At 52.1% G+C, this 231,017-nt stretch overlaps 10 protein-coding genes and 4 long non-coding RNA genes across 24 annotated transcripts in view; 7 read left to right on the forward strand and 7 right to left on the reverse strand.

The window, feature by feature from the left end:
• KIFC2 (kinesin family member C2) overlaps positions 1 to 1,981 on the forward strand; it is a 32,394-nt gene extending 30,413 nt beyond the window's left edge. For all 3 annotated transcript variants that reach the window (XM_072999617.2, XM_078392087.1, XM_072999616.2), the window contains one exon: positions 398 to 1,981. In XM_072999617.2, coding sequence (XP_072855718.2) covers positions 398 to 520 — 123 coding nt within the window. In that variant the 3' untranslated portion in view covers positions 521 to 1,981. The remainder of the gene's footprint in view (positions 1 to 397) is intronic.
• A 464-nt stretch (positions 1,982 to 2,445) lies between these two features.
• Positions 2,446 to 5,829, reverse strand: LOC110090969 (forkhead box protein E3-like). The gene is made up of 3 exons (XM_072999645.2): positions 5,522 to 5,829; positions 3,980 to 4,081; positions 2,446 to 3,562 (listed from the first exon to the last, which is right to left on the reverse strand). Exons 1-3 carry the CDS (start codon positions 5,810 to 5,812, stop codon positions 2,795 to 2,797), a joined length of 1,161 nt encoding a protein of 386 aa, XP_072855746.2. The 5' UTR covers positions 5,813 to 5,829; the 3' UTR covers positions 2,446 to 2,794.
• On the forward strand, positions 5,188 to 16,789 carry LOC144588742 (uncharacterized). 2 transcript variants are annotated; one of them, XR_013544425.1, is made up of 4 exons: positions 5,188 to 5,405; positions 13,064 to 13,145; positions 13,571 to 14,787; positions 15,466 to 16,789. It is a non-coding gene; the product is annotated as an uncharacterized LOC144588742 (long non-coding RNA). The 2 variants fall into 2 exon arrangements; XR_013544426.1 differs by lacking the exon at positions 5,188 to 5,405 and adding an exon at positions 12,313 to 12,868.
• Positions 16,790 to 20,109: 3,320 nt separating this feature from the next.
• Positions 20,110 to 25,703, reverse strand: LOC144588740 (forkhead box protein H1-like). The gene is made up of 3 exons (XM_078392105.1): positions 25,496 to 25,703; positions 24,151 to 24,252; positions 20,110 to 23,742 (listed from the first exon to the last, which is right to left on the reverse strand). Exons 1-3 carry the CDS (start codon positions 25,652 to 25,654, stop codon positions 23,599 to 23,601), a joined length of 405 nt encoding a protein of 134 aa, XP_078248231.1. The 5' UTR covers positions 25,655 to 25,703; the 3' UTR covers positions 20,110 to 23,598.
• Positions 25,704 to 31,788: 6,085 nt separating this feature from the next.
• Positions 31,789 to 35,247, forward strand: LOC140707072 (uncharacterized). The gene is made up of 3 exons (XM_072999666.2): positions 31,789 to 32,146; positions 33,587 to 33,688; positions 34,110 to 35,247. Exons 1-3 carry the CDS (start codon positions 31,856 to 31,858, stop codon positions 34,872 to 34,874), a joined length of 1,158 nt encoding a protein of 385 aa, XP_072855767.2. The 5' UTR covers positions 31,789 to 31,855; the 3' UTR covers positions 34,875 to 35,247.
• A 10,985-nt stretch (positions 35,248 to 46,232) lies between these two features.
• On the reverse strand, positions 46,233 to 61,865 carry LOC110084816 (forkhead box protein H1). Its single transcript, XM_020804458.3, has 3 exons — positions 61,219 to 61,865; positions 54,170 to 54,274; positions 46,233 to 47,425 (listed from the first exon to the last, which is right to left on the reverse strand). Exons 1-3 carry the CDS (start codon positions 61,687 to 61,689, stop codon positions 46,424 to 46,426), a joined length of 1,578 nt encoding a protein of 525 aa, XP_020660117.3. The 5' UTR covers positions 61,690 to 61,865; the 3' UTR covers positions 46,233 to 46,423.
• Positions 59,503 to 63,797, forward strand: LOC140707075 (uncharacterized). Its single transcript, XR_013544427.1, has 3 exons — positions 59,503 to 59,825; positions 61,087 to 61,278; positions 62,003 to 63,797. It is a non-coding gene; the product is annotated as an uncharacterized LOC140707075 (long non-coding RNA).
• Positions 63,798 to 68,030: 4,233 nt separating this feature from the next.
• LOC144589121 (uncharacterized) lies at positions 68,031 to 71,037 on the reverse strand. Its single transcript, XM_078393099.1, has 2 exons — positions 69,967 to 71,037; positions 68,031 to 68,506 (listed from the first exon to the last, which is right to left on the reverse strand). The coding sequence occupies exons 1-2, from the start codon at positions 71,035 to 71,037 to the stop codon at positions 68,060 to 68,062; spliced, it is 1,518 nt and encodes a 505-aa protein (XP_078249225.1). The 3' UTR covers positions 68,031 to 68,059.
• A 4,257-nt stretch (positions 71,038 to 75,294) lies between these two features.
• Positions 75,295 to 137,483, forward strand: PPP1R16A (protein phosphatase 1 regulatory subunit 16A). Of its 5 annotated transcripts, none has more exons than XM_072999632.2 (11): positions 75,295 to 75,453; positions 87,573 to 89,206; positions 120,492 to 120,562; positions 124,487 to 124,632; positions 128,699 to 128,802; positions 131,383 to 131,507; positions 132,009 to 132,134; positions 133,792 to 133,867; positions 134,620 to 134,749; positions 135,380 to 135,545; positions 136,269 to 137,483. In XM_072999632.2, exons 2-11 carry the CDS (start codon positions 88,951 to 88,953, stop codon positions 136,653 to 136,655), a joined length of 1,587 nt encoding a protein of 528 aa, XP_072855733.2. In that variant the 5' UTR covers positions 75,295 to 75,453; positions 87,573 to 88,950; the 3' UTR covers positions 136,656 to 137,483. The 5 variants fall into 5 exon arrangements, with proteins under 5 accessions (XP_072855733.2, XP_072855735.2, XP_072855732.2 ...); XM_072999634.2 differs by having other exon boundaries at positions 75,295 to 75,449; XM_072999631.2 differs by lacking the exon at positions 75,295 to 75,453 and adding an exon at positions 85,837 to 86,631.
• A 9,144-nt stretch (positions 137,484 to 146,627) lies between these two features.
• On the forward strand, positions 146,628 to 171,010 carry GPT (glutamic--pyruvic transaminase). Of its 3 annotated transcripts, none has more exons than XM_072999627.2 (12): positions 146,628 to 147,368; positions 155,036 to 155,207; positions 159,125 to 159,214; positions 160,863 to 160,971; positions 161,955 to 162,088; positions 163,428 to 163,671; positions 164,545 to 164,624; positions 165,561 to 165,697; positions 165,955 to 166,129; positions 166,364 to 166,519; positions 166,677 to 166,789; positions 167,831 to 171,010. In XM_072999627.2, the coding sequence occupies exons 1-12, from the start codon at positions 147,310 to 147,312 to the stop codon at positions 167,973 to 167,975; spliced, it is 1,614 nt and encodes a 537-aa protein (XP_072855728.2). In that variant the 5' UTR covers positions 146,628 to 147,309; the 3' UTR covers positions 167,976 to 171,010. The 3 variants fall into 3 exon arrangements, with proteins under 3 accessions (XP_072855728.2, XP_072855730.2, XP_072855731.2); XM_072999629.2 differs by lacking the exon at positions 146,628 to 147,368 and adding an exon at positions 147,408 to 147,707; XM_072999630.2 differs by lacking the exon at positions 146,628 to 147,368 and adding an exon at positions 154,591 to 154,661.
• LOC110084848 (uncharacterized) lies at positions 148,532 to 150,691 on the reverse strand. Its single transcript, XR_013544429.1, has 2 exons — positions 149,900 to 150,691; positions 148,532 to 149,162 (listed from the first exon to the last, which is right to left on the reverse strand). It is a non-coding gene; the product is annotated as an uncharacterized LOC110084848 (long non-coding RNA).
• A 1,167-nt stretch (positions 171,011 to 172,177) lies between the features above and the next one.
• On the reverse strand, positions 172,178 to 173,345 carry LOC144588743 (uncharacterized). The gene is made up of 2 exons (XR_013544428.1): positions 173,220 to 173,345; positions 172,178 to 172,569 (listed from the first exon to the last, which is right to left on the reverse strand). It is a non-coding gene; the product is annotated as an uncharacterized LOC144588743 (long non-coding RNA).
• LOC110084845 (fucolectin-1) lies at positions 172,564 to 177,393 on the forward strand. 2 transcript variants are annotated; one of them, XM_072999661.2, is made up of 4 exons: positions 172,564 to 172,898; positions 173,227 to 173,315; positions 174,233 to 174,530; positions 176,076 to 177,393. In XM_072999661.2, the coding sequence occupies exons 2-4, from the start codon at positions 173,228 to 173,230 to the stop codon at positions 176,233 to 176,235; spliced, it is 546 nt and encodes a 181-aa protein (XP_072855762.2). In that variant the 5' UTR covers positions 172,564 to 172,898; position 173,227; the 3' UTR covers positions 176,236 to 177,393. The 2 variants fall into 2 exon arrangements, with proteins under 2 accessions (XP_072855762.2, XP_072855761.2); XM_072999660.2 differs by having other exon boundaries at positions 172,875 to 172,898; positions 174,078 to 174,530.
• Positions 177,394 to 178,712: 1,319 nt separating this feature from the next.
• On the reverse strand, positions 178,713 to 207,004 carry LOC110084815 (uncharacterized). The gene is made up of 13 exons (XM_078393101.1): positions 206,568 to 207,004; positions 205,662 to 205,828; positions 202,461 to 202,752; positions 202,251 to 202,333; positions 202,085 to 202,177; positions 198,490 to 198,664; positions 195,011 to 195,102; positions 190,972 to 191,278; positions 190,289 to 190,476; positions 187,635 to 187,689; positions 185,027 to 185,118; positions 181,165 to 181,471; positions 178,713 to 180,555 (listed from the first exon to the last, which is right to left on the reverse strand). Exons 1-13 carry the CDS (start codon positions 206,948 to 206,950, stop codon positions 180,396 to 180,398), a joined length of 2,394 nt encoding a protein of 797 aa, XP_078249227.1. The 5' UTR covers positions 206,951 to 207,004; the 3' UTR covers positions 178,713 to 180,395.
• Between the last annotated feature and the right edge of the window lie 24,013 nt (positions 207,005 to 231,017).

Raw genomic sequence — 231,017 nt, forward strand, 5'->3', positions numbered from 1 at the left:
AACATTTGGGGACTCAGCCGAGCGAGGGCTTGCAGCAACAGACCCTTAGATCTTGGCCAAAGCCTGGGAAACATGGCTGTTTTGGACGACAAGCCCCAGAATCCCCCAGCCAGGTCTGCTGACTGCTGGATTCTGGGTTTTGAGTCCAAAAGGCTGATTTTTCTGCACCTCTCCCCTTCCCGGCTAAACTAGTAAAGAGAGGACCTGAGCTGAGACGGTCTTTGGGTCTTTTAAGAAGAAGTTTGAACTGGATTGCACCCCGAGCAGGAGTTCCCCCTTACAGCAGCCCAGCTGGAAGAGGGGGGGGGGCTCTGCCCGGGGTGGTGGATGTTCAGAGGGCGGTGGAAGGTTTTCTGCCCGGCCCCTTTTCTCCCCTCTCCTCCTTCTCTGTCCCCAGATCTCTCCCTTGGCGAAGAACGTGGGGGAATCCATCTGCTCCCTCAAGTTTGCTCAGCGGGTCTGCAAAGTGGAGCTGGGGCCGGCCTCGCGACGCGTCGACACCTCCAACGCGGCTGCCTGAGGTCTGGTGGGGCCCCTGGAAGAGGAGCCCCCCCTCCTCTACGGGCCGTCGAAGGACTGGGTGCAGGAACAGCAACGGCCGGGGGGTGGGGAGAGCCCTAAGTCACTGACCACCTCCATCGGCCCACTTGAGGGCAGAGCCTCCTTCAAGCGGGCTGGCCCCAGTGCAAGGGAGCACCCCCCCGCCGCCTCTTTGGGGGCAACCCATCCACCCACCAAAAGGACAGCTGCCCCCCACCTATGGCCCAGACAGCCTCGTCCCCCCATTGCATTGCGAGCCTTTCTCCTCCTGCTCTTGAGCTGTGGCTTGCCCTTCTGCCTTCCTCGCAGCCCCCTCCCCTCCTCCTCCTCCTCCTCCTCCTCCTGCTGGACTGTTAGGGCATAAAGGGGGAGGCTATCAGCTTTTAGCAAACTGGAGGGGCCGCCTGGACCCCTCTTCCCATGAGCTGCTTCTGGGAGAGGAGGGGGATCAGCCCCTCTCTCCTCTCCTCCCCGCCCACCCCACCCCTCTCCAGGGGTGCTCCTGCTGACTTGGAAGGGGCCAGCGTGTGGCTGAAGCGCCTCCCCAGCCGCCACGCGTGGCTCCTCGGGTGTGGTCCCTTGTGGTTCCGCCTTCCCTCCGGTCCCCTTCCTTGCTTGCGTGCTCAGAAAAGCAGAGTTAGAATTAGGGGGCTGAGCTGAGCTGCCTGCCCGCCTGGGGGCACCTCTCGCCCTGACCTTTCCATCAGGTTTGCCCCCCCCGGCCACCCCCACCGATTTCCCCTCTGACTGTGCATTGCTGGTTTTGGTGTAGAGCCAGGATCTCCATCCTTCTTCGGGGGGGGGGCTGACCCCCCCACCCCCTTTTCATGCTGTCTCCCCTCCAGCCAGGGTTGCCCTCATAGCCGCAGGGTGGGGGCTCAAGGGCAGGCTTGGGGGGTGGCCTGGCTTTATTCCTTCCCCTCTTTGTGGGAGTGCGAGCCTAAGCTGCCAAACACCACCACCCCCCCAGAAGGGAAGGTCTGGCCCATCACCCCTGTGACTGGGCCATGTCCCGTTGCCATCATCCTGCCTCAGGATCTGTCTCAAGCGACCCATGGGAGGTTCTCCTTCCTAGGCTGCCTTTGGCCCCCTGCCTTGGCCCTGGCTGCCCTCCCCACCACACCATCCCGGGACGCTTCCGTTGGTTTAGTCTCTCCCCGATTATTTGTGGGGCAAACCTCTCTGGCTCTCCCCGAGGAGCCCTGCCAGCAAAGGGAGGCCACGGGAGGGGAGCCCCCACCCAAAGCCCCTTTGCTAAGCGTACAAATTTGCAAGGAGAAAGGAAGGAGGGATGTGGAGAAGCTGCAGCTACAGCCCTGAAGCCACCCGGCCCCTTCGGAGGAGCAGGGCTTGCCTTCCTGGATCGGGTCCCCCTCCTGCCTCTCTGTCCCTCTTCAGCTGATGCTGGATTGCCATGACAATAAACTGGTCTATGCTGGTCCTTTGGTCTGTTTTGCTTGCCAGCTGCGTGTATGGGTTGTGTCTTCTAAAGAGTTGCATAAAACCCTTCCGTTGGGTCACTGGTCACAAAGAAGCATTTTGGGAGGAAAAGGTGCTGGGTCCCCACCCCCCACTGCTTGCAAAAAGTGAACTATGACTCCCAGAACACCCTGCTGCAGTATCCCAGCCATTCCCCCCCCCACATAAATAACCACCCAGAGAGAGCTTCCAGCAGGGTGGGGCATCCTATAAGCAGTATCCTTTGCTTTGCTTTCTCTGAGAAGGAGCAAGCCACGGATTCTGTGGAACTGGCCCATGGTATTTCATTGAAGGGGACTTTAAAAACGTGGCCATTTCCCTGTTAGCTCCATTTCTAGTGCTATATTCTCTTAAAAGCCCGCCATCGCCAGAGTCAAGTGGGTGATTCAAGTTCTACCTGAGAATCCTTCGAGACAATAAAACAAGTTTTCAGAAATTTACTTTATTTGATAAACTTCTAGGGACAGACCAACACTCTGGGTAAGAGACAACACAATACAAAGAGAAATAAATATGACGAAATAAATATCTAGGTCCCTGAACAACATTTCTAGCAATAATACAAATACAGATTTAAAGGCCTTTACAACAAAATGTATATCAGTTGTGCAAGGAAGAATAAAAACAGGAAAAGGTTTGGAGATCTTTAAAGAAATGCAGACACCGGGGTGGGTGGGTGGGAGAATATTTTTATTAGACCAGGAATTAAAAGTGCCAAAGAGACCGGCCTCACAGAGGCAATACATCCAGTGTCCCAACCCCAACCGACAGTCCTTTACGAAGGGTGCCTGCCTGGCATCGCTGGGTATGAAGATAAAGGAGACTGGGACCCTGAGGCGGGTCTCGCCAAGGGTGGGTGGGCGTGCCAGGCGCTCTGCTGGGCCACAGGGCACCCCACGGGGAGGAGGGGCCCCGGGAAGGCTGCCCGGGGGGCGCAGCAGGCAGGAGGAAGGCAAGCGGCAGGGCAGAAAGTGCTGGAGGCGGGCAGGGTGGCCGGAGGGACCAAGGGATAGGGGGCCAGGAAGGGGCAGGGGGCTGCCAGCACACATGAGGGGAGGTTGCCAAGGAAGGAAACAGGGGGTCGGGGGCCCCAGGGAGGAGTGGGGGCCAGCCAGCACCCCAGGGGATTTGGGGGAGGAGGAGGAGGAGGAGGAGCCCAGAGGGACAGATGAGAGCCCTCTGCCCTGAGGGGGTCCAGCCAGCGCCCCTCGGGGTGGGGGAAAAAAGAGGCCGCTGGGGGGGCTTGGCCGGGGGTCTCCACAGCGTTGGGAGGAGGAGGGCCCCGTGGCTCTGCCTTGGGGGACCTCTGCAGCAGGGACTCGATCATGAAGGATCGGGGCCGCTCTGCCCCTCCGGGGGCGCTGGGGAGGGGGGCGTAAGGGCGGCCCTCCAGGACGAAAGGCGCCAGGTCCGGAACAAGAGCGCCCCCGTTCTGCCGAGAGACCGGCGTGTTCTGGAGCTTCAACGCCCCCGGCTGGATCAGGTCCACGTTGACCCTCCAGAAATTTCCTTTCGTTTTGGGGTTTGCCGGGTCTCTCAGCTCCTGCAGGAGAAGCACAGAAGGTGAGGGTGAGAAGCCTGGGAATGGGGTCCATCTCTGGAAAGGAGCCCCCCAGCACAGCCACCTTCCTGCACCCACACCCCATCTTCAGTGGAAGAGGCCACGGAAAGGAAGCCCCCCTAACCTCAGACAGCCCCCCTTTCCCCCCAGGGACTGCCTGCACTGGCTTTTCTGCCCCTTGCTCTGGACGCTTCCTATTGCAGGACGGGGGACCCCCTTTCCCGGCTCCTCCCTCTTCTTTCCCTTGGAGGGGGACAGACTGGCCAAGCTAGGTGCCTGGATGGGGTCCCTGAGAAGGGAAGAGGACCTGTGGACCCCCCCTTCCCTGGGGTGAAAGATGAGGGACCAGCCCCCCAAAAAACCTCCCTCTTTCCACCCATGGAGCAGTCCTTGCTTTACCTGAAAAAAGCAGGCGTTTGAGGACAGGTTGTGCCGGATCGACTCCTTCCAGCCTTCATATCGTTCCTCAAACGAAAACAACCTGCCAATTTCCCGTATGATCTGGAAGAGAAAAATGGATTTAAATGGAGAAGCAGGCCTGGGAGCATCATCTGTGGCAGACGGACTCCTTCCACCCCCACCCCCCCGCATCTTTCTTCCAACCTTCCTCACAGGTGTCCTGTGGCCCCCCCTTCAGTATTCACCCCCCAGGACCCAATCCGGGCATTGCACCCTGGAAAGCGGGAGGGCTGTGTCTGCAGAGACCCCTGACAAGGGGGAAGAGGGAAGGCCTTCCACCCCCAGGACAGTTGCCCCATCTAAGAGCGGGGGGGGGGAGGAGGAGAAAACCCCTTGTCCTGTCCTTCTCACCCAGAGGAAGGTCTCCCATCGAAAGGAGGGGGGTCTCTCCTCAAAGACCCTCACAAAAACTAGAAGAAAAGGCATCTACCCTTCCCCAGGAAAAAGGAACTTCTTCCAAGCCCTGGGAGGAGGTGCCCAGACGGGACTTTCGCCCTCCTGCCCTGGCAAGACCCGTCGGGCACCTCCTGACTCCGAGGGATGACCCTGGGAGATTCCCCCCCCCGGCCTTTCTCTCTGGGAAAGCGGGAAGAGGACTCCAGGGCATGTGCAGAAACCCCAGGCCTTCCCCGTCGTGTGGGCTGGAAAAGAAAATCCCCCAAAGATCCAGGGCTTGCCCCGCCGGTCCGAGCGAGGAAGCGCTCTAAGCCCCAGGGGAAGAGGGGAGCCTAGCCCCCCAGACAGCCCAGCAGGATTTGGCCACCCTCGATGGCTTGGCCCCTCTCCGTTAGGAAGCCTGGATCAATCCCCGAAGGGCCAACCTCCGGCCAGCCTGCCTGACGGGAGCGCGCCTCGACGACGCCTTCTCCCTCTGCAGGAAAGCAGCAGCAGCATCAGGGCGGATGATGGGAGAGCCTCGGGGAACGGGCAGCCCTCCTCTTCCGAGCCCCCCCCCTCAGCTCTCCGGACCTGTTCCCGACACCCGCCCCACAGTTCTCCCCCAGATCTCCCGTCGGGGGCACAAAGGCTCCTCTCTGGGAACAGCTGCCCGCCCCCCCCCCCGCGCCATCCCCCGTTAATTCCTGCCGCCGGTGCGGTGGAGGACTCCCCCCCGCCCTCCTCCCTCCGTTTTTTTTTTGGGGGGGGAATTCGCCCTAACCCTCCCGCTGCCTTTCCAGAGCAGAAAGCCCCCCCCCTCCGGCCTCCCTTCCTCCGTCCGCCTCGTCGGGGCAGGAAAGACGCCCCATTTGCCTTCCAGGCTGGCCAGGAGGAGCCGCCGCCGCCGCCTGCTGTAGCCCGTGGCGAGGAGCCCTGTGGGGGCCGGTGGCAGGCAGCCCTCCGGAAAGGGAGAGGAGAGCTGGAAAAGGTGGCCCCGAAGGAAGGCGGCTGGCCACAGGAAGCTGCCCAGGACAGCCGGCGCGGGGCCTGAAGGCGCCTCCTGGCCAAAGGGCCCGATCCACCCTCCCCTCCCCAGCCACTTACTTCGGCCAGCTTCAGCCTCTTCTCCGGGGAGCCCTGGATGACCAGGGCGATCAGGGCCAGGAAGGAGTAGGGGGGCTTGGCGTGGCGCTGGTACTTTTTGCCAGCACCCCTGGCCTGGAGCGCCTCCCCGCCCCGCTTCCTCCTGGGGGCCAAGGCCGTGGAGGGCGCTGAGCCTCCCGACTCCGGATGGGGCCCCTCCTGGCCCGGCTGCTCCCTGGCCCCACGAAGAGGCGCTGGGCTGCCGGGCTCCGACTGTCTGTGGGGCAGGCGCTGCTCTTGGAGGCTCTCCATGGCAGAAGGGTAGACTGCGCTGGAGAGGAAGGCTCGCTGGTGGGCCAGGAGTCTGGCTGGAAAAGGAAAGAAAGTGCTTGTGGGACCCATTGAGCCCTGCCCTTAAATAGGGGAGTGGGCCATTCAGATGCAGATTCGGGGGCAGACTCTGGGTCACCAGGTGAGGGCGGGCGGGGCTCCCAATTAGGCCATCCACCCTAATCACCAGCCCAGGCTGCAGGGGCCGAATCAGCAAAGGGAGGCCTTCCAATTCACACCTGGTTCTGCAGCCAGGGAGGTCATGCATGGGCGCCTGGCAGGCTGTGGATTCCGGGGGTCCCTCCATTCCTAGCAGGAAGTGGGCCTCTCCCCCTGCCTCGGGCAGCCTTTTCCCGAGGGTCTTCATAGAGCTGTCCTGCAAAGAGCGCCTGCCCCACTTCTGGGGTGGAAGAGGGGAGAAATCAGGGGGTCCTTGAAGGACAGCCTCTTCCATGCCTGTTGTTGGCCATGTCAGCGCCCACCCCACTTTGCCCCCCTGTGTTTTCCACGGCCCACTGGAGGATTTGAACTCAGATTTTCTCAGGAAAAGCTGACTCCCCTCGCTCTGTCCACTGCAGTGCAGAAGCTCTGCTCCATGCTTTGCCCTCTATGGACCAGGCATCCTTAAGCCCCAAGGAGAGCTGTGTCTCTAAAACCCTGGAGGACAGACAGTGTGTGAAGGCTCAGAGGCAAAGCAATCCACTAGTCCTCAAGATGCGGATTGGGGGGGGCAGAACCTGGGCCACCAGCTGGGGGCGGGCGGGACTCCCAATTAGCCCAGCCACCCTAATCACCTGTGGAGGCTGGAGGGGTGAAATCAGCAAAACAATCCACTAATCCTCAAGGTGCTACCAGGCTCTTCCTGTACCACTTGATGAATTGCCACCCTTGACTGTGGTCCTTTCTGCTTCTTGGAAACCTACCTCTGAGTCATCGCCCATGGGCTCCTGCTGACGTGGGCGAAGGAAAAGGGGGTCGGCTGGCCCTCCCGGGCCAAACAGGGTTCGGACACTCTTAGGAGCCATGATGTTTTGACCCTTTCTGGCTGCGGAAATCCTGTTCTCCCAAGCTCTGATTTTAGGGTTCCCAACCTACTTGCCCCCTTGCAGTTTGGCCGATCCAAGCTGTCTACCCCTTTCCTTGACCCTGGAGTCTCTCCGCAGGATCGGGCCCTCGTCTGCAGCAAGGCAAGGGCCCCCAAGGAGCCCGCCTCCAGCAGCCCCATCCAAGGTTGCCTTTCTAGAGGGAGTGTTTCCTAGACTTCTTGTAAGCCTTCCTTTTGTGGCTTTATTGGTGCTTGTTTGTTTTTTAAAAGCACCCTCCGTTTTTGAGCTGCTGGGTGTTGCCCAATTTTTCTTACAAACCAGCCAGAGGCCTTCAGTTTTCTGGGATAGGAAGTGTCTGTGGGATTTCCTCCCCGGTGAGGAGGCCCAGCCCTCGATCTTGGCGGTTGAGGAGCACCAAGGATTAAGCCAGCACTGGGGGTTTGTGTGAACCTCCTCCTTGAGGATCAGGCTCTGGACTCGCCAGAAACCTGGGAGCTTCTGAAGGTTTCGGGCCCCTGAAAGATGGATGCCCCTGGAGATGAGGACAGGCAGCCCCTCGAAGCTCCCACCGAAGGGAATCGCTCGGTCTTTTGGGGGCTCCCAAGACTCTTTCCCTTTTCTTTTCCCGAGGCCTGTTGAAGGCTAGGAAACTTGACCTTAGTTTTATGGGGCTCGGATGCCGGGAGGGAGGCTGGGGAGAGGAGCCGACCCTTCCAGGGCTCTTCCTCCTGGCTTCTCTGTCGGAAAGGCGGCAGCTCTGGATGGTGCCCTTCTGGCCTCTCCAAACCAGCCTCCCAGAAAGACAGCAAATAAAACCTGATGGATTAGGAAGCAATCAAGTACATGTATTCCTATTTCCCATTGATTGAACTTTGCTTGGTCAGCTGTAAATATTCTCTACTTTCTTGTTTGTTTTGACCAAACTGCTCTGCCTCTTCATGAGAAGAGAAGACTCCCTGATGTTGGGAAAGTGTGAAGGCAAGAGGAGAAGGGGACGACAGAGGACGAGATGGCTGGACAGGGTCACCGAAGCGACCAACATTAATTTGACCCAACTCTGCGAAGCAGTGGAAGACAGCAGTGGAAGACTGGTCCATGGGGTCAGGAAGAGTCGGACATGACTGAACAACAACAACAACAGAGTGAAGCCAACCCTTTTGAGCAGAGAGACCCTGTGGGGGGCTTTGGCCCAAGGGCAGCTCTCTGGCCCTTGGAGTGGGGACCTCCTTCCTGCAGGAGAGCCTTCCTCCCTCTCCTCCCTCTGTTGGGGCCCCCAACCACACACCCAACCCCCAGGGGCAGGAGAGCCCAAAGCCCAACTGACCAAGCTGCTAATGGCTGGCTAATGCCCCAAGATAGCCCCGCCTGGAGGATCAGGAGGTCACAGAGAGGGGATGATCAGTTGGATGGGGTTAGGGTCCAGAGCCCTCAGCAAGATCTCCCCATCCAAGACCCTGAGATCTATGACCGCAAAGGCTTTCGTGGGCAAGGGAAATTCCTCCGCACAATGGCGGACGTTCCATGAAGATCCTCCTTGATTTTGTCCCCCATAGTCAGAATCAACTGGGGGGGCCTGCCGTTGGTGGCCCTCTTCTTCCTCTGCCTTCAGAACGGGACCCCCTGGGGCTCCGAGGTGGGGGGAGTGGCTTGCTTGACCACAGCTCTCCCCCACCCATAGCCAGCCAGTCATGCAGGGGGAAGGGTGGGTGGCTCAGGGCAACTGGGTCTCTTCCTCCTCAAGGGTCCTTAAGAGCTCCTTCTGCTCACCCCACTGCCAACAGCACCTTTTCTCAGAAGGAAGGCTTTTTTCTCTTGGGGGGGCGCCCTGCCTGCCACCTTTCTTAACTGCCCTGCTGTTCCAAGGCTGAAGGGGCCACTGCTTTCAAGGACCTTCCAAATTTCTTCCATTTTTCATTGCAAAGCGATGCTAGTGGTCAGTCTTTGCAGAAGCAGCTACACATCTTGCCATTTTTCTTGCACTCTTGCCTATTCAGGCTAGCAGGAGTTTCCCTTGCTTGAATGGCCTCAATTAAAGTGATTTCCTGAGCCATCCAAATGCAGAGTCAAGGCCTTCAGAGGGGAAAGGATTGCTTGGAATGGCCCTGGAAGGCGCATGATCTGGTCAATGGCTTTATGGATTGCCCTGATTGATCCAATCAAGGTTGGCAGACAGGCTTCCCTCCGCATATCAGCAATGCTACCTTTCTAGGGATGAGGGAATGGGCTGTTGCAAGGCTGGAGAAGAGGCTCAGGGAAGGAGGGAATGATCCGCATTAAGGGCCAAATGAAAGAGAGAGGAGACGGGAAATACACAATTTGTGATGTTCTCTTACTGTGCTGATTGTTGTTCCCCTTCACAGCTTGCTGCCTTGTCCTAGGGAAGGGGCTTGAGTCACTGAGAGAAGCTGCGGGCTATGCCGCGCAGGGACCCCCAAGAGGGACATAGTGGAGAATTCTGACTAAACACGATCCACCTGGTGGAGCAGGAACTCCAGGAATTGTTCACGTTCTCTTTTTGTGCTGATTCCTCTGTTGCTTTGCATTTTATTGGAAAGCCTCTTGGAGTCATTTCTTTTCTGACTAAAATGGAATTCTCCCTCTCCTGAATGTCAGGTTTAACTGGGAGAAAAGGGGACTGGCCTTGGGAACATTAGAAGACACTCCAAAGAGTCCCTGGGAAGAGGTGGGAAGATCCCCTCCTGGTGGCCCACGGCGTTGGCAAGAGGTCTCCTTGCTTCCCAAGGGGAGCCCCCCAGAGGGACGTCGGTGGTGGCCCCTTTGGTATAGGGCAGTCATGATGGGGGGTCCCCATCTCGCCCACTGGTGCTACTGCTTCCCTCCTCCACCCCCAACCCACCTCTGCCCTCCAGGGGAGTACCCAGAGGATCAGAGGTGGCCCCGCTGGCAAGATTAGGCTGGCCCCTGGTCTCTATTTGGGAGCACGATCCACTTTAGCAGCTGGTGGTCTGGCTGACTTGCTCCGGGAGTTTGGTAGCTGGCTGCAGAGCCAGAGGGTTCAATCCTGCACTGTGTGCCTCCTGTGGGAAGAGCGAGCCTGAACTGGCTGCAGAGTCCCGGGAGAAGGGAAGGGCAGACTACATCTGAGGACTCCCTCCCTGGGAAAGCCTGATGAGGCTCACTATGAGTGGGTATTCATTCAACGGCACATGCCCCCTCCCCGCTCAAGTGCTAGGGACTTTATTTGGGGGGGGGGGGCGAGAGGTATTCCCTTAAAGCAGGACCTGACCAGGCTGTGGTCCCGTGCTTAGAGCGCAATGCCTGCCCTGCACAAGGAAGGAGGAGCAACGGCCTCTCTCCTGTTTGCATCCATTTCCCAAAGAAGTCTCTTGTGTCTCCCACAACCCTTGGAGGGGGAACAAGGAGGGATTCGGGGGGGGGGGGCTTCTGTGAATCCAAACCTCCTCCTTCCAGACCCAACTCTGTGTGGATGCCCTCTAGTGGTTCCCCTGCTGGGGGGGAGACCCCCACCCAGGTCCCCTCCAGGCTGCAGACCACCCACTGGCCTTTCCTCTTTGTTATTTCTTGAATGGCTGGATGGAGGCTTTCCTCTTTCCTCTTGAGATGTTCCCAAGGAGGAGGAGGATGCTGATCTTCACCTCTCTGTGACCTCCTGATCCTCCAGGCGGGGCTCTCTTGGGCCATTAGCCAGCCATTAGCAGCTTGGTCAGCTGGGCTTTTGGGCTCTTCTGCCCCTGGGGGGAAGGTGGGTGGGTGGGTGGTTGGGGGCCCCAACAGAGGGAGGAGAGGGAGGGAGGGTCTCTTGCAGGGAGGAGGTCCCCACTCCAAGGGCCAGGAAGCTGACCTTGGGCTTCAGCCAAAGCCCCCCCCCCAGGGTCTCTCTGCCCAAAAGGGTGGCTTCCCTTGAAGAAACAGCAAGCCAGACTGTGGTGAGATTCATATCACAATACACAAAGAATTTATTGGGTCCAGAGTGTGACCAAGGAAGGAACTCTTTTTAAAACTTTTTTTCTAAACATAGGTATATTGCACAATGCGCATTTAAACAGTAGACATAAAGTGTAAGAATCTCTAAATTTCCAACACTAAACAAAGATAATCTAAATGCAAAAAGGAAAAAAACCCCTAAGGCTCAACATAAAAGCAAACTTCTATATTTGAACAATTCTTCTAATGCGATCCTAATCATGACTTCTCATTTTTTTTATTCATTTCCTGTTTCTTTACTACAGGATTTTTTACTTTCCACCAATTATAATACAAATTCCAACTTAAATAAATAAAAAATATTGTATTTCTTTCAAAATATTTAGGAGTCTTAGTCCTTCCCTCCCATAAAAATGCAAGCCCTCCTACTTCCAGATCCTGTCCCTCTAAGTATCCTACTAAAGAAGGAACTCTGGAGATGACGCAAGAGGGGGAAGCCATCAAGTACACCAAAGGCAGAGCAGTTTGGTCACAGCAAACAAGAATGTAGAGAATATTTACAGCTGATCAAGCAAAGTTCAATCAATGGGAAATAGGAATACATGATGGCTTCCTAATCTGTCAGGCTTTATTTGCACCACTCTATAAAGATTTGGCATCTAATACCAATCCATTAAAACATCAGAAAAGCAGAGAACAATAAAATGTTAAAATACACATTTTCAAGCCAGCCTCAAGTTGAAAGATTAACTTTTAGAGATTGTGGAGCAGTCAAGGAGTCCCGCCTTTCTACAGCTCTTTCAAGGAATCCAGCGCTCCTTTCCGACATAGAGAGGTGAGTGCTGGCTGGCAGAAAGAAAATCAGGTCCTCCGGGGAAGCTTTTCCTGAGAAAATCTTGATTTAAATCCCCCAGTGGGCCGTGGAAAAACACAAGGGGCCAAGGTGGGGTGGGCGCTGTGGAAAATCACACCCAGAGCATCTACCCTCCCTTAAAAACTCGGCCAGAGCCATCCTAATTTGGAAGGAACTCAAAAGCAAAGACCAGCTGCCTTTCTCCCGTTTTTTCCTGCCTGACATGGACAAGAACAGGCATGGAAGAGGCTGTCCTTCAAGGACACTCTGACCCCCTGATTTCTCCCGTCTTCCACCCCTTAAGTGGGGCAGGCACTTTTTGTAGGATGGCCGTATGAAGACCCTCGGGAAAGGGCCGCCCGAGGCAGGGGGAGAGGCCCACTTCCTGCCAGGGATGGAGGGACCCCCGGAATCCACAGCCTGCATGGCCTCCCCGGCTGCAGAACGAGGTGTGAACTGAAAGGCCTCCCTTTGCTGATTCCACCCCTGCAGCCTGGGCTGGTGATTAGGGTGGATGGGCTAATTGGGAGCACCGTCCGCCCTCACCTGGTGCCCGAAAGTCTGCCCCCCAATCTGCATCTGAATGGCCCATTCCTCCAGCTCTGAGCTGGGCTCAATGGGTCCCACAAGCACTTCTCTCTCTGAGAGAGCCAGGCTCCTCACCCCTCACAGAGCCTTCCTCTGCCAGCGCAGTCTATCCTTCTGCCATGGAGAGCCTCCAGGAGCAGCGCCTGCCCCACGGACAGTCGGAGCCCGGCAGCCCAGCGCCCCTTCGTGCGGCCAGGGAGCAGCTGGGCCAGGAGGGGCCCCATCCGGAGGGAGGCTCGGCACCCTCAACAGCCTTGGTCCCCAGGAGGAAGCGGGGTGGGGGGGCAAAAAGCTGAATAAGCTGAAGGGTGACTGCCCTGGGGTTGATCCAGGCGTCCTCTGGAGGGGGGCCAAATCCTTCTGGGCTTTTTTGGGGGCTGGGCTCCGTTCTTCCCCTGGTGCTTGGGGCACTTCTCCGCTCGGACGCAGAGCAGGCGGGGCAAGTCCTGGACAGTTTTGGGATTTCTTTTCCAGCCCACATGACGGGGAGGGCCTGGGGTTTCTGCACGTGCCCCGGAGTCCTCTTCCACGTTCCCCGAGGGGTCTTGCCAGAGCAGGTGGGCGGAATCCCAGAGCTGGCCTGGGGGAGACACCCGGCTGGGCACCTCCTTCGAGGGCTTGGAGAAGTTCAATTTTCCTGAGCTGGTAACTTTTCTTCTATTCTTTGCCAGGATTGGGTTCGAGGGGGGGGAGAATACAGAGGAGGGGGACCACAGGGCATCTGTGAGGAAAGTTGGAGGAAAGATGCCAGGTGGGGTGGAAGGAGTCAGACAATGATCCCAGGCCTGCTTCTACATTTAATCCTGTTTTTTTCTTCCGGACCATACGGGAAATTGACAGGTTGCTTACCTTCGAGGAAACTTATGACTACTAAAAGGAGTCCATCCGGAACAACCTGTCCTCAAACACCTGCTTTTTCCAGGTAAAGCGAAGACTGCTCCATTGGCGGGAGGAGGGAGGTTATCTGGGGGAGGGGGAGTCCATCATCCTTCAGCCCAGGGAAGGGGGTCCACAGGTCCTCTTCCCTTCTCAAGGACCCCATCCAGGAACCTGGCTTGGCCAGTGTGACCCACGCCAAGGAAAAGAGGAGGGAGGAGCCGGGAAAGGGTGTCCCCCCCCCGACCTGCAAAAGGAAGCGTCCAGAGCAAGGGGCAGAAAAGCCAGTGCAAGCAGTCCCTGGGGGTAAAGGGGGGGCTGTCTGAGGTTAGGGGGCTTCCTTTCCGTGGCCTCTTCCACTGAAAATGGGGTGTGGCTGCAGGAAGGTGGCTGTGCTGGGGGGGGGACCCTCTCCAGAGACGGTCCCCAGCCCCAGGCTTCTCACCCTCACCTTCTGTGCTTCTCCTGCAGGAACTGAAATATCTGAGGAACCCCAAAACGAAGGGGAACTTCTGGAGGGTCAACGTGGACCTGATCCCACCCAGGGCATTGAAGCTGCAGAACACGCTGCTCTCTCATCAGAACGGGGGCACTCTTGGAGGGAGGTTTTCGTAGGGGGGAGTCCATCATACTTCACCCCAGGGAAGGAGGTCCACAGGTGGCTGTGGTGGGGGGCTCCTCTCCAGAGACAGACCCCGTTCCCAGGCTTCTCACCCTCGCCTTCTGTGCTTCTCCTGCAGGAGCTGAAGGATCCGATGAACCCCAAAACGAAAGGAAATTTCTGGAGGGTCAACGTGGACCTGATCCAGCCGGGGGCGTTGAAGCTCCAGAATACGCCGCTCTCTCGGCAGAATGGGGGCGCTCTTGGTGGGAGGAGGGAGGTTTTCGTAGGGGGGGAGTCCATCATACTTCACCCCAGGGAAGGAGGTCCACAGGTCTAGATGGGCGGGGTAGAAATCCAATAAAAGAAATGAATAAATAAAATTGACTGGAGACTGACCGCCCTGGGGTTGATCCGGGCTTCCTCCGGAGAGGGGCCAAAGCCCAGGGAGGGCGGCCAAATACTGCTGGGCTTTTTTGGGGGCTGGGCTCCCCTCTTCCCCTGGCGCTTGGGGCGCTTTCTTGCTCGGACCCGGAGCCAGAGTGGCTGAGCAGGCGGGTGAAGCCCTGGACCGTTTTGGGATTTCTTTTCCAGCCTAGGCGACCTGGAGGTCCTGGGGTTTCTGCACATGCCCCGGAGTCCTCTTCCACCTTTCCCAGAGAGGAAGGCCGGCCGGTCCCGGAGACAGTAGCCCCCCCGCCGAGGAGGCTTGCCAGAGCAGGAGGGTGAATGTCGCAGAGCTGGCCTGGGGGAGACACCCGGCTGGGCACCTCCTTCGAGGGCTTGGAGAAGTTCCTTTTCCTGAGCTGGTGCCTTTTCTTCTAGTCTTTGCAAGAGTCTTTGAGGAGAAAACGCTGGATTGGGTTCTGGGGGGGGAGAATAGAGAGGAGGAAAGATGGCATCCAAGTGGGGTGGAAGGAGTCCATCCAGCATAGATGATGCTCCCAGGCCTGCTTCTCCATTTAATCCTGTTTTTCTCTTCCAGATCATACGGGAAGTTGGGCGGCTGTTCAACTTTGAAGAAAGGTATGACGGTTGGAAGGAGTCGATCCGGCACAACCTGTCCTCAAACATCTGCTTTTTCCTGGTAAACCGAAGACTGTTCCATTGGCAGGAGGAGGGAGGTTTTCGTAGGGGGAAAGTCCATCATCCTTCAGCCCAGGGAAGGGGGCAGTCCACAGGTCCTCTTCCCTTCCCAGGGACCTGGCTTGGCCAGTCTGTCCCCCTCCAAGGAAAAGAGGAGGGAGAAGGAGGGTAAGACCCCCCCCCGACCTGCAATAGGAAGCGTCCAGAGCAAGGGGCAAAAAAGCTGGTGCAGGCAGTCCCTGGGGGTAAAGGGGGGGCGTTCTGAGGTTAGGGGGCTTCCTTTCCATGGCCTCTTCCACTGAAGATGGGGTGTGGGTGCAGGAAGGTGGCTGTGCTGGGGGGGCTCCTCTCCAGAAACAGACCCTGTTCCCAGGCTTCTCACCCTCGCCTTCTGTGCTTCTCCTGCAGGAACTGAAATATCCGAGGAACCCCAAAACGGAGGGGAACTTCTGGAGGGTCAACGTGGACCTGATCCAGCCGGGGGCGTTGAAGCTGCAGAACACGCCGCTCTCTCGGCAGAACGGGGGTGCTCTTGGAGGGAGGTTTTCGTAGGGGGGGAGTCCATCATCCTTCACCCCAGGGAAGGAGGTCCACAGGTGGCTGTGGTGGGGGGGCTCCTCTCCAGAGACAGACCCCGTTCCCAGGCTTCTCACCCTCGCCTTCTGTGCTTCTCCTGCAGGAGCTGAAATATCCGAGGAACCCCAAAACGGAGGGGAACTTCTGGAGGGTCAATGTGGACCTGATCCCCCCCAGGGCGTTGAAGCTCCAGAATACGCCGCTCTCTCGGCAGAATGGGGGCGCTCTTGGTGGGAGGAGGGAGGTTTTTGTAGGTGGGGAGGCCATCATCCTTCATTCCAGGGAAGGAGGTCCACAGGTGGCTGTGCTGGGGGGCTCCTCTCCAGAGACAGACCCCATTCCCAGGCTTCTCACCCTCACCTTCTGTGCTTCTCCTGCAGGAGCTGAAGGATCCGATGAACCCCAAAACGAAAGGAAATTTCTGGAGGGTCAACGTGGACCTGATCCAGCCGGGGGCGTTGAAGCTCCAGAACACGCCGCTCTCTCGGCAGAATGGGGGCGCTCTTGGTGGGAGGAGGGAGGTTTTCGTAGAGGGTGGAGTCCATCATTCTTCACCCCAAGGAAGGGGGTCCACAGGTCCTCTTCCCTTCTCAGGGACCCCATCCAGGAACCTGGCTTGGCCAGTCTGGCCCCCTCCAAGTAAAAGATGAGGGGGGAGGAGGGAAAGGGGATTCCCCCCTTGGCAGGAGGAAGCCAAGAAGGCAGGGGCGAGTCACCATCCCGAGGATCAGCGGACATCCGGAGCACCCCAGGCGAGAGGCTGAGGACTCCGGCCAGGAACTCCCAAGGGGGGGGGCAAAGGCTTCCAGCAGCTCTCCAGGAGGGAGGGGGTGCGCGGTTTTATAGCCCTGCTGGGGGAGCCCCTCCCTTGGCACACAGCTGCCGGTGCTCAGGCAGGAGCTTCTGGAGCCCAGCTGCAGGATTTGGCAGGATTTGGCCCCTGATTGTGCCCAGGAGGCAGACCCTACTCAGACTTCTGATTATTTTTTTTCCTTTCACAACTGACATACAGTTCATTGTAAAGTATTTTAAGTCCGTATTTGTATCATTCCTAGAAACATCATTCGGGGACTGGATATTTAGTTTGCCACTTTTATTTAACTTGTAATTTGTTGCCCTTTTTATTTATATTTCTATTTTGTTGGAACAGTGTAACAGAGTAACAGTGTGTCACTAGAAATCTATCAGAATAAAATCAACATAATTTCATTGTAATGCTTTTTAAGTCTGTATCATTGTCAAAACATTGTTCAGGGACTGGATATTTAGTTTGTCATTGTTATTTCTCTTTGCATTTTGTTACCATCTTAATTTATGATTGTATTTTGTTGTAAGCCGCCCAGAGTAATAGCCTATCAAAAGAAAAGTGTAAAATAAATATGTTTCTCAAAACTGGTTTTTTGCTCTCTTAAGAATTTGTCAGTGTTATTTTAAAAAAACAGCACTTGGCTCTGATTACAGGCTTTTCAGAGAGTGAAGACCTAGAAATGGAGCTAACAGGGAAATGGACACCTTTTAAAGACCCTTCTGTTGAAATGCAGCCGGCTGGTTCCAAAACGTCAGTGGCTTCTTCCAATTCAGAGAAAGCGATAGAGAGCTAACAAACAGAATGCAAAAGCGAAGACGCAGCAGACCCAGGACTGCATCCGGGTGCTGAGCAGAGTCTTGATTGCAGCCGTGCAGCTGAACCGCAGGGCCAGGAGGCTCCTGGAAGGGCCGGTTTTTGGTGTGTCTCTTGCTGCCCTAGAAAGACGACTAAAGAGTGGTGTGAAAATCCATAAAACAGTGCTTTTCCAAGGGACCTTGGCCCAGCTCCTCTTTCCCCCCCAGGTTTTCCTCTCTCTTCTCGGGGGGGGGGAGGGTGTCAGGGCTCTTCAGAGCAGGACATCTCCTCTCTGGGACAGCTGCCTAGTAGGGGCCTTTCCTGCCTCCTCAGATACAAGGGAATCGGGGGGGGGAGGGTTGTGCATCTATCCCCCTGGGCCTTGTGGCAGCAACACCCCACAAACTGTCTTGGCACGTTAAAGTCTGCCCAGAAAGGCTTTTAAGTAACGGCTTTTAAGTCTGTATTTGTATCATTGTTAGAAACATTGTTCAGGGACTGGATTTTTTTTTCTCGTTTTTATTTCTCTTTGTATTTTGTTGCAGCTTTTAATTTATACAGTATTTGTATTTTGTTGAAAGCTACTCAGAGTAATAGATTGTTACAAGAAATGTGTAAAATAAATATGTTTCTCAAAACTGGTTTCTTGCTCTCTTAAGAATTTGTCAGTGTTATTTTAAAAAACACCACTTGACTCTGATTACAGGCTTTTCAGAGAGTGAAGCCCTAAAAATGGAGCTAACAGGGAAATGGGCACCTTTTAAAGTCCCTTTTCCTGAAATGCAGCCTGGTGGTTCCAAAACGTCAGTGGCTTCTTCCATTTCACAGAAAGCGATAGAGAGCTAACAAACAGAATACAAAAGCGAAGACGCAGCAGCACGCTTTGCTGGAGACCCGGGACTGCGTCCGGGTGCTGAGCAGAGTCTTGATTGCAGCCGTGCAGCTGAACCGCAGGGCCAGGAGGCTCCTGGAAGGGCCGATTTTTGGTGTGTGTTTTGCTGCCCTAGAAAGACGACTAAAGAGTGGTGTGAAAATCCATAAAACAGTGCTTTTCCAAGGGACCTTGGCCCAGCTCCTCTTTCCCCCCAGGTTTTCCTCTCTCTTTCCGGGGGGGGGGGGAGGGTGTCAGGGCTCTTCAGAGCAGGAAATCTCCTCTCTGGAACAGCTGCCTTGTAGGGGCCTTTCCTGCCTCCTCAGATACAAGGGGGTCGGTGTGTGTGTGTGTGTGTGTGTGTGTGTGTGTGTGTGTGTGTGTGTGTGTGTGTGTGTGTGTGTGTGTGTGTGTGTGTGTGTGTGTGTGTGTGTGTGTGTGTGTGTGTATGCATCTATTGCCTTGGGCCTTGTGGCAGCAACACCCCACAAACCGTCTTGGCACGTTAAAGTCTGCCCAGAAAGGTGGATGCTGTACTCAGAAGGACAAGAGGGGGGTGGAGGATACCCCCCACCCAATGCAGAAGAGCTGGCGGAGAATCCCTCAGCTGGCTTGCCCTCCTTCCTAGGGTGATCCTAGGACCAGATAGGCAGGGTATAAATAAAATAAATAAATGAATTCCTCCTGAGCCTTGAGCAGAGAGCAGGGAAGGAACTGAACGGCAAGGCAGCTCCTCGCTTTAGGCCTCTGGCTGGGAGTTTGATTCCCCGCTGGGGCTGGACTGGGCCCTCCAGAGGGGCCCTTCCAGCGCTGCAGTTCTCTGTTTACAAGCAGCCTAGCCGGACCTCCAGAGGTGGGAGATCAGCCTTCCCATCATCCTCAGGCAGCATGGCTGACCTTCCCAGCACCCTGTTCTCTCCTTCCCCACCCCCCACGCACGCAAGCAGCCATCTCCCCAGCCTCCGGCCTCCTCTTCCCTCTTATTTCCCATCACAGTCTTTCTCAGGGGGGCGTTACTGCCAGGCTGGCTGTGGGACGATGGGAGTTGTAATCCAGTGCGCAACAAAAGCCCCCAGGCTGAAGAAAGCCAAACTCATCACTCCTTTGAGTCTCGAGATTAGACTACTGTAACACACTATGTGGGGCTGCCTTTCAGACTGATGCGGAAACGTCAAATGATGCAGAACAGGGTATCCAGACTTTTTACTGAGGTGAGAAAACATCAGCATATATCAGCCTGTATGGGCTGCCTGTTCGTTTCCGCATTGAATTCAAAGCATTAACAATGGCATATAAGGCCCTAAACGGTTTCAGACCTCAATTATCTGGTGTAACATTTCCTGCCACCTAGATCTACCCGAATCACTTCCTTCAGTCAAGAGGGGCGGCTGAGGGGCCTGACGCCGTGGGAGGCTGGAAGAGAAAGAACAAGAAAGCGGGCCTTCTCGGCAGTGGCCCCTCGCCTCTGGAACAATCTCCCCCCAGAAATTGGTCTGCCTCCCTCGCTGGGCGTTTTAAAGAGCCGACTCAAGAACTGGCTCTTTAGGCAGACCTTCCCTCCTGTCAATACCTCATTTAGTTGCTATTTTCGATTGTGATAATGTTGTGCCACCTAGAGCAACTAAAAATAAATTACACAAAATCTAAAGTGATGATTTTTGGAAAGCACCCCCCCAAATTTAGCTGGACTATAGGTGAAAACAAAATAGAACAAGTCCAGACCTTTAAGTACCTAGGAGTGCATTTTGATGAGAAAAGCTGCTGGAAATCCCAGATACAGAGCACGAAAATATCGACTCAGAAATCTAGCCATGCTCTGGTCAAATTTTTCCATCACAAAGGTGGTAAACCTGTAACACCAGCTTTAAAAGTTTTTTCAGGGAGGGTCATCTCTCAAATGCTCTATGGCATTGAGATCTGGGGTGTAAATCAGAACAACCTACAACATCTCGAAGTAGGACAGAACAAATTTCTGAGACACATCCTCGCGGTACCCCAGGGGACCCCAGCAGCTTTTCTCAGAACAGAGACAGGTATGGTGTCCATTAAAGCTAGGGCAACGCTAGCTATACTCGGTTATTATAAGAGGGTGATGGATATGCCCGACCACCGTCTACCTAAACGTTGCATGGTAGAGCAATGGAAGAGTGGCGGCTGGGCAACCTCAGTTCAAGCCCTACTAACATCTAAATCCCTCTCTACAGATATCTTTGTTTTTTCTGGTGTTAAAAGAATGCTGAGGGACTGGCTCTACAAATTGGACAATGACCAGGACTTATCCTCAATCCACTCTTCAAATTTCTCTCAGTGGTACCATCTGTTGAAAACAAACCACTCAAGGGCGCAATATTTACAAACACTTACTTTTCCCTCCTTGAGAACCGCATTCACAGAACTCCGTTATCAAACCATGCCAACTGCTGTCTTAGACGGCAGGTACATGAATGTACCTAAGCATCTGAGGCTGTGTATTTGCGGAGCAGGTGAGATAGAGGATGTTGTCCACTATTTACTTAATTGCCAGCTCTATCAAAACCCCAGAAAAAAATTCCTGGGTAACATTTTGGCTGCTCTACAGGACGAAAGCCCCCAGACAAAGGTGGTCAGGTTGCTTTCGGATTGTGACCCATATATCACTTACAGAACAGCACTGTTAGCAAAAGCGGCCAGAAACATTCGCGCTAATTCCCTAAGAGGTATTGCAATCAATTGTGCTGGAGACTCCCAGATATGAACAGTCTCTTATTATTTTATATCTCTGTGTTTTTATTTTGATTTTATTCGATTATACTTGTATTTTAAACAATTGTGACGGCTTTTAGCTAATACAATAAACTTAAACTTTTTAAATAAATAAATAAACAAATAAATAAAAAAATATATAAATAATTAAAATAAAATAACCGTAGCTCACAAAATACAGTTTTCTTCCTTGGCAGCAGCTGCCAAGATTTTGGGAAATGGTTTTTGAGAACAGAGAGACGTTTTCAATTCTCTGGGCTGGACTCCTCGCAGGTAAACACAAGAGGTGAAAGCAAATGTAATTGGGGGGAGGCTTTTCCACTGGTGGCTCCTGATTTGGAAGGACGCCCCCCCCCCCGGACGCCAGCAACTTTAGAGCTATCAGTCTCCTCAATGTGGCCTCCAAGCTTTATGCTAGAGATCACCTGAGGAGGCTTCTCGATCTGGGCAGCAAACACTCCATGATCCTTGAAGAACAGGCCGGCTTCGGGAAAGGCAGGAGGACAGGACATCAAGCCTTTCTCCGACACCAAGGGGTAAGGAGAGGTGGGGGTATTCGTATACGAAGATGAATACCGAGTGTACCCCTATCTCTAGCAGTAAGCAAACACACCGAAAGAACCGCCTTGCACATATTTTAATCCCTTGTCTTTGTCAATTTTTCATCAGCCTTTGACCTGATAGTTAGAGATGGACTACGGTGTAACCTGGCTAAGACTAACATGGGTAGGAGACCCCAGTGGCTGACGCAGCCATCAGACGCAGAAGATGCAGGTGCCGATGGCACCACAAGGAGCTCCTGTCACAGCAGATCTGTATTAGCCATTGGGGGAAACAAGGGTGCCTTTGAGCGCCCTTCCTTCCCAGTTTCTGTGTAAACAGCTTGATCCCTCAAAGGGTTTCCCCCTCTTTTTTCCTCCCCAACCATTGCCTGTAGAAAGATCTCCAGGCTGCTTTATGCCGATCACCTGGTTTTGCTATCCCTGAGCAAAACTGGCCTTAAAGGAAGGCTATCTAAATTTGGGCAGCTCCGTAAAGAGGAATGGCTAACCATCAGCTACGCCAAGACAAAGATCGTGGTCTCGGAGAAGAGAGCCTCCGGACTTAAGAATTGGTCATGGGGTGGGCATGTCCTTGAACTCTCTGGGCCCCCACTGCTTCTGAGAGAAACCCTCTTGGAAACAACATCTAAATGCCACTATATTGTTGAGCTGCAGATCAATAGGGCAGCTAAAAAGTTTTTTTTTTCCTAGTAGAGGAGGCCAGCTGATAAATCCCGCACTCAAGGTGTTTGCTCTCCAAAATCCTGCCAGCAACGCTTGATGGGGCAGAATTATGGGGAGAAACAGCTAAGCCCACCTTGGACATTTTGAAGAATAAGTTCATGAGGCTGGTCCTGGGGCTCCCTCTGGGAATTCCGTTGGCTCCTCTCAGAGCTGACAGAGGCCTTCCCCCGACGGCCGCTAAAGCCGACCCGTCCTATTTTAGAGACGGGCACAGACGGAACAACCCTGAGGGCCCCCCCCCTTGACAAAGCGCTGCTGGCTAGAACAAGGACAGTCTGGCGGAGGGGCTCCGCAGGGCTCCCAAACACGAAATGCCTCTACCCTCTCACTGGACATTTTCTACGCAACGCGAAGTTACTTTCTGTCACTGACTTGTCCTCAGACCAGCAGAGCGTTGACAGAACTGTGATTTGGGCTTTGCATGATTCAACTGAGGTTGGGGGTATCGGGTGGAAAAACCGGACCCGACCATCACAACCTGTCCTGACTGGCCTCAAGGTCCAGAATCCAGTTTCTAAGGTCAACTGAGGGAAATGTCCCATGGGAGGGTATAGGCGTATAACCTCAGACACCCCGATGCCCGTTTGTGCTCTCTCTCTCCCTTAGGCTTCCCAGGGCCACAGTCCTGGCATGCACAAACACCCCCCCTTGAAAGCCGCCTGCCCTCCTCAAAAGGAGCCTCCAGAGTTGGAGAAGGAGGGGGGGTCTCTCTGCATCCAAAGCCTCTCTGCACCCTGCAGTTGGGGGGGTGGAGGGTTAACCCCTTTCTGGCCTGTCTGCGCTCTCCCCCCTGTGCCCACGTCATCGGCCGTCCCTGGTCCTGAAGACGTAAGGACGGCTCTCGGGGCAAAGGCGGAACTGTGCCCAGACACAGTTCCACTACTGCTTCCATCATCCTCATCCATCTGCGGATGGGGGCTGATGGGAGTTGGAGGGGTCCCACAACATCAGCATTTTCTTTTTCTGGAGTGATGATGGGAACCCTGTTTCCCTCCAAGGGGCTGGAACGGATGGCCCCAGGGACCATAGCTGGCTGAGCGGAATGATGGGATGCGGAGTCACGACCGCAGGCCTATGGATGATGGTGGCTCAGGGGCTGCGGCTGAGGCTGAACTGGGAGGAGTCCTCCTTGTGAGCAGAGGTCTCCTCCTGAGTAGGGTCTGCCTTCTGGGCACAATCAGGGGCCAAATACCACAGCTGGGCTCCAGAAGCTCCTGCCTGAGCACCGGCAGCTGTGTGCCAAGGGAGGGGCTCCCCCAGCAGGATACAAAACCCCGCACCCCTCCCTCCTGGAGAGCTGATGGAAGGCTTTGGCCCCCCGGGAGTTCCTGGCCGGAGTCCTCAGCCTCTCGCCTCGCCTGGGGTGCTCCGGATGTCCGCTGATCCTCGGGATGGTGGCTCAACCCTGCCTTCTTGCCTGCCTCCTGCCAAGGGGGGGTACCTGTGGACCCCCTTCCCTGGGGGGAAGGATGATGGACTCCCCACCTACAAAAACCTCTCTCCTCCCACCAAGAGCGCCCCCATTCTGCTGAGAGAGCGGCGTATTCTGGAGCTTCAACACCCCCGGCTGGATCAGGTCCACGTTGACCCTCCAGAAGTTCCCCTTCACTTTCGGGTTCGCCGGATCTCTCAGTTCCTGCAGGAGAAGCACAGAAGGTGAGGGTGAGAAGCCTGGGAATGGGCTCCGTCTCTGGAGAGGAGCCCCCCAGCACAGCCACCTGATGGACTTTCCCCCTACGAAAACCTCCCTCCAAGAGCGCCCCCGTTCTGCCGAGAGACCGGCGTGTTCTGCAGCTTCAGCGCTCCCGTCGGGATCAGGTCCACGTTGACCCTCCAGAAATTTCCTTTCGTTTTAGGGTTCGCCGGGTCTTTCAGCTCCTGGAGGAGAAGCACAGAAGGTGAGGGTGAGAAGCCTGGGAACGGGGCCCATCTCTGGAAAGGGTCCCCCCCCAGCACAGCCACCTTCCTGCACCCACACCCCATCTTCAGTGGAAGAGGCCATGGAAAGGAAGCCCCCTAACCTCAGACAGCCCCCCCTTTTCCCCCAGGGACTGCTTGCACCGGCTTTTCTGCCCCTTGCTCTGGACGCTTCCTTTTGCAGGTCGGGGGGGGGTCTTTCCCTGCTTCTCCCTCCTCTTTTCCTTGGAGGGGGACAGACTGGCCAAGCCAGGTCCCTGGGAAGGGAAGAGGACCTGTGGACTGCCCCCTTCCCTGGGCTGAAGGATGATGGACTTTCCCCCTACGAAAACCTCCCTCCTCCTGCCAATGGAACAGTCTTCGGTTTACCAGGAAAAAGCAGATGTTTGAGGACAGGTTGTGCCGGATCGACTCCTTCCAACCGTCATACCTTTCTTCAAAGTTGAACAGCCGCCCAACTTCCCGTATGATCTGGAAGAGAAAAACAGGATTAAATGGAGAAGCAGGCCTGGGAGCATCATCTATGCTGGATGGACTCCTTCCACCCCACTTGGATGCCATCTTTCCTCCTCTCTATTCTCCCCCCACAGAACCCAATCCAGCGTTTTCTCCTCAAAGACTCTTGCAAAGACTAGAAGAAAAGGCACCAGCTCAGGAAAAGGAACTTCTCCAAGCCCTTGAAGGAGGTGCCCAGCCGGGTGTCTCCCCCAGGCCAGCTCTGCGACATTCACCCTCCTGCTCTGGCAAGCCTCCTTGGCAGGGGGGCTGCTGTCTCCGGGACCGGCCAGCCTTCCTGTCTGGGAAAGGTGGAAGAGGACTCCGGGGCATGTGCAGAAACCCCAGGCCCTCCAGGTCGTCTGGGCTGGAAAAGAAATCCCAAAACGGTCCAGGGCTTCACCCGCCTGCTCAGCCACTCTGGCTCCGGGTCCGAGCAAGAAAGCGCCCCAAGCGCCAGGGGAAGAGGGGAGCCCAGCCCCCGAAACAGCCCAGCAGTATTTGGCCACCCTCCCTGGGCTTTGGCCCCTCTCCGGAGGAAGCCCGGATCAACCCCAGGGCGGTCAGCCTCCAGTCAATTTTATTTATTCATTTCTTTTATTGGATTTCTACCCCGCCCATCTAGACCAAAGGACTGCGGGGGGGGGTCTTGATCTCCCACCCACCCACCTGCGTTTCCTCCCCTCTGACTGAGCAGGGTGAGCGTTAAGGTCCAAAAGCATCCTGGCAGCAGGAGCTTCCCCGGCAGTCCACCTCGAGGCCGCGCCTCCCCTTTCAGCAGCAGCAGCAGGAACCCGGCGGATGATGGGAGAGCGCTTCGGATGGTGCAACCCCCTCCCCTCCGAGGCCCCCCAGGGAGCCCTCCAGACTTGCTCCCCCAAACTCGCCCCTTAGCTCGCCCAGGCTGGCCTGTCGGGGGGGGGGGGATATTAATGGGCACAAAAAGAGGCTTTAATTCCTTCTGCCTGTGCCCTGGAGGACTCCTCCTGTCCCTGGGGGGGGAGATCCCTTCCCCCTCCCCGCCTTCTCAGATCAAAGGGGGCTCCCCGTCCTCCCGTCCCTCTGTCCTCCCCTGCAAGGAGTCGCACCTCCTGGCAAGGAGCCCTGTGGGGATGGGCGGGAGGCCAGCCCTTGGTCTTGCTTGAGCTGGGGGGAGAGGAGAGACGCTGCTCCTCCTGGCCAAGGGGCCGGATCCACCCTCCCCTCCTCAGTCACTTACTTTGGCCAGCTTCAGCCTCTTCTCCGGGGAGCCCTGGAAGAGCAGGGCGATCAGGGCCAGGAAGGAGTAGGGGGGCTTGGCGTGGCGCTGGTGCTTTTTGCCCGAGCCCACCGCCTGGAACGCCTCCTCTCCCTGCTTCCTCCCAGGGGCCAAGGCCATCAAGGGTGCTGACCCTCCCGACTCCGGATGGGGCCCCTCCTGGCCCAGCTGCTCCCAGGCCAGGCTGCACGAAGGGGCGCTGGGCTGCCAGGCTCCGACTGTCCGTGGGGCAGGTGCTGCTCCTGAAGGCTCTCCATGGCAGAAGGATAGACTGCGCTGGCAGAGGAAGGCTCTGTGAAGGGCGAGGAGCCTGGGGAGGAGAGAGAAGTGCTTGTGAGACCCATTGAGCCCGGCTCAGAGCTGAAGGAATGGGCCATTCAGATGCAGATTGGGGGGCAGACTCTGGGGCACCAGGTGAGGGGGGGGGATGCTCCCAATTAGCCCATCCACCCTAATCACCAGCCCAGGTGAATCAGCAAAGGGAGGCCTTCCAATTCACACCTGGTTCTGCAGCCGGGGGAGGCCGTGCACGCTCTCCCGGGTGGGTGCCTGGCAGGCTGTGGATTCCGAGGGTCCCTCCATCCCTGGCAGGAAGTGGGCCTCTCCCCCTGCCTCGGGCGGCCCTTTCCCGAGGGTCTTCATACGGCTGTCCTGCAAAAAGTGCCTGCCCCACTTAAGGGGTGGAAGACGGGAGAAATCAGGGGGTCAGGGTGTCCTTGAAGGACAGCCTCTTCCACGCCTGTTCTTGTCCATGTCAGGCAGGAAAAACGGGAGAAAGGCAGCTGGTCTTTGCTTTTGAGTTCCTTCCCAATTAGGATGGCTCTGGCCGAGTTTTTAAGGGAGGGTAGATGCTCTGGGTGTGATTTTCCACAGCGCCCACCCCACCTTGGCCCCTTGTGTTTTTCCACGGCCCACTGGGGGATTTAAATCAAGATTTTCTCAGGAAAAGCTTCCCCGGAGGACCTGATTTTCTTTCTGCCAGCCAGCACTCACCTCTCTATGTCGGAAAGGAGCGCTGGATTCCTTGAAAGAGCTGTAGAAAGGCGGGACTCCTTGACTGCTCCACAATCTCTAAAAGTTAATCTTTCAACTTGAGGCTGGCTTGAAAATGTGTATTTTAACATTTTATTGTTCTCTGCTTTTCTGATGTTTTAATGGATTGGTATTAGATGTTAAATCTTTTTAGAGAGATTGCCAGAAGCCACTGGCAATGGTGCAGCTAAAAAATATTGTAAATAAATAAATAAATAAATAAATAAATAAAATATTGTAAATAAATAAAGCCTGAGTGGTTATGAAGCCATCAAGTATTCATCTTCTTCTCCCATTGATTTATCTTTCCATGATCAGCTGTAAATATTCTGTACTTCTTTGAATTTGACCAAGGAGGCCACTGCTCTACCTTTGGTGTACTTGACGGCTTCCCCCTCTTGCATCATCTCCAGAGTTCCTTCTTTAGTAGGATACTTAGAGGGACAGGATCTGGAAGTAGGATGGCTTGCATTTTTATGGTAGGGAAGGACTAAAACTCCTAAATATTTTGAAAGAAATATAATTTTTTATTCAACTGGAATTTGTATTATAATTGGTGGAAAGTAAAAATTCTGCAGTAAAGAAACAGGAAATGAATAAAAAATGGGAAGTCATGGTTAGGATCTCGTCAGAAGAATTGTTCAAATATATAAGATTGCTTCTATGTTCAGCCTTAGACTTCTTTTCTTTGCTGCATTTAGATTATCTTTGTTTAGTGTTGGAAATTTAGAGATTCTTACACTTTATGTCTACTGTTTAAATGCGCATTGTGCAATATACCTATGTTTAGAAAAAAAGTTTTAAAAAGAGTTCCTTCCTTGGTCACACTCTGGACCCAATAAATTCTTTGTGTATTGTGATATGAATCTCACCGCAGTCTGGCTTGCTGGTTCTTCAAGGGAAGCCACCCTTTTGGGCAGAGAGACCCTGGGGGGGGGGCTTTGGCTGAAGCCCAAGGTCAGTTCCCTGGCCCTTGGAGTGGGGACCTCCTCCCTGCAGGAGACCCTTCCTCCCTCTCCTCCCTCTGTTGGGGCCCCCAACCACCCACCCACCCACCTTCCCCCCAGGGGCAGGGGAGCACAAAGGCCCAGCCAGCTGACCAAGCTGCTAATGGCTGGCTAATGGCCCAAGAGAGCCCCACCTGGAGGATCAGGAGGTCACAGAGAGGGGATGATCAGATCCTGCTCCCAAATAAAGAGCAGGGGCCACATGCTGGCAGCTCCAGGGCAAAGCCTAATCTGGGGCCACATCTGATCCTCTGGGTACTCCCCTGGCAGCCAGAAGTGGGTTGGGGGTGGAGGAGGGAAGCAGTAGCACCAGTGGGCGAGAGGGGGGGCCCATCATGACTGCCCTATACCAAAGGGGCCACCACCGACGTCCCTCTGGGGGGTTCCCCTTGGGAAGCAAGGAGACCTCTTGCCAACGCCGTGAGCCACCAGGAGGGGATCTTTCCCACCTCTTCCCAGGGACTCTTTGGAGTCTCTTCTCATGTGCCCAAGGCCAGTCCCCTTTTCTCCCAGTTAAACCTGCCATTCAGGAGTGGGAGAATTCCATTTTTCTCAGAAAAGAAATGACTCCAAGAGGCTTCCCAATAAAATGCAAAGCAACAGAGGAATCAGCACAAACAGAGAACGTGAACAATTCCTGGAGTTCCTGCTCCACCAGGTGGATCGTGTTTAGTCAGAATTCTCCACTATGTCCCTCTTGGGGGTCCCTGCGCGGCATAGCCCGCAGCTTCTCTCAGTGACTCAAGCCCCTTCCCTAGGACACGGCAGCAAGCTGTGAAGGGCAACAACAATCAGCACAGTAAGAGAACATCACAAATTGTGTATTTCCCCGTCTCCTCTCTCTTTCATTTGGCCCTTAATGCAGATCCTTCCCTCCTTCCCTGAGCCTCTTCTCCAGCCTTGCAACAGCCCATTACCTCATCCCTAGAAAGGTAGCATTGCTGATATGCGGAGGGAAGCCTGTCTGCCAACCTTGATTGGATCAATCAGGGTAATCCATAAAGCCATTGACCAGATCATGCGCCTTCCAGGGCCATTCCAAGCAATCCTTTGCCCTATCAAGGCCTTGACTCTGCATTTGGATGGCTCAGGAAATCACTTTAATTGAGGCCATTCAAGCAAGGGAAACTCCTCCTAGCCTGAATAGGCAAGAGTGCAAGAAAAATGACAATATGTATAGCTGTTTCTGCAAAGACTTACAACCAGCATGGCTTTGCAATGAAAAATGGAAGATATTTGGAAGGTCCTTGAAAGCAGTGGCCCCTTCAGCCTTGGAACAGCAGGGCAGTTAAGAAAGGTGAGGAGGAAGAGACCCAGTTGCCCTGAGCCACCCACCCTTCCCCCTGCATGACTGGCTGGCTATGGGTGGGGGAGAGCTGTGGTCAAGCAAGCCACTCCCCCCACCTCAGAGCCCCAGGGGGTCCCGTTCTGAAGGCAGAGGAAGAAGAGGGCCACCAACGGCAGGCCCCCCCAAGTCGATTCTGACTATGGGGGGCAAAATCAAGGAGAACCTTCATGGAACGTCCGCCATTGTGCGGAGGAATTTCCCTTGCCCACGAAAGCCTTTGCGGTCATAGATCTCAGGGCCTTGGATGGGGAGATCTTGCTGAGGGCTCTGGACCCTGACCCCATCCAACTGACCATCCCCTCTCTGTGACCTCCTGATCCTCCAGGCGGGGCTATCTTGGGCCGTTAGCCAGCCATTAGCAGCTTAGTCAGTTAGGCTTTTGTGCTCCCCTGCCCCTGAGGGTTGGGTGTGTGGTTGGGGGCCCAAACAGAGGGAGGAGAGGGAGGAAGGCTCTCCTGCAGGAAGGAGATCCCCACTCCAAGGGCCAGGGACCTGGCCTTGGGCTTCAGCCGAAGCCCCCCACAGGGTCTCCCTGCTCAAAAGGGTTGGCTTCACTCTGTTGTTGTTGTTAAGTCATGTCCGACTCTTCCTGACCCCATGGACCAGTCTTCCACTGCTGTCTTCCACTGCTTCGCGGAGTTGGGTCAAATTAATGTTGGTCGCTTCGGTGACCCTGTCCAGCCACCTCGTCCTCTGTCGTCCCCTTCTCCTCTTGCCTTCACACTTTCCGAACATCAGGGAGTCTTCTCTTCTCATGAAGAGGCAGAGCAGTTTGGTCAAAACAAACAAGAAAGTAGAGAATATTCCCTCCTAATTAATTCCGATCCCCTTCTCTTTTCTTTCCTAATGTTTTAACCCAACGGTTGAAAGTTTTCTATTATGTAACTCTTTTGTTTTTATAGTGTCACCCCATGTTGTAAGCCGCCTAGAATGGTCTATCGACTAGATAGGCGGGATATAAATAAAATAAATAAATAAATAAATAATACAGCTGACCAAGCAAAGTTCAATCAATGGGAAATAGGAATACATGTACCTGATTGCTTCCTAATCCATCAGGTTTTATTTGCTGTCTTTCTGGGAGGCTGGTTTGGAGAGGCCTGAAGGGCACCATCCAGACCTGCTGCCTTTCCTACAGAGAAGCCAGGAGGAAGAGCCCTGGAGGGGTCGGCTCCTCTCCCCAGCCTCCCTCCCGGCGTCCGAGCCCCATAAAACCGAGGCCAAGTTTCCTAGCCTTCAGCAGGCCTCGGGGAAAGAAAAGGGAAGGAGTCTTGGGAGCCCCCAAAAGACCGAGCGATTCCCTTCGATGGGAGCTTCGAGGGGCTGCCTGTCCTCTTCTCCAGGGGCATCCATCTTTCAGGGGCCCAAAACCTTCAGAAGCTCCCAGGTTTCTGGCGAGTCCAGAGCCTGATCCTCAAGGAGGAGGTTCACACAACCCCCCACTGCCTGGCTTAATCCTTGGTGCTCCTCAACCGCCAAGATCGAGGGCTGGGCCTCCTCACCGGGGAGGAAATCCCACAGACACCTCCTGTCCCAGAAAACTGAAGGCCTCTGGCAGGTTTGTAAGAAAAATTGGGCAACACCCAGCAGCTCAAAAATGGAGGGTGCTTTTAAAAAACAAACAAGCACCAATAAAGCCACAAAAGGAAGGCTTACAAGAAGTCTAAAAAGCTAGCCTTGGATGGGGCTGCTGGAGGCAGGCTCCTTGGGGGCCCTTGCCTTGCTGCAGACGAGGGTCCGATCCTGCGGAGAGACTCCAGGGTCAAGGAAAGGGGTAGACAGCTTGGATCGGCCAAACTGCAAGGGGGCAAGTAGGTTGGGAACCCTAAAATCAGAGCTTGGGAGAGCAGGATTTCCGCAGCCAGAAAGGGTCAAAACATCATGGCTCCTAAGAGTGTCCGAACCCTGTTTGGCCCGGGAGGGCCAGCCGACCCCCTTTTCCTTCGCCCACGTCAGCAGGAGCCCATGGGCGATGACTCAGAGGTAGGTTTCCAAGAAGCAGAAAGGACCACAGTCAAGGGTGGCAATTCATCAAGTGGTACAGGAAGAGCCTGGTAGCACCTTGAGGATTAGTGGATTGTTTTGCTGATTTGACCCCTCCAGCCTCCACAGGTGATTAGGGTGGCTGGGCTAATTGGGAGTCCCGCCCGCCCCCAGCTGGTGGCCCAGGTTCTGCCCCCCCCAATCTGCACCTTGAGGACTAGTGGATTGCTTTGCCTCTGAGCCTTTGCACACTGTCTGTCCTCCAGGGTTTTAGAGACATAGCTCTCCTTGGGGCTTAAGGATGCCTGGTCCATAGAGGTGGAGGGCAATCCATGGAGCAGAGCTTCTGCACTGCAGTGGACAGAGCGAGGGGAGTCAGCTTTTCCTGAGAAAATCTGGGTTCAAATCCTCCAGTGGGCCGTGGAAAACACAGTGGGCCAAAGTGGGGTGGGCGCTGACATGGCCAACAACAACAGGCCTGGAAGAGGCTGTCCTTGAAGGACCCCCTGATTTCTCCCCTCTTCCACCCCAGAAGTGGGGTAGGCGCTCTTTGCAGGACAGCTGTATGAAGACCCTCGGGAAAAGGCTGCCCGAGGCAGGGGGAGAGGCCCACTTCCTGCTAGGAATGGAGGGACCCCCGGAATCCACAGCCTGCCAGGCGCCCATGCATGGCCTCCGTGGCTGCAGAACCAGGTGTGAATTGGAAGGCCTCCCTTTGCTGATTCGGCCCCTGCAGCCTGGGCTGGTGATTAGGGTGGATGGGCTAATTGGGAGCCCCGCCCGCCCTCACCTGGTGCCCCAGAGTCTGCCCCCCGAATCTGCATCTGAATGGCCCACTCCCCTATTTAAGGGCAGGGCTCAATGGGTCCCACAAGCACTTCCTTCCCTTTTCCAGCCAGACTCCTGGCCCACCAGCGAGCCTTCCTCTCCAGCGCAGTCTACCCTTCTGCCATGGAGAGCCTCCAAGAACAGCGCCTGCCCCACGGACAGTCGGAGCCCGGCAGCCCAGCGCCTCTTCGTGGGGCCAGGGAGCAGCGGGGCCAGGAGGGGCCCCATCCGGAGTCGGGAGGCTCAGCGCCCTCCACGGCCTTGGCCCCCAGGAGGAAGCGGGGAGGGGAGGCGCTCCAGGCCAGGGGTGCTGGCAAAAAGTACCAGCGCCACGCCAAGCCCCCCTACTCCTTCCTGGCCCTGATCGCCCTGGTCATCCAGGGCTCCCCGGAGAAGAGGCTGAAGCTGGCCGAAGTAAGTGGCTGGAGAGGGGAGGGTGGATCGGGCCCCTTGGCCAGGAGGCGCCTTCAGGCCCCGCGCCGGCTGTCCTGGGCAGCTTCCTGTGGCCAGCCGCCTTCCTTCGGGGCCACCTTTTCCAGCTCTCCTCTCCCTTTCCGGAGGGCTGCCTGCCACCGGCCCCCACAGGGCTCCTCGCCACGGGCTACAGCAGGCGGCGGCGGCGGCTCCTCCTGGCCAGCCTGGAAGGCAAATGGGGCGTCTTTCCTGCCCCGACGAGGCGGACGGAGGAAGGGAGGCCGGAGGGGGGGGGCTTTCTGCTCTGGAAAGGCAGCGGGAGGGTTAGGGCGAATTCCCCCCCCAAAAAAAAACGGAGGGAGGAGGGCGGGGGGGAGTCCTCCACCGCACCGGCGGCAGGAATTAACGGGGGATGGCGCGGGGGGGGGGGCGGGCAGCTGTTCCCAGAGAGGAGCCTTTGTGCCCCCGACGGGAGATCTGGGGGAGAACTGTGGGGCGGGTGTCGGGAACAGGTCCGGAGAGCTGAGGGGGGGGGCTCGGAAGAGGAGGGCTGCCCGTTCCCCGAGGCTCTCCCATCATCCGCCCTGATGCTGCTGCTGCTTTCCTGCAGAGGGAGAAGGCGTCGTCGAGGCGCGCTCCCGTCAGGCAGGCTGGCCGGAGGTTGGCCCTTCGGGGATTGATCCAGGCTTCCTAACGGAGAGGGGCCAAGCCATCGAGGGTGGCCAAATCCTGCTGGGCTGTCTGGGGGGCTAGGCTCCCCTCTTCCCCTGGGGCTTAGAGCGCTTCCTCGCTCGGACCGGCGGGGCAAGCCCTGGATCTTTGGGGGATTTTCTTTTCCAGCCCACACGACGGGGAAGGCCTGGGGTTTCTGCACATGCCCTGGAGTCCTCTTCCCGCTTTCCCAGAGAGAAAGGCCGGGGGGGGGAATCTCCCAGGGTCATCCCTCGGAGTCAGGAGGTGCCCGACGGGGCTTGCCAGGGCAGGAGGGCGAAAGTCCCGGCTGGGCACCTCCTCCCAGGGCTTGGAAGAAGTTCCTTTTTCCTGGGGACGGGTAGTTGCCTTTTCTTCTAGGTTTTGTGAGGGTCTTTGAGGAGAGACCCCCCTCCTTTCGATGGGAGACCTTCCTCTGGGTGAGAAGGACAGGACAAGGGGTTTTCTCCTCCTCCCCCCCCTCCCCGGCTCTTAGATGGGGCAACTGTCCTGGGGGTGGAAGGCCTTCCCCCTTGTCAGGGGTCTCTACAGACACAGCCCTCCCGTTTTCCAGGGTGCAATGCCCGGATTGGGTACTGGGGGGTGAATACTGAAGGGGGGGCCACAGGACACCTGTGAGGAAGGTTGGAAGAAAGATGCGGGGGTGGGGGTGGGGGTGGAAGGAGTCCGTCTGCCACAGATGATGCTCCCAGGCCTGCTTCTCCATTTAAATCCATTTTTCTCTTCCAGATCATACGGGAAATTGGCAGGTTGTTTTCGTTTGAGGAACGATATGAAGGCTGGAAGGAGTCGATCCGGCACAACCTGTCCTCAAACGCCTGCTTTTTTCAGGTAAAGCAAGGACTGCTCCATGGGTGGAAAGAGGGAGGTTTTTTGGGGGGCTGGTCCCTCATCTTTCACCCTATGGAAAGGGGGGTCCACAAGTCCTCTTCCCTTCTCAAGGACCCCATCCAGGCACCTGGCTTGGCCAGTCTGTCCCCCTCCAAGGGAAAGAGGAGGGAGAAGCAGGGAAAGGGGGTCCCCCGTCCTGCAATAGGAAGCGTCCAGAGCAAGGGGCAGAAAAGCCAGTGCAAGCAGTCCCTGGGCGGAAAAGGGGGGCTCTCTGAGGTTAGGGGGGGGGCTTCCTTTCCGTGGCCTCTTCCACTGAAGATGGGGTGTGGGTGCAGGAAGGTGGCTGTGCTGGGGGGCTCCTCTCCGGAGATGGACCCCATTCCCAGGCTTCTCACCCTCACCTTCTGTGCTTCTCCTACAGGAGCTGAGAGACCCGGCGAACCCTAAAACGAAAGGAAATTTCTGGAGGGTCAACGTGGACCTGATCCCGCCCGGGGCGTTGAAGCTCCAGAACACGCCAGTCTCTCGGCAGAACGGGGGCGCTCTTGTTCCGGACCTGGCGCCTTTCGTCCTGGAGGGCCGCCCTTACGCCCCCCTCCTCAGCGCCCCCGGAGGGGCAGAGCGGCCCCGATCCTTCATGATTGAGTCCCTGCTGCAGAGGTCCCCCAAGGCAGAGCCACGGGGCCCTCCTCCTCCCAACGCTGTGGAGACCCCCGGCCAGGCCCCCCCAGCGGCCTCTTTTTTCCCCCACCCCGAGGGGCGCTGGCTGGACCCCCTCAGGGCAGAGGGCTCTCATCTGTCCCTCTGGGCTCCTCCTCCTCCTCCTCCCCCAAATCCCCTGGGGTGCTGGCTGCCCCCCACTCCTCCCTGGGGCCCCCCGTCCCCTGCTTCCTTCTGGGGCAACCTCCCCTCCTGTGTGCTGGCGGCCCCCTGCCCCTTCCCGGCCCCCTGCCCCATGGTCCCTCCGGCCACCCTGCCCGCCTCCAGCACTTTCTGCCCTGCCGCCTGCCTTCCTCCTGCCTGCTGCACCCCCTGGGCAGCCTTCCCGGGCCCCCTCCTCCCCCCAGGGTGCCCTGTGGCCCAGCAGAGCGCCTGGCACACCCACCCACCCTTGCCGAGACCCACCTCGGGGTCCCAGTCTCCTTTATCTTCATACCCAGCGGTGCCAGGCGGGCACCCTTCGTAAAGGACTGTCGGTTGGGGGTGGGACACTGGATGCATTGCCTCTGTGAGGCCGGTCTCTTTGGCACTTTTAATTCCTGGTCTAATAAAAATATTCTCCCATCCCCGGTGTCTGCATCCCTTTAAAGATCTCCAAACCTTTTCCTGTTTTTATTCTTCCTTGCACAACTGATATACATTTCGTTGTAAAGGCTTTTAAGTCTGTATTTGTATTATTGCTAGAAATGTTGTTCAGGGACCTAGATATTTATATTGTGATTTTTCTTTTTCTTTGTAATTGTTGCCGTTTTTTATTTATATTGTATTTTGTTGTAAGCCGCCCAGAGTAACAGTGTGTCACCAGAAATTTATCAAAATAATAAATTTCTCTAAAGTGGTTTCTTGCTCTCTAAGAATTTGTCATAGTCCCCTACATCAACAGACAGGATTCCTCTCCCATCTCCTTTCCCTTTCAGATCTACTTAGAGATATTCATTTCCCCCCTTCTGGTGTTTTAACTGAATTCCCTGTCTTCCTACCTCCTTCCCTCCACCCCCTTCCCTCCACCCCCCCCAAAAAACATACCCCTCTGTTCCCTGGTCCATCTTTGTCCAGGCCTGGTGTCTGTTTTCTGTCTCCTGGAGGAAAGTTGACAACAGTACCCTAAAACCACAAAGGCCAGAGATTACTGCATGAAGATGTTCCACATCCGCAAGAGCCAATGATTATTTAGACAATTGTTCTGCTTCTGGAGCTGAGATTTCATTTTCCACTCCGTTCTCTTTCCCTGCGTGTGACAAAGCGGATAGAGGTCCATGAACGCTTACCTTAAAACGTAACAGTTAGTCTTTAAGGTGTTTGTCCTTTGTTGTCCTCCGGAAAATCGGGGTGCAGCTCACCCACCTGCCACTGGGTTAGATCCGGCACCTCCAGGAAAAGGTCCCTCTGGCCCGCCCTGCCCTCGGCGTGCCCTCTCCCACCACCCTGGCTTCTACCTGCCATTCAGGCTCTGGGGCTGGATCCCGCCCCCCCCCCCACGAAGAGGTGTAAGTTTCCCCAGGATCATAGAATGATGGCGCTGGAAGGGGCTTGAGAAGGCCATCGGTTTAACCTTCAGTTTTCTATTGAAGGCCTCCAGCCTTGGTGCCCTACACACTGTGGACCCCACACCCCTGGGGTCAGACTCTGGGGTTGGACTCCGTGGCATTAGAGCCCCCCCCCCGGTCCTGCATGTTATAAAAAATCAAGACTCTGCCCTTGCAGGTCGGACTCTGGGGTTGGACTCAATGGCGCACACCTTGTACCTTTATGGTTTCTGGCCATAGGCCATTTACAAAGGCAGACTTGCAGGAAAAAAAACAGTTTAAAACAAAAGGATGCCCCCCCCCGGGGGTCAAGAAACCCCTTCTGGGAATGGTGGCATAGGGTAGAATATCAACATTCATGCCATATTAGGAATATAGTGGCATTTAGATGTTGTTTCCAAGAGAGTTTCTCTCAGAAGAAGTGGGGGCCCAGAGAGATGAAAGACATGCCCACCCCATGACCAATTCCTAAGTCCAGAGGCTCTCTTCTCCGAGACCACGATCTTTGTCTTGGCGTAGCTGATTGTTAGCCGTTCCTCTTTATGGAGCTGCCCAAATTTAGATGTGTGTGTGTGTGTTTAGTCGTTTAGTCGTGTCCGACTCTTCGTGACCCCATGGACCAGAGCACGCCAGGCCTTCCTGTCTTCTACTGCCTCCCGGAGTTGTGTCAAATTCATATTGGTTGCTTCGCAGACACTGTCCAGCCATCTCATCCTGGGTCGTCCCCTTCTCCTCTTGCCATCACACCTTCCTAACATCAAGGTTTTTTCCAAGGACTCTTTTCTTCTCATGAGATGGCCAAAGTACTGGAGCCTCAGCTTCAGGATCTGTCCTTCCAAATTTAGATAGCCTTCCTTTAAGGCCAGTTTTGTTCAGGGATAGCAAAACCAGGTGATCGGCATAAAGCAGCCTGGAGATCTTTCTCTAGCCGATGGTTGGGGAGGAAAAAAGAGGGGGAAACCCTTTGAGGGATCAAGGTGTTTACATAGAAGCTGAGAAGGAAGGGCGCGCAAAGGCACCCTTGTTTCCCCCAATGGCTAATACAGATCTGCTGTGACAGGAGCTCCTTGTGGAGCCATCGGCACCTGCATCTTCTGCGTCTGATGGCTGCGTCAGCCACTGGGGTCTCCTACCCATGTTAGTCTTAGCCAGGTTACACCGTAGTCCATCTCTAACTATCAGGTCAAAGGCTGATGAAAAATTGACAAAGACAAGGGATTAAAATATGTGCCAGGCGGTTCTTTCGGTGTGTTTGCTTACTGCTAGAGATAGGGGTACACTCAGTATTCATATTTGTATACGAATACCCCCACCTCTCCTTACCCCTTGGTGTCGGAGAAAGGCTTGATCTCCTGTCCTCCTGCCTTTCCCGAAGCCAGCCTCTTCTTCAAGGATCATAATAGATCTAGTGGGGAGGAGGCATTCTGCTAATTCTTTGAAATATAAAGGCATGGTGGGCAGAGTGGCGGAGATATATGCTGATGTTTTCTCACCCCAGTAAAAAGTCTGGAAGCCTCGTTCTGCACCATTTGACGTTTCCGCATCAGTCTCAAAGGCAGCCCCACGTAGAGTGTGTTACAGTAGTCTAATCTCGAGACTCAAAGCGCATGGATTGGAGTGATGAGTTTGGATTTCTTCAGCCTGGGGCCTTTTATTGCGCACTGGATTACGACTCCCATCGTCCCACAGCCAGCCTGGCAGTAACGCCCCTCTGAGAAAGACTGTGATGGGAAATAAGAGGGAAGAGGAGGCCGGAGGCTGGGGCGATGGCTGCTTGCGTGCGGGGGGGGGGGAGGAGAGAAAAGGGTGCTGGGAAGGTCACCCATGCTGCCTGAGGATGATGGAAAGGCTGATCCCCCACCTCTGGAGGTCCGGCTAGGCTGCTTGTAAACAGAGAACTGCAGCGCTGGAAGGGTCCCTCTGGAGGGCCCAGTCCAGCCCCAACGGGGAATCAAACTCCCAGCCAGAGGCCTAAAGCGAGGAGCTGCCTTGCCGTTCAGTTCCTTCCCTGCTCTCTGCTCAAGGCTCAGGAGGAATTTATTTATTTTATTTATACCCTGCCTATCTAGTCCTAGGACCACCCTAGGAAGGAGGGCAAGCCAGCTGAGGGATTCTCCGCCAGCTCTTCTGCATTGGGGGGGAACTTTTTTCCCCCCTTGTCCTTCTGACTACAGCATCCACCTTTCTGGGCAGACTTTAACGTGCCAAGACGGTTTGTGGGCTGTTGCTGCCACAAGGCCCAGGGGGATAGATGCACACACACACACACACACACACTCTGCTCAGCACCCGGATGCAGTCCCGGGTCTCCAGCAAAGCGCGCTGCTGCGTCTTCGCTTTTGCATTCTGTTAGCTGTCTCTCTATCGCTTTCTGTGAAATGGAACTAACCGTCTGCATTTCAGCAAAAGGGACTTTAAAAGGTGCCCATTTCCCTGTTAGCTCCATTTCTAGGTCATCACTCTCTGAAAAGCCTGTAATCAGAGTCAAGTGGTGTTTTTTTAAAATAACACTGACAAATTCTTAGAGAGCAAGAAACCAGTTTTGAGAAACATATTTATTTTACACATTTCTTGTAACAATCTATTACTCTGAGTGGCTTTCAACAAAATACAAATATAAATTAAAAACAGCAACAAAATACCAAGAGAAATAATAATGAGGGGCAAAAATCCAGTCCCTGAACAATGTTTCTAACAATGATACAAATGCAGACTTAAAAGCCGTTACAATGAAATGTACATCTGTTGTCTAAGGAAGAAAAAAAATCGGAAAAAGGTCAGGCAATCTTTGAAGGGGTGGGGTGGGGGACCAGCACACAGGAGGGGAGGTTGCCCTGGAAGGAAGCAGTGGGTGGGGGGACCCAGGGGGGAGTGGGGGGCAGCCAGGTGATTGGGGGGAGGAGGAGGAGCTTAGAGGGACAGCGGGGACCTGCCTTGGGGGACTTGTGCACCAGGGACTTGATGGTGAAGGATCGGGGCCACTCTGCCCCTCCGGGGGTGCTTGGGAGGATGGGCTGAAGGGGGGCACAAGGGCAGCTCTCCAGGATGAAATGCGCCAGGTCCAGGACAAGAGCGCCCCCAATTCTGCCGAGAGAGCGGCGTATTCTGGAGCTTCAACGCCCCCGGCTGGATCAGGTCCACGTTGACCCTCCAGAAGTTCCCCTTCATTTTGGGGTTTCTTGGATCTTTCAGCTCCTGCAGGAGAAGCACAGAAGGTGAGGGTGAGAAGCCTGGGGCAGGGGACCCTCTTTGGAGAACCGGCCTTCGGAGGTGGAGAACGGTCTCTCTATGCCCAAAGCCTCTCTGCACCCTGGGGGTGGGGTGGAACTGTGCCCAGACACGGCTGCACTAGTGCTTCCATCATCAACTGCGGATGGGGGCTGATGGGAGTTGGAGGGGTCCCACAACATCAGCACCTTCCCCACTTCTTTTTCCGGAGTGATGATGGGAACCCTGTTTCCCTCCAAGGGGCTGGAACGGATGGCGCCAGGGACCATAGCTGGCTGAGCGGAATGATGGGATATGGGGTCACAACTGCAGGCTAATGGATGATGGGGGCTCAGAGACTGCGGCTGAGACGGAACTGGGAGGAGTCCTCCTTGTGAGCAGAGGTCTCCTCCTGAGTAGGGTCTGCCTCCTGGGCACAATCAGGGGCCAAATCCTGCAGCTGGGCTCCAGAAGCTCCTGCCTGAGCACTGGCAGCTGTGTGCCAAGGGAGGGGCTCCCCCAGTAGGGCTAGAAAACAGACCCCTCCCGCCCCGCCGGGAGAGATGCTGGAAGGGATTGAATTCTGCTCTGGATTCTTGCCTGCTTCCTGCTGCCAGACAAGTGGGGGGGGGGACTCTCTTTCCCTGCTCCTCCCTCCTCTTTCCCTTGGAGGGGTCAGACTGACCAGGCAGGATACCTGGATGGGGTCCCTGAGAAGGGAAGAGGACCTGTGGACCCCCTTCCCTGGGGTGAAGGATGATGGACTCCTCCCCACACAAAAACTACCTCCTCACCCCCATGGAGCAGTCCTCACTTTGACTGGAAAAAGCAGAGGTTTGAGGACAGGTTGTGCCAGATGGACTCCTTCCAGCCATCATATCTTTCCTCAAATGAAAACATACTGCCAATTTCCTTTACAATCTGGAAGAGAAAAATGGATTGAAATGGAGAAGCAGGCCTGGGAGCATCATCTGTGCCGGACGGACTCCTTCCACCACACCTGGCATCTTTCCTCCAACCTTCCTCACAGGTGCCCTGTGGCCCCCTTCTGTCTCCCCCCAGATGTCAGTCCAGGCATTGCACCCTGGAAAGGGGATGACCGTGTCTGCAGAGACCCCTGACCAGGTGGGACAGTTGCCCCATCTATGAGCTGGGGGGGCAAGGAGGACAAAACCCCCATCTCCCAGCGAAAGGGGGGAAGGATTCCTCAAAGACCCTCACAAAGACTAGAAGAAAAGGCTCAGGAGAAAGGAACTTCTACCAAGCCCTGGGAGGAGGTGCCCAGCCGGGGGACTCCCCCAGGCCAGCTCTGGGACTTTCGCCCTCCTGCCCTGGCAAGACCCCACGGGCACCTCCTGACTCCGACGGAAGACCCTCCGGGACCTGCCAGCCTCCCTCTCTGGGAAAGGTGGAAGAGGACTCCGGGGCATGTGCAGAAACCCCAGGACCTCCAGGTCGTCTAGGCTGGAAAAGAAATGCCCCAGCGGTCCCGGGCTTGTCCCGCCTGCTCAGCCACTCTGGCTCTGGGTCTGAGCAAAGGAGCGCCCCAAGCGCCAGGGGAAGAGGGGAGCCCAGCCCCCGAAACAGCCCAGCAGGATTTGGCCCCCCTCCCTGGGCTTGACCCCTCTCCGGAGGAAGCCCAGATCAACCCCAGGGCGGTCAGCCTCCAGCCGATTTTATTTATTCATTTATTTTATTGGATTTCTACCCCGCCCATCTAGACCAAAGGACTGCGGGGTGTGTGTGTGTGTCTTGATCTCCCACCCACCCACCTGCATTTCCTCCCCTCTGACTGAGCAGGGTGAGCGTTAAGGTCCAAAAGCATCCGGGTGGCAGGAGCTTCCCCCGCGGTCCGCCTCGAGGCCGCGCCTCCCCTTTCAGCTGCAGCAGCAGGAACCGGGCGGATGATGGGAGAGCGCTTAGGAGGGCGAAACCCCCTCCCCTCCGAGGCCCCCCAGGGAGCCTTCCGGACCTGCTCCCCCAAACTCGACCCTTAGCTCGCCCAGGCTGGTCTGTTGGGGGGGGGATATTAATGGGCACAAAAAGAGGCTTTAATTCCTTCTGCCTGTGCCCTGGAGGACTCCTCCTGTCCCTGGGGGGGGGGGGGGGAGATCCCTTCCCCCCTCCCCCCTTCTCAGATCAAAGAGGGCTCCCCGTCCTTCAGTCCCTCTGTCCTCCCCTGCAAGGAGTCGCGCGGCCTGGCGAGGAGCCCTGTGGGGACAGGCGGGAGGCCAGCCCTTGGTCTTGCTTGAGCTGGGAGGAGAGGAGAGATGCTGCTGCTCCTGGCCAAGGGGCCCGATCCACCCTCCCCCCCTCAGCCACTTACTTCGGCCAGCTTCAGCCTCTTCTCTGGGGAGCCCTGGAAGACCAGGGCGATCCGGGCCAGGAAGTTTGGTGTGGTGCTGGTACTTTTTGGCCAGCACCCGTGCCCTGGAGCGCCTCCCCTCCCCGCTTCCTCCTGGGGGCCAAGGCCCTCGAGGGTGCTGAGCCTCCCTCTGGATGGGGCCCCTCCTGGCCCGGCTGCTCCCTGGCCCCACGAAGAGGCGCTGGGCTGCCGGGCTCCGACTGTCCGTGGGGTAGGCGCTGCTCCTGGAGGCTCTCCATGGCAGAAGGGTAGACTGCGTTGGCAGAGGAGGGCTCGGTGGTGGGCCAGGAGCCTGGCTCAAAAAGGGAAGGAAGTGCTTTTGGGACCCATTCAGCTTGGCCCTTAAATAGGGGAGTGGGCCATTCAGATGCAGATGGGGGGGCAGACTCTGGGTCACCAGGTGAGGGGGGGATGCTCCCAATTAGCCCATCCACCCTAATCACCAGCCCAGGCTGCTTGGGTCGAATCAGCAAAGGGAGGCCTGCCAATTCACACCTGGTTCTGCAGCCGGGGAAGCCATGCTTTGGGGTGGGTGACTGACAGGCTTAAATCAATCAAGGATGTTCTTTAAATTATATTTTGGCACTGGGATTCTTTCAGTGTCCTTCAGCTTTGCTCCAGTGTTGGATATTAACAATTCATGATCTGCTCTTGGTCTTGTTCTGGCAGAGAGAACAGAGTTTCTCCATCTCCTACTTCCTGTTATTCAATCTCTTTATATCTGGTAATGTGGACATGTACAGTCATCTGCAGCCACCTGAGGCATGTAGCTGCGATTAAACAGATCATGGGCTTCCCAGAATTGTATGAGTCGCTCTTGCTTCCTTTCTGACTCCTAGGCCAAGTTCTCCAACAACATTCGGTTCAGCTTGGTTGCTGCATTCCCCTCACCTATAATTATCAGCATGTCTTGTTTTGGTGTAGGATCAATTTCCTACTATATACTTGCATAAAATCTTTCAGTTTCATCGTCTTCAGTGTCCGTAGCAGAGGCTTGAATGATAGCATTATGTTGATATGTTTCCCAAGAAGTTTGATTGACATTACGGAGCAGATATTCCAGTGTAACCCCTGGCTGCTTGTGCTACATTTTGCCTTATATTAGAGCCACACGGTTTCTTCTGAGGTTGTCATTTCCAGAGTAAAAATAGGTTGTAATTGTTTGTTTGTTTTGACTCATAGTTCCCACCATCCACATTCCGTTTCTATTTGTTGCACAGCATCAGACATTCCTTTCGCTTATGAACTCATGAGCCACGACTAGGGCATCCTTTCGGCTTCAATCTAGTAGTTGCATCGTTAGTGGCATTGCTATTTTCAATAACCCCCCCCCCTTGTGGCTCACGGGTTAAACAGCAATATTGCAGTGAAGACTTTACTTATGGCCGAAGTTTGATCCTAATGGGCTAAGGTAGTTGGCTCATAGCTGACTTAAGTCTTTCATCCTTCCAAGGTTGGTAAATTGAGTACCCAGCTCCCTGAGGGATGGGTGGGGTTTGCAATGTGTTGTTCCCATAATGAAAAATTGTACACCTAGAGGGTGCTCTAAGGACTGTGAAGCAGCACATCAGCAGAATGCTTTGCTTTATTTGTACTTGTCCTTAGTTCTTTCCTACTGGCTGATTGACTGCTTTCTGACCTGGGGGTCTCATCTTCCAGCACTATCTCTTGTTTCATTTTGGACTGTCTCATCATAGCCCTTTCTAGGTAAGGAATTTCCAGTTGCATGCAGTGAACACGTTCTATAGATACACACAGAAGGGCCCATTATACATGACCTCAGAAAGTGACGAAAATCATCAGGGACTAAAATGAGCATTGCTTTGAGTGCTTATATTTCATTTATTTATTTAAAATATTTTAACACCACCTTTCTCCTTAAAAAAAGGACCTAAGGCAGCTTACATCATTAAAAACACAATATTAAAAGCTAAAAACACCAAATTATTCAAATATTTAAAAAGGAATTAATAACACTGCATTCAAAATGTTAGGTCAACGCATTACTGAAATCAGTTTAGAAGCAGCAAAATATGAACCATCCCATTTATTGTACCCTAGACAGTCAGTCAGTCACTCAGGAAAAACCTGCCTGAAGAGAAAGGTCTTTGCCTGCCCGCGGAAGGACAGTAAAGATGGGGCCAGCCTGGCCTGCAGTGGGAGGGAGTTCCAAAGTCTTGGAGCAGCGACAGAGTAGGCTGTCTCCCGTGTCCCCATCGGACACACCTGTGAAGGTGGCAGGACGAGAGGAAGGCCTCTCCTGGAGATCCTAGCGCCTGACCAAGCTCATAACGGGAGGTGTGGTCCTTGCCATAGGGCTTCCTTGGTTAGAACCAGCATTTGGAGTTCTGCCTGGAAAGGGATTGGCAGCCCATTGAGCGGCTGTGACAGGGGGTGGTGGTGGTGCGATCCCTGTGAACAGCCCCAGCCATCAATCTGGCCTCTGAGTTTCGGACCTGCTGGAGGGTCCTCCTGACACTTCCCAAAGGCAGCCCCCACATAAAGTGTGTTACAGTCATCCAGCCGGGAATTCTCTAGGGCGTGCGTCACCCTGGCCAGATCAGATCCCTCTCAAGAAACGGGCACAGCTGGCACACTCGGTTTAACCGTGCAAAGGCACTTCCGTCCACTGGCAAGACCTGGGCGTCCAGAATCGGGGATGAATCCAGGATCACCCCCCACCCCCACCCCCACCCCAAGCTGCGCACCTGCTCTTTCAATGGGAGTGAAATCCCATCCCGCACCGGCTGCATCCCTATTCTCTGATTTGCCTTTCGACTGGCCAGGAGCACCTCCGTCTCCTCTGGATTAAGTTTCAGTTGATTCACCTTCACCCGGTTCCTTACTGATACCAAACATGGATCAAGAGCCGAAGGAGCTTCCTCGGGTTGAGCTGGCAAGGAGAGGGAGAGTTGGGTGTCGTCCACCTACGGGTGACACCGAAGCCTGAAACGCCGGATCCTCTCTCCCCGAGGTTTCAGTGGAGATGTTGAATAACACAGGAGACAAAACAGAACCCGGATGGACCCTCACAGGTCAGCGGCCGGGGTTTTGAACAGGAGCCCCCCAGCACCACCTTCTGGGTTCTCTCCTCCAGGAAGGACTGGAGCCACAGGGCCTTCCCATCCCAACCCAGTGAGACGGGCCAGAAGGTGTCCCTTCGATGGCGAGCAAGGGCAGCCCCTCTGCGTGGCATCACTCCGCTCACCTGTGCACCGATGGGACCCCCCCTGGGCCCTTTTGAGGAGATAGGTGGAGTAGAACTATTTTAACTCAATAAAATAAATAAGGCAGTGGCATCATGTGGGTTGCCAGCGCCTGAGGCAGGGCAGATAGGGCACCCCCTAACCCATGGACTACAACTCCCAGAATCCCCCCCCCAAGAAGCCACTTCTCCCTAGCACCGATCTCTCTCTTGGGTCCTGTTCACCTTGTCCCATTTTCTGCCCCTGCAGAATTTCTCCTGGATGGACGGGGTGCCACAGCGGGCTCTGCCACTGGGCCGGACCCATCTCTCTGCTTCACCTGGGCTCTGCCTCAAAGCCCTCTAGGTCTGGGGTGCCCTCCCATGGGGAGGGGGGGAGGGGGGGAAGCGGGTTGCCCCTTTTCTTTGCACTGCCCTCCATCACCCGTGGATTGGCTCCCATCGGCGCACAGGTGAGCGGAGTGATGCCACGCGGAGGGGCTGCCCTTGCTCACCATCGAAGGGACACCTTCTCCCTCCACCTGCCGGAGCACCAGGGCTGAGCAGTTATCTAGTGGGTGAGCTCAGCAGCCTACTATTATTAACTGGCCTATTATTAACTTTTTACAGGCGACCAGCCAGCCCATGCAATGGACGGAAGGCGGGGCCAGCCCCGTACCCGAGGGCAGCCACACCTGAGAGGCGGAGGAGCGCCGTCAGGAGGAGCCCTCCCTCGTCCAGGCAAGGTGGCTTCTGCAGCTGACCTCTCTTGCTCACGTGTCCTCCCGCCATTGAGTCGGGCGCACACCCCCCCAGGGCTCTGCAGGAGACCGCCTCTCCCTGCGCTGCAGGGCCGGCGGGCGGTGGGAAGGCCCAATGCCGCCTTGGCCGTGGCAGCCCGCATTGCCTAGAAGCGTGTGACAGAAAGGGGGTGCGGTGGCATGCTCTCTCGGCCTGGACCCAGACTTGGGCTCCGCACCTTCTTTGGAGAGGAGGGGGAACGCTGCTGGGAGTGGTAGCCTCATCCATCATCTTGGCTTGAATGTCCCGCCACAGAGACGTTGACTCCTTCGCACCCCTAAAAGTTTTGCACCCTGGATGAGCGCTCCTGTGGGATTCCCCCCCCCCGGACGCCACTGCCAGGAGACTAGGGCTGATGGGATCAGAAGCCACTGAGAGAGGTCCAGCCCCTTGCCCAGTTCCCAGCATCTGCCGAGGGGACCGGCAGCTGTCTCCATCCCACAACCCCTCCGTCTCATCCAGGAACCCCCTGGGGCTGAGAAACCCCGAGCCGCTACAGTGTCTTGCCCAAGAATGGGGGATGAGAGGCCAGGCGGTACTTTATTCCATGTTGCGAGGTCCACGGAAGGCTTTTTCAACCACGGTCCTCTTCTTCTTCTTATGGCCTCCTTCGAGCCAGCTGGGAGGCTGTCCCTACCTCGTGGACCCACCCGGCCAGCCCCTCTCGGGCCTCTTTTATCAGCCAGGAAGGACAATCTTAGCCATGCCCTTGCATTAGAAAGAGCAGTCCTCTCTCTTCAAGAGTGAGTTTATTTATTTATTTAAAATATTAAAAAATCTCTGGGCAAGGAGGGGTTGGGCAAGGAGGGGTTGCCGGCTGCCTCTCGGATGCTCTTGGCTGGTGGGGCAGCTGTAGATGAGCAGTGGAGGTGGTGGTGGTGGTGGTTGGGGGGGGAGTGGCTTTCGCCGGGGGGGGGAGGGAAGCCCCCGTCCTAAGGCTCCTCCCAGGAGGGGTCATAAGGGGCCACGAATCCGCCAGGGAGGCAAGGGTCTGGCCTGCGGGCGGCTGGGGGGACCGTGTCCGAAGGGTGGGTCATCCACACATCGTACACAGTCTTGTTGGGGGGCACGCCCTGATCCAGGTCGACAGACAGCGGGGAGGGCAGGGTGGACATCGGGGCGCCCCCCGGCCTCCGCTCCCAGCTCGCCGGACTTGCCAAGGCTGCCACCGGGGCGCTGCAGAAGGACAAGCCCGGGACAGGGGGAAAGGCGCTGAAGGGTGGGGGGTAGCTCGGCGGGGCCACCACGTTGGGGGCCACGGACGTGGTGTACGAGGTGGGCAGCTGCTCCCAGTGCGGGGCGCAGGGGGGCGGTGTGCCGCCCCGGGAGGACTCGGAGTCAGAGCCACTGCTCTCGGGGTCCGGGTGGCCCCTGGGGCGCTTGGCCGGGAGGTGGGGAGGGTGCCCCTTCCTGGCCCTTGGCCTCCCCGCCTCCCCACCTTCACGGGGCGACAGGGACCCGAGAGAGGAGAGGCTGCTGGAGGAGGAGAAGGACCGGAGGGCCGGCTGAGGGCACGAGGGGCGCCGGGGCAGAAGGGGCCGACCCGCGGAGAGGCGGAAGAGGGGGATGGGCCCCCAGAAATCCAGGCCGGCCGCTGGGTGGCGGGGTGGCGGTCCTTCACGGTCTGCCCCACGCTTCCCACACAGGCCCACATCCTGGAAGTCGCTGAGCAAGGAGTCGATGCTGAAGGGGCTGGCCTGCCGGGCCGCTTCGGGGCTAAAGCCTGAGCTCCCCTCGGGCGCGTTGCCGGCGGCTGGGGGGCAGCTGAGAGGCAGGCCCTGGAAGACGTAGGGGGCCAGATCGGCAGCAAACATCCCCTCTTCCTGGCGGGAGATGGGCGTGTTTTGCAGCTTGAGGGCCTCGTGTGGGATGCGGCCGAGGTCGACGGTCCAGAAGTTGCCCTTTGCTTTGGGTTTGGTGGGGTCTTTTAGCACCTGCAAGAGAGGGGAGAGAAGGGCGTGGCTTTGTGTGGCTTCCAGCCTCCCACCAAAATGGAAACCCTGGGGAGAGAGAGGAGACCCAGGGGAGAAAACGGTCCGGAGGTGGCCACCTTCGGACCGCAATGGAGACCCCCTCGCTCAGGCGCATCAGAAATGATCGACAACCAGCTCTGGATCTGGAAGCCTCCCTCTCTCCCAAGCGCCGGGTGGCCGGTCTGTCAAGGGAGAGATACCCACGCAAAGGCCACCATCTCCCCTCAGAGCTTTATAAATCTCCAGGGGAAAAAAAATCCGGAGCCTGTGTTCTGTCAACACTGGCATTATCCGCCCAAAAAGGGTTCACTCCAGAATGAAACTCAACCACCCTTGATGACTGTATTAGAATTCTTCTGAGTATGAAAGGACATAGATTAGCCATGCCATTAAAACCACCTGGCTAATCTCGTGTCAGTCCTCTCATGCTGCCAAAACAGCTCTGACGAGTCAAGGAAAGGACTCCACAAGAGCCCTGAATGTGTCCCGTGGCCTCTGGCACCAAGACATTAGCAGGAGATGCTTTAAGTCCTGCAAGTTGAGAGGCGGGGCCTCCATGGAGTGGATCTGGTGCTCCCGCACATCCCATGGATGCTCCATCGGATTGAGATCTGGGGAATCTGGAGGCCAAGGCAACGCCTGGTCATGTTCCTCAAACCACTCCTGAACAATGTTTGCAGTGTGGCCGAGTCCTGCTGAAAGGGGCCACTGCTATCAGGGAACACCACTGCCATGAAGGGAGAGGGCGTGTGTGTGTGTGTGTGTGTGTGTGTGTGTGTGTGTGTGTGTGTGTGTGTGTGTGTGTGTGTGTGTGTGTGTGTGTGTGTGTGTGTGTGTGTGTTTATTTATTTATTTATTTATTTATTTGATTTCTACCCTGCCCCCTCCAGACAGCGCCAACTTGGGGCAGCTTACAAATGTCATAAAATATAAAATACAATAAAAACATCATGATCATTAAACAATTAAATCAATAATATAGTGCATTAAAGATGGGGAATGATCAAAAATAAGGAGATAGAATTCAAAAATTGACAGAAGGGAAGGCCTGCCTAAAGAGCCAAGTCTTTAAATGGCTCTTGAAAACACCCAGCGAGGGTGACAGGCGGATCTCTGTTGGAAGGCTGTTCCATAGTCAAAGGACCACTGCCGAGAAGGCCCGGTTTCTTGTTTTTTCTTTCCGGACCTCTCTCGGTGTAAGGCCCCTCAGCCGTCCCTGCTGGCTTTGTCAAGTGACTCGGGTAGACCTGGGTGGGAGACGGTGATCTGCCAGGTATTGAGGTCCCAAACCATTTAGGGCTTTATACGTCATCATTAACACTTTGAAATCAATGCGGAAAGGAATGGGCAGCCAATGTAAGGCAGCCAGAGTGGGAGAGATATGCTGGTGTTTTCTCACCCCACTAAGGAGTCCGGCCACCGCGTTCGCCGTGTATGTAGCCTGCAACAATCTCTGGGTAGGTGGTATGTGTCAAAGCAGCACCCACATGAATGCCAGGACCCAAGGATGACCTGCAGAACATTGCCCAGAGCATAACACTGCCTCCGCCAGCTGGCCTTCTTCCCACAGTGCATCCTGCTGCCATCTCTTTCCCAGGTAAATGAGGCACATGCCGCCAGCCATCCACCTGATCTAAAAGAAAACATGATCCATCAGATCAGACAAGCTTCTTCCACTGGTCTGGTTCTGATGCTCACATTCCCCACTGTAGGTGCTTGCATTGTGGGCACTCTGACCCGCCGGCGGCTACACAGCCCCAGGCACAGCAAACTGGGATGCACTGCGTATCCTGGCACCTTTCTACCACGGCCAGCATTACCTCCATCAGCCATTTGAGCTACTGTAGCTTTTCTGTGTAATCGGGACAGATGGGGTAGCCTTCGCTCCCCTCGTGCATCCACGAGCCTGGGGCCCCTGCAACGCCAAGACGGCGGTCCTTCCTTGCTCCACTTCTGGTAGGTCCCAACCACGGCACACGGGGAATGCCCCACAAGGCCTGCCGTATTCGCGATGCTGAATAACTGTTGCTATCTGGCCCTTCTCAAAGTCGCTCTGTCTTTCTTCCACTTGCCTGTATTTCTTGCTTCCAAGACATGAAATTCAGAAACCGACTGTTCACTCGCTGCCTTAACATATCCCAACCTGTGGCTGGTACCATTGCAACGATATAATTCATGCTAGTCACTTCGCCTGTCAGTGATTTAAAACCTGTGGCTGATGAGTGTACAGTGGTGCCTTGCTTAACGATTGCCCCGCATTACGACAAAATTGCTGTACGATGATCTTTTTGCAATTGCAATTGCGATTGCAAAACAATGGTCTAAATAGGGTTTGTTTGCTTTGCGATGTTCAGTTCCCTGCTTCGGGAACCGATTCTTTGCAAAACGACGGTTTTTTAACAGCTGATCAACAGTTTTAAAATGGCCGCCTGGTAATTAAAACGGCTCCCCACTGTGTTTAGGGACAGATTCCTCGCTATAAAGGCAGTGAAAATGGCCATCGTATGGAGGATCTTCGCTGGACGGTGAGTTTTTACCCCATTGGAACGCATTGAACGGGTTTCAATGCGTTTCAATTGGGTTTTTAATTTCGTTTTACAATGTTTTCGCTTAACGGCAATTTTCCTGGAACGGATTATCATCGTTAAGCGAGGCACCACTGTATATCTTTTCATTGTTGCAGCAATTCCAGACAACACTGTTTTGATATTCCATGTACAAAATATAAGTCAGAATCGTTGTCCAATACAAAAGCCTTACAGCTATAAACCAAATTGTAGGCACAAATATTTAAAAATCCATCCATGCAACTTATGAAAAGTAAAAAGAAAAAAAAAAGAAAAAGATTGCAACTTTAAGTAATCTTTAGCCTTACTAAAAAGCATGGGAAATATCAAAGCTGTTATATATGGTAATAAAATATTTTTTAAAAATGCTTAGCTTTGAAGCATATAAATAACACCCATTAAAAATAATACATTTTCTAAATGCTCACCCAGTTATTAATTAATTAACTGATTGATTCATTCATTGATTAACTAGCTAATTAATTAATTAATTAATTACTTAATTAATTAATTAATTAAATGCTGCCTTTCTTCCCATAGGGAACCCAAAGCAGTTTGCAACAAATAAAACTATATAAAAATATTTTAAAACAGTTGAACATATATTAAGAATAAGAACCCAGATTAAATGCAGTTTCACAGACTTTAAAAATCTGTAAATTGAGAGGCGGGGCTTTGTTGCGGTGCTGCCAGCAACTCCAGAGAGGAGCTCTCTCTGGAAAAAGCTGGAACCCTCCGGTCCGGGATCCCCCTTTTGAAATGGGGATCAAAGGAGAGTCTAGAAGAAGTCTCTCTGAAGCAGATGGTGAGCAGCAGAAGGAGAAGAAAGGGAGGCAGACCCGGACTTTTTTCTTCTGAAGAAATCACCGTGCACGGACTGGAGCGGGCGCCATTTTTTGGCACTGAGCCGCGAGGAACCCTTTACCGGGGGAGAGGAGAGCAATCAATATAAACTAAAAATATATAACAAGTAAGTAAGCTGAAGCCTCTGATTTATGAAACAGCCTCATTAAGCTGAAATAAGAATGAAAATATTTGGCGGAAAGAATAAATGCAGCGGCGGGTTTATCTTATCAGTCTGACTCAAAAGCGAAACTAAGCTTCTCCAAGTGAACTATTAAAACGTCAGGCTGATTCTAAAGCCGAGAGTCTGAGATGGAAAAATAAATCTTATGTTTCTGGAGAAGAATCCCAGACAGCAACACCGTCTGACTGGATTTAAGAGACTTCGGTGGATGCAGTGTGGCTGGGATACGTTACTCTTTGCCTTCTCTGGACTTTGTGAACTATAAATAATAGAATCTGGTGGTTTTCGGGAGAAGGAGCTGACGTGGCCAACTGGACTAAGGAGCATTAAGGGGTTAATGAAGATCACAAGACGAGCTCCAAGGACAATCTACTGGACAGTTTGAGACTCTGTGACTGTTGTTTTGTTTGTGACCACGTGTGAGTCTAATAATAGAAGCTTGCTGAACTCAGGAGAAGAAGAAATAACTGCGTCACGGTTCTAATTGATATTGTATTTGCTGGGCTAAAAGTTGATTTTTATACTACAATATTTGGACAAAGATTGGAGGGAGATCTAAGGGGAGGTTTATGATGAGGGGTTTGAATTGTTGATAAAATTGTGGAAACTGTGGAAGGATTTCTAGGGGGTGATTATTGTGGTATTTATACAAACCCCAAAGCCTGAGATGGACCCCAAAAATTCAAAAGAACAAATGGAGACTTGGTCTGTTCAATCCCAAAGTTCTGGAATAGTGGTGCAAGAAATAGAAAAGGAATGGCAGATTAATATACAAAGGCTAATATTAACAGGGTTCCAGCAAGTGAATGCAGGTCTTAGCAAATTAGAAAATTTGATGAAAGGGACGAAAGAGGGGACAGTAGATGCCAAACAAAACTTAAATGAAGTTGTACAGACTTTAGAATCGTCTGTATTAGACATGACACCAGGTAATATGAATGCAGTAGAGAGTTATCTAGTGACCCATGCAGCTTCCAAAATTAAAAAGCATTATGACAAAAATCTTAAGGAGGCAGAGATACTGAAACCAGATAATTTTATGGTGAAAATATGGGAAGTGAAAAAAATGGATATTCTGTCAGATGGGCTGAAAGACTGTTCAATTCAAAAAGAAACTGAACGATGGGATGTATTGTATAAATGGCAGCAGCTACCAGACAATGTTGGAATAACATAGAATAAAATTAAAATTAAATGATAAGATAAAAGCAGGAGGGTAATCAAACTGTGAAAAAGCAAAAAGTTGATATGTATTAGTAATATGAATTGATTGGATGATGTTATACTTTATGCTCTCCTATCCCCCAAAACCATTTTTCCTTTCCTATCCCCTCTTTCTTTCTGTACCCTCTATCCCTGTTCCTAAATAAAATAAAATAATTATAAAAAAAAAAATCTGTAAGTTAAAAAACCAGCCTTCCTGAGAATGGCGACTAAAGCTGTTTGTGTTCTGTAACCAGGTCTGAAGGCAGATGGAAATGGATCTAGAGAATCCCTTCCATCCAGGAACCCCCGGAGCCGAGGGGCCATAAGACCTTGCCCCAAAATGGAATATTAGAGACTGGCTGATAATTCTCCAGTGCAGTGAGATTCAAGGTGGGATTTTTCAACACTGGTCTTCTTACCACCTTCTTAAGACATTCTGGAGCCTCACCTAGTTGCAAGGGGGCATTTGCCACCACCCTGTAACGCCGTCGGCCTTTTATAAGCCAGGAAGGGCAAGGATCTGGCACACCTGTGGCAGTCTTCCCCTCTCCAAAGGTCCTGTCTTAGGCCATCAGGCCACACCACCTGAAACGTACTCATTCTAATGGGACAAGCGAGGGCCAAAGTTACACCCATGGGGTCTATGTCAACAACAGGATCTTAAGTCAGAGTAGATCCAAGCCATTTTATGCACCTGTATGCTATCTCCCATATTTATGTTTTCACTGGCTCCCCTCTTAAACCTTCTCTCATCCAGGGTTGGTCAGCTGCAGGCCTGGAGGCCCGACAGTCCCCCCCCCAATATAAAATTCTATTGCTCCTGCAGTACTAGAAGTCTGCCAGTCCATACCTGACTCACTGCCATTATGATGTCTTTTTATCACTGTTTTGACTACATTTTTTTTTGCAGAATCTGCATCGCTAGTGGTCTAAACTATAAGCCCCTAGCCTAGACCTAGACCTTAGGGCATCAAGGGTCTATCTAGGACATTAGACCAGTGCAATATTAAGCTATGACGATCCCCCGTAGGGTGTGTGATAAAGACCTACTACAAACCTATAATATAACATAAACAACATTCAATTACCAGAACTGTTTATATATCTGTGACCTTGCTGGCTATAAAGCCGGCTTCCTGTTTTGTTTAACTATAGTAAATTATTTCCAAACTGTAATTTTAAACACACTTGCCTTCCCAGGGCTGCTTTTTCTTTACCACCACCCATTTCTCAACATTTTGCACCTGCCAAATTCCAAACCCTGACAGGCCTGCCCCTGTTTACAGATGGCCACCTGTCATCTCAAGTGAACACAATGGACATCACAACACTGATGCAGAGATGGGAACCAACCTTGCTAGAAAGGCAAATCCTGCCTATTCCCTACTTTGGCATCACAACGACAGCCCACAACCATGTCACATATAGACTACAGCTCAAAGAATGCGCGATAAAGACCAATACAGCAAGACGCACAAGCTGCCCCTCCTTCTCCACCCTACGAGGAGGAAAATTGTCCTGATCCACAACCCTTTTCCTCCTAGCTCTACAGAAAGGATTCTCCCGGGGGCGGGGGGGGGGCTTGGAACAAACAATTAGACTTTTCTGCTGCCAAACTCAGGTTGAGATTGCCAGTGAAGGCTTGTTTCCATGCAAGCTCAGCGAGGCACAGCATGACGCCATATACAGTTATAAGCAGAGGAGGAAACATAACAAAAAAGTGCATTCCAGAGCATCATCTTAGTAGCACTCAGGGATGAGTACCTTCAGTATGAGATCCAGCGCAGCTCCCCAAGCTTTGGCCAGAGAGAAGATCCCTCATTTGGGGATGGGAAGGATGATGACCCCTTTACCTGCTCTAGCCCTGTTCGCAAGCGCGTTCCCCTCCCACACACCTGGTCTCACCTTGTGGAAGCAGTCATTCGAGGAGAGGTTGTGGCGGACGGAATCCTTCCAGCCCTGGTAGCCTTCCTTGAAGAAGGGGAAAAGGATGCTGATCTCCTTGATGATCTGGAAGGCCGAGAAGTAAAGGTGAGAGGTTCTCTCAGCCCTGGGCCCATGGGGGCATCTGGCCCCTTCTGCTCATCTGCAGAAGAACGGTTCAGAGAGAGAGAGAGAAGGAGCGAGAGGAAAGATGCTTTTTGCACGCTGGCATCCCAGAGGCTGTGGAAGAGCAGCCAGGAACAAGATTCACGGCTCGGGAAGGAGACCAGCAGCGGCCAAAATCACTGTATGGCTCAGAGAGCTCAAGTGGTGCTGGGATTTGTGCAGATTTGTGGTTTGGGGGCTATAGCTGCCAGCACTGCAGTCTAAAAACATAATTTTGTGCACCTCTCTCATAGTGTCTGTTACTTAATAGGTAAAGGTAAAGGTTCCCCTTGACAATTTTTGTCCAGTTGTGTTCCACTCTAGGGGGCGGTGCGTGATGAGCCTCTTTTGAACAAACAGCCCCACCTGGCAGATCTGCTTGGATTTGGGTTCCTGCCTTGAGCAGGCGGCTGAATTCGATGGCCTTAGGGGGTCCCTTCCCACTTCACGATTCTAGGATTCCATGATTCTAGGACAGTGCGTTCCTGGCACAAGTGGGGGATGCCTAGTGGTTACCCATGCACCCCCCTTGGGACAAACTCTCCTAGCCAAGGAGGCCTCTGCCCACACAGAGGGGGTGACGTTGGTAATGGAGCCACCCTGCAGACTTCAGCCAGAGGTGCCCAAGCCCCAAACTCTCCTGACACGGCCGCCCCTCCCAAAGGAAGGAGTGGGGGATGCCCCCAGGGAGGGCCAGCCCAGACATTTTGGGGAGAGTAGGAAGGAAGGGTGGACGATGAGACCAATCTTGGCAAGGGCGATTCAGAAACCCAACAGCGCCCCAGAGACGATGCCTAAAAAGGACAAAACAGAGCCGGTGGGGTGCAAATGCGTATTCGTGCTTCAGACCAATTTTAAGGGCCCTCCAGCCATCTAAAGCAGGCCAATCTTTCTCTCCCCCCCCCCCCGCTGCTTTTCAGAATATAACTTGTGCCCAGAGCCAGTTCCCTCCCCCCCCAGGCAGGCAGATTGTGCACGGCTCCAGCTGAAAAGGAAAGGTCACCTTATGGGACCACAGGTTTGATCCATTCTGCCCTCTTGAACTCGATGCTCCCTTGGTTCGGGGCGACTGTTTTGCAGGAAATCAGAAGTGGCAAAGGAAGGGGGGGGGAAGAGCAGCAGAGACCGAGAGGGAACGGAGCCCAGTTCCGTGTGCAATGCATCCACGCACAACCACACCTGGAGAGAGGCTCCACATTATACTCCCAGCATCGAGGAAGGCGACGGAAACCCACAAAAGCTAAAATTCATCTAGAACAAGGCAGTCCTTGCCCCCTCTTCCCTTTTGGAATCAACCGAAAACTAATGGGCCTGCGTCCCCGAAGGCCGAGAAAAGGACCGAAGAGGGTTCAGCCACTGCTTTAGGGATTTTGTTAACTTGCCAGCTTCCTAGCCCTTAAAAAAAAAGAGAAAGTTTTTAGCAGTCAAAATGGAGGGTTGTACCTCCAGAAGCCCCCAGGGGAGGCGCCACTGCCCCTTTTAATGCTATTCCACCCACCCCCTTTCACCCTCCCCTCCCTCCCCCCCCACATACCCTTTCAAGCAGTGGCGGCCAGAGAGGTTTGGGTGGACACGTGTGATCCTTCTGCGCTGGACGAGGCCATGTGTTGAATCTGAAGGCATCGTCCTGAGTGGTCATTGCAACTGGGAGTGAGTGGGGGTGGAATGGCGGCGGGGGGGGAGGAATGGCAAGCCAGGTCTTCACCTCCTCTTGGAAATTCCCACCACCACGCTCCACCAGCCCTGATGGGAACCAGTAACACAAAGACACACAGACACACACACACACACCGGCTTGTGCACCCTTGGCAAGAAAACAGGAAGGTTTTCATGGAAAAGTTGCCGAGGCTCTTCTGGCCAACGGGGTCGGTCAGGCACAACACAGCTGACCTCTTCCTGTTCCTATCAAAGTTGATGGACATGTGTCGGGAGGAGTAAAGCACATGTGCGGGGTGTCCCCTTATTTATTCCTTGGAAATATTTTTTACTCTGCCCTTTTCTCCTCCAAAAGGACACAAAGAGGCTTACCTCAATAGAACACATTGTTTCACAGCAAAAACCAAATTTTATGAAACAAAAAACAATTACCCCAGTAAAACAATAAATAGAAGCCACCTCACAGCACATTTAAAACAACAGAGCACAACCGTCCATGAAAAAAAAAAACATTCAAACAGTCTGTCACTCAGGAAAAGCTTGCCAGAAGAGAAAGGCCTTTGGATGCTTGTGGAAGGACAGTCAAGATGGGGCCAGGCTGACCTCCAGTGGGAGGGAGTTCCAGAGTCTCTGGGAGCAGCCACAGAGAAGGACCTCCTCTCCCGTGTGCCTGAGAAGGTGGTGGGACAGAGAGAGAAAGGCCTCTCTCCTGATGATCTTCTTGACACTCGAGCAGGCTCATCTTTAACTTTCCTTAAGAAATCCAAAGGCTAGGACAGATCAAGATGAACCAAAAGGTAATTTAGAATTTATGAGGTCATCATCTCTCATGGAAAGCCAGACTAGATGCAGATGAGTGAGCATGCCAATTATTGTCAATTATTAAAGGTACAGTATGCAGATGACACCACCTTACTGGCAGAAAGAAGAAATGACTTGACTTTTAGTGAAAGAGAAAGAAGAAAGTGTCAGAGCAGGACGGCAGTTGAACGTGAAGAAGACAAAAAAAAAAGCAGGACTGCAGAAGAGTTGTTTGGATGACTTGACTTATTTTAAGTGTGGTTTTGGGCACAGGGGATCACCCAAGAAGCCACTGTTGGCAAAAGGACAGGAAGGAAAGGAAAAGCAAGATCACCACAATATCACAGCACTTTGAGAAATAAACCATTTTGGGTCCCTTCCAAAATGTTCCCTGGATGCTGATGTCCGTGGGGGGGGGGGGAGGCGGTACACATCTATGATGTGGCTTTATCTCTACCTCCCCCGCCCCCTCCTTTTGTGCTGGTGTAACATTTCTCTCCTCTCCTCCAAAGCAATTTGCACCCTGCTGGTGCTAATCCCCCAACTGGTTTAGCTGACCCCTGACCTGGGTGGGGTGGGGGGAAAAAGAGATTTACACTACATACAGTCCGGCTCAGCTTCTAGATGGTGAGGGCAGATAAGGTTCTGCACTTAGTCCTGGAGACAGCCTGGTGCCCCACCCACCCGGCTTATCAGGAGGGGGTGCGAGACCATTTCCATACCCTGGGGCGGGGGTGGGTGGTGGGTGGGGAAGAATATTCTTCCCCATCTCTGGAAACCAGGCCAGGAGAAAAATCTTGGAGAAACCTTGTGGAGGGAACCATAAAATAACGGAGCGGTGGGGCCTCGGTCTTCACCCCACCTCTCTCAGGAAGAATCCGAGGGGTGGGGTGGGCACCCTCGGAAGTCAGAGCCCGGTGACCTGCCAGGGAAGGAGGGTGGTGCGTGGGCAGGGTTTCGAAACCAGTTGGACTACAACTCTGGAACCAGCCACCCCTGGCTATAAGTATGCAGAAGGCTGTAGCCCCCCCCCCCCCGCGAAACCCTCCCTCCCCCCAAGTAAATACTGTAGTTTCAAAGCCAGGCTTATCTTTGCCTGGGAAGACCCTTTGCCTTCTGGAGAGGCCTCAGGGCTGAAGGCAAACCCAGACCGGGCACCAGACAGAGCAGCCCTGAGCCCTTCCCCAGAGAGCCCTGTGACACGGAAAGATTTGCAGAGCGCCATGGGGGTGGGGGCTGCCACTCTCTCCCTCCCCCCCCCAGCAAAAACCACATATACACAGACCAGAATGAGGGTGGCAAAGATGGAGGGGGCAAAGAGAAAATCAGAAAAAGTCCACATGGATGGTCCCCCCAAAAGAATATCAATGCAAGAACAGGTTTTTCAGACTGCTAAAATACCCTTTTCCTGCCCCTAAAAGCCTTCCACGCATGGGGCAAGTCCTCTTTCCAAGCCTCCAGGTTTCTGACCATCCTGACTTCTCGAGCTGAAATGCGGAGAGGCCCTTCCCTTCTCTCCCCCACCCAGAATCTTCAGCCCTTCGGGGTCAACGGATTCCCGGAGGCAGCGGGTGCTCAGGGTCTGAGCTGGGGGGGGGGGAATGACACGTCAACCCAACATGTCGAGCAGGGAGTGGGAGGAGGCCGGTGGGCGATGGTGGTCGGCCAGTGTGGGACCAGAGGGGCCTTGGACCCAGTTCGGTTCTGAATCGGTGCTCAGCGGGCTGTGACTGAACCAGGAAAGCTCCCTTCTCCCCCTCAGGCACAGTTTGGGGTCCTTATTGGCCTCCCTCCACTCCTGCAACATCCTTTTGCTTCTTCTAGATATATTTTTTACAAAACGTTCATTTTGTTGTTGGGGGTGGCCAGCCAGGCCTGCATGCTTCGTGGATGCTCCTTTTATCACCCTTCCTTTTTTTAAAAAAGGTCATTATCTGAAGAAGACCTGGATCATCTCTTACTTACGGGCATATGACAGCCATTTTCACACTCTTGTCTACAATTTATTTGCACTGTCCATGAAAGAGGGGTGCTTTAGAACCCGAGGAAGCAGATCCCATCCAGAAAAGTTTGCTATGTGTTTGGTTTTTTAAGTGGTCCAATAACAGGTCTCCCCCTCTCTTGCATTTTTGTGGTCTTGGGGACCACACAATCTTTCCCTTCGTCTATCCCCCCCCGAAAACAAAACGGGGCTCATCCCCCATATAAAGGCAGAAAGCAAAACCACTTTTCGCCCCTGGATTCGTGCCGGTGCCAGGACTGAAGCTTGATCCAGGAGGTGCAACTGCACACACTCAAGAGTTTTCATTTCAGGGGTGTGTGTGTGTGTGTGTGTGTGTGTGTGTGTGTGTGTGTGTGTGTGTGTGTGTGTGTGTGTGTGTGTGTGTGTGTGTGTGTGTGTGTGTGTGTGTGTGTGTGTTTGGAAGGCATGGGGTTTTCTCGCCTTTTGATCTAGCAGTGTATCTGGAAGACAGAAGCCACTGCGTGCGGGGGGGGGGGGGCGGGGGGGAGAAGACGCCGGCTCCTGGTCGTGCTCGGCCGCCAGAGTTCTGCCCATGACCCTCCTTAGCCCCCTCCCCCAATAAAACCATTAACTTTAGTGCCTGAAATGATCTGGGACCCAAGAGGGCCACCAGAAGAAGAGCGAGAGGAGAGGGACGTCCCCTCTCCATGATCCCCTGAGCTTGCCTGCCATCTGACCCACCAGCGGCCGTGACCCCCATCTTGTGCCAGCAACAACACGGTGCCTTAACTCTGCCTTTCCTTGAAGAAATAAAGGCTCCCCCCCCCCCCGCTGTCACTTTATTTCCAAGCCTCAGGTGAGAAATATGTCTCTTTCTCCAGGTCAAGCACAATATTCTCTCTCTCTCTCTCCCCACATAAGCACCACTTTCGATTTCCACCTTGCAGACAGAAGCAAGTCACTAAAAAGACGATGCAGAAGTGCCGAAGTCCGTCACCATTCCAGTTTCTGGGCAAAGAGCAGAAACTTGAATAGGAGAATATAAATCTAAAGGTAAGAACTGCTTGAAACCAGGCGGATGTCCCTTCGGGCAATTTTTCCAAAGGGAGGCCTACTGTGCACCATCCTTCCCTGGCATCTCCCCTACTCCCAGCCCCCCCCAAACCAGGACGTTCTGCAGGAGAGCCCAGTCTCATCTGAACAAAGCTGGATTGTAGAAAAAGTAGATTTGGTGGAAATACTGGGTGTGTGGGGTTTTTTTGAGAAAAACATCCATTTGGGAAAGTGGCAAATGGAAAGCCATTCCTGGGGCATCTCACCCTGCGGCTGCCCTAATTTGGAGGCAAGGGGGCTGTGGGTTGCAGAGCCTGGAGTTGGGGGGAGAAAGGGGGGGAATGAGTGGCTTCTATGCGGGAGAGGAGGGTGAATGAACACAGGATGTCCTCAAGGGTCTTTGGAGCATCTGATAGGAAGGTTGCCCCTTGGAGGAGATGAGGGGGCCTGCTGCTGAGCAAGACTCTCTCTCCCCCCCACCCCACTCCACCAGTACCAGGTGCAGAAAACCTCTTTGCATGAGAACAAGACTAGATAGATGGGCCCAGGGCTAGAAGACCATTGCATGCAAAATCCTGACGGTGCAGGAAGCCAGAATGACTCCTCCCCCACATTCAGAAGAGAGGGGTGCATCCTGCATTCACAGGGCACAGAGTGCCAACCCCAGAGGAATCACAGAGATGGGACCAAAGAGGAAGGGAAGACCTCCTCTGGGGGAGAGGCCAGCACCATCATCCCTCGGTGGGCTCAGCCCCAGAGTTGGACGAACAAAGTTTGTGTCTGTCCCATAGTAAGGCGCGCCTCTTCGATCCCATGGGGCCCTGAAGGCAAGGGGGCCCAAGCCTTTGTCTGTCTCCGTGGGCATGTGCTTTAGGGCTTCTGGACTGGCTTGCCCTCCTCCGCTCTCCTCTTTATTTTATTTACGGGCTCCCTTTCCCCCAAGATGGCTTAGCAGCTGTTGGTCAATAAAGTACTGCAGAGTCCTTTATACATCCTATTAATCTGGCTATATTTTGGAAGCACCGCTGGATCAGGCGCGTGCTCAACCGTCTCAGGAACCCTCTCCATTGCAACCCAAATGGGATGAATGCAACCATGGAGAGCCCTTCTCCTTAGCAGGCCAGCAGCTGCCCAGGGCATTCTCCCCCCCCCCCTCGTTGCACTCCAGGCAACATCTGACTGGCATGGCACAGACGGGTCCCATCACTCTCTTGGATGTGGCTTGGCCAGCGGGTCTCGCTCACTTGCTGTCTCTAAACAGGTACACATTCCCTTTGCATTGTCCTCCCCCCCCCCCCAAGTTTCTGGTGGACAATGTGCTGCTCCAGATGCAGCGGAAGATGCAGGCGCTGCTGGCTTTTCTGCCCGGGATCTGCCACCCGCGGCCTCTTACCTGGGACAGCTTCAGTTTCCGCTCAGGGGACGCCTGGATCACCAGGGCGATCATGGCCAGGTAGGTGTAGGGGGGCTTGGGGTGGCGGTGGTACTTCTTCTTCCTTTGGGGCTTCCGGGCCTCCTTGGGAGCCGGGGGCAGCTTGGCCGGCCTGGGGTCCTGCCCCTCCTTGGCCCTCTCCTCATCCTCTTCTTCCTCTCCCTCCTCTTCCTCCGAGGTGCCCGCGCCTAGGCCAGAGCCGGGGGCCAGAGCAGAGGCCCCACTCCTTTGCTCGGGGCTGCCCCTCTTCTTGGGCATGGGGTACCAACGCTGCTCGGGGCCAGCCATGGCTCCCAAGGCGGAGGAGGAGGAGGAGGGCCAGCAGTTTCCTCCTGCAGCTGATCCAGGGAGAGTGGAAAACATCTCCAGCTGAGGAGGGAGAGAGGCTGGGGAGGGCCAGCCTTTGCTTCTTCTCACCTTGGCTGGGGCCATTCAAACTTTTATCATGCTGATGGGCTTAGCCCTCCAAAGCCCTTCTGGCACCTGGGGGGTGGTGGAGGTGGTGGTGAGGAGGGGCCAGAAGGTGGGGGAGGCGAGGAGGTATTTGGGGGGGGGTTGTTTCTTTTCTTTTTAAAGGAAATCCACATCTCTCTGGGCCAAAGGAAGGGCGGGTCTGAATCTGAGATGCCTACAGGCACGCGCGCACACACACAAACACCCCAGCCGAGGGTTTGTCTCCCTTCCCCCTGGTGTCCTTTCTGTGCCAGGGAACATATGCCCATGTATGTTTGTTTCTCTCCAAAAGAAATGCCACGCGTGGCCTCCACCACGCCCAGAGCTACCACACCCGTGGCTTTCCTTTGGGCCCCTAGAACTGCGAAATGCAAGATCTGATCCGGACGTTAGTCACTTTTTTGGAGAAAAGACAGAGAACATCTTTTGTTCCCTCGGAGAAGGTGATACCGGAGGGAGAAGGACGCTTTCTCTTTCTCATCAGTTGGCCACAGATTGGTCTGAAGATGTGGGATGGCGTCCGGAAAACTTACAACAAGGAAACCTCCTTCGCCTTGAAGATGCCACAGAACTGTTGGGGCTTCTTGCGAGAGGCTAGCTCAGTTACAACCCTCTCCCACCCCCAAGGAAATCCATGACGGTCTGTTTGCTGGCCTGAAGCGTGAATTTGCAATAAGCCGGTGGTTGCCTTCACAGCATCCGAGGCGCCTGCTTTGTTTCTGGGCCCTAGACTAAACTTTCCAATGACATTTGGTTCCCGCTTTGTTTCCTCCTTTTGCATCGCAGCCTAACTATGGTTATCAGCACGTCTTGTTTTGGTGCATGGTCAGTGTTCTCCTGGATGCTTGCAGAAACACTTTCAGTTTTATCTTCTTCAGCCTCTGTAGTTCACACATAGAACTGAATGATGGTTATACTGATAGGTTTTCCATTAGTCTGATGGACATTATTCAGTCAGACTTTCCATTATAGCCCCTAACTGCCTGTGCTACGTCTTGCCTATGAGGAGAAAGGTGGCATATAAATGATTTAAATAAATCAATTAATAACGGCCTCCATATCAAAGCCACGGCATTTCTTCTGAGTTTGTCATTTCCAGAACAGAACATTTTTAGTTGTCTGAAACTGAAAATATCCAATTCACTTCAGTTATTTTCCTTCTCCACGTTCTAGTGTATGGTGCCGCATTGGACTTCATAAAAACCATAGAATAATGGAGTTGGAGGGGGTCTCTAAGGCCATTGAGTCCAACCCCCACCTCAGTGCAGGAACACAAATCAAAGGATTTCTGCCAGATGGTCGTCTGAATTTCTCTTGAATGCCTATAGTTTTGGAGCACTGCTCTCCACCTCCTGAGGTCATGGGTTCCACTGTCATACCGCTCTAACTGTTAATAAGTTTCCCCTGATAATTCAGCCTAAATGTGGCTTCATGCAGCTTGAGCCCATTACAGTAGGACCCCGTATCTACAGGATCAGTATCTGTGGTTTCACTTATCTATGGTCTGAAAATATTAAAAATATTAAATGAAAAAAATCTTGGAAAAAAACCCTCATTTTCACATGTATTACTAAAACTGGCCACTGGAAGGAGCCAGAGACTCATAACCCTACGAATTCATAACCCTATGAATTCTTGTTGTTGACATGGTCTCTGGCACCTTCTAATGGCCAGTTGTGATAATGCATGTGAAAATATTTTTTTCTGGATTTTTGTTACCATGCAGTATATAGCGTTCACTATCATTCATGGTTTTCAGCATCCGCGGGGGTTTGAAACCAATCCCCCACAGATATGTTTTTTTTTTTTACTGTATTAGTGTCCTGCACTCTGGGCTGTTCAATAACAGATCCTGCCCCTCCTCTGTATGACAGCCTTTCAAGTATTTGAAGAGTGCTATCCTGTCTTCTCTCAATATTCTTTTCTCTTATAGGCCAGATGGGTGGGATATAAATCAAATAAATAAATAAATAAATAAATAAATAAATAAATAAATAAATAAATAAATAAATAAAGAAAGAAAGAAAGAAAGAAAGAAAGAAAGAAAGAAAGAAAGAAAGAAAGAAAGAAAGAAAGAAAGAAAGAAAGACTAAACATGCCCAGCTCTTGCAGTCTTTCCTCCTAGGGCTTGGTTTCCAGCCCCCTGATCATCATCCTTGGTGCCCTCCTCTGAACGTGTTTCAATTGGTCAGCATCCTTCTCGAAGTGTGGTGTCCAGAAATGGACACAATACTCAAGGTGAGGCCTAACCAGTGCTGAATAGAGGAAGACTAGCATGTCGCGGGATTTGGAAACTATGCTTCTGTTAATGCAGCCTCCCCTGCCCTGGACAGCCCATCGGAAGGGAAGCAGGGCAGGGGAGAGAGAGAGAGAGAGAGAGAGAGAGAGAGAGAGAGAGCGGGGAGCCCAGGCTGACCCGGCTCGCCTGCTCGGCCAGAGAGTGCCAGAGCGGCCAGCCCTTTCTTTGCCAGGCTGAGGGACACACCAGGGCAACTGCACCGCACCGCTTGGAGGCCCAGCCACTGACACACGTGGAGGCCTTCCGTGCCTCTAGGACGGGCAGAGCCGTCTGGAAGCACCCCGGGTGAACATGGGGCCAGTCTGAACCATTCCGGCTGGCCTACCTCGGAGGGCTGTTGTGCAGACGAAAATGCAGAAACGGCATGTACACGCCCCCCCCCCCCGAGCTCACGGGATGAAAGGTGGGACCAAAGACAAAGACCTTCGGACATTTTGCCCGGGGCCTGCCTCACAAGGGCCAGGGGAATCCCCATTTCTTCCCTTCCACTTTGCACATTCTCCTGGCCTCCTCCCCAAAGCAATCTGCCTCACACCTCTTCCCTTCACCCTGTTTGTTGGCCCCGCCGGTAGTGACCTCTCGGCTGGGTCACTCTGGCGGAATTTCGGAATTTCGGAGGGGCCTGACCCCTCTCAGGGGCTGCTCCTTCTCTCTCTTTTTTTAAAATTATTTGTTCTTGCATTTCAGATGAAATTCCTCTTTTAAAACCAAATGTGTCAGGAGTTTCCCTGGCTCTTTCCCATTTACAAATAAATTGCATGGCGATTCCTCCTTTGTTCTGGGGGGGGGGAGACACCCATTGATCTAGTCAAGATGTGAATGGCCCATTCTCACATCCCTGCCCCCCCCCTTTGATGCTTGTCAGCAGCCTGCTCACATCCTGGCTGGGGGGGAGCCCCATCCTTTGGTACAGCCCCACAAACGGTGCCCTCAGGCCTGTTTTCACTTTGGAGGCATTCAACCCTGCGGGATATTGTGGTGCAGACAGACTACACTTCCCGGCTCCCCAGGGGTGATGCCTTCTCCTCAGACCTACCTCTCCCCTTTATCTTCACACCGAATGATCAGCTGTAACAATCTGTACTTTCCGTTTCTTATGGCGAGATGCAAGTAGTTCTGCTTTCTACAGTTTATAAGTTCCATCATTTCTTGATCTTGCATTGATTAAAATGTTGGCATTTCTTTGTTTAGTCGCCCTCTGAAACCAGGGCATTCTTAGCATCGTGGGGTGGGAAAAAATCCACATTTCAAACACTTCTCTTTTTGTATAATTTGTTCTTACATGTCCTCAGGTCCCTTTCAACTTACAGTGACTTGAGGAATGAGCGACCTCCGGCATGCCTTGTCCTCCACTCTTGTAAACCCAATCCTGTGGTGGCTGTGGGTTTTTCGGGCTGTTTGGCCATGTTCTGGAGGTTTTCCTCCCTAATGTTTCACCAGGATTGGCATCTTCAGAGGAGAGGAGCTAGAATTGTCTCTGTGTTCTGGTCAAGCTCCTGACGGAGAAAAACCCACAACCGCCATCGGATCCCGGCCGTGAAAGCCTTTGAGAACACACCAACCCTGTGGCTTCCCTCGTGGAGTCCGTCAATCTCATATTGGGTCTTCCTCTTTTCCGGCTGCCTCCCACTTTTCCCAGCGCTATGATGTGCCCAAAGCAGGATAGCCTCAGCTTCAATATTTTTGCCTCCAGAGAGTGTTCAGGCTTGATTTCCGCTAAGGACCCACTGGTTTGTCTTTCTGGTGATACAGGTTAGCGGCAAAGTTCTCCTCCAGCACCATATTTCAAATGAATAAATCCCCCCCCCCATCCATCAGCTTTCGCACCCCTATATGGGGACTGGGAATACGAGAATGTGGCATGATCTCGGTCTCGGTCTTCAGGGACACCTCCTGACCCTTGAGGATCTTTTTCGGTTCCTTCATTGCTGCCCTTAACAAGTCTCAGATGTCTTCCGATTTCCTGGCTTCATCCTCCATTTGGATCAATGGTTGAACTAAAGTCAACAAAACCTTGGACGCTATCGGAGGCTTTGCTGTCCTCGATTAAGCACAGGCTGATCTTTTTTTTCCTGAAATCCTTTGGTGCTCTCCAATAGCCAGCTGATCTTTGCCATATGATCTTGAGCGCTTCTTCCTTTTCGAAAGGGAAGCTTGACCGTTAGGCCTTTTTCCGCAGGAAATCCTTCAAGAGGAAACGGGAACCAGCCTCCATCCGATCTGCTTGGATTTGGATTCCTGCCTTGAGCAGAGCGTTTGGGCTCGATGGTCTTCGAAGCCTCTTCCAACTGCATGATGCTTTGATTCTATGGGGCTGCCTATCCTTCCCCTCACCCCCCCCCCACACGCGCCTTGGCCTAAGACCTCCTTGCATGTCAGGCTTGAGACACAATGCCGTAACTCATCACCGCTTTGGTTCCCTGGTGGCAACCATCCATCCATAGATTTCTTGCCCATGTTACAGACTCCTCTGTGATGGGCCAGGATCCAGCGGGCAGTGGGGGGGGGGCTAACCATGTCTGTATGAAAGGAATGAAGCATGCGGTTGGAGGCTTCACTTCATGCACGCTGTTTTGTTTTTCCTCTGTGCACAGCCAACCACCCGCCGGGCTTCGCCTGAAGGGAGATCTATAGGATGGCTTGTTTCGCCATTTCCTGACAGTGTTAAAGAGAATCAAAAGACAATACTTATTGACCCAGCATGTGGTCAGTCTGTGGAACTCCTTGCCACAGGATGCGGGGGTGGTGGCCTCTGGCATCTAGAGGCCTTGAAAAGCAGATTGGAAAGATTCCTGGAGGAAAAGTCTCATTGCAGGTGACAAGCCATGATGGGGATGTAATCATCTCCGGGCTCCTAAAAGGAAGGGACCTCCAAAGGCCAGAGGCAGGGGAAGAGGGAGATCAGGAGACAGGTCTATCGTGGGCTCCCAGGTGCGTCTGGTGGGGGCCACAGTGAGAGACAGGAAGCTGGACTAGATGGGGGCCCTTGGCCTGATCCAGCACAGGGCTCCTCTTAGGTTCATCTCTCCTCTTGCCAAATGCATAAGGATTAAAACGTGCTTTGCAAATTAAGGATCCTTTCGGAGGTGGTGTGTGGCCTAAGGGTTAGAGAGACTGGTTCTTGAGAGACTTGGGTGCTGACGCCTGCTCAGCCATGAAGTTCAGAAGGTGACTTTGGACCAGCCACCCTTTCTATCTCAGCCTGTCCCACCTTGCAGGGTTGTTCGGCGGATAAAATAGGGAGGAAGGGGAGGGTCCCGTGTCTCACCTTGCACTCCATGAGAAGAGCTGGAATCAAGGAGAGGAGGGTCTGTAATAGCAGTACCTTTTCCTTCTTGGCGCCAGTGGGAGGATGAGAGGGGTTCTTCCCCCCTCCTGGAGGGACCCCCTAGTGGGAGGGCTTTTTCTCATGGGAAACAAATTGACAGAAGGATCACAAAGTGCCACTGAGCGGTTGGTACACACCTGGATCACGACCAAGGTTTATTCATAGTTACAAGACAGCCTTTTGGCAAAAACGGTGCTGGAACTTTTCTCACCCAGTGATGAATTGTGAAGGGAACTTCCTCCCCCCCCCCCAAATCCGGCTCAAAAGCCCAGCCATCGGAGGGCAGGTCCTTGCAAGCAGGATCCAAGCGCTGCCTTCTCCTGGGCCTTCCCGCTCCACCAATGGGGGCTGTGCAGCAAGGGGGTCACCTGCCCTGTTTGACTCTGCCCTCGCTCACCTGTGGCTCCTTTGGAGACCCCCCCCAAGGCGTTGCCGGCTCACCTTGCGGCCGAGGGTCATCGCCAGCCCCCAACCCTCATCCGGCAGGGGGGACCTGGGCTGGAGAGGGCACAGAGGGGACCTCCTTCCGCAGAGCCCCCCTCCGGTGCTACTGCCCGCCATCGAGGGGGTTCACAAAAGCTTCTTCCTCCCTCTAGCAGGCAGCCACAGCAACAGCTGGGACCCTGGGATTCACCACGGTGCCATTTCTCTCTTGGCCACGTCTGCCCTGGCATCCTGCCTCCCTTTTTGGGGGGGGGGGGCTGGCTTCTTCAGCCAGCAGACTAGTGAAGCCCCCGCAATCTGTCCAGGAAACTGGGCTGCTTCTGCAGGCGCTGCCCCTCCATCCCTCGGTGGTCCCGGGTCCTTGGCGACTCGTGCAGCCCCTGCTCGGAGGAGGATTTCTGTGCCGTTGTGCTGCTCGCCCAGCGACCCTGCCTGGCGTCCCCGTGGGTCTTTTTGCTCCGGCCCCTCTTCTCCGGCTCCCTCGGCCGGGCAGAGCCAAAGGCCCGGTCCTGCTGCGCCCGCGAGGACCGCCGCTCGAAAGCCTCCACAATCCGGGGGATGCGGTTCTCAGCCTGCAGCTGGACGGCCACCTCCTCCGCTGAGGGGTCGGCCCTCATCTTCCCGGAAACTAGCCTGGCGCGGGGTCTCTGCTGCTCACAGTACAGGCAGGAGCACGTGGCGGGCGAGGTGCTCCTCTCATCACAGGCGAGGATCCGTGCCGCTGGCTGGCGAGGAGAGGGAAGAGTGGGGAGAACATAAGGCAGGGCTTCGCCCCCCCCCCAAACCCTTTATCCCCAACCCGGTGCTCCCAACAGCCAGAAAAGGGAAGGAATGTAAAGTGGCCATGGCCTTGTTTTGGGGGAAAGACCAGGACCTCAGGACAGGGGCAGGACAGGAGGAAATTCAACCAGTGAAGATTCAAGGGGGGGAAAGGAAGATGCACCCGTTGAATTCCTTCCCAATCAAAAGCAACCCTTAAGGACGGGGCTTCTCAGCCTTGGTGTTCAGGGGAGCTTCAGTGCAATCAAGGGGCATATCAGCTAGACCAGTGGTTCTTAACCTTGGGTTTACTCAGGTGTTTTTGGACTGCAACTCCCCAGAAGTCTTCACCACCAGCTGTGCTGGCCAGGGTTTCTGGGAGTTGCAGTTCAAAAACACCTGAGTAACCCAAGGTTAAGAACCACTGAGCTAGACCACAGGCTCTGTGTGTCACTGTGACACTCTCTTTAAATAACCGTTATGCTGGCCATGGATGATGGGAGCTATAGTCCAAAAACACCTGGAGATGTCAGGAAGTAGAAAGCTGGTGTCAACTGTGGTTTACTGAACTAAGCCAAGATCAAACTGAGGTTTGCTTGTTTGTTTTTTAAAATTCCTGGCTCCTTTCCTTAAAGCAGCTCCCATTTTGGTTAGAAGTCACCCGTTACACGGGATACCGTTCCCCACAAGGACTGGCCTGTTTTTTGGGATCAGGAGATTGATGGGCAAGGAAGGCTGTGATAAAGTTGAAAACAACACAACGGGGGGGGGGGGGAACCAGACTGCTTTGTGGGTGTCATGAGTGATTGCTTTTTGAGAGCAACAGTTGAGAGGCATTTTAGGGGGGCCCTTTGAACAGGAATGTTTCAGGCTTCCTGCCGTGTTTGAATTAACCTTCAGAAATAAAACAAAAAGTAATGTAATTTGGGGGTTCTGAATTTCAATTCCACATCAGGGATGGACACATAAGAATGGGCTCCCGGGACAGGAAGCCAGATTTAGGTTCAATCTCAGGGGGGAAAAACACATCCTAACTGTTAGAGCAGTACGACCATTGGGAACAATGACCTTCAAGGGAGGAGGCGAGCAGGGCTCCAACGCGGGAGGGAGGCCTTCAAGAGCAAATTGGAGAACTCTGTATTGGATCTGCTTTGATTTGTATTCCTGCCTTGGCCAAGCAGGGCTGGACCTGATGACACTATGATTCTCGAGCATCCTCGAGGGGTGGCCGACCAGCCTTTGCTGAGCAGCCTCCAACAGAAGAGCGCCCGGTCGATCTGTCGAGCATCTTAGTGCTCTTATTTCTCTCTCTGTCTCTCTCACTTCCACTCCCCCCCCCTTCCCATAATATTTTCAAGCTACCCGGAGAGGGTTTGCCCTTTGCTTACAAAAGGGCTAGGCTCCCCCCCCCTCTCCAGCCCTTCACCTGAGGCTCTTCCGGAGGGCTCTTCCTTCTGTGCCTGCTCTCCGCAGGGGGTTCTTGGCCCCGCCAGTCCCCAGCATCTTTGGCCCTACCCCAACGAGCTCCTTCCTTCAGGTCCGGGGAGCCCCAGGCTCCGTGCGGCTGGGGCCGCGGGTGGCCTGGAGGTGCGTCTGCCAGAGTCTGCTCCAGCCACTGCTGCACTTTGGAAAGCCGGTCTGAAACCGGATGGAGGGAAGAAGGGCCGGTCCTTGGCACTCGGTGTGGGGCACTTGCGCCCCCCTGCCCCTCCTCTTTCCGTGGGGCCCAGCAGTTCCCATAGGGGGCTGGCAGATCCCGGTTAAATGCCTGGCAGGCCGTGCACCTTTGGACGTGACTGATCCTGCACTGGGGCAAGATCCTGGCTGAGCCGTACACAGCTGGGGAGGGTCTGTGCTTCGAGAGCAGGCCTCCCGAATGCTCTCCTCTGCCGGCCGTGTTGGGCTGGAGGTGCCTCAGGTGTGGATTGTGGAGCACGACTGGGCTATCATTCTCTGGCGAATGCCAGGCAGGCTCTGCTCCCCTCTTTCCCCTCCCGTGCGTTGCCCAGCCAGGCTTCTGCTTCCTGCCCTTTCCCTCTGCGGCTGCCTCTCCCTTTCCAGTGTTGTTCTGGGCTCTGCTGTGGTCACGGGTGGCTTCCGGGGGCGCCTCGGTGGTCTCGCAGCTGTCAGGCAGCGGGACTGCATTGCGCCCCCAGCCTTTCAGTTTCTCAGAAAAAAAGGCGTCCAGCTTTTCCACAGCGTTGCAGTCGAAAATGGAAGATCGCTCAATGCCCAGCCTGGTCCGCGAGCGCGTGTGCGGACACGGAGGGACCCCCCGATGTCCCTTGGGAAGACTGACATGGCTGTGAGCTGAATATTTGCAACCCTGGCAGTGTCTCTGGCAACCGGCGTGGTCTGCCCTGGCGGGTGGAGTTGACGTCCCGAGGTTGCAGTCCTGAATGGATCTGGAGAGATCTGGAAAACAACGGTGGAAAGATTCAGGGAGAGGATGCCTCCAGCTCAGCCCCGCCCCCCCCGCCCCCCGGGTTCGGTGCATGAGAAGGGCATTTCCCCTTTAAAGAACTGTTAACTTCAGAGTCTCCCCTCCAGCATGGGACTCGTTTATATAGTTGGTTAATTATTAGTGAGGGGAACTGTAATCACAGCAAGGTGCAAAGCTGCCTTCGCCTGTGTCTATTGAAGCCAGTTAAGATCTAGTCAAAGCGATGGTTTTCCTTGTAGTGATGTATGGAAGTGAGAGCTGGACCATAAAGAAAGCTGACCTCTGAAGAATTGATGCTTTTGAATTGTGGTGCTGGAGGAGGCTCTTGAGAGTCCCCTGGACTGCAAGGAGAACAAACTTATCCGTTCTGAAGGAAATCCGCCCTGAGTGCTCACTGGAAGGACAGATCCTGAAGCTGAGGCTATAATACTTTGGTCATCTCATGAGAAGAGAAGACTCCTTGGAAAAGACCCTGATGTTGGGAAAGTGTGAAGGCAGGAGGAGAGAAGGGGACGGCAGAGGACGAGATGGTTGGACAGGGTCATTGAAGCGACCAACGTGAATTTGACACCACTACGGGAGGCAATGGAAGACAGGAGGGCCTGGCGTGCTCTGGTCCGTGGGGTCACAAAGAGTCGGACACGACTAAACGACAACAACAAGATCTTGAGGATTCCTGGTTGTATCCCAAACCGCCCGCCCTGACCTGGCCTCATGCGAGACCACAGCCGAGAGTAAGGCCCCTGTTGCTGGAGTGCCCTCCCTCCCTCTCATGGCAGAGAAGGAGATTCAAACCCTACGCGCTTCTCCTCCTAGAAAAACAGAACTGCTGGAAACAGACCCCGGGGAAAGTAGAGGAAGAGCTGCAGAGACTGACGGTTAAAGAAACCGGGAAAGAAATTATGGGGGAAAAAGCGGAAGCTGAGGGTAGAGATTAAAGCAGGGGTGGGAGATATCAGATATAAAAAGGGAGTTACTGCCAGGTTCTGGATGCAGGATCCATGGACTGGGGTAGGGGAAAGACTCCGGATACCCAAGGAGGAGGCTGATGACCGGAGAATTTCCCTAGACCTTCTTATTGGGGTGAAGCTGAAGCGAAGGAGTGGAGGAGGAAATTTAAGAGAGGAGAAGGAGAAAGTGGAAAGAGAGAAGTGCGAAAGGATAGAATGGAGAATGAGGGAAGCCCAGATGAGGGGAGACCCGGAGGACGATGGCAGACCGACATCCCTACCAGGGACCCCCACTCGGGTGGATAACCGGGATGAGGACATGGTCCCCTGACTGGAGGGAGAGACTGGACCGGCATTGAACCCAAATCTCTCCTCGGGACTGGCCCAGACCGTGGAACTCTGAAGGAGGGACCCCCTTTAAGGTGGATGATCGGAAGCCCCTGGCCGACCCGTTGTTGGAAGGTGACAGATGTTGGCATGCGTTTGCTGATACTGGGTTTCCTGTTAAACACCTGTTTTAAAACCTTGCAAGTCTGCTGATTTGTTTGGACCTTCACACCTCACTTCCAAGATCTGGCAGGATCAGGTGCGTTCGGGGGCAATGTCGCTGTGCAGTTTTTGGGGGGGCTCTGGTCTATAGAAGGCTGGCCTTTTGCACCCCTGGCTGAAGACCTGATTCTCGGGGGGGGGGGATTCTTAACTGTTAGAGCAGTACGACAGTGGGACTGATAACCTCAGGAGGTGGTGAGCCCTCCAACACTGGAGGCCTTCAAGACAAAACTGGGCCACCATCTCTCTGAGTTGCTTTGATTCAGATTCCTGCCTTGAGCAGGTGGGTTGGACTTGATGGCCTTCGCGCTCCCTTCCGACTTCATGGTTGGATGATTCCAGAACCTGGAAATCAACATGCATCCTTGTCTTAGCATGGGGGTGGTCTTTTGGGGTGGCAAGGAGGCAGGAAGCCATTTCTCCCCTTCCCTCTCCATCCAGCGTCCCTCCACTCCAAGTCGATGGCTTCGTTTTTTGCAATGCTTACCAGAAATTACGGAAGGGGTTGAGATCTCGTGGTTGGCCCATGGCCGGCGGTTGTCGTTGACGTAGCCAGGGTCCATCTCCCAGTCCTCCACCTCATCCATGCCAGGGGTCCCCAACATGGCCCGGCCCGGCCCTTGAGGGCCCTGCCTTTTCCTGCAGGGGTTGAGCGCTCTGTTGCCTTGGGCACGTGCAGGCTGGGCCATGGCTGAGGACCAGCAAGGTCTGGCGCTCGGTCAAGCGGGGAAGGTGGGTTGCACAGAGAGCTGGAGCCCAGGGGCCTGGCCTTCCTCTCCCAGCCGGGGACTGGACTCTGGCCACTGTGATGTCAGAGCAGCATCATGGATGGTTCTTGGTCTTGGTCTCCAAGGACACATCCTTATTTTGGATCATCTTTTCTAGTTCCTCCCTTGCTGCCCTTCCGAGGCTCAGACATCTTGAGATTTCTGGGCTGTGGTTTCCATGTGGATTGATGATGGAATGAAAGATACACAAAAACAATTAACAATTTCAGTTTTCTCATTGCCAGCATTAAAGTTCTGAATATGACAGGATGTTGTTTAGTCGTTTAATCGTATCCAACTCTTCGTGACCCCATATGGACCAGAGCACGCCATAAGTTGGAATCAACCTGATGGCAGAAAGTCATTATTCTTATAATTAGTTCTTTAGTAGTCATGGTTTTGTTCTTAACACGCTTTCTTCTTTCATTTCCCTTAAAAGTCGTTTCAAGTCATTGCTGCTTTCGGCCAGTCAGAGGGCGTCCTCTGCATCTTCTAATGCTTCGTCTGACCGTTTTCAGGCCTCCTTCCTCTGAATCTAGTCTGGCTTTCCATTTGAAATGCGCTGTGTATGGATCGAACAGAGAAGGGGACAAAATGCATCCTTGCCTGACACCTTTTGCCTACAGGAAACCTTGCTGTCGCTCCGTATTCTATCCTAGCGGCAGCAGCTTCTCCATAATACAAGTTATGCACTCGCACAACCCAGGGCTGTGGTGCACCCATTTCTTTCAGAACAACCCGTCGTTTCTCATGATCCACGCAGCCCCAGGCTTGGCACTTTGTCTATAAAGCCCAGACTGATCCTCTTCTGAAGCTCTTTGTTCTATAATGGAGAGACTGCAGTGGGGGGGGGGGGATGGCATGTCACTTGCCCTGGGACTCAAGGAACCAGAGACCAAGCCCCTCCTGAGCCATAGAAACTCGTCTCTGTGTGTGTCACTAGCAACCCACTCCCTGAACATCTCCCATACTTCAAAAACCCTCTGAGGATCACTGTTAAGTCGGACGCAACCTGATGGCTCCTGGCAACAACATTTTACAATTAAAGACACGCAATAACGTCTTGCAGAAAGATCTGAGCTGCACCAAAAGACGCTTGTTTCATCAAGGCCAGAATTGCCTATGCAGACCACCACCAGCACCACCACCAGCAGCAGCAGCAGCTCCCACATTTTGATCAAATGGGTCTTGAACCCAGGATCTTTGGCTGGCCCAGAAGCAACAATCATTCCACCTGGGCCGTTCAAATGGGAGCAGAGGTCCTGCTGCCTCACAAAAGCCCAAGCACCCACAAGCATCAAAAGCATGAAGGAGCACAGCCCCCTCCCCGCTGCCTGTTTGTTAGGATGCTCAGAGGTAGACTGCCACTGAGCTTGGAGGCACTGCAGACACGGGCAAGCGCCCCTTCCAGCACACTGGGCTAGAAATGTAAACAAATGACAGATTTATAATGAATATATGCTGGTGAGGGGCCTGCCTTCCTCAAGGAGGGAGAGGGGTTGAAGGGTGCAGCGCCTGCCTGAGTCCTGGGCCCTCAATCCCGATGCTTTCGAGGAAGAGGGAAGGGGGTCCGGCAGCTCTTTCAACACTTGCCAGCCTTTTTTCTTTCTTTTTTTTTTGACCCTGAGCATGCGGGGGGGGGGCTGGCTCTGTGCGGCCCTGAGGGGGACGAAGGGGTCATGAAACCTCTATTAGGGCGGGAGCAAAAAGCCAGCAAAGTGCGCAGGCTTGCGTTTCCCACTGCGCTCCCCAGCTTAGGCGACGAAGCGTGCTGTAGAACCTTAAGGCTTGCCCATTTTTAACCCAACTGGGCACTTCGCGTCCCTTTAACGTGCACTCTGCACACGGCCAGAGGCGTCCCGCTTTATTTTCTTTTATGAGCCATCCCGAGACGTTCAGCTGCTCCCGCCTCGGTCGCGTCGGGCGTGCAGAAGGGACCAGGCGAGGCCCCGCCCCCTCGCCCCGCCCACCATCTTCCCCCCCCCGCCTTCTTTGGGCGGCCCGGCGGCCCCTCTCAAGATGGCGGCTGCCTGGGGGCGCCGGACTTCCGGTCTGCGGGCGGAAGTGTTCTTGGTTGCCATGGCGGCGACGCTGGGCTGAGTCGGGGAAAGAGAGCCCCGGGGGAAGGCCCGGCTTGGAAGCGCGAGAGGGAGGCGGGAAGGGGGCCGAGCCGAGAACGAGCGAGCGAGGGAGCGAGCAAGTGAGTGAGTGGCCGACCTACCTTGCAGGGACGGAGGGGGGGTTTGCAGGGAGGAAGCGGGTCACGTGTTCCTTTCCCTCCATCAGGAGGGAGGGGGTCCCCCACCAAATGTGGGGAGGCTTCGCCAAGGAGGAGGATTTGTGTGTGTGGGGGGGGGGGAGATAGAGAATATATGTTGTATGTCTGGCGTGTGTTTAATCTTTGCAGCCAGAAAGAGCCTGTCTCCGGTGGGTGGGGGCTGCACCTTTAGGAGGAGGGCGAGCAAAGAGTGTGTGTGTGTGTGGGGGGGGTTATGTGCTCTGGGGGGGCGGCTGAGGGGGCGCCTCTGTTGCTCCTCAGGCTCAAGATGCCTCCTGTGCCCTTCTGGGGGCGGCCCTGGGCGGGGTGATCCAGATTTTGGGAAAGTTTGAGCTTTCTGGACTACAAAACCCAGGCTCCTGTTGGCTGTGGATTCAGGGTGTTGTAGTCCCCATAAAGTTAGTTTATTCAAGGCGGGGGTGTGGTGTGTGTGTGTGTGTGTGTGTGTGGAAGAGTGGACCAGTCTGTGAGAACGTCCCAGTGGGAGCATGATGCTGGGCTCCCTGGCGAAGGGTCTCCTGAGCCCTCCCTCCCTCCTGGGAATGGGGGTCTTGGGGGGGTCTGTGTGGCTCCTTTGCTGGGTTGCCACACATATGGCAGACTGGACCCAAACCAGGAGCTGCCAGGGTAGCAACCTTGCTAGAGACACCCGTGGATGGATTCAGCCACTGGTCGCGGGTGGGCGGAAACACCCCCCCCAAGACCATGCGCGGAGGGTGCTGGAGCCATCGCCCCTCCCCGGTGCTTTCCCACAGATGCCTTGGAGTGAAAGCACGGTGACATTACGGGATGCCTGCGCTGCAGCTGGAGCAAAATCTCGCCAAAGGCTCTGGTTTCTTAGTGACCGCAGACATGGCTGCTCTTCCTCCCCTGCTTCCAGAGCCCTAGACGTCAAAAAGGAAGCGGGGGGGGTTGCACCTCGGTGTTTGACCTGTATTCTGTTGGCCACAAGGCATGTGCGCCTTGGCTTGTATATATATGTATATTGCACCCCCTCTGGCTTTCACACAAGGGTTGGCAGCTTGGGTTCTGCGGGATATTTTAGAGCACAGCTTCCATCAGCCTCAGGTGGCATGGCCAGTGGGCAGGTACGTGGGGAGAGAGGCGGTTCAGTGCACAGGCCCTGTTGCCAATTTAAAGAGAAGCTCTGTGTATGTAATTGTTCTTTTATCTTGGAAAGACGAAGGTTATCACCATGGCTTGTTAGGTGTTTCCCTCTTGGTGGCTTACCCTACTTCATTTTTTAACTTATTGACATTTCTGAACCAAAACTGCCTGTCAAAAGGATGAGCAGTCATTAAAATGAACAAAGGTGAGCTTATTAAGTATGCATAGAATCACAGAGGATGGCTTTCGCCTTGCTTTGTGTCGTGCCCTGTTGCAGAGAGGAAACAGCCTGATGGGTGGCTCATTCCAGGGTAAGAACAAGGAGTACCAAATAGTCTGAATTCCTGAAAGTGGAGTTTGTTGAATAACTCTCTGTGCCGGGCGCCAATGCTGGAAGGGGCAGTTTTCTGAAAGGGACACTCTGATCTCCATGTGTAACAATCAGTTGCTCTTACGTTTGCCTTATAAATCCCACCAAATGAAGTTCCCTCCGAATGTCTCTCCTGGTGAATGTCTTGCCGTTCTTGTAGCCAGGCTCAGGGTCGCCACAGTTATGCCTCCCTCCTTGGTTTCACCACTGATCAGGTATCCGTTTCCTTCTGTTTGTTCTTCCATAACGAACGAACGTGCAAAGGTGTGGTTTGGGAGGGTTCTCTGGCATAGAACGTTTGGTGTTGCATCTCAATCAGGCGGCTGAGTGATGGAGTGGAAAGGGAGTGCTCTGCCGCTGTGGCAACACATGGTGAGAATTAACCCTGATGGCCATCGGAATGGATGCTTATCTCAATCCACTAATTAGGGGAGGGCATAGTGTCAGTGGCCCCAATGTGGCTCGCTCCCATCCTTCACAACTGGGGTGACACCCTGGAGACCATGCACTATCTTGCAGATGCAAGATGCAATACTGCTGTATTTTGCTCCCCTCCCTCAGTACCTGAGCCCCCCCCTTTGTTGTTGTTTAGTCGTGTCTCTTCGTGACCCCATGGACCAGAGCACACCAGGCCCTCCTGTCTTCCACTGCCTCCCGGAGTTGGGTCAAATTCACATTGGTCACTTCGGTGACCCTGTCCATCCATCTCATCCTCGGTCATCCCCTTCTCCTCTCGCCTTCACACTTTCCCAACATCAAGGTCTTTTCCAGGGAGTCTTCTCTTCTCATGAGATGGCAAAGTATTGGAGCCTCAGCTTTAGGATCTGTCCTTCCAGTGAGCACTCAGGGTTGATTTCCTTTAGAATTGAGAGGTTTGTTCTCTTTGCAGCCCAGGGAACCCCCCCCCCCCCCCTTTATCCAATGCCTTATTTCAGTTTTTAAAAAGCCATGAGAAAAATATTTTAGAGGTGAGTGGTTGTGTGAGCAGGCATGGCCATTCAAGGTCCAGTGGAGATATGTTATGCCTTCAGGCCTCCGGATGTTCCCTACCCTTGAGCTAGACACGTGCAGCCGTTACTTCTCTGAAGCAGGGACAGCTTGGGCGTTCACAGATCCATTGTATTCAGACATTGCAACAAATCCTTGTGGCAACCAGAACATACCCCAACACATTTCTGAGCTCATGTTCTCTTCCCTCCCTCTTTGGCCTTGATGGTGATGAGATGGAAAGCTTCCAGTAATAGTTTGGAATGGACCCCCCATTTCTCATATTGAAAGGATTGATTGGGGAGAATGGTTGTTGTGGGTCTTTCGGGCTCTTTGGCCGTGTTCTGAAGGTTGTTCTTCCTAACGGTTTGCCAGTCTCTGTGGCCATGGGCATCTTCAGAGGACAGCATCCAGAGCACAGAGTGCTGTCCTCTGAAGATGCCGGCCACAGAGACTGGCGAAACGTTAGGAAAAACAACCTTCAGAACATGGCCAAAGAGCCCCCAAAACCCACAACAACCATTAGATCCCGGCCATGAAAGCCTTCATGAATACATTGACTGAGAAGAGATAATCCTGGTTGGTTAGCAAAGTTTGGTTCATTCATACCGCAGTTTCCCATTTTTAGTGAAAATAGGAAAACCTGGGGTTAAAATTAACCTCAACCTTAAACTTTAAACCTCCTTCTCATGTTTGCTGGAGGAGGCAAGGTCACTGTTAGTGGCCGGATTCAGGCGTATTAACAGAGTTCTCTGCATGTCCTAGTCCTCACTCTCACACGTATTTCCTAAGCATTGTGGGTGAAGACATGACCTCAGGATGTGTGGAAAAGTGCGAAACCAATTCCCTCTCATTGCAATACTGGACCGGTCACAGGGTTATCCGGGGATTGCCTTTCTGTTAAATTTCACAGGGATCTTCAGAAGCAACTTGCAGCCCGCCATTCCTCTTCCCTTGAAAACGTTCCTGCTCTGTTCCTGGTCTGGGAGGTCATATGGCAGCACAGTGGGTGAACAGAAGTGGATAAAAAGATTTTTATTTCCTCTGCCTCTCTCCTGACAGTGGAACTGGAGGTCACTCAATGCAACTGGCAGGAGATTCAGAACAAAAAGGGTAGACACAATGCATGACCCCAGGCCATAAGGTATTGTGATGGCCACTAATTTGAAGGGTTTTAAAAGAAGATTAGACACATTGAGCATCATACCAACAGCTCTTAGCCACACTAGTCTTTGTACTCAGAGGTAGCGTAGATCTGTGGGCTGCTGGGGCAAGAGTAGGGGTTGGGATGTGGACTGAACGCCTTACTTGGGAACTTCCTGGAGGCATCTGGCTGGCTTCTGTTGGGAGCTTGGGAGTAGCTGGCCTTTGATCTGGTCCAGTGTCCTTGTCCTGGAAGCTGCCACTATGATCCATCATCCTGCAGACAGTTCCTGCTCCCTGTCTCATAATAAGTGAGCCAGGTGGCCAAATTAGAACTTGAAAAGCAGTACTGTGGGACCTGTGGCCTTCCAGGTGACCACAGGGACTCGTAACTTTGATCATACACCCTCAGTCTTGGTCCACCTGTGTTGGCTCCCTGTTAGTTGCAGTGCTCAGTTGAAGGTGCTGGTGATGATGACCTCTAAAACTCTTGATGATTTAGGGCCTTGATCCTTAATGGAACTTCTCTCCCAGAAAACATGGTCCTCCCAGTCCACAATGCTGAAGGTGACTACACTGGGAGAAGCTAGAAAGGTAACAATGAGGAGTCGGGCTTAATTCCTAATAGATTCCACTCTGTGGAGCAAGCCAGGTGTATCCCTCCCAAGCAAAATATCACAGTCACTACTGAAAATCCAACTCCCCCATCTCTTGAACAAAGTGCTGTAAATTTATACTCACTGAACATCTGCTTTTAAATCACTGGGAGAGTCGCCGACACCCAAAATATAATGATTAATACAGATTTAAGCAAAATAATGACCATGTGATTCTCACCAGATTGCTCATAAACTTGTGTTTACTTCTTTATACATTCAAATAAAGGTTGCACACAAAACATGGCACGTCATAGAACTATTGATTATGTTATATAATTATTGGAATGAAGTGCGTGAGGCTTTGCTTGTTGGTACACCAGCCAGAGTAGTGTGAATCAACTCATCAAGTGGTACGTAAATAAAACAAACCAACCAACAAACATATAATTGGGCTCGAATCCCCATAATTACTTGCCATGAACTACACGGCTGGGCCCCATGGGGGATGGAGTCCAGATAAGACTGAGGGGGTTGTAGGTTTTCCATTCGTGCTCTTAGGGTTCCAGCACAGAAAGAGAGGTCTGCTATGTAGTTTGTAGGTCAGTTGAATGTCTTTCTCAGATGGGATCTGAGTGGCTCTTCTCTGCCAGAAAAGTGAATCAGAGTTGTGCTTCTGTTCTTAATCTGAAGGACTGTGATCAGCTTGTGCAGCTGATCCAAAGAGGCGCAGCGCTGACATTTGACTTGCTCCTCCGATCCCTAGGTTTGAGCCATTCAGCCGCTAGCCTAACATGGAGTTGTACAGGATTGTGTTATAAACCGACAGCCGGTCTTGGTGGAAAGTGAGACCCACCAATAGTTAGGCCCCTGAATCAAGCTCGGAGCATTCATGTTTTGGGGAAAATCCTTAAACTGTAGTTTTCTATGTATGGAATATTGTGGGAATGCCCTTTAAAAAAAAACTCAAGCCGTTCTGTTTTGGCTGATTATACATGCGAGAATATCTGGTATCTTTTGTTTAAATGCTGACTGAGCCTTTTCTCCCCTTTGGCTGGTGTGGAAGCAGCCGGGCCCTCTTCGCAAACCGCCTCCTGGTCAGCATGACAGCAATTACTGGGTATTTGGCTGAGCGGCTTCCTGCTCTGTTTTCCTCTCTCTCTCTCTCTGTAAATATTTCATCTTGGCAGTGGCCTTTCTACTCTGGCCTAGTTCTTGGTTGAATGCCTCCCCGTTTCCAGGTACACCTGGAATTCCTTGTTCGGAGGCTGCTCTTCTCAAGAGTCCGCTTGGCTGACTCTCTTTGGTCCACGCATTTGATGTCCAGCTTCTCTTGTGAGCCTTCCAAAGCCCCAAGGGTCCGATCTCTGTCTGATTCAGCATCTTCTGAAGAAGAGGCAGAAGGAATCGTTGATCAGTAGTCGGAAGAGGATCCTCCACTCCGGTAGAGCAGCTAAAGGGTTCATGAGCGATTGGTTGTGGCAAGTGAGGAACAGAGAAGGCGCTGCTTTTGTGGCACAGCACTCGATGGGTTTTTGAAGTTCAGGCTTTCTTCCTTGAGCATCTTTGTCACAATCCAAGGCTTCTGTACAGCTGCCTTCATTTAAAAATAAATAAATAAATAAGGTTGGCCCAGGAAAACCGTGTTAATCACAGTTTGCCTGTTCACAATGCCTTAATCTTTAGGAAGAGAGAAATTGTTGGCCAACAGTGAAGTCTTTCACTCCTTTCAGCCATTTACCCCCAAAGCCGAGGAAAGCACTGCTTCCTCCTGACTCCGGTCCAAGGGTAGGACCTTCCTGGCCCGCTGCTCTCCCTAGGGCCTGTTTTGTTAAGATGCTGAAATAAGAGATGGCAGTGATCTGCCTCGGGCTTTGTATTCCCTGCCACTGTGCCTGTATGAGTTTTCTCCATCACCTGCCCTGGTCGTTGTGGTCTGTCACCCACCCTTCCCGCACCGGGCCTTGCCCAGCTCATCCGCTGTCCCTTTCTCTCTAGGAAGCCCAGAGAATGTGTCTTTCTCCCCCCCCCCGAAGACCCTCAGGAGCAATTCCAGGCGGGTGGGATTCTGGGAACAGCCATGGGCTGTCACCTCAAGGACAGGAAGTGCCTGAGCCAGGATCTCGTCGGAAGGCTTGAAATGGTCTTTGCTCACTCACTGGCTGAATCTCATGAGAAGCGGGAGCAGTCATGGGAAGCCCCTGGCATCGGGGAGAGCAAGGAGGGGAGGTAACCGCAGGCCTCCAAGGAGGGGTGAGAAAGAGGAGGCTGCCCGGATGGAGGCTGCAGCCTCTGGGCGTTGCCTGGCCCGTACGTCAGATGTCTCCCAAGAGTTTCATGAAATCTCTTAGCCTAAAAGCGGATCACACCCTTTTGGCTATGGCTGTGGTGGGTGCAGAAGGGAGACATTGATCTCCAGGCAGGCAGGCAAGCAGGGAAGGGATGGGACATGGGCCAGAGAGCTATGGCCAGTCCTCGTCTCTTGGGCGAGGTCACTTGACACTCTTGGTACGGAGGGCTGTGGTTGGTGGACATCACTGGCGGAGATCCAGCTGGTCCCCTGGCCTCTCCTTTTTTCTGCCTCTTCCGTCTTTGCGCCGCACAGCTGGCTGGGTGGGTGGGTGGGGAGTGCGGCCTTTCTGCTCACTCTGGGGTTTGCATCGCTTATGTCCAGGCAGTCCATCTTGCCAGCCTGGTTTTTGCAAGCTGTAAGGCCGAAGGAGGACCTTTGGATCTCCTATCTCGTGCCTCAGTCGTCCACGCTGTATATTACATTTAGTGGATTGTTTGCTTCAAAGGTTGCTTTCCTTTTCTGGAGCTCAGAGCAGCGTATGGTCTATAGAAACGTCTCGTCGTTCCATGTTGTGGTTATTGTTCTGATTTGCTATCAAGATTTATTTTCTTTGGATTTTTGGAATTGAATGCTTTTCTGGATCTCACTGTTTATGCCTCATGAGTGGTGATGGGTACCTGTGGGTTTTTTAAAAAAAACATTGTTAGCTGCCCAGAGTAGTGCCGAGTATAAATCTAATAAATAAAATATATAAAAATAAATATGCCAGTTTTCTTATTACTGAGTCATCAACCTCTCCTGTGAGGAATAGGGGAGAGAGAGAGAGAGAGAGACTGGATGTCCTGGGTCAGTCCCAGGTCAGCCAGACAGCCACATGGCTAGATTTGAACCCAGGTCTTCACAATCTGACCCTTCCACCACTTCTGGTGCCCAGCCTGCAATCAGCCTATTGCAGCGTTTGCTCCTAAGGGAAAGCCTCCAGTGCAGGTCAGAAGCTGCTCGGCCCCTTTTGGGTCTGGCCCTTTCTCTCGCTAGCATTGCATCCCATTGTGGGCTTTCTCTCTCGGACCTGCCGGAGTTTTTGACTTGCCAGCCCACTGAGAAGACTGTTGAGTGCCTCCCCCCACCCACAAAGGGCTGGCTGGCTGGCTGTGCTGCCTCCTTGGCGGCGATGCTCCAGCAGAAGGGCTTAAGATGCAGCCATGCTGGGCCGGTCTGGAGTGTGACCTGGGTGCACAACTGCCCGTTTTTGTTCAGTCCAGAGAAGTCACTTTTTACAAGATCATCTGTTTTATTAGGTAAAGGTAAAGGTTCCCCTTGACAGTTGTTGTGGGTTTTTCAGGCTCTTTGGCTGTGTTCTGAAGGTTGTTCTTCCTAACGTTTCACCAGTCTCTGTGGCCATGGGCATCTTCAGAGGACAACAGTCTGAAGATGCCCATGGCCACAGAGACTGGCGAAACGTTAGGAAGAACAACCTTCAGAACACGTCCAAAGAGCCCGAAAAACCCACAACCACCATTAGATCCCAGCCGTGAAAGCCCTCATGAATATGTTCCCCTTGACCTTGAGTCCAGTCGTGTCAGACTCTAGGGTGCGATGCTCATCCCTGTCTCCAAGCCATAGAGACAGCGTTTGTCCATAGACCATTCTCGTGGTCACGTGGCCAGCGCGACTAGACACAGAACACCTGTTTTATTAGGCCTCGCCATAAAAGTGTTCTCTGCCCCAGGTGATTAGTGCTGATGTGTCAATTACTGCGCAGAGGAGGAAGTGCTAGCAAGCCTGCGCCGTCTCTGGAGGATGCCAGGAGTCTGGCGGGTTCCTCCAGAAGGAGAGCAGATAGGTGGGGATAGTTCTGGTCTGTTTTGTTCCCCCCTCCCCTTTTGGCAAAGGAGCCTGTAGACGCTTTAGCTGCTAAATAGTCTTTCTGGAGAGAAGCACGGTTTGGGTGTGGGTGGCAGCCCCTGCCACCTGTCCTCCTGTGCATCTTCTCTGGTCATGTAGCCCCCCCCTCCCCAACTCTTGGAGAATGAAAATTGGGCACATGCATCCGTTAAGTAGCCCTGCAAATGTTTGCATGTACGCCTTGAGCGTGGAAGGCGTCCAGGTAATCCTGTCTGGTGGCTTGTTCCTACTCTGGGTGAAATTCTTAGCATTCCTTCTTCCAAGGAAACTCCAGCTTGCTTCACCCCAGGCAGCTTATGTGGGTGGGCTGGAATGGGGCAGGCGGAGAAGAAGGCGCTTGGGCTCACTGGCCTGAATAGGGAGGTGGGGCAGGATGAAATGAGCTCTTTACTGGTGCTGGTCTGCTTATATAACCTGGGCTATACCAGATCAACCAAGCTTTTTGTCCTCAGGAAGGCTGGCTGCCTGGTTGCAAAAGGTTTTCTCCTGCAGTGGCTCTCAGAGCGGAACATCATGAGCTGAGTAAAAAAATTAATAAATTGATCTGAATGATCTGCCTGTGGGGCAGATGACGTGTGGGTTTATTTTAGAAGTGAATCAGATCAGGTGGCTCCTGGACCTCCGGAATTGCAAGCCTTAATGCACGTGCGAACAGCCAAGGAAGCATAGCTTTGGGGGAGCCTGAGAGCCCCATCAACCCCAGTCCTGTAGTCCCGTTGGAAGCAATGGGGCATGAGAGGGCCATTATGAGAGGTGCACCGCAGCATCTCCTGCAACATGGCAGCCTCTCATAGGCTTGTGTGCATTCCAGAGGTGTGTTCCAGCATCCTTTGTAGAATGATTTGTTTCCTTTAAATTGCATGTTTGTTTTATTCGAGTTCCGTTTGATTGAGCTCAAAGGTGCAAACCACTCAAAGAGTACTATGCTCTGTGGGATGGTATGCAAGTTAAATGAATACTTTCAGTCCCCGACTCCGTCTGCTGGATCTAAAGCTTCTCTGGGCCAGCCCTCCTCCAGCTCTTTAGCTGCATCTATATCAGCTGGGCCACTTGCTGGGCTTATTGGCCACAGGCATCATGACCTGTGTTTGTAAATTTGTCATCCATGAAAACACACAACCCGTGGGGGTATCAAGATCCCTGACATACCTGCCTGGCCCATGCTTGATGGCTCAGCATGCTGGGAATGTGGACAGAGCCGGAGTTTTTGTTTGCAAGTGTTAACATTTGCATGACTAGCCAGGGAGCGTCGTCCGCGTCCGCCTTTGGCTCCGATCTCCTGCTGAACTGGGTCTGTGGCTGGTTTCAGTAGTTTTGAAAAGCTTCAGCATAGCTTGAAATTGCAATGACGCTCCCCTTCCTTCCACAGAGAATATATGCATTTAGACATTCCCAGTTTATTCGGGTTTGGGAGGGGGTTAGGCTTCTGGAGAGTCCCTTCCAGGTAGGCCAGCTGGTTCCAATCCTGCAGCAGCCAGAGCCTAACGCATGGGTGGTTCCTTGAGTGGGAGGCGTCTTCCACCTGAGCGACTCATAGGCCATTTTAGGTCGCCCAGCGCTCTGCTCTTCCAGTAATACAGAGAATAGTGGCAGAAGCTCACAGGCAGGCTGACCTGAGGGCCTTCCTGGCTCTCATGTCTTGCTTGCACACTGCACCGCCTTCTCCTAGGGAGGAAGCCGGGGGCCTGCCTGCTTGGCTACCAGCTAGCGGCATCAAGAGAAGCTACCTGGGCAGTGTTTAGGTGAATGGCAGGCTAGTTACAGTAATTGCTCCTCAGACTCGTGGAAAAAGCAGTAATGCAGAATAGTCACAAATGGCAGTTGCATGGGCTGCCTGCTTTGGTACCCGATTCTTTCATGCTGGGCCAGTGTAGGAAATGGATGGCAGTCTTTCAGGAGTGGCTGGGAGTAAATTTGCACAATTACAATGAGTGCGCCAGATGCATCTGTTCCTGGAGAGGTCTGATCTGGCCATAGTGACACAGGCCTTAGTGACATCCCAACTGGTTTACTGTAATGCACTTTACCTAGGGCTGCCTCTGGATAGTGTTCGGAAATTTCAGCAGGTTCAAAATGCTGCAGCCAGATTGTTAACTGGGGCTCCATCATCACAGGGAGCACGTATCGCAGCTCCACGGGTTGCCGATCCATTTTCAGGCCCAATTCAAACAGCTAAATTCTAAACTACAAAGCCTTCTCTGACACCCTTCCCAGACTTTGGAACTCACTCCCACTGGAGGCTGACCTGGCCCCTTCTGCAAGCAGGCGAAGACAACCTTTCTCTTCAGGCAGGGTTTGCTTTAGCAAGCACTTACTGTACCTGTGTGTGATTTTTAGATACAGTAGATTGCTATGCATGACTGCTTTGTATGTGTTTTCGGTGTTGCTTTTTACTGTTTCTTAGAGTGGTATTTGATCCTTTTTTAGTACTGTATTTGTATACTCACTGTTTTTAGCTTCAAATGTTGTCTTTTCATTATGTAAACTGCCTTGGGTTCTTTTTAAGGAGAAAGGCTGGGTGAAAAAATATTATGAATGAATGAATGAATGAATGAAATCTTACTGGCCAGTGACTAGATCTGTGGCTCTGGTGGAATCACAGGCTGCCTCTCGACCGGGATTCCTCCCTTCCCTGTGAAACGGGAGCCCGTTGTCCCTGGCTTCAGAGAGTCATGACGTGAGCAGAGATTTTGTCCTTTACATGTCCGGAGTTGCTGTTTTTGGTATTGAGAGCAACAAACCCACACAGGAGCAGGTGTCTGTGTGTGTGTGTGTGTGTGTGTGTGTGTGTGTCTGTCTGTCTGTCTGTCTGTCTGTCTGTCTGTCCGTCCACGCGCACACGCCTGTTGTAGCAACAATGCCCCTGTGTTTTGTGGCACCTAGCCCTCCAGGCTGCCTTTGTCGGGAGAGGCCACTGGAGGAGAGTTCAAAGCCCGGGTCAGGTGTGAGCCTTATCTGAAGAGGCAGGGGGGCAGCCCTCCTGCCCCAGGAGGCAAAGGGCAGGCTGGGCCGGGGCCGGCTTCCTTTTCTCTCCCCGGCAGGCATGGTGTCTCTGCCTGTACCATTGCCCAGGTGTCAGCCAGCAGCCCAGCCCAGCCCGCCTGCCGGTCTCTCCTGGATTTCTCCCAGTGGCCTTTGTTCCTTGAGGGCTATCTGGGGGGTTGGGTGAGGGGGGAGGTTGGGGGGGGTGGCCCTCCTGTGCAACAGACCTTTCTAAATGGGCTACAGGGGCACGGTGTGTGTGTGTTAAACTTGGTCCTCTCCTCCTGCCGAACGGCAAGCCCGCCCGCCGCAGTGGCGTGTGTTCGGTTGCACTGGTTTCCTGTGAGCATTCCTCTGCGGGCTCGTGAAGCAGGAGGTTGGGTCTGCAAAGTTGGTGAGTTCTGAAGGCTTCCTTGGGAGGGAGGGAGGACAGAGAGCAAGAGAGAGAGAGGCTTGGAGTTGCTGCTGCTGCTGCTGCTACCCAACCTCCAAGTAATTTGCTTAAACAGGGATTGTAGGTTAATCCTGGATTACGGCCGGGCAGAACCAGCCCCGAGCAAGGCGGAAAGCAGAGTTCGGTTCTTGCTGGGGGTGGGCCGGGCACCTCTCTGTACGTGCCTGTCCGCTCCTGATTGGCTTCCCTGTTTCCTCTTCTGTTTCAGGACTCCCCGGAGGAGCACGCTCACTCGGCTGAAGAAAAGGGGCTGGTCGAGTGGCACCGCCAGGACTCGCTTGGGAGGGCTGCTGGCGGGCAGCGTCGACAGCCGACACAGATCAGCCTAGCCAGCCAGCCAGCCAGCCAGCCAGCCAGCTTGTTCTCCTGCACTCCTGAGCAGCTGAAGGGGAAGAGAGGGAGGACAGAGAGCGGGAGCTTGGAAGCAGGTGGACCTTGTCCTTGCGGCTGAAGATATTTTTCTGTGGAGAGTTGCAGGGGCTCCTGCAGTTGCTGGGGCAAAGGGGAAGAGGAAGAAGAGCCCGTTCCTGCCCTCTCCTGCCTTCCCAAACCTCCGTGTCTTCTGGCGAGGGCTCACGCAAGGCATGGAAGACCGTGAGCGGCCCAGATTGAGGCCCCTGGGGAAGGAAGCTTCCTAGCATTTTGTGCCGAAACAGCTGCAAGATCCAAAGCGTCCGGTGATCAAGGGGCTGCTTCAGGCAGGAGCCTTGGAGTGGGAGTGGGGGAGTCCCCGGGGGGGGGGGGGAACAAGCAGGAAGGTGGCAGCGATGGGCAGCTCTTTTTGCCGCTGTGCTGTCAGCTCCTTGCCCTGGCAGAAAGAGCGCTCTCGGGCTCTTGCAGCTCGGGATGGACCGTCAGCCCAAGGAGACCTGCCGCCCTCAGCATCTTGAGCAGAGGAGGCAAAAGGTGACGTGTCCATCTGGGTGCCGAAATTTCTGCTGCTGCCTGAACAGGGCCCTTTCCCTCCAGGAAGGCCACCTGGAAGCCCGTCTGCTGCCCCCTGGACAGGAGAGATCCGGCAGCTGCTTTGGGAAGCCGGGCGGAGGATGGAAGCCACTCACTAGGACGTATTGGCAGCTGCCTTGAGGGCATTCTGCCCTCTCTTGCGATGCAGGAAAAGGGCGAGCAAACCCCCAGGGTCCTGATTTAGCCTCTGCCCATCCAGTTAACCTGGAACGATAGTCACAAGGCAGCACCTCTAAGCCTGCTTTTTGAGGCCTTCTTCAGCTCACTGCTCTCTCTCCTCTTTCCCCAGCCTGTGTGTGTGTGGGGGGCCTCTGGTGTTCACCAGTAGCTGATTCTTCCCGAAGGGTGCTCAGGGAGAAGGACCTTCGATCTGAGATGCACTAGGTGTTTTAAGGGTCAGTTTATTCAAGTCTTCCTGGGATGGCTGTGAAGGATGCCCCTCCTTTGCCAGCGGGGTCGTGGCAGCCTCTGGAAGCCGCCCCAGAGCAGCCATAAGAAACCTGTGCCTCATTTTCAACCAGTGATGCCCGATGTGGGGTCGGGGTTCTTAAAGTGCCCCCCAAATGTGTCCTGAGGTCCCCGACACTGAACTCTAGGTGAGCCTCTGACCTGGACCAGCCATGGCGGACCACCTGGAGTTGCTGGCCGAGATGTCTGCCGTCGGCCGAATGGGCACCCAAGAGCGCCTGAAACATGCCCAGAAGCGCCGCTCGCAGCAGCTGAAGAAGTGGGCGCAGTTTGAGAAAGAGACTCAGGGGAGAAAGGCCAAAACGGAGAAGAAGACCAAGACCAAGGCGAGCGTCAAGGAGAAGATGGTGGCCTTTCCCGAGAACATCCAGCTCCTGGAGGCCGCCTGTCGCCACGATGTGGACGAAGGTAGGGAGACCAACCATGGGGGAGACCTTCTCCATGTGGCAGGGGGTGGCATGGTCCAGAATACAGTCCCTGCCTCCCGTCCCCTGGGGGCTCCACTCCATCCTGCCACACCTCCATGCAAATGCTGGGAAAGATCCCTCGGAGGCTCTTCATCTTGCCAAAAAGGCCAGAGAATGAAAGGAGTGGAAAGTGGAAGGGGACATCAGTCCCTTTGCCCCTTTGGGGGGAAAAAGAGGGGTAGGTGGGTCTTTTTTGAACACCTCTCGCCACGGGGCACCCACCCCATCAAGAGGCAAGGTGTTCCACTGCTTCATGGTTCTTCTCAGCAACGGAGAAGTCGCTGGGAGCAAATGGGCCAGCTCTGCATAGGCCAGGTTTAAATGTTCACACACAGTGACTGCAGCTGCCACAACAACAGTGACGTTGTGCTTGGATCAGAGGGAACCAGGTAGGACCAATCCTGAAGGGTGGCCATCATGCCTGGCATGGACTTTACTGACCGAGTGGTGGTGGTGGGGACACTTGTCTTCTGGGAATGGGAAGAATTGCTTTTCTGGACCACTTTGAGCGTCTCAGAATACCCCAGCCATCAAGGCCACCCTGGCAGGGCTGAGGAGGAGTGGGAGCTGCAGTCCTGACTCTTCCCAGCTCCTGCCTTGACCATCCTCTCTATTTTTGATCATGTTTTTGCCTTCACCCACGCCTCCCTTTCCCCCCTCCTGCACCTTGGGATTGGGAACACATTCTGAGGCCCAGGTGTGGGCCAGGGGGCTGGCCTTGGGAAGACTTGTTGATATTGGGCTGGAAAAAGCATGAAAATGGGGAACGTCACGAATCCGGGCAGCCCGTGCTTTTTCATGGGCACCTGTTCCTCTCTCCGGTCATAAGAACTAGCTATGCAAAATGGAAGCATCAGAGTTTGGCTGTTTCTTCCGTGGTCTTGCAGAAGGTATAGAGACGGCCTTAGGGGGAGTGTGAGGGACCTGGCTCTGTAGCCAAGGGGGCCTGTCTTAGAGTGAACACCTGTCTCACTCTGTGGGCAGCACTGTGTGTCCAGTCACAATCACAACGATGCAGTAAATTTGGGGGGGGGGGATACCTGTGCGTGCATTCTAGTGCAGACTGATGACACCTTTCAGGAGCTGGCTTCACATCACCAGTGATGAAATACAAATTAGGAAATCCTCAGTTTGGGAAGTTCTGTCTCTCCCATGAACCCAGTCTCTTCTCCCCTCCCCTCAAGGAGTGGTGATGGTAATGATCTACCGTAAAGTCTGGGAAGATGAGCCATCATTCGGAATACACTTGATGACACACTGTTCGTATTCCTATTCGTAGTATTAGAGCGTAACGTTTGTGGCTAGGCAGCTCATGAGAAATACTTTGAAAATGATAGGGTTCTAGTGATCATAAATCCCTGGACTTAGGCTCTTACCTTTGTATCGGCCCCCTTCGACTCATCTTGCAAGGGGGTTGTCTTTACAGTTTTGGCCTTTTTCTGTGCTGCAATACTTGTGTCTGGGCTTCATTTCCTCTTCTGCTATGTGTGGTCCTTAGTCTTGCAATTTTCAGCCCCAGGGGATGACAAGAAAAAGGCATTTTCGAAAAGCAAATTTCCATAGCCAAGGGCTGCTTTGGAGTGACAGTAGGAAAGAGAATGGAGGTGATGATCAGGAGATGGACAGTTGCTATTGCAGAATATGTAGACCTTTGACTGACACAACACTCTTAGAGCACAATCCTATCCATGACTGTATGAGGCTTTGATTGCCTATATGTATACATGGTAAGGAGTATACATTTATTTTTGCATTGAAATACATAGGGAAGGGGGTGTTTTTTATTTGTACTTCTGAAGGACTTCCAGTGTTCTGTAAGAAGCGAGGCCGAAATCCCCGTTTGCTTTGGTGATCGCTGGATGAGCTTGGCAAATCCTCTTCTTTCCGCCGGCCTCTCTTACAGGGTGGTTAATAGGCCACTGTGTCCCTCAGAGCATCTTGGAAGAAGGCAGAATAGATGGATAACCAAAGGAGGGAGGTGGGAATGGACACTTGGGTGTTATTTCTGCTTAGACTGTTGTGTCTTTTGAGGGCTGAAGTGCCCGAGAAGCTCCAGGTGCTTTCCCCCCCCCAAAAAAAAAAACAAGAAAGGAGGGAGGGAAGTGCAAACCCAAGGGACTTCCTGCAGCCAAAACCTGCCCCAGCCAGAAGTTCAGTGACGGGCAACCCCCAACATCGGGTGCTGTGTGAATGCGGCAGGCAACACCCACAGGCGTTTTAAGGGTTCTCGAAGGGGCGCCAAATCACGCGGCAAGAAAACTGAAGCCTTCCCAGGTTTCTCACAGACCTCCTTCACTTCTTGGTACTTCACTCCTTCCAACTGGCAAGACCTGCCTCAGGAAAAGCATCTGTCCTTTTCCAGGGATCCATTTCTGCTCCTAAAAAATCTGCCCTGCCTTTGTTGCTCCTGTCAGGGAGGCGACCACGTTGAATCTCTTTTCCCAAATGCTTCCCGTAAGCACGTTTTAAGGCATAAGGCAGCACTGGGGAACTTTTGGAGGAAAACAAGAGAGAGGCTTAGTGGTTTTAAACCACATACCAGGGGCTGAAGAATCTGCTGAACTGAGGGAGAGGAACGTGGCATCGTTTGGGTTGGCAAGGTGGCTTCTTTCTTTCTTGCCAGCCCCACCCTGAAAAGCTGGTTTCCCCGGGGCTGAATCCGAGGACTTCCTTCTTGGCTTCTGTCCTCAAACCAAAAGATCTGAAGCTCCCCTCACCGCATTTCACTAACATAGCCTCTCCCCCCGCGCGGGATTTGTGCTCTGCAAAACTGTTGCTTCTCCTTGAGGTCACCAAGTAAGAATATTGCACGAGAGTTTAGCAAGATATATTCAATGGATGGAGCTGGCGGTGGGGGGGGGAACACATGACTTCTGTAGGTCTTCATTCTACGTGAGCGGTCCTGGTGCTGTGTAGGCGATTTGGTTTCCCCCTTCTCCACGTGGGACTGCAAAGCAGCCCAGGTTCGTACAATCATGGCAACAAACTGAACAAACCCTGTCGCAGCCTATAAAGGCTCATTGAATGTGGGGTCGGGGAGCAAAAGCAAACCTCGGAGGGTTCTGTCGTCATTCTTGCTGCTGCTGCGGTGGGGGGGGGGGGTAGGGAGCCATCAGCAGTGGTTGCTTTTCCTGCATGGAACCGGGGCTTCTCTCCTGGCAGGATGATGCTGGATGACTTCCCAGCAACTAACAGGGCCAGCAGCTCAAGGATCAGCTTAAGGCAAAGACGGAGAGTTTCCCGGTCACCTTGGCACTGGCTGACTGGTGGCATTGTTTTTGCTGGGGGGTAAGGAGCTTGGGGTGGTGGTGCAACTCCTTTTTCCCTTCATGGCAAGCAGGTGAAGCTGCTCTGACCCTGCGGCTGTCAGTCGTGGTGGGAAGCCTGCCAGTGTTGGCCAGCCTGCAGGCTGAGGATGGCTCCAGGTGTGAAACAGGAGCTTAATGCCTGTTTTCAGATAAACTGCAGTAAAAACAAACACAAAAAACTTACCCAAAACGTGGAGCTCCTACCCTAGTTTATGATGGCCTCCTGCAACACCCACCCGCCTTCATTCCTTGCTCCATATTTTATGTGGTCCTCTGTTCTTTGACATCTCCTCTTTGTTGCCTGTTTTCTGCCAGGGAAGTGGCAGGCTGTTTCAGAAGGACAAGCTCAGCACCATCATCAGATGAAGCCAAGGCCTGGATGGGGAGCGGAGGTCAGGGTGGCGTGGTGGGTGCTCGTCTTGAACAGGGTGGGCCCCTGAGCCAGAAGGGGCCAGCCTCTCCCTTAAATAACTTTGCTAGAGCAGAGAATGCAAAGAACTGCTGTGGGCACCAAACTTAGGCTGAAATGTCAGATTAAAAACGCCCCGGACAAAATATTTGCAGAGCGGGATTCCAAGCTTGCTGTGCAAGGTCCGTGGGTGTCTGGAGATCCTGGAAGTCCCTCATTTGACCCCTTTCTTTTCACTTTTGTTCTACTCCATCCATATTCCAGGATGGGCCATGTGTGATCTTGGAAGGATGCGTGGCTTCCAAAGTGGCTTTTGCACACTCCTTTCTCTTTCCTCTCTCCCCCCACCCAAAATCCTGCACTTTGGCAAAAAGGGGAGGTTCCCCTCCCTGGACCCACCAGAGTTGTCCACCAGCTCCTTTGGCTGGTGGCCCTGAGCTTTCCCCAGGCAAGCGAGTCCAATTGCTTTCACAGACCCTTCTTCCACAGCAGAGGAGGCGGTGGGGACGATGGTGATCCTCCTCCTTTGCATTTTGGACTCTTGGAGACTGGCCTTCTCCCTGAGCAGTGGGTCAACGTGCAGCTCTGGGGCTGGCTGGTTCCTCAAAGCCCCCTGCATGTCGTGGCCAGAACTTAGGAGCTGGGCTTCTGTGCGAAGCCAGACCTACTGTTAGGCATTGGGTGGGTGGGGGGCGCGGGCAGGCTGAGCCTGAAGAGTTCACGATGGAGCACAACTTGCTGATTCAGTTGACTTTGGTCACGTCGTTCTTTCAAGCGCCCTCTTTCTAAAGTGGGAAACACAGCAACCTGTGTGGAGGGTGATTGTAAGGGTAAAGGAATGAAGTGCTTCGCTCGGTATTTTTATTTTTTATTTTTTATTTATTGGATTTTATATACCGCCCCATAGCGCTACAAGCACTCTCCGGGCGGTTTACAATTTTAATTATAAAGGCTACACATTGCCCCCCCAGCAAGCTGGGTACTCATTTTACCGACCTCGGAAGGATGGAAGGCTGAGTCAACCTTGAGCCGGCTACCTGGGATTTGAACCCCAGGTCGTGAGCACAGTTTTAGCTGCAGTACAGCGTTTTAACCACTGCGCCACGAGGCTCGGTAGTGTTGGAAAAGAGAAACATTACATTGAGCTGGGTGCAACCTGTCTTCTTGTGAATCAAGAGAACAGCAGGGTCCCGCCTAGTGGGGCGGATGAGCCTGGAATATTTATTAGTCCTCAGCTTAAATTTATATTGTAAACTCCCTGGGGCAGGGGCTGTCCTTTCGCTTCTGTTGGCTATTGTGGGTGCTATGTTTACTGCTGGCACTGCACCAGAATGCCTGACAAACGGCTTTGTTTTCATTAGACATAAACCTTCCCTGCTCTTCCTTATGATGCCATTTGCAAAAGAAGAAAAAAGTGAGGATGCCAAACACAGAGACATTTCCTTTTGCCTGTGCTTTTTTAGTTCTGTCTTGGGGGTGGGTGGGGGCACGCACTGACAAGTACTTTGAGCTGTGGATACTCTCCCACTGCTCCGACAGGTGGTCTGAGCTTGTTGACCCTCTCTTGAGGCCCTCCTGCAGCAGAGGCAGGCCGAAGAGGGTTTACAACTGAGATCAGATTTGCTTAGGGTCTCTCTCCTTCTTCTTCTTCTTCTTCTTCTTCTTCTCCTCCTCCTCCTCCTCCTCCTTTCCCTTCCAGGCTAACGAAGGCCAAAGCACGATCCCTGGGCGAAAAGACAGAGGAGCCAAAAATAGAAATAATTTTAAACAGCTGGATCTGCCCTATGCTGGCCGTGCTTTCTCATGAAAGGATGGCCATGGGGATGGTATGTGGCTTTGGGGAAGGCTGCCACCTTGACTGCTGCGGTGACCAAGGCCCTAGGCACTTGGTCCTGTCCTCTTAAGCTGTAGGAGCTGCAGGCAGAATGCGGAGCTGAGATTCTTCCTGACTCTTGCCTGGGTGTGACAGTCCAGCATCCACCAGCTGACTTCTGTGGGGATGGACCGCTCCTCCCATTGGGGATGGGGGGGAGGCCTGGCTCTTTGTGGTCCACACTGGTATCCTCCCATCGCCAATGAGAAGGTGCTTCCATTCCCCCAACCTGATAGATACTCTTTGGGTTCTTGAGGGGCTAACTGGTGCAGAAATGGTTGCTGACATCCAATTTTCCTTAGAGGGAGGGTGCAAAAAAAGAGAGAGAGAGGGGAGATAACGGCAAAGGTATTCTTTGGGTGGGAGCCGTTTGGAGGTTCTCCTGCCCAAGCCCCAGGGAAGTGAATAGGAGCTGCATGTGGTGTGCGCTTGCACAAATGCCTTTTGTGCAATAGCCGGGGGGGGGCTGTGCAGGAGCATTTGTGAAAATGGGGCTCCCCCAGAAGAACCCCCCACGAGGTGGTCACTCTTGCCTCTCTACCTCCTTTGGCTTCCTCTTCGTGTGGGTCTGCCTGGACCAGCATCATTCTTGAGTGAGGACCACCTGCTTTTTTAGTGTCAGAATATGCTATGGTGCATCCTTGAGTCAAAGTATTTGCGAGGCATTAATCTATGCTGATAGGTTCACATTCTAAGGCAGGTTAGCAAGCCTGGCCTTCTTTTCATAGCATGTTTCAAAGGAATGGCCGGCCGGCCAGCCAGCCGTTTCTTGGTAATCCTTGCTGCAGTTGTGCGTAGCCGGGATCTGCCTTGTTCCTCCCCAGCAAGGGCCAAAGACCTGGTCAGGTGGCTGAGCTTAAGGCTTAAGGGAATGTGTGGAATGCTGGGGTGGCCTCTGGATGGCTTTTCTGGGTGAGTTCCTCTCCTTCAGAGCATAAAGTGGGGGTGGCCCGTTGCTTTCAGATGAGTCCTGGGAGAATCTTGTGTCATCTTCAGCTCGGTAGAGCTAAAAAGCCCCATTTTTCCTGGGCTGCGATGGTGGAGGGCGAGTGACCGTTGGCAGTGCTTTTGCTCAAAAAATTGTGACGTTGTGCAAGAGAGGTGGGAGAAGGCAAGCTTTAACCATGTGCATAACAATCAAAATCAAATACAGAGACCTGTTTCTGCAGTCAATATTGGTGTTATAGTCTCATAAAATGGTAAACATACGGACACACAAACAGAGTTTTAAGAAACACCAACTGAAGGTCAACACATCTGTTTCAACAACGAATGAGTCCTTTTCAGATTCCTGCAAGTGACAAGGCTTCTGATTCCTCAGTCAAAGTTCCTTAAGCAAAATCACTTCCTGAGGATTTGTAGTGTGTAAGCTATACTCTCTTTCATGGATTGCTGCCTTGTCGTGGCGAAGGGGCTTGAGTAACTCAGAGAAGCTATGGGCTATGCCGTGCAGGGGCACCCAAGACGGACAGGACATAGTGGAGAGTTCCGACTAAACGCAATCCACCTGGAGTAGGAAATGGCAAGCCACTCCAGTATCTTTGCCAAGAACGCCCCATGATCAGAAACAAAAGGCTAAAAGATATGACGCTGGAAGATGGGCCCCTCAGGTCGGAAGGCGTCCAACATGCTACTGAGGAAGAGTGGAGGACAAGTACAAGTAGCTCCAGAGCTAATGAAGTGGTTGGGCCAAAGCCGAAAGGACGCTCAGCTGTGGACGTGCCTGGAAGTGAAAGGAAAATCCAATGCTGCAAAGAAAAATACTGCATAGGAACCTGGAATGTAAGATCTATGAACGTTGGGAAGCTGGAGGTGGTCAAACAGGAGATGGCAAGAATAAACATCGACATCCTGGGCATCAGTGAACTAAAATGGACAGGAATGGGCGAATTCAGCTCAGATGATTATCATATCTACTATTGTGGGCAAGAATCCCGTAGAAGGAATGGAGTAGCCCTCATAGTCAACAAAAGAGTGGGAAAAGCTGTAATGGGATACAACCTCAAAAATGATAGAATGATGTCAATACGAATCCAAGGCAGACCTTTCAACATCACAATAATCCAAGTTTATGCACCAACCAGCATTGCTGAGGAGACTGAAATTGAACAATTCTATGAAGATTTACAACACCTTCTAGAACTGACACCAAAGAAAGATGTTCTTCTCATTCTAGGGGACTGGAATGCTAAAGTAGGGAGCCAAGAGATAAAAGGAACAACAGGGAAGTTTGGCCTTGGAGTTCAGAACGAAGCAGGACAAAGGCTAATAGAGTTTTGTCAAGAGAATAAGCTGGTCATCACAAACACTCTTTTCCAACAACACAAGAGGCGACTCTATACATGGAAATCACCAGATGGGCAATATCGAAATCAGATTGATTATATTCTCTGCAGCCAAAGATGGAGAAGTTCTATACAGTCAGCAAAAACAAGACCTGGAGCTGACTGCGGTTCTGATCATCAGCTTCTCATAGCAAAATTCAAGCTTAGACTGAAGAGATTAGGAAAAACCACTGGGCCACTCAGGTATAATCTAAACCAAATCCCTTATGAATACACAGTGGAAGTAAAGAACAGATTTAAGGAACTAGATTTGGTGGACAGAGTGCCTGAAGAACTTTGGATAGAGGCTCGTAACATTGTCCAGGAGGCAGCAACGAAAACCATCCCAAAGAAAAGGAAGTGCAAGAAAGCAAAGTGGCTGTCCAACGAGGCCTTAGAAATAGCAGAGAGGAGAAGGGAAACAAAATGCAAGGGAGATAGGGAAAGCTACAGAAACTTGAATGCAGACTTCCAAAGAATAGCAAGGAGAGACAAGAGGGTCTTCTTAAATGAACAATGCAAAGAAGTAGAGGAAGATAACAGAAAAGGAAAGACCAGAGATCTGTTCAGGAAAATTGGACATATTAGAGGAACATTTTGCGCAAAGATGAACATGATAAAAGACAAAAATGGGAGGGACCTAACAGAAGCAGAAGACGTCAAGAAGAGGTGGCAAGAATACACAGAGGAATTATATCAGAAAGATTTGGATATCCCGGACAACCCAGACAATGTAGTTGCTGACCTTGAGCCAGACATCCTGGAGAGCGAAGTCAAGTGGGCCTTAGAAAGCCTGGCTAACAACAAGGCCAGTGGAGGTGATGGCATTCCAGTTGAACTATTTAAAATCTTGAAAGATGATGCTGTTAAGGTGCTACATTCAATATGCCAGCAAGTTTGGAAAACTCAACAGTGGCCAGAGGATTGGAAAAGATCAGTCTACATCCCAATCCCAAAGAAAGGCAGTGCCAAAGAATGCTCCAACTACCGTACAATTGCACTCATTTCACACGCTAGCAAGGTTATGCTCAAAATCATACAAGGTAGGCTTCAGCAGTATGTGGACCGAGAACTCCCAGAAGTACAAGCTGGATTCCGAAGAGGCAGAGGAACTCGAGACCAAATTGCTAACTTGCGCTGGATTATGGAGAAAGCCAGAGAGTTCCAGAAAAATATCTACTTCTGCTTCATTGACTATGCGAAAGCCTTTGACTGTGTGGACCACAGCAAACTATGGCAAGTTCTTAAAGAAATGGGAGTGCCTGACCACTTTATCTGTCTCCTGAGAAACCTATATGTGGGACAGGAAGCAACAGTTAGAACTGGTCATGGAACAACTGAGTGGTTCAAAATTGGGAAAGGAGTACGGCAAGGCTGTATATTGTCCCCCAGCTTATTTAACTTATATGCAGAATACATCATGCGGAAGGCTGCACTGGAAGAAACCCAAGCCGGAATTAAGATTGCCGGAAGAAATATCAACAACCTCCGATATGCAGATGATACCACTCTGATGGCAGAAAGTGAGGAGGAATTAAAGAACCTTGTAATGAGAGTGAAAGAGGAAAGTGCAAAAAACGGTCTGAAACTCAACATCAAAAAAACTAAGATCATGGCCACTGGTCCCATCACCTCCTGGGAAATAGAAGGGGAAGATATGGAGGCAGTGTCAAATTTTATCTTCCTGGGCTCCATGATCACTGCAGATGGAGACAGCAGCCCTGAAATTAAAAGACACCTTCTTCTTGGGAGGAAAGCGATGACAAATCTTGACAGCATCTTGAAAAGCAGAGACATCACCTTGCCAACAAAAGTCCGAATAGTCAAAGCTATGGTTTTTCCTGTCGTGATGTATGGAAGTGAGAGCTGGACCATAAATAAAGCAGACCACCGAAGAATTGATGCCTTTGAATTGTGGTGCTGGAGGAGGCTCTTGAGAATCCCCTGGACTGCAAGGAGAACAAACCTATCAGTTCTAAAGGAAATCAACCCTGAGGGCTCACTGGAAGGACAGATCCTGAAGCTGAGGCTCCAGTACTTTGGCCATCTCATGAGAAGAAAAGAGTCCTTGGAAAAAACCTTGATGTTAGGAAGGTGTGATGGCAAGAGGAGAAGGGGACGACCGAGGATGAGATGGCTGGACAGTGTCTGCGAAGCAACCAACATGAACCTGACACAACTCCGGGAGGCAGTAGAAGACAGGAGGGCCTGGCGTGCTCTGGTCCATGGGGTCACGAAGAGTCGGACACGACTAAACGACTAAACACACACAAGCTATACTAGGACTATTTCAAGTAAAAAATAGATAAAAATGTTGTGGCTCCTTAAAGACTAACTGCTATATTTTAATGTCAGCTTTTGTGGACAACTCCACTTCTTCAGACCTCTCCTCGTGGACTTGTTCACGACAGCTTGCATTAGAACATAGCAGTTAGTCTTTAAGCTGCCTCGATTTTTTTGTCTTGTGTCTTTTCTTTTTGCCAGAGATGCTGGCACAGACTAACATGGCAACCTCTTCCAAAACTAGGACTATGATTGTTGGTGGCTGGGAGGGAGAACTTCCCTGTGAACTTCTCTGAGCAACCCCAGCAAGTAGCTGAGCTGAGCTGATTTGGGATTTGAACCCGGTACACAATGCACACCCAGTTGCTCTCACTGCTTGCCTTTTCTCTTCACCTAAGTCACTCAGATCCTGGTCACTGCAGGAGTTCAAGAAGGGTTGGCTCTCCTCCTGGCTTCTCAGTCCTTCCAGGGAACTTGTCCCTCTGGGTGGTGGTTGTGACAAACCCAGACCTACTGGGATATGTCACACAGTTACACTAAGCTGCCACCAACCATTCCCTATAAAAAGTCACACAGACCAGGGATGGATTTTTAAACAATAAAAAGAATAAGGTTTATTTTAAATACACACAGGGAAAAATAAACAATCAGGTGAATAGGATAAAGTAACGTGGCTTAGTTTCACTCATACAAGCATACAGTTTGGTTCACCCAGAACCCTTAACTTTAAGCACAGACCCTGAACCTATCAGTTCTGGCTAACCAACAGACACCTGAACCTATCAGGTTGGTACTCTGACACACAGTAGTACCCTGTCTGACACACAGACTCCCACAACAGCTTCTTCTTCCCAGCTGCTGCTTCGTCACAACCCAGTGTCTCACAGTGTCTGTCTCAGCATCTCAGCATCTCCCTCACCACACAGGCATCACATATTTATACAGTACAGCCCCTCCTCCTGATGTCCCGCCTTCCACTCCCCATAGGATGGAACTTTCCCTCCAAACCCATGACAGACAGGTAACATCAGTGCTGTTATGTAACACCTCCCCTCTTTATAAGTTGTTTTGTAGGGGGAAAGCTAACGTGCTTTTCACCAAAAAACAACCTGTATAAAATACACAACAACAGTTATACATACCATATTATACTTACTTATACCTACATTCTAAGTTAAACCATTTACCATTAGGCATTTAAACATTTACCATTAACATTACATCAATTTACCTTTATTCATACAAACCAATTTCAAAACCAGGTACATTTAATTTTTTTTTCCTCATTATATACACATAGTCCATGTTCTTTCGCCGTCTTCAATCTTCAGGTCTTCTTGATAAGGCGTCAGCAACACAGTTCACTGACCCTCTGACCACCTTCACTTCAAAGTCATAGTCCTGTAGGTTTAAAGCCCACCTCATAAGTTTGCTATTGTGGGTTTTCATTGTCTTTAACCATTGCAATGGTGAATGGTCAGTACACAGAATAAAATGTCTTCCCCAGATGTAAGGCTTGGCCTTCTGGATCGCGTAGACTATGGCCAAACACTCCTTCTCCACGGTTGCCAAATGTCTCTCACCTTTTTGAAGTTTCCTACTCAGGTAGGACACTGGATGCTGGTCACCATTCTCATCCTCCTGGCACAGAACTGCTCCTACCCCGCTGTTAGACGCATCGGTGTAGATGATGAACTCCCGGTCGAAGTCTGGAGCCCGCAGGACTGGATAGTTGATTAACGCCTCCTTCAACCTCTGGAACGCCTCCTCACAGTCGCTGGTCCACGGGATGCGGTCATCAGCCTTCTTCCTCGTCAGATCGGTCAGCGGAGCCGCAATCTCGCTAAACCTCGGGATGAACTTTCTGTAGTAGCCCACCAACCCAAGAAATGATTTGACTTTTTTCTTGGTGTTGGGTCTAGGCCAATCACGAACAGCTTCTATTTTGGCCTCCAGGGGTTTTATCATTCCTCCCCCTACCATGTGACCCAAGTATTTTATTTCTGGGCTACCCAGCTGACACTTGCTGGCCTTTACTGTTAGCCCTGCTGCACTTAACCTCTGCAGCACTAACTCCAGGTGTATCAGGTGATCTTCCCAGGTATTACTGAAGATCCCTATGTCGTCAATGTAGGCCACTGTAAAGTCACTGAGCCCTGCCAAGGTCTGGTCCATCAGCCTTTGGAATGTGGCTGGTGCATTTCTGAGACCAAAGCTCAGGACTCGAAACTCATAGAGACCAAAAGGGCTGCAAAAGGCAGTCTTTTCTTGATCCCTGGGATCAATTCTTAATTGCCAATATCCCTTTACCAGGTCCAATGATGAGATGAACCGACAACCCCCTATGGTTTCAATCAGGTTGTCTAGCCTGGGCATTGGGTAGGCATCAGGAGTGGTTACACGGTTTAATTTCCTGTAATCGACACAAAACCTAATGCTCCCATCAGGCTTGTCCACAAGGACTATCGGAGAGGACCAAGGACTAGAAGAGGGGACGATTATGTTCTCCCTCAGCATTTCGTCCAGCTCCTTCCGCACCTTGTCCCTATAGGGTCCCGTTACTCGGTATGGGGATACTGCCTGCGGGGGTGCATCCCCTGTGTGGATCCGATGCATCACTCCCTTCACTATCCCCGGCTTGTTGGAAAACACCTGTTGATATTTACTAAGCAGCATTTTTAGTTCTTGCTGCTGGTCTTGGGTGAGTGCAGGACTGATCTTTACCTCCTCTGGGTTGTATTTTACTTCCCCTCTACCCTCCCAGAAGGGTAATTCCGCTTCCTCACTCTCAGCTGCTTTTATCGCAAATAAAACCCTCTGTTCCCCTCTGTAGTAGGGTTTTAGGGCATTCACATGAACCACCCTCCTTGCTTGGTTCTCCTCCTGCTCTATTAGGTAGTTCAGGTCTGACATCTTGGAAATGACCCTATATGGTCCTGCCCATTTGAGCTGCAGTTTATTCTCTCTGCAGGGCCTAAGCCAAAGCACTTCCTCCCCTGGGTCAAAGTGCCTCTCTCTAGCTTTGTGGTCATACCATGTTTTCTGTCTGACCTTCTGAGCTTGCAGGTTTTCTGCTGCCAGCTCTAGATTTCTCTTTAGGTCATTCATCAGGGTGTCTATGTATGTCACAACGTCTTGTGGGTCATCCTGGGTGATCTGCTCCCAAATTTGTTTGATCAAATCAAGGGGCCCTTTCACCCCTAAGTGTGCAGTAGACATGTCAGAGTGACCCCTTTTTAAGATCATGGGGCGATACTTTTCAGGTACCACCAGCTGACTTCTGATCCCATCTCCCCCTTTTGAGATATTCCTCAGGGTTTCCCTATATAAAATCCCCTTTTTCTCCAGAAATCTCACTGGGGTTTCAGGTGTTAGCTGGGCGTCAGCCACCTGTTCAAAACACTTTTGGAGAGTGGCGTCTGCCTTTTGCTCCTGTCCAAATCTGCTGTCTGTGGTTAAGGTTTCCACCACAGCTTCTGAACTCCCCTCTGCTTCCGTCTCTGGCTCATCATTACCCCCCTGAACTGTCCCTGTGGTGGCTTGTGAGCGTGTAATCACTAGCACCCGTTTCACATGTTCAGCCAGGTCATTTCCCACGAGCACGGCTGCTGGCAGAGTCGATGAAATCGCTAGCCTCCAAACTCCCCTCCAGCCTTGAAAGTTGACAGGTACCTCTGCGACTGGCAGAGAGATTACCTGCCCCTCAATCCCTGCCACCTTCATGCTCTCATTTGGGATTATAAACTCCCTAGGAATAATATCTGGATGGCACAGGGTTACCTGGGAACAAGTGTCCCGCAGCCCCCTATACTGACGGTCAAGTATTCCTACGTCCACCCCAGCTGTCTCAAACAACTGAGAATCTGTTTTTATCAGCAAGCAGCGCTTTACCTCTATAAGAGGACCATTTTCCTCAGCCTGATCAGCAGCGGTAGCTGTTCCAGACTGAGTAGCCATGGCAACAGGCTCCCTCAGTGACACTGAGCCTTGCTCTTTCTGGACACAGAACACAGCTTTTGGCTTGGTTCCACTAGACTCCTGAGGCACCATTCCTTTTAGCTGCTTTAATTTCTCACAATCTGAGATTAGATGACCCTTTCCCTGACAGAAATAACATTTTCTGGTGTATTTTGATTCTCTCTCATCTTGTTTTGGTTTTCCCTCCAAAATCTGAGGTCTTAGTTTCATGTCTGAGGGCTTCCCTTCACCGTGGGCCCCTCCCCCTTGCTGGCTTTTCCCTGGTCCCTGAGAGTACTTGCTGTAGGTTTCTTTGGGTTTACCTACAGATTTCCCCTCACCCAAGGGCTTTCTTATTTGAGAAATAAAATCTGCGATCTCTGCGGCTGCTGCCACAGATTTCGGTTTCCTTTCCCTCACCTGGAATTTCAATTCCCCATGCAGGACTGAATAGAACTGTTCCAGTGCTATCAAGTCTTTAAGCTGCTCATAGGTCTCTGTCCCTTCCTGCGATAGCCATTTCTCAAGCAGCCTCACCAATTGGGCCCCCACTTGGGTAAAAGTCTGTTCTGGTTTCTTGGTGAGGGACCTGAATCTTTGTCTCAGCTGCTCTGCATTTATCCCATGTCTGGCAAACACCAGTTTTTTAAACTCTGCAAAATCTTTCATCAGTTCCTCAGGCATCTCGGCATAAACCTCAGCCAGGCTACCACTGATTAAAGATCGCATGATGGTCATCTTCTCAGTTTCCCTCACTGAGAAGTCCACAAACGCTCTTTCCACTAAGGAAAAGAACACCTCAGGACAATCTCCCTTGTGGTACACAGGGAATTTCTTCAGGTCAGCCTTAGACAATTGGCCTCCCTCAGAATCCCTATTGTTATTATTGTTCTGGTTCATCATTTCCAGTTTTCTTAATTCAAACGCCATTCTTTCTTTTTCCAGAGCAATTTTCTCTCTCTCTAATCTTTCTTCTTTTTCCAATTGCCTCATCCTCAGTTCATGCTGTTGGGGTATGAGCAATTTTCTGAGTTCTGGGTCCTGCTCTCCTGTGCTGTCACCTTGCACTGAGCCAAATTCATCCTCAGAACCTTGGTCAATCTGGGGGTCTTTCACTTCACTCATGTCTGCTACTTGGCTTCAAGTCAAGGGCATAATCCCCCCTCAGAACAGGCTGCTTTAAAAGTCAAGCCTCAAAATAAAACGACCACTTTTTTCCTTTTTGCCTCAGAACCAGCTCTCCCTAGAGATTGCTGCTGTTCTTCAGCACTAAATTTGCAACAGTATCGAGTCAGAGCCTACCCCCCTCTGCTGGGCCTCTCAGCTGGCAAGCTAGATCACTGTTACTACGCAGTTTTGCCTCAGCTTTTTCCCGCCAAAACTAGGCTGCCTCAGAGCACCTTAATCTAAGTCTCCCCAGTTGGCACGTTCTTCTACTAGCGCACCTCCCCGTGAGGTACACCTAGAAGATTACCTACGCGCCTCAGACTGTCCCTGACTAGACCCCCCTTGCTCTGGGCACACTTGCCAAGGCTTTGCTGGACCGCTGGACAACTGGACCAGTCGTATCCCACACGCTGGACACCAATCAATGTGACAAACCCAGACCTACTGGGATATGTCACACAGTTACACTAAGCTGCCACCAACCATTCCCTATAAAAAGTCACACAGACCAGGGATGGATTTTTAAACAATAAAAAGAATAAGGTTTATTTTAAATACACACAGGGAAAAATAAACAATCAGGTGAATAGGATAAAGTAACGTGGCTTAGTTTCACTCATACAAGCATACAGTTTGGTTCACCCAGAACCCTTAACTTTAAGCACAGACCCTGAACCTATCAGTTCTGGCTAACCAACAGACACCTGAACCTATCAGGTTGGTACTCTGACACACAGTAGTACCCTGTCTGACACACAGACTCCCACAACAGCTTCTTCTTCCCAGCTGCTGCTTCGTCACAACCCAGTGTCTCACAGTGTCTGTCTCAGCATCTCAGCATCTCCCTCACCACACAGGCATCACATATTTATACAGTACAGCCCCTCCTCCTGATGTCCCGCCTTCCACTCCCCATAGGATGGAACTTTCCCTCCAAACCCATGACAGACAGGTAACATCAGTGCTGTTATGTAACAGTGGTGACGACCTTGGAGGGTCAATACAGCCTGGCCTGGTACTGTATTTTCCCTTTCCATCCCTTTGGGGAGGAAGTTCTGGGGATGGGCAGACGGAGCAGGTCAGGCCAGCCGGGGAGCCCAGACCTGTCCTGTTGGCCTGCCTGCCTCTCCTCAGCCGATCTCTTGCCTTACAGGCTGACAGCTAGCCTGGAAATTGAGCCCGGGGCTTAAATCAAGGGCCTCCCTCCCTTTGGTGCCCTTTCATTTAAAACCTGCTGCTTAAGGCATCCCACCCCGTGTGACCACGGAAGGCCGCCTGAACCAGTCTTAAATCCTCCAGACCAAGAACACCTTGGCAGACTGTTAGGTCCGCCCTGCTGGCAGCTGCTTCTGACTTTCGCTCGCTCCTTGTTGAGCCGAGCTGCCTGGAAATCAAAACTGGGCTGCAAAGATCTTCAGAGGTCAAGGGGAAGGGTTCCCAGTCCCTGCCTAAGCGGTCTGTGTCGCTGGGTGAGGAGAGGGCGGCCGAACTGTGGAGCGTTCCGCTACCTGCCACTGTGGAGTGTTTTCTTTGGCTTTCAGGTACTCACCTGCCCAGGTCGTAGCACCTTGGGCGCAAGTGTTTCTTTTCTCCCAGCACTGCTCTCCCCACCACCACCACTGCACCCCAGTTACAGGAGTTCAGAATTAGGAAAGGAGCCCAACTCTATAGCGGGGCATTCGGAGGGAGACTGGGACGGGCAGGCCTTTTATCTGCGGGAACCAAGTGCCGTTCGGGAAGAAGTGGCCGCCTGTGCGGAAAGAGGGGTGTTCTGGAAGAGTCTGAGTCATAGGCGGAAAATCCTGTTTCACAGAGGAGGGAAACGAAGACTAGGAGATAAATGATTAGCCCGTGGCAAGCGGGGAAGCGTCAATATTTTTTTCTCAAAAAACAATGTGCTGTTTTTGGGAAGAGCGAGCCCTGCCACCCTCCTGAAGATGGCACTTCCCTTTTTGGCCAAGGAACAGGGAGGCTTAGAAGTCTATGCACCTGATACACTGATGGGTCAGGGAGGTGTGGTTTAGGGTTGTGTTTTTCCTCTTAAATAACTGGGAGTAAGAGGCTCTTTTGAACCTCCTGCCACCCCTTGCTCTGGCCAGTCTCTTAATAAACCCCCAGTCTGCCCTCTGCACCCTCTGCTTCTAAAGCCCCCCTCCCGAGGCCTCCTGCACTTCTTGAGACAGGTCTGCCATCCATTTGCTTTGCTGCTAATGTGAAGCACCCACCTTTCTGGCTGGATGGCATGGGGCACGAGGATCTCTAGTGCCACTAGTAGCCCCCCTTGGGTTGGCTGGCCCCCCAACGCCCCGCTTTCCCCAACTTGGTGCACCTTAAGAAGTCTCAGTCCAGAACTACCATCATGTCTTGGCTGTGATGGTTGGGTGGGGCGGGGGGGGGAAATCTGTTTACTACTGGCTTCCTTCTACCTATAGGGAGATGGTGGTGGTGGAGGGCACCCATGCTAGAAGCCGCTAGTATCAGGGTTTACCTGATCTCGGCAACTGGGGAGGTCTCCCATCAGGTGGTTGGATGCCTGCTCTCAGTGGACGGGTATGGCTTATTCTGGGAAAGGGGAAGATTGCCTGGGGTACCTACACCCAGACCATCGGGCTGGAATCCAGGAATCATTCAAAGTTTCTGTTTAAATCCAGGAAAACAGGAGCCAGCAAAGCTGCTGGCTTTGGGCTGTTGCAAGGTGACTGGTGGATGGCTTCAAACCGACCAACAAGTTTCCAGAACAGGGCAGTTAGAAGCATAGACACATCCTGGCAGTTAGAAGCATGGAGGTAGCCTCATGGGTGTGTGTGTGTGGGGTGTGTGTGTAATGCTGGGTCCGTTTACAGTGGACACAGATAGCTGTGGCAGGAACACACTGTCCTGGCAAAGCTGTCATAACTGCCCTTGGAAAGACTGTGCGGCACAAGCCGGGTGGAGGGAGCTGCGGGCATGGCCTTCTGCCAGGGGGCTCTCTTGCAGCCCTGGACCAAAGCACACACACACACCCTTTACCAACTCAGGAAGACAGACTGGGGTGTGTGTGTGTGTGTGTGTGTGTGTGTGTGTGTGTGTGTGTGTGTGTGTGTGTGTGTGTGTGTGTGTGTGTGTGTGTAAGAGCGAGAGAGAGCGAGAGAGCGCACATCCCTGGGTCAGAATGCGGGATCACAGGCCATGTAGGAGTTTCCATAAGAAGAGCCGTGCAAGAACAGGAGTGAAACATGGGATGAATCACAACCTACATTTGCAATGAATGCTTCTTATGCAAAACCTTTTCCTGACTGTGCTAGCACAAGGGAGAGGCTCCTTATTTCCTAATTTTCTCTCCTTCCTTACCGTTGGTTTCAGCAAGGAAATAAATAAGAGCCAGAGTTCTAGGTTCCTCATCATTTTTTGCTGAGACAGACCAGCGGGTCTACCCTCCCAGGAAATTCAAAGAAATCACCCCAGTACTGAAAACCCTCTTTTTCTTTCTTTTTTTCTTATTTCTTAAGTGTCAAGTGAAATGAAACTGAAGCACTAAGCTGGTGCAATTGTTTAACCCAATCTGCTATCTTCTGGTAATCCTTAAAAATCCTTTAAAGTTAATATAAAAAGGGGGAAAACTCAATAAAACAGCAATTATGAGGATATTCTGTTTGAATGAGGTATACAAACAGTGTAAACTTCCTGGTTATCTACCCGTGGTTCTCCCGTGGATTCCGCTGGAATGATTGTGAGGACCTTCATTCTGTTAGTATTTTAGACCAGCCGTTTTCTCCCTTTGTTGATATCAGCATCAGAGTTGAATAATATCTTTCCTGGCTTTCTGAAGTGTCATGAAAATATCATCACAACTAGAAACCCCGTAGAGCCCTTGGAAGAAACATTGAAGATTGGGTTCAGGTGGCATGCTAGATAGATGGAAACGCTCATGAAAACCAGACTATGAGATTACTTCATGGATGGAGGAAGATGGGTTCTCCAGGAGAGTAGTCCAAGAAAGATATTATTTGACCCAGATTTTGCTCGTGGACAGCTGCAACTGTACTTCTTTGCTTTTGTACTGATATTTACATTATCTTCAATAAAAACACTAAGGTGTCCTTGCGGCATCTTAAAGACTGGCAAATTTTATTGCCCGTCAGCTGACGTGAACCGCAGGCCACTTCCCCAGATCCATGGAGTGTAGCTTCCCTAGGCTGATACCATGTGAACTTCAATCATCTTAGGCCACGGAGGCCACGTGCGTCTGAAGAATTAGGTTGTGATCCATGAAAGCTTATGCCGAATAATAAAACTTGTTAGACTCCTCCTTTGGTTTTGCAGCCCCTGCCTAATGGCCGGACTGCTGGGAAATTTTATGTGAAGAGTTCCTGCTCATTTCTACTGTGCAAGGGAACTTCCAGCTGGGATGGAGGTGGCACCTGACTTTCTCCCTGACTCACCTTAGCTTTCACTCTGTATGTGTGTGTTCTATGTGGCCAAGTCAGAACCCATTCCAGGCAGCCCTGACAAGGCTTTCAAAGAAAGTGAGATATTTCAGGAGTGGTTTTACCCGTTCCCCTCCCCCAGTGAGCTTCCATATAGCCAAGTGGGGATTCAAACCCAGAGTCCTAGCCCGTCATTATGTCCACTGCACCACCGTTCTACCCGCTCGATAATTACTTTGAGGCACCATGCAGAAAGAAGGACATTGCAGAAATCTCATTGAAATGAGACGTTTGTGTAGTGCTTTTGCTCAGCTCTTGTGAGGTTCGGGAAAACTGCTTTGGGTTGGCTTCTCCTGATTGACCACTTGTGGTGAGCATGTGTGTGCACGCTTGCACACACACATACACCTTGCTGCTGCTGACCTCTCCTAAAATGGCAAGGTTTGAGCATCCTCTCCTATATTTAAAAAAAATCCACCTGGCAAGGTACGATAGCTGACTCTTGCATCTTGTAATTTAAGAAGAGCCTGCAAAAGTTCCTTTGGGGAGCTGTAACTCTCAGAGTCCTGTGTAGCCAGCATAGCCCCAGGTTTTAAAGGTGACGTTACTCTGGAAATTATAGTCTGGAGCTTAATTTTCAGAGTTGCCCTTCAGAATCTCTGTCTTGCATTCAGAGGGAATGGGGCTTGCCTTTGAAGGGTGGATCCTTGGGGGGGGGGGTGTCTGGAGATTTGCAGATGGGCTGCAGTGACAGCAGGCCTGGTTCCAGAAGGGGAATCTGCCTCAAAGCTAAAAGCCTGCTCCCTTGCGCTCCTCGGGAGAGGGAGGAATGACTGGCCAGTCACAGGAGGCTCCTACATCGGGGGAGAGTTCCTGCAATCGTGTAACAGGCATAGCTTTGCTCACCTGTGCCATCCTCTTGACCTGTTCTCAGTATGTAATGCTTTCTCTCTCTTCTGCGGAAGTGCCTGCATTTGTTCCTGCCCACCCACTGGATGCTCCTGAGCCTTTCTGAGCCTGGGAAAGAGGCCAGTTCGCTCCCAGCGTTGGATCCCTCTGGTGCATGGGTGCCACCCTACCGACAGCCATGGTCCCGGGCAGGGGTTTTCCCTTGGCGAGTGGCTCTTCCTCTTGTTGGAGGAAAAGTTGCTCTCAGCCAGCAGGGAGTGGCTCCTGCCAGAGAACAGGAACCCTGCGTTCTCATGGAGAACTGGGCATGGCCCCCCTCCTCCCCGCTTTCAATCCAGAGGTGGTGGGGAGTATACCCAGCCTCTCCGATGGCCTTCCGGCCTTGATTCGGATCCTTTTGTGCTGCTAAACAGCTCCGCTTGCTTGCCAACGGGTCCCAGGCTGATCTTGAGGGTTCCTCTCCCTTCTTTAATTCCAGTCTTGCACCCAGGCTTTCCCAGTGGAGCTGAGCCACCACTGGGTCTCTTCTGTGCCCCGGCCCCGTTGTTCCTCTACCTGCCACATCCCCATTCCTCAGAACTCGCTTTGCTGTCCCCTAGCATTTTTAATGAATACAGTTGTTTCAGTTAGCAGTTCTTCTGTTGTTGCTGCTTGAACCTCTCCTGAGAGTTTTTTTAAAAATCTTGCCTTAGGCGCCCTTAATCTAACATGGCAGGAGCGCTCAAAGTTCTTCATTTGCTCCTCTGCACGCTTGCCCTGCAGTGCAGGCGACTCTTGTTCCATTTGGTTTACAGCTTATCAACTCTTTGAACTTAGATCTCTGAGATCCTTCGGGCTGGTTTGCCAGAGGGGATGAGAGGCAGAGCAAATTGCTGCTGCTGCTGCTGCTTCTTCTTCTACTTGGGGTGTGGGAGAGGATCCGAGTGTTCTGTCCTAGGTATCAACTTACTTTGGAAAGGGCTGTGCAAATAGCTTGTGTTTCAGGAAATAGGCACAGAGTTTTCTGGACAAGGGTTCTTCTGGGTGACCTTTCCTGGGAGCTGGGGAGTCAGGAAGTGGCTGCCAGCTTGGCACCGGAACCTTTTGGAAGTCCTTGTGCGGCTGCAACTTTGTGCTGAGCAGGTGGCAGGCAGGCAGGCTGACGGGTGGGGCATGGCTCTAGCGTGGCAGCCAGGTGGGCACCTTTTCAAATGGCCTTGTGGAGATCATCACTTGATTGTCCACCCGTGGCACCCCAACCGAAGCTGTTCTGGCTGTCTTTTGCCCTGGAGTGATGGCGGGATGAGGAAAGAGCTTCTTGGCGATACAGGTGGTGGTTACCTGATAGACCTCAGTGTTAACTAGTTAAGAGCTTTTGCATTCTGTCTCCCTCCCCCTTTTAATGCTTGAGACAGCTTATATCACGATTTTAAAAAATGATTACATGTCTGCCCTACTTTTTGACGAGAGAATATTGTTTGGTGTAACTGGCAAATACAGAAAATGAATTTAAAAGAAGACAGGAAATATGGAACATGACAATCAATGCAGTAATTGATAACCATCCAATTTTATTTCTTTCTTCTTGGTGCAAAATATCATCCCCCCCGGCCTTTCTCCTTGAAAGGGACCCAAGGTGGCTAAATATTTTAAAAGTCAAGGGTGTTTTCACACCCTTGCTAAAAGCAGGGGGAGTAGGATCTCAAGTAAAGCTCACTGATGTCTGTTGAAAGGAAGGATGGAGGAGATGTGTCAGTCACAGCCCTTCATCATCACCACTGTCATTACACAGGAGTAGCAGTGGGGAAGGTGGGAGCTTGTCTGTCTGTCTTGGTGCTATATAACTGTCCAGAGACTCAGTTTCCCCGTGTCTTAGTTCACTTAGGGAGCCTGCACAGGGCTACGGTGTGCTTCCCTCGCTGCCGTTGGAGGGTGTCTGCTTTCAGCACGAATGCATCGGGGCTTCTAGAAGAAGTGCATGCCACAGGCTCTACGAGTGAGGCGGCTGAAAGCCCTCTCCTATGCCGCACAGTGAACAGAGGCTGGAGCCGGTCTGCCGTGGCCTCTGGTCAGCACCTTCTCAAGGGAAGGGCCGCCCTGGCACTGTCCCAGCCATCTTGCCCCTTCGCCCCTCGCTCACTGGCTCCTTCACGGCCTCTTGCAGGCTTCCGTGTGCTCCTGTGAGCGCCATGTGTTTGCAATCTGAAGTGGGCCTGTCCTGATTGTTTTGACATCTGGACAGGACATAACAGAGGCAGGCAGTTTCTTTAGAGAGCCTGTTCCCCGAGGTGGCTTCTTAGGGCATTGATGTGCAAAACCAACTCCCTGAATTGCTTTCAGAAAACAGCTGACAGCCACAGGAGGTCTCTTGCATCCCCTGGAGGTCCTTGACACTCTTTAAAAAAAGGATAGGCCCACGCCGAGTATGTTGCAGTAGTCAAGGTGCTTTGTAAGGAGGGCACAGATGGTGGGGGCAAAGCTGAGTTGACTCAGGTAAGGATGTTCCTGGCACACCAAGAGGGGCGGTGGAGAGGCTCTCCTCACCACGGCAGCCTCCCCGTCCCCCAGGACAGTCTCAGGACAGCCGAGAGGAGCCAAGGACCAGCCCCGGACTGGGCACCTGATCTTTCAGAACGGGTTAGGTGCCAATCTCTGAGCCAGGCTTTCTCCTGGCCAGCAAAACGACAAGGCCAACGGGTGCTGTCCTGGGTTTGATAGTCGCCTTGATTTGTCCCTTTTGCTTTCTTTGATATTATTTGCTTGGCTTTATCGTCCGTTAACCACCCAGAATAGCGTATTGCACGAATGGTGTGGCGTATAAATCATTGCAATGAATAAATAAAAATAAAATGTTTCAGAACAATTGAGGTGGTTATTGGCCATCCTTTCTAAGCAGGGGGGAAAAAGGGACTGCAGCAGATCGAACGGATCTAGAATCGAGAGATCCAGAAAAATGTTCGCAGCGGTGATCCAGTCCTGTTTGTTCCTGCTGCATCTGCTTTGGTTGTCGAGAGGTGTATAGAACCGGCAGGCGTCTCTTGCGGGAAGCTTCCTGCCTCCAGCGCCTTGTGCTCTTCAGGTGATACCAGAGTTCCTCGAGGCCCTTCCTAAAAGGGCCGATCCTTTCAAGCTGCTTCCAGCTTGGTGACAGCGCTGGCTTTCTCCCTGTCGCCCTTGGCCCTGTATCAGTCATGAGAGCAGCCATGTGGAAGAGTGGCAGGGTGTGCCCCGCGGCTTGTGTTAGAGACGTCATAAGCGCCAGCGGTTGCCTGGAGCCACAGGGCTGGTCCCCCATCCATGGCCCTGGAATTAATGGCAGAGGATGACTTTTGTGAGATTGCAAAGAAGGGGGCGAGGCTGGCAGGCTTTCCAACTGGGGTACACTTTTGCTCTTGTGGGTCCCTGGGAGAGCCTTCCCTGGAGAGGTAGAGAAGAGAGCTGCTTTTAGCTGAACCACTCACTCCAGGGCCACATTCTTTGGCACTTGCAGCAGGAGGTGAGATGAATGGTTGGAGGAGTGCCTCCCCCCCCACCCTTTGAAAAGTCTTCTTTGGACTTGGCTCTTCCCTGATCTTCTATCCAAATGTCTGCCAAATGTCAGTGTCTTTCCTACAGTTGTTCAGGTCACACAGCTCCGATTATGCTCCTCTCTTCTGCAGGGCACCAGAGACAAAACCATTTCATGTTTCAGTTACCTGTCGAGGCCAATGAGGGGTGCATGGCCGTCGGCTCAACCTTTCTTGGCTGTGAAGACAACCGCGCTACCTTTCTACAAAGGCGTTTGGGTCAGTTGACATTGTACTCAAAATCGCCGGCCCTGATGGGCTCCTGAGGTGCTGAAGTCGATTCCTGGAGTGCCAGAGTCGGTAGGCACAGGAGAACACGTCCCTTCACTTGTCTGGGCTCCAAGCTACTTGGGGCTTTAAAGATTAAAAGGCCTTTGAATGGAGGGGTAGCCTGTGCGTGGCAGATTTATTGGCTTAATGGGATAGTCTTGGCCATTCCCCATTAGCCGCTGAGCAGCTCTGCTCTGGAATAAGTTTTGTTTTGTTTTAAGTTTCCAGGGCCTTTTAAAAGTCACCCGCATCATGTATAACCCACGGACGGAGAGGAGGCCAGGCCATGAGTAGCAGCAGGGTGGGCAATGTCTTTCCAGAGAGGGTGAAAGGCTTTATGGGGCGTGAAGGTCTTGTGTGCCTCCGTTGACTGTGGTGCACTGTAGACGTGACCACTGGGGATGAGAACAGAATGAAACTCATGTCACCAGGTAGACGAAACAGCCAGAAAGAGGGCTTCTGTTCTTTTGGTAGGCCTTCAGTATTATTGGCCCTCATCCAGCCGGTTCCTGTGGGCCAAACAGCCTTGTTTCAGAGCATCCGCCGTGTCACCTATATACGGGATGAAAAGGAGAGGCAGAATTGAGTCTCATTTGCGCGTCAGGAACCCCTGAGCCTCCCTCCGTGGACCATGACGCGGAGGGAGAGATATGGGATTCCCAGGCAACTCTTGACGCTCAGCAGTCACAGGACAGAGCCGCGAGCTCTCAGCAGTGCTTCCTTGAGTGGAGGGGGGGCCCTTGTAGGGAAATGCAGCGTTTTCACACCCATCTCCGCCGATCCAGAGACACATCGTGTTGGGAACTGCTGCTGTTGGAGAGAATTGACCTTGGCCTTCCTCAGTCTCAGCCCTCGGGCCTTGGAGGATGAGAATCGGGTCCTTTAGAAGTCCTGCCGTCCTTCTGCTTTTGTGTGGTTTGACAGAAACAAGCAGAACAGCTCAGAAGCAGAGAAGGCTGGAAACAAGAGCACAAGTAGACCGCTCTGTGGGAGAAGGAGGTCACCGGCAAGGCTGACGATCCAGTGTGGTCCTGGGAATTTGCACCAGCACATACTGTGCGGGGGGGGGGGGGAAGGATTGAACTGGGCTGGTGGTGCACGGCAAGCCTGGATTAAATCCTGTAAAGTACAGGTCTGAGAACCACACTTTGGAGGGGTTCCTTTGGTCAAAAACTATGGAAGCTGATAACAGGGCAGAAGAATGGAACGGGAGGGGACCTGAGTTCTGTTGCTCCGCTTTGCTTCCCAGGGAGGATGGCAGAAAGTGCTTTAAAAATGAAGAAACCACAGTGCTTTTCCAATTTGGCGCCTTTCCTCGGATCTGCACATGTTGAAACAGAGAGCTGAGGGCAGGCAGAATTACCCCCGGCTGTGGCTGGGCAGTTCTTCAGGACCTTTCCAGCCCCACTTCCGGGAGTTAGCTTGCCTGCTGGCATGCAGGCAAAGTGTAATCCTTTCATCAACATGACGGCCCTTCCCTTGCCCTGCGCAAGGGTGCATGTGCGCTGGCACATTCCAAAGAGGCACACGTTTCCTCTCTCCCCCCATAGCTGCCCACTCACATGGCTGCAGAAACTCTGGCAGACTGCCCTGGTTTTGTTTGAAGTACAAGTGATGGTTGCAGGGGGTTAGGCTCTGTGGCTTGTTCGTGATTATCTGTGTTTACCTAGTTTCTAAGTTCCATGCATATAAAAGGTGTTGGCATTCTTCCCTGGCTGTGGCTGACTTTCAGGTTAAAAACCTGTCCTCCGCCGAGCTCCACCCAACTGGGGGCACCAGTTTCAGCCAAGGGATCTGGCTGCTTTCTTTGAACCAGCTATAAACAGGCGGCCCTTTCAAATTCCGGGAGGGGTGGACCCTGTCCCTGCCATGAGCCAGGCCATGGTCGGGTTTTAACCCATTTATCTGACCCACTCCAGCTGAACAACCTGTCTACTTTACCTCGACAGCGGGCACACATCTGTGCCCTCCAGCATCAGGAGTGGCGGGTGGAGGCACCCGCACCATCCTCACAGCCCATTTGCTTGCTTGCTTCCACGCTCCTTCTGAAGTCAGAGTGTGGGAAAAAGAGACCTGCCTTCCTACACACCCAAGAGAAGAGCCTGGAGCAGTTTGCCGTTCTGCGTCGCTCGAAACCTCGTCGGGCTGATCTCACAAAACTGTGTGTGGCTTTTTCATTCGGCTGGCTGGGAACTTGGAGCCTCCTCTGAAGAGCACAGTCTAGGGAGCTGCCCTCAAGCGCCACCGTGACCACACCACACACGAGCATGTGCAGAGGAAGAGTTGCCCACTTAGAAGTGTGGAGCACGAGGGGTGGCTTGTCATAAAACGGCAGGCGACAGACATTGAGAACAGACTTCTGGGATGTCGTGGGGGTGGGGGAAGAAAAAGGAGGGCAGGCCTTTTGCAAAGACCTCTGCCCCTCTTTTGGTGTCTGGGACACTCTGGGGTGGTGCTGGGGTGGTACTGGCGGGGTGGTCACCCTAACCCCCTGAAGGGTAGCTTGTCTGGGAAAGGCCGGTGTGGGGCATGACCTGGGCTCTTTGGTGTCTGAAGGGTAGCTGCTGTGCCTTCTCGGCAGGTGGGCTTTGCGGAGGAAGAAGCCTTTCCGGCCCGACCGGCGATGGAGCCAGGTTGGGAACATGGGGACAGGTGGTGCTCCCTGGATTCTTAGAGCGTTGCCTTGTGCATTTCTCAGCGGGCAGAAGGCTGTGGGAAACTTCTGCTTCAAGCTTGTAGCTGCATTCTGTTCCAGTGACGGGCATACACTCCTGGCAGGAATTGGCAGCTGCCAGTGGGCGGGGTAACCCCTCATTCTGCCCTTTCACTTAGAGGTAGAGCATTAGATTAAAGGGTTATTTCAGCCAATCCTGCTTATGATTAGATAATTAGTGTCCTATCTGAATTCTCACAACATACTATGTAACTCGTGCTAAGTTAATAAAGAGAGCTCTCAGGGTGTTGCCAGTTGGCTCCGCTGGCTCGGACATCTGTGGTCGACGACTCTGTTCTCTCTCTAAGGCCATTAGCCTTCCTTTGTTCTGTGATCTCCCACAGAAGGCTTCCAAACCGTTTGGCTAGAGGCCTCCTCTGTGTCGTTCTCTCCCTCGAACCCTGACCTGAAATGTGAGAAGTCCTTTTCAATCAATGCAAGACCCTCCACGCGATGATATGGTTGGCGTCAAGTCCATACCCGTGCCTTGTCTCCCTCCTCCTCCTGCCCTTCGGCCTCCACAGGGAATTGATGGGAAAGGTGTATATTACTCGAAGCGTTTTTCTACTCTCCTTGGCCACAAAGATCCCTAGAGCAGCTCTGAATAGGGTTGCTGCCCTTGCGCTGACAGGGGAAAAGGAGGAAAGGAGCGAAGAGGAGAGTCGAGCTGTTCTCCTCCCCCCCCCCCCCAGAAAAACCACCCTTTAGCTGGGTTGGTAGCCTGGCAGCTTTTCTCCCTCTACTCGAAGAGTTACTAGTGGGGACAAACGTGACAATCCCTGTTGATTGTCTGTTGCTGGTCCTGCATCTGCTGCTGTAGAGACGGGCCAGTTGTGTGTGGGGGGGCCTGAGGGGGGGGAGAAGAGGCCAATGTGTTGTTTATCTGTGTTTAGCAGACCTAGGTCAGCCTATGTAGGTCCCTGGGGATTCAGTTCAGTTTGGGCCCATAAAATGTCTGGAGCGGTTAAAATGAAAAAAATAAATAAAATAACTTGTATAGCGAAAGTTGCAGTCAAGATAGAAAGGCGTCAGCTCCATATCTAAGTGAAAGGAAGGTGTGTGCTGTGCATCTGGGCGCACGACTGAAGGAGAGACAGGAGACCAGGAAGTGAGAAAGGAAGTCAGAATGTGTCCGTAGGTGTCCGTCAGGAGCCCCTGAGAAGATCTGTCGTCCGGGGTGGGTGGGAGGGAGCAGAGATGAGAGGTCAAGAAAAGGGGCAGAGTCGCCTCTCCTGACATCGACTCCCAAGCCCTTTCTGGTCTTTGGGACACAGATGACATGTGAAGCTCTCCAGGCCAACCCTCTGAAGCTCTGCAGCCCAGAACCCACTCCCTTCCATCACGTGCCCCCCCCCTTGCAGGGTTTCTTTCCCTCCTGGACTGTGAAGCCTCCAGGCGCCTTATCTGAAATCTTGACCCATTTTCAGTCTGGCTTCAGACCTGGTTCTAGAGACAGCTCTTTCTGTTCACCTTATGCCAGGAACTGGGCAAGGGGTGCATGTCCCAGTGGGTGGGTTCTGCTGGACCTCTCAGCGTGCTATCGAGCATGATCTCTTTTCTGGGGTGCCTTTTTGGGACGCTTCCTTGGAGGTGCTGTTTTACGGTGGTTCCAGTTAGAGATGGGCACAAATCTCCAACCTGAGGTCTGTGCCAGTTTGTACGTGTGGCATGACAGGGGCTGCACATTCTCTTCCCCCGCTTCCTCCCTGGCTGGAATCCCCCAGTGACCAGCCGGCATGGCTCCTCTCCTCCTCCTCCTCGGTGGTTCAGCCAGTCTCCGGCAGGAGCATGGGCTCCCCTGCCTCGCCTTCTTGACCAATCGCCCACTTAGGCAAGGAAGCCGGGCAGGCCAGCCTGTGCTCCTGCCCAGGGGGCGGGGGTTGGTTGAACACCTGAAGAGGAGGAGGAGGAGGAGGAGGAGGAGGAGGAGGAGGAGGAGGAGGAGGAGGAAGGGAGCATGCTTCAACTGGTGAGTGGACCATTGGCTGGGGAGGTGGAGGAAGGGAACGCATGGCACGAACCTCCGAACTGGGGTTCGTGCCCATCTCTAGTTCCAGGTTTTTTCTGTGTGGCCAAACTCAGACGGTGGTGTTATGTTTATGTGAATCCTGTTCAACAGCCAGGCCATTGGTCTATGATATCCCTCAGTCCTGTTTCATTTATTTTATTTATTTATTAAATGTATGTCTCGCCCATTTAGACAGCGTCTACTCTGGGTGGCTAACGATAAAAAAAAGACCAAAAACAATCGAATAAATCAAAGAACAATTTAACAACAAATACAATATCATTCAAGATGGGAAAATAGAAATCAAGCGGTGACAGGAGGGAAGGCCTGCCTAAATAGCCAGGTCTTGAGTTGGCTCTTAAAAGCACCCAGCGAGGGGGCCAGGCAGATCTCGGGGGGGGGGATAAGGGCTAACCAACTGAAACGTAATCCAGACAAGACAGAGGGACGCTTGGCAAATCAGAAGTGTGTGTGTGGGGGTCACATTCCTCCTGAAAAGTCAGGTCCACTGCTTGCATGTCCTCCTGGACTCAACCCTGAGCTTGGGTGCACAGGTTTCAGCAGCGGCCAGGAGTGGATTTACACACTTAAACATGGTGTGCCGGCTTCGCCCATTCCTTGAGATGCCTGATCGGGCCTGCCTTAGTTACATTCCATTTGGACTACTGCAACGTGCTCTATGTGGGGCTGCCTTTGAAGATTGTTCAGAAACTTCAGCTGGTTCAAAATGCTGCAGCCAGGCTGGTTACAGGGAGCAAGTCACTCCCTTATTACAACAGCTTCACTGGCTGTCATTCTGTTTCCGGGCCTGATTCAAAGTGCTGGTTATTACCTATATGGCTTAGCTCCAGGCTGTTTGAAGGATTATGTATGTATGTATGTATGTATGTATGTATGTATGTATGTATGTATGTATGTATGTATGTATGTATGTATGTATGTATGTATGTATGTATGTATGTATGTATGTACAGTGGACCCTTGACTTACAGATGGCTTGACTTACAGACTTTTTGAGTTACAGACTTCTCTGGCCGCAAAATTTAGGTTTGACTTGCAGACTGAGATTTGACTTACAGACCAGAAAAAAACCAAAATGGAACAAAAACGGCCTGTTACGGGATTAATCGGTTTTCAATGCACTGTAGCTCAATGGAGACTTGACCTATAGACTTTTTGACCTGCAGCCACCGTTCCAATACGGATTAATTCTGTAAATCAAGGGTCCACTTGTACTGCCTCGACTGTATTTTCCCTGCCTTCCCTGAACCTTTCTTGACCTAAGAAAAAAAGAAACAAAATATCCCCCTCTAGTGGCAGAAGGCGGAATAGCAGCTTCCCATTCGTTTCTATGGACGGAAAAGAGCAGATACGGATCAAATGGTTTTCAATGCATTCCTATGGGAAATGCAGATTTGACCTGAGAACTTTTTGAATTGAGAACTGCCTTCCAATACGGATTAAGTTCTCAAGTCAAGACCCCACTGTATGTATGTATGTATGTGTGTGTGTGTGTGTGTGTGTGTGTGTGTGTGTGTGTGTGTGTGTGTGTGTGTGTGTGTGTTTGTTTGTTTGTTTATTTATTTATTTATTTATTTATTTATTTATTTATATTTAATTTTAAATTTTAAGATCTTCTGGGGAGGCCCTTCTCTCCATTCGAGAGAGGAGCTTATTGGGGGGGGGGGCTGCTCCCAGGCTTTGAAATGCTGTCCCGAGAAGCCAGGTTGGTCCCCCTCTCTCTTGTCCTTCCAGTCATCTGGCAAAGACCGTCCTCTTCAGGCAGGCTTTTCAGCAGTAAGTTATCTCAGAAATGCTGATTTTTTTAACTTACAGGTTTTAAATTGCTTTTTAATTGTTTTTAAACTTGGTTTTTTTCTTTAGTCTTACTGTATGTTTGTTTCTTTTTTAAAAATGCATTATTTATGTAGTGCTTCTAAAAAACCTGTTGTTTTATCTGTTGTGAGCTGCCTTGTGTCTGCTGTGGGAAGAAAGGTGGCATATAAAGAAGCAAACAAATAAGCAAGATGTTCTGATTTTTTTACTTTTTTTAGTTCGCCAGTTTCTCCAGAGTGGCCTTGACCCTAATCTGTACAATGAAGATGGCCTTACTGCCTTGCACCAGGTGAGTCAGATGCTTGCAGGCTCTGTCTTCTCCGTTCCTCTTCCCTCATCTGGGTCAGCCTCTGGGAGACAACACTTCACTTGGTCTGTCTCCGTGCTTAAATCTACCCTCGTGCCAGTGCAGAAAGTCAGCTGTTACAGTACGAGAGAAAGTCCGTTGCTCTTGATAAGTGGCGATCCAGGTGCTGTGTAAAATCCTCAGAGGAGAGACAGCCTTTCGCTAGTGCTCTTGCAATTCCCTATCTGGTCATCATCCCAACGGGTTCCGTTCGCATCATCCTCAGGAGCATTCCCCGTGTGACATCCCTTCAAAAATCTGACTCCTTCTCTAGGCGCCACGGAAGCCGTGGCCCCAGCCAGTCTTGTGTGTCTTTTTCCGTCTCTGCCCTTGCCCTCTGTGGCTGAGCCCTTGCAAGCTCTTCTGGGCCTTGGCTGCGATTTGAAAATGCAACGGGTGCAGCCTGCGAGGAAGGGCCGGCACATCCTTGCAGTCCATGCCTGGCAACTTTTTCCTTTGAAGCAGCTGCAGTGGGTTCCCGTTGGCCTCTGCTGGGCAAACTCTTGGGGTCTCTGTGTGACACTTGCCACAATCTTTGCAAAGCCTAGGTCGGAGGGGCTTTGAATGTTGACACTCCCCCCCCCCATTAAATCTTTGTGAGGTGGGCAACCCTGTGCTTTGCAGGCCTTGCAGCAGAGTTCAGATGAGTGGGGACGAAACGCTAAGCTTCTTGAGGGCCCTCCTGGCGATCCAGCAGAAGCGCCTTTCCTGACCAAGCATCCAGGCATTAACTTTTCCTGCCGGTGTGTTGTTTGAGGACTCTCCGGCGGGTTTTGTGGCCCGGCATACCTGGAGGAAGAGGGCCAGCTTCAAGGAGGCTGTGTAAGAGGTTGCCGGGAGAGTTCTACAACACAGCGCCTTGGAAGAGAAGCTAGACTGGCTGGGGTGGCCTCGTGGGAAGGCAGGCCTCTGGTTTTCAGGGAAAGAAAAAGGGAGAGAATGGCAGGGGATTGTAAAAAACCCAAGGGCCACATTGGGGTCGGGTAGGGGCTGCGCTCAGAGGATGCACCGACACGGGTGCTGCCCTGTCCTCAAGTCTGCGTTGCCTCAGGGCTGACCATTCTGGGTGGGAGTCCAGAGGTGGGGCTGGGGTCCAGATCCAGTTCTTCCTATCCCTGCTCAGTCAGGTTGTGCCGATGCAGCATCCCGTGGCGTTTGCTGCTCCTGGCCATAATAAGGAGCTCTGGCCGGCCTGCCTCCAGCCAACTTCTCCTTGGTCCCCCCACTTCCCCATCCCCTCGCGATGGTTCAGGAATGCCTGGGCCTCCAGACGAGGTGCTCCAGGCACTTGGGAGGCTTCTTTCTGCTGATCCCACCCCATCCCACCCACCCCATGCTGTGAACGTCTGCCAGAACGGTTCCCTGCCGAGCGAGGCTTTAATTCCAGCCACTTCCAGGCTGGCAGAAGGAAAGGCTGCATCAGGGTGGGCTTAGGACGGTGCCCAGTGAAAAGTCCTCTTCTCCAGGTGGGGGCCGGCAGACACACCAGTCCAGGTTCCCAGCACACAATGAACCCTTAGGGAGTTTCTCTTTCTGTTCCATATTGAGGGAGGAAGAAGGAGACGGAGTTTGGCTGTGGGCTTTTTCCTGCCTTGCTAGGGCAGGTCAGATGCAGAATCCTCCAGGCCCCTCTCTCCTTTTGGTTAGGTGGGCAGCTCCGGAGCCATCCCAGAGACACAAGGGAGGGTCTTCTGTCAATGCTACACCTAGTAAGGTGCTGCCATGTTCCCCCCCCCATTTACCCAGCATAGCTGTGGACCAGTTGGGGAGCCTCTCAGCACCAGTGGGAGAGCAGCCATCTCTGGTTGAGCCCATTTCAGGGGTGGCTGCCGCTGTGTGTGCGCTGCTGCCTGGCACATGAGGCAACTCGGGAGAACAGGGCCCATGCGTGCACAGACTAATGGAGATCCTTTTCTAAAATAAACAAACAAAAATCCAAAAACTCCCAGGGTTGTTTAATAATGGACCTGGAGAGGGAGATGCAGCCTTAGCCCCCACCCCCTGCCAGCGGTGGTGCTCCCTGGGCGATCTTGGGTCAGGCACCCTCTTTTTGCCTGATCTACCTCTTAGGGTCGTCGTTGGGAAGGGGAAATTGAGGCGGAAAAGGGTCAGGTGCGCCACCTAGAGCTCAAAGGCGGAAATGCAAGGCAAAGCTCCAACTAACAGAGGGGACAGGAGTAAACAGAGATGGGCTGAGGGTGGGGAGGCGGCTTTGAGGCACAAAGGTGACAGAAAAGTGGGGCTAGAGGGAGGAGGCGGTGCCATCCTTCCTTTTGTGGCCCCTAAATTGTAACTGACGGACAGGTTGCCTTCTGCAGCCCATACCTAGGGCACCCTCCCCTCCCCATTTGGTCTCTGCAGCCCCCTGAGTGTCCTTTTCCCTTCTCCTTCACCTCTCTTAAGTGGTTTGCATGGATTAAAGGTGATAATTTGTGTTAAAGGTCTGGTTGGCCGTTTGCCTGCTCTCTCTCCTGCAGGGAGCAGAATATTGAGCCCTAATCCTAACCCTCTCCCTCCTTGCGCTGCTGGTCATGTTTGGTGCTGGCAACGCACCAGCTGGTGCCCTGTGTGCACGGCCTCACCTTTCCTGACCTGCTGGGTTTTTCTGACTCCTTCCCTTTTCCTGTTTCGAATTGCAAGCCTTTTGGGCTTCGTAGCATAAATGCTTTGAATTGTGGTGTTGGAGGAGGATCTTGAGAGTCCCCTGGACTGCAAGGAGAACAAACCTATGCACGCTGAAGGAAATCAGAGTGCTCCCTGGAAGGACAGATGCTGAAGCTGAGGCTCCAGTACTTTGGCCATCTCATGAGAAGAGAAGACTCCCTGGAAAAGACCCTGATGTCGGGAGAGAGAGAAGGCAAGAGGAGAAGGGGACGACAGAGGACGAGATGGTTGGACAGGGTTATCAAAGCAACCAACATGAATCTGACCCAACTCCGGGAGGCAGTGGAAGACAGGAGGGCCTGGCATGCTCTGGTCCATGGGGTTGCGAAGAGTCAGACACGACTTAACAACTAAACAACAACAGCATAAATGCAGGAAGGCTCTGCAGAAATCCTCTGGAACCATCTCCTATCAGAAATTCGGCTGGCCTCTCTCGATTTTTAAAAAATCAGGAAAGTCTGAATTGTTCAAGGAAGCCATGAAGGACATTCTTCCCCTCAGGTAGTGATGTGACCGAGGGCTTCATCTTTTTTGTACCGTAAAAGATCATCACCATCATTTTGAGTTGGAGTGTTGCTAATTGTTTGGTTCTTCGTTTGTTAGTGATGATTTCCCTGAGTAGAGGATTGTCACTAAGTGGGATTCGTTTGTTCATTCATTCAATCAATCAGGTAGAGTGGGCTGTAGCCCACAAGAGCATCGACCACAGTGTGTTCATTCTGGAGATGCTGCAGCTTTTTAAGATGGCAGCAGCCCCTCTGGATTGTTACAGTTGTAAGCTTATGGGCTTTGTAGTTCTAGCAGAGAGGAATATATTTAATTGCCTTAATTGCACAATAGAAAGGCTGGCCGTGTTTGGAGTTCAAATTGATTAGCAAGTCCTCAGTAAAAACACGCACCCACAGTGTTTAACCAGCTTAAGTAATTACCCAGACACTGTTTTTTAGGGAAAAAGAAAACAGATCTTTACTCACTGAAACTTGCAAGTTGAAGGCACAAGCTTGATTCATGCAGTAAAATACATAGTAATAAACAGTGATCTTTGCTCACCAAGAGAGCAAGAGGTGTCAGACAAACCACCTACGTAGTGTGTTTTTCAACAAGTGATCCTTCCTCTCCGCTGATCTCACACTGATTTGCATGTTGACTTATTAATTAATTCCAAGATGGTTCTGCCTGTGTTCTGTTTTGCCTTCCTCACAGTGCTGCATTGACGATTATGGGGACATAGTGGAGCTGCTGCTGGACGCCGGGGCCGACGTCAACGCCTGCGACAGTGAGCTCTGGACCCCCCTGCACGCGGCCGCCACCTGCGGGCACCTGCATTTGGTGGAGCTGCTCGTTCAAAAGTAAGGGACAAGCTCAGCTGGCCGTGCCAAGTGCAGCCTTCAGGGAAGGACCTCAACGGTGCCAGGTGCCGGACTGGGTCCCACCCCTCCTTGTGCATTTCCAGAGGGGCCTTGGTTGACCATCGTTGGCGAGCAGCATACTGGGCCCTTGGCCCGGTTGGGTAGAACAGGGCAGAGTTTGCCTTGTGACTTGCAGGCAGGGTGCCACTCCCTTCTTCTAACAGCTCCACCAGCTTGCCCGTCTGTGGCTGGGCCCAAGGCACAGAGCTGGTGAAGACCTACAAAGCTCTAAAGGACTTGGGTCCAAGCTATCTGAAAGAGTGGCTATGAAGATCGCTGGTCTGGGCTGGGCTTCCCTTGGCCCTGTCACAGGCACATTTAGGGAGGATGCAAGTGAGACTCCTTTAGGGTGATGGCTCCCAACTGGGTTGTGGCCTGCCTTCCCGGGGAGTCCAGGTGGGCCCCCTCCCTTCCTCCCTCCCTGCTGTCCTTCTGCGGACAGGCAAAGAGCCTTCTTTCTGTGCACAGCTTCCGTCACTGATTCGGGCAGCCAAGGAAGCATTTCGATGCGGGATGCTGAACGTTTTACTGCTTTTCCAGCCTGTCCTAACACGTTTTAAACTGCTTTTACATTAGTGGTTATTTAAACTAGTGCCATCTATTGAATTTTTTAAAAGAAAGAATATTATTAATGCTGTTCACCTTGAGTCCCTTTGTTGAGATTAAAATGAGAGAGGAATTATTAGTAATAGGACAACGACCAACAAACTCAATGGGTTTCTGCTGCCTGGGCAAATGGGGGACTTTCCCAAGCTTTTGGCAGGATTGGAAGGGGGTTGGCTCGCAGCCCCCCCCAGCCCAGGCTCCGTGGGCGAATATTCGGAGGCTGGGGGTGCGTGCGATAAAATTCTGTGTCTCCCCACAAAACAGATTCTGTGTCGGCCACTTAGGTTATGCAACTAAAGAGCAACTCCCTGTCCCGGAGATCCTTAAGATCCCACGTCCGGCCCCTTGGATGGGAAGGAAGTGGCTCTGCCTCTCCCGGCCCAAATCCAGCAGGTCTGGCGCTGATCCCTGCCAAGGAATAAACCTACAGCTGCTGCTGCTGCTGCTGCCGCCTCTAAATTTTGCAGGGGTGGGGGAGGTGTTCTTCATCCCATTCATCCCATAGGCCAGGAGTAAGTCTAACCTTCCATGTCCTGGAAATGCTTGTAAGAACTGGAAGGTGAAAAGAGGTGGCCACCGGTATACCGTTTGGGGACCCGAAGGCAGGAGGGCTGTTGGGGTGGACGGAGCGCCCTTTTGAGCCCTCACTTAGAAGGGTGCCGGGGAGCTGAGCTGGAGGAGACCCTCCGGGGTCAGAGGGGGGGACTCAGGGTGGTGAGATGCAGCAGCTGAGCAGTGGCCGCGGGTGCTGTTCTTGCAGAAGGCAGCTCCTTCGTTTCGCAGGCTGGGAACGGGCGGGCGTCTCCAGGATGTGCCCCTCCCGGCCCCCTCCTCCCACAGACGGTGGGGCTTTGTCTGCCTAGTGCTTCTTAACTCTCAGAATTAAATCAGGGGGAAGGTTAGCGCCCCTTGCTCAGGAAACACCCCACCCCATCTGACATAGGAACAGGATACATTGGCCGACCCCCTGTCCCCAGGATCCTTTTGGCCTCTGGCTGGGCAAGGTGCCCCACTTCCCAGACCTCTCCCCATCATTAGCAGGCTCCATGCCTCATGCTGAAATTGAGGTCGTTTCCCCTGGCTCTGGTGTAATTGCTTTGGAGGCAGCTTGTAGGGCTGTAAATATTTAACGGGGTTCTATTGTTGGCGGAGTAACTTTATCATTGGGGCTTGTGGCTGCCGGCGGGGATCTCTGGTAAGTAAGACTTCAGCCCCGCCAGAGGGACCATTTTTTGCTAGCCAACCCAACATTAATGTATTAAGTAATCAGATTTTGTCCATGAGCTCAAGGCAATGTATGTGGCTGTTTGCTTTCTTTTCGCAAGAACCCTGCAAGGTAGGTCAAGCTGAGGATTAGTCCACAGAAACCTCGAGTTGTCCGATCCAATTGAGAAAAAAGCCTTTCTCCAGTGGTGGAGAATTTCCAAGTTGCTCTGCCAGGGTCCTCCTCCTAGGAGAGCCAAGGTGTGCCAGGTGGATCTTGTCCCTGCGTGTGGGTTTCCCTAGGGGACCCATTGGAGATGCTATAATAACCAATTCTGACTTATGGCAACTCTTTCCAGGGTTTGCTAGATGGAGAAAGTAATCAGAAGTGTCTTCTCCATTCCCTTCTTCTGGGGGCATTTCTGAGACTGTGCCACTGGTCCAAAGCCACCCTGGCTGGCTGTTTCCCCAGGAGGCACCGTGGGAGGGGGGAGAGACAGAATGTGGGGTGTGCTGGGCCTCGGTCTTGACCCACCTAGGTACAGTTCCCAAGGGCCAGTTTCCACGTCAACCCCCATTTCAAGAGGTCTTTGTAGGAAAGAGACACAAAATCATTGGGATGAACGTGCAGGTGTAGAGAAGGGAGTGCCTGTGTCTGTGAACCGTCAGCTGCCCACCAGCCCCCCCCCTTGCCCAAGGATGGGGAAGATCCTCCAGAAGCCGAGCGGTTCTCCTGCAGCATTCTAGGATTGGCTTCCAGTTTTGGGATGAATATTTTTATGGGCTATTCTGATTTTTGTTTAGTTTTTAAATTGTTCCAGCATCCTTTTAATTCTGATTGTGAGAACCTTGCTGTAGGACAGCTTCTACCTGGTGCTAATCAACAAATCTTGGTAGTTCTTAATATTTCATCCTGACTTGCTGTTTCTGTAGTTTGGGGAAAGACGTGTTCACACACGGGCGTGCGCACACGCACACGCACACACACACACACACACACACACACACACACACACACACACACACACACACACACACACACACACACACACACACACACAGAGTGAGTCTTGTTCTAAAATCAGCTGGTGAGTTTGTGAACCAGGGCCTTCTGCTACACAGTTTGAGAAGCTTCCTTTTTCTTTTCTTTTTCTTTCTTAAACTACAACATAAACATAAACATGAAATACATAAACCAAAATACAATTCAACTGTGTTCCTCACCAGCCTAGTCGGGACCTCTTGCAGTTATCCTCTTCTTTATCTTTAGTCTTCTACCTATATTCTCCTCTTCTCCAGAACTGCATTGCTTCTTGATTTGGAGCTTTCCCTTTTTATTTTTATTTATTTATTTTTCTCTTGGGTAGACGGGCATCTTACCTTTTCCTCTTGTTAGCATATATTCAAGAAATCTGCCCCATATATCATAGAAATTATTCTTTTTCATCTTCCCTTTCTTAGCCTTTAAGTTATAAGTTAACGTATCATTTATAACCATGTTCCGTATTTCATTATACCATTCTTCCGTTTGAAATTCAGACTTTGATTTCCAATTCCTAGCTATTATTAATCTGGCTGCTGTTAATAAATTGACAATCAGTTCTCTAATTTAATCTCGGGATTAAATTCTATATATTTTTCACATATGTCATTTCATTCTTTAAAGATTAGTTTCCAAAATCTTTGTACTTTTTCACATTCCCACCACCTATGAAAGTATGTACCAATTTCCTTCTCGCATTTCCAGCAGACATTCAGATAACTAGCGTTAATTGCATTCAATTTTGTCGGTGTCCAATACCCTCTTAAGCCCAATTTGGGAAAAAAAAATTCTTTTATTCTCACTGACACTTGAGCGCCTTCCTGCGCCGTTGCAGCCTCTCTTATTGGAAGAGGCACCCAGAAGCGGCTTCTTGTGCCGGCTTGAATGAAACCTGCTTGCCTTCACTGAGCTGCTTTCCCTGCCAAGTAAGGTGTGTGTGGGGGGAAGGAAACCCAATCTGCCGGGCTCTCAGAGGACTCGCCGTGGGGCCTGTTTTCCAAGAGGAGTTGAACAAAAATAACTCCCTGTATCTGTTACGCCCAGCACCCAGGAGCGTGGGCTGGATCCTGCAGGCAGCTGCAGTTGTGTTCATTGCAGTGGGAAAGGTTGTCGTCCGCCCTGCTCACCGCTTCTCTCTCTCGCTTCTTCTTCCAGAGGCGCCAACCTGCTGGCCGTCAACTCGGACGGGAACATGCCGTACGACCTCTGTGAGGATGACGCCACGCTGGACTACCTTGAAGCAGCCATGGCCGAGCAGGGTAGGCTTCCTTTCAGAGGTTCCAGGTTCTCCTTCTCCAAAGTCGGTGCCCGCGGCTTGCGATTCCCGGGCGGTCCTTAGCTGGCCCCACCTTTGGAGTGCTTCCCAGAACGATCTCGCCGGATCTCTTGCAGCTCATCTTCCTCCCAGTTCCGTCCAGGATGCAGAGGGTGGTCATTGCCAGATGGGCATCTTACCCAGGACCTGCTTGGATTGTGTTTTGTTTCGAAGGACAAGAGCGGAAGAGGTCCATCTCTTTCAGCTGTGCTTCCAGAGTGGCCATCCACCTGCATGCTGGATTTGCGGGAAACAGCCCTCTCCCCACCACCAGCTCCAGCAATTGGAATGGTGTTGCTAGCAGCTGAAAATGTGGAGAGAGAGAGAGAGAGAGAGAGAGAGAGAGAGAGAGAAGAAAGCTGTCCATCCAGCATTTGAGCAATGTCCAGAGTTGGGTGTTGGGGCCATTCTCATGAAAGCTGAGGTTAAAAGTGGAGGGAGGCACCTTTTTTGTCAATGAATGTGCCTCTTCTTAGAGAGGAGCAAAGCGTTTTGTCTCGGCAGCAAGTCTTGCAGCTTGAATGAAATCTTAACCGGTAGGAAGGAGTTGGCGGCAGGACCCTCCACAGACCCTGCCTCCCTTTGGCAGGATCCACCACTTATGTACGCGCATCCCTCTCCCTGCCTGGCTTTTCCATGAGACGTTTATTCCTTTCGGGTTTTTAAAATACCATTTATACTTCATAATGTCATTTACATTTTAAGGTCATAGAGGTCTTGAAGAGGTAGACTACAGTCTACTTGTTTTCAACAACATGGCCATGATCGTCTTTGCAAGCCTATCCTGTCAAAAGTCAGTTAAAAAAAACAAATGAAAAACAAATGAAATATGAAACAAAAACATTCTTCAAGATGGATTGTTTTGTTTCAGTGTGAGCTTTTGTAGAACGTGGATTTTCACAGGGTATCCTGGTTTCCATGGCTGTTGTGCGCAATTATCCACTGCAATCGATCTATGCGATCAACATTCCCACTGTTAATTATTTGTGAGAGCAGGGCTCTTGTTGCTTTGCTAATCCATTTCCTGTGCCTATCTTGTATTTACCTGTGGTTAAGCTTCACTTTAATGTCTCTGAACCGGTGGATGTATCCAAGTTCACACTGAAATATAACCGTGTTTAAGGTGTCACAACATTTTTTTGCTTTTTATTTCATTTCATGTTTGATAATAGTAACAATAGTAATCACCCTCTTGGAACGGCAGAACTGGAAGGGACCCCATGGATGATGGGAGTCCACAGCCCCTGACAAGGAGGCCCCTCTGGGGAATCAAACCCCCAACCTCTTGCTCTGCAGCCGGAGACTTATACCACTGAGCTAGGCAGCAGTTCCTTTATCGCCTATATTTATTTTTCTTTGGGTATCCTGCAGTGTACTACAAGACAGGCATAAAAACATTTGACTCCAGCCAAGCAGTGCAGAGGATCCATCACAAAAATGATGTCTTTGAACCTAAAGATCAGCCGTGGTGTTGCCCAGATTTCCTGCCTGCTCATGCCCCACTTTTTCTCCTGCAGCTGACAGCATAACTTGTTCAGTTTTCTTTTGTGTCAATCAGCTGGCACAGCCGCTCCCTGGAAGTGCTGCTCGCTGAGTTTTAGAAGCAGACTCTGCATTGACCACTTCTCCCCCCCCCCGACCCCGCGGAGCTGCGGCTGCTGCAGAAGAAGCCTCAGGACAACACCCCCTTCGGTCCCCTTCCACCCCAGAGCTCTGTTTTCGAAAGGGAAAGCAGAGGGAGCTGTGTTGGCCCAGTTCTTCAGTCCTTGTTGTGGTAACCTTTAGGGTGGCCTTTATTAAGCCCACAAAAAGAGCGCAGAAGCAGGCTCAGGCTTCTGAGAGCCTCGGATTGCTAGAAGTCACAAAAAGCAGGCACTGTGGAGGAAGTGGGGGAGACCCGACTTTCCAAGCCATGGATGTTCGTGCCTGTCGCCTTGAAAGGCAGAGAGAACAAGAGATCCAAAGACCCTCTGGGAGGGCTCTTGTCAGGTGAAGCGGGGGGGGGGATTTGATTTCATCCAGAGGCGCCCCTAGAGGTGGCTGTGAGCAGAGGGAGCAGAGATGTTGGATTCTCTGTTTATTAAAATAAAGAAATTCACGGGAAGCTTGGCCATACCTATTAAATATGTGTACAAATATTTAATTGGATGTCATGTGTACATGACATCAAGTGTCAGGAGGTGTCCCTGGAGGCCAAGGCCAGGATCATCCATCACTCTTGTATTTTTGATCACCATGTCTGGGTGTGAAAGCTGAACAATAGAGAAAGCTGACCGGATTTTAAAAAAAGGCTCATTTGTGGAGAGCTTTGTGGATACCCGGGTCGGCCAGAAAGATGAACAACCAGGTGGGTCCTACATCAAACAAAACCTGAACCGTCTTTGGAGGCAAACAGGATGAAATTGAGGCTATCCTACTTTGGGCACATCAGAAGAAGGCAGGATTCTCTGGGAAAAAAAGCAATCATGTTGGGAAATACTCTAGGATGCCCCCAGTTCACACGGTTCTCTCTCCCCCCGCCCAGGCATAACTCAGGAGACCATTGAGGAGGCCCGCTCAGTGGTGGAGCGCACCATGGTGGAGGACATCCGTCGGCTGGTGAAGGAAGGGGTCAACCTGGATACGCCGCTGGATCACCGGGCCACCCTGGTGAGGGGATGAGCGCTCGTTCGCCTTGCAGCCTGGCTGAGAGATGGCAGGGCTGAAGCAGGGAGGAGGCCAGTGAGCAACTGGCCTCTCCCTTCCTCCCTGCCCTCTTCCGAGGGCCCGACCTTGGCCGCTGAAAAGGGGAGGGCAGGTGGTATCCGGTTGAGGGTCCCGGCCCACAGCCAGATGGGTTTGGCCTCTTACTTCCCAGCCTGGGGTGTGTGTGCCCCTGCCTCGTCTTTCGGAGCAGAGGGGAGCGCCACAGGCCAGGTGGCCTTAAGTGCCTGCCGTGAGTGGGAAGCACGCCCTTGGCCCCATTGTGGAGGCATCCCCTAAAAGTGCCTGCCTTGATGTCATCTGCCTTCAGATGCCAAGTCCAGCCAGGGGTGGCCCTTTGTCATGCTGGCCGAGTCCCCTAGGCTCAGGCTGGCTCTGGAGGCTGGCAAGCTGGCTTGCCCCCTCCCCTGCTTCCACCCACCCACCCTCCTCCCTTCTGCCCCACAGCTGCACATTGCCTCGGCCAACGGCTACCTGGAGGCGGCGGAGCTGCTGCTGGAGCACAAGGCCAGCATGAGCGCCAAGGACAACGATGGCTGGCAGCCTCTCCACGCGGCCGCCTGCTGGGGTCAGGTGAGTGAGCGAGGGCGGGTGGCTGCCCTCTGTCCCTGAAAAAGGAGGAGGAGGAGGAGAAGAGGGGAAAGGGAAGGGGAGGGGGCCTGGGGAAGGGTACGCCTGGCAGAGTGGCATCTGGGTGGGGACGCTGCCCTCTTGCAGTCAAGGCACCTGTGCCCTGCTTCCCCAGAACCCATTTTACTGGGGTAATCTCATTAATCTGAACCTGTCTGGGCCCAGATGGCTCCTATGATCCCCCCGTTAAATTAGATAAGCTGAGGATTTCCTGGCAAAGCCAGCCGCCATGCAGGCCATTAGTCTGACCATGGGGATGGCGGCCCCAGATGTGGGAGTGCGGCCAGAGGGCCCTGGAGCCCCTTTTCCGGAGAGGGAGGTTGCCAGAGCAGAGGCAGGAGCCCAGGCCTGCCATGGAAAGGAAGGAGGGGGGGTTGTTAAAAGTGGCCACGCATAAGAACAAATTCTAGTCTAGAGGAGGGGCGGAAGAGGACCGCGCTGGAGAGCCCTTCTCTCCCACGAGAGAGGCGCCGTGTGCTGGCGTCTATGCCGGGTGGCCCGATCGTCTTGCCTGCCCAACTGGATGCTGCCGGGTGGTGAGCAGATCTTTCTGGCCGCTGATCTGCTGGTGGCACGTGTTGGCTAAGGGGTGCCTGGAGGAGGCAGCCGTATCTCATGGGGGTCTCTTGCAGCTTCTTCCAGGATGGTGGAGGAGACCCCCCCGACCCCTTTCTCAGGGAAGGGTCCAGAGGACCTGCAGCCCTTGGAGAAGGAGTGGGCCTTGTGGGCCTTGTCTGGCAAAGGGGTTCACGGGGACCGGCCAGAGAGAGGGTCCCCCGGTTCAGTCCTGGCCGCAGCTTTGTGGGAAGGGATCCCAGGCCACAGTCCTAGGGGAGAGCGGGCTGTGGGGGCAAGCAGGGACCCCTTTCTGAGGCAGGGCCCAGGGCTCCTGGAGACTGGCGGTCAACGCCTACCCTTTCTGGCACCGCTGTGGGCCAAAACCCGGAGTCGGGAAGCTTTGTTGGACTACAGCGTCCGCCTGGCCTGCGCCGATTGAGGAGTTGCGCTGCCCGGAATTTTCAAGCTCTGCTGAACCCTCAAAAGCCAGAGCCCCAGCTGGTTGGGAGACTTGGGGGAGGAGGTGGTGGTGGTGGTGAGGGGCTTTCCCCCCCCCCCGTGACTGATGGCCCTTTGTCATGGCAGAATAAATCACGCCACCCAGTAAAACCAGAACACCCTGTGATCCTGCAGTTATCCCACCATTTCTGCCAGGTGTGCTTTTTTCCCTTGGGGCAGAATTTGGATTGGATTGGGATCGGGGGTTTTTCCTTGTTTTCTCGGGAACACACAGAGCCCAAGGAGAGCCCCTGGCGCTGGCTGAGGCCAGAGGCCTCTCCAGTCCCACAGAGCGGGCAGCCAGCTGCACGCACCCCTGCGGGAAGCCTGCCTGCAGGACAAGAGGGCCACTCCCCACTGCTCAGGCTCCCGGGCAGCCAACATGCACGAGCCCTCCAAAGACACCTTCCCGGCCGTCCCTTGGTGGGGCGCCCCACGCTGTCCTTCCCAGGTGCCTGTCTGGGCCGATGCTGGAGATCTTGCCTGTCCCCCCCCCACACACACACACAATCCTCTGCTGAAACCCACGTCCTCTCACTGACAGATCCAGCTGGTGGAGCTGCTGGTGGCCCATGGAGCCGATCTCAACGGGAAGTCTGTGCTGGACGAGACGCCGCTTGGTGAGCAAAAGGGGCCGGCGGAGCCAGGGCGGCGGGCTGCCTGGCAGTTGCAAACCCCCCACGGGCCCCATGGGCAGAAGCAGCAGCATAGGGTTTCCAGCATAGGGAGGGGGGGGACACCGGGAAGCTCCTTATTCCTGGGGAGTCCGTGGCTCTTCCTTGCTCTTGCCAAGAGAGAAGGTCCGGTCCTGGTCCTTCCTGTGCTCACTGCTGCACCCAGTTTTGTGTTTGGTGGGAAGTGCCTTTACAAAGAGAAGCCAGCCTTGCTTTTGGGCCCTCCTCGGTGCCCCATAGACAGGCGTGCCAGGGCAGAAGATTAGGCAGGATTCTTGCCACTCAAGATTTCCTGCATGGCTTGTCATTTCTGGCCCTTCCCCACTGAGTTCCCATGGCTGAGGGGGGGCCTGAACCCAGGCCTCCTGAGTCCTCTTAGTCCTTCACGCTATCCATTGCACCCTGCTGGGATTCCCAGGAGAGGCTGCAGAGATCTGATTTGCTTTGAGCCACAGGGAGCAAATGGGTAAGGCGGCCTCTGTGCCTCACTCAAACAGCGGGCAGCGTTCTCCGGGAGGGCACAGCGAGAGCCCCTTGGGCCACCTTCCTGTCCCACATTCGTTGGGGACCCAAGAGGCAGGAGGTGGCTGGCAGGCTTGGGGGGGGGGAGGGAAGAAGGACGTTGCCAGTCCGGTTCTCCTCTGGTCCTTGGAAGGAGGACTGACGCCGTCGCCCCTCGTGCCCCCTCTCTTTGCCAGACGTGTGCGCGGATGAGGAAGTGCGGGCCAAGCTCCTGGAGCTGAAGCACAAGCACGATGCCATCATGAAATCCCACGACAAACAGAAGTCTCTGCTCCAGCGCCGCACTTCCAGTGCGGGCAGCCGGGGGTAAGATGCTGCGCCGGCCGGCAAGGATTACCTGTTGAGGTGGGCAGGCTTGGAAAGGAGGGGGAGTCGGGGAAGACCCGCCCGAGTATTGGGCGTCGCTCTTTGCGCTCTGCCTGGTCTGTGATCCTGGGTGTGGGGAAGACCCTTCCTTTGCCCTCTGGTCCTGCCCAGCTTTTCAGATCCTTTGCAGGCGAGGGGGGGGAGCAGAAGGGGAGGAGAGGCCGTCCCCCTTCCCCTCTCACCCCTTCTGCCGGCAGCTGATGACTTGAGGAAGGGGCTTTCAGTTTATTGGTCCTGGGTCCCTGGCGTTTTTTTAAGCAAGCCCGAGGGGTTAGTGATTGTTTTGCTCCGTAATGTTTTAATGGTCTAGATGGCTGAATAATTTGGTTCTGTAAGATAATCTGAGTACGTTTTTATCCAATATCAGCTCTAGTCTGTTTTCATTTGTAGCTGTCTAGATTTTGTAGGAACCCCTACAAAAGTTTAGGAGAATGGTGGCGGATCAGTGGCCTGGATCAGTCAAAATGCATCAGTGCTGCTTCTTCCGTTGTGCTTGATTGAGCCTATCAGCACCCCATGTCTCTGCTTTCTTTTCTCTCTCCCCCCCCTCGCCCCCGGCCCCCTGCTCAGGAAAGTGGTGAGGCGGGTCAGCGTGACGGAGCGCACCAACCTCTATCGCAAGGAGCACGAGAAGGAGGCCATTGTCTGGCAGCAACAGTCGCGGGAGAGGGAGAGCGAGGGAGAGATGGAGGATGAGGACAGGCAGACGGATGCAGAGCTCCAGCCACGCGTTTCGGTGAGTTGGAGCTGACCCCCCAGTTCTACAGCTAAATTGCACGCATTTCCGTATATATAAGAGGGAGGGAGGGGGAGAGAGAAAATCAACCTCTCCACCTTTTGCTGACCACTCCGTGGGCTGCACTCTAGCGGCACGTCTTCAGAATAGATCTGATTTTCTTTAGCTTTGGCAAAAACACACCGGAATGCCCTCAAAAATCAAAGCGAGTTTGCCTTCCCTACATCAAAGCTTCCAGGCCAGTTTAAATGGCGCTCTTGAAAAGTCACCATCTGATCAGATATCCAAACGAAAGCCTTTCCCCCACTTTTGGAAGACAAGCAGAAGGAAAGCATGCCGGGAAAGGATGCAGCCCAGAAAGGCTGGCTTTGAAAGATGGGTAGGGAGTGCTTGGCCCCCCCTCCAAGCCCCCTTTCTCTCTGCCCGTGACTGTCTGGGCTGGCAGGAGGCAGTCCTGACGGAGCAGCGCCTTGCAGACGGGCAGGTGAGGGCTGGGGAGGAAGAGAGCTGAAGGTTGTTGTGGGTTTTTCAGGCTCCTTGGCCGTAACGTTTCACCAGTCTCTGTGGCCATGGGCATCTTCAGAGGACAGCACTCTGAACCTTGCTGACCCTTGGTTGGGGGGGGTGAGGCCAGAGGGCTTGCAGCCAGCTGCCCAAGTACGACTGGAGGGGGAGCAGGGTCCTCTGGTTCAATTTGCCCCCCCCCCCCCCGTTTCCCAACAGAACCATGAGCCTGAAGCGGCTGAGCCCGGGGAGCCGCTCAGCGAGCGCAACGGCACGGCCCACCCCCGGGGGCACCTCTACGCCCGGCGGCTGGACCGCAGCGCCTCCTACCAGATGGCCACGCAGGACGAAGGGGCGGCTGGCCTGAGCCAGGAGAAGGCCCGCCACACCCTGGCGGACCTGAAGCGCCAGCGCGCGGCGGCCAAGCTGCAGAGACCCCACTCGGAGGACTTCCCACCAACCAGCCTTGGCGAGGCTCCCCTGGCCGACTCGGAGAGCAACTCTGTGTATTTTACGGCTGCCAGCGGGGATCCTCCGCTCCTCAAGCTGACCGCTCCGGCTGAGGAGACCCCGGCCGAGAAGAAGCGCTGCTGTAAGCTCATGTGAGCGGGGGGTGAGGGTAGGGGTGGCCCTCCTCCTTCTCCTCCTCTCTGACACAGGCCTTGCACCCCCAGCTGACTGCGATGCCAGGGCCCGAGGGGCAGAGAAAGTGGCCACTGCATGAGATGCTGCTCGAGTTCAGAGCAAAAGACACGCGTTCACTTCCAGGCCCTTCCTTGCCGACACCGAGAGATGGCACGCCAAGCTGTGACTTCCCCCTCCTGCTGTTTTCTAGAACTCGGCCGTGCCTTTTGGGAACTGTAGTCCTCTGAGGTCCCTTTTCTCTGCACTAGGAGGCCGTGGTTGTTGGTCAGTGGAGAGGCTTCACTGGTTCCAAGGCCAGATGGGGGTTGGGGGGGTTGGGAAAGTTGTCCCCGGGTGGGCTTCAGAAATCTCAGGGAAGGGGGACCCAGCAGCCCAACTGCCCCGGGTTCTGGGCGGCCCCGCTCTGGGGCTCAGCATTTGCACTAGCACCGATCCCAGGGCACAAGTCCAAGCGGAGGGGAGAAGGTGTGAACGGAGGCCTGTTGGTGGGGTGTGCCCCTGTCCCAGAGGGCTTCCCTCCCCTTTGCACAGTCACCCTCAGAGAGCAGCGAGGTGCCTGTCGGGGGGCTCCCGCTGGCAAACACCTGGAGGCCCCCTCCCCAAAGGGCCAAGTGCCCCGAGTCACCTTCTGCACCTCCCGGTCTTCCCCTGCATCAGAGGCAGAGGAGGCCTGGCCGGGAAGACTTATCTGCTTGGAGGGGGACAGGAGTTCCTTGGCACCACGGTGGCTTCAGAGGAGCACCGGGCGGTGAGTGGGCTGCATCGCTGAGAAGGTTGAAGCAAAGCAAAGGAAGAATCCGGCGGTCTGCCAATCAGGACGGGCAGCCCACGTTGTGGTGGTAGCTCCTGTTGCTCCCTGGGGGATTCTGGGAGCTGTAGTCCAAGGAAAGAAACAGCCGACCTCCGGAGAGTTTCCCTCATCCTCTGGGAGCCCACACGCATGCGCCAGTGTGGATGCCTGTGAACCAAGGGGGAGTGTCAGCTAGCCGCACCACGAAGAGGAGGAGAAGCCCTTTCTCTGTCTCCGTGCCATGCTTGGGGCTGCCCTCCCAGGACGTGGCCTGGCCCTGGACTTTGGCTGTGTGGCGTTAGGGGGCTCTGCTCCGGGACGCCGGCTTTCTGGCTCTGGCACTGCTGCTTGGCTCTCAGGCAAGCGCCCCCCCACCCCACCCCCTGGAGGGACTGACTGGCGCCATTTGGGGCCTTCTGCCACGGGTGTGGAAGGGGTTTTGTACCAAGCACTCCGGGTTGGACCACGGCTCGTGGCCTTGGGCAGGCGGCCACGGAGGCACTGCCGGCTTCCTTAAACCAATCAAGTTCCTTCTCCCCCGCGCCCCCGCCCTGCCTGGTCTTTCTCTCCAGCGTTTTTTGCAGGCTCTGAATTTTCTATTCTCTTTTGCATAATCTTTTCTTAAAATTTTGACAGTGTTTTTTTTTTCTAAGTCCTTGTTATTTTTAATCTGATATTTTTTTCTTGTCATGGTATGATGCAATAAAATAATGACTTGTCGCTTTAGGCTTCCTTTTCTGTCCTTCGAGGAGACCCCACGCGCACACCAAAGGACATGTGTTGGAAATCCCACTTTGTCCGCCGAGCAACACATTCTGTTTTCTCCAATCACCTGTCCAAAATTAAGGCACCAACTAAGGAGGTAGCAGGACTCCTGGGAGCAGCTCCGGTTTGCTGATGGACTTTTCCTGGCCCCTTCCGTTCACGCCTCAGGTGCAAAGAAGGCCACCGTCCCCGCATGTCTCAGCTCTGCCAGTTGGGCTTCTCCCCAGGACCCCGAAGCACCAAAACGCTCCCCTGTCCATGAAAGAAACGGGAAGACGGAGCCTTCTTTCCTCCCAGGTAGAGGGAGGGCAGCCCTTTTCCCTTGCCCCCGGAATGGCCAGGGGGTGGCGCTCTCTCCCTCCTGCCTTCCCTTCAGAAGGGAAGGCGTCCTGGAGCTGAATTCACCAAGGACAGGCCTTTGTTCTCCTTTCGGCTGGTCAGTCCTTGGAGGACGGAGTCTCCCCTGTTGATTCCTCTAAGCAGGGGTTGGGAAAGCAGACCCCGTGAGCCACCTTGACTCCCTCTCCCCCCACTGCCGCAGACACCGGACTCCAGTTTTCTTTTTTTGTTTTGGGGGGGAGGACAAAACAAAAAAAAAACCCTGGGTTTAAAACATGCCAGCCTCTGACTTAAAATTCCAGCTTCTCCTCTGAAAACACGGCCAAATTGCCTCCCCCCCACAGCTCTCCCCACCAACACCAACTGGCCAAGAAGGATTTTAAAGTGAGATTGTTTTAAAGGGGGGATCTTTAAAGTGGGGTGAAGCAGTGGCTGACTGGGGAGAGCCATGTTTTAGGCCCCTGAAAGTTGCCCAAGCCTCTGCTAAGCAGAAAAGGGTGGTGGGCTCAACCCGTCTCCCCCCTAAGTCCCCCTTTCAGCGGCTGGATGTTCCCTTTCCTGGCAGAGGGCCATTGGTGCCCTGTGGCATGGCGCAGGCACCAGGCAGGACCCCCGGATCATCCTGGGGACCTGCCCCTTCTTGGAGCAGCAGGCAGCGGAGCCTTCCGAGGGCAGAACGGCTGAGCGGGAGGGGAAACAATCCCCAAGATGACGTTCTCCTGGGCGCTTCCAGCCAGGCCCGGAGTGGGAGAGGTTCTCCTCCAGTCCAGCTTGTGAGTCTGCAAAGCTCAGCTGCCTCTGCTCTCCCTGGCAGGGGTTGCATGGAGTGTCGGAGACCAAGAGAGAGAGAGAGGTTTTCCTTCTTCCTGAGATGCTTTCTGTGAGACACAGAGTCCCCTGCTGGGTGCGGAAGCCAGCTCTCTGCCATCCAGTCCATTGGGCTTGCTCTTGCTCTTCGGCTGCTGTGTCTGACATACTGGAAGAAGGACCTTCTCGGGGTGTGTGCTGGGCAGGGAGAGAAACCAGAGGAGGGCAACAAGGAGGTTTGGGAGACTGGAAACCAAGCCCTTTGAGGAAAGACCGAAAGAACTGGGCATGTTTAGCCCTGAAGAAAGAAGACTGAGGGGTGCCAGGATAGCACTTTTCAAAGACTTGAAAGGTTGTCCTTCAGAGGAGGGGCAGGATCTGTTCTCGATCATCCCAGAGTGCAGGAAATGCAACCATGGGTTCAAGGTAAAGGAAGCCAGATTTCAGCTGAATATCCGGAGATACGTCCTAAGTGTTAGAGCAGTACGAAAAGGGGGCCCATGACCACAAGGGGAGGTGGTGAGCAGGGCTCCAATGCTGGAGGCCTTCAAGAGAAAATGGGACCTCCATTGGTCAGACCTTTGGTTTGGATTCCTGCCTTATCGGCCCCTTCCAGCTCCATGATTTGATGATGCTGTGACCCCAGTGGGGCCGGGTGGAGTGGAAGACATGAGCTAGCCTCCATGTGCTGGCTGCTGCTGGAGCTGAAGGAGGCTCACAAGTGGAGAGAAGGGAACCCTGCTCAGCTAATCCAGCCTTCCCCAGGTGGCTCCTCTCCAGACCTGTTGAACTGCAAATCCCAGAATCCCCACCTGCCTCCGTTTTTGGAGAAAGCTCAGCCAGACCAGAGCCTGCCACCATCTGCGGGGTCAAACGAGTGGCAAGTGGGAAGGGGCTGGTCAAGCTGGGAGAGGTCCAGAGGAGGGGGTGGCCAAGGTGGAAGAAGAGGGTCTGGCAAGCAAGCTGTCCCACCGAGAGGGGAAGGAGGGGGTTGCTGGTGTATGTTTTGCCCAGGAGAGGTGGGGGTCATGGGCAGAATGGAGAGGGGATCGAATCGCCCTCTTCCCATCCCTGAAGAACCTCCGTCCTTGAAGTGGAGAACGCTTGGCTTCAGCCGCTTTGGGGGCTGCTCGTTGTTTGGCAGGACAGAGGCAGCTGGGAGGCAATCACGGCTTTTCTCTCAGCAAAAGGGCTTTTTTGTGATGCACTTGCCAGCCTTGCGTAGGGATAGGGTTGTTGCACCACTCCAGGAGCTGGATCCCACGGAAGGCCCCAATCCCTCGGGTTTCCCTTGCTCGTTGGTTTGTTGTTGGTTTTGATTTATCCGAAGAGTGGTTTGTCCCGAACCTTCCCTTTTGCCTTGCAGAAGCTGACCTGCCTCAAAACACAGACGTGATTCTGCGCTTTCCATGCCGCTTCGGTGTCTTCCTTCTGCCCCATCCACTGGCACCCTGCCCCAGGATCCGCCACGGCCCTATAGCCCTTCCTCCTGGAAGGGACGTCCTGCTCCGGCTCTGGCGTCTGGCCTTGGCCCACTTTCTCCCCTCCTGTCTCCATCCTGACCTTGAAAACCTCTGCCGGGAGGGGGGCCAGCGCTTTTGCGAGACGCCTGAGACCCCCCCCCCGAGAGGCAAGCCAGGGGGTCCAGTTTCAGGTCTTGGCTTCCCCACGAGGGGCAGAGAAGGGATGGCCAGAACTGCGCCCCAGCTCTCTGTGGGTCGGAGGGGAGGATATGGGACGGCCCCGAGGCGGGTGGGTGGGCCTCTCTGGTCAAGAAGAGCCGTTCTCCTCATGGGCTGGGGAATCCTCCTGCCCACCAGAAGCAGCCTTGACCGGCACGGCTTGTTCAGGCTGGCATGCTCCCCCCTGCACAGGCTGTTCCTTCTGAGGCATGTGGGCACGCACAGGAGCCACCCCCAAGCGTTGCCTTGGGGAGAGGCCGCTTCCAGGCGCCTGGCCTCCCCCGTGCTGCGGCGTGGGGACAGGTGGGGGCCAGGAGAGGAGCCCTGACGGTTGGAGGCGAGGGCACAGGCCTCCTCCTGGCCATGAAGGGACCTGGATAGCCTTCCCTGTGAATTCTCTTCCGCGTCAGGCCAGCAGCGTCTGCCACCCCCTCCCTCGACCTGTGCTCTGGCCATAATATCCCCTGTGGCCCTTTCAGCAGAGATGCCACCTCTGGCTGGAGAGGCCTGCCAAGCTGTGCCCTTTCCATCTGGATTTATTCATCTGGCCCAGACTTCTCTCGCCCCCCCCCCAAGGCCGATCCCTGCAAGACACGACAATGGGACTGCATCTGTGGCCAGGGCCTCCCCCCCCCCCCCGTACTTAGCAAAGCATGCGTGCTCCCATCCCACACCTATGCAGGGCACCGGGTGAGGAGAAGGCTGGATCCGCAGACATGCCTCCCACCTGGCTTTAGAACTGCCTTTTCTCCAGGCTGGGGGTCAAACTCCAAGCCCCCCACGAACTCAGCCTCCTGCAAACATGAAGCCTGGAAAAGGACTAAATACGAACAGCGCACAAGCGAACACGACAGGCACGAACGTAACACGATAAAAAAACAAGCCAGAAGAAGACGGAGCCGCTCACCTTCGTGAACAGCCCTGTTTCAAATCGCCCAGGAGAGCAGAGCAAGGGCGCCCGAGGCATTGCCCCTCGGAAGTCGGCGAAACAGGGCGGAATGCCCTGCAGCCTCCCTCTCGTGGCTTGTGTGGCCGAAGCGGATCAGACGGGCATGGGGCATCTGGCGAGGGAGCTGGGGAAGAAAGCAGCCAGCCCTCAAAGCACCCGGCGGCCAAGCCGTGCTGCCCTTGAAAGGGTTAAAAAAAACCCACATGACTTGGATTTGTGTTTGGGAAGGAATGGCTAATGAGTGTCAATCAAAGAAGACAGGGGTGGGATGTCCTCCAGACAACAACCTGTTGGGAGCGTTTTGTGTACATCAGCTGAAGTTTCCAAGGGCTGTTATAAGGGGAACCCCGCAATAAATGGGGCTGCAGCAGTCTGTCAGGGAGGACAGGGGAGCACGGTTGATTGTGGCCAGTTCTCATTCAATTAGATAATGTTGTGGGGAGTGTTTCAGGCCAGGCTGGCCAAAGGTGGCTTGACCACCTGCAAACGGAATGAGCGCTTCTGGGCCAAGGAGCACCTTTAAGCCTGAACCTTGACTTTTCGGTGTGGGGGGGGCAGCCCACCCGAAGCCATGCGGTGCATGCAATCCCAAATCTGGCAGCCCACTTTCTCCCGACTGAACAACACCTTCTAGCCCATCCGGTCCTTCAAGCTGAGAAACAGGATTTTCATCATGTCGCCACAATGGAAGGTCACAGGGAAAGATTGCCGGGTGTCATCGGCACAGAGGGCTCCGTGGCTGCACATGCCGGGTGACGTCACCCGGTGTTTCATCAGGGACATTGGAAGGAAGTGGTCCGCCACCCAGGCGGGAAAAGCAGCCCCTTCGCTAAGTAAAGCCGCTCCCTCCCTCGAGAGGGCACCTCCCATGCCCGATCTGCTGCAGGCAGGCAGGCAGGATGCTGTGCCCGCAGGTGCTCAGCGCTGCATGGAGGATCTGGGAGGATCCGCAAGATCGCCCTCCCTGCTTTTGGGGCAAGGCTTTCAAGAAGGGAATCCTGAGCGGTCTCAGTCCTGAAATCCAGAACCCGGCAGAGGAGAATTCAGCCCAGGGGTTTTCATTCCAGAACGCGGGGTTTTGCCCAGAGAGGGCAGGATGGGTCCCGGGCAGGAGCATTTGAAAGGAGAGGGAAGGAAAAGTGAGCTTTTCTTTCTTTCTCCATAGAATGGAAGAAAGTGTCCGAGGCCAAAACCCTTCTCACTTTGCTCGGCGCTCCGAGACAGAGGGGATCCTTCAGAGTGGTCTGCGAAGGCCAGTCAGGGCATCGCTTTGCCACACAGCTTTGGGAAAGGCAGAGATGCCCCCTTCCTGAAGGCCTCGTTCGTAATTCTCTCTCTGGATTATGGAGTCCAGGGAGGAAACCAGGACAGGCGGTGGGGGCTGGAAACAAAGCGGAGGCTGTCCTTCAGACCTTTGCCTTGGGCGGACCTGGCCAAATAAACACGCCGCCGCTGGATCCAAGCTTGCTTCCCAAGGCCATCTGACCGGCCTGCTGGACAAAGAGCCGGTTGCGGGAGTTTGCAGCCTCCCAGCCTAGCCATACTGGGCGAGGTCTCACTGGGAGAGAAGGGAGGGCCAGACCAAGGTCCTGCCTTTTTTTGCTCTGGAAAGACCACCCCCCTGAGACCAGTCGTCCTGGTTAGCTGAGGTTCCCGCCAGTGGGGTGGCTGGCATGACGGGCGTAACGAACCCCCCATCTTTGGAAGGGGCTCAGGCAGACCGGGCTGGCTCTGCTTTCCCTGGCAGGCTCAAGTGGGCGTCCGGTTGCAACCACACCTTTGCCTGCCGACTGTTGGGTGGATCCATTCTGATCAGGAGGAGAGAGACTCCCCCTGAAGGACCCGAGACGATGCTTGTCGGACAAGACGTCGTCCTTTTCCCATATTAGCTAACCACCGGGCGCCTCTGGGAAGTCCAGAAGAAGCAGGACCTTTGAGCAGCCGCACCCCTTCCCATCTCACACACAAAGTGGTGCCACTGCCTCCTCCCGTGGAGGGAATGCCTGTTTGCCATGAGTTGTGGGCGCTTCACCCAGTGCTCCGTTCCGGATGCTGAGCCCAGAGGAGAACAAGGGCTCTTAGGCCTGGCCCCTCAATGCCACTTGCCCCATTTGGAAACCCCCTCCACCCCCTCTGGTCCCCACTTGCTCCGGAAGAAAAATCGGAGAACGTTGGCACTGCTTGGGGGAATTGAACCCCCAACTTCTGCAGCCAGAAAACTAAATCACTGAGTTATCCAGCCAGCCCTATGTAAGTCAGTTCTTGATGGCATGCAGAGTTCACTTTTACCACAATGATGCCATTGGTGGCCTTTTAGATAGGCTGGCGACCTTTGCTGTACAGCATAAAATAAATGAAGTGCAAAGGGCTTGTGTATGGATTGAATACTTCAATGCTGGGAAAAAAATATCTCCCTCTGCTAGGATGTGAGAGTGACAGTCATCGTGGCTAAGAATCCAGTCCTCCAAGGTGACTAGGGTTTCCTCGTCGACCAAGGGAGGAGGGCAGAGGCATCCGGTGCCTTTTGCTGACCTTGCATGCTTCCCCCCTCTTGCTATTAGCCATTGGCTACCAGCCCAAGTGCATCTCCCCCCCCCACCATCCCCCTGCCCTCCTCTCACAGCCCTCTGTCTGCCCTGATTCCCAAACCCACCGGCCTGCACCCTTGGCCGTGAAGGAGGGGCAACCCCCCTCCCCTCCCCTTCCCCATCCACTTGGCTTTTATCTGGGAAAAGGCCAGACCTGGGGTGGAGTGGTGGTGGTGGGGGGCTGGATCCCCCTCTACATCTGCAAGGAATGTAGGGTTTTTTTGGGGGGGGAGTGTGAGGAGTAGGTGGGCATCAGTAGCACCCCCCTCCCCCAGCCTGGAGCTCTCCTTAGAAGGCTGGAAAGGCATCTTTGGCCGGGCGGGAGGAACGCCTTGGCCAGCTGCTGACACCCGAGCTCTCTCCTGAAGGACGCTTTCTCCTTCAGGTCTGGGGTGTCTCTCACTCTCTGTATGTATGTCTTCGTCCAGCTCGTGACCGGCAGATGATCCCGGGAGGGGTGGGGGGGGGTGAGACAGGTCCTTCCGGCAGCAGCAGCAGGAACATAAAGGACTCGGTCTCCCTCTGCAATCTGTGGGCTGAGTCGGCCTCTGGTCGCCGACCCCTACCCCCTGTTTCGCACTTTCAGGACCCAGACAAGAAGCCTGGGACATTCAGAGACCACCACCCCACCGTTCAGGAGAGGAGGAGAAGCCTTCTCCCGGTTGATCAGACCGAAGCCGGCGTCTCTAGTCCTGCCCGTCAGTTCCCGCCCGAGTGGCCAGCCAGGTGCCGGGGGGAACCCCACCTGCAGTCACAGGACAGTCCAGCTGGAGGGGACCCCTAGACTCATGTATTCCAACCCCCAGCAAGGCAGGACACCCAGCCCTGGCAGGCGGCCGTCCGGCCTACGTCTGAAGATTTCTGGACAAGGAGAAAGCATGGCTGGATTTGACGTTGCTCCCACCTCCTCCTTTTGTCCCCTGAGAGGGAGTCCACAAGGCAAACTGCCCTCCGTCACCTCTGGCCCCCGCAATGACGGGTGGCCACAGACCAGCCCGCCTGAGAGAGGAGTCGGCCATGGATCTCAGGAACCACAGAGGAAAAGCACAACAGTTCTCAGGATCGTCTCCAGGGTCGCCTCCCCTGACCCGGCGCCCTCCTGAGAACAGCAGGGATGGATGATGGGAGCTGTTGTCTTACCCATCTTGAGGGTTTGGGGTTGGGAACGGGCGGGATGGCGTATGTCCCTAAGCATGAGACCCTGATGAAGCCGTCGCTGTTTTCTGGGAATTCCTTAGACTGGTGGCTCCCAACCCGGGGTCCCCAGATGTTCTCGGACGACCCCACTCCCAGAAATCCTGGCCAACACAGCTGGTGGTGAAAAGGCTTCCAGAGCTTTTTAAGGAGAAAGGTGGGGTAAAAAAAGGAGACTTTAAATGAATAAGCAATAATGAATTTTAGTCCAAGAACGTATGGGGACCCCAGGCTGGGAGCCACTACTTTAAGATGACTTCAGACTTCTCCCAGCAGTCCTTTGGGTGTATGAATCTGAATACATTAGACGCCATTTAGAGACGTATGATTTTTTTGGGGGGGTGTGACTGCTGTGGACCCGCATAGCTGCTGCCCGGTGTATTCTGGTCGCTGCAATCCAGAACCAGAAACCAACTCCCCTCTGATGGAGTTTTGTGATCCTAGCGTGTTAGGGATATCGTAGGGCTGTGAAAGCGCTGCGTGTAAGGACCACATCATCACGCTCCTGGCCCAAGCCACTATGGGAAGCAGCTGGTCTGCTCCTCGCCATCCTGCAGGTGGGGGGAGGGTCTACCTTTCATGCTCGGAGGGCTGTTTGGAAGCATTAAAACCTGCCCAAACATTATCCAAGTCCTCAAGCTTCTGCTGGCCACCCTTAGGCAGTGCATTATATTCGTGTCTGTCTTCTGTTGCTATAGTTAAGTTGTTTTCTGTTCCTTGAGCCATCCAGAAAACCTTTTTTTTTTTAATCCCTTGTAAATGAAGTAACTCGGTAAACAAATACTGCACCGGCGGGGGGGGGGGGGCGCTCGCGGCTCAGTGGCGTCTGAACGCACACAGGTGCTGTCTTCCTCACTCCCTGAATTCTGGACGAGCGGCTGCTTCTACGCGTGGGTTCCTTCTTGACCTTGTTTCCTGCTTCCGAGGCTGCGATTCAGGACAGTTTGGGGCAGGCTAGCCGTTCCGCTTTGGGAATTTGGAAAAGCCCACCGCTGTACCGGCTGGGGCAACCTGGGAGCTTTAGTTGGCCAAAGGAACTCCTCTGGATTCTGGCTGTTTTGCCTTTTGTCTGGTTTGGAGCCGACCTTTCTTAGGGCTTTTGCGCGGGGGTCCCAGGGTCTTTGGGCTTTCATAGAAAAGGCTCCCGGCAGACTTTGGGGGTCTCTGTTCCAGGGAGGCTTTCTTCTCCCATCTGGGGCGCTGCCGTGGGCCCAAGGCAGTCAGAGCCCTTTGGAAAGGCTTGGAGAGGAGGAGACCGGGGGGGGGGGGGGGAGAAGGATTTCAATTGAGTGATTTCACAGCCTGGGGTTTGCCCCTGGAGGCAGCTGCTCCGGCAAAGGTCAGCCCAGCGGCAGCCTGTCAGACCACACGGGAAAGGCAGGAGACACCCACTGCTGCTGCCGGAGCCCTCCCTTGGCCCCGGACTTGCCTTATTATTAGCGGGAGGAGGAGATTTGCACAGTGGCCGGCTGCCGGGACCGACCGAGGGGGCCCCTTGCCCATGCAGGCTGTGGGAAGCCAGGAGCCGGGACGCCGGAGGGCTGAGCAGGTGGGGGGCAGGTGAGTGGCCGTTTGCTGAGTAAGGGGGAGGCAGTGCCCGAGGACCCTCCCCAAAACTGCCAAAGGAAGGGGTGGGCATTAGCTGAAGAGGGGGCATGAAGCCAGACCATGTGCTACAAATAACCTGCCTTGAAGACCTGACATTGCATTGCTGTCGGAGAGAAGCGATTCAGGCAGAATGTTGTGTCTGAGAAGTCAAACCTCTGATCAAAGACCCTGTGAAGGTCTGGAAGACCAGTCATGGGATGAAGCAAACAGATGTTTTTAGTGGTGGCATAAAGAAAAGTTCCTGCTGCGACAAGCACACCCCATCGGCCCTTAAGGAACGGCCTCCTCTAAGTATGGCTTAAGCAATGGGTTTTTTTTCCCCTTCTCGTGCGCTTTTGTGTGGTTAGGAGACAACACATCAATATTCCTCTTTGTGGATTCTTTTGTGTCCAAATAAAGGCTTTGGGCTGGAAAGGTTCATCCATTGTTGCCTTTTGCTGGCCAGGGAGGTGGAGGGGCTCTCTTGGTGGCATTGACTGGCATGGAGCCGTTGTTGTTGTTGCTGCTGCTGCTAGTGGTCTCTCTGTTTGTGTGCGTTGATATGGAGATACCAGACCCAGGCAGTTTCTAGTTTGGATTACAATTCCCAAAATTGCAACCCCCAGCTGGTTCTAGTTCCAAAGTTGCTATAGGGTTGAGGCATTGCGTTTAAACTCAAGAACCTCTGCTTGTTCTGGATATGAAGAAAATAATGTGGAGGTGCAGGCGGGGGGTAGCCCAAAGAAGGGCCACTGGGGAGGGGCATTGTGGAGCTGCTTTGGCACCCCTAAAAACAGGGTGCCTACTGGGCCCACCTGTCCTGTTGAGCTGACCTTGAGAGAGCAGCCGTGGGGGAGGCAGGGCAGGGGGTTCAAAAGGGTTTCAGGGACTCCATAAGCCTTCTGGGTGGGGTGGGGGCTTTGGTGGCCCAGCTGCTCCTTGCCCCCTTGGCCTGGGGCCATCCTGTCTCTCCCACGATGGGTGCCAGCCCGTGGTGAGGAATCCTCTGGGGACGGAAGGAACGCTGTTCCCTTCCAGCGGTGAAGGTGGGGTGTGGCGGAAGAGAATTGTACAGCGGTTGTGGAGTTTCTGCCCATTTCAATGACATCTGCATGGGGCGTAGGAAAACAGCTGACTGAGTCATTATTATTTATTTAACTTATATGCCGCCCACACTACCCAGAGGTCTCTGGGAGGCTTACAGCAATTTAACTACAGTAAAAAAGATAAAACAATTAAAATACAATTAAAATATATACTCTTTACAATTGCCATCAGGACCCACAGTTGATGTCATTTGAATTAAAAGCCTTCTGGAACAGGAAGGTTTTGACCTGGCGCCGAAATGTCATCAGCGCCAGCGCCAGACGAAGAATCTCAGTCGGGAGGGCATTCCATAGTCTGGGGGCAGCTGCCGAAAAGGCCCTTTCTCTACAAGCCGTCCCTCTTACCTCCTTGAGGGAGGGCTCTTTCAGAAGGGCCCCCTGGCTAGATCTTAACTGCCGGGTAGGTTCATATGGAAGGAGGCGGTCCTTCAAGGATCGGGGGGGGGGGCTGGCCCCTGGAAAGGAAGCCTCTGCAGTCCGGTCGCTTGCCTTTGGCTGCCATCTGATTTGGGGGGGCTCACCGAGCTGTATGGGAGCCGAGAGGTGTTCCCAGAACCTTGTGCCGTGGCGCCTGTCCCTTGAGCACGGGCCGCGTCAGGTGTGTTGCAGACTGCCTCCCCCCCCCAAGCATAGGCATCAGTGAGGCAGCAAGCTTTTCGCCCTGCGGGGAGATAAAAGCGGCATCTGTTGGGGCTCTGCCTGTCGCGCATGGACGGTCCAAGGTGCAGAAGGCCTGCCGGGGTGGGGGGAGAGAATCCCTCACCTCTGACTCTCTGGCATTTGGGGAGGGATTGAGGGAGGGCGCAGGTTTCCCAGCGGAGAGGGAAGGGAAGGGGCAAAGGGCAGGAATTGCTTGACAGAGGGAGGGGTGGGGGGTGCGGCAGGGTGGGGCGGGGCTGGACCTTCAGCAGGTTCAGAGAGCATAGGCCACCTCACTGCTGTCCCCCCCCCTCCGGTGTCCTTGAACACCCAGGTCCCTTTGTTGCAGGCTTATCTGGGGAGACCTCGCTTGGTCTGTGCGTGCGTGGCGTGCGAGGGGATGGGCGGCCCAGACTCTCAGCACCCGGGCAAGCAAAGAGTCCATGGCACTCATCATCATCACCATCATCCTCCACTGTTAAAAGAAATGTGGTCGTCCTGGTGACCTTGTCAACTTGGGCACTATCACAGTGTCTCGCCCTGTGATCCGTTTATATTCAAGGGTCAGGAGAGTTAAGGGGGAAATCCTGGGGTTCCTAGTCCCAACCACATCTGGGGGGGGGCTGCTTGGCTCCCCTCCCCCGTCCCCTCCCCAGCCAGTGCAGAGTCAATCCTGCTTCGCTGAACGGAACAAGAGCCGGACTGGACTTTGAGGGGTGTGTGTGTGGCCTCTGCCTGTTCCTCCCGAGAAGGACTTACCTTGCCCTGGCGCAGGAGGGTTCGATTCCAGCTCCGAAACCCGGAGCAAAGCCGTTGCTTTCCTTTCCTTCTTCTCAAACCTTGAATTGAGATTGCCAACCAGTTTGTCGCTCTCCCCCCCCCCCCGTCCCCAAATGCACGCCAAACCAGGAAGGGTGGGTGGGGGGCAAGTTAGCCTGCCAGGCTGAGCCTGCCAGGTGAGCCCCCATCATCGGGAGACTCTCTGGAGAGCGACTGCAGAAACACACACAGGACACACTCGACTGCTTTGCCCGAGGAGGAGCGCGTGAGTGGTGGCCGGGCCAAGGGGACCTTCCCGCCCCTCGGCTGGTCTTATCGCTGTTTGCAGAGCGCCGGGCAGGTGGCACCAGGTGGTGCTAAAAAAACAAAACAAAACCCCAGCCTTGCAAACATTCCCCCTCCTTCCTTTCATCCCCCTTCAGGGCAAGTGAATGAAAGTTTCTGGAAGGGGGAGAATCCTGGGAGGAGCCTCTGAAGGACCTTTCACACTGGATCTGGCCTGATTCTGTCCATCTTTTTGTTCCCACCTCTGGGGAATCTGTGGACAGAGCAAGGACGTTGGCATCTGGGTCTGAGAGAGAAAGGCTGCCTCGGATCAAGCGGGCCACGGAAAGCCCCCTGGGTCTTGGGACCTCTTTGCAAGGGAACCCCGAGGGGATGAGAGGGCTCCATCTTCCTGGGGAGTCCAACAGGTCAGGCCATCAGAAAACAGAAAGTCAGCACCTCTGCTCTCCTTCTGCAAGTTCCCAGGGTTCAAATCTGTGCCATTGGGAGCTTGCTCCCTTTTCCATATTGGCAGGAGACGGGATGGGGGGAAGAGGGAAGAAGCTGCATGGACACCGGGAGCAAGAGGGGGCCAGAGAGCGAAAAAGAGGCAGAGGAAGCCCTGGGGGGGGGGGAGGCCTTGGTGGAATGGAGCCCTTGGCCCAGAGCATCCCAGGGAGGGCCACCTGAGGACCGGAGAGGCCAGGGGTGGGGGATCACCCCTGTTCCACAGGAAAGAGTTTGGATGAGGGCTGATCCACACGTTTGGATGTTTTACGGTGGGCATCAAAAACTCTTCCAAGGATGAGGAGGGGGGACATTCTGGTGAACAAGGGCACCTTAGTGGGAGGGGGGTATGGGGAAGAGGACTCCTGCCCGCCGGACCAAAAGATGGGCACCGTCGCTCCTCTCCATTCTGTCCATTTTTTCAAGCCGGTGCTTTTCAGATCCATTTGGACTACAACTCCCATAACTTTCCAGCTCAGACTGATGGGAGTTGTAATCCGACACTTCTAGAGGACATCAGCTTGGGAACGGTGACGACGAGAGGCCCACGTCTTGCTCCTCATGGCCAAACCTCCACCTGCTTGCCTTTCCCAAGGTCTGCCAAAGCCAAGATGGGATTAGCCTGGTCACCATGCTCGTGGTGGTTCATTCCTCGGCTGGTCTGTTTCATGGGGCAAAGGGTTCCTTGGCAGCTGCCCCGTCCCCCGTCCTCCCACAGGTCTTGGCCCATGGCGCCTTTGTGAGGCGGGCATCACCCCCAAGAAGGGTCAGAGCATTCTGCTCTAGAACATTCCGCTTTGTCCCTCAGAAGGCGAGGGGCACCCTCCCCTTCGGCTGGGAGCCGCATCCGGTCCCCGGAGGAGGGACGCGGCTGTGAAGGGCTGAAGAGGGATGAGGGTGAGGCTGGAGGCCACCTGAGCATGAAACAGCAGGTGAGGGGGTGGGAGATGAGGGGATGAGGAGGGGCCAGAGGGCCAGTCTCTCCAAAGCTGGCTTGGAAAAAGCTGGGGCCGAAGTGCCCAGGAAATGGGCGAGACCCCAGCCCAGGCGAAGGGACGGGAGCCTGTCTTGAGCCTGGATTGAACTCCCTCTCGGACCCTCCCGGAGCGCCCTTGGACGGGGCAGGCAAATACTGTACGGTTTAGGGCTAGCGGAGCCGTGGGCATCGCTAACCATTGCACAGCATAAAGGGAAACGGAGGCGTTGGGTCTCCGAGGCTCAACCCCGCCTGGTGTTCCCAGCTTGATGAAGGCCGACGGAGCCCAACGTTGAATGGTGAACCTGCACCAAGTCCCACCCACTCAGTGGGTCTGACCTCCTTTGGCCTCCTGGTGGGATTCTGGCCCGAAGCGTTGTGTGCTTGAGCTCATGGACCAAAGCAGAGAGAGAGAGAGAGAGAGACTGGATGGGGGTGGGCTGAGGCTCGGTTTCTCCCACCGCCACCCCAACTCCAACGGGCCAGGTTTTGATGCACAGGTACCCTAGAAGGCCATCGACCACCCTGCTGGCCTGAACCCACTGACCAGGGGCCTGCCTTTTAGGACGCTCCCGTTGGCCGCCTTTGTCCTCCTCCTCTTCGGTGGAAGGAGCGTAGAACGGCTGCCCACCTGCCCACTCCTGCCAGTCCATCCAGGAACAAGGCTGCCTGAGTGACGGAAGAGACACGAGGGTGGCTGTCAGGATTGAGGGTGAAAACCAGGCTGGAGTAGCAGAGGGAGGCTTGGGTTCAAATCCCTGCTCAGCCAAGGAAGCTCACCTGAGGGTGGTGAAATGGTCACCCCCTCCCCTCGAACATTGCACATGCCCTGGAAGCCTGGGCGTTTGCCTAGGTGAAAAGCGACTGGATGACATAAGGACCAAGGAATAGTGGGTTGGTCTCTTGATTGGGTGGTGCCCCGGATGCCCTCCGACCTCCAGCATCCAGGTATGGACCCTGGAGCTCTTATGAGCCTGTGTGGGTCCCAGGGGGGTGTCCACTCTCTGCCTCTGGATCCATGGAGTGGTACTCATGGACAGCAGGTGATGTTTAGAGAACCTGCTCCTCAGGTCTCTTGTGAAGCCAGCCCGACCTGTTGGCCAAGGGTTTTCCCCTCTGATCCTATGAGCCCGAGCGAGCCCAGCTGGTCCTGCCCAGACAGAAGGGATGCTGAGTCACCACGACTCATCCTCTTCCTTTTCCTCCAGTTTGAGGGATGCCTCCCTGTTCCCGTGACCATGCAAGCCACTTGCACCAAATCTCCTGGAAGAACTTTTATCCCTTTCTTACCTGATGCCTCCCCCACCCCACCCCCGACAACACCTCTATCGGGCCCGTTCCATCGGGGTGTACCTTTGTATCAAAAGAGCCACTTCCAAAGGGCCCGGAGCACTTTAGAAATGGCATTCATGCATGGGGTATGTGTGGATTTATGTCTTTCTTGTCTCCTGTGGGGGTGCGACTGTCTTCCTGGGGGCCACTTTCTGCAGCTCCGTCGGGGAGATAGCTCCTAAGAATAAATGGGCCAGATATTTTCAGAAATTGTGAGCGTGTGTGCATGCATGTTGGTTGCAATCAACCGTGTGCCCACATGCTTGATGCAATTGGAACCCTTCAAAACACCTCGTAGAGCCTAAGCCCGTCTTTGACTTAAGCCTCTGCTTGCAGAGACTTTACAAGGCCATCACCATGTTAGTTTTCTGGCCTGGGCACCTTTGGTGGCTCCCCAACCACGGCTTTTGGGGTTCTTTTAATGGATCTGTGCAATTTATTGTACCCAAGGGTTGTCTGTGTGATTCTGCATGAAGGGGGGCATGACGTCTGGGTCTTTGTGCCTACATGTGATGCTCCCGTGTGCATCATCCCTGTGGATGCATCTTGATGGTGACAGAATCGCCTCTGCATGGCAAGCAACACCCTCTGTTCAGCAAGCGATCCCTTTCCTACAGACAGATTGATGTCCCTGCGTTTAACGCAGTGAAGGTGGAGTGACAAGGCTGCTCCGAGCTGGAGGGGCACCTGGTGTTGCCTTAGGTGGCGTCTAGACTCACCGATGGATGGGCTTTTCAAGTACCGTCCGGTTGATCCTCCATCCACACCCGGCTGCATTATCTTTGCCCAGACATCCTAGACAGGGACCTTCCTGTGGCACAAAAGCACTGCATGCAGACGTGCGTTCTAACGGTGGATTCCTGCACCGGCAAAATGGGGCCAGACTAGATGGCCCCTGGGGTGCTCCTTTTAAGTCGACTAGTCTGGGTTTCTACTCCTGAATGCTGGGCCTGCGGAGAGCCTTAGAAGAAAGCAACGTGGCTTGACCTTGGGCATAGCGAAACAGGATCTCAGCCTCCAAGTTGCACTGGAGAATTTGCAGAGCTGCCGGCCTTGCCAGGATTCCACCTCCAGTAACTCAAAACTAATTTGACTTGTTGAGAGTCTGTCTGCAGACCAGTCCGGCTTCCTGCTGGTCAGTCGGTGATGCTGGCGGAATAGCTCAGACTCCATCCACGGTGCTGGGTGTTTAGGGAGATTTGGTGGGGAGGTGAGCCTGGGGTCCCTCCAGGCCTGCCCGTGGCCAGCGCCAGCCGCTTTCCTTGGTTCTAGCGCTGGTGCAAACGAAGGGGACCCCCCTTCTGCTCCCCGACACCCCTCCGAGCATTCCTCCCCCCCCCCGTCCTCTCGCCTCCCTGCCCAGGCCAACGAAGGCCGCTTGCCCAGAGCCAGTGAAAGACTCCGTGGGGAAGCGGGCGGGGGGGTGCAGTTTGCTCTCGGGTCCTTTGTTTCGGAAGGCGAGATGGCAGGTCCCTTTCAACCGTTCCCCACAATGTGACTCTTTCTTCCAGCCGGGAGTCTCCTCCTCCTCCGGCTGCCCTGCATTAAAAGGAGCTGCTCCTTCCCACCCAGCCCGTGTGGGAAGCAGCCTCTTCTCTCACTGCTGGGCCGCCTGGTAGGTGCCTTTCTCTGGTGGGCCAAGGAGAGCAGCCAAGAAGCAAGGTCCCCTTTTTTTTTCTTCTGCAATGGGCAAGGAGGGGAAGGGAAGGGGGGAGGAGGGTCTGCTCTCCCCTCTCCTCTGGAGCTCCAGCCCTCTTTTTCCCCCCCAGCAGCGTGGGAATTGGCAGACCTTTGCCACCCCGTCCCGCCCCAACCCAGCGCACCGGAGTGCCATTCTCCACGGGCAGGACTTTAACCCTAGCTGGGGAAATTGGCGACATCCTCCTGGAGGTGGCCATGCCAAGGCAGGAGATGGCCCGGGCTGTCCTGCGTGCCGGCCCCTGGCATCCCCGGGGCAGGACCGGAGGTTGCCTGTGGTCATGGGCCCCCCTCCTGAGACTCACTCCAGCTTCTCCTGTTGCTTCCTCCCTTTGCAGGGCCCTGGGGCAGCGGGCAGCGGAGCCAGGGAGGATGGCGGAAAACGGGCTGGCCCAGCGGGGCAAAGTGCTCACCCTGGAGTCTATGAACCCTTTTGTCAAGAAGGTGGAGTACGCCGTACGGGGGCCCATCGTCACCCGGGCCGTCCAGCTGGAGAAAGAGCTGCAGCAGGTAAGAGAGAGCCACGTGTCCCTCCCCCGTGGCACCAGGCCAGGCAGGGCAGCATCCCACTCTGGGAGACTCCTTCCTTCAGCTGAGTTGGCTCTCTGACAACATACGTCACCCACCGGTTCCCCCCCCCCAAAAAAAAACACGGCCAGGGTTTCTTTTAATGTTATCTTTTAACTTTAAATGACACAAGTATAAATCCAGGTTCCAGCAGGGCAAAAGTGTCGCCTTCAGGTGCTTAAAGCAAACAGCAACGCTTTTCCTATCTGGGCGAAGCTGGCATTCCCGTTTCTCCGGGTGGTTCTGAGTTCCTCGCCAGGTTTTGGTTCTTAAAGCCGGAGAAATGGCTTCTCTAGAGTCGGGGAGGCGCCACGCTCGCCCGGAGGCGGAAGGTGGCTTTGGAGAGAGACCCTGGCAACGGGGTTCCTGAAGAGTCAGACTGTGGGCTAGCTATGCAGGAGGTCAAAGCAGGGCCTTGGAGGTTTTGCAAGGAAGGCTGGAAACACCACCGCCAGACTGAACTGGGTTTGTCCCAGGATTTTCTCCTGGTTCAGGAAAGGGCAGAACGTGCTTCTGGTGGTGCTGCTTCATGCAGAGACGGGATCCGGCCCGATGCCTTTTGGCTTCCTTTCTCAGCCCCTGAAGTGGGGGGAAGCTCCTCGGTGGTGGCCCCCTGGGCCCTTCTGCCGGGCGAGTTGCTCAGGTGAGCCTGACCTGAGGGGCGGCTCTGGCTGTCCCAGAAGGATGCTGCAGGTGCGACTCCTGAGCAAACACCCGTGAGCAGGAAGAGGGGCCGCCGCCTATTTGCCGAGGCCGGCTGGGCTTGCAGAGAGGACCCCTGGATCCGTCCCTCTCGCCTGCAGCTGAAAGAGGGAAAAGAGGTGTTGCCCCTGGTCAGAGCCGCAGGCCGGGCCAGGCTGGATAGATGGAGGATGGAGCATGGGTCACGGTGCCTCCTTGGACTACAACCCTCAGAATCCCCCAGCCAGCCTGTCCACCAAAGATCAGCTCGACAGAAGTAATGTTGGTGGCAGTTTGGACTCCGACGGCTCAGTTGGCACACCCCGTTCACTGTGCCAAGCGGCAGATGTGGAGTGGCCGGCACGCGCCTGTGAGAAGCAGACCAGTGGCCACCCTTCCCTTGGGACTTTACGCTGCCATTTCTTCCTGAGACTGAAAGGGCTTTGCAAGAAGAAGGGGGCCTTTGCCAGCTGGGCCCGTGGGCAGCCCTGCCATGTGTTGTTTAGTTGTTAAGTCGTGTCCAGTTCTTCATGACCCCATATGGACCAGAGCACGCCAGGCCCTCCTGTCTTCCACTGCCTCCCGGAGTTGGGTCAAATTCACGTTGGTCCCTTGGATGACACCGTCCATCCATCTCGTCCTCTGTCATCCCCTTCTCCTCTTGCCTTCACACTTTACCAACATCAAGGTCTTCTCTTCTCATGAGAGGGCCAAAGGATTGGAGCCTCAGCTTCCAGGGAGCACTCAGGGTTGATTTCCTTCAGAATGGATAGGTTTGTTCTCCTTGCAGTCCAGGGGACTCTCAAGAGCCTCTCCAGCACCACAATTCAAAAGCCTTCTTTATGGTCCAGCTCTCTCTTCCGTACATCGCTGCTCAAAAGCCCTGCCATGCCCAGGTGGTAACCTTTCTTCCTTCCCTCCCTCCCTCCCTCCTACTCTGAGGGACGCATAGCCTTTAACAGGTGGGAGGAGGGTGAAGGGCTAGGCAGAGGAGCGAAAGCACATCCAGACTCCTGCTTTGGAAGACCTGGACAACTGGTCATGTCTCTCCTTGCTAAGTGAGGCTGCCAACTTACCAGAATATTGGTCCTGGATTGCTCTCATGCCTTTGATGGGTCTACAGAAATACGCAACCAGGAAAGCCATTCACTGCACAGAGATCTCGGCTACGCCAGTCAAAGTATGCTTAATAACGGCAGAGGCAATGCAGGTTGGCAGTGCCAATTTCTCCTTCCTCCAGGGGAAGCCGAGAGCTGGTGGGGAAGAGTGACAAAGTGTCACACCAGGACTCAGCTGTCCTGAGTTCCAATCCTGCCTCAGCTGTGGACATTCATGGGAGGGGTGTGGCAAGGCAAGCCCCTCCTTGTACCTGGGAAAGGCTGGAAGGGTTGCCGTACCTCTGAAGCAATCTGGGGGCACAGAAGAACAATGGAGAGCTAGCAGAAAACCTTGTCGCACTTTTATCACAAGTAAACACAATGTGCTGATTACTAGGATGGGAACAAACCAAGTGGAGCCAGTCATAGGAGAGCGGAAAGGCTGAGCTCTCCGAGAGAAAAACTAGGCCATGGGGTGGAGACGGTCCTCTCTCTCTGAGTGGAGGATGGGTTCGCTCAGCTTTCCTGGTGGGGACCCCAACCCTCCCCTCCTTCGGGAGGGGGCCAGAAGGGGAAGTGCCCCGGCCCTCTCTGGCCCCTTCCGCCCAGTGAAGGGGAGAGAAAGGCCCCCCAGATGGAGGTCCCCGGATCTCTTGTCTCTCCTAAGGGAGGGAGGCTGGACTGTCATTCCTGGCTTGGGAAACCTTCGGGCAGCAACCCCCCCCCCCCTTTGCATTTCTTCTGCAATAACGCAGTGACTCTTGAACAAGCCATTTATGGTCCCTGCAGCAGATACTGGTTTTTCCCCCATCCGATGCATGAAGGCCCTCTAACGTGGCCTACTGAGGCACGTGGGAGAGAAGGAGTGGCCCCTTCAAGTGGCTACCAGCCACCCTGGCTCTATAGCCCTCCCCCCGTCCCCCCACCCCCACCCCCAGGCTTAAGGGTGGCCTGTGGCCGAGGACTGCCTGCTGAAGGAGGCTCTCCCTCTTTGGGGCCCACCAGTAGGAGCTTCCCAGAGGGAGCAGGAGGCCACGGCGGGGTGGGGGGCGGTTGGGGGGTGTTGGGGATGGGAGACACACTTCTGGTCTGACCCAGCAACGCTTCCTGGATGCTCTGAGCAATGCTCCCTCCCTGACTGGGCCGGGTTGGCCAGGGTCCACCCCCCACCCCCCGCTGCATGCCACCCACCCCACCCACCCACCCAAGCCCTCACCCTCACCAGGGCTCAGAAAAGGGGGAATCCTGCTTTTGGCTTGGACCCGCTTGCGGTAGCCGAGGCACAAAGAGCAAAGCTGGTGCAGGGGTGTGTGTGTGTGTGTGTGTGTGTGTGTGTGTGTGTGTGTGTGTGTGTGTGTGTGTGTGTGTGTGTGTGTGTGTGTGTGTGTGTGTGTGTGTGTGTGTGTGTGTGTGTGTGTGTGTGTGTGTGTGCGCACATGGAGTTCAAACAACTGCCTGCTCCACCCGGAACATCTGGAGGCAACCAGATGGTGTGCTCCCCATCATGACATCTCTGGGGTAGAAAAGCTAACACCTGTTGAACTTTTTTCCCCTTTGTGCATCTGTTCACTGACTGGGGCCCGCCCTGGGGAAAAGATGCTGGGGCTCCCAGTGTCATGGCTGATTTTCCCCTGGGGGGGGCCCTTCCCTGCCTTCTCAGGAGGAAGAAGAGCTGAGAGAGGGAAGGACCCCCCCCCCCCAGGGGCAGAGAAGGGCAACTCAGGGGCCCTGTTTGGTTTCCGAAAGCAGCCAAGAGGTGTTTGTGGGAAGAGGTGGGGAGCCCTCTGGGTGTTGCAGGTGGTTCTCCCCCCCCTCCAAAATAATTATTTTTGGGGGGTGGCCTCTTCCCCTTCTCGGCCTGCCCCTTTGGGATGAACGCCGCTCCCCATCATCCTGACCAGGAGCCCCGCGTCTGGGCCGACATGTTCTCGTGCCGCTGACAGAGCAAACGAGTGCACGTTTCATGTGTCCTGCCGAGGGAGCCCAGAGAGGGTGCCTGGATCGTGCCCCTCTTGTCCTTTCTCCATGGGGGCCCCCTATGGACCTAACGCTGGCCGTCCTCTCCCTCCTTCTTCTGCGCAGGGGGCGAAGAAACCCTTCTCGGAGGTGATCCGAGCCAATATTGGGGACGCTCAAGCCATGGGACAGAAGCCCATCACCTTCTTTCGCCAGGTAGGTAGGTAGGATGTGGGGCCCGGAAGGGGAGCGGGGCCTGTCGCTGTGGGGCCCCACATGCTGCCAAGGAGGCCGGATGCTCGGCCTGTCCACCTGGGAGGGTACCGGGAGGGTGGAAGGAAAGGTGGGGCGAGCCCCCTCGGCGTTGAATTGCTCGGAAACCGAGTGACCGTCACCTCTCTGAAGGCCCACGGCTTCTTGGGCCGCCTCGTATCCCACAGAGGCCCAGATCCCTTCCTCGCTCCTCCGCGTAAGGGTACCAGCAAAGCCTGCGATTTCTTTTTCCTCCTGATCCAGTTTCAAAGGGCGCTGGACCCGCCCGGGAGCGATGGAGGCAGAGGTGACCCTTGACTGCCTCCTGGTGGCCGCCGGGGGTGGGGTGGGGTGGTGTGGGGGTTGGCTCCTGCCCTCTTCTTTCCCTGGCTCAATCCATGCCCCCCCCACACCCACCCTGCATGGTTAAAGGGAGAACCATTCCAAAAAGGAGACATGGGGCCACCCAAACCAAGAGCCAGAGGGACGGGGGTCCAGAGGGTGGCGGTGGGGGCACGTATGGTAAGGGAAGGGAGGGCGGCCACTCCTGGAGGTGCGTGCCCCCATTGCTTCTCCTGCTTCCACGGCTCCCCTGCGCTCCCTGTATTGGGGGAGGGGGCAGGGAGGGCCCAATCCTCCCCCCCAGTGGGGACCAGAGAGGCTGAGCCCTCCAGAGGTGGCGGGCAGGGCCCCCCTCTCCTGTCCCGGGTCTCTTGCGTGCAGGCTTTCCTGCTCATCCTTTCTTTCTCTCTCTCAGACCGTTTGTGCATGTGTGTGTGTAAAATTTTGGGGGATGACCTGTGTGTTTTGGGGTGGGGGGATCTATTTTTGGGGTGTGTGTGTGTCCCCCACCTGTTCTTCAGCACCCCCTGCGGGAGGGGCAAAGAAAAGGAGGGGAGATAGCTGTTCCCCCCCCCTTGCAGTCACTTCTCCCCATCCATTGAAGTATTTTTTGTTCTGCAAGAGAAAAGTACAAGGATTTCAGCCCAGACTTGTTGAGGCCCCCCCCCCCCAGATGTGGCCAAGGACATCTCAGCACTAGAAACCTCCAGGGCCTCAGGCTGATTTTGGCCCTGGTTCGCACCTATAAGTTGATCGTGAAGAAAAGAGGATGATGGTTGTGGGTTTTTCAGGCCATTCGGAGGTTCTGGAGGTTTTTCTTCCTAATGTTTCACCAGTCTCTGTGACTGGCATCTTCAGAGGAAAGGAGTCAGAAATCACTCCCATCTCCTGAAAAAGACAAAAAGCTGATCCCACAGCTATAAATACTCAACCATTCCACAACTGCACCAGAGGACAGAGAGAGTTGTGACTCCTGTCCGCTGAAGATGCCCGTGGCCACAGAGACTGGCAAAACGTTAGGAAGAACAACCTCCAGAACATGGCCAAAGAGCCCAAAAAACCCACAACCATCGGATCCTGGTTGCGAAAGCCTTCAAGAATACAGAGAAGAGAGGACTTTGGGCCAAGTACAGAGTGCTTTTGCTCCACCACAAGCAGCCTAGGGAGAGGGCATTGAGCCAGGAGGGTGTGCGGCTTACCAGCCAGAGGTGAGAGCAGGGCAAAAAGCAAAGCATGAAGCCAGACGCCTCACCTGAGCTCTCCTTGGCAGGTGTCCGCTCTCTGCATGTACCCTGAACTCCTGAAGGACCCCAGCTTTCCAAAGGATGCCAAGGAGAAGGCTCAGAGGCTGCTGGCAGCGTGTGGGGGGCAGAGCATAGGTGAGTCTTCCCAGCCCTTTCTTCCTCTGCCCTTCCTGGGAGGAGGCTTTGCTACTCTCCAGGTGGAAATACACTATTGCAGGAGGAAGAGTGCTGCTGAGCAGGCCCTTCTGCCTCCAGTTTGGGCACCACCCTTGCAAGACACACCTGCCCAGTCAGGCAGCAAGCAGGGGCGGCTCTGCCAGGGAACAGGGTGAAGGAACTGGGCTCATGGGCAATCTTCCTTCACAGGGGAGGAATCGAGGCAGGTCGGACATTGGTGTCTGGATTCTGCAGAAAGGGAGTTTTTTAAGTGTGTGTGGGGGGGAGATGGGGGTTGGGTGGGCCCTTGAGCTCCACTTCAGATACTCGCATGTTGCAGGCTGCCACTGCTTTTGAAAAAAACCCTGATGGCCACCAGCAAGGGGGGGGGCAGGTTTCTGGAATAGCCTGCCTCTTCACTGACCCTGCAGATGGGCTTCTGCACAGAGGAGGCAGGGCTGGAGTGGGTTGTGGTTCTTGCAGGCCCCAGTGGGTGAGGACTGGGGTGGGCACAGCCTAGTGCCCCATTCTGCAGGGCCACCCGTTGGCTGAGAGCAGAGGGGGCCTGACGGACAGCAGCCAAATGGGGGGGGGGGGGAGAATGATTTCTTTTTTAAAAACCCGCAGGATGTCTTGTAAAAGGGGGATTTTTCCTTCTGGGAGGTCTTTTCTCCCACATCTGTGGGGCCCTCTTTTATGCTCCCTCCTTGTCTGAACGATCTTGAGGATTCAATGGAAGAGCTGCAGATGGCGAGAAAGGGATCTGCTGGGAGCCACGGAAGCTGAAACACGGTTGGGAGGGCATGTCCCGAGCAACCTCCGGAGGAAGGGGAGGATGATTTCTCTCCAGGTCTTCCTTTGGGTCATCACCCCCTTCAGAGAGAGCCCTTCCCTGGCCTCCCTTGGGCCAGTGGGATGACCTGACCGTGTTCCCTCTTGGGGACCTCTTCTCCCACTTCCAGGGGCCTACAGCGCCAGCCCGGGCATCGAAATTATCCGCCAGGATGTGGCCCACTTCATCGAGCGCCGGGACGGGGGGATTCCCTCCAACCCAGAAAACATCTTCCTTTCTACTGGTGCCAGCGATGCGATTGTGGTAGGGGGACCCCCGGGCGTGGGGGGGGGATGAGGGGGATGAGTGGGCGGCTGGGGGAGGGCAGGTCCGGGAGGCCTAGGGAGGGGCAGCTCCCCTCCGAGGGGTGGGGCTCCCTTTACCCCCAACGGAGGAGGGTGGAAATGGGTGGAGGAACAGATCAAGGAAAGCCCCTTTTGTTATAAATATGGTTGGGGAGCTTGCACAGGAAAACCGACACCAACGGTTTAGGAAGGAAACCGGCTGCAGGAGACTGCCCGTGAAATGCCGCCTTTTCCAAGCTGTGGAGGGCTGCACGGACAAAATCATCTCAGGGGCAGCGCTCCGGTGCCCATTGCCTGCCAGCCGCCCTCTAGGAGGCGCCTTCTCCCACCTGGGATGAAGCTGCCTCTCTTCCAGATGTTCCAGCTGCTGCAGCTGCTGAAGGGCCCTACCTGTCCAGGAATGCCCAGGAGGCTCAAGGGGCAAAGTGGTGGGCGGTGAGGACGCGCAGCATGTGGGAAGCGCACTTGGCATGGCTCTGCGAGAACCGGCCTCCCCTTTTGTTATCCCCCAAAGTAGGGTGGCTCCAGGCCTTCCTCGCCAACCGCCAGCTCTGGGCATGGGGACAACTTCACAAAGACCCCTTTGTGGATGTTCTTGGCAATCTCCCTTCCTGGCAGAAGTGGGACAACACGGGGGGAAAGTGGCGTGCCGATCTCCAGGGACCCCCCCTTCCCATTGGAGGAGGGGTAGCTGCCAAGATATCTTTGGGAACCAGGCACGCCAGGATCTGTGGTGGGTTCCTGGGACGGGACACAGAATCAACAGGCGAAGCTGATTGAGTACGGCCGACCTGGGCAGAGTGCGGCCCGAGGGCCACATATGGCCTGCAAGCCGCTCCTGTCCAGCCCGTGGACAGTTTTGAACATGAAAACTATTTATAGCTTTTTGTCTAAAGTTGATCAGTTGCTTATCTTTAACATACCGCAAAAAAAAAACAACCCTCTTAAGTATTTGTGAAGATTAAGAAGTTTAAAATAAAAACAATCATAACATCACTGTTTCATTTTATTTTTAAGCAAAGTTGGTTCGGGCCCCAAACACAGTTCAGATTTTTCATGTGCCCCCCCCATAGAAATTAATTGCCCAACCCTGGGGTACGGGAAGGCCAGTGGTTTCTCTCCCTCTCCGCGTTTGCCCTGGGCTTCCTCCCACAGCTTTGGCCCCGGCCAAAGCCCCCTCCCTTTGCCTTGAATGGTCAAAGTCTTGGGCAGGGGGAGAGGGGGCTTGGAGGGGCAGATACGGGCCGGGAGGGGCTGCTCCATTAACCCGAGGCTCCCTCTGACTCTGTCCTGTGTAGACCATCCTGAAGCTGCTGGTCTCCGGGGAAGGGTGCTCTCGCACGGGGGTCCTGATCCCCATCCCTCAGTATCCACTCTACTCGGCGGCGCTGGCTGAGCTCAATGCCGTCCAGATCAACTATTACCTGGACGAGGAGAAGTGCTGGGCGCTGGACATCGGGGAGCTGCGGAGGGCGCTGCGCCAGGCTCGGGAACATTGCCACCCGCGCGCCCTTTGCATCATCAACCCCGGAAACCCGACCGGTAGGTGCCCCCCCCGGGGCATGGCAGCAAAGGCTGTGTTGGGGTGTGTGTGTGATGACGTTCCGTTCCAGGGAAATCCAGAGCCTCTTCCTTCCCAGGTGGAAGATGCAGGACTGGGAAGGAATGAGTTACAAATCACAAGTTTCCTCTTTGCTTTGTAACGGTATCTTAGATACATTTCAAAAGTAAGGCAGAAGAAGAGAGCCCGAAGAAGACTCACCGCCCCTGAGCCAGTTAAGGGGAACTGCTGGACTCACCCTGACTTTCAGGCCAGGATACTAAGTGATCCCATAAGTCCAGACACCACGTTCCTGACTCTCTTGGCCCATCATCCACAGGTCTCTCCAGCACCTTCCACACAGCCGAGGAGGCAGCCGCTCTGAGGCTGTTCACGGGGTCCCTTAGTGTCCTGGCCTGAAAGCGAGGGTCAGTCCAGCAGCTCAGGGGCGGTGAGTCCTCTTCTGGCTCTCCTCTGCTGTACGAGGCCTGCCTCGGATGTGGGAAAGGAGCCCGAGGAGGGACGAAGCCACCCTTCGGATGGAGCCCTCTTGGGACGAAGGCTGCTTCTTGGGATCTCCGGCTGGGGGATTCTGGCAGCCAGCCTCCCTAAAATCACTTTTCCAAGCCCCAAGTTTAGGGGGTTGCCAGTCCAGGATAACTGGCTGTGTCAATGAGCCTCCAGAAAGCCGTGCGCCTGAGTGAAAGGTGGAACTTGGGAATGTTGCTGCTCGGGACTACCGCTCCTAGAAGCCAGGATTCTGGGAATCTGAGCCCAAAAGAAGGGATGTTCCCAAGCAAACTCTGGAAGGAAGACACTAGAAGACCTGATCCGGAGCTCCCCCACTCACCCGGCTTCTCTCCATTCCGCCCTAGGGCAAGTTCAAAGCCGCCAGTGCATTGAGGACGTCATCCACTTTGCTTGGGAGGAGCAGCTCTTCCTTCTGGCTGATGAGGTGAGATTTCTGGGTTCTCCCCTACCTTTGGTCAACGCCAGGTGCTCTCTCTCTCTTTCTCTTTATCATTCTCTCTTTCTCCTGGGAAATGGAGAAGCTGAGCAAGCCGTGGGCGTCCATGTCTTCTTCTGAGAGATGCAGATGAGAAGGCATCCCGGCCCAGCTTAGGGCTGCTTTTGTGCTCGTTGAGCCAGCAGGCTTGAATTGATGTTCCCCAAGTCATTTGGTCTACAGATCCCATCTTTAAATGACAAATTATGGGGGCTGATGGGAGTTGTGGTCTGAACTATGTGGAGATGGGAAGCAACAGATCCCGGGTTGCAGAGAACAAACAATGCCTTGATCATTAGCAGAGTTTAACGTACAAAGAGCAACTGCACAAGGAAAATGAGAGAGAGTGGCTCAAATTTCACAGCTGCTTCCGCTCGCAGTGACTAGCACTTTGTATCTTAAAAATCACTCTGGAAGCATTTTAAGCAGGGAAAAAAAAGGAGGAAGCATCTTTACTTACAGTTTGTGGTCAGCAGTTACAACCAGCAGAATAAAGAGAAGGTTGCAATTTCTACATGCGGGAGAAACTGCTTTTGTGAACACATGGTGGGACGTGTCAGAGGAAGAGAGAGAGAGAGAGAGAGAGAGAGAGAGAGAGAGCAAACAAAGCACACAGGACAAACAGGAAGAGGAGGGGCAGAAATGTGGGTTGGGGATGGGCTGCCTCAATTGCCAGGGGCGGCATCTTGGTGGGGTGACTCTGTTAATTGGTTAGTGGCAGAAAGAGGCAGTTGCCTTCGCTTGTGAAATCTCCCACCCACCGATACCCATGTTAATTGCATGCAAGATTGTTGCTGTCTCCACGCCCTTGGCTGTGGCCCCTGCTTCAGGACTGGATGCCGCTGTTGTAGCTGACTATCGTGTGGTTCTTCCCCCCCCCCCCAGGTTTATCAGGACAATGTCTACGCGGAGGGCTCCCACTTCCACTCCTTCAAGAAGGTCCTCTTTGAGATGGGCCCCAAGTACTCGGAGAGCGTGGAGCTGGCCTCCTTCCACTCCATCTCCAAGGGCTTCATGGGCGAGTGAGTGGCGAGGGCACTTCTCCTTCCGTCAGGAAGCTGCTGGCTCTCTCCTCGGCCGCCTCCCTTTCCTGAAAAGCCCAACAGCAGGGAGAGCGGAGCGCTGTCCCGCCCCGATGTGACCCAGGATGGAAACCCAGGATGGAAGCCTGGGCGTGGGGTGGGGCGGATGTCTCCAGAGTTGCCCTCTGGCCCTGCCGCGCACCCACAGGCCGCCCCGTCAGCACGCGGGGTCACCGTCGGCTTCCACCCCTTGCCAGGTGCGGTTTCCGGGGCGGCTACATGGAGGTGATCAACATGGACCCCCACGTCCTGCAGCAGCTGACCAAGCTGGTTTCTGTACGGCTGTGCCCGCCGGTGACAGGGCAGGTCCTCCTCGGCGTGGTCGTGAACCAGCCGCAACCCAACGAGCCTTCCTACCCGCAGTTCAGCCGGGTGAGTGGGACTGCCACCGGCCCTGGGTGCCCCTTGGGAGGAAGGGTGGGGGGGCGCTGATCGAAAGGACGGCCCGGGAGCGGGAGGCGCCTCTCACTCCACACCAGGGCCCAGGCTGGCCCCTCCGGCACCCTACTTGCAGTACCCACCCTTGCTCAGGTCCGGGGGGATTGACCAAGAACGTGGGCTTGCTCCCTCTCCTTCCTCTGACCCACAGGTCGTCTCTTTTTGCAGGAGAAAGAGGCCGTGCTGAGTGCCCTGGCCAAGAAGGCCCGGATGACGGAAAAGGTCTTGAACCAGGCCCCGGGGATCCGCTGCAACCCAGTACAGGGGGCAATGTACGCCTTCCCCCAGATCCAGTTGCCACCTCTTGCTGTGCAAGAAGCCAAGGTAAGGTCGGGAAAGCTGCCCCGCCAGGAGCCACCGGGGCCTGATCCTCAGGGCTCCGGCGGGTTTCTCTTCCTCGGCTGCCCGGACCGATCCTCGGGGTGAGCCTCAGATATCTCTTCTCTCTCCCCTCCCCTGTCCCCGGCTGCCCTTTCACCAGGCACAAGGGCAGGCGCCCGACATGTTCTTCTGCCTGAAGTTGCTGGAAGAGACCGGGATCTGCATCGTGCCTGGCAGCGGCTTCGGTCAGAAGGATGGTACCTTCCACTTCCGGTATGCACCCTCCGGGCTTTCATGGGGGTGGCCAGGCAGGGGAGGGCAGGGGGGCTGAGCCTCATGACCCCCACAGACGTCATTTTGTTCCGTATTCCTGAAGTCCGGTCCTAGTCCCCTGAGCCAGACGTCTTGGGCTACGATCCGCCACGGCCGCTTGCTGCCCTGTCGGAATTTGCCAACTCAGGTGAGCCACGAGAGGCTGGTCTCCCTATGTCTTGGCACTCTCTGCTGCCCTCTCCATCTGTAGGGGCATCGCTTGGCCCAGAGGCTTTCTCTGTGCATCCCCGTGTGAGCCAGGCCACCCCTGGGAAACCTCCCACAAGCTCTTCCCCTTCATGGGCCAAACGGCCAACCTCCTCCCACAACGCTCACCTTCTGAATCCCAGAATGGCCACAGGAGTGCCAGGAAAAGGGCCGGCCCGACCATCGGGTGGAGTGAGCTTCCTTTGGCCAAGAGCGGGTGGGGCCCTCCTGGCCAGGGAGCTCCGTCCACACCACCCCAGCCTCCCTGCGGAGCAGAAACGACACTCAGGCAGGGCCAACCCACAAGCTGGCTAGTTCTGTGAGGCCCCATATTGTGTAGAGATGGTGTCAGTGGCCCCTGCGCAGAGGGGCGCGTGACCTTAAGAAATGCTGACAAGCAATGGCTGGGTCCAAAACCCCTGACACATTGCGTTGAGGAGCAGAGGTCTCTCTCCTAACAGACAGTCCAGAACCCGAGGTTAACAAAAAATAAAGAGCAAGTGGGTTCCCTCACCCCCTCGGGCCGGACCAGGAGCCTGGCGCTACTGGGAGGGAAAAGAGTCACTGGGGCAATCCTTGTTTCCCCGGGTGGTGGTGGTTCCTGGAAGAAGCACCTGGAGATCTAGACACCTGGCCCTCGGAGATTCTTGCCTCCGTCCCAGGCTGGTCTCTGCCTGCACCCTGCCAGGAAAAGAGCGTCCCCAAAGGGCAGGGGAGAAGGTGGCCGAGTGAGGCTCTCGGGTCCCCTTCCAGGCTCCCCCCCCCCTTCTCATTCTCTCTCTCTCTTGCCGGCAGAATGACCATCTTGCCACCTCCAGAGAAGCTGGAGCTGATGCTGCAGAAACTGACCCACTTCTACGCCAAGTTCACCCAGCAATACGCCCAAGCCCCGCTCACGGGCAGCAACAACGTGGAGATGATGGAGCCGACAGGCTGTTAGCTAGACGGGCACTCTTGCCCTCCTCCCATTCAGACTCTACCTCCGACCCTCCCTCCTGCTCTCCCCAAAGTATGGAGCACCATGGGGGGGGGGGCACTGGCAGATTGGCAAATGTATCGAAGACCTGGCATCCCAGCGCCTCATCTGAAAGTCCCCTTCCGCCAGGCCAAGGGGAAGGGCCAGCCCCCTCTGCAGCCCATCAGGCGTCCCTCCCCACTCTTGACTCCTCGCCGATTGATCGTGCCTGGCTTGCCAAGGGGGAAGAGCAACACCCCCTAGCAAGCGATCCTGCTCCGCAGTGCCTGAGATGAGAAGAGGAGCCCCAGAGGGAGGGTGACCCCCCCACCCTTGCTCAGGCTGCCCCAGAACTTGGGGGGGGCAGTTTAGAGTCCACACAGCTGCCTCTCACACCCACAATTCTGCCATGTGGCAGGGAACAAGAGGAGATCAATAAAACCCATGGAACGCGCAGAATAAACAGTTGGAGAGCTCCGTGGTTTGGGTCTCTGGCTGGGGGGCCAGAAGTTGGGAGTTTGATTCCCCCCACCCCTGCCCCTGGACCTCCTTGACAGGGGCCGGACTGGATGATCCGGGGGAGGGGGTGTCCCTTCCAGCTCTGCCGTTCCATTGGGCACCAGGGCCGTCTCTGCGGGCTCAAAGTCACGTCACCCACTTTGGGTCCCATCCTGCGGCCACAGAGGACAACTCCACATTTGTTCACTGGTCTGCCTTTCCCCCGTAAGACGGGTTTCCAGGCGGCTCGCAACAAGGGTTAAGCAGGAAAGCATGAATTTCAGGCATAAAGTGCTGATCGTGTGCCTGCAAAAGAAAAGAGGGGCCTCCAAGCCCGAGAGCCCCTTTCCCAGCAGCTGTGGGGAGCTGCCAGAGGCCGGCCTGGACAGAAAGGCCACGGAGAGCCATCCGTGGCCTTGAAGCAGCCACCGAGAAGGCCCTGCTTGTTCTGAGTACGGAGGGGGTGAGGTGGCGGAGTCTGGGTGTCCCAGAATGCTCCCCCTTGGCTGGAGAGGGCCTTCTCTTGGGACCAGCCATGCCCCCCTGGGAGGAAGCCAAGCGTCTCCCTGGGGCAGCTGCTGGACCCGTCCTGGATCTCTTTGGGACGGCTGCTCTGACCCCGCCTTGAGTGGCTCAGAGGAACCACATGAAGCAAGCCCCCACCCCGCCCCCCAGGCCCCCAAGGGCTCTCCTGAGATCCTCTCGGAGGATCAGCTGATATGCTCAGAAAAGAAGCAGCCAGCCCGAGAAGGGGCACCTGCCACGCCAGCCTCTGTCTGCTCCTGCTAGAAGGGGAGGAAGGCAGCAAAGGGTCTCCAGGAAGGGGTGGTGGTGGTAAGGCAGCGAGTTCCACTGCCTCAGGCGTCCTCTTACTGGAAGGAGAGCGAAGCTTCCCGTTGGGTCTTCTTTGGGCTGGTTTCCTTGGGAGGTGGAAGGGGAAGGGGAAGAGAGCCCTGGCTGCTGTCAGAGTGTGGTGGGAGGCAGGAGCAAAGCCCCCCCCCAGCCAGAACAGTTGGCGTTTTCATCCCTGGCACACTTGATCAGCCAACGTGGCTGCCTGTTGGAAATGCCGGCTACCCCTCCTTAATCCTCTCCCACCCCCCATGAACCATCAAGCCATAACAAAACTAGAGAGGATATCTCAAGGCACAGCCCGGCCACCGGGCCAGAGGATGTGGTGACAGCGGTGGGAAGGTTGCAGATAAAATATCAACCACATCAAGCAGGAAGAGAGTTAAATGGCCTTCCTGTTTGCAAAAGGCTCATGGGGGGGGTGTCTCGGGTCCAAGTCTCCGTGGTGCAGGATCCCCGACGAGGACTTCCACCCAAAAGGCCAGTCCTTCGTTCTGGCCAGAGTTTCTTTCATGACCTCATCAGAGTCCTCTCGGCTTCTCTCTCTCTCTCTCTCTCTCTTGCCGGCCTGCTCTTGCTCTCCAGACAGCTGAGTGGTGTGGAGCCGCAGCCTGTCCCGTTTGTGTTCTCTTTGCATCGGTCAGTGTCCGCCCCACACAAAATGGGGTCTCCTCCAGGTGAATTCGACAAGGCACAGCCCCTAAAATTCTGCTCCCAACCCAACTGGCTGGTGGGGGAGGCAGCGACAGATGGAATGTTATAGGAATCCCGCGTTTCTGCAGATGGAGGAACAGCGGCTTAGGCGTTTGCACCAGAGTTGAAGGAACAGATTTCAGAGGGTCCAAACCATGCAAAGTGTTTTGGAGCGAATCGGGGGCCACAAGATGGGTCTAGGTGGTTTTAAAAGAGGGTCAGAGCAAGGAATGCAAAGGTAAAGAGGTTTCTCAGGGGCTATTCCTTGTGCTGACCAGTGGAGCTTCCAGATGGAGAAGCACTGTATCCTTAAAAAATATTTGCAAGAGATGTGTGTGTCTCTGGAGAGGCTCATGCCTTGAAGGCGTATCTTCCTAGAGGCATTGGTTTGGCCGGAGTAGGGAAAAGGGGCTGGGGCAGAGGTACTCCTGGTCTAACCTGTCAGTCTTCTTATTGTTTGCCAAGGAGGACATGGAACAAAGAGAAAGAACAGACCAACACACAGGACAGGTTGGTCTGACTCTGGGACTGTTCCTTCCAGTGAAGACAAAGGTCTGTTTTCAGAGCATCGGGAGGGCTACGCTCAGTTGATCACGGAAGTAAAAAGCCCGTCAACCAACAGGCATCAAAGGGAGCTCCTCTAATGGGGCGGGCATTCAAGCTGGAAGAGGACAGTGATGCCTGCCACTTGTGATTGGAACTGGGAGAGCAAGGGAAGAAGGTCGATTACACAGCCCTGGTGTGTTATTCCTTCTTGTCCTTTCTAGATCTACCTGTAGACTGTGATGTCCTTCCTCTTTTCTCCTGTGTTTTCCTTCTCTTAGGACGTAAGCAGAAAGAGGTAGACTCACCCTGTCTTCTCCACAGAGGTTGCCAATAAACTTTCACAAATGGAAGACAGCTTTAAGGACTTCTGTAATCACGTTTAGGGCCCTTTTTTCTGCACTATTCACAAATGGATTTTCTGAAGCAATAAACTTAAGTTTTCTGTTTTTTGGGGGGCAGGGGCTTTCAAGGTGGTTGCTCTTTTTTCTTTTTTATTGTTTTAATAACATGGGTTAGGGTATGGGATACAGAAAGCAAGAGGGGGTATAAGAAAAAAAAGAAAAGGGGGGGAACAAAAATATACTAACATCCAGTCTATTCATATTGCAATATCAACATTCAGACTCCACTTTTCTACTATTTTCTGCCTTCCAGATTTTAGTTCATGTTTTGATCTATGTTGAGGTGGTTGCTCTTTTTTTAATATTCACCAGACTAGCAAGAATTTGCTGCATTCTGCCAGCAAAAATGCCAGTTATTCTTCAGTTCAAACAAAACCAGAATGTAGAGTTTTCGGGGTCCACAGGATTGGGATAAAGGAAATGTGCCACAGATCCAAAGAAAAGGGAACGAGGATTCCAGTCTCATAATGTTGATTGCACGCTTCCCAAGTCCTTCTATAGGCAAGCTGCGTGGGCCTTTCCTTTCACGGGGGGGGGGGCACATCCATGGTGGAAAGGATCTTCAAGAACTCGGCTGTCCCCTTTGGTCACTGGCTGAGCGGAACATCTATGGCAGGGTGGGCCACATCCACCGAGGGCCAAATGAGGGTCTGGACGACCTGATTTCCAGATCCTCCTGGAAGGGATCAGTTTAAGTCTGTGGCAGAGACCACCGGCCCCTCTCTGGTCACCCAGCGGCATGCGGGCAGGGGGAGTTGGGGAGAAAAGCTCTTTGCTTCTAGCTCAGACATTGTTTAAATGGGCAGCTGGAGGTGTGCGTGTGGGTGTGGGTATGTTTATGCACGTGCCTGCCTCACAATGCAGTTCAGAACTTGCTTTAAAAGTCAGTCCTTCAGCTGGGCCGACAACCATGGCCAAATTTAATGCAAAAAGGGTGTTGTGCATAAGTTCTAAGGAAGGAGCATGGAATCTCCCCACCACCACCACCAGAGGGCAGCTGGCTGGGGAATTCTGGAAGTCCAAAATGATAACTTCCCAAACTTACCTTGTGGGCTACACTACAGGGATTTCCCCCAAGGACTCTGAATGAGGCTGGCAGGCTGGCAGGCAGGCACAGAGGAAGGGAGGAAGGCAGGCAGGTAGGAGCTGGTGATGGATAGAAGGGAGGGAGGGAAAGAGAAGGAAGGAAGGAAGGAAGGAAGGAAGGAAGGAAGGAAGGAAGGAAGGAAGGAAGGAAGGAAGGAAGGAAGGAAGGAAGGAAGGAAAGAAAGAAAGAAAGAAGGAAAGAAGGAAAAAGCAGATGATGAGTGGATGGGTGGAAGGAAGGAAGGAAGGAAGGAAGGAAGGAAGGAAGGAAGGAAGGAAGGAAGGAAGGAAGGAAGGAAGGAAGGAAGGAAGGAAGGAAGGAAGGAAGGAAAAGAGAGGGAGGGAGGGAGGGAGGAACTCACAGGCAAAGGTATCTCCACTGGGCCTGGTTTGCGTCTTTAACCCGAAAATTCCACCCGGCAAATTGCTCCGATTGTTTGTCCCGAGCTAGCCGGGCACCTCCCACTGGGGAAAAGGATAAAACCGGGAGTGTTTTTCGCCACCTGCAAGACCGAGAGAGCCAAGAGAGTCGGACGCCAAGGGACGCGCGCGGTGTTCTCTGGAGACGCCAGCCAGCGGGGTCTCCTTGTGGTTCGGCGCCCTCGGGGCTTCAGAGAAAGGCGGAGAAGGGCCACAGCCGCCGCCGCCGCCGCCGGGTTCCAGAGACCGAGGGGAGCCGGCCGGCCGGGGATGCTCCTGCCCGCCTCCCAGCTGAGCCCGTCTCTTCGAACACCTTTGGCGGGACGGGGAGAAACAAGGAGCCGCCAAAAGAACCCACTCAGGGCTTTCGGTCCCTTGTCCAGCCTGAGCGCGTGAAGAGGCTCGGGACGAGGTCAGTGCGGCTGGCCTTCGAGGTGACCCCAAGGCGGCCAGCCACCCTCCTCCTCCCTCCCTCTGGGCGGCTGAGGGGGCACGATTTCCTCCCAGCCAAGGGTCCCGCCTGGAGACCAGGCGCTGCGGGGGGGGGGGTCCACCTGCCTAAGCTCCATGCACGAGGAGGAGGAGGAGGAGAGAGTCCTGGCTCCCTCCCTCCCTCCCTCCCTCCCTCGCCATCCCTCCTTCCTGGCGTTCTCCCGAGAGAGGCGCCCCCTACTCTCCCCAGCCCGCCCTCCCTCCCTCTTCATTGCCGCCGCCCCCCCCCCCCACTTCTCACCCTGCAGGATGCTCTGGGTCTCGACGGTTGTGCTGCTGGCCGCTGAACTGCTGGAAGGGCAGAGGGAGGCCGTGGGCTGCCTGCCACCCCCCGGGGGTAAGCCTGGGGCCAGCCGGCCGCCGCTGGAGGGGAGGGCGCCCGTGGAGGGAGCGTGGTTGTTCGGGGGGGGGGGCGAGCGCGTTGCGCAGCCGGCTTCCCTTCCTGATGGATCTTCGGGAAGACCTTCGCGGGAGCCCGCTTGGCCTTTTGGGGAGGCCTCACCCCCCCCCCCGCTCAGGGGTCCCCCCCCCCGCCACCACTCGGCCGGGAGGTGGGCAAACTGCCCTCGCTTTTCCACCCCTGCTTTTAAGATTCCTAACTAAACTCTCTCTAACTCTCTCGCGCACGCACGCACGCACATCCCGGTTGCCAAAGCTTTCTCCCTCTGAGCCCTTCATCAGTTCCTTTCCTCCATCCTGCGGTGGGTTAAATCTTCACCGTCAGTCCCCGCTTCCACCCCCACCCCCACCCCCATTCTGCCAGCCGAGGGTCCAGGTGGCAGCGTCTTCTCTACCTTAAAAAAACCTGGAAATGGTCACCCTCAGTCTGAATTGACTGGACGGCTACACAACCGTTATTATTGATTTGTTCCAGAACCCATTTATTTATTTGTCTTTCTGGTGGTTTAGGGTCCCTGAAAGGCTCTCCTCCAGCACCCCCTTTGGCCTTTTTCTCTCTGTCTCTCCTCCTCCCATCCTCTTCCTCCACATGCTCAGCATTTGGCAAGGTCCTTGGGTAGCTCTTCTTGGCTTTGGTCTCTAGCATCACTGCCTTACCCCTGAGAACCCTCCTTCTGACCTGTCCCACATCCCTTTCCAGGTTTTCCAATGCTGAAAAGGAAGCAGATAAATAGAGAGCCACAAAGCAGATGCTTTTCTATATTTCCGTGTGCCACCGGCCACTGGCCATGCCACGGAACCTAGGAAGGACCGTGAAGCGGGGTTCTCAAACCACACCTGTCTTTTTGACCATAGCAAGGAACTGGGCCCGAGGCCGGCCGGCTGCTCAGTCGTCCACCTACCCCCAGTGGGGCACGGTCTACAGCCGGGCCGAGAGCGCCGTGGACGGGCATCGGGATGGGGACTGGAGCCACGGCTCCTGCAGCCACACGACGAGGGAGAGGGAGCCGTGGTGGAGGGTGGACCTGGGCGCCCGCTACGCCGTCACAGCCGTGGTGGTGAAGAACCGGCAGGATTGCTGCTCCGAGAGGATCCAAGGGGCTCAGATCCATGTTGGAGACTCCCTGGCCAACCATGGGAGGTGCAACTCTGTGTAAGCTGCAGCCGCCTCCTCGTTTGACAGAAGAGAGGATGCCAAAGGGAGGAAGTAGCTCTCTCTCTCTCTCTCTCTCTCTCTCTCTCTCTCTCTCTCTCTCTCTCTCTGTGTGTGTGTGTGTGTAACCTGGGTTTGGCAGCCCACAGTAACCTACCTTCCTTCCTTCCTTCCTTCCTTCCTTCCTTCCCTCCCTCCCTCCCTCCCTCCCTCCCTCTAGTATACGAATGCTAAAAGGAATCAAACAAATGCCACACTAAGAAATGGTAAACCAAAGCAAGACCAATGTCGGCCCCGTGTTCCTAGCAGTAAAGGCACAACCATCAGCCCAGACCAAAACCTTAGGCCACGAGGCCAGCCTCAGGCACAATCTTCCACTTGTGGGGGCCCCCTGGGGATATCAGGAAGCAGGTTGGTGGGTGGAGTGTGGTGGGGGAAACTGACTTGAGATTGAAATGGACTTGTCTTTGTGGTTTTGTGAGGGATGGGGAAGGGCCTGCCGGCCCTCCTCGTGATTCTGTCAGGTTGAGTGATGGTTTTGGGGTCCCCCTGGAGCCAGCCCTTAAGGGGCAGAGAAAGCCAAGAGGCTTCATTCTTGAAAATATACAAACTCTGAACGGTCTTCATGCCGAGGGAAGCACACGGGGTCCTCCTCCTTCTCTTCTTTTTAATGTACGGCCTTCCTGAGAAGGAAGGGATGGCAGACGGGTCTTCCGTGGCCCGTCTCCTGTCCTCCCCAAAACAGGAGAGCCCAGCACAGGAGGCTCAAGGGCACCACCCGGTGCTTGCCGGTGCAGGCAAGGGTCGCTCCCCTGCAGCACCCCGCACTTTTGAAGCAACCTTCTTTAGCCTGATCCCCTCCACCTCTGGGGGCACCTCTGAATTCCACTGCCTGCCGCTGTCCCTCGGCAAAGGGTGCAAAATTGAGGGGGTGTATTTTAGGGGTCTTCAGTAAAGTTCAGAGCAGAAGACACCCACCACCACCACCACCCCTTGTATGGTTGCAGAAGATGGGAAAGACATGCACACCTCAGAACAGCTATTTTGTGTCCTGAAGTGGCGCGGCTTAAAGTCTGCCCTGGGGAGGAAAGGCTGGCAGTCATGCCTCTGTTAGGGGCACATGGACGTCTCTCCACACATCTACCCCACAGGCGTTCATCATACCCGCATCTCGATCTTTAGCAAGATCCATGAATCTGGATTGGGAGAGAGAAAGCCAGACCCCCGACAAGCTCTTCCTTTAAAAGAGTACCCGAGTGGAAGCTGGAGGATTCCCTGAAATTTTGGGCAGCTTGCTTCACACACCTATAAAATAGGCACCAAGGGGCTAGACCTCATTGTTTTTTTGGGGAGAGGCCTCAAGATGTTTCAGAGTCCCCATTCCCATTTATAGCCAATTAACACCTGGTGGGTCAAACACCCGCTCCCTGCCCAGTGTAAGTCAAGTCATGGGGCTTGGAGGAAGAGGAAGGGGCTGGTCCAAGGAGCCCCCCTCCCGGTCCCCCCAGCCCCTCTGACTGGCCAACCTGCCCTTTCTGCCTGCAGCTGTGGGACCATCACCAACGGCAGTGCCGGATCCCTGAGCATCGTCTGCTGTGAGCGACGTAAAGGCCGCTACGTGAGCGTCCTCATTCCTGGCCGGGAGGAGTCCCTGACCCTGTGTGAGCTGGAGGTGTACGGCTCTGAGCTGAGGGATGAGTGCTAGAGACCAACACGACAGAAGATGAGAGGAATATTACGAAGCACACCTGGAGAAACAGATGGCCATGATATTCTTGGATGCAGAGAAAGCCTTTGATAATCTTGATTGGAATTTTCTGATATATATGTTGGAAACACTGCAAGTTGGAGAAAGATTTATGAAATTAATTATAGCAATATATACTGAACAAAAGGCAAAAGTGAGAATTAACGGCGAGTTATCAAAAGAAATCCAAATACAGAAAGGTACTAGACAGGGGTGTCCACTGTCCTCACTCCTATTTATTTTGACTCTAGAAATACGAAATGAACAAATTAGAGATAAAAAGGAATTGAAAGGATTAAAAGTAAAAGGCCAAGTCTATAAACTGCAGGCTTTTGCGGACGATTTAGTCATTATACTGGAAGAACCACTGTATTCAATAGAAGCTTTGATGGCAACGTTAAAATTTTTTGGTGACATGGCAGGTATGAGAATGAATCAACAGAAGACCAAAATACTTACCAAAAACATGAGCGAACAAGAATGACAGGAGTTAATAGAGAAGACGAACATCCAAGAGGAAAAGAAAATTCGATATCGAGGAATACAAATTACAAAGAAGACAAGCACATTGTTTAAAGATAACTACATGAAACTAATGAAGGAGATACAGAACAGCTTGGAAAAATGGGACAAATTACAATTATCGCTGCTGGGGAGAATTGCGACGATCAAAATGAGTATCCTGCCAAAAATCTTATTTTTATTCCAGTCAGTTCCTATTATACTAAAACAGTCCTTTTTAAAAGAATTTAATAGGATAATCATGAGATTTATATGGCAAGGGAAAAAAACCAAGAATTAAAATTAAGACAATGCAAGATGATAAGCAGAGGGGCGGCTTTGGTCTTCCTGACTGGGTTCTGTATTATAGATCTTGTATTTTAGATTGGATAAAAGAATGGATAACTCTAGAAAACGATAGATTACTTAGCTTGGAAGGACATGATTTGCAACTAGGCTGGCATGCCTATTTATGGTATAAAAAGGATAAAGAACAAAAGAATTTAAATTCACATATGATAAGAAGAGCTTTACTGGGAATGTGGAGAAAAATTGCACAACAAATTTATTATAAAATACCTGTATGGGTGTCACCGATAGAGGCCTTTACCCAACCCAGTCTTATGACAAAAGCAAACTCTTTAAGATATCAAGACCTCTGGGTAGTTTGGGCGGCATATAAATTGAATGAATAAATAAATACATAAATATTAAAAAAGGATGGTGAACTAAAATCTAAAGAAGAGCTAGAGTCACAGAATATATATATAGAGTGGTGGCCTAGAGTACAGTTAGAATCTAGATATACAAAAGATAAAATAGAAGGCTTCTACTCAGAGCAAACGATTTTTGATAAACTTTTATTAGGCTCAAAATAACAAATTGTTAAGAAAATGTATAATTATATGTTGGAAATTAAGATGCAAGATGAAATGGTTAAGGAATGTATGATTAGGTAAAGGTAAAGGTTCCCCTTGACAATTTTTGTCCAGTCGTGTTCGACTCTAGGGGGCGGTGCTCATCCCTGTTTCCAAGCCATAGAGCCAGCATTTTGTCCGAAGACAAACTTCTGTGGTCACATGGCCAGTGCGACTTAGACACGGAACGCTGTTACCTTCCCACCGAGGTGGTCCCTATTTATCTACTTGCATTTGCATGCTTTCGAACTGCTAGGTTGGTGGGAGCTGGGACAAGTGACGGGCGCTCACTCCGTCGTGTGGATTCGATCTTACGACTGCTTGGTCTTCTGACCCTGCAGCACAGGCTTCTGCGGTTTAGCCCGCAGCGCCACCACGTCCCTCAATGTATGATTAAGTGGGCACAAAATATAGGGCATAATATTGATATTGATCATTGGCTGAAAATATGGCAAAATAACATAAAACTTACAAGATCGGTGAACTTTAAAGAGAATATATATAAGATGTTTTATAGGTGGCACATGACCCCAGAAAAATTGTCAAAGATGTACACAGATGTATCAAATAAGTGTTGGAAATGTGAAACACAAGTGGGAAGCTATTATCATATGTGGTGGTCATGTGGAGTAGCGAAACAATATTGGAAAAGAGTGCATGCTATGTTGGAACAAATATTGCTCTGTATGGTGCCATTAACCCCAGCATTGTTTTTATTGAGTATGATACCTGAAAATATAGATGAGTCAAAGAATTATATAGTTATATACATAGTTACGGCAGCTAGAATTTTATATGCTAAAAATTGGAAAAGATCAACGGTACCGAAACAAGAAGATCTTATTGAAAAGATACGGGAAATAGCAGAAATGGACATTTTATCAGAAGTCATGAAGGACTATCCCCTACAAAAGGCAACAGAAAGATGGGATCTATTTAACAAGTGGACAGAATCAACAGGCAGCTTGTGAACAGTACATATTGAAAGGAGAACTGAATCTAGAAGGCAGAAAAGAGTAAATAGAATAATTTAAAATCTTGATATGGCAATAGGTACAGAATGGATGGAAGTATGTTATTGTCTCCCCTCTTCCTCATCAATTCCAATTCCCCTTTTCTTTCTGTCATCCCTTATATTAAAAAATAAAAAAATATATTTAAAAAAAAAGAAGATGAGAGGCCCTCGCGCCCGGGAGCCAGGACGGCTTGCCAATAAATTCCCGGTGTTTTCCTTTAAGGCATTTCAATTCAGGACCATGCCCTTGTGGTCTCTGCCCTTCGGGGATTTAACAAACATACATCTGGCTCTTGCGGCACCTTTGAGGACTCACAAGGCTTATTTGGCATACACTTTTGAGAATGGCTACAGACTGCGTCTTCTGACGCGTGGTTCACAGGAGCGGGTTGGAGCCCACAAAAACTTATGCCAAAGGGCCGTGGCTAATCTTTGGGTTGACTGTTTGAGGCCCAACGTGGACGACCACAGCCACTTACCTTTGGACAAGATCCACTGGTTATTCCTCATCCATATGCCTGTTGACCTTTTCAAAGAATTCTAAAAGTTTTGTGAGGCAAGACTGACCCTGACAGAAGCCATGCTGATTCTCCCTCAGCAGGGCTTGTCCTTCTCTGTGTTTTAAGATTTTATCTTGGAGGAGGATTTCCACCGTCTTCCCTGAAACAGAGATTAGGCTAACTGGCCTGTCATTTCCTATCGACAAACTGGAATCTGTACAGAAGAGGGATAACCAGGATGGTAAAAAATTTGGAAACCCAGTGCTGTGAGAGGTAGTGGAGAGAGAGCTGGGTAGGGTCAGTCTGGAGGAGAGAGGCTTGTGTTTTGCTGCTCCAGGGCTAAGACTCCCAAGTCGTGGCTCCAAAGGACAAGGGAGGCAATATTTTGACTCAATATGAGGAAGGCCCTTTCGATGGGCAGTAGAATGGCCTGTCTTCAATGGGGAGGGAGTGTTTCTAATCAGAGATTGAGTGGGTTTTTTTTCTGATTCATCTGGAACCAACCTTGAGAGGGAAGGTCTGTTCCAGCTCTGTGGGTCAGTGATTCTAGGAAGATGGCTCTGGCAGAGAAAACTAATGGCTGGGCACCAGGAGCCTCTCCCAGGAGATGTGAAGGACCCAGAGCGGATGAGAGCCAAGGGGCCACGGCAGTTCCCAGGACTTTTCCAGCCAACATCTGCCACTTTTTGGGCTGCAAGCAAAAAACAAAATTATAGTCCTTGTGAGGCAGAGAAAAGGAGGAGAAGCCAAGGAAGGTGGTCCAGAGGATCTTTTATGGTACTGCAATTGCCAGTTTCATCACACTGAGCCCCTGCTTTTCACCCCCTTTCACTTGTGATCCCAAATAGGGACTTATTTTTGGTACAGATGAAATCGCAGCCCTTCTCAGTTAGCATGCAAGCAAGCAAAATATGTTTATTGCATGGCACACAAGCCATTGCAACATACATCGGATAAAACAATATAAAAGGGTATAAACGATATACTCCATTAAGATATAGTACAATAAAATATTAAAAGCCATTTAGAATCAAGTTGATTTCTATTACAACACAAAATTTTGACATCTAAGGAGAGGACAGTTATGAGAGGAATGTGGGAAGCAAAAGATGATTATGAGAAAAGTAACTGCAGAACAGGAAATGGCTGTGTCACCACTTGCAATTCTCTGGGCCCTGGCAATCTCTAACACTGATCTTTTGCCAGGGTCCCATAGACCTCCACTTCACACAGACTGAGGTACTCATTACGGTGGGGGACGAAGATGCTCACATAGCGCCCCTTGAGCCCTCGGCAATAGATGGTACTGACGCCTCCTGGGATGTCGCCTGTGATGGTCCCACACCTGCAAAGAGAATGGCAGGATCAGACCCCGCCGGCAATCGCTCTGCATAGAAACGATCTAGCCCTCCGTTGCGGATCCATTTACCAACCTCCCCCCACCCTTTCCTGTGGCTGCTCTTTCCGTGGCTCCAGGCATTGGCCTGGCCATTGACAGAGAGTCAGGGGACTGACGGCTGCTGTCCGAAGATGCTTCGAATGTCCAAATATACAGAAGGGACCGGAGGCACAGAGAGGGACCCTGAGAGCAGTCGTCTCCGTGGGTCAGGCATGGGAATGAAGAGGGCAGAGTCTGAGGGGAAAGGGCAGGGGGTTGACCACGAGGCAGGGGAGGTGAGGCGGGCGCCTCAGTGGGACAACTGCAGGTATTGAGGAAATGAGGGAGCTTCAGGGCTGAGCGACGGGTTCCTAGGAGGTGCCCCTGCCTGTTTTCCTCCGGTCCGAATGTGTCTTGAGGGAAACTCTGATCCCTGTTTCCTCACTAGCCCTTAATATGGATCCCAGCTGTTCATCATCACGAGTCTGAACACCTTGGAACTTCAGGGTGTTTCCTGGAAAACATTTCCTGCCGAGGGTGAAGCAGGAAAGGTAGAGGCAAACAATCGGGACTTACAAAGAATTGCATTGACTGTGGGCAGGCCCAAGGACAGGCACAGAGTCTCCCACGTGGATTTGGGCTCCACTGAGTCTTGTATTACAGCAATCTCCTCGGTTCTTCACCACCACAGTAGAGATGACGTACCGGCTGCCCAAGTCCACGTACCACCATGGGCCCGGCTCCAGATTAGTGTGGGTGCAAGAGCGTCCATTGTTAAAATCCCCATTACAATTCCCATCCACGGCATTTCCTGCCACTGAAAAGGGTGTTTCAGTGTAGAGGGAGGACTGGAAGGCCGGACGTCCTCTGGCCAAGTTGGAACCTAGGGGGAAGGAGCCGGAGAGAGAAATCATATTTTTCAGTTTTTAATACAATATATGTTTAAGGCTTTTTTCAAATACTGTAATCATTTATTATTTAGCTTTTAACTGTGTTTCTTAGTAGGGCAGGCCACCTTGGATCCTCTAGGAGAAAGACAACAGATCAATAAATAATAATCAATATTCTTTGGGGAAAATGGTATTGTTTGCAGTGGCATGGTGAGGGTGAGGGTGAAAAGTAGTCATGTTGATCTGTGCAAGCAGACCCAGACAAAAACAAATAACAAAGAAGAGGGGGGAATGCTGTGGAGCCTGAAAGAGGACAGGTGTGATTAGATAGGTTTTTGTCCTGCAGTTTGGTCCACGGTGGGGACAGGCCGGTTTTCTCTTTTTCCTGGTGTCATGAGTTCAGCAAAAGAAGATCTGGAATCAGAGGTGTTAATTACAGCTGAGGAAAATGCTGGGCAATTAGTATCACAGACAGCTGAATCGCCGCCAGATTCTCCTCCCCCACTAGCCAAAGTGAGAGATAAGCTTTGGCAGAGACTCACATGAATGCTCCACACAAGCAACATCAGGTCAACCAGCCTAGAGTTTTAACAGGATGGAATCTTTCTAGGAATTAGATGATTGTTGCTGCGATATAACTTCGACTCAGAGATTTGGAAGCTCATGGAAGCAACAAGTCAATTCCCTGGCTGACTATCTCTTTGCTGAAGCTGGTTAACAATCTTGAGAAATGGAAAGCTTTCCAGCTGTTATGACATTGAGGGGCCTTTGGCTCTACCTTGCAGGGGTGGTTTTGGTTCTGAGGTGTAGCAGGCCACTCTCAAGCCTCTACTAATACAGGCCTCCAAGAGTGCTCACTACTTCCCTTTTTTTTAAGAAAATTTTTTAATTTTATTTTCAAAATTATTGGGTAATGGGAAGGAATACAAAAGGCAAAGGGCAGTGGGGGGGATGGAAAAAGGGTTTTGAGAATAAGAAAACATCAAATGCATAATCATTCAATCTTTCATATCAAGTATATAAACATCTAATCTATTCATGTTCCAATAAAGGTTCATCTTTCTTCTTCTTTTTCTTCTTCTTCTTTTGACTATTTTGTCTATGTATTAACCTCTTTAGCTTTCAACTTATATGTGTAATACAGCTTAAATCTATGTTATTCCCACAGCATCAGAACACCAAGGCCAATTGTGAAATATATCCCCTCTTTCACCCTCCTTTTTTCTTGAGAATACACTCAACAGACCCAAAATAATATAAATTCTGCTCTCCCCTCTCCTTTCCTCCCTGTGCTTGTTTTGTTTCTGCGACTCTTTTTTCTTCCATATTTTAAAAGGGGAAACAATATCATTCAAAGTTTGCCTTTCAACCTCAATTTCCTTATCTGCTATCGCTACATCGCTTACTGGGTGGCCCTCCATCCCTTGTATATTATCTGATATCTTCATCAATACAGCTGGTTCTGAGATCTCTTTTTGGTGTAATTTAACCTCTGCTACCTTCCCTCTCCTAGAGCCTCCAATCACGTCTTCCATCTGGTCAATATAATAATTTACCTGCATAAATTTTTGCAACAGTGACATCTGAAAGGAGGTTTTCCAGTCTAGCCACCGATCTGTAATTTCCTCAGGGGGAGGTTCCATTTTCTGTTTCCACTATTTTCACTTAAAATTCCATCTCCCCTTTACCCCAATACACATCCAATATTTCTAATATTTCACCTTGCAACTATACAATATTAGCAATAAGATAGCAGGTACATTCAAGTAAGAGATGGAATCTAAAACATAAATCTCTCAAGTGTCTTTGTAGTCCAGCCCTTTTCCACGTCGCTGATAACTTTCAGACCGGTTGCTTTTTCTTTTCCCTTCTTTTCTCTTCTCTTCTCCAAGTCTGTTTTAACCTTCACCCGGCAAGACTCTATTATTAGAATGTCATTTGTCAAGATCCCAGTTCAGTTCAAACCACATAGCCCCCAGTTCACAGCTCACAGTCCGTTTGTCCCTTTTACTTCCAGAGGCTTCCTTCTCCTCCCCCGAAAAGGGAGGTCCAGCAATCAGAGTCCCGGCAAATATATTATCCACGGAAAGCAGAGTCCCACACAGTCTATATATATCCAAAGAGGAAAAGGGGTCCAAAGTGAACAGCTTGCAACAGAATTTATTTTTCAAAGCCTGTCAGTTGATTCTTCAAGAGTTATTTTTCCTCCTTTAATGGAGACACGAGCTATTTCTGCCTGGCTGTTCCTTTAGAGATGACTCGACCTTCAGCTTGGGTAAAGCTGGTATGCTAGGAATGCCGCTCCTTATCTCATTTGGTCATAAATTTGCACACAATCACTTGTTCTTTATTTAATGAGGTTTTTTATAGAACAAGGGCTTCCACTTACTTTGATGTATACTTTCGCCGTGCTTCTGTTTTCTTATTCTCGGCGAACGGAGCTGTCTTTGGCTAGTTGCCAAAAATGGCGCCCGTCTTCGTCTGTGCTGATGTGAATTTCCAGAAGAAACAAAAATCGAGTTGCTGCCCAATCTTCTAACTTCTGTGGCTCACCAGCTGCTGCAGAAGGGTCTCTCCTGACTCTTCCTTGCTTCCCCCGTTTCTGGGAGGGTCCCAGACCGAAGTGGTTCTAGCTTTTCCCGGGAGCTATTCCCGAGAGCTGCTAGCTTCACCAAGACAAAGCTCCTACTTCCCTTCAAAACTGCTGCCACCAACCTATCCTTAAAACTCAGAAGGACAAGTGTTTCTTTCAAACAAATAAAGATTTTATTGATTTGTACAAAAATAAAAAGGGTGAATCACAGGTATAACATCAATTAGGCTCTTTCTCACTCTCCCTATCAGTCTCTCTAAACTCTCATCTTCCAATCTTAATCTCCTCTCACACAACACACACACCTTATATAACCCAGCTCCTCCCACTTCTGCACCACCCTCCGTCCTCTCATTGGCTGAGGTTCCCCTGGCCAGCTGTGACGGACAGGTGAGATCAGAGCTGTATGCCACATGAGGCGTTACAGTTGACTGGGGTTACTGATTCCAAAGGGTGCTACCTGGGCAAGCCAGGGGTGAAAAAAATTGGAAAGCAGTATCCAGGGAATGTAGGGCTTTCCCCCCAGATCTTTGGAGCTGATAAAATCTCCGTGGTTCCCCCCAGTCAGCAAACAAGTTGGCGCCCTTAAGCATGATAGCTGAGGCACCCTGGGAGTTGCAGTCCAAACAAGGAAGGCTTCAAGGCTCTGTGCCCTATACCTGGATCTGTTTGTGAGCGTCTGTCTTCCAACCAGCAGGATAATGACCCCAGAGTAGTCTGGCCATCTCTGGAAACTTTGCCGCCTTCTTAGAAAGGACTGCTTTTCTGTTTTAGGTCTTGGGCAGAGAGCCAAATACACCTGCGAGCAACACGTGTGAACATGCTGTTCATCTGCAGTGTTTCATTGAGGGTCAAAGGGAAACATGGCTCTTGCTCTTCATTAAGATGCTGTTCCAGTTCCAGTTGTCAGAAAAGCCCCTTCACCGCCCACAACCCCATTTTCTCCAGTTCTTACCAATGCCTTGCAGCTCCGGTCTGCAACTCTGGCTTGCCCCAGCCCCCACCAACAGTGCCAAGGCCGACAGCCAGGTCCAGAGGGTGGGCATCCTGCTAAGGAGAAGGAGAGACGGCGGTGAGATGTATTTCTCTCCCTTACGAAAACCCATATTTTGCAAAAGTCAAACCTCTTCCTAAACTTTCCAGTGATGCTTTAAATGGGAATAATTTATGTTTGCTTACTCCTAGCAGAGCGTAAAGGTAAAGGTAAAGGTTCCCCTTGACAATTTTTGTCCAGTCGTGTTCGACTCTAGGGGGCGGTGCTCATCCCCGTTTCCAAGCCATAGAGCCAGCGTTTGTCCGAAGACAATCTTCCGTGGTCACATGGCCAGTGCGACTTAGACACGGAACGCTGTTACCTTCCCACCGAGGTGGTCCCTATTTATCTACTTGCATTTGCATGCTTTCGAACCGCTAGGTTGGCGGGAGCTGGGACAAGCGATGGGCGCTCACTCCGTCGCGTGGATTTGATCTTACGACTGCTTGGTCTTCTGACCCTGCAGCACAGGCTTCTGCAGTTTAGCCCACAGTGCCACCATGCCCCTCCCATCGCCACCACTACGCAGAGCGTAGCAAAGAAATAAAACAGAGAGAGAGACCCAAGGGAGCGAGTGATCAGGGAGAGCTAACAGGGCTTTGATAAAGGAAAGGTAATCATAGAATAATTGAGTTGGAAAGGGTGACTAAGGCCATCCAGTCCATCCTCCTGCTCAAGGCAGGAATCTAAATCAAAACAAATCTGGCATTCTTTTGAACATCTTGAGCATTAGAGCACCCACCACCTCACAAGGGAATTGGTTCCCTTGTCGTACTGCTCCAACAGTTAAGAAGTTTTTTTTCTGATATTCAGATAAGATCTGACTTCCTGTAACTTGAGTCCTTTGTTACTTGTCCTGCACTCTAGAATGACTGAAAACAGATCCTGCCCCTCCTCTTTAGGACTACATTTCAAGTATTTGAAAAGTTAATAAGGAAAGGTAGCAAGCAAAGTGTGTACTGGAGAAAGTAACAAAAGAAAAAGGGAGACCAAGGAAACCAAGGCAGAGAGTCACATCCCAGCATCCTTCAAGCCAGGGAAGATAAAGACCAACAGAAGAAAACAGGGGATGTGGAAGGAAGAGAAACTTCAGTGGTGGTGGGCAGCATTTGTCTTTGTGCCAGGGAACAACACACGGTGTGCACGTGCAGTAATTGCAAACTGGTAGGACTGTTGGACAGGCAGGCCTATTCAACTTATATGCAGAATACATCATGCTAAAGGCCGGACTGGAGGAATCCCAAGCCGGAATTAAGATTGCCGGAAGAAATATCAACAACCTCCGATATGCAGATGATGTCACTCTGATGGCAGAAAGTGAGGAGGAATTAAGGGACCTTGTAACGAGGGTGAAAGAGGAGAGTGCAAGAAACAGTATGAAGCTCATCATCAAAAAAAAAAAAAACTAAAAAAAAAACTAAGATAATGGCTGCTGGTCCCATCGCCTCCTGGCAAATAGAAGGGGAAGATATGGAGGCAGTGACAGAGTTTACCTTCTTGGGCTCCATGATCACTGCAGATGGTGACAGCAGCCACAAAATTAAAAGACTCCTGCTTCTTGAGAGGAAAGTGATGAGAAACCTCAGCAGCATCATAAAAAGCAGAGACATCACCTTGCCAACAAAAGTCCGCATAATCAAAGTTATGGTCTTTCCAGTACTGATGTACGGAAGTGAGAACTGGACCATAAAGAAGGCTGGCCGCCGATGAAATGATGCTTTTGAATTGTGGTGTGGAGGAGACCCTTGAGAGTCCCCTGGACTGCAAAGAGAACAAACATCCCAATTCTGAAGGAAATCAACCCGGAGAGCTCACTGGAAGGACAGATCCTGAAGCTGAGGCTCCAAGACTTTGGCCATCTCATGAGAAGAGAAGACTCTCTGGAAAAGACTTTGATGTTGGGAAAGTGTGACGGCAAGAGGAGAAGGGGATGACAGAGGACGAGATGGCTGGACAGGGTCATCGAAGCAACCAGCATGAATCTGACCAAACTCTGGGAGGCCGTGGAAGACAGAAGGGCCTGGCAAGCCTGAACAGCTGAAAAGGAGGAGGAGAGGAGCGCACACCGGCTGGTGGGAGGGGTATTGGCTGGGGAGGTGTGGGAAGTAAATGCATTACAAATCAGCATGAACCTCCGAACCGAGGTTCATGCCCATCTCTACTTGAAAGGCTGTGCTACAGAGGAGAGTCATGATCTGTTCTCGATCATTCCAGAGTGCTATCAGAGAGAAAGAGAGAGAGAGAGAGAGAGAGAGAGAGGACAGAAAAAGGGAGGGAGGGAGGAAAGGGCTTGCATAAAACAGAAGGCGTTCAAAGAAATTGGGTACATACCAAAAGCAAACTGACTCTGTGTGTGTGTGTGTGTGTGTGTGTGTGTGTGTGTGTGTGTGTGTGTGTGTGTGTGTGTGTGTGTGTGTGTGTGTGTGTGTGTGTGTGTGTGTGTGCGCACGTTACATTTCATGGGTTGACTTAGAACAAAAGTGACCATCTGAGCTTCAGATATTCCAGCCAAAGAAATGCCAAAACTCACCTGGTCTCTGTTGCTTGGCTGCCTTTCTTGGTGGTCTGGCAGTCAGAGCTCCTTGCTTTCAGGAGAGCAGGAAGATCTCCGTGGTTTGCTTCTGTGTGTGTGTGTTTAGTCGTTTAGTCGTGTCCAACTCTTTGTGACCCCATGGACCAGAGCACACCAGGCCCTCCTGTCTTCTACTGCCTCCCGGAGTTGCTTCTGAGTGAACCCTTTTAAGCCCCTTCTCAGGGGGCGGATCCTGCCTTCCTCCGGAAAGCAAGCCATGCAAACAGAGAGATGGGCTGAGTCCAGAGTTGGGCTATAGACCTAATCATCCCTAGGGACTTGGCTTTCAATCTGGGGCTTCCTCTTGGCTGCTGAGTGTGGTCACCGATGGACACCTGGCCCTTCCTACGCCTCGGTGGCTGATTCTCTAGAAAAGCTGTCAATGAGTAACACTGGTCCTTCAGAGGTAGACCTTCGGAACAGAAAGAGAGGAAAGCAGGTGTTTGCTCTGGCTGGGTGCCCAATTAAGGTGCTCTGCTCTCATGTCAATATTCCTAAGAATCGTCAATATGAATGGTGGAAAAGGGGAGGTTAGGATGCTGTGCCAAAGCCTGGAAACACCCTGGGATTCTTCTGGATGGAGGCGAGCAGAGAAACATGGGTATCTGTCTTTGACCCTGCGAATGCCCAGTGGTCCCTAGGGATGGACTGGCACCAAGGCATCTTTGCCTGGTACCCTTCCAGAGATTGAAATTCCATTGCGACTCCCATCCCCCACAAGCACTTGTGACTCTCAATGGGAAATGAAAGCCTCTGCACGGATCCTGCCTTCCCCTTTTCATGCATCTTCCGTAGGGGAAGCCATGCAATTGCATTCACCATGTTGGGATCTCTGTGGGGAGGAGTTTTTTTCTCCCTTTCAAATGCGTTATCCTAGTTAAATTCAGCAGGTGAGGCATTTGAATAGGTAACCGGGCATAGCAGGGCACTCATTTCAAGAGAGGGGCTGAAGCACGGTTGGCTCAAAAAAACAAACAAACATATTTTAAATATATGTGACTTCAGGTCTTTAAAGTGGTAAACAGGCAGAATGGTGGCGGCTGGTGATCAGGGCCCCCGTCTGGCTTCTCGCCTTACCTCATGGGGCCTCTTTATTTAACCCTTTTGCCCTGTTACTCATGAGCAAGGAGCTCTTCCTGGCCGCTTCCATGGGGTCTGCCAATCTCTTTTCTTTCTGGTTCCATTGATCTTGGCTCTTGTTAGAAAATCCAAAACCTGGAGGAGTTGGAGGGGGGGGGGCTCAGTCCATCATCACTGCTCTGCACAGAATCAGGAAAGACCTGGGGGCGGGGGGGGCGGGCAGGGAGGGAGGGAGAGGAAGGGGGGGCTTATCCGGATTCTGCCTTCCAACTGGGGAGTTGCCTCCTGCAGTCCAGCTCCCTGAAGGCGAGGGGGGTGCCCGAGAGGGAAGAGATGTGCCAGCCCCCCCCCCCCAAGAGGGTTCCCAGCCCATCCTGGGGATCCGCAGCCTCCCTTCTGGCCTGAGGAGGGGTCCTGGCGTCCTTTAGGTCCTTTAGGAGCAGCCCAGGGGGTCCTGGTGAGCGCGGGACGGACACACCCAGGACCTGGTTTGTCTCTGCTGGAGGGGATGATGGTGATGCGCCAGAGATGGACATTCTTGCCCGGAGATCCCTCGTCATTGCAACTGGAAACGCAGCCATATACTGTATATTATGTCAATGTATAGCCAAAGGAATGTAACCTTGAGAAGAAGAACATTGAAGGCATATCAAGTTAAAGTCCTCTTTTATGGCCCTTTGTGTGTTTTCTTTACATAACTACGCACACATTCTTGTTTCTTGAGAATTTCTTTATTATAGACGTGTTCTGTGTGTGTTCTGATTTTTTCTCTGCTAGCACAATAAAACGCTTTCCTAAGCTTTCAAAAAGAGAGAATTGAGGAAATCGCTTGAAACAGAATTATATATGTGTTTTTCTCTACATAAATGTATTTCTGCATCAACTTATTTCTCTCCCCCTTTGGGCGGGTCTGCCTTTTCTGCATGCACATTACATATATATATATATATATATATATATATATGTGCATATATACATATACATATATACATATATTTTATCTATCTGTCGGCCAAGAGGATTAAGATACAACAGCAGGGACAGGGGCCTTGCTTTGGGGGGGCGTGAGTGGCCAGTTTCCTGATTCATCGGGAGAGTAGATTCAAGGAGCCAGCCTGGGGCAAACAGCTTTCCAGCCCTGTGGGTCAGTGATTCTAGGAGGACGGCTCCGGCAGAGAGAACCAACGGCCGGGCACCGGGAGCCTCTCCTGTGACCTATGGAAAACCAAGTGTGGGCTCTCTCCAAGGGGCCAGTGCAGTTCCCAGGACTTTTCCAGCCACTTTCTGGGCTGCAGGCAAATATATATATAGCCCTTGTGAGGCAGACAATAAGAGGAGAGGCCAGGAAAGCTGGTCCAGAGGTTCTTTATTGTTTTATATTTACCAGTTTCATCAAAGCAATCTCCTGGTCCCCTCCTTACAATTATGATTCCCAACAGGGAGATGTTTTTTGGTTACAGATGAAATCACAGCCCTTCCCAGTCATCAGGGAGGCGAAAGGCAAAAGGTGAGTAGGAGAAAATTAAACTGTTAAGCGTTCCCTCGGGCCTCTGGGGATCTCCAGCACTGATCCGCCACCCTGGCTCCATAGACTTCCACTTCGCACACATGGAGGAACTCCTTCCGGCCGGAGATGACGATGCTCACATAGCGTCCCTTGAACCCATTGCAACAGAAGGTACTGATGGAACCTGTGGTGGTGTCTGTGATGGTCCCACACCTGAAAAGAGAATGGCAGGATCAGACTCCATGGGCAAAAACGCCTGAATTGATTGAGAGGTTCATAAAATTGATCTAACTCTCCATCACCGATCTATTTACCCGCTTTCTCCCACCCTTTTGTATGTGTGTGTTCTCTGCCGTCAAGTTTTCCTCCGGTCCGAATGTGTCTTGAAGGAAACTCTGATCCCTGTTTCCTCACCCACGTGGATCCCGACCGTTCCATCCCACTGTCTCCTTGCCAAGAGCAGGCAGGATCCCCCTTTCTCTGTCCTCTCCGACCTATCATGTGCTGCAAGGTCACCAGCCCACACACCACAGGATCTTAAGTTGGTGTTTTGTGCCCCCCCCCCAAGAAGAAGACACCAGGGGAAGGCAGGTAATGGTTGCTCAGCAATGCAAGTCTGCAATGCCTTGGAACTCCAGGGAGTTTCCTGGGAAACGTTTCCTGCTGAGGGTCAAGCGGGAGAGGGAGAGGCAGACCACGGAGACTCACAAAGAGCTGTTGGTGCGCTGGGCGGGGGCAGAGTCTCCCACGTAGATTTGGGCTCCGCGGATTCTCTCGCCACAGCAGTCTCCTCGGTTTTTCACCACCACAGTCGAGATGATGTGCTGGCTGCCCAAGTCCACGTACCACCACGGATCCAGCTCCCACTTAGTGTGGCTGCAAGACCGTCCCTCGTACCAGTGGCCGTCACAGTTCCCATCCACGGCATTTCCTGCAAGCGCACTGCTCGGCTCGGTGAAGTCGGAGGTGAAGAGGGAGGACTGGAAGGCGGGACGTCCTCTGGCCAGGTTGGACCCTAGAGGGAGGCAGCCGGAGAGAGACGTCGGGTTCGGGAGTTCTGTCTGTTTAACACTTTTAAAATACTGTAGCCATTTATTAATTCATGTTTAACTTTGTTTCTTCCTACTGTAAGCCGCCTGGCATCCACTAGGAGAAAGGCAAGACATAAATAATTTAAATAAATAAATACTAATAAATATTCCGTGTAGATTAGAAAAGGCCATGAAGATGGTTTCCTCCAGGCAAGAATGACAGCCTGGCAGAGAACGAGGTGGAGGGAGAAGGTGCAAAGGGAGGTTGCCTGCGGTGGCATGGGGGTGGCGTGCGGGGAGCAAGGTCTGCCAGAAAAGAGCCATGACAGTCTGCACAAGCAGGTCCAGACCATAAGAAAACAAAAAACAGGTGAAAAAATAATGCTGTGGCACCTTAAAGATGAAGAGTGTGATCATCAGACAGGCCTTTGAGCCTTTGTCCTGCTGTTTGGTCTACATTTGGGATGGAGGGGGGGATTTCTTCCTTTTCCTGACAACCATATGAGATACATGCCATCACAAACCAACCCTCATTCATGTCTACCTGCACCTTTTTCGGTCCCTGTCAGCGTCTACTTTTCTTTTTCTCTCTGGTTGGGATAGAATTGCTCCCTTTTGGTTCATTTCAGTTGGGTGTAATTGCTGGGGTTGACTGGCTCTCCCTTTGCTGAAGCCGCTTAACCAACTTGAAGAATGGGAAGTTTCCTGTCCTCTCACCTGCATGGGCCAAGGGAGAGGAAGTTTTCCATTTTTATTTTAATTGTTGCTACGGCCCCAGGCGTCACTTATTTCTAAATACAATGGCAACCTCTTCTCCCCAGCCCTCTGGTCTACCCTGATGATAGATGGAAAAACCTGGGGGGAGGCAAATCTGAGAGAGGGCGATCGCCCCCTCTGTGCCCATCCAAACCTCTGTAACACATGATGTCCTGTGTCAGGGGGGCAACAATTAAAAAGAAATGCAAAACCTCCTCTTCCTTCCCTTCTGGAGGCAAGCAGAGAAAAAGCTTCCCATTTCTCAGGAGAGTGAAGCAGCTTGGGCAAAGCATGGAGGATGCAGTAGGGGGAGGTTTTTCTTTAAAAAATTGGTTCTTGTTTTGTAGAACTTTTTGCTTCCCTCTGTTAAATTTGATTCTGTTGTTTTCAGGGCTCCAGCCTATCAAGGTCTTTTTCAGTTTTGTTCCTGTCTTTCAGGCTAATAGCAATTCCATCCAATTTTGTGTCTTCTCTACTATAATAGCAATATTTTCTCCAGTAATTAACGATATGAATGTAGATTGCACAATGTAGGTTGCAAAGAAGGATGAGAGGTCTAGCTGGGTGGCACCCTTTGCACATGGCGGAGGAGGGGAGCATGCAGCCCCCTCCCTCTCACCCCATTTGAAGAGAGAAATGCCTGGGGAATAGGAATAGGGAGAGTTGTTATTTGTATTACATTCCATACAGAGGGCCTTCTAATCAAGTCAGTAATGGACAGACATGCATCATCTATGTGAAAGTCCTTGCAATAGGGAACAATCAAGAAGAATTAACCTACTGCTAACAACCAATTAAAAAAGAAAAAACAGATAAAAGGCACTGCTCGCTAACCTCTCACTACACTGGACAAATCTGGCTCCAAGTTGAACCTCCTCTAAATTGGTCCAGTGCTGGTTTCTTACAGAGGCCATGAGGGTTGTTTTTTGGTTCAAAAAAAAAACACAAAACCCCACAACCTACAAACAGTATTCAGGCCCACCACAAAAATACAACAAATGTTATGGTCAGCAAAGAAGGGACCCCCCCCTCACCACTGCAGGAGTACACCGGATACCCTGGTCGCCTAGAGTAGTCCACCACGACTAGATAGGCGGGATATAAATTAAATAAATAAATAAATAAATAAATAAATAAATAAATAAATAAATAAATAAATAAATAAATAAATATAATAATAATAATAATAATAATAATAATAATAATAATAATAATAATAATAATAATAATAATAATAATAATAATAATAATAATAATAATAATAATAATAATAATAATAATAATAATAATAATAGTTGTGGCAGGTATATATTGGAACCACAAAATGCCGCATCCATACCCTAATCAAAGAACATGAGAGACACTGCAGACTAAAACAACCAGAAAAATTGGCAGTAGCTGAACATGCCCTGAAGTACTGGACAACACTAGCAATCATTATGTTAGAATGCACGGAGAAGCCATTGAAATCCACAAACACCAGCAGGCCTTCAACAAAAAAGAAGAAAGTCTAAAACTCAACAAAGCCTGGCTCCCAGCACTGAAAAATACAGCCTGCAAAAGGTCAACAAACTCTACCCAGCCACAAGGACCAGTTATCACTGCACACAAAAGACCAGCTAATGACATCCATCAATCACAGTGACAGATAATCTTTCCCCCTTATCACAAGAAAAACACACTGATCACCATAATCACCCAATCACCTGAAAAGGACAAAAGCTGATCCCACAGCTATAAATACTCAAATATCCAACAAACTGCACCAGAGCACAGACAAAGTTCTGACTCCTGTCCTCTGAAGATGCCGGCCACAGAGACTGGCAAAACGTTAGGAAGAAAAACCTGCAGAACATGGCCAAACAGCCTGGAAAACCCACAACAACCATTGGATCTCGGCCATGAAAGCCTTCAAAATTACATTTTAATTGTAATTTAAATTTTTAATTGATAGTCATGGATCTAGATTGATTTTGTAGATTGCTTTTGCTGTATTGGTTTTTAGTGTGCTTGTTTTAATTGTATTGTTTTAATTGATGTCGGTAGCCACCCGGAGACTTGCAGAGTGTGGGTGGCACACAAGTTGAATGGATAAATAAAAGAAATAAAATAAAACTGCAGCTGCTGTGGCTCACAAGCTCTGTCAATGTGTACTTCAACTTCCCTTCTAGCTTTTAGATCCATGCTGTTCCAGTTCTCTTCTAAGAGTGTCATCATTTTACACTTGTTGCACATGTATGCCATGTTACATTCAGGTGCGTAGACAAACATTGCAAACGCTTTGCAGGTCACCGCAACTGAAGTGTCTCTTTCTTCCATAATCCCTGTTACCTTTTTGCTTGGATCTGTTCATCTATGAATTTCCTTTCCTTTCTTTTGTTAGCCTGAACATAGCTGGGAAAGTCCACTAATATAGACACCTCTTTCTCTGTCTCCTTGGTCTCTCCCTTGCTTTTGTTCCTTCCGCCAGTAAACCTTTTATTCCTACCTTTCCTTCCTATCTCTCCCGTGTCAAACTCCTGTTAGCTGTCCTTGGTCGTGAGCTCCCTGGGTCTGACTCAGCTGTACTCCTCCACTGTACGCTGTTAGGATCCAGCAATCAAAAGACTTGTAGTCCAAATAAGAAAGGTTTCAAGGCTCTGTACCCCATACACAGATCTGTTTGTGGGAGTCTGTCTTCCAATTGGCATGGTGAGAACCATGGTGCTCTCTCTCGCTGCCTCTGAAAACACAGCCTTAGCTGCCTTCTTAAAAGGACTGCTTATGTTTTGTTTGTTCTGGACCTTGTGCATTGAGCAAAATACACCAACAAGCAACATGTGTGCTGTTCACCTGGAGTGTTTCATTGTGGGGGTAAAAGGGAAAGATGGTCTTTGCTCTTCACGAAGATGCTGTTCCGATTTCCGTTGTCAGAAAAGCCCCTTCTTCTCCCCTTCCACTCCAATTTCCCCAGTGCTTACCAATGCCTTGCAGCTCCGGTCTGCAACTCTGGCTTGCCCCAGCCCCCACCAACAGTGCCAGGGCCGACAGCCAGGTCCAGAGGGTGGTCATCCTGCAAAGGAGAAGGAGAGAGGGCGGTGAGAGGTGTTTCCCTCCATGACAAAGTTGGCCTGCGGTGCTGGGAAGGACAGTCAAGGAGGACCACCAGAAAGCCATGTGTGTGCATAAGGCAAACCTCTTCCTAAACTCACCAGTGATGCTTTAGATGGGGGATGATTTCAGCTTGCTGACTCCTAACAAGAGCACAGCAGGAGAATAAAACTGAGACAGACCCCAGGGAGTGAGCAACCAGGGAGAGCTAAAAAGAGTTTGATGGGGTGGAGGTAGTAAGCAAAGATCTACTGGAGGAAGTGACAAAAGAGAAGGGGAGACCAAGAAAACAAAGGAGTGGACTTTCCTAGTATCGTTCAAGGCAGAGAAGACAAAATAAGGGGCACTGCTATCTCTTCGGCCAGTTCCTTCAATACCCTCGGAGGCAGTTCATCCAGCCCCGGGGATCTGGACTCATTTGAAGCAATAAGGTGCTTCTCGACTATTTCTTTATTGATCTCAAGCTGCAATCCTAGCCCCTCCTTTTGTATTTCACCTTTGCCTGGAGGAGTCTAGACTGTCTTTTAGGAGAAGGTACAGCTGAGGTAGGAATTCACCCACATCTGCCTTTTCTTTGTCATCTGTCACCATCATCTCGTCCCCACTGAGTAGCTGAGCCACTCTTTCTTTTGCTATGCACGTGCCTGAAGAATGACTTTGTGTGGCTTTTAGCATCTCTCGCTCACCTCAGCTTATTCTCAGCTTTTGCCATCCCTGCAGTTTTTTGCTACTTGTCTGTACTCTTCCGTTGTGGCCTGGCCTTCTTTCCATTTCCTGTACATGTCTTTTTTTGGTTTTTAAGTCCTCCCTGAGCTTTATGTGAAGCCACACTGGCGTTTTCTGCTGCCTCCCCCCTTTTTTTCTTGTTGGAATTGTTTGTAGTCGTGCCTTTAGAATTTCTTTTTTTAAAAAAGCTCCCACCCTTCCTGGATTCCTTCTCTTGTTAGGATCTCCTGCCATGGGACCTTACATATCCTTCTTCTGAGATTATTAAAATTGGCTTTTAAAAAACCCAGCCGACATGTACAGCTACACTCTGCTTTCCTTTGAAACCAAGAACTCTAGAAGGACATGGTCCCTTCCGTCCAGAGTTCCCCTTACTGCCCCTTCCTCCGCCAAGCCTTCTCTGTTGGTCAGAATCAAGTCAAGGAAAGCAAATCCTCTCATTTCTTTCTCCACTTTTTATAGGAGAAAATGATCAGCCACACAAGCCAGGAATTTCTTGGAAGGGCCAGACTTCGCAGAATTTGCCTCTCAGCATATATCTGGATAACTGAAATCTCCCATCACTACTACGTCGTGTCTCTGTGAAAACTCTGCAAGTTGTTTTTCCTACCGATGATTGAGCCATCGGTAGGAGACTCCAACTACCGAGTTCCTATTTGGTATTTGGTTTTCTTTTGTATTTTACCCCAACTATGCTTGGGGGGCATTGATGGGGCCCTACAGCCATTGAAAGATATAAATTGTTCAAAAAGAACACAAAAACTAGAAAGGAAGGTGGAGTGGCAGTATATGTAGGAAAATACACATTCCTGCACATAAATACCGGAGGAGGAGATGAACTGTCCCATTGAGAGCATCCGGATCAATGTAGTGGGAGTGAAAATCGAGTCAAACCTCTTCTTAAACTTTCCAGTGATCCTTTAGATGGGGCTGATTTCTGTTTGCTGACTCCTAACAAGAGGACAGCAGGGGAATCAAGAGAGATCCCAGGGAGTGAGCCACCAGGGAGAGTGAACAAGAGTTTGACAGATGAAAGGTTGTCAGGAAAGGGAGCAAAGAAAGGGTCTACAGGAAGAAGCGACCAAACAAAAAAGGGGGGTGGGGGAGATCAAGGAGACAAAGGCAGAAAGTTACATATCAGTCACCTTTCCCAGCATCCTTCAGAGGAAGGGAAGACAAAGGAAAGGGCACTCACAGACAAACGAAGAAAGCAAAATGGTAACAGGAACTGTGGAGGAAAGAGACCTTTTAGTGGGGGTGACCTGTAAAGTGTGTGCAGTGCTTGTTTTTGTGCCCGAGAACAACACTGCACATACAGGCCGCAAGTGCAAACGGCTAGCATTTTTGGAAGAAAAAGTGAAAGAACTGGAGGAGCGAGTTACAGCTTTGGGCTATAAGAGAAGATGAAGAGGACATAGACAGAACTCTTGAGCAGCTAGTGCCACAAAGGGAGGCGGGTTGACGGGGGAAGAACATCAAGACAAAGGGGAGGGCGGAGAATGCTGAGGAGAGAACCCACTTAACTGAGAAAGCACCACGAAAAAAAGTCCCAGTCAGGATCAAAAGAAGGAGAGGGGACTCTTCACCAGTGGAAAGGCAGAACAGCCTTGCAGATTCTTGGAGAGGGGTCCGCCAGGCGTCATGGAGAGGAAGACAGACAGGAGACCCTGCAGGGAGGGCGTGAGGGAGGCTGAAGCTCAGCCAAGCAGAGTCACTGAGCCTACGCCCGACAAAAATTAAGAAGAGAAGAGTCGTGGTAGTAGAAGGAGACTCCCCTTCTGAGTGGGAGGAAAACTGAAATAGGCCAGGGAGATCCTGAGAATGGATGATGGGATGTGGCAGAAGGATTGCCATCACTTTTAAAACCCACAGATGCATATCTCTTGCTTCTCACCCTTGTGTGTGTGTGTGTGGGGGGGGGAAATGACACAGCCCAGAGGAAGAAATCATATCAGACTTTGAAGCTCCGGGAAGGAAACCAAGGACTTTGGGTAGCCCAGATCGACTTCTCCGCCATCCCACACTGTTCAGGAGAGGAATGGAAAGGGAGAGGAGGGCACCATAAGGCTCAGTCCTAGGCCCAGTGCTCTTGAGCATCTTTATTAATGATTTGGATGAACACTTATCAAATTTGTGGGTGAGACAAAATTGGGTGGAATATCTGAATGAATCAGGAGAATTGGAAACCAAGCCCTAGGAGGAAAGAATGAAAGATCTGGGCAGGTATAACCTTGAGAAAAGGAGAGTGAGGGGAAATCGGATAGCACTCAAAAGATAGTCGTACAGAGGAGAAGGAGGAAGATTTGTTCTTAATCATTCCAGAGTGTGGGACACGTCATAACCGGCTCAAGTTACAGAAAGCCAACTTTTAGCTGCATATCACACAAAAACCTCTGAACTGTTAGAGCAGTTCCAGGACAAGGGAACCAAGGCAGCAAGGAAGGAAGAGAGGCCTTGGATAAACAGAAGGAGTTCAAAAGAAATGTGTACATACCAAAAGCAAGCTGACTCTCTCCCTCTGTGTGTGTATGTTTTGTCTGTTTACTTCTCTCTCACATGTGGGTTGATTTAGAATAATGTGGATCTCTGAGATTTTGGTGTCCCAAGAGACTCCGAAACTCACCTGGTCTCTGTTGCTTGGCTGCCTTTCTTGGTGGTCCAGCAATCAGAGCTCCTTGCTTTCAGGAGGGCAGGAAGATCTCCGCGGTTCACTTCTGAGTGAGCCCTTTTAAGTCTTCTTTGAAGGGGGTGGATCCTGCCTGCCTCTGGAAAGCAAGCCACGTGAACAGAGAGATGGGCTCAACCCAGAGGTGGGACACAATCATTCCTGTGGGCTTGGCTTCCATCTGGGACTTCCTCTTTGCTACTGATTGTGGTCACTCATTGAGACGTGATCCTTCCCGCTCCTTGGTGGCTGATTCTCTGCAGAAGTGGTCAGTAAGGAACGCTGGTCCTTGATAAAGACCTTCGGGCCAAAATGTCAGTAAAGCCAGTGTTGGGAAGTGAACAGAGGATCCTCTGCCAAACGCCCAGAAACACCCTGGGCATCTTTGCCTGGAAGCAGGCCGGAAGAGAAACATGGCCATCTGTGTTTCAAACACATTGAACTCCTTGGTGTAGGCCCTACCCGCTAGAGCAACAACAGCAGCCACAAAGCCTGGCCTATCTTTCTTGATGGTCCCAAAGCTATCTGAAGATCATGACCAGATCACCTCTAAATCTCTTCTCTAGGCTAAATGTACCTAACTCCTCAGCTGTTCCTGGTAGCGCTTGGTTTCCAGACCTCTTACTATCCTGGTCAGTGTTGACCCACGTTTAGTCTGTGGTTTAGTAAGACACCCAAGACCCACTGAGTTCTCCCAAAGAATCAAGCTTGCAACTCTGTCCCTGAAACACACAACCGGAATCTGAGAAACCCACACTGGCTCTTGGTGATCCCTGTGCTTTTTGGATGCCCCAACAGACCAACTCTTTCGCGGTCTCTTCTGGGAGCGTTCCCCTCCTGTGGCTCTTCCTGAAGGGCCTTCCTCTGCTCCATCTCAAAATGTCTTTGTCCAAAAGTGTGGACAGGTACCCCTCAGGCGGTTGCTCCTTCTCGTCCAGGGGGGAAAGTGCCCGATCCACCAGGTGTTCCTGGGCTACGACCACAGCTTGCAGACATAGTTATATTACGGAAAGAGTCTAGAGCAGTGGTTCCCGACCCCGAGTCCCAAGATGTCCTTTGAACTACAACTCCCAGAAGCCTTCCTTGTTGGTGGTGCTGGCTAGGATTCCTGGGAGCTGCCGTGCAGGACCATCTGAGGACACAGGGTTGGGAACCACGGACCTAGAGAGGGGCCACGGGGACAGCTCCCCCCTCCCTCCAGAGACTGAAGAGCAGCTGCTGAAGGCCAGGATGGCCAAAGGAGGAGAACTGCAGTCCAGCACCTGTTCCCAAAAGATCGCACTACAAGGCAAGAGAAAATTGTTTGTGCAGCCATAGCTGTTATAAAAGAAGTTCAAATAATATAAAATAATCAAATCCGCTGCTCAGCTGACACCATCCAAAATCCTTCCTTCAGATGCATAAAGGCTCACATCTCCCTACCTCTAGCAAACAGAATCATCAAACCGTCCGAGGGACTTAAACCCGGGCATTTCCCTGAGTAAAGAAAACAAGCTTATCATGGAGAAAATCAACCAAGAGCCAAAGGAATGTAACCTTGAGAAGAAGAACATTGAAGGCATATCAAGTTAAAGTCCTCTTTTATGGCCCTTTGTGTGTTTTCTTTACATAACTACACACACATCCTTGTTTCTTGAGAATTTCTTTATTATAGACGTGTTCTGTGTGTGTTCTGATTTTTTTTTCTCTGCTAGCACACTAAAACGCTTTCCTAAGCTTTCAAAAAGAGAGAACTGAGGAAATCGCTTCTCCTTGAAACTTGAAACATGACCATATAGGCTATTATTAGCAATTCTATACATTTATAGCCAATGTATTTTCTTCAAATCTGTAGCAGTGATCCTCGATAACTGTATAGCAGATTCTAGCAGTGCAAACCACCCAAACTGCAGGGCCCTGTATCTTTACCCCCAACCTTCCTCTCTCCTCCTCCTCCTCCTCGTCCAGACCCACCACAGCGTCTCCTCCAGCCACCTCCTCCTCAAGGTTTCGGCTTCGTCTCGAGCTCAGAGTCCCGCCGGCCCTTCCCACCGGCGCCCGCTTCCTTCACACCTCTGGGCCGCCCTCCGCCCTTCTTGGGCAGGATGCTGGGCTCTTCCTCAGAGTTGGGTGGACCGCTGGCAAAGGGAAGTCCGTGTCGTCTTCAGACCTTCTCCAGGAACCACAGCCCTGATTCAGGGGGACCCTGAAGGGACCATCAGGCACTACATGAAACACGCAAGAAGAACTGCACCTCTAATCAGATCACAGAGAATACAGTATGAAAAGATAAAAAACAGCCAGATTTATACACATATGGACATGTTTTTTGTTCCCTCAAAGAGTCTCTGTAAAGGAATCAGGCTGGCTGGGTTTTCCTTCGCCAGGGCAGGTTATATTTATTTATTTATTTATTTATTTATTTATTTATTTATTTATTTATTTATTTATTTATTTATTTATTTATTTATTTATTTATTCATTCATTCATTCATTCATTCATTCATTCATTTATTTATTTATTTATTGTATTTCAGACACAGCTGGGTTTTTTCTCTCTCCCCTCAAGCAAATACGACCCATCTTATGCAAACTGGATTCCGGCACCTGGACAGTCTTACAACACAATACCTTTTCCTAGACAAACATTATTTCCTATCACCTTGGAAGTCTCCAACCTTCTAACCTCTTTGCAAGATACAGTGGTGCCTCCACTTACGAACACCCCTACCTGCGAACATTTCGACTTACGACGGAGCCCCGCTCCTCCTTGGTAGCATCAGAACAGCCAGACTCTAGCGCCATTTTGAGAGGCAGCAGCCATGTGGTCACATCTCAAAATGGCTGCCGCCTCTCTGCTGCTTCCTGATGATCAGCTGTTCGGCGCTGATGCTGTCCTTCTTCCAGCAAACCCTTGCTCTCTCCCAGCGAAAGGAACCAAAAGCAGCAAAACGAACTCTCCCCAAGATGCAGCCAAAGCAGAATCACGCATGCGGAAGAGGGGGTAGTCTTATACGGCAGGTATATAACAAACTCTACATTTTGAGTGGAAATGTTGGGGGGGTCATCTTATACGCCCAGCCGTCTTATATGCCGGCAAATACGGTATATTGTTTTCATTTTTATATCTTATGGTTAGCTGCCCACTTTGTTCTAGATGGGTGGGGTATAAATCGAATAAATAGATAAATAAATAATGCCTCTCGTTGTTACCAGCTGGCTGGATGTCTCCGTGACTTGGATATCTAGCGGCGGAGCCAGAGGCTGATGGGGCTCGATTCCCCACTGTGCTTCCCCGGAGGAGAGCCAGAGCGTGTAGCCCTGGGAAAGCTGCACCGTCTCAGAGGGCTCCCAGAAGGGAGAAGGATAAACCAGTTCGGAATACCCTGTACCTAGAAAACCCTGGAAAATGTTGCCGTCAGTTGGAACAGACCTGATTGTATCCTGTTGTCATCATCATCATCATCATGATCATCATCATCCCCCCCTGTCATGCAAGCCTTTCATTCAAGGTATCCTTCCAGAGAGAGGAGCCAGCATTCCACCCTGGTTTCATGTGATCCCATGTTCTCACCCGAGAGGATCCTCATCACAGCTGCTTCTTGTCCTGGGCGGAAGGAGGTGTAGCCCAGCTCCTTCAGGGCTTGGAATACTTCAGGAGTGGTCTCTGCGCACACACACAAAAAGGAAACACACACCCCCACTCAGGAAAGGAGAGAATTTAGGGGTACTGGGCATACCTCCCAGGGTCAGCAGCACAATGACGCAGATCAAATACTTCTCCCCACATTCCACAGCTTGGAAAAATATTTTTGGGCTACCACTAGCAGTAAAAAAAGAATAGAAAAGGACGTTTTCCAAGTTCTGTCTGAAACTGGGGCCCAATGCCACTTTCTTTCATGCTGCTGAAATACCCAATGGTGGGACCGCCTGCAGTAGACACGCCCAACCCTTTTCCGGGGATCCGATGCAAGCATTCAGCACGGCCAGTCCTCAAAACCCAGATGCCTTCTGAGCTGGCCCTTTGGTCTTCCACAGGCACAGCCCCGAGGGACCCTGGGTCCAAACCCCGAGCATCCTTCAGGATGTTTCTCTGACCCTTATCTCTCGCCTTCCCGTCCTGCCCCAGGCTGTAGAGAGGCTCCATCGGCTCCAGTGGGCAGAAAGGTTCGCCCTCAGGCCTCTTTGCCTGGAAGTAAACCTCTTCCTCTTGAGGACTTTGCTGATTATTCTCAATATTTGCTGGGGGGAAAGGAAAAACAAGCTATGAATACCGGGTGGGCAGAGATATTCAGTAGTGACTATCTTCAGACACCCCGAGACGAGAAACCCTACAACCCCATGACAAACCAAGGATGAGCAGGGTGCTGGTATGTGCTGTTGCAGTGGTGCCTCAACTTACGAACCTCCCTACTTATGACCATTTTGAGTGACGACCAGCTCTGACCAGATCCTTGGCAGTGTGCAATCCGAGGAGGCTGCCTGCTAAGGTAAGATGCTGCTTTATATTTTTAAAAACTGTTCTTGGTGTTTTTGCAGTGTGGTTTTTGGCTGAGGGGGGGTTATGTTTCTGTGCTGTAATGCGTCTTGGGGGGTTTGTTTGTTTTTTGGTTTCCCCCCATTGCAAATGGGGGATTAGTTGCTTTTTGGAGTGTTTTTTTCCCATTTCTGATGGGTCTTGGGGGCTTTGTTTGTTTTTTGGTTCCCCCCCATTTCCGATGGGGGGTTTGGTTGCTTTTTTGGGTTCCCCCCCCATTTTCAATGTGTCTTGCATGCTTCCCTTGCTTTTTCCTTTGATTTCTGTGCATTTCCAACCTTGCCCCTTGGTTCTCTGTGCATTTCCAATCTGCTCCGTTTGTTTTCTGTACGTTTGCAATGGGTCCTGCATGCTTGATTGCTTCCCCTCCCCCCCCGGTTGGTAGGGATTAATCGTGTTTCCAATGAGTCTTGCAGTGTTTTATGTTTTTGTGAGTTTTTTGGTGATTTTTTTCCTTTGGCTGGAGTGGATTAATTGCACTTCAATGCATTCCTACGGGAAATGGTGCTTCAACTTACAACCATTTTGATTTATGACCTTCTGGAACAGATTATGGTCGTAAGTCAAGGCACCACTGTAGAAAATGAATGCCTATCAAAGTTGTTTGTCAAAAAGCCTTTGACACACTGAAAACTAAGTTAGCAGAAGCACTTGTTCCTATGGCTCCAGATTTTCAAAAGCAGCTTGTGTTCCAAATTGATGCCTGAGAGTTTGGCATTGGAGCAGTTTTACTTCAAGAGGCAAGTGATGGAAATTTGCATCCAATTTCCTATTTTAGCAGAAAATTGTTACCCAGAGAAAGAGCTTCTTCAGTATCAGAGAAGGAAGCCTGGGGAATTATTTGGACAGTGTCCGGAATTACGTCCTTTTCTCATAGGAGGACAATTTTTCCTTCAAGCACTGAAATTTTTGCAGAAGCCCAGAGATGAGTCAACATCTTTTCACTGGAATCTAATACTACAAGATTTTGATTTTGAAAACCAGCACATTCCAGGATGAAGAAATGTTGTGGCAGATGGTCTATCAAGAATGCATTATTATAGGATTTTGATAAACAATCAGTTTGCTTAACACTGCATATTGTGACAGCAGCTAGGATTGTATTTGCAGAACATTATAAAAATGAAGAAACACCAACAGAAGAAGAGATAATTACCATATATACTTGAGTATAAGCCTAGTTTTTCAGCAATTTTTTTTTGCTGAAAAAGCACCCCCCCCACGGCTTATACTCGAGTCATTGTCAAAATTACATATTCTCTCCTGCAGTGCAGGTGTTCTCCAGACACCCTCGCTCATCTACGGGTGCCTGCCGCCTCTGTGGGTGGTCCGATGACCCGGGTTAAGTACATTGCATTTTTCAGACTCCACAGGCAGACATCCTGCTAGGAGGATAATAGCAGTCTATGTCAAAATGAAGGAGCTGTAGATGAAAACTTTTTCCCGGCAGCATGTCAGTACATATTTCAAAGACCACTCTGAACAGAGGTCACAATGAGAGCATCTTTGTTTACAAGACCAGGAAAGCCCATTCACCCCCCCCTTCTTTCCTACTTTACCAGTAGCTGCTGCATTTTCCACCCTCAGCTTATACTCCAGTCAATAGGTTTCCCAGTTTTTTGTGGTAAAATTGGGTGCCTCTGCTTATATTTGGGTCGGCTTATACTCGTGTATATACAGTAAGAAGATTTTAGATTGTGCAGAAATGGATAGACTCACACTGAGAGAAAAAGAAGATTCTGAATACTTTAATAAGTGGAATTTGTTCTACAAATGGCTAGAAGACTGGAGAAGGAGTTAAATCACCAAGACACGAAAATAGATAATTATAAGGAAGCCCATGTTTAACAAGCACGAATTAAATGTAGATATAGTGAAAAACTAATAAAATGTTATTTAAAAAAAGAATGCATTATGGAGTGGAAGAGTGGGAGGAGGAATAGTTTCCTGGTTGTAATCAGAGTTTATTCAATATTTGTACTAACATGTTTCTCTATTTTCTCTTTCACAGGTCTTGGATTTACACGCAGTTATTACCAAAATAAAACACACACATATATATATTGCTGTTAGACTTACTCTATCTCTGCTTAAGCTAGGACATTGCTAAATGTTGCTCAGTAAAGAGTTGTACCAGCTATAATGAATCAAAAGATAATGTAGAAATCTCCTAATTAATTGAGTGTGCGCTAAAAATGTGAGTCTGCATGAAACTCATATTTTTAGATTCTGAAAAGGAGGCATGTGGGGAGATGGGTTTTGTAGTAGGACCAAGAGCAGGTGAGAGCCAGGGGTCACTGCAGTTCCCAAGACTTTTCCAGCCAACATTGTGAGTGGAACAACACCCTTGAAGGAAGGGCATTCCTGACAAACATCGGCCACTTTTTTGGGCTGCAGGCAAAAAAATTATAGCTCTTGGAAGGCAAGGCCAAAGGAGGATCTTTGCCATAGCACAATTACCGATTTCATCAAAGCAACCCCTTTCCCCATTTCTTCCAATAATGATCCCAAATAGGGAGATATGATTTGTTGCAGATGACGTCCCGGCCCTTCCCAGTTGCCTGGAAGGTGGGAGGCAAAAGGTGACAAGTTTGGCCCCTGGATGATCTCTAACACTTCTCTCCCACCCTGGTCCCATAGACCTCCACTTCACACAGACTGAGGTACTCTCTCCGATGGGGGATGACGATGCTCACGTAGCGTCCCTGGAACCCATTGCAATAGATGGTACTGATGCCTCCCAAGGTGGTCTTTGTGATGGTCCCACACCTGCAAAGAGAATGGCAGGATCAGACCCCGCCGGCAATTGCTCTGCATAGAAACGATCTAGCCCTCCGTTGCGGATCCATTTACCAACCTCCCCCCACCCTTTCCTGTGGCTGCTCTTTCCGTGGCTCCAGGCATTGGCCTGGCCGTTGACAGAGAGTCAGGGGACCGACGGCTGCTGTCGGAAGATGCTTCGAATGTCCAAATATACAGAAGGAACCGGAGGCACAGAGAGGGACCCTGAGAGCAGCCGTCTCCGTGGGTCAGACGTGGGAATGAAGAGGGCAGAGTCTGAGGGGAAAGGGCAGGGGATTGACCACGAGGCAGGGGAGGTGAGGCGGGCGCCTCAGTGGGACAACTGCAGGTATTGAGGAAATGAGGGAGCTTCGGGGCTGAGCCACGGGTTCCTAGGAGGTGCCCCTGCCTGTTTTTCTCCGGTCCGAATGTGTCTTGAGGGAAACTCTGATCCCTGTTTCCTCACTAGCCCTTAATATGGATCCCAGCTGTTCTATCCAGCTGGTCACTTGGAAAGAATGGGTGGATTAGAGAGGGAAGAACTACCAGGTCACTAAGCTGCATCAAAGGATCTTAAGTCCTTGCCCGCAGGTGGATACAACTCCCAGAAGAGATATAGGGGAATTTGGGGAGCTGCCATTCAGCAATGCAAGTCTGCATGCCTCGGATCTTCAGGGCGTTTCCCGGAAAACATTCCCTGCCGAGGGTGAAGCAGGAGAGCCAGACAATGAGGACTTACAAAGAGTTGCCTGCACCACGGGCAGGCACAGAGTCTCCCACGTAGATTTGGGCTCCGCGGAGTCTCCTGTCAGAGCAGTCCCCTCGGTTCTTCACCACCACAGCAGAGATGACGTAGCGGCTGCCCAAGTCCACGTACCACCACGGCCTCAGGTCCCGGTTGGTGTGGGTGCAAGAGCGCCCCTCGTTAAAATGCCTGTTACAATTCCCATCCACGGCATTTTTTGCGACTGCAAAGGGTGCTTGGGTGTAGAGGGAGGACTGGAAGGCGGGACGTCCTCTGGCCAAGTTGCAGGCTGGTGGAAGGCAACCGGTGAGAGAAATCATATTGGTGAGTCTTAAATATGATATCTTTAAAAGGCTTTTTTCAAATACTGTTACCATGTATTATTTTGCGTTTAACTTTGTTTCTTAGTACTTTGTTTCTTGAGGGACGTGGTGGCGCTGCGGGCTAAATCGCAGAAGCCTGTGCTGTAGGGTGAGAAGACCAAGCAGTCGTAAGATCGAATCCACATGACGGAGTGAGCGCCCATCGCTTGTCCCAGCTCCCGCCAACCTAGCGGTTCGAAAGCATGCAAATGCAAGTAGATCAATAGGGACCACCTCGGTGGGAAGGTAACAGTGTTCCGTGTCTAGTCGCACTGGCCATGTGACCACGGAAGATGGTCTTCGGACAAAACGCTGGCTCTACGGCTTGGAAACGGGGATGAGCACCACACCCTAGAGTCGAACACGACTGGACAAAAATTGTCAAGGGGAACCTTTACCTTTACTTTGTTTCTTAATACTCCATGAGGAGAAAGGCAAGATAGGAATAATTTAAATAAATAAATACTAATAAATATTCTGTGTGATTTAGAAAAGACCATGAAGATGGTTTCCTCCGGGCAAGAATGAGAGCCTGTCAGAGAACGAGGTGGAGGGAGAAGGTGCTAAGGGAGGTTGCCTGCGGTCACATGGGGAGTGGTGTGTGGGGAGCAAGGTCTGCCAGGAAAGAGCCATGACAGTCTGCCCAAGCAGGTCCAGACCAAAGGAAATTAAAACATGGTGGTGGGGGGGGGGGGAATGTTGGGGCACATTAAAGACGAAGGGTGTGGCCATCAGACAGGCCTTTGGGCTTTTGTCCTGCTGTTTGGTCCACATTTGGGAGAGGTGGTGGTGGTGGTTCCTGTGATGAGATGGGTTTTTAAGTTAAAATCTTTTAAAGGCATATGGGTTTTGTAATTATGAAGTGAGCCAGAGAGGTTCCATTTTGTTTCTTTGTATATAATATCTGTGCTGTGCTGACAAGTTGTTTTCTAGGCGAGCTGAGAGCATGTTATTCTGAAGGCCTGAGAAGGACTCTGTGTGATAAGATAGATGGAATTTGTTGTGACTCTTTGAGACACCACCGTAACCCAAATAACATCTGGTGTGTATGAGAAAGAATTCATGTGATGTAACAGGACTGTTTGCCTAGTAACGAACTCTGATTGGATGACATCGTGGGAAGGTGCATTAGGCCCTTGCCAGTTACTCTTGAAAAAGGAACTTTTTACCTATGGACTTTGTCTTTCCAAGACCGACCTTTCAGTGATTCGTGACCTACATTTCAGCCATATGGGACTTACCCTGATGTCTAGAGAGAGAGTTTGGTGGCCTACCTACATGGACTGGTTTCTATGATTTGCTGGATTACTTTTGGAGTTATGGGATTTTTCCTAAGGACTATGCATGAACTATTTTCTATGGACTGTTACCTATGGAATATTCTTTATGGACTTCTTTGCTTGGAATACTCCATATGGACTATGCTCTTGTAATTTAGTAAGGACTATGGTATATTTACTGGATTTTTCTTTTCTAAGGACTATGGGACATATAATGGATTTTTACTTTTGTTTAGGGATTTTTATTCTATAGTATCACTGAGGACTATAGCCTTGTTATAACCAACTTGGATTATTTTGTTTACTAATGATTTCCTGGACTGGAATTGTTTTTATTCATCTTAATGGCTTTTTGGGTTTTTGAATACTTTTATATTTTTCATGTTTTCTTTGCCTCACTACATCTGTGTAACTAAACAGCACAATGCTAGTTTATTTGTTTTGGTTTAATTTGGCTTTGAATATCTAGTAACATGCTTTTTCTTTAATAAAATAAAGATTATAAAACTCATTTGGTTTCCTGAACAGTACACTTGTCATAGGGTCATCTGAGAGTGCTGCCTCGGCCTAGCTTACTTAGAGTCCTGTCAGTGGTGCAAGTTAAGTCTAAGGACTACAAAGCCCACTTGACCTTTTCACAATAATATCTGAGAGTACCAGGGTGTTCTTATGTGGGCAGACTTGTGAGAAGGAGTGTTGTAGCATGGCTGGCTGAATTGGACTCTTTCAGCTCATTTTAGCATGTGCAAGCTCCTGATTGCTCTCTGTCCAAGCGTACACGTGTGTTTTCGAACCCGTGTTCGTCACATGGTGGCAGCTGCGCGATGGACCACGTGCTGGGTTTTGTAGTACCTCAGGATGACCAATTTTTGTTCTATCTAACAGCTTGAGTGACTCTGATCCACAAGCTAAGTTTTGATTGCAGTGGGACACTGAGGCTTCAAGGAGCTAGGTGCTTCCCTGGGTGTAAACAGTAATTTCCTAGGAAACGCTGTTTGCCAGCAGTTAGATCTAAAGGCTGTGGTAAGAGGTGTTAAATCTTCAGGCTGTGGTAATGTGTGTTAGAATCTGGGGTGCTCTTTTAAGAAAGAGATTCCCAGTGGGACAAGCAAACTGTTAGGAAACAATTGAATTTAAGCAGTAGGCATGTGCAGGTTGTTACAACGTTGTAGTGAAGAAATTCCAAGATGCATGTCCTTTATTTTTGGAGTGCTTGCACCCTAGTTGAGCAGGTCATTTCACAATCTTAGGATTGCATAAATGACTCTGACTACATTGTTTTGGACCTTGCATCCAGGTTTTTTTTTTCTTTTTTGTTTTGGCCTAAGCGTACTCCTATAATCTTAGGATTTGCCGGAGCACCTGGCCGTGTTCCAGACTAGCTCTGGGTCTCCCCACTACGATCTTAGGATCTGGCAGGAGTACCTAGTTGCATCTGGCTTGGCCTAGAGTCATGCCCTATGATCTCAGCATCTGTTGGGATGACCTGGCCCTAGAGGTATCTATCTGCACCCAGTTCAGTCATTGATCATCTCTGTAACTCTAGGGTTCACAGAGTGATCACAGTTTTTCTTTTCTCTTCCTTTTGGATTTTTCAGTATTTTGGTTTGGTAGCTGTCTGTCTTCTCACAGACCTTAGGGTCACAGGGACAGCAGTTGGTCAGAAGTGCAGAAGAGATTTTTAATTTTATTTTGGTTTGGCAGCTGTTTGTTCTCTAGCCTATCTTAGGATAGCAGAAGGGACAGCAGTTGGTCAGAAGTGCAGAGGAGATTTTTAAATTTTCCTTTCTATTATTAGAAGTTTTGTTTTCGCTGACCTAGCCAAGGCTAGTTTGCCAGCAGAGATGGAGGAGAAAAAACAGTCCGTGGATATACTCTTAGAAATGGCTTCGAGATTTTTCGAGGAAGCCAAGCAGAAAATTAGGGAAAGAGATTTCCTGATACGTGAGCTTTATCAGGAAAACATCCTTTTAAAACGTTTTCTTAGCACAGAACCTGGCTTGATGCAAAGGTTTTTCCAAGTTGGGAGCAACCCTGAGATGCGAGATGTTTGTGTGGAAAGAGTTAACGAGGCCCAGTGTAATGCTAAGGAGCATTCCAGAGAAGACAGCGATTCATCGTCCGTCCAAACAGAGGATTCACAGGCCCTGGAACTGCGCGCAGAGGGAGGAATGCAGGAAAAAGTTTGCCGCGAAGGGAACTTGAGGAAATTAACATCGGCCGACCCAAGGGGAAACTGCAGAGCTCCAGAGAATTGCAGTGCATTGGAATTCAGCTCAGCACCAACTACAGCTCCTTTTCAGAGCACAGGACAGGTGAGAAGTTCTGAAATAATTTGGGAGGAGACTATGGGTTTGCTAGAAGAAGGAGAGCAAGGGATTTTCCAAAGTAATAAAGCAATTGCTGGGACTGAGAGCTTAGAAGCAACAGGACTTGTGTCAGCAGATCTTGATGCATGTCAGATCTCAACCAACCCCCCTTCTCTTAGCCCAGAGGGAACGGCGAAAGCAGACCCTGTTAGGTTGGCAGAGACCCCATGTAATTCATGGCAGTTCGGAAGTAAAGAAAAATACCAAGGGGGTGGCCTACTCAAGGTACCGGAAAAGTCAGCTGAGGAAGCTGGAGGGGTGAAGGTCTTCTCAGAGTCTTTGCCCAGTGCCATAGAAGGTGATGGTGGAGCAGTTTTGCAGCATGGACTTTCACATTGTGAGACTGTTTATAACACAACCAATGATGGGGGAAGCGCTAACTTTTTGGGATTACAAAGTACTGATGTTTCTCCAGAGACGGAAATCATATCTGAAAAATTTGGCCCAGTACCACAGATAATCTTCTCAGAAAGATCTTTAGAAAGAAAAGCAGAGGTTTGGGACAATACTTATTTTCAACAGCCTATTTTCCAAGGAAGTGGTGAGAATACTGATACTGTTTCTGAGGCCATGCAGAGTACTCCCGAGGGAACTTTGTTGCAACAGCGGCCTCTTGTGACCAAACCTGATAGCACAGCTAATTCAGCAATACATGTGTCCAGAGGTGTGACATTTCTGGACCAAGGCGTGGAAGGCATTGATCAATTTGGCCCAGGACAGATATTGGAGCCTGTGTTAGCTAAACCCCAAAACGTCTTCTCGAATTCACCGGGAGAAACTGATGTGGTGAAACTTTTTATTACAGTCAATGAAGGATTTACTGCTGTTTCTGTTCCTATAGATCTAGAAGGGTCTAAGGGCAATTTAGTGTCTGGAACTGTTGAAAGGCTTTATCAGATTTTAATTAAAGGGGAACATCGCCCTTATACATCATTTAATTGCCCTCAGGGAATTTACCAACTCAGAAAACTAGCACCTGGAATGGAAAATACCTATGTTACTTTTCAGAAATTGGTTGATGTATTGTTTGGTGATTTATATTATGTGATTGGCTATGTAGACAACCTTGTAATTTACAGCCCTGATCCAATTCAAGCAGACCAAAATGCTTTGACATTCTTAGAGAAGCAGAGACATCGAAGCCCAAGATTAATGCAGTGGTATTTCAGATTGCAAAAATATGATTTTGATGTTGAACATCTACTGTTAATTCCTCACTGCTTATCTCGAGTGTTTAGTGCAGATGCAAGGGGAGAAAATGGCTAGAATTGATAAAGCTCTGATGTTTGATTTTCTTGTTATTCTGTATGACAATGTTCCTGAGCATACATAGAGTGTTTTCACTATTATTACTTCATATCAGTATATTGGTTTGTCAAGTTATTATGATGTTAAACCTTGTTACACTATTTTACTGTTTGATGACTAGAGTATTATCTGAGCATATGCAGAGTGATGTATTTGATTAAGTATACTAACATGTTTATTCTTCTGTTTTTCAGACTAGTAGAAGTGTCTAAGGCAAATTTCTCTCATGTATGGTAACTACTGTAATTATAATAATTCTCATGTATCAATTGTTTTGCTATTTTAGAATCATATTTGAAATGTATTACTTTATGCTCATGTTAATATCTTTCTCTATTTAGTTACTGCTTAATTATGACATCTCATCTTATTCAGTTATCAAAATTAAAACTTAAATTGTTTAGAAATTTTGTTAATCTTCAGGGGGCTTGTGATGAGATGGGTTTTTAAGTTAAAATCTTTTAAAGGCATATGGGTTTTGTAATTATGAAGTGAGCCAGAGAGGTTCCATTTTGTTTCTTTGTATATAATATCTGTGCTGTGCTGACAAGTTGTTTTCTAGGCGAGCTGAGAGCATGTTATTCTGAAGGCCTGAGAAGGACTCTGTGTGATAAGATAGATGGAATTTGTTGTGACTCTTTGAGACACCACCGTAACCCAAATAACATCTGGTGTGTATGAGAAAGAATTCATGTGATGTAACAGGACTGTTTGCCTAGTAACGAACTCTGATTGGATGACATCGTGGGAAGGTGCATTAGGCCCTTGCCAGTTACTCTTGAAAAAGGAACTTTTTACCTATGGACATTGTCTTTCCAAGACCGACCTTTCAGTGTTTCGTGACCTGTACTTCAGCCATATGGGACTTACCCTGATGTCTAGAGAGAGAGTTTGGTGGCCTACCTACATGGACTGGTTTCTATGCTTTGCTGGATTACTTTTGGACTTATGGGATTTTCCTAAGGACTGTGCATTGACTATTTTCTATGGACTGTTACCTATGGAATATTCTTTATGGACTTCTTTTCTTGGAATACTCCATATGGACTATGCTCTTGTAATTTTGTAAGGACTATGGTATATTTACTGGATTTTTCTTTTCTAAGGACTATGGGACATATAATGGATTTTTACTTTTGTTTAGGGATTTTTATTCTATAGTATCACTGAGGACTATAGCCTTGTTATAACCAACTTGGATTATTTTGTTTACTAATGATTTCCTGGACTGCAATTGTTTTTATTCATCTTAATGACTTTTTGGGTTTTTGAATACTTTTATATTTTTCATGTTTTCTTTGCCTCACTACATCTGTGTAACTAAACAGCACAATGCTAGTTTATTTGTTTTGGTTTAATTTGGATTTGAATATTTAGTAACATGCTTTTTTCTTTAATAAAATAAAGATTATAAAACTCATTTGGTTTCCTGAACAGTACACTTGTCATAGGGTCATCTGAGAGTGCTGCCTCGGCCTAGCTTACTTAGAGTCCTGTCAGTGGTGCAAGTTAAGTCTAAGGACTACAAAGCCCACTTGACCTACTCACAATAATATCTGAGAGTACCAGGGTGTTCTTATGTGGGCAGACTTGTGAGAAGGAGTGTTGTAGCATGGCTGGCTGAATTGGACTCTTTCAGCTCATTTTAGCATGTGCAAGCTCCTGATTGCTCTCTGTCCAAGCGTACACGTGTGTTTTCGAACCCGTGTTCGTCTTTTTCCTGGTGACCACATTGGAGGGACCATGTACACAAAAGCACTACAATGAAACAAACAGGAAGAGCGCACCTTTGATCGGATCCCGAGGAATGCAGTTTGGAAGGATAAAAAACAGCCAGATTTATACATCTATGGACATGGTTTTTGTTCCCTCAAAGAGTCTCTGTAAAGGAATAGGGCTGGCCAGGTTTCCTTCACCAGGGTGGGTTATTGTCTCACTTTCCAGTATAGATTGGAGAAGCAAATGGACACCGCACAGCTGGGTTTTGCCTCTCTTCCCCCAGGGGAAAACCAAGACCGATCTTATGCAAATTGAACTCCGAAACTGGACAGCCACTGCACAATACCTTCTTCCTATCACCTTGGAAGTCTCCTTTTCACTCAACCTTGTAACCTCTTTGTAAGATAATAAATTGATTTCCTGTCAGAACAATATAACAATGGAACCATGTATTTCCACAATTGCTGTCTATAGACCCATCCCATTGTAAAATTCTATCCCTTCTGTGATTCCTACTCCCATAAAGTTCGGATTCCTTTGTAATCCCATCGCTTCTGCCGATAGGTCATGAACCACCCATTTCTCCTCCCATGCCCTTGTGTAACCAATGTTAGAAAAGTCCTGGTCTTTCCTGTGCAGTTGTTTTTGCCTACACTTCGAGGCATGATGTCCAGCACGCTTTTTATTTAGCTAAACAAAACAGCAACCATTTGAACTCTCTCTCATGTCAAGGTTATTGGTGTTAAAGCTTTGACTCGCTATTCCAGGAGACTAGTTCCTGATTTCAACAACATGAGGTGCATGCCATCACAAGCCAACCCTGATTCATATCTACCTGCACCTTTTCCGCTCCCTGTCAAAGTCTACTTTTCTTTTTCTCTTTGGTTGGGGTAGAATTCCTCCATTTGGTTCCATTCCCCCATGTGTGACTGCTGGGGTCAAACCAAAAAATTTGGCTAACTATCTCTTTGCTGAAACCGCTTAACCTTCTTGAGAAATGGGAATATTTCCAGCCACTTTCCTGCAGAGGCAAGGGGAGTGAAAGTTTTTCATTTCATTTTATTTTTATTTTATTTTATATACATTTTAACCTTGCCCAACTAAATGGAATGCCACTACTCTGGGTGGCTATCAAAACAAGGTCAAAATAGTGTAGTAGTAGTAGTAGTAGTAGTAGTAGTAGTAGTAGTAGTAGTAGTAGTAGTAGTAGTAGTAGTAGTAACAATAATAGCAGCAGCAGCAGCAGAAACAACAACAACAATAATAATAGAAGCACCAATAAAAATTCAAAAAAGGCATCATAATAGACATGATGAGTAAAAATACAATAACCTTTAAAAGAACAATACAATGACCAAAAAACTGGTGGCTGGCAGAGAGAGGTACACAAATTCAAAACAGAACTAGTCAAAGAACAAAATTGAAAAAAAATTAATCTGGGGCAAGCTTTGCCAGAACAGCCAGGTCTTAAGTTGTCTCTGAAAACCAAGAGGAACGGGGCCCGTTGCACCTCTGATGGGAGAGAATTCCAAAGTGATGTGGCCACCACAGAGAAGGCCTTGTTTCGAGTAATACATTTCTGGGCCTCCCCTGGGGTGGCCACTCAAAGCATCCCAGTATATGAGGTGTGGGTGGGATACGTAGACATTTTAAGGGAGAAGCGCTCAGACAAGTAGCAAGGTCCTAAACCTCTGAGAGTTTTAAATATTAGCGTAAGCAACTTGAACCTGGCCTGGAAACCAACAGCCAGCCAGAGCAGATGAACCAGGACGCACATATTGCAATGTTCAAGAGACCAGCCAGTCAGCTGTATTCTGCACCTGTGGTAGCTTCTGAACCGCCTTCAAGGGCAGCCCCATGTACAGAGTGTTGCAATAGTCTATTTTCAAGATTACAAGAACATGGATTGGTGTTCTTAGGGACTTCCTGGTGACTCAGAGCAGGCCACGATGGCAAACCTACTAACCTTGATGGAATTTTTAGATACCATGCTGGCCGCTCCTCCCTGACCCTCCAATCTGCCCTGATGACAGATGGAATAATCTGGAGGGCAGATGTGATGGAGAACTACCTTCTCCTCTGCATCCATCCAAGTCTCTGTAACACATGATGTCCCGTGTCCATTAGCAACAGTTAAAATGAAACGCAAAACCTCCTCTCCCTTCGCTGTTGCAGGGAAGGAGAAAGGAAGGTTCCCATTTCTTAAGATGTTAAGGCAGCTTGGGCAAAGCATGGTGGAGGAAGAGATGGGAGGGGAGGTTTTTTGGGTTGTGGTCTTGTTTTGTTTTACTTTCCCTGTAAAGGAAAAGAAGATTGGTTTAGGTTGTGCTGAGTGCTCATTTGAGATGTGGGGTGGTTTATCTTTGCAAGTGGATGCAAGGCCTGTTCCTAAAGACACGTCATACCTCAAAGCAAGCCTGTTTGCAGAAACCAGGACTGATCCACGCCAGTATGTGTACCACATACCTGGATCTCTTTTGTGGGAATTTGTTTTCAGACTGGTATGATGATGACCACAGAGTAGTCTGGCCATCTCTGGAAACATAGGCTTTGCTGCCTTCTTAGAAAGGACTGCTTTTCTGTTTTAGGTCTTGGGCAGAAAGCCAAATACACCTGCGAGCAATACGTGTGAACACGCTGTTCATCTGCAGTGTTTCATTGAGGGTCAAAAGGAAACAAGACTTTTGCCCTTCATTAAGATGCTGTTCCGGTTTCAGTTGTCAGAAAAGCCCCTTCACCATCCCCCAACCCAACTTCCCCAGTTCTTACCAATGCCTCGAAGCTCTGGTCTACAACTCTGGGTTGCTCCGGGCCCCACCAGCAGTGCCAGGGCTGACAACCAGGTCCAGAGGGTGGGCATCCTGCTAAGGAGAAGGAGAGAGGGCGGTGAGATGTGTTTCTCTCCCTTACGAAGACGGCCTGAGGTGCTGGGAAGGACAGTCAAGGAGGACCACCAGAAAGCCATGTGTGTGCATAAGGCAAACCTCTTCCTAAACTCACCAGGGATGCTTTAGATGGGGATGATTTCAGCTTGCTGACTCCTCACCAGAGCACAGCAGGAGAATAAAACTGAGGTAGACCCCAGGGAGTGAGCAACCAGGGAGAGCTAACAGGACTTTGACAGGAGAGAGGCAGTAAGGAAAGGGTCCACCAGAGGTTGGGACAAAAGAAAAAAAGGGAGACCAAGTCAGTGCGCAGCCTTCAAGGCAGGCAATTCGAAGGAAACAGCCATGATAGATAAATAGAAGAAAGTTTTTAAAATGCATAATGCTTGTCTTTATGCCTGTGAACATCACAGCAGACACAGGTAGCAAATGTAAACAGGTAGCACCGTTGTAAGAAAAGGTGAAAGAACTGGAGGAGTGAGTTAGAGCTTAAGGCTATAAGAGAAGATGAAGGGGGACACAGACAGAACTCCTGAGCAGCAGCAGCTGCCACAAAGGGAGGCCCTTGAGTTGGGAGGACATCAAGATAAAACAGAGGAGGAGAATGCTGAGGAGAGAGCCAACAGAGCAGAAAAGAGTCCCAGTTGGGATCAAAAGAAGGAGAGGGTGCTCTTCACCAGTGGAACTGCAGAACCACTTTGCAGATTCTTGGAGAGGGGTCCGCCAGGCGGCGTGCAGAGGAGAACCCCCAGGAGGACGTGAGGGAGGCCGAAGTTCAGTCAAGCAGAACCCACATTAAACAACAACAAGAAGAGAAGAGGAGAGGCGCTGTCGTAGGAGACTCTTTACTTTGTGGGATTGAAAGCAAAATATGCCCAGAAGATCCACGGGCCCACCAGGTACGCTGTCTTCCTGGAGGATGGAGCAGAGATGGGACAGAAGGATTGCCATTACCCTTCAAGCCCACAGATGCCTGTCGCTTTCTTCTCATCCACGTGGGAGCAAATGACGGAGCCAAGAAGAGTTCTGAAGAAATCAGGTCAGATTTTTGAAGCTCTGGGAAGAAAACCCAAGGATTTGGGGCTCAGAAAGACGCTTCCTCCAGGCCACCAGTACTCAGTAGAGGAATAGAAAGGGGGAAAAGGGGGAAAAACTGGGCCTGTTTAGAAGACTGAAGGGGTACAGGATAGCACTTTTCAAGCACTTGAAAGATATACAAAGGAGGGGCAGGATCTGCTCTTAAGCATCCCAGAGTGCAGGACATGTAACAATGGGCTCAAGCTATAGGAAGCCCGATTTTGGCTGACTATCAGGAAAAACTTCCTAACGGTTAGAGCAGTACAGTAATGGAACCAGTTACCTCGAGAGGTGGTGAGTAGGGCTCCAACCTTGGAGGCATTCAAGAGAAATTTAGACAACCACCTGTCCCGTCTGCTTTGATTTGGATTCCTGTCTTCAACAGGAGGTTGGGTTCAGTGGCCTCGGAGGCTCCTTCCAACTCCATGATCCAAAGGTTGCATGATACAAGCCCTGGAATGCCATGTCCAGTCTCTGGCAAAATGTGTACATCTGTCAAAAGCTTTCTCTCGTTCGCTCGCTCTTTCTCACTGTGTCACCTTTTGGGAGTTGACTTAGAGCAAAGTGACTCCGTGAGGCCTCCCAACCAAAGACACTCCCAAACTCACCTGGCCTCGCTTCCTTGGAATGAGCAGAAACGTATTTGCTGCTTTCTCTCCATTGTCTGGCAATCAGGGCTTCTTGCTTTCAGGAAGGCAGGGAGATCTCTGTGATTCGCTTCTGAGCGAGCCCTTTTGAGTCCCCTGCTTGGTGGCGGGGCGGCGGGGCGGATCCTGCCTGCCTCTGGAAAGGAAGCCACATGAACAGAGAGATGGGCCCAATGTTCCCTTGGGGGGGGGGTTGGCTTCCCATCTGAGGCTTCCGCTTTGCTGTTGAATGTGGCCAACGATGGAGACGTGACCCTTCCCCCCCCCCTTGGTGGCTGATTCTCTGCAGAAGTGGTCAATAAGGAACACGGATCCTTCAGAGGTGGATCTTCAAGGCAAAAAGGCCATGAAGGAGGTGTTGGCTCTGCTGTGCTCTGCTCTCATGCCAGTATTCCTGAGGGTGCAAAATGTGGATGGGGCTAGCAGTGGAATGCACAGCTCTGTGCACCCACCCCTCTAGAGATTTAACTCCCACCCCTGTCTCCCACAAGGAACCCTTGCACTGGGGCACCATGAGCGCTTGTGACTCTCAATGGGAAATGAAAACCTCTGCACAGATCTTGCCTTCCCCTTTCATGTGTCTTCTGTAGGGGAATCCGTGTCAGCCGAAGCGAGGCAAGTCCATCATTTTAGAACCTCTGAGTATTTCCATGTTCTCTTCCATTGGAAGTCTTTTGACACTCACGGTTAGCAAAAGGAGGGCCTTGCCTGTTCCTTCACAAGCTGTTCTGCAGAAGGAGAGAACCCACTGAGCTCTTGACGGAGACATGGACAGTGTTGCTGAGTTTGGAGTTAACCCAACTGTCATCGAGTCCCGCTCCAGCCCCCCTGTGGATGCAGGAAATCTGTACAGTAGCTGAAGCATCACCGATGCAGTGCCAGATCCAACCTCTGTTTTAAAACCTCCAAGGAAGGAGAGCCCACCACCTTCGAGGGCAGTCCGTTCCATGGTCAAGCACCTCTTGCTCACAGGGAGTTCTTCCTGATATCTAGCCGAACACAATTATCAGAAAATAACTTTTATTAACCATATTAATCAAGACATGTTTTCATAAGAGGCCCATGGGATTTCTACTTTGATCTCTCCTCCAATTGCAAGATGCTGTTGAGAAAGTGTTACAAAGAGGAACGGGATCAGAGGTTGACCACAGACAGAGAACTCACTTGCTGCAGAACCCGTGGGAGACTGTGAAACCCGGAGTACTTAGGAATCATCATAACACCTTTGCAAAATCCTACGGGCTTTTCTGTAGATGCCATACCTGACCGTGAGCCTGTTGAAGGGCAGAAGAGGAACTGAGTGTCTTCGTGGAGTGTCGACACAACTGGACTTCAAAGGATCTGAATACCAAACAGAGGTCACTAATTATCCCACGTGTGAAGGGCAACCAGACACCACCGTCTCTTACACCCTCTTTCAATAGGTGACCTCTGTGTTCCCCTTCATGTGTCTGAAGAAGTGGTCTTGGGAAGGTCCACAAAAGCTTGTGTGAAAATAGAATAATGGTCTTTCAGGTGCCACTACATTTTTGTTCTTTCTTATTATTTTATTTTTCTTTTGGTTTTGCCTGAAAAGTGTCTTAGGACTGTGGCGGTAGTTGGAGGAACCTTAAGATAACACCCTAACCTGGGTGGGTTGGGTTGGGTAAGGTTTCCTTGTTTACTCCACCCAGCTAGTCCCAAAGCCACTATTCTGGGTGGCAAACAGATCACAATAATGCAAAATCCAAACAAGTTGCAAGAAAAACCACATAAACTACATAAACAAGAAACACAATGTCTTGAAATAATATAACTAATAAAGAACAGAGATTATAAAATAATTAAAAATATTGAATACAGTAATATTAGGCAGCAAAAACAGGGCAAGTTCAAAAGCACACACACTTAAAAAGGCCCCTGAAGGTGGGCTTTGTCCAGGGAAGAAAGAGAGGCTGCCAGAGAAGGAGGTGGAGAGAGAAGAGGCAAAAGGCGGTCAATTGCGGTGATCTGGGGAGGCGGGGAGAAGAAGGGGTTGTCAAGCAGGAGCCATGAAAGTCTGCGCAAACAGGCCCAAACCAAAATGAAAATAGAAAACAGGGGGAAGAAGTACTTTTGCACCTTAAAAACGAAGGGTGTGATCCATCACACCTTTGTCCTATGGTCTGGTCCAGATGGGGGAAGGGCTGGTGGCCTCCTTTCCCTGGCCACCATATGAAGTCTGTGCCATCCTGAACAACCCCTGATTGATGCCAACCTGCACCTTTTCCAGTCCTTGCCAGAGGCTACCCTTTTTTTTTGTCTGGCTGCCTTGTCCCTGAGCTGAAGCGGCTTCGCCGTCTTAAGGAATGGGAAGTTACCCGACCACTTGCCTGCAGAGGCCAAGGGAGAGGAAGTTTTCCATTTCTTTTTCCTTGTTGCTTGTGTCGTAGGCATCACTGATGTCAGTGAGCAACAAGGAAAAAGAAATGCAAAACACCTCCTCTGCCTTCCCTTCGACAGGCAAGCAGAAAGGATGCTTCCCATTCCTCAAGATGATGAATCAGCTTGGGCAAAGCATGGAGGAGGAGGAGAACTCAAGAGGCAGGAGGGGAGGGTTTTGTTTTGTTTTGTTTTGCTTTTGATCAGATTGGTTTACTAAAGGTAAAAGTGTCAGACAATGAAGCATTTTATCCCTTTATCTGTTCACTCTGTACACAGAACCAGAGATGGGGATATTCATATTCAGAGACGAATAATACCCCTGCAGAGCTGACGGCGGTGGTAGCCTTCCAATCGCTCCCCGAGCGCTGCTCTCTTTCCACTCATCTAGCCAGTCAGCAGCCGTCCAGGGAGACCCGTCCTCCCTCTCTGTGCCTGGAATTGGCTCCATGAGCGAGGAAAGAGAGCGGGGCTCCGGGAGCCATGGGAAGGTTGACCGAGGTGGCTGCTCCCACCTTGGCGCCCTGCAGCCATTTACCAGCCTCAGAAGAACGGAAGGCTGAGTCAGGCTGGAGCTGGCTTCCTGAACCCACTGGGATCGAACACAGTGTTGATATATTTGCGAAGGCTTTCACGTGTTAATATTTGAAAAAAAATGGAGTTTAGGGGAGGGCTGGAGTGATTATGGAGTTACAGGGTGAAAGTGCTTTGAAAATAAAACTGGTTTTCATAATGCGGCTCTGAATCAGTTGTTTCCGAAGGCAAGGATGCTGTTTCCAGTCCGCTTGGAAACCAAAATCAGTCCCTGACCATGCTGCTTTGAAATATTCCATTCATTGTAGGACCGCTTTAATGAATATGTGAACAAAACCATGGAATGTTTGGGTTTAAATTTGTAAACGTAAATGAGATGATTGCAAATGGCAGGCAAAAGAATGAAACTGCTCTTCAAATAAATTTTTTTAAAAAACAATTTCCCATAGTCTTATAGCACCATCTTTTGGAAAACGTAAAAGTGTCAACTCCTGGCATCGTAAATTTTAAAATCATGATGCTTCTTAGTTTTAGATGATATATTTTAAAGGTGTATTCTCTGCCATTTATGGGACATTAAGCTTTTGCATTTTGCAGTGTTACCCAAAACACTTCCATCATTATGTTTAACTCTTTAAAAGATGCTCCAATATTTTTGCTTTAAGTATGTGCTTACGGCTTAAGTTCGGTTTTCATGGCTGTAATAATATTATCCATGTGCTGGATAATATAACTCTGAACTAATTTTGTATGTACAGAACCAGAAGCAATGTAGTAAATAAATAAAGCTTGTAGAAATAGCAAGCTGATGTTGCGTCACTGGAACCAATGAAATGCTTATACTGTATGTTGATTCTGAGATGATATGGTGGGCTGTGATTATCTGATTTCATTCTGGGGTTATCCCTTAACTGGGATGAATGTCAGCTGTAACGAACAACAGGATCCTGATTTTTCCCTGGGGGGCAGGGGGGGGCTATGTATCTCTCTAAGAGGCCTGGGGGAGTCAAGCACCTGTCTAGGGGTTGACAGCAGGTGACGAGCAGAGTGCCATGAGTCTTTTGACAAGTGGGGTACCACAGGGCTGAGTCCTGGGCCTGGTGCTCTTCAACGTTTTTATTAATGACTTAGATGAAGGAGGGCAAAGAACACTCATCAATTCTGTGGATGACACAAAATTGGGTGGAATTGATAACACCTTGGAAGACAGAAACAAAATTCAAAAATATCTTGATAGGTTCGAGCCCTGGGCTGAAAACAACAGAATGACACTTAAAAGGTGTAAGTCTAAAGTTCTACAAGGGACGTGGGTGGCGCTGCAGGTTAAACCGCAGAAGCCTCTGTGCTGCAAGGTCAGAAGACCAGCCACTGTGAGATTGAATCCACGCGACGCAGGGAGCTCCTGTCGTTTGTCCCAGCTCCTGCCAACCTAGCCATTCAAAAGCATATGAAAAATGCAAATACTGTAGATAAATAGGTACCACCTCGGTGGGAAGGTCACGGCGTTCTGTGTCTAGTTGCACTGGCCACATGACCACGGAAACTGTCTATGGACAAATGCTGGCTCTACAGCTTGGAGACGGGGATGAGCACCGTGCCCTAGAGTTGGACATGGCTGGACTAAATGTCAAGGGGAACCTTTGCCTAAAGTTCTACATTTAGAGTGGAGGGAAAACTCAAATGCACTGTTACAAGTTGGGAAGGAGGCCAGTTGTCCCTCCACTGGGAGGGAAATCCACAACGTGGAGGCCACTCCTGAGAAGGCTCAGCTCCCAGCTGTGGACTCCCAGGCGTCTCTTGGGGTGACCGCCTATAACATCATAGACTGGAAGGTGCGGGTGGGGTCGTTCTCAGGGAGAGGTGCTCTGACGCATAGCAAGGTCCTAAACTGCTTAGAGCTTTGAATGTCCTTGAACGTGGCCGGAAACCTACCGGTAACCAGTGTGAATGCACCAGGATTGGTGAAATATGATCCTATTTAGATGTTCCTGGTATCAGCCTGGCAGCAACATTTTGCACTTGAAACAGCTTCCAAACTGCCTTCAAGGGGAACCCCATGTACAGAGCAGTTCAGGAGGAGATTGTGGTTGATGGTATCGAAAGCTGCTGAGAGACCCAGGAGGACCAACCGGCCACACTCCTCTGGTTAGCCTCCAGACATCAAACTGAGCCACCAAAACTGGCATGGCTGGAACCCCGACTGAAATGGGTCCAGACTTATCTGTATCCTCCAGGAACATCTGCATCCGACTGGCCACCAACCTTTTAATCAATTTACCCATAAATGGTATGTTGGCAACTGGATGGCAGTAGTTTAGCTTGTCAAGTTGGCAAATCAGGTTTCTTCAGAATGGGTCAGACCATTGTCTCCTTGAGGCAGAAGAGAATATGGCCCACTGTCAGGGAGAAGGTCACGATCTGGATGGCTCGCTCCCCTATCCCCTCTCAGGCAGATTTCAGGTGCAAAGAAGGGCCATAGGTCTGACCGAGAGGTGGAGCAAGCACCTTATCCATGTCATCAGGCATCACAGGCTGAAATGGATCCGATAAAACCGAACAAGACAGAGTGGCTGGACATGGATTTGAGGGGGCAACTGATTGCCTCACTCATGGAGCCAAGGTCCCTGTGGAAGGGATGCCAATAAACTGAAGGCAAAAGGGATGATCACGGGATGATCAGATACGAAGCCCTAGGAGGGAAGGTTGAAAGAACGGGGCCTGTTTAGCCTTCAAAAAAGAAGACCGATAGGAGATAGGGTAGCCCTTTTCGCCCACTTCAAAGGCGCCCCTACCCAGGAGGGGCAGGATCTGTCCTCGATCCTCCCAAAGTGCAGGACACGTAATAACAGGCTCAAGTGACAGGAAGCCAGATTTCGGTGGAAGATCAGGAAAAGCTGTTACACTGTGATGTCAGTGGAACCCATGAGCTGAGAGGCGGCGAGCGCTGCCCTGCTGGAGGCATGAAAGGGAAAATGGAACCACCCTTTGTCTCACCCGCTTTGAGTTCGATTCCTGCCTTGAGCAAGGGGCGGGATTCGATGGTCTCATAGACACCAGCCAGGTAGGAAGGAGGAAAGAAGGGGAGCCCCGGAGAAGACAGGAGTTTAAAGGAATTGTGTACACACCAATCTCTCTCCCCTCCTCCTCCTCCTCCTCCTCCTCCTCCTCCTCCTCTGTGTGTGTTTGTGTGTGACATTTTGTGAGTTGACTTAGTGACTCTCTGAGATTTAGACATCCTGAGAGACTCTAAAGCTCGCCTGGTCTTTGTTGCCTGGCTGCCTTGCTTGGTTGTCACATCAGAGCTTCTTGCTTTCAGGAGGGCAGGAAGATCTCTGCGGCTTGCTCCTGAGTCAGCCCTTTTAAGTCCCCTTCTCAGGGGGCGGATCCTGCCTTCCTCTGGAAAGCAAGCCACCCGAACAGAGAGATGGGCTCAGTACAAAGATGGGACCCAATCTTCCTTGGGGGGGGCCTTGGCTTCCCATCTGGGGCTTACGCTTTACAACTGACGGTGGTCAACGGTGGAGATGTGACCCTTCCCCCCCCCTTGGTGGCCGATTCTCTTCAGAAGTGGTCAATAAGGAACACGGATCCTTCAGAGGTAGACCTTCAAGACAAAATCTCAGTAAAGCCAGTGTTGAGAAGGGGGAGGCTAGGATCCTGTGCCAACCCCCCCCACCCGGAAACACCCTTTGGTTGGAAGCAGGCCGGCACAGAAACATGGGCATCTGACTTGGCCTTCCGTGTCATGACACTTCCTGTGTCTGTGAGAATGCCCAGTTAAGACCCCCTCCCTTGGTGCCCAGTGACCACTGATTGTTCTTGAGGGGCCTTTTGTATCAGGTTCAAGTCACACAGTATAGAAATCACTAGTCACATTCACTTCAACTTAAATTAAATGGATTTAAATCAATGACTGCATTCATTCAAGAACTTTTTCAGAACATCAGAAAGCAGTCCTATATGAGTGGACATAACATACAGTGCCTTATATATGGTTCAGTGGTGTCATGCACTTGAAAGGACAAAGGAAGGGAGGCATCGTGGAAGACAGCACAAGTGATAAGTAATAAAAACTGTGGTTTCATCGCTAGAACAGATCAAATGGGCAGGACTAAGGGCATTGATTACATGATGCCATGATACTTTCCACACGTACAAAAAACCCTGTTCACAGTGACAGTGCACAAAGCGATGCATTGCTAATTATTTCTGTAAGAATATTTTCGTTTTTTTTAAAGGAGCAGAGAAGCCGTGGTGCCAAAGGACACTGATATTCAACAGGGGCACCAAGTAAAATGAGAACACCATCCGCAGCACCAAATCAAACTTAAATAAATCAATTTAGAAGTGAAGTGTTTTTAAAACACTGCTGGTCACTTGAAAAAAAACTCACTTGGCAGCCCAAATATCTTTTTGACAAGTGCATCCTGTGCACGATAATTTTTGAATTGATTTTAAAGAACACTTAAATCGATTTAACTGTGGCTCTTATTGCCACTGGGGGCACACCCAGAACACGTGAAGCCACCACACTCTATGAAAATTGTCCTGCATAAAATAAGCATCTGTAAAGCCCTTTATTTTCTAAATCAGTAGTTCTTAACCTTTGTTACTCAGATACTTTTGAACTGCAACTCCCAGAAACCCCAGTCAGCATAGCTGGTAGTGAAGGCTTCTGGGAGTTGCAGTCCAAAACTCCTGAGTAACCCAAGGTTAAGAACCAGTGTATGACAAGACAGATCATGTTCACATAAAGAAGAGCTTGTAGCAGGAATCATTTCCTTTTGAGGAAGCAGCGGAAGGCTTTTAACAATTAACCACCAAACTCTTGACAGGCCAAAAACAAGTAGCTTAAGTGTATACCAGGGATAGGAATGGTTTTTAAACGCAGAAACCAGATCCTTAAAAGTACATGTTCTCTAGCCTCCTGCAAATGTAGCACAGAACAAGCATATGCTTTCTAAAAACAGTCTGCCAGATATGGTCCTGGTTCAAGAAGCCATTCAGAAGTCTTGCTTAGATGGCCTCCTTCTATCTGAAATGTCTTATGAAACATTGATTTGACTGGTCATTCAACATTAGAGATACACTCCATACACCCTATGGACCATTGGTGGTTTTCCACAACTCCCAACAGCAGCAGAGGACCCAAGAAAATGCTCTCGAGCATCATGTGTGCTGTAGACACAACTCACCGTCAGCCTAAAACTCAGCATCAAGGGTTAAATCTGAGAGAGAACAGGGACAATCCACGGAGCGGTGGGTGACACATTTTGCTGCTTCACTGGCTACTGGGAAATAATCCTTTTATTCCTGGGACTGTGCTACCGTTTCACCTGTTTAGGGCACAACTACACATTGAAACACTCCTGCTTTTGCACCGGGTTTGTCGTGATTGAAATCGAATTAAAGATCTCCAATTACACAATGTACAGCTAAAGACTTTTTTTTCAGCTGGGAAGGGTGTTTTTTTTCCCAAACACCTGCTTGGGGGTTGTTTATTTTGTATTGATTCTGGTTGAACTTCAAGCCGCTCATAGCCAAGTCCAACAGGCTGCCAGGAGATGTTCCAATGATAATTGGCTTCAGCTCTGCTCTCAGATACAGATAGCAGCAGACACAGGTAACATCAAAGGAATGTATGATGGTATCAAGCAGGCCTTAGGTCCAATACAGAAGAAATCTGCTCCCTTGAAGTCTGCTACAGGTGTGCTCATCCAGGACCGAGCACAGCAGATGGAACGCTGGGTACAGCACTACTCTGAGCTATATTCCAGAGAGAATGTAGTAACTGAAGAAGCATTAAATAACATTGAGTGCCTGCCTGTCTTGGAAGAGCTGGACAGCGAACCAATCTTAGCAGAAATAAAAGCGGCATTGGATTCCCTCGCCTCCGGCAAGGCACCTGGAAGGGACAACATCCCTGTTGAAGTGCTGAAATGCGGTAAGGAGATCATCACCACTGAACTGTATGAAATCTGCTGGACGGAAGGTGGAGTACCACAGGACATGAAGGATGCAAACATCATCACATTGTACAAGAACAAAGGAGACAGAGGGGACTGCAATAACTACTGTAGCATCTCTCTTCTTAGCGTTGTAGGGAAGCTGCTTGCCCGTGTTGTGCTGAAGAGGCTCCAGGTGCTTTGCAGACAGAGTCTATCCAGAATCACAGTGTGGATTTCGAGCTAATAGATCCACCACTGACATGGTATTCTCCCTCCGACAGTTGCAGGAGAAATGCAGGGAACAACAACAGCCACTCTTAGTGGCCTTCATAGACCTTACAAAAGCATTTGACTTGGTTAGCAGGATGGCCTTTTCAAAATACTTCCCAAGATTGGATGTCCAACTCGTCTCCTTAACATCATCAGATCCTTCCATGAGGGAATGAAAGGCACTGTAGTTTTTGACGGCTCAACATCAGATCCCTTTGCTATCCGAAGCGGAGTGAAACAGGGCTGTGTCCTCGCACCAACCCTTTTTGGGATCTTTTTTGCTGTCATGCTGAGGCATGCCTTTGGAACTGCAACAGAAGGTGTCTATCTCTGGACTTGATCAGACGGAAAGCTCTTTAATCTCTCCAGATTGAGAGCAAAGACCAAAGTCCAACTGAAATGCATGCGGGACTTCCTCTCGCAGATGATGCAGCCATTGCTGTCCACTCTGCTGAAGACCTCCAACAACTCATGAATCGTTTCAGCAAGGCCTGCCAAGACTTTGGACTAACAATCAGCCTGGAGAAAACACAAGTCATGGGCCAGGGCGTGGACTCACCTCCTTCTATTACCATATCCACACAAGAATTGGAGGTTGTTCATGACTTTGTGTACCTTGCTCAACCATCTCTGATACCCTCTCCCTGGATGTCGAGCTGGATAAACGCATTGGCAAAGCAGCTACCATGTTCTCTAGACTCACAAAGAGAGTATGGCTCAATAAGAAGCTGACGACACATACCAAGATCCAGGTCTATAGAGCCTGTGTCCTGAGCACACTCCTGTACTCTTTGTGCATGGCAGGAGAGGAAGCTGAACACATACGTGTTGCCTCCAACAGATTTTTGGCATCACCTGGCAGGACAAAGTTCCAGAGTACTCCTAGAACGAGCTGGAATATTCAGCATGTATACATTACTGAAACAGTGACGTCTACGTTGGCTTGGGCACGTCGTGAGAATGGCTGATGGTCGGATTCCAAAGGATCTCCTGTATGGAGAATTAGTGCAGGGACATCGCCCCAGAGGGAGACCACAGCTGCGATACAAGGATATCTGCAAGCGGGATCTGAAGGCCTTAGGAATAGACCTCAACAGATGGGAAACCCTGACATCTGACCATTCAGCCTGAGGCAGGCAGTGCATCACGGCCTCTCCCAATTTGAAGAGACCCTTGCCCAGCAGGCCAAGGCAAAGAGGAAGTCACAAAAGCAGCAAAACCAGGGAGCTGGACAGGGGACAGATTGGATTTGTCTTCAGTGTGGAAGAGATTGTCAGTCTCGAATTGGCTTCAGCCACACTAGACGCTGTTCCAAGTCCTCCATACAGAGCACGTCACCATAGTCTTTCGAGACTGAAGGATGCCATAATAAAGGTTGAACTTTATTATACTTGTTTTGGTTTGTGTGACTACCTGCATACAGAGTAACTAGCATTTATGTGGTTTTCTGAGTACAATCAGTTTTGGATTTCAGGATAACGTGTAGTCCAAATGTCGCCCTTTTGTTCTGTTTTAGCACTACATCAATCTACTGCTATGCGAGTGTGTGTGTGTTTGTGTGTGTATTAAAAGTGATTTACTGCATATGACGATTCCTTATAGACAGAGGAAACCGCTGTCATAATCACTGTGGGCTGTGTTGGAGGCTGCTGATGGTGGCTTTGCTCAATAAGAACTGTGGAGTCCAGCACTGGCTGCTCTCAAGGCAGGCAAGTTCTGGCTTAAGAATGGGGTGGAGAACTAAGTTCCCATTACAGAGCAGGGGAAATGGGGACCTGAAACGCCAAAGCGCCAATGGACGATACAGCTCACAATCAGACTAAAAGCTGTTCTGTGGACGCACACACGGACACAAAAACATGTGACATTGAATTGATTTCTAGAAACCCGAACCGGTTCCCGATTTAACTCAACAGTGTCATCGCACCCCAAGTTAGGTTTCTACCTAGATTCCTCCTGTGCCCACTTCCACCACCCGAGGGTCCAGAAAAAAAGGCCCGGCCCTTCCGTCTCTCACCCGCAGGACATCACAAAGGACCGGCCCCAGCATCAGATGCCAGATTTTGACATCTCAGGGAATGGGACCATTTTCATAGGCCTGGCTACCCGTTTTGCGAGTTCCCTCTCGGCCTACGGACAGCCGAAAACGTGGGCGATTCCCGCAGCAAAGGCTTTGAACTGAGAAGTCATTTAAACGGAGCAAGAAATGGCACGTTCTGGCCACCCCTCCCAGGCCGACGGGGCCTCTAGAGAGGAAGGCAGTCGTTCTCCGGAGGGAAGGAAGAAGACCTTGTGGGATGATGGATCCTGACAGTGAGGCCACGCCAGCACTGTGACCTCCCATGGGAGCCCACTGGCAGCTGAGGAGCCTCCGCCCTGGTGAAGGGCAAGGTGGTCAATGGAAAGGAAGTCCAGAGTAACTTTAGGAAGGGGGGGGGAAATTAATTGAGGCTCGCCTCTTTCCTTCTCCCTGGCAAAGACACTGGAGTTCGACTCTCGCAATTAACATTTCATTAAACCATAGACTAGTTGCTCACGTTCATTGAGAATCAGGCTTCCGGCCTTTCATACTTGATTTTGTGGGGGAACTTCTGGCCTTCACTATCTCTGTTAGACACGTGTGTGTGTGTGTGTGTGTGTGTGTGTGTGTGTGTGTGTGTGTGTGTGTGTGTGTGTGTGTGTGTGTGTGTGTGTGTGTGTGTGTGTGTCCACACGCAGAAGTGTGGAGGGGTGGTTGATGCCTTCACTTCCTCTAAGGGAAACCCCTCCTAAAACACACACACACACACACACAACACAACCTTCTGGATGTGTCAGGACACAACCAGTGAAAAGGAATGGCAGCACCTCTCCCTGTGTTCTTGATGTGTATTCCTTCCATCTCTGTGTGAAAGTTCACCTGAAGATGTTCGCATGTTTGCACGGTGCCCATTTCTCCCCAGCCTAGAAGTGCTGCAACCTGCAGAGAAGGTCCCAAATCATTTTCCATTTGCATGTGGGTTTTTCCCCTCTGGGAATGCTGCGTTAGAAGACCGCCCTCAGAGCAGCTTCCGAATATAAGCCTCTCGACATGCCACTGAAAGCATTCCCCAGCCCTCCTGCTCAGCAGCTCCCGCTAGGCATGGGGGCCGCCTTGGCTGCCTACGGGTGGAACCCTAGGGTCACCGCTGGCCTGACCTTGCTTTCCCTGCAACCCGCCAGGCTGGAGGTGTGGTGCCCACCAGGGCTAAGACAGGAGGAGGAAGGCTTTCCAGCTGCAAAGGCCCCAGGAAAATCCCTTGCAGGTGGCCCCCGTTGCAGAAGGGTGCAGGAGCCCCTTCTTTCGCCCTTGCTGTCAGGCACCCGCTAGGGGTTCTTAGAGGCAAGGTGCCCTCCTCACAGGCTCTGCCCAGTGACAGGGTCAAACGCCGTGTGGTGGCCAACGGCTTCTCACAGCCAGAGGCCGTGCCTTTGAATCCTATAACCACCCTCGAAAGAAGGAAAAGCCCTCTCGCCCGCCCTGGTCAGGATTCCCCAGTCACTTGGCCTCCCGCTTGGACTTCCAAGCCGCCTGACCCCCTGATGGCAAAAGAAGGCTTTCCGACTCTCTGCGCTCCCCTTGTCCCCAACAGAGATGCCGTTCCGGGGGGCGATGCCACCAAAGCC

The sequence above is a fragment of the Pogona vitticeps genome, chromosome 4, assembly GCF_051106095.1.
Source record: "Pogona vitticeps strain Pit_001003342236 chromosome 4, PviZW2.1, whole genome shotgun sequence".
Lineage (NCBI taxonomy): Eukaryota > Metazoa > Chordata > Lepidosauria > Squamata > Agamidae > Pogona > Pogona vitticeps.

Bases quoted from the DNA above. Each gene is read 5' to 3' on its own strand.
- LOC110090969 (XM_072999645.2), bottom strand. From the start codon at position 5,812: ATGGAGAGCCTCCAAGAGCAGCGCCTGCCCCACAGACAGTCGGAGCCC. The intron at 4,082-5,521 runs GTAAGTGGCTGG...TTTCTCTTCCAG, and splicing joins AGAGGCTGAAGCTGGCCGAA to ATCATACGGGAAATTGGCAG. The intron at 3,563-3,979 runs GTAAAGCAAGGA...CTTCTCCTGCAG, and splicing joins CAAACGCCTGCTTTTTTCAG to GAGCTGAGAGACCCGGCAAA.
- LOC144588740 (XM_078392105.1), bottom strand. From the start codon at position 25,654: ATGGCCTTGGCCCCTGGGAGGAAGCAGGGAGAGGAGGCGTTCCAGGCG. The intron at 24,253-25,495 runs GTAAGTGACTGA...TTTCTCTTCCAG, and splicing joins AGAGGCTGAAGCTGGCCAAA to ATCATACGGGAAGTTGGGCG. The intron at 23,743-24,150 runs GTAAACCGAAGA...CTTCTCCTCCAG, and splicing joins CAAACATCTGCTTTTTCCTG to GAGCTGAAAGACCCGGCGAA.
- LOC140707072 (XM_072999666.2), top strand. From the start codon at position 31,856: ATGGAGAGCCTCCAAGAACAGCGCCTGCCCCACGGACAGTCGGAGCCC. The intron at 32,147-33,586 runs GTAAGTGGCTGG...TTTCTCTTCCAG, and splicing joins AGAGGCTGAAGCTGGCCGAA to ATCATACGGGAAATTGGCAG. The intron at 33,689-34,109 runs GTAAAGCAAGGA...CTTCTCCTACAG, and splicing joins CAAACGCCTGCTTTTTTCAG to GAGCTGAGAGACCCGGCGAA.
- LOC110084816 (XM_020804458.3), bottom strand. From the start codon at position 61,689: ATGGCCCCAGCCAAGGTGAGAAGAAGCAAAGGCTGGCCCTCCCCAGCC. The intron at 54,275-61,218 runs GTAAGAGGCCGC...TCGGCCTTCCAG, and splicing joins GGAAACTGAAGCTGTCCCAG to ATCATCAAGGAGATCAGCAT. The intron at 47,426-54,169 runs GTGAGACCAGGT...CCTCTCTTGCAG, and splicing joins CGAATGACTGCTTCCACAAG to GTGCTAAAAGACCCCACCAA.
- LOC144589121 (XM_078393099.1), bottom strand. From the start codon at position 71,037: ATGCACCGAACCCGGGGGGCGGGGGGGGCGGGGCTGAGCTGGAGGCAT. The intron at 68,507-69,966 runs GTGAAGGGCTGG...TCTCCTCGCCAG, and splicing joins GCCCTCCGGAAGAGCCTCAG to CCAGCGGCACGGATCCTCGC.
- PPP1R16A (XM_072999632.2), top strand. From the start codon at position 88,951: ATGGCGGACCACCTGGAGTTGCTGGCCGAGATGTCTGCCGTCGGCCGA. The intron at 132,135-133,791 runs GTGAGTGAGCGA...TCTCACTGACAG, and splicing joins CGGCCGCCTGCTGGGGTCAG to ATCCAGCTGGTGGAGCTGCT. The intron at 135,546-136,268 runs GTGAGTTGGAGC...GTTTCCCAACAG, and splicing joins AGCTCCAGCCACGCGTTTCG to AACCATGAGCCTGAAGCGGC.
- GPT (XM_072999627.2), top strand. From the start codon at position 147,310: ATGCAGGCTGTGGGAAGCCAGGAGCCGGGACGCCGGAGGGCTGAGCAG. The intron at 165,698-165,954 runs GTGAGTGGCGAG...ACCCCTTGCCAG, and splicing joins TCCAAGGGCTTCATGGGCGA to GTGCGGTTTCCGGGGCGGCT. The intron at 166,520-166,676 runs GTAAGGTCGGGA...CCCTTTCACCAG, and splicing joins TTGCTGTGCAAGAAGCCAAG to GCACAAGGGCAGGCGCCCGA.
- LOC110084845 (XM_072999660.2), top strand. From the start codon at position 174,127: ATGCTTTTCTATATTTCCGTGTGCCACCGGCCACTGGCCATGCCACGG. The intron at 174,531-176,075 runs GTAAGCTGCAGC...TTCTGCCTGCAG, and splicing joins CATGGGAGGTGCAACTCTGT to CTGTGGGACCATCACCAACG.
- LOC110084815 (XM_078393101.1), bottom strand. From the start codon at position 206,950: ATGGTAACAGTATTTGAAAAAAGCCTTTTAAAGATATCATATTTAAGA. The intron at 185,119-187,634 runs GTGAGTTTTGGC...TCTCCTTAGCAG, and splicing joins AGCCAAGCAACAGAGACCAG to GATGCCCACCCTCTGGACCT. The intron at 181,472-185,026 runs GTAAGAACTGGA...CCTTCCCCCTAG, and splicing joins ACCGGAGCTGCAAGGCATTG to GTTCCAACTTGGCCAGAGGA.